Genomic DNA, 202,867 nt, shown 5'->3' with positions numbered 1-202,867 from the left:
TAATATCAGAATATGACGCTGGCCACCCATGGATTTTGTTTTTGTCTGTAATGAAAAGTCTCTCTAGGGATCTGGTAGAGGGATTCTTTTCCTCAGGGGTCAAGGAGAGGTTGAGGCTTCTGGTTCAAGCTGCGCTTAGAAAAGGGTGTGGATTACAGGAATGTGGCTGTTTAACTCCATTTATACTGATATATGGAAAAGATCTGCAGTCTGACATTACGGTAGACTGTAGGGACTGAAGGTATAGGGGCTCTTATGGTGATAAAGTCATCATGACAAAAAGGAGGGGAAGACATTATACCCTGTAGCTCTGGTGCATACTTATCAGGATAAAGACTGTTTTGAGCCCTTTTGAAGATTGTGTTATCATCATCTAATAAAAATGCATCTAAAAAAGCAAATTGTCTTGCTTCTTTTTGCAAGCCAACACTTGTGTGCGTTTTCCCTCACTTTCCATAAAGTGATTACAACATCTCCCAAAATGTAAGATTGATTGGGTCCTTGGCCAGCCTAGCCGTGTCTCCGCTGATAAGTACAGCAGTAAGCTGTCTGAAATATTCATGCACTGATGCAGAGTTGTTGTCCCTTGATGGGCCTCACCATGTGCAACATCTGTTCCTGATGTCATGCGCGTTCCTGTGTGCCAGAAATGCCCTGATGGCGGACGTGGCATCTCTGCTGTGCTAAGCCATGTCCAGACACACGGTGCTCCACTCAGCTGCGATAAATATCTGAGATAGTGATCCAGCCGCCTGGACAGAACTATTGAACACTTCTGCTAATCCATACACATAGATTAGCCTCTGCAGTCTCGCACTGAGATCAGCAATTCTGCCACTCACTGATTGATGTGTCAGTTGATTGTTGGCTCTATCAACAGTTCATGATTGTCTGGAGAATATTCCACTCTGACGCCTTACACCGTGTAGCTCACAGCGATGTGATACAAACCACACAGTAAGCTGCCAATGCATTAATGCAGCTCATTTGCAATGTGAAGAAAATAATTATATTCCAACTTTGTACTTTGCAGTCGGAGCATCATCGTATTATTAAAATGCAAACAGCCAGATTGTTTTGGCCAATCCACAAGTGACTCTGACCTCTCATGTCTATGACACGAAAAGGAGACAATGAGAGGGACAGGGACGGAGTCAGCAAAAGCCAAGGTGAATCCTGTCCTGCACAGTGTCCATGCTAGGTCTCAAACCTACAGTCACCACTGGGCTTGCCTCCCTGTCTGCTGACAATCACATGAATAGGCCACGACTGGCTGCTTGTTTTGTGCCATGATCCCTTGCTGCTCATGCTGCCGAAAAAATAAATATCCCAGCTCTGCACTGCTATAAATAATGGATGACTCGTCCACTGTCACTTTTCATAGCATGTCAAGCCACGGCCTGGCCATTATTAGGGTCTGTCCTCTTCCCCTTTTGTGCCTCTGACTCCAGTTTTGTTATTGTTCTGGTCGACTTGCCTGCACACCTCCTCAGTGGGTCGGCTGTCAGTCTTTCTCTGGGTTAGTGCAGTTGATGGTTGCCACAGAGAAGAAAGAGATGCTTTGGGGGCTGAAACAAGATGGGTGATACAGCAAGCCTGTGCTCGAAAAGCAACAGGAAATCTGCCTTGACCTGGAACAGGTAGCTTAGCACTTTCAGCTAAGATGTCATCTGTCTGCTTAGTTAGATAACCAGTACTATTGTGCTGCCTGAGATTTTGTTCGGGAGGGATTGGCCTCATCATCTTGAGACAGACTTTCTGTCGCCCTTGGACCCAATGAATAACTCACAGCGTTGCTTTAAAGTCAAAAAACGGTCTACACCCATGGCAAAAAAGAGGAGACTGCTTACTTAAACAGACACACAATATGTCCCGATCCATCCAGCAGAAGAAATCATGGATTATTTACATATGCAGCTGTTTCGAGGAAAAATGAATGAGGAACAGCTGGCTGAAGGAAGAGGTTTGAGAGAAAGATATGAGAAAAGATTTAGTCATTTGGCCTCTGTTACACAAACACAAGGGTGTGTTGAGGAATCAGAGGGGGATGTTGTTTCAGGGGGAAACGCTAAGAGAGAAAAAAAACGTTTCAACCCTTATCGTTTTCAGCTCTCTGTTTGTTCAAAATGTGCCTGGGTGCCACAAGGCCAAGCCAGAGGCAAGTGTTGTCCACCAGCAGCTCTCGGCTCCCGCAGACTGAGCCAGTCTCTCCATCTGCAGAGTAATAGCATCAAATCAAGGCCTGCAGCAAACAAATCCTGACAGATACTCTCATTTGGGATTCACTTTGGGACAGCTGTGGTGCCATCCAAAAGGGGGGACGGAGAGGGGGAAGCCAGCAGTCAGTAATGTATGCAGAGTGTCTGCACGTCCTGGATGACAGCAACACGAGCGCTTGTCACAGGAGACATCAGTTCTACTTAGTCACAGCGCTGCGGGGCAATCCATATGACTGCAGTGCTGTGCGAACTCTATTAATAGTTATCTACCTTTCAGGAGTTATTATGCTGAGTAGGGAATGACAGAGGAATATACTGTAAAGGAAGAAGTCCCAAATGAGGGACGAAAACAGGGGTCTGCAAAGCATCTTTTGTGCCACTTGGCCCTTTACAATTTAAGAATCCGCCTCCAATCTCCTCTCTCACCCTACCCCTGTTAGCCTGTGTGGCTGGGCAGCCTGGTGCCAGACCCACAGTTTATGTGAGAGGCATAATAAGGATTAGTTATGGGGCAGGAAAGGGGGAGGAAGGAGAGAGGGAACGGAGGAAAAGATCAGCAGAGGTGGAGTGCAGAGGAGGAATGAGATAGATGAGGAAAAGGAGGCTGGGAGAGATCGGCGGGCTGCTGCAGGGGACTTGTTTAAAAATCAAGGTCCTGAGTTGGCCATGGTTAATTTTTCATCATACTCCTAAATTAAAAATGTGAGAGTCATCACTTATTTGTCAAATTGTCTTAGCTCAAAAAGGTGGGCGTCACATTGGGTTTGCAAAAGGTCAGGGGAGCCGACCGGCAGGGAGGGGGAAGACGATCAAAGACTGCTGATCCCACCAAATGCCCTGCAAAAATACCTTGTTTAAGGGGCATTTACTCCAAATGGAGTTCCTGCGCTGTAACACTAAGTGGAGATGACATGATTTAAAATGCAACATCTGGAATGGCTTTGGAATACTTATTCGACATACCTTCGGTCCTATATGAATATCGCAAAGATATAAACAAAATATACCACCACATACTTATATCCCCTACTGAAGCCTAAAAAGCCTGTAAGTTAATACCCATATGCTCTAGTCTAAATCAATACCACATTCCTTTCAGTGTAAGCATAAATACGTATCTAACTTTTCCTGTGATTATCATGGCCACTCACATTTGCGGTAATCATATCATGATGCTTCTCGATAGGCATGAATATTTAGACATACTATAATGTAAAGTGAATCCATTCGATTTCTGCAGATTATTTGACTGACTGTTGCTGTCCATTATCCCACGACTCTTGTTATTTCCATGCTCTTTGGAAAGAAAAGCAGCATGTCTGGAGGAAAAACCCATGCAAATACACAGATAGAATAATCAACCTCCCCTGGCGGTGCTCAGTGTGCCTCATTTCCAAGATTTCCGAGATTAGAAAGAAAGAGAAGGAGAAAATGATTGAGACTGTTGTTTGTTGCTCCTACCTCTTCAAAATGGCAAATGTGTAGATCTATGGATGAGTGCTTAGCCCACAGCTGCCAGCCAAAGGAGAGAGAGACACAAAGGTCCCTTGTGTTCGAGGCTAAAGACTGGCCAAGGAAGGGAGCTAAAGATCTAGTGTACCTCAGCTGTCTTTAGGGTCAATAGATCTTTGCCATGTCTCGAAACAAGCCTACAACCCCCACTGTTCTGCCATAGATTGGTCAGCATTGGTAAATCAATGTTATGAAAGAAAACAAGTCAAAGAAAATTGGATTCCAGCTTCATCTTTGAAACCGTAACTTGAACCGTTCAACAACAGTCATCTCAGATTTAGTTGTTTTCCTGTTTGAATAGGAAACACTAAAAAAAGACGAGAGAGAACTAGATTCCCGGCCTTAAACATGGCACTTGTTTTGTTTTTGCTCATCTGGAGAACAGGATCTTTTCGCTTCACTCCCTCATCTCTTCTCGATATAGGCTCAGGATAAACATCTGTTACCGGGGACATCTTGGGAGATGGGGCATGCCTAACAGATTGTGTTTGAGGAGGATGAGGAAAGGGTTGTTTTGATTCAAAAAGGAGGTGTGATCTACCACATAGGCTTCCTGTTAGTCTCCTGACCTCTCCAAGTGGAAGAGATAACAAAGTATGATTCTCACTGAAGATTGTATTACAGGATTGAATTAAGCATTGGAAAACTGTTAAATGCGGATATGTTTTATTTCCTTTAAAACAGTGATTATTTTGTTGTATTTACTGTAAATCAACCAACTGGCATTTAATGTGTCTCTGAAATGTCATTATGATGTAAAACTAAATTACTACTTATTAGAATGTTCTAATCATGTTAAAGGCTATTTAAATAAGACGGGAAACAAATCTACAAAATGTAACAATATTAGTGATATTTCATTTGCATCTGGACATCCTGCTCATGGGGACTGCTGGAATCGTGCAAATGATAAACTCATTTTCCTGCTGGATCAGATTTAAAGCAGTTAGTCTGCGTATTGTTTGGGTAACACTGCTCTCTTATCAGCCATTATTAGCCGGCCACTCGCTCTCTGCGGTTGCCTTCCTTCCAGTATTTCCTGATTGCATTTTTCATCCCTGTCTCGACTGCGTCCCCAGTTCTAGTTTGCTGTGTACTTTCCCTGGCAGTTCCTGTGCAAGGCCATATCCTCACTATGATTAGAGCAGTTTTTAGAAAATAGGATCTGAGAGGAAGTTTATCATGCCCTTGCCACACCAAAGTAACATGCCCTGAAACTCTGCAGAGACACGCCCTAATTGCCTCTGTGACTCAATTACATTTACACTGAAGGATGTAAGCAAAGCTTTCTTTAAAAACACAGCCAACGACACGTTACATGAAGCGTTGATCAGTGTTCCCAAGTCAATATGCCTGCTAGAAAATGAAAGAGGTAAGAGGAAGTGAGACCTTATGTAAATATTAGTGTTATTATTTCATGGCTTGGCACATACTTTTATCCCAAGCAACTCACAAATTCTGCAACCCATTTGCAAAGCAGAGCTTTGCACCAGAGAAAAGCAGGTAAAGTACATTGCTCAAGGGTACAACCGTTCCACATAATACGTGTTGTATTAAAACAGGTTGTGCTCAAATTAAGCAGACCCATGAATTGAAATGAAAAAGGGCCCCTTTTGAGAGGAAAATAGATTAGCTTTGCTGATAGATGATCGCTTGAAAGCTCTGTGATGTGAATAAGTAAATTTTGACCAGTTGCAGTAAAGCTGATTTATATCAGTTAAGACGTTGTCCTGAGGGCCACTGCAGAGGGGAGGGGGATACGGCAATTTATCCATGAATACATCAAAGCCTTCTAAAGTGGCTCATTGCTACAGATATGCCTGTTCATCGTTTATATTGTGTAACCTAAATTTACTTTGCTGAGAGGATTTCCTAAACAGAATGTAAGTGTTACATTCACTGTTACAGTCAACGTAGTCATGCTAGTAGCATTACATGTTGTTTGCATTTGCCAAAAGCTGCTCCCTGTGTGTCTGGTGCAGAACAGATTTGTAATAAGACTATATTTAACAGGGATCCCTGTGGTACTATTCATTACTGGTGTAACACAGGCTCAAGCACCTTAGTGGACACTAGAAATTGTGGTTCCCCTCAACCAAAACCTGCTCATTATTGTCCATGTGAACAGCTTGTCTGATTCATTAAGTGTTTCCCGCACTGTGTGCTCAAGAGACGAAGAGAAAGTAAAGGAAGAAGGAACTGTAGGAGGGAGGGATGATGATCATGATGGTAGGTTGTGGTTTAGCCCCAGCGTGCTCGAAGTGAAATATGATTGATTAGTGCATTCTTGGGTTGACATGCCCTCACTGCAGCTGCAACCTGTTAACTCCATGTGCACAGACTGGGCTGAATGAAGAGTCAAAGCAGTTGTGACTGCCACATGGGAAATTTCTATGGTTGGCTGGCCAGGCCGCAGCTTAAGTAGGGTATGAGAGATATAAACAAACAGCCTATAAGGGATGGAGGTTGTGTGTGACAATGCATGTCCATTTTTGGCAGTGTGTGCTAGGTTTGTATTCCTATGCGTGTAATGATGGTCTGTATTTTTCCTTGGTTGACAAGGAAGATAATACAACACGACAGAATCTAAGTGTTCCTTAACATCTGTTTCCACGTTTTACACAAACATGGTGTTATGCAAATCTGACCAGAGACAGACACTGTTACATTCTGTGGATTTCTGAAGGAAGTAAACCAGGAGAACATAATAAAACGTGTGTTATCACAGTCAGAGTTAATGACACCAGCTTGAGTCATCTTTGTCGAATCACTATAACAAATAGATTATTTTCTTCTCTCTTCATTAATCCTAGACGCGTTAATGTAGATTTAACACAACTCTGGAAAAGGTCAGATTAAATCAATTCTTGGTAAAGCTTGGTCCTAGTAAGGCTGGAGGAAACACAATAAGAAGGAGCGTGATGTGCGGGGTGTGAGCCGATCTGTCAGCAGCCATTAGCGGTCACATCAGGGCCTCAATGAAATCAGAGTCTTGCTGAGAGCCGTCATTATATGGCTGTTTTAGAGTCTGCAGGGCCCGGTTCCAGATCTCCCTCGATCCCACAGTGCTCTATGGGGACCGGTGCCTCCGCAGCTCAGTATTCATTCAACTGGGCCAAGTTCACACAGCTTTCTGCCACTAATTAGCGAACAATACGGTGAGGAAAGGAGGCGTTTTGAATTCATGATGGTATCAAAGAGGTTATTTAAAATTGCTGCTCCACAGGTGTCTTTATCTCTATAATGAAGCTGGCATTAGCACATTTATCCACAGCACGACACAGGAATTATTTTTAACACAAAGAGAAGTGTAAAATATACCTTTCACATAAAGGTGAACTATTTCTCCTTGCACTCCTAAAACCCTGAGCATGGCTGAATGGGTTTGAAAAATGTTAATTCATAAATACATGTTTGCATAAGTCACCACAGGAGAGTCAGGTGTCATACTGCTTCACATGCTGCTTTCAGAACGTTCCTGTCCACAGTATGCCTCCACAGACACAGGAATTTCAGCCAGTCTGTCTAAACATCTGTGTCTGCAGCTTCATGGGTGGCCTGTGCAGTGAGGACAATCATTGTAATCTTGACTATAGGAGAGGAACGAGTAGCTCACCAGGGGTTGAGTGTGGGTGTCACAGGAGTCCATGCTCGACAGGCATGCACTTGAAAAGTCCCCGTGCTGTGAGCGACTGTCCTCTCTTTCCTGTCTACCCCTTATCTTTTCCCCTCAGCCCCTGACACACACACACACACACACACACACACACACACACACACACACACACACACACACACACACACACACACACACACACACACACACACACACACACACACACACACACACACACACACACACACACACACACACACACACACACACACACACACACACACACACACACACACACACACACACACACACACACACACACACACACACACACACACACACACACACACACACACACACAATAGATGCTGCAACAACTGTCTCCCTTGGCCACCTCTGTTCCCTGCCCACTCAAGTGACATGTGTTTGATGGTCCAAAATCATTGCACTCTCTACCTTCTCTGTCTCCTCAGCAGCAAGCACACCACGTCTGGAGGGTGGGGGTGGGGGTTTGAGTGAGAGGCATGTTTGTACTGCTCAGCGCCTTCAGAAGAGATTTAACGTAGCTGATATGTTGTTGTGTTTGTTGCCTTGTGTGTCTTTCTTAATTAGCTCTATGGACAAACAGTTTGAATGTGCCCCCTCAAAGCCACTGCTGCTAATCAGGAATGCTGAGGAGCCAGAGATGAGTAGCAGAATGATGCTGACCTCAAAATGTCAGCTGGTGTTGCATTTCTTATTGTTTACTCTCACTACTCTACATACTGGTGTGCAATGCTTAAGGCTCTTGGCATATTTGAACTCTGCTTTTTTGTCCATAGTTATTTCTTCTAGAATTAAATGGGATGGGGAAGAAATTAAAAAGGTTTTAAAAGCCTTGTGGCTTTTTTGTTGAAAGGACGGAAGCTCATTATTGGGAAACAGACTGAACCTTGGCCGCCCACGCCATTCATTTGGGGAGCCATGAGGCTCATTATCCTTTTGGAGAGACTATAGGTCAGGGCACCACAACCTGCCCTCTGCAATCGCCACAGCAACAAGACTCGCAGAACTCAGATGTAACGTTAGCACATTAAGGTATTTTGCTCTTATGTTATTTGCTAGTCAGCCAACAACCCAAGATAAGAAGAGAAGGATGAGATGAGAAGAGACGACAGCCGCCAGTCACTATGAACTGAGTTGATTGATGGTGGGAATGCAGTCTGTTTAGGGACATTAGCATCACGCTCTGTTGTTCTTAAAGGTTTTGCCCTCTCATGTATTGACTTGAAGTCCCAAGGCAACATAAACATATAGGTTCAACATTTAATTTAATACATTTTGGGCTCGCATTGAATTTCTTTACATTTTTAAATCATAGAATGTTTTACTTTTAGCGAGTATGCAATGCATTATCTTAAAGTGGTGGTTGTGCCTAAAACTAAGACAGGAACACCCAAGCTGATTAAATGCCTGGCTCAGGCTATATATTAATTAATTCGATTTTAAAGTTAGGGTAGGTAAGTTTGAGAAACCGGCTCGAGATACACTTTTTGTTATATTCCATGGAATGCTCTTAACATCCCGATAGCAATGAATATCTTAAGTGCTTTCACAAAAACTCCATAAAAAAATGTCATCTGTGGAAGCCGTAGTACTGTAAAAAGCACGACCAATCATTTTAGCCGGCCCAGCTAAAATAACTGGATGGCCTACCTGCCTGTCAGCCTTCCATCTGTGCACAAACTCATCTCGTGCCCTCATTGGTCATGTGCGCGTTCGTGTGTGTTGGAGGAGGGGCTCTGTAAGGAAGTGGCAGATTTTCTCCGGTTGTGTATTTTCAAATTCTAGCGATCTCAAGCCGGTTTCTCAAACTGACCTACCCTATCTTTAAGGAGCACAAGAAACCTGCTGTCATTGTACTGTATGTGTGGTTGACGGAAACATTTTTGTTTCTGTGGATGTCTCCTGTGTTCATTACAAATTCACTGAAACAACAACAAAATGTAGTCAAAATCAGGGCCAAATACAATCCAGAAAAGCTCCTGGACCTAACATTTTAGCTGATATGCTATTGCAGAGATTTCTTAAAACACCACTAGAAGTGATGTTAGAAATTCTCCCTATTTACATGATCATTTTAGTCAGATAGCCCATGCACTGGGTATGGACCAAGGAGCCAGGGCAGAGCAACTTACAAGAGGCACATAAAAAGGGCCAGACTCCAGCCTACTTTAGGGTTCTTGCCTCTATGGAGCTCTACTTTGTGAGCATGTTTATGACTGTAATGGGTGTGAGAGGCCCATAATGCTCCCGAGAGTCTCGCCCACACACTGAAGAACTTAATATTATGGCCATACAGACGATGAAGAAAAAGGATGTAATGGAGAGGCAGCAAGGTCTTTATTATACCTGCCAGAACACATTCTGACTTCAGCCTTCAGAGTCTCCACTCCAGGTGAGAGGTGCACCTCCTCCCTCATAACCTACTGTGTCCATTCAGTAAGAGTTCATTCTCTGGTGGGAATGCCACATGCGATGTGTCCTGCCATGTGTCCTGCCATGTGAGGAGGAAGCATACAGCGTGCATACTCCTCTCATGTCCACAATGTCCTTACTAAACTGAATGTTGCTTTGTGTCTTACTTGTGTTCTTTCTGTCCAGGAGTGCTAGGTCCTCATAATCTCAGTGATATGCTAATGCAACAGCTCTTTTGAACACCAGCACATTTATTTGTATCTGCTATACCAGGTTTTTAACATATCCATTAACACTGACACTGCATTTTATAGGCTTGAGCAGCTTAATTTGCAAGTTATTCACCCATGTCTCTTACCACAAGGCTACCACAGTCTTTAATGAGAAAAGAGAAAAATACTTTTTCAATGATAAAAAAAGAGCATTATATTAACGGTTACTCTGGCAACACAGATTTCACCTGTCTCTTGTCCTTGGGTTAAACAAATCACTAGCACCGTTCTGCCACAGGCACCAGCTGTTTTTATCAGTTGTTGCTATTTGAAATGATGGTTCTTGGACTCAAGGGGCCCTTTCTTAGCCTTGATAGAGCTAGCTATTCTGAGCCTCTTGGCTTTTTCTATACTCCTGGTAACAGTATGGCCACAATCTGCCCTTATCACTAACCCCAATATGGCCCCCTCTCTGAGTCTGGCTCAAGGGAAAGGGAGGGAGGGAAATGGTGTTTTGATAATGTTCATGATTCCTGCTCTTGCCCTTTCCTTCTCCCCACCCTCCCGTTGCCTGAATCACTCGGCTGACTGATAATGGAACAAAGCTGCTGTCCACTCATCTGTGTGTGTGTGTCACATGTCCAGCTCAAAGCCCCCCCTCAGTGATGGTGAATCATCTGTGTCAGAGTAACTGGAGCACATGGTCACTCTGCCCCCTGGTTCTGCCTCGCCAGTGCCAGTGCTGAATCCATCGCCTGCCCAGGGACAGTAACGAGAGGGCAGGCAAGACTTTGCTGAGATCTCCCCTCCCTCTCCCCTAAAGCCCGCAGAGATCAAGCCTGCATGGGTGGCCCTGTCTGAGGCAGTTTGCTCTTAATTGAGTTGCTCACTCAGCCACTGGCCCCGGGGGACACCTCTGTGTCACTTCCTATGATTAACCTAAATTTCATCCATCGTCCAAGACGGCTGCCAGATCTGGTCAGGCCAAGAAGTATGTGTTGAGACATCCACAATAAAAGAGCAAGTAGGAGGAAAGGGGTGAGAAGAGGGCCAAGGTAAGATGTGATGATGGTGGCAGAATAAATCCACTCATTAATGCACACATCTATAGATAAAACAGAGAAGTGAGGATGAAGATAATTAGACTACCAGGTAAAAGGTCCAATTTTCAAACCTCAGCAAAAGATATACTGCACTGATGTTGGCCAGTCTGCATTGAGCTGGTCAAGTGGATATAAAAATGGCCTCTTGTCATACTGAGTTCCATTAAATAGCATTGGTGCGGACCAATTTGGGCTTTTAGTTCTGGCCTAGCTCCAGAGGATAGGATGGTAATGTATGGGGCTTACTTTGAGTTTGTCTTAGGCTACGTGCTCATTTCCTCAGTAAGTAGCTGTAGATCAAACACAGTGAGTAAAGAGCCATTCTGTCCAGTTCTACACTGGGCCAATCAGACCTTCCATTTATTGGCACACCAAGAAGCCGTATAAATCACATCAACCAGCATCGACCAGAGTCTTAGTCATGAACAGTAGCTCACAACAACACATGGATTTGCTGCTGTCTTTGATAAATGTGAAGTTATTTAACAGCTATGATGGGCAACCATCGGCGAGTACCATTGTTTTCCTTTTAGGTATTCACAGCTTTTTTGCTCTCACTTGTTTTCTTCTCACTTGCTTCCTTTTTCATGCCTATTTTGTTTTCCAAACACTTGTGTGCGTCGGCAGCCCTCTCCCTGCCAAGGCACTCATGGAGAAGTGATAGGCATGGGGAGTCTGTGGGCCAGCAACCATGAAATAAATATGGATGGTCATGAGTGAGATGAGCGAGGATCATCTGTTTTGCCATCTGCTTGTGCGAGAGCGTGGATGTAATGACTGTAGTCCTGCCTAGCCCAGTGAGCCCTCCGTTGCCGGGAAGGCGCCTGATAGAAACGCAGACTTACTGGGCTAAAAAAAATCGCACACAAACACCCACACCATGCATGTTCACATTCATTCATGAATGAACACACACACACAACATTTCACAAAGAAAAACCCTTATACTGTAGACTGTCAGTTTTCCCCCCCCGTAAGGACAGTACACACCGCTGCCTACACACTTTCCACATATACACATCACTACACAGCAGTAGATTCCCTGCTAGGCTGAGGTACAAAGCCCGGGCTGCTGCCTGTGTGAAACTGCCCTGCCCATTCTGTAAGCATCTGGCCCACCGTGGCCATTAAAAAAAGACAGGTTGACAATTGCCAGGCAGGATTGGTGTTGGTGATTGTTCAGCTGGCAGTGTCCTACCTTTAGACAGTCTGCCGCATGAGGAACAACATGGGACTTGTGTTCGCGGCACTCTCAGCATTGAGGGAAAATAAAAAAGCTGCACCAATCCACCAACACCAGCAGCTCCCCCTACACCCCTCCCCTCCGCTCTGTCACCCAAGCAGACAATCCTCTTTTTTCCTTGGATAGTGTTGTCGCTGAGGCCTGGTAATAGTATGAGTGTATGTTTATGAAAAAAGAAGAAAAGGAAAAAAACAGGCTGTTGAATTATACATATTCCTTATGGAGGGTGACACAGTAGGAGCTCTCAGAATCAATCTTGACGCTTGGATGGAATCATAGAGCGCAGAGAAAATGGCAAACATTGCTGTGGCTCAATGGCCTGATGCTCTCATAAATATGTTTTTATGGCCCTGAATGAGTTGGAGCACAGAGATGTTTGGTGCTCATAAAGGTGTGTGTGTGCGTTAGACTGTACAGTATAATGCTTCGAACTGGAGGTTATAAAACATTCATAATTTAATTAGCTTATACAATATGAAAATCAATAGCACACCAATTATAGATTAGCAAGTTATACATAATAAAGCTGCAGTTCAGTGTAAGATAGGGACTTGATTGCTGATGCTATCTTGTTTCTCAGTCTGTCTTGCCGAGGATGCTATTACCACACACTGTATTGACCATTTGCACAACAAAGTTACAAATGGATGCATTGCAACACAACACTCTCAAATCCAATCCCATCTCATTTACTGGATCCTCTGTGGAGAAATTGAACATTCTGCTGCCTCTGATTTTTCATCCATCCTTTGGGTTAAGCGTTGTCTTGGGAACTCGGTGAAAAGCAGGCGGCTGGGGGTGGAGTGGGGTGAGGGAGACTGTTAAGAGGCTCTTGAACTATAGTCTACTGTCAGTAGAGAGTGCTGAATGAGAAAACTGTCCAAGAGGAGAAAAGAGAAGCAGAAGAAGCAACAGATTCATGGCTAGGATGATTTGTTTTGCTTGTCGACACCCCCTCGAGCTACCAGCCTCCTCTATCAATGAAATACACTTCAGCAGAACCGAGGCATAGCTCTATGCCTTGTACAAAGTCACGGGATGGGAGAGTTGAAGCTGCTTCACCCCTAGCAATGTAGCCTTTTTTTGCTCTGTGTTGTTTACAGTCTATGTTCCAACGTTCTTTTGGTCTGATTAGGAATTTCACAATGTTCTCTTTGGTAAAAAAAAGCTCTGTGTACAGAGAAACAACGAAGCCATCCCTATTGAGCCGTGATGTTTTTCTCCCTCATTCAGTTTGAAGCTTCACCAACTGGCACATTGTACTGCTTTTTTCATGTTGCCCTGGCATTTAAGCTACAGCGAAAGCACTCTTTGAAATCTGTGGCTCAAAAAAAAGTTATATCCGTTCCCACTGATGTGTGGCGGTCACAAGACACAAAGCTATGTTTTGAACCTGGGTAATTTGGTGATTAATGTTGAGCCAGTCTGCCCTATACCTTATTTATCTCTGGTTTTATTGAACCGTTGGGAATCACAAAGGCTGCAGGAACCCAGACCTCTGGATGCCAGTAGTGTGAGAGCATGATGCAAAGGGAGTCCCATACCTCTTTCCAGGCCGTTCTTTTATGCCCTTTAACTCTCTGATGATTCACCTGCCAATAATCAAACAGGCCTCACTTTCATGTCTTGTATGCTCCAATAAAGCTTGATAACAAGTTGTGGATTTAAATAGCACAGGCCAAACTCTGGCCCCAGCTCTATCCCTTCATCCACAGAAGGCTAGAAATAGCCTAGATCTGGCCCAAAACGTCACAGGGAAATTGGGATTAAGTTCAGCTTGATGTCGCCTGTCTCTCCACTGCCCAGATTTCCACGAGCACTTTCCCAGCAGCACTCTCACATCTTTGTGGGTCACATCACAGAATTCCTGTCATCAAGGGCGGCGGGTTTTAACGTCAGTGACTGTGATATCTCCTCCCCAAACCCTTCCCTCTCCCCTTTCCCTTCCACCGATAACAGCTAATCCTTGCCTCACATTAAACTGTGACCAAGATCAATTAAAACCCTGCCTCACCCCGATAGCAATCTCCCTCTGCAGCAGCCAGTGGTGAGAGCAGTTTGTGTGTCTGCGTGTGTGTGTGTGTGTGTGTGTGTGTGTACAGTATGTGTGTGTGTGTGTGTGTGTGTGTGTGTGTGTGTGTGTGTGTGTGTGTGTGTGTGTGTGTGTGTGTGTGTGTGTGTGTGTGTGTGTGTGTGTGTAAGGAGAGAGCTGTAACAGAGATCTTCATCCCCTTCACTGGGTTGCAGCCGGTTGCCAAGCCGCAGGGAGAGCCTGCCATTGATTTTCATCGCCTCTTAACAGAGATGAAAGACAATAAAAAACAATAACAGTGATGATCACAACACTGCTGGCCATGTATGCATATAATGATTATCCATATCGTAATTAGTATTCTTTCCTTTGTTGTAATTACTTTTTCTTTGGCGCAAGCCTTATCATTGTTATGAATTCTGTAATGAAAATAATTATGTGAAGTGTGTCTGTATGTGTGTTTGTGCTAATACAATACTGGTGAATGTGGGTCTCCTCCTCACATTGTTCCTCCTACTCTCATTTCTCATTTTTGGATCAGTCTAATGGAGATCTCTAACACAAAGAGGATTCTCCCCGCCTATTGTTTTTATTTAGAAAGTTGAGTGTAAGTGGGCAGTATCTTCTGTTGTGTACGGCGTGCCAGATTCATGGTGCGGAGTTTGTTTCCAAAACCATTGGCATCACAGTGAGACATGGCTTGCAGAAATGGAAGGATTGGTCCTGGGGTGCCAAATGTGCTTTGGCATGTGAGATGGAGGGTTGGGTAGTGCGAAGTGGGGGGTGCCATGAAGGTACAGCATGGGGGGAGGGGGGGGGGGGGGGGGGGGGGGGGGGGTAGTGAGCACGGCAGGACAGGGCGGGAAAAGAGGCGGAGTGGAGTCTCAAGCGTGCAAAGTGGCTGCCAAGCCGACTGTCATGTTAGCCACTGGGATTGGCTGCTGTGGGCCTCAGGTTGTTTTGGTGTGTACATCAAAAGGACAAGCTGTGAACATGAAAACACAACTCATTTTTACCCCATCTTTCGCCCCAGCCATCTCCTGCACTACTTTTTTCTCTTGCTCTCAGGCTCTCTTTCCGTCTTCTTTCCCACGAGATGCACATCTAAGGTGATGCAGAATCTTTGAGCTCAGGAGGAGAGACAGCCTGCCTGCAGGGATGCCACGACAAAGAGCAGGAAAGACCCGCGAGAGGAGAGGAAAGGATAGACTTTGGGAAAAGAGGTGGCCGGTAGTCTGCAAGACGCAAGCCTTACTATTGAGTTATCAGACATGACGGAGGAAATGTGTCCACCATATTTTCAACTCAACAGATGACCCAAGAAAACTGAACACAAGCTTCTCAAAAACCACAAGAAAAGTACCATCTGCTGCTATTTTCACCATCCCTAAATTCTCTCTGTTCCGTCTTTTGCACTGCTGTCAGCACTGTTTCAATAACATCCTGCAGCTTATGTCTATAGACGATTATACACCAGCTTGGTGTTCATGTGCAAGGCTGCAGGTTGACTTGTGTTTGTAGGCTATGCAGGGCTTTCTTCTTTTATTGTCTCGTCCAAAGACAAAGCCGTTTTTGGCCTGCGAGCAGTTTCCACCTCTTTGCGCCGCAGTGGAAGAATTACGTTGTGAACAATCCAAATTCAGAACAAAGAGATCCAATTCTGATCCCGTAATGTTGTTGTTTATGTTTTCTTCCCTTTTTTTCCCACACTTTTTAGTTTTAGTTGGTGGGCCTTTTTCTTCTCCTAGATGGGCTCTGCTTAGTTGTGTGACCTAGTTTATTAAAAGGGGGGAGTTTGGCCGAGCCATGGGAATCAGGGGCAGATTAACTTTCTGTTAGTTCTCCCTAGCACAGCTCCATATGTCAAAGCTGCTGCTGTAAGAAAATAAGTCAATAAATACAAAATAAAAATGGAAGTCACTTTAAGAGTCAAATAATTGTAGGCGTGAGATGTCCACTGCTTACTGAGCAGAACAAACTAAAAGCAGAATGATGTGTCTACTGAGTGATTTACAGTCTCTCACTCACATATCGATGTGAACGATGAATGCAGCAAGGAGAATGTTTGAGCTTGAAATGGATTTGCTAGACAAAATAGTGATTTATCTAGAATAACTGCAATTGAGAAAATTACTAAGCCTTTCTTCAACCTGCTGCATTTTGTCTCCAGTGTCAACTAACACTACTACTGAAAACATGTCAGGATAAAAACAAAATCAGTTCAAGAGAAGGTCAATCGAAATTATGTTGGTCTCCACAAACCCCTATAGCCCTGATGTGTACTGTAATTACATTTCTGAGGAGGTGCACACCAAATCACGTACCTCAACATTTCGACGCAGAGACATCCTTCAGACAGTTTGTGTTTGCATTGCATGTGAACCGCCAACAAACACACATGACAAGTGAGAGTGATGCGGTTGATTACTTGATTCTACGTTGGGTAGAAAAGCATGTTTTAGTGCTTTGTGCCTTATCATTGTTTTTGAGTGATGGGCTGAAAACATCTTAAGAACATCTTGAGTCATCTGTCATTTGCCCTATATATCTTCATTGTGTATCTGTCCTTTTGTTTTTGTCCCTTCTAGTGTAAACACATTGTAATTAAGCAGATTCAGGAGTGATAACCTCATTGAATCTTAAAGCATTTACGGGGTTATCCAGCCGAAGTCGGCTTACAAAAGAAATCAGGGATCAGGAGTAAATGACAAGAGGATAAAGAGATAGGAGAGTACTGGGGAAGGGCGTTCTGCTGCTTGTCTCACTTTGCTGCAGTAAGAGGCCGAGGCTTGTGATTATTTAGATGGAAAAGAGCTAGAAAATACTTGAGGGTGTTCTTTTGAATCCTATCTTTTTATGACCGCTGTGTGGTTTCTGTACTGCACGTCACTAAATGCTGCCTCTATCACATGCTCACACTCATGACTCAGTAACAATGTAGCATCTTGATTTGGGGCCCCATCCCAAATAATAGGCGAATCCTTGTAAACCTCAGGCATACACAGCCAGGGGCCGACCAAAAACAGTTTAGGAGCTGGGAAATACACCAGATATATTACAGCAAGTTCCAGGAGCAGTTGTGGCGACCAACAATTATTATTTAAAATGCAATGAGAGTGTTAGATGATCGTCACATGGATGGCAATTGATTTTTAAGCTAGAATAACAAATGAATAAGTGGTGCTGTTTTCTTTAATCAGCAACTCACCTTTGCAGATTAGGTTACTAACATTACATTTGGTTAGACAAAACAAGGTCTGTTTTGACAGCTTGTATATTCGCATTTAATTGGGGGATAATGTGCAGCGAGGGTTATTATTGAAAAAATAATACCCAACAGGCTGATCATGGAGCCCGATGCTTATAGTACCGCCACATACTAAATTAACTAGCGACTTGACTCCCAATATTAATTGAAAGAACTTTATTGGCTTGAAAATTATCGTATTGCTTCTGCTAAGAAAAAAAACACTGTTCCACGGCGTACCAATGGTTGGAACAGCGGCAACAACAACTTCATTAGTTGTAATGAAGGCAGCACTGATGGAGGTTTTCTGTTACTGTCCAAGTCTGGGTACATTTTATTCTCCACTAACAGGTCCTTAAAAAGTGCCAGAGCAGCCCAAACCGTGTTCCTGTTGTGTTTATTTATGTCTGCCTTCTTCTGTTGGTTATCTGACATCCATCGCTTTGTCTTTTAAACTCTTTATTTCTCTCCCTTGATCCTCCTTAGCAACGGTCATTATTACGTTTAGCAGTGGTGTTTTATCGAGTGTTAATAACCTGTGAAATGCCCGAATTGAACAATCAGAATCGAGTATTTAACTAAGCCTTGTAATAATTGTTAATAGCAATCATTAAATTCCACATTTCTCATGGTCTCAAAGGGGTCTGGTCCCTACCATTTCAACAATAGACAGATCCATTTAGGGCCCAGGTATTACATTTTAGGGTTAGGGGCCGGGCACACATTTCTGGATGCTTTATCAGATGTTCTTTACTCACTAACTTACTTTAATAATGCGCTCTGTATGACTGACTTAACTTTCTTGCAGGAAAGATACAATAAAGACAGCTGAACAGTTTGATTCTTTATTCACATTTGATAAATGAAAATGCCACCACAATGCAAACAAATGTTCTCATTTGGATGGTGACACAGGATGCAAAGGGGTTACATCATGGTTATAGGACATAAAAAGAGCCCTTTCCAAATAGGCACCACACAGCACATTTTGAGCAAATGATATGAATGCAATGTGGAGTGAGCAATTTAGTGACTGCAGTAAACAAATGGCACTCTCACAATCAAAACAAAAAGAAGCACACAAGCACTAATCAAGACCTGAGAGTGCTGCCGGAAGATCACTCATCTACGTCTCTGCCTTTGATTACCTGCCCTGCTTCATGCCAGGGCAGTTGGATAGAGTCGCCTGCCCCCTCTGCAGCACATGTCTGCAAGGCCCCCTCATGGTGGTCCCTCCTCCCTTCCCACCACTGAAAAACTACCCATGGCTACTTTTAAACTTGTATCGGATGATTAGACTTGGGTTGCATCCCAGAACACCGCTCAGCCTCAGCAGGGATTCAGCAGGGAGCATCGCAGCCAATGCATAATTTCTCAAGATGGGGGGACTCACACTGAGCCAGCGAGTCCAAATCCTGCAATGTCAGACATGCGAAAAAGCTTATTGAAAAACTAAATAAAAGAGTATTGAGCAGATGAGAAAAAAAACAAGATACGACCTTTTCTTTGACACCTTTGGATTGCCAGTTTACAACAATTGGAAGTTAGTAATTATTTGGAAGATAAAAGATAAAAGATGAGCTGGATGTCTTCAGGATATCTTTTTTTATCCAAGGGGATAAAGCTCACATTTTGACTTCCGACTTTTGTTTCACCTGCTTTCTACATCCTACTGTCTTCTCCTTAATTTCCGCAACTCGCCATGAAGTGGCGAACAAGAATACACTATGAAACACTGTCTTCTCAAAATGAACCACATCTTAATTAAATGTTTTACTGCTTTCTTAAGTTTCATTTTGTATTCCTCCACGGTTATCTTATCTAAATATTATAATGGAAGACACTTTTCTATATCAGCAGAGAAAAAACATTTTCACAACAACAGCAACACCATAATGTTATGAAGATATTTGTGGGCCTCTCTATCTGCCAAATGAGGAGATTGCAGTCTCTTTCATCCAGTTCTAATCAACGCTGAACATGTGGGAAACTAATGGTGTTTTTTCGTCTGCAAAACAGCGCTCGCTTCACCTCTGAGTGGGACAGTATATCGGATTGAACAGATTATAGACTGTGCTGTACATAACAACGGGTCAAACGTACAAAATGTGCATCTTTTATTTTTAATGGCTTATGAATATTTAACGGCACGGGTCACTGCGAAAAATTCCACAGTGAAAATCAATAAATTGTTTTTTTAAATGGAAACCTGGGTAAAGCATTCAGTCTCAACAAAATATATATGAATTACCCTGAGTACTCTGCCAGGGAGAAAAAGCAGAAGTTCCTGACAGCATTGAGTGTGTGAGAGAGAGTTTTTGCATGTGTGCATGGCTGCATATTCTTCTTTTTTGTTGTTGCAGGCCATTTGTCGTGCCGTGTGCACTGTTGACTGTGCTTTTGGGTATCGGTGTGTACAGTGTAGCACTTGTTTCAAGCAGGAATTTTGTGTACAGTATGTGTTTCTGCAACTATAAAAGGCATCTTTCATTCTGTCACGCTCATACATTTAATTTCCAAGTCAGGAAACATGAAACAGGAATTCAAAAACAGACTTCCACTGTGGCTGGATGTGCGCCAGCATACTTTCAGCCAATTTTTCCAAGCTTTTTTCTTTATCCAAGAGTAAAACGTTTTAACTGAGGGTGATTTTGCAGACCTATCTGCCAAGGGTTTTAGGGAGAGCAATGGTGTTACCATGGTGCTCGCACCCCTCTCGGTGTTGTAAACAGGAGCCAGTGATTCCCTGTTGGGATGATTTTGCATGCAAGATGGAGAGAAAAAGCTACTGGCCCCCCAAATGCATTCCATTACCATCGCCCTAAGGGTCCACTGCTGGAGCCTTATTTCGACACATTGAGGAAAGGAGGGACACTGAGGTTCGGTGGCATAGAAAGAAACAGGGATATTAGAAAGAAGGTTTTCAGAGGAATGGATGAGAGGGAAGAATGTATCAAAGAGATACATAAGAAGACAGATGCAGAGAATAACTAGGATTGGAAATAGAGACCTGAGAGTATAGAAACGGGAAGAATTGGGAAAAAGGTGTAGTGGGATTAAATGCTTTGAAGGTATAGCTGTTTGAATTTACATTCCAGTACAAATTTTACCCAGGATGATTACTCTATATTGTAACCGGGGGGAAAAACTCTTTTGCATGAGACTTCGAAAATCAGCCCAAGACAACTATAAGCAGCACAATCTTAAAATCAGTGGATTCTACAGGAAAATGTTATCAGAACGTTCCTTGGCGGTCTTAGGGAGGAAAGCTCTGGGGGGTCAAACGGCTCCGTGTAATCGCCTCTATACGATCATTTTCTGATAACGATGAAATAGCCCCGCCTCCCTCTCCCCACGTCTCCCTCTCCCCACGTCTCCCTCTCCCCACGTCTCCCTCTCCCCACGTCTCCCTCTCCCCTGCTCAGAGATCAGCTGCTGGGCTGTCAGAAGAGGGGGAGGAAAAGAGAGGCTCCGTTTATTATTCTTATATTATTATATAGAGTCGTTATCAATTTGTTTTAAAGCTCAATAAATAACAAAGAAGACCTCTGACTGGCACTTTTCAAATTTTGTCCGGAAGATTTAAACTTAAACGGACATGTTGACCGGCGAAAAAAAAATGTTAACGGAAACTCTGCCGCACGGTGCCCTCGTCCCTTGGAAGAGGCGGAGAGGTGGGTGTTTTTCATCTGCTGGTGGACTACCGGAGAGATTTACAGCAGGAGCACACGCCGTCCACAGCAGAGAATAAACAGAAGGGCAACCATGGCAACCATGTCTTCTTCGCTGCTTTTGGTGAATTGTGTGGCGGCAGCAGCGCCACTTACAGGCCCGGCATATGTAGCGTTTCTAGCGTTTTCAGCGTTTCCAGCGTTTCCAGCGTTTCCAGCAGTCTCGTGTGAACGGACACGTTAATTGAGCCGAATGCGTGTGAACGGAATACTTTTTTGAAAACGCATACGGTGCGTAAACGCAAACGTTCCTGTGTAAATGGGGTCTTAAGCAGGCTGGTATATCTTAGACACTGGTGTGTTATCTCAAGCTTGATTTTGTTGTATTTACTTTTTGTAGTCCAATCCTTTTATCTGTGATCTAACCGGCAATGACGAGATAAAGCTGTGCTGACTTTTTCCATAAATGCACTCAGAGCTGTACAAGCTCCAATGAGATGGCCATGATGATCACTTAGCATTCCTTATGCATGCCTTCACCTGCGCTGCCAACAGACACACAAACAAGCGCACACATACACCTACAGTACATGTGGTCGTACACAAAGCACAGAGGCGCACGCACTAAGGCACTTTTCCACTTGTGTTGCTGTGTCTACAGGCTATTCACGGTAATAGCTTGGGCTTTCAGCCCTAAGTGTGCTTTTTTCAGTTTCAATCACAATAGTGCCTGCTGAGCTGGCAAGTAAGAATATCAAATAGCAAATGAAATTCCTGGAGCCTTTTGCACCAACACCAACTTGTAACATTAATTTTTCATCATTTGGTGTGGTAATATTACCTCATTAGAGTACTCAGAGAGCCATTCAATAAGCGTGGTCATTCTTCCTGCCAAGACTGGATCTGTGGTTGTATCAAAACAGCTCAATTAATTCGCCCCCCTGCACACACTGATATCTATACACACACACACACACACTCATTGTATCTTGCTGTACATGCATTACACTGACATGTAATGAGGGTCATCATGTGTGACACAGGAGACGGAGACAGTCACCGGGGACATATTGGGTACAGGGATTTTTCTCATGCACAATCTAATATGTGAAATGAATGTACAATATTACCCACAGAAAAATACTCAATATTTTTCTCTCACACATTAGTCTCTTCAACTATTTCTATTTTGGCCTGTCTCACCCCGTCTCTTTTACCCATATTTCTACTCCTACAGGGATCAAAAGGTATCAGACACAGAGCGTGGTAGGTGATGGGAACTGACAAAGAGTTACTAGCACAATTGTGATTTCTACACAAATATTCCAAGCAGGTCTTAGAAAAGTCTAAGTTACTCCGATGTGGTGTATTCATTACTCTACTGGCCCTCCTGCCTTATGCTCACCTGCAACCGACAGCTGCTAGCTCTTTTGCTGGGTTTGGCACAATGTCCTGGTGGAGACAGGGTTATTTTCACCTGCTATTTTGTTGTGAGATGAAAACATCACAGGTTGGGACATCTTGGGGATCTTCAGTTTCTAGCGGGAGATCAACACACATGGAGAGGAAGGGCTAGCTGTGTATTTATAATGTTCTGGCTAGGAAAGCAATTATAAAAAGAGAAGTAAAGGCCATTTGACAGCGAGACAGTGAATCATGGAGTAGCCGCATCTTTCCTTAAGAGTTTAGCTAAAGAGGAGAGGATTTGGTGGCATGATGGAAAAAAAGCTTGCCCTAATGGACAGTGGGGGACGCAGGCTGCACATAACAGGGATTAGGTTGTGTAGATCATAGACAAGTCTACATTCAAAGCTTTTTCCTTACCTTTAATTGCAGTAAACAAGAGGGTGGGTAATATAAATGCCTTCCAATATCACGGTCTATGTTATTGTATAATCAATTTAAATGGGAAATTAACTGAGAAATAGTTCATAAATTAAAAAACGACGAAACATGAATGTCGTTGTTGGCCAATCCAGCATTTGTTACAGACAAATCCCAGTACCTTGTCTCATTGATTAAAATCATATAAAATGATATATATAAATCCACTATCAAACCAGACCACTCGGGTCAAACAAGAAGGGATTTTGCAAAGAAGTCCGCCTCAATCTGTTCCTGTGATATAACTATATATATGTTTCAACAGGTCTTAATCCACATTACAGGGATTTAACATGAGATACACAGGGATTTGAGAAGATCAGCGTCTGCACGGAGACAGAGAAAGAAAAAAAATCTCTCTCTTCCCCTCTTTTTGTCATCCCTATCAGTTGAGGCTGGTTGTGGAGGGGTGCTGCAGACATGTTTTTTTATTATCATAATCTTTTTTTCACATGTTCCTGTGAAATACATTGTGGTAACAAGTCCCACATCTTTCTGCTCTCATAAGCCCCAAATCTTTTATCACTTTTGTTGTCATGTATGCTTAGCGCAGTGATGTTTTCTCGCCCAGCCCCCCAGCCCACATTATGTTTCACGTTATAATCATCTTATTTACAGGTTATGGTCCCATAAAAGCTGCCTCTGATAATCTCAGTCACAAGAATTCATCGTGATGAGGCATGACGTTCATGATGGAATCAGGAATTACTCCCTGACTAACGGGTGTGTGGCACGGCTCCACCGGCTGCCTCTGCGTCTTCTGGAGCCATCTCTGACTTCCCCCGGCCTTCATCGCAAACTAGCCCTACAGCACAGCTTCTGTTCGCCTCATGCTGAGAACCAAATCTGGCACAAGGCCGCTTAACAAGAGGCTTCTGCTCCATATCGCTTTACATTGAGAAAGACAATTAGTTTGGAATCTGAGCGTATAGAGATCCAAGACTTCTCGCTTTTATCTTCACCAAATCCGATTCCAACTGGTGAGCCAATCCCCAAGTACAATGGTTCTACAGCTTTCTGAAAATACATTGTTCCCGAGCAGCAAACTTCTTAGAGTTCAGTTGGAGATTCATTTTGCCAAGATATTATATTTTCAGTGTGAAATGAAATGAGAGAGGAAGAAAGAAAAATGACTGGTTGTATAATGAAGCCTTCCTGCAAATCCAGTTGTGATTAATATCTGACAGAGAATAATATTTGATACAGTACATGCTTCACGCCTGTGAAGAGTGATAATTCTTGCTGCCACAACATATGAAACATCAAGCTCTCTCCACAACCGAAGAAAGAAATCTACAGTAAGTCACAAAATGAAATAGGAAGATTTGTTTGAGGGAGGAATTGTGTTCAGCAACCATGGCTGCCTGCGTCTTGGCCTCTGTCAACCTTATTGCTTTGGTCCCGTATCCCAGCTCTTCTCCCTGCTCCAATATGATAAGATTTACTGGCATGTCCAAATGGGTAATCTTGTTTATTCACTGTAGCTGTTTGGATCCCGACATCACCGGGAGAATTAAAGCCTCTGAATCTCAGCTGGAGGTCAAGCGGGAAAAAAAGGAAATGTAGTTTTCTATCTCTATTCTGCCTTGGTGTTGGTGTTCATTAGTGTTGTAACAGCTGATATCATTTTCACTGCAGCTTATTCCTATATCCCATTTTTCTCTAGCTTGAGCTCTTCAACCCTGCATCCTCCTGCGTGAAGGTGTGTGTGTGCGTGTGCATGTGCGTGTGTGTGTGTGAAAGAAAGAGGGAGTACGTCCTACAAAAATACTGTATACTAGTGGATGTTGCTGCGGTTTCTAAACGATGCTGGTTTGACAGCCGCGTATCAGATGCAACTCTGTCTTCTGGAATCCATACCATTGATCCAACATTTAAATGGTGAATTTCTAAATTGCCACTCAATTATTCAATTGATCAGATGGAAAAGCCCAGCAGTATTTGGGCCAATATGGGCAAAAGAGCTGACAGCCTGCAGGTTAAGCAGGGAGGAGCGGCCTGTCACATGAGCATGTTCTCTCTATGCAAGAGATCTTCAATTATAAGAGGCTTGTAGTGCTTTTGCATCCCCCCCCCATCAATCCTCTCGCTCCATTCAGATAAGCCCAGGCCTTTACCACTTGGTATAAGGGTACCCTACACCAAGAGTTGATCTCATGCTTTTTCACCACAAATCCTCAAATGACATGTGACATTTGACACATGTGTTACAATCTGTCACTTTATAAACACTGTCCTGCTCTCAACCCGAGACCTTAGAAGGTAAAGATCGACCCAAATCTCATCGCTGGCCGGAGGGTCGTGAAATAGGTTGAGCTTAATCTCTGATACAATTTCAACATCCTTCCATGAGAGCAGCAGGAAAACAATCCCAGCCGAGCAGATGTAATCTTGGGATCCAGCAGCAATATGTAGCGACCACTAACGCCGGCACAACATAGTCCTCACATGGCAATGTGCACGTCACACCGCATCCAGAGTGCGCTTCCGTCCTCTTGGGGCTGACAATCTCTCAATCAGTGAAGCGGTTGACTCACCAAATCAATTCAGTGGCAAGGAAAGAAACAAACCGCATGGACAAGACATCTTAGGTGACAGAGAGCTTCTATTTTCTCTTTCTCACTTTCACTTCCTAATAGATAAGACATCAAGATACCCGCAGGGAATTGTTTTCGGTGTGTGTGTGTGTGTGTGTGTGTGTGTGTGTGTGTGTGTGTGTGTGTGTGTGTGTGTGTGTGTGTGTGTGTGTGTGTGTGTGTGTGAATGGCTTGAGATAGAGGTGCGGGAGGGGGGATACAGGTTGTATGTGATTGCATCAGCCATAGTGCTGAATGCGGATTCCTGGATTTCACTCACGTATAGTGGGGCCATGGAAAGGAAACAGGTGGTGAAGTGCGGTGGGGGTGAGGGAGGGGGGCTTTTGTAATTAATGCTGCAGATGCTGCTTTCTGCAGCGCATCTGGGCAGTGCTCTCATTTCCAGAAATCTCCATCAAATTCTCTGAAAATCCCTGCAGGCCTATAGATTCCTCTTAAATCGCTCTGCAACTTCTTCTATGTATTTCCCATTGTTTCTTGACCAACTACTTAAATTGTTTTCCGGCTGCATCTTATCAATATGTTCTCTTCTTAGGTTTCTGCTGTCTCCCTTTTATATACTTTCTTTGTGTCTCCCTCAAAAGTCCTTCAATTTGTTCGTCCCCTCCATTCCTCTTCCTCCCAACTTGTTACCCCTCCCACACCCACACACCTCTGCATAGTTCTGCAGACCAATAGAATGTGTTTGTGCAGTCACAGCGGTAGGAAGCCTAGTCTCCTCTGATTACAGTATGCTCAGGATTAGAGGGAATATGCTCTAACATATTCACTCTGGTATTATGCTGCTGATATCCCCTGACGCTGCTCCACAGGAACACCACAGACAGGACGCTGCCTCACCTCAAACGACATGCCAGGCACCAGGTGGAATATGGCATCAAAATAGGGTAGTAATATTCTGAATGCAATATCATCTGATCTTTGCACTCGACTGTCATTTTGTAGTAAAATTGCAACATGCGCGATACTTCTAGGAAAAAGTAGACATATTTTCTGATTTGCATTCATTCACACATCAAGGGCACATTAAAATAAGGGCAAAGAATTCACCAATCTTCCGAATTTTTCTCCCCTCTTATCTCCCTCAGCTCGGCAAGCACTGTGCCAACTGAGGGCTGGGGAAAAAAAAGGCATCTTTGCATAAAATAGCAAGCGAGCAAAATCTAAAACAGTTGGTGAGGAACTCTAAATAATCACGGTGCTTTTGGAGATGAATGCATTAGCATAACTTAGTCCCAGCGAAGTAATCACTCGTCTCAGGGTGAGAAGATCCCCTCCAGGCTCATCTCGCTCCTGCTGCTTCTATCCCCCTGAGTTCAGCCTCACAGAATGACTGACCCCCTGAGACTGAGGGGCCGATAGGACACGTGGCAGAGAAGAACAAGTTCGAGACCCCCATTGGTTTGTAGCAAAGTGCCTTCGGCAAGTGATAAGATCATACGCAAGAAGATAAATCCGCTACAAAGCATCGTTTGGTCTGTCTTTATACCCATATCACTGTGGGAGTGACCACATGTACGGAGACAGAGTGTACAAATGAAGCTATGACCATGTCAGCATGTGTTCATTGTAGGGAGTCTATAAAAGAAGAGAGTAGCATTCAAATAAAAGTGGAAGAAAAACTTCATATCAAAATAAAAAGCACAGATCATTTAATCATTTATGATCCTAGAAGTAGCATCACTCTGCATTTAAACACTGGGGTTTTATGTAAATGATTTTGCAAGTATAAATCTTTCAATTTATCATGTTGAAAAATCTAAATTGTATAGAAGAAAAGTTCAAATGAAACCCTGCCCTCTTACCCAATTTGGTGACAAATGCATGACGTCTTTCATCATTCAATACTGGCTGCATTATCACAATTTGTAAATAGTGGCAATGTTCATGACTTTCATTATATCCCCAATAGCATGCACTTTGAATTGTTTTTACTATTGAAAACATCACAGTGGAAAATAATAAATGAACACTTGTGAACAGTAGTGTTGGAAAAAGTGTTCACGCTTTTAGATATAGATTTGGGCTGAGCTATTGGCCGTACATAAACCTATTCAACTCAAAATAGAGAAATAGATAAGAAATCTAATTGGTAAAAGGAATAGTGTCCACTAGGAGCTTTTAACAGTACTACTTGTATCAATTACATGACTTACACAGCAGTATCTGAGCTACATGATTTGCAGACAAATACTTAGAAGGCCTAACATTTTATAGCTTCAAATCGAGAATGGATGAATTTTCAGAAGCAGTTAGAAGGCCTTCTACGCAGGCGCATTTACAAATCACACAACAGGTGACTGAAGCACGCACCAAACCAATACAATTAGGATGAGGGAATTACAAATGATTTAAAGCTATGTTTCCCTCCCGACAAATGGTCTGTGTTGACAGCAGCTAAAAAAGACTTGGGGTCAGGCACACAAGGTACACTATAGCCTCAACAAGAAACTCAAAAGTTAAATGCACACAGCAAGGTAGACATGTTAAACACCTGAAATAAAAACAGTAAGCAATTACGTAAACAGAGATAGACAGGCACAGACAAATGGGTGTATTAAACTCACCTTAGTTGATGTCTAAATCCATTGTATTTCTTGTCATGGAGATTAAGTATTCATATGTCAAACTGTGTTTTAGTTTTTATTAATATAATTAATCAGAAGGACACATTTAGTATTCCCATCGCTACCGTCATACTAAGTTAGTTAGCCTACACATTAGCAGCTTTGCAAAACAAGCTAACTCTCCCGGTAGTTTCATTTAAATAATGTTGTCTACTTTCTGTTATTTGTCATAGGGCTATATCATGTCTAGCTTCAAAATGCATTTGAGGGTTGTTGTTTTTTGCCTATTTTGCAGTCGAATGATAATAAAAAGGGAGCGTGAGAGTGAAAGCACATTAAACCTCTCTCCTCGGCATATTTTGCTATTGAGTGTGCAATGCCAGCTTTAACCACACACAACGCCCAAAGCACTGTTTTGCTCATTTGATAAACGTAAATAGTAGTGGTGAAATCATATCAGAAAAGGGGGAAATAAGTGTCGTAATATGTTTTTAAATTGCACTATGATTTATATTGTATAGGAGTGTTTGCTTGCCTTGGTTTATAAAAGGGAAAGTTACTTCATTTTAGGGAGGCCACAGAGGTGAGGCTTATGAAACTACCATTTCTCAAAAGCTCATGGTGGCAAAAACTGGCAAGGAATAAAGATACTGCTGTTAGAGTAAGATATATAAGTAATATGAATAATAACTACTACAAATAGTTATGGAATCCGGTGCTAGCTGTTTAGATAAATTACGTTTCTGAATGTTATGTTTACATTCATCAAAAAGTAACTTAGTACGGTATAAGTTCACATAGCAGAAGCTGCCATCCTGTAATGAAGTTATACTCTACAGTACAATTTAAATCTTTTACAGGTAAGACTTTTTAATTATGTTGTAAAGGTCAGCGTAAATTGACCACATTATTCATGTAAGATGGTAAATTGTGGGTAAGGATTAGGGTATGAATAGAAAAATAGGATTGTTCTCTCAGGAGGATGAGAGACTAACTGCTGCAACATCTTTTTCATGAGATGGCAGAACACGCCATAGCAAAAATATGTTGCTAAATGCAAGGCCAATATGGAAACAAATTACTACATTCAACGGGTAAAAAAAATTCCTCAATAAAGCATATCAATGATGAGTTATTTAACTTTAAGGGGTTAACAAGGTGTGAAAGCTTCTTAATGTAATCGTTGGCACATCGCTACAATTTTAAGTGTTATGAAAGTTTTATCTTAGATGAACATTTGGCAATAAGTGGGTTGAGATTTTTGGATTATCATCTCTGTGAAATATGTATTCTTAACAAATGTTGCTGCTGGGCTTTTAACATTTTCTTTGCTTTGAAAACCAAAGAGCAAATGCCACAGAGTGCAATGTAGTGTGGTTATCAACAGGAAATATGGTACTCTGAAAAGAGAAAGTTTTGTTGTCAAGTTGGGATAACTGTCTTTTTATACCTCTGTGTTCATGTGGGTAATGTTAACAAAGAGTATCCCCATTGAAGTTGCCCTTTTTTAGATTCAGAAGAATTAGAATGAGGCTAAAAGTGAACATTTCCACTGGAGCTCCAGTCTCAGGGAAACAAAGCTCATTCACCACTGACAGAGAGCCTTGTGTATTTCAGCATCAGATAGAAAAGTGAGCATTAGCATATTCTTACTGAAGTTTAGAAGTTAAGTGCCAAAGTGGCACACATGGATGTATCTCATGAAATTCTGCTATTTTCTATCAGCATTGTGGCTAATGTTGCATGACTTGCATTGTGGCATATTGTGATGCATTCCCTCTTCTTTCTCTGTCTTTTGTGGGTTATATGCTAACTGATCCATTAGGGAAAAAACACCACATGTTTACTGTAAGTGTGACAGTACGTTATACTCTCTGCTTATCTTTTATGCCCACATCGCATCAGTCAATTTCTTCTTACCTCTATTCGCTTGCTGTATTTGCTGATATGGCTGACTTTTGTCCTCAACAAAACATGCAGCGTTTGAACAGCTTTTGATAAAATTGAAAAGTGTTTTTGACTCGCTGTGGGTTCTCAAGCATTACAGGATTTTTCAGCGTGGAGATAGTCACTGTACACCTGTTGGATCCAATAACCTTCACATCTCAGGTAGCCACACATGCGCATGATGACATTACATGTCTGTCCGAGTAATCAAACACACACACACACACACACACACACACACACACACACACACACACACACACACACACACACACACACCAAAATATATGGAATATAGAAGAATCGGTTCAATAGCTGTTTCCTGGGTCAACTTTTCCTCTGCTGAGCTGTGGAACAAAAGCTCTGTTCACTAGAATCTCTGGGAAAGAGTCCCAGTTTTGACTTCAGAACATTTGGCATTGTTGGTAGTTGACCTCCCAGTAGGATGACCATGTGTTTGTGTGTGCATTTATGTGTCTGTTAGCTTGTGCTCATTGCACATTGGTTCTGTGTATGAGTTTGGCTGTGAATATGAAGATGGGAATATGTGTTAGCTTACTGACTTGCTGGCAAGATCTAAATGAAAGCAAATGAAAAAGGAGGCCAGGAATAGAAGTTGGGGATAAATGGACACTGAGAAGGAGATAAAAGCTTCAGATAAAGGCAGTGGCAGCCAATTCTCCACGTCCCTATGATGTTACAGGTGTTATCGTTAAATCCATCCACTCTGCAATCGCTGGTTGCTAATGCGTCCCCCTCTCTCTCCTCGCTGTAAGTGTTTGTATGTCTGTGTGTTTCTCTCCTCTGTCGTCTCTGTTTCCTCCAGCCTGAGTAAATGTCAGAGCAAGCTGCTGCTCTTCCCAGACCACGCCGTGGGAGACAGACCAACCTCATCGCCGTGGCAACCCTCTGTTCTGGCTCAAAGAAAGAGGCAAGGGCGGAGAAGAAAGGAACTTTTATGCCTCTGAACCCCCACTAGTTTCCTCATCCCCCCTCGTCCTTGTGCATTGTAGCCCAGCCCTGAACCATGTGGCCAAGCTCCCAGGCTTTACTGTGACTAGAGAGGAGGAAGAGAGGAGGACTGCAATTACTAAGTAGGTGACGAGGGATTTCTCAAAGTGAAAAAGGAAAATAAGATGTTGTAGAATTATTGGCAGAGAGTCTATGGGGCATTGTTCACTTTATTTATAAGTTAATTGTATTACAGAAAATAAAAACTCTTCAATCCTGAAAAGAGAAATCCTGCCAAAGACATTTCTCAAATAAGGTGAATGAAGCTTATAATTACCAACAAGGCAAGGAAATGGCCATATTAGATTTCCCAGAATACTTCCTTGGCTTGGAGCCATTGTATTTGGTTTCAATTTACACCAGCAGGAGGCTGCCTGATACCTTTCTTCTCTGGTAATGGCTTTCTTCTCCAAGCTGACTTGTCACCTCTAACAAGAAGTGTACCTCAAGGGAGCTCAGTGGGCATAGGGAGTCATTGTAGGAGCCTGGCCAAAGAATGTCACTCATACTGTACCCAGAGTAAAGACTATTTTTTTTCGTGACAGCACAATTGGTTGTGGCACTAAGTTGAGTTGCTGAAATGACATCATTTAGCTATTACACTTCTTGAGGGGGAGGTAGGAGACAAAAACTGAAAGAGGGGGAGAGGGATGGAAGTGCGGCAGTTTCGGTCAGAAGTGAGGAACCATCTGGTTGTAGGTGAGGCACCATATTTTACACTGGCGGAAGCCCGATATTGTGTCTCCAGTAAATCCAAGTTTCTGCCTGTAAATGTGCCCATTTCACAATTTAAAACTGTCCATTCTGCTCCTCTGCAATTTCTCTCTCAATCTTTTTCACCTGATATTCACTATTCATTCATTGCTGTATCAACATGGCCATCATCTTTAACTTGTTTGTGACCTTCCTCCTTTTTTTGCTCTAATAACTTATTTTGAGAGCCACTTAATATCACCCACGCCACCTTCCTTCACCACTACATCACAATAAGACCGTATCTAAGGAATGAAAAGACTGCTAACACTCTCCTCCATCGTTGCCATGCTTACAGATACAATTAATATCCTGTTAATGCGTGTGCTTGTATAACAGTGAGAAATGTCATTCATGCCATTGCAACAATATGTACAAAAAAGCACAGGTGTGAATAAGGGCAGTATTTACATCTAAATGTGTATATTAATGAGTGAGATGTTGTCTGTTTTGCCAATAATAATCAGTGATTGCATATTCCCTCATTGGAACTAATATGCCATGTGCATGAGGGGGGAAGGCCTGTCGTGAGAGCTGGGGCAGGTGTGTGTGGAAGTATTTCCGTGCGAGATGCCCTGTTTTTGGTTTTCCTGATCACATGGTCTTTTTCTAAAGGTGTGTGCATGCATTCATCTTTTGCGAGCCTATGTGCTATGTGTGTCTGCATGGACTGTGTATGCATAATGGTGTTTTCTGCTCGGCTGGCTGTGCCGGTGTGCGCCTGTGTTCAGGTTGCACATGACCCCGGCTCCACTGGGAGGTCTGTGTCTTTCATGTCCCCTGTTCAGTGCTCCCTCAAATCTGGGTCAAAGGATAAAAGAATAACCTCTATCCGCTATGATTTCCACACACACGGACACACACTGACACACACTGGCCTCCCTGAAAAATGTCTTCCTGGAGATTTGAGTGGTAACAAGGTGGCATTGTGGAGGACACTGAAGCAGACAACTTTTAAAATTCACCTTATGTAGCAGCAGACACACTGTCCTTAATCTAGACCCTGTCACCTCTGTCTGTTAACAACAGTTATTCACTGAACCAGTTACTCATTCAGTCCTTCCCCGTCTAACGTCACCCTCTGTCTCACTTTGTTTGTTTCAGAACATCTCACAGTTGACCTTGTGTAGACCAGATGAGAATGCTGGATTTGCAAGTCGGCAGAAAGTCGATTAGGAATGCGCTGCAGCTCAGTGTCTCCTGGCATCTCCGTGTCTGTCTCTCTGTTTTCTGCTCTTGCTCTCGAAGACTTTTCTTCTCTCCTTCACTAAGCCTCTCCAACAATGCTGATGCTCTGGACAAGCTTCGACCCTCCGAGGAAGAAGAAACCATGCAGGGGCATTTGTGCGTGTCAATCTGTGCAAAGGCATTCCTGGGCGTGTGTGTGTATGGCAGTTCAGGTAAAATAGACCTTGCCAAATAACAGAGTGAGCATCCTCCATCCCCTGCGTTTCTGAGCAGCGGCTGTCATTGAGGTCTTTTCTTTCTCTAGTAAAAAAAAAAGACTGAGGGGGAAGCAGGGAATTGTTCCTGCGTTGGGACACCCTGCCTCCCTCATAACTCCAGCCCTGTGGGCCTCAGGCTTGCAGCAGAGCAGTGTGTGTGGAGGATGTTAAGACCTACTGCCTGTCATAGATAAAAGCTGCAGACCTCCTACTAGCAGTGGGACTCAACCATCTGGGAGGACCACTTGCAGTGCCTTATATCCATGGACCCCCTGCTGCACACTCTTGTATTCACACATACACAGCATGCTTACAAATCCATGCAAAGTGTGGACACTGCCAGATTGATGGAGAAGTCCCCTTGGCACACTTTTTGTCTCCAACAACTTAAAAAACATTGTTCAATGAAGACCCTTCCCATCACTCCCGATAGTCTGCGCATTCTTTCTCCACCACCTCCTCGTCTCCATCCTGCACAGCCAGAGTAGCACATTGTTCCAGGACCATTCCCTGTTAATGGAAAAGGGGTGTAACATATGTGTCATTGTGTGAAAAGTCATCAAAACCTGACAGGGGGTATATAATGAGAGAGAGATGGTTTTCTCTGTCAGCCAAAAGACAGGAAGCGATGGCGCTGTCCTCTTGCTCTGTTTGATATTATGGCCTGCAGCAGTGTGAGCCTCAAAAACGCATCACCGCAGCTCCTGCATACACCATTTACAGTAGGGCTGCAGCTAGCAATAGTCTTGATTATTCATTTATTTTTGGGTCTAATAAATTGTAAAAATGTCCATCCCAGTTATCAATGTCCAAGGGGTATTCTTTTATTGTCATGTTTTGTCAGAGAAATAATCCAACGATATTCTGTTTTAATATAAAATATCGTCTGTCGTTTGCATGAACAATTATTTTGTAACATTAAATAGATAATAAATGTATTTTTCAATGTTATTGTCGTACTTCTTAGTTTGCGTTAGGGCTTGATCATTTAAACGGCACCAAACTCAACACAAAATTGTCTCTACGCAATCCTAATGAGACCTTTCTCTTTTACGACAAGAACATATTTCTTGCATCTCTTACAGTATCGCCCAAAACCACCCATTAGATGAAAATATGAATATTAGATTCAAGGTTTTCAATTATTAAACAGCTGCATGAGAGTCTTGACATTGGTAGGCTCTCGCTCACATGCTGCCCTGTGTTTGAAGCAGAAAGATTTTATGTAGGTTGTCTAATATAGAGAACATGGGAGTGTGAAATCATTTTGCTCTGGCATAGTAATAGTTAATGTGCGGCAGTTAATTGAGAATAGCCAGATGCACTAATGTGGAGCTGCCCAACTGAATACTGTAAAACATATCTTTAGTTTAATTGTATTTTAGTCCTAGTTCAACATGTGGAGAAAAAATACAATGGTCTATCTGCTGTGCGCTTTACTCAGACCTTGAGGAAGGATAGTGGATGGAGTGTATACCCATTTGGTTTCTCCTCTCCAATGACTCAGGTGCTGATCTTCTTCTATCTTTACCAGCAGAACCCGGAGAAGGTGAGAACACAATGCTATCCTGGGAAATTACCCTGTCGACAGACGGCACATTGAGACTTCGTTAGCACAACCACCCAACCTAGTGCCTCTCCAGCCTGATCGAACGGAGCAACTCTCCATGACAGGGTAAACAAAGCAGAATCACAGGCATGATGGGCAAAAGAAGGTTTTTTTCTTTTTCATGTGATTCAAACGCTACAAATCCCTGAATACCCATGTGTGTTCATGTGTTTGCACCTAAGAGTGTGCACGTGGAAATGTCTAAAGGTGTTAATTTTTGTTTTAATTATGCATGTTTATTCTGTCTGTGTGTATGTGTGTCTTTAATGAGGGTATTTTATATGTAAATGTGACTGTATATATACAATGTGTCTACATCGATAATGCCATAAAATATATTTCTGCTTGGTATTTGTGCAAATATGTGTGTGTTTGTGTGCGTTTATATTTATGTGTGCCTCTCTGCCTGTGTGTATGACTTTCTCTGTGCGCTTCAGGCAGCGAAGAATGTCTGTGTTGAGGAGAAAGAAGAGGCAGAGGAGAGGTGTAAGTCAGAGACTGCAAGTAAACAACCTGCAGTAGCTACAGCAAGTGTCAGTCTGCCTGCCTCTGCCTCTGCTTCCGTGCCTCCCTCCTTTTACTTTCCATTCCTGCGCTTAAACAAACACACACAGCAATTGGGCTGCCAAGTTACTGAAGAAGTCGTTCAGACAACTTCCGGACTTTACACCTCCGCTCAGCTTTTTGTGCCCAAATTGATAATTGAATCAACTATTGCCATGTAATCAATTAGGGTGTTCATCCCCGACTCTGAATCTAACAGTTAATTGGCTTGTGCCACGGAGAGACGGAGCGCAGGCTGGTGCAGGAGGGACTGTTGGATTACTACAGATGGGCTCCTCAGACCTATTTGCATTGTGCCTGACTTTAAGTCGTTGATTGCCTTTCTGGTGCCGATATTGCTCGGGTGAGAGCAGCACAGGGTTGGAGTGGACCTCAGTGACAAATCCTCCCTGTTTTAATGAAGAGGGAAGGCATACACATCGAGCACACACAGCGGGTTATCCCTCTACTTAGATCCCAATCTTTCACACAGATGCATGCAGGTTTCTCAGCCTTTGTTATTTTTTACTCAATGTCTGGAAAAATTCTTTGCCACCTGCAGTCAGCACGGCTTTGTCTGAGCACATAGAGAGCAAAGCATTTCAACTCAAAACAACCCTGCAGTATTGATCCATCCAACACCTTATTCCATTTTGTCCTCTAAAACATGCCTTTTCACTCGGTTGAATTCTATTCAAAGCTATCCAGCGAGACCTGTGTCAATAGGGAAGCTTGACTTCATTCCATAGATCTGGAAGCCCCCCGGGGGCTAAGCATAGGCTTCTAGACCATGACAGGCAGGGGGCTAATAGGCCGGATAGGATTGGATAAAAGAAGAGGGGGGGGATTGTTGCAAAAAAAGTTTTAAGACCAGGACACCACCATCTGCTTTTGTGGTGATGAGCATCAAAGCCTGAAGGAACCCTGTTGGGTCTCTCTTTCAGATGGCCGTCCTACATATGGGCTTCATATTTCACAAGGACAGACAGTCAGCCGGGCCCATTGGGCCACAGCCGAGCCGCTATTCTGTCTCCCCGCATGGTTTCCAGCCTTTGAGAAGAGCAGCACGATTACTTTTATTTCTCCCGAGAAATGGGGCTAATAAATGACCAGGCTTGACCCAGAGGATTTGGGCGGCCACCCCCACCTCCCTAAATGAAGGTATGGAAGAAGAGGGGCTCTGTGGGAATGTTACTGTTGAGAAAAATGTTCAAGAAATGGGTCAGAGCATGGCTGCAAAGACATGCTCCCAGGGTGATTAATTATTGAAGTGACTAATACTACATTTGCCTGGCAGCACTGTGGGCCTCAGTCCACATTGGTGACACCAAAACAATAATCAGCTGTGCTTTATCTTTTATCTATGTTCCCGCCTTTCCTTCCCCCATTTCCCAGACTTCCTCTTACTGTAACTCCCGCTCTTTCTGTTATTTTGCCCTTACAGACTTCTGTTTTCCTCTGTCTCTCCCTCTTGATGATCACAGACCTCATTATCTAATTATGCCTTTTCACTCAATCTCCATATCTCTGTGCCTCCCTTCCTCTCCATCTTTCAGCCCCTTCTCTTGTTTCCCCTCTCAGTGGCATAGCCTCCATCTATAAGTGTGCTCCTTGGTGAGAAATGTGAAGGCCAGACACATATAATATCAGTGCTGATGGAAACCAGCCGCTCTTTTCTAACTCTGCTTCTCCTTACACCAGACTCTGCCTGCCTCAAGGTAGCATATGGCATTCTCTCAGACTGCTGGACTCGTTGGCCTCCCACACAACACTGTGCTATCTCTCCCTCACTCACAGCTCTTTTATGGGCTCTCCAACAGCTATTTTCTCCCGTACCCCTCTCCCTGATGCTGTGCAGAGCCCCATCCGTGCACTTTCTGTTTCACACAGCCACACTTCAGTGACGCTTACTGCAGAGATGGCTCAGGTCTGGCAGTTGGTGAGAGGAGGGCGGTCGAGTCTGGAAGGCACAGTCATTAGTTAAATATTAGCCAGACTGTGCTGTATTCCCCCAACATCTAGGGGAGGGGAGCAGGAGTCGTAGCCTTCCAAAACAATAGGCCATAAGGGGATGGCTTTGTGCCCTCGCTCATGGATATAGGGGCACACACACAATCCCTTCCTTACAAACCCATACAGATGGTGATTTCTTTGTTATATCTCTTACATAAGGTGCAGAACATCATACCCTTTGAGAGGTGTGTTAACCTTACCAAGATACAAACAGAAGGTGTAACAAAAATGAAGGTGGGGTCACAAACAACAATACACAAGGCCCACAATTACACCAATTCACCGAGAAAACATGGCAGATGTAGTGGATATGTTGTGCCTGTAGATGTAGAAATTCATAGGTGAAGACAATGGTAAGGTCCCACGGCAAAGTTGAACAGATGGTTACAGAGTGGAAGTACGTATTTACGCACAATTTAAAACAAGTGTTATGGCCAGGGGAAAGGGAGCAGTGATTTCCTGCCTGGTAAAAGGCACAATCAGGTAGCTGATGATGGAGGTAGATGTTGCTTGCTTGGATATTCAAGATTCAGCATCTTTCAATTACAGTCGGGCAGCTGTTTTATGAATTGAATTTGACATTTCTGGGTAGATCAAAAAGAACAGCAACTTCAGGAATATATTTAGTTTGAATAAGACGAGTTGGAAAGTTATCGAGGATTTTTGTTGATAGTTTGTTTTGCCTCCAGATTGAGACAAATCTTTTGGGATTATATTCGGATCACTGTGGACACCATATCGGTCAGAGTTTGAGATCTTGCTTGTGTGTGTTAGTGTTTGTGTTAGTGTCTCCAAGGCATGGTGTGTGGCGGCTACAAGGCACGTGCACATGATTCATGCTGTTTGTGTGGTGAGGGGTGTGTGGAATTCATGCTGTGAGATTCAGAGATCATTTCTGCTCTGTCCAGGAAGCCAGCTTCCTCTCTTCTCATTTTGTTCTGCTCACTTCCTTCTCCAATTCTCTCTTTGCCCACCTTCTTTCTATTGTCCTCCACTTTAAATGTGAAGACAACATTCAACATGTCATAAACAGTACATGAAAACCTTGGAAAACAATTATCATAGTTCTATAATTTAAACAGAGTTGATCAAGTGAAATTATAAAACTAAATGTTAAAAGAAATGATCATGAAGAAAAGTTGTTGTCCCTTTGTGGAACAGGTATGACAGCCTCAAGTTACAGAAACCAGATTCAATGGATATTCCTTATAGCGTTTTTTTTATTTTATACTATAGCTTCCATATAATGTCCATCATGTGGTACTCCACTCTTCAGGTAACTAAAAGCAGACGGCGCTGAAATTGGAAACAGTCTGATTCAGAACTTCAGAGTATCTCAGAGTCAATGCTTTCTCGGTTGCACCTAAGCAGTCACTTCATGTCTCTTTTCGTTTTTTTTTTTTTTTTTTTTGACAACAGAAAAAGAGAGGGGGCTGAGGTCGGATATTTGAGCTGGTGACAAAACAGGCCACTTACATTTGCCAGGTTTCAGAACCAGAGTGAGAAATACATATACTTCTGAAGGTGCAAATTCATCCAACATATGGAGTGGAACCTGACACTGTATTTAAAGTGCAACACTATATTAGACTTTAAACATCCCTTGACCAATCCACATCAATATGAATGTATAGGTAGATGGATATGATCTGTAAACTTTAACTCCTGTTGTCTCGCTTATATGTTTCCAGTTTTGCTCTTTATCGTTCCCTAGAATCCCCGGCAGACTCAACTGGGCAGGCACAGGTGTGAGCAATTAGTCAGACTCGGTAATGTACTCGCCTGCTCTCAGCTCTTTGCTCTCCTGAGTCCCAGACGGGGCCCATTGGGCAGGCAACAGTGCAATTAGTTCAATTTGGTAGCGTCGATTCATCCAGCAGTAGCCCCCAATGCACATTTTCACTACAATAAAACAGAGCACTATGAAATAGGCCTAATCCTCACTTTGGCACTGAAGTTCTGCGTAGCATTGAATTAATCCACAGTGTCAGCCTCAAATACACTCTCCACAAGCAGAATATTTGTTTTGTTTCAAGAAACTTTGAATTGCATTTTAGATTTATTTGATACAAATCACCTGTGGATTGCAAATAGACATTGATCATTGATATTGATCACTGACTACTTGATGTAAAAAAAATTACTATTATTTAAAAAAAATCATACCTATTGTCAAACTTCCTTTGTTATAATGGGAGTTGGGATGTTGTAATTTAGCATATAACAGACAACTGTTTTTGTTAGTGGCAGATACATGCACTTCAAAAAAACGGTGTGATATTTGTGGAAAGATGCTCTTTTGCCTTTTTGTGGAAAGTGAGAAGGTCGAATGATTAACCTGTTATATCTCAAGTGTTAAATCCATATTCAACTGAAGTGCAATAATGGCAATTTGTGGTTCTAAAGGGAATTGTATGCTGGACTATTTCTGAGCAGGGGACCTCCAGTGACTCCCTGCAGTCACCGCTGGCTGCCCTGAAACCTCACCGCGACAACAAGATCTATTTTAGATTTAAGTTTTTGTACAGCAAGATAAAATACACAAAAATCATGAGCTTTAGACATGCAGGAGTACAAAACTATAGGTGCATATTGCCAAATGTCAAACCGTTATTATATATTTTATTTATAGCCTATTTTTACTTTCTGTCAGCCTATTTACCTGTGATAACAGCATACCTTTTATGTCTAGCTTGCTTATAGATTATTTATTTTACTAGCCCGTTTTGATACATCTTGTATATTATGTGATGTCGATACAGCTTTTGTAGCTATTGGTTTAAATCAATTTGTATTAATGAGTAAATACAAATCACAGGTTTCCCACATTTTTACCAATGTTCCAACCAATGGCCTCCACTGTTATATGGTATGACTGTCTGGGATTCTACAACATCCAGGGCCTGACTGCAAAGATTTAACCATAAAGCATGTGAGCCGGAAAGGCGGCGCTGATAAATAGCGCACTTACCCCATTCACAGTAATTGAGGTGCAATCCCTAGCCCATATGGCGTATATTTGCCATGCGCTCTCAATAGCATCTCCATACACACATGTTCATAACCCTTTAATCAATTAGTCTTTGGATTGGAACGTCAGCTGGTAGCACTCAGGAACCCCACAGTCCCTCCCTCACACTCACAGGCAGATCACACTCAATCTCAAATCCTGCCCCCGACATCCCCTGACACGCTTTCTTTTGGATGCTTTTTATGACTAATACTTACTGAGGTCCTAACTCTGGTGACAAAAAAAGATGGAGTGCATTAAAATGAAAGCATTGCACAGAATAAGCACATAAAGCGAAACACATGTTAGGCGTGCAGTTCATATTCTTTATTGTGTAAAAATCTGCATATTTCTTGCCATGTGTGGTCTCGTAACATGAATATACTCCACTTGAGGTCAAAACTGTTTGTAAATGGACCCTAACCACCCACCCTCCACACCCCCTCTCACCACCTTGCGAGATTAAGAATGCATAGCCTGTAATGTTCTTTACCGTTTGCTGTGTTTATGCAGCCTGCACACTCATTTAAATAACCTTGATTACTTTTATTTCAACGTGTGTTTTGGTGTGTGTGTGTGTAAGTGGGTGAATGTGTTTGTGTGTGGGAGAGAAGAAGGAGAGAGAAACAGGTTACTGTGGTAATATAGAGCTTCTTGGCACTTTTAATTTCTGTCGATTATGACAGTATGTGCAGCCTGGCTTATTTGTTATTATATCATCAAGTTGTGTTTATTTTAATAAGGCTTATAATGAATGGCACTATTAGAGTGCTGAATTCAGGAATGTGCACAGGCGGAACAGCACTGATTGCCCATTCAGGTTTTCCAGCCTGTTTTCTTAAAGGGGGGTGTGTTGGGGTGTGGTGGAGGGGTCTCAGGACAGACTCACATTATAATTAAAAAAGTCCAACCATCCATGTGCAGTTTGTGTCTTTATATGTTTGCAGCTGAAAAGGAACCAATGCATCTGTGCTTGTTATTCTGACTTCATAGTGCTGTGCCGCCTCAACAATTCACAGCAGCAAAGCAAAGAAACAAAACAACAAACGTATTGATCCAAAGTTATTCAGTCTAGAGAACGGTTTAGTCAATTTTCAGTCTCGACAGAATCCACACTCCCTATTTAGGACCTGTTGGCAAAAGGAATGGGAAATAGACTTTATCAAAAGTCTAATAAATGTAATTGAATCAATGTTATCTATCGCTTTCCAGGATATTTAATGTACCTTTTTCAAATAAGATCAGACACATGTGGTGCATGATTGCAAACAAGGTTCAATGCATCTTTAATCAGAACATTCTCCTTTGTCTTTGCTAGTTTTTCCGCACATTTGCAATTAAGCATGAATTTCTTTTGAAGTTGATTGCCCCCTTCTTTCTCCCTGCTTTGTCTGTAGTTATTCAAATGAGAGCATAGCGACCTGGCATACCACCCTGTATTGTGCCTGCTGAGTTTATACAACTGCTATAGAGAATAAACAAAGACTGTTTAATTAGGTGCCTTACACTTTATTAGTCCTTAACTCATACTTAACACACATGCAGACACACGCACGCACGCACGCACGCACGCACGCACGCGAGCACGCACACACACACACACACGAATACACACTGCCTGTGTTACAGTCCTAACTTATTAAATAATGAGGCTCTTGGAACAAAGAATAGTTAAACTGCAATGAGCGCCAACTTGTGTGTGTGTTTGTGTGTATCATGAATCTTTTTGGATGCTGACAAGGGTGGAATTGCTTGTTAAGAAAAATGTTTTCTTGGCCAGAAAACAGCAGCTTTTTGCTAACCGGCGTTTTTTGTCCTGATAACAAGAGATGCGGACATATGCAACATTTAAGATATTAAACTGGTGAAACCAACTCCATCTTTAAACGTATGCCTACACATGTGCCAACGCTCTTTGTCTTAACTGCTTATTTTCTCTTGCTTTGCTCCCGCCTTTGTCCCTTTGACAACTTGGGTCCAGTAGACTCTTTAGGCTGGTCACCATGGAGACCCACCCTAAAGTGGCGTGGGAGTGGTGTGGGTCAGGGGAGGTCAAGCCAAGGGACTGTTTTGGCAAACGGAGCACGCTTCATTAGGCCTTTTGGCTTGGGGTTCATTAAAACTGCAGGAGAGGACATTCCAGGAGACTCTATTAACCAAAGCAGTCTGGTGACACGCTGTCAGGCCAACAGATTTCAAACATCTTGTGTTAAACCGCTGAGTGCCCCCCCTCCACCCCAAACACAAAGGCTCAAATCCACATATACACAATACACAATACACACTTGTAGACTTCATATACACGTGCACAAACACACTGAGAACCACACTGCCGCCACACTCACCCTCCCTCACACAATAGCCTCCATCTGTTGGCCCGTTCAACTTTCCCTAGCGTTCCTCTGGGGGTTGTGAGTTTGCAGGTGGAGGGAAGCACAGTCACACTGATATTGCTCCTGTGACACCTTCAGATCAAAATACATGCTCAGAAGGTGGAGGGAGTTGTCGAATGTTGTGGGAGTAAAGGAAAGAAAATATATTTTATGAAGGATGAAGTGTTAGAGGGGTACTAGAGGGGCTGGATGATTAGGTCAGAGTGACACGGTGGGAGGAAGTTGTATGGGCGGGAATAAAGTCAAAGAAGGCACTGGAGAAGAATAACAAAAAAAAGGCATATGTTCTGCAACCCGCTAGCACTGCATACATTTAATCTTATTTTTTAAGTGCAGCATATGCCAGATAATGCGGCTAAAATGACTTAGAGAATCCTGTCAGATCGAGTCACATGTAAATCAAAACACTTTGCTGAGATCAAATCGCAATCAATGGCACTTCAGAGAGAGAGCCTGTCAGATCAGTGCTTTTAGCTGTCCGCTGTTTAAGCAGGTATAACTGGATTATCCCTGTGTTTCGGTTGGCAAGCCCTATCATGTTGTCTCTATGGTTGGTCAGTTCAAACTGGGCAGATTACAGTTTGCAGAGAAGACGTTTAGCCTCGTTTGGAGCCCTGATATGTTAATTAAAATGGATTTTCTGAAAATGGGACGGGCAGTAAGGCAAACTCCACCTCAACAAAGCCATAAGCCCATCTGTTGGCAGAGGTGTATTTGGGCCTAATTGTGTGTGTTTTTCATGCCTGTGTGCTCTTCTATCCCTGTGAGAACCAGTCTGAGCCTTTCCCATTAAGGACATATTTGAGAAGTGAGGTCATTTTGGTCTGTAATCTGTTTTACAATAGGCTAGTAAATAAATCATCCACATAATGTCCTTGCTCCATTACAAAAGATATGATAGCGCCGTGGTTTAAGACGTTTGATGTACCACAAGAATCAGAAGGAAAAGTGTTCCATAAAAATAATAGGAGCCTTGAATTGGGTTTTTAGACTTTAGATGGGCTGCAGCATATCATACCGTCACAGCAGCAGTATTCCTTGATTTTTGCCACCCAAGTGGTTTGCACTACATTGTGCTTTTTGTCATCTTATGTTATGAAATGGCTTGGTCTGCTGCAGGTAATGTGTATAGGTCAATCTGCAGTGGCCTATTGACTTTTTTTTGCCTTGAAGCTTTCAGCCAGCGCAGCTAAAATAAAAGTTGCTCAGTTTTGTGTGACGGTTACAGTCGATAAAATATGAGGCACACTTGCAGGGGGAAGCCTTTTTCTCTTGCAGCTACAAGGATTTAGATGGACCATCTCTTAACCCTTTTGCATTGTAATTTGTTCTGATCGAGTTTAATTGATTTTCTAATTCTTGCATTTTTCTTTTGTCCCCTGTCCTAGGCTCATATTGCTCATGCAGCAGCATTACCTTACAATAACAAACACATTTGCACATGATGATAACAACATATATCATCTAATCTTAACAAACACAGCACAGGATTTTGAAGAAAATAGTAGGCTAGTACTAGAGCATTTCCATGTCTGGCTCTCAATTCAAGACTATTGTCTATTCAAAACCTTTGAATATGCAGCACCTTTTCAAAACTTGCCTAGATGGATTGCATGGCCGCTTTCCAGAGAGCAACTCATGCCAACAACTTAACACTCAACCCAGTTCTTCCTTGGTTCCTCTGACCAATACACCCATTTAATGTTTAGCAGATCGGACAAACAGTTGTCCAGAAAACCAAATGACTTACACACAGAGACTTTATCCATTTTACTTGGATTTGTACTCAATGGAGAGCCTGTCATAACAGAAGGTTTGCCTTGGGTTTGATGTGACCAAACTCCTTCAGCAACAGTCATGGTTTAGTAATCACAAATAATGTAAAGGTAATTGGAACCATAGAATCGCTTCTTGAATAGTAAATTGCTTGACCTCCTTAATAAAAAAAAGAATCTCACTCTTCAGAGATACAAATTGTGAGATCTTCACCATTCTGATAATGCTGAGAGGAGAGGTGAAGAGGAGCAGTACTGCTGACCTCTTCTCACTGTGCTAAAAGTGGTTAGTGTTATTGTTAATGTTAGGGAGAAGAATGAATCCAACCACTCAAGGTCTTTTATAGAGACGATGTAGAAGTGCAAAGATGTTTGTGGGAGGCATACACGTGTGTGTGTCTACGTGTGTGAACAGCAGATGATATATAATAGAACATAAGGGTTTTGTTATTAAAGTGGCCTTTTATTGCTTAATAGCTTTTGTTAAAGGCTTGCTTTGGATCCGTTCAATATTGTTTCTTTCCATGCCTTGTTTTTGCCCCCATTTTTAGCTGGGCCAGATTTAGCTCAGTTTCATCCGCTAATCCTTCTGTTTTGCTACTGACACTGGGAGAACAGCCTGGGCTGTGTGGCTCAGCCCCGCCTGTCAAAGCCTATAACATCTCTCACCAGGATCAGGTTATTGCCTGAGCTCTGTGTATCTTTATATTGAATTGCTTGTGATAGGAGGCTCTCTGTTTGGTGTGTGTGTGCGTGTGTGTGTGTGTGTGTGTGTGTGTGTGTGGTGTGTGTGTGTGTGTGTGTGTGTGTGTGTGTGTGTGTGTGTGTGTGTGTGTGTGTGTGTGTGTGTGTGTGTGTGTGTGTGTGTGTGTGTGTGTGTGTGTGTGTGTGTGTGTGTGTGTGTGGGCCTCCATGCACATGTTTGTGTGTGTATTTATTGCACATGGATGAGGTGGCTCTGAATGAGCGTATTGGACACACAAGAGTGGATACAACAATTGTCTTTTCTGACCTTAAATTTCAATATTGTCCCCTCATGTTTGTTCTACCCACCCTGCCCACCCCCCCCACACCCCACCATGTTTTCTGCGCTGCTCTCCGTTGGTCCATCACCGCGGCGGGGTGATAGATGGGGCGGTGGAGACGACGAACGTTAAAATTTGTGGGCCGTGGACGGACAGCTCGGCATGAATATCAGTGGCACCGGGTAAAGCGCTGGGAATTGGATGAGCGAGGGAGGCGTCAGCACTTTCCCTCCCATGCATTTTCACTCAGCCGGATTGAGTCTTATTATCTGACCCGGCTCCTCTTCCCTCAGTGACCTAATAATATTGCTTCAGCGATCCTGTACAGCCTCTGACCTCATGACTTCACACAGGAATCTGTTAGATGAAGACTTTCCCAAAGAAGCTCGATACGTCTTAGCTTTCTTTTCCTTGGCCCCTGTATAATTATTTGCACATGCAGCAACTTAGTTATATTTATTTATCTCTGTCTATCTGAATGTAATACAATTAAATTAGCCTCACACAGCCATCAGTAATATCCCCGTATCTCATGCTGTTTATTAGTCTGATGGAGATTTTATCTAATACAGTCTCTCTCACACTTGCTCACTAATCCTCCTCATGTTGTATTTCACCTAGACAAATATCTGTATAAAACCTCATCAACAAGATCTCATGTGATTGGTGGACGGTGTTTGTTTGTTTGTTTGTTATTAACAGCGGAAGCGAAATCGCAATATCAGTGAATTAACATGGTTATGCAGGAGCTTGTTACAGGCAGCTGAGGTAAATGGAGGAGATTTGGGAAATAATCCCTCCCCAATCTGGACACCACAGCTGGTTGTCTCAAGCCGCTCCATCCATCCATCCTGACACACACACACACTGGCGCAAACACACTCTCGCCCAGCTCTGAACTCCACGTTGCTGCCAACATGCATAGGGACACAGAGATGGGGATTGAAAGGGAACAGCAAAGAGTGTGTCCGTGTGTTTAATTGGGTTTTTCCAAATCCGCTTTAACCCCGATACATTTCCTTGCTCCGGCATCACTTGGTCTACAGGTCACCCAAAACACAGCAACTTGAAAATCTCTCCTTGCAGACTTGCCAGCAGTTGGATAAAGTTCAGGTCCGTATTCATCGCTATAGCAGACTTCTGAAGAAAGTGCTGCTGAGAGGGATTAACCATCTATGCTGTCAGGCTTTTAAAAGTCCTCTTTCGTTTGCTACTGTTATTTTAGTGATGCCTGTAATTGTCATTTCTGGTTGCTGGTGATGCATGCTCTCGGTCTGCGGCTGCCTGTTAAACCGCCCTCTCCTGTGGTCGACTGGGAGCCAGATTGGCCGTGGGAAAAAAAACAGAAAAAACATGTTGACCTTGTCTACAGATTTAGAACACAGAAGCATCCCTGATATGGCAGCTGTACTGTGGCAGGCAACAGAAGCCGGGGCTCCAATCAGATCATCAGGTCAGATGGCTGAAGTTAATGCCAAGGCTCAGAGTGTGGATGTAATACTCTCCTGCACGGTGCACAAAGATCATTTTGAAGGCCTCTGTTGAGAGCCCTCAGTCGTCTGGAAGGTTTGAGGCCTCATTTTTTTAATAACCACTTCATAAGAACTGTGGGTGCTGAACTAGTTAAATTATCTTCTTGGTTTTGATTGCATGTTGGGTGTTGAATATTTCTGCCTGTCTAAACTGTTAGCTACAGACTCCAAGCTGTCACATCCATTTTGTAATTAAACACATTTTTTTTCATTTATTTTGACAAGTGACAGAATCCTAGCTGCCACATTGCTAATGGCGATCAGAATGATTTAAGTGCGCCTCCCACACCATGCACCTTCCACACAAATACTGTAAACTACCAATACGCATATACAAGAACTCAAACACAAAATATATCCCATGCAGGCTCACTCCTGCTCCACTTTTCTGAATCAATCTCCTGGACATGACCCGATCTTTGCCTCTTCCACATATTGTGTTGCTTTCCACCGTAGTGCTTATTGCTTTCTTTGATTAATCTTCCTCCTTGCTTTCCCTGCCGCACTGGTCTGAGTCAGTAGACTTCCTGTTGGTTTTCAAAACAACTCTTCTTGTCAGCCTTCCTTCCTCCCATCTCCCCCTTCCCCTACTCCTCCCCCGTCTTCTATTCATCACTCCACAGCCCATTTTACAGTATCTTTCTGTCTCCTTCCTCCATCCGTTTCTTTCGCTCCATTACCTTGCTCATTCCTGTCCCCTTCATCTCACCCTCTGCCTGTCCAACCTCCTGACATGATTTTTTTTTACCCTTTTACTGTATTTCCCTCCTCTTCCTTGCTTTTCCCCGCTCGCCATTCATCTTCAGGTCCTCTGTCCATCTCTCTCCCTCCCTCTCCACCTCTCTGTCAGGCCCCAGCTCTCTCCCTCCTCTGCCTTCGCCTGGCAGTGGAGCGGCTCCACTCTTGCTGACAGTGCTGTTTGTGTGAACTGAGTGCTGAGCTTCACAGCCCCCTCGCCTCCCATTGCCCCCCCCCCCCCCCCTACTGCTCCACCGCCTCTCCTACTCATCCTCCACCACCTTCCCTCCTTTCCTTCTTTCTGCCTCCCACCTACATACCCCTTGAGGCGGGGGAATTAACCTTCCAGCCCTGGGCTGCTGGGCTTAATGACTGTCTGTGGGGCCAGCTCCCACTACACAACCCAGCTGCTAACATCTGTGCCACACACACACACACACACACACACACACACACACACACACACACACACACACACCACACACACACACACACACACACACACACACACACACACACACACACACACACACACACACAAACACTATACTGGACCCTGAATCTGTGCCGCATACACAACATACGGTTACAGTCCTTGAATGTGTGCCACTATACTGTGTGTCATTATCATTTTTTCTTTATTGCCTGCTGCACAAATGCGGGAGTTTCTTAGCACTACTCCCAGAGACAGCGGTTGGTCTATCATTACCGCATGGCTGACCCATAGTGGAACAACAGATGCAGCAATATAACTGCTTTTGTGTTTATACAGAGTTTGTACATATAGTCAACACGGAGCCATAGCACAAGCCTGGACTATCAGCCGACCAAATGAAAAATACATGCACACATGGAAAATAAACATGACCTTTTAAGTTGTCTTGCTAGAACAGCTTTCAGGATGTTCTGCTGAGCAAATAGTGGTATCCTCCAGCCACCATTCAGTTGGAAGTATATAATTGACAAAACGTTGGAAAGCAATATTCAGGAGAAAAAAAATCAAATATCTCACGGTTGAAAGTGAATTCTTTGCCCTGTCTCCATCTCTGCAGTGAAGCACATCACCCCAGGAGTATTCGGTATAGCAAATATAGTAATCTGGATACTCCATTCATTATGTATGAGCATAAATGTTACAAACTAGCAGCTGTGAAGACATCCATGTTGCAACTGTATCTTTGAGTGCTGCGCTGCTCCTTCCAACCCGGTACAATGAAATGCTAAATAATGGGATCCATGAATACTCCGCAGAGAGGCAGAAAAGAAAGAAACTACAGGCATATTCCTCCACTCTTAATACTGGCTCACTGCAACTTTATTACACTTTTATAGCTATTTTTTCAGTCCTGCTGAAACAATAGGTCTAAAAACGTTTTAATTGGTCATTTTAATACGGCATGACCTTAAAAGTACATATCTTCTTTGAATCCTTGGGAAACAAATGCCATTGTTATGTTTTTTTCACATTTATTTGACTGTTCAGGTGACCCCCTCACCACCAACACTTCTCATATGTAATCTTTCCTTCATTCTTCAGTCTACTACTGTCTACCTCTCTCCCTCTCTTTATCTGTTTGCCTCTGCCTTCAGTCTAAGGAGTGATAGAAGGGGGAGTCCCATTGGCATTCTTTAACACCTCCGTCGCTCACTTGTGTTCAGAGAGCCATCTGTAGATCAGGAAGACAAAAAGACGCTCCTGAGCCTTGGCGTCGCTCAACAGGTAAGCACAACTCTCTTTCTCTCATGCATATCCACACACCTATTCAAAGATTCCTGGCTTTTTTAAGAAGGAGATACCCCCCTCTCTGTGTGTCTGTCTGTGTGCCTCACTCTTTCTCTGTGTGCACCCTAGGCAGGCTGATGTGCTTGAGTTGGTGGAGGTTGAAAGAAGGTTCTGCCTCTCAGTCTCTTAACTTTTTTTCCTGGGAAGAGCAGGTGTGAGAGTGTGTGTTGCAAAGTCAGAGTAATCCAGTAAACTTGAGCAATTCGAGCTGAAGAGAGTGGGGACAAAGCACACTAACACCTATCTTGGGTTTCCTTGAGTGCCTTGGATTTGCACCAGACATATGAAGCTGCTGAGCTGCTGAACCAGGCTGACACTGTATGATGTAGCCGGTCTATCCTCGAGGCTGAGGTCTATTCTGTCTTAGAATAGAAATGTCTAAAGAATGGCATGTTTTAACGCTCAATCAATCATTCAGATGTGATAAGATTCTGTTGATAATCTAATATTTGTCTTTTAGACATCCACTTTATCAGCAGCTCATTGTTAAAGCAAAAGCAGTGACAGCTTTTATAAGCTATAGTAATTGGAGCTACAGGCATCTGGTGAGATTGCTACGAAGTTAGGCTGGTATTAAGATGTAGGACCACATCTGAAATGGATGGCTGCACGGGGTTGAAACTTCATTTTCTGCACATTGACGGATTTCATGGGGTTTCACGTTAAATTGGTCTAGAATTGAGTGTATTGAGTCGTTTGATGATGTTATGAAAGACGCCATTACAATTCTACCTGTCGGGGTCACGCTGAATGGTTCAGCTACTTCTAATGCCCTTGTGGGGAGAGTGGAAGCCCTGTGTCTGAAAGCGAATCAAATTTCAAATCAAACTTTCTAATTTGCATTTGTAAGAAGCTTGTGATGAACAAGGTCAGAAAGACCTATGGCAGTGCTGCTGTAGTAAAAAGTATTTTTATATTGGAAGACAAATGAAATGCTACACAATGTGCTATTTATCTAATGTTACACTTTAAGCAACCATTAAATGATATGTAAAAACTGCTCCACCATCCCAGATTTTTCATTCAAAGAAATGACCATATTTCAGCAAATAAAAATTCAAGCAAATATGGCAGTGTATTGACTATGTTATTGGAATGTGGGGGGGTCTAACAGTCTGTGTGTCTGAGGATAAGATGAGGTTCTGGCTGTTTTATTGTAATGTACTAACATATTCAAGTAATCCAGTTCTGCTTACCAAAATGGATAACTGTCAATTACTATGCATACGAGAAGAAATAGTAACAGAGGCAGAATATGATGATTGTGTTTATGTTTACCATCACGAGCCTTTAAAAGGGACAGAAAAATAGAGAAGACGGGCACTGTTAACCTCAGAGAGTAATTATATTCATTGAAGAAGGAGGTAATTGCCCCTGTGTGTTCAAAAAGTATACTGGGGCCTCTGAAATACGCAAATGTTTTGAGAATTAAAAAAAAATTGAGTGTGAGTTAATTCTTATCAAAGCCTGTTGGAGTGCAACTAATCGACTGAAGGGAGATGCGTCAAAGAGCTGTTCCCTTCATTTCATTTTGTCTATTCAGATGAGAAAATATTTAGTTTTCAATTAAGTAAATCACTATTATTTGTTCCACTCCTGCAGCAGATAAATTGAAGTGATTACAAACTGACTTAAAATCCACAGAGGGCTTTTCCAGGTCAAATAAGGAAGAGTATTGGATGCTATGTGCACAGAGCCACAGCAAGACCTATGGACTCAATTCCAAAACTGTCCCGTGATCCATGCAAGGACCAGACGCACGCATACCAGAACAACTAAACATGACCCTTTGTGATGTTAAGGCATAGTTCAGGCAACTAACAAACATTATTGCCATTGCAAATAAGATATGCTGCTATTATGGTATTGGACTGTTTCTAAAGAAGACCCTTTTCTATTCACTCCAAATGTTATATTATTTACATTGTTGATATTTGTCATACCATGTAGCAATTTAATTTCTAAACCTATTAAAGGCATCTCCTGCTTTTCATGAAACCATTTGTTTGATTTACATTAAGTTTGTTGCAAAAGGTATGTTTACCTATTTATCAGGACTTATTAGAGATAAATCTTTGGAGCTGATCCTGATTTTTTCTGCAAAGAGAAGCCAGATGAAATGCCGCAAAGAGCAACAGAGGTCTTCATAACAACAACCCACCATTTTTAAATGTAGAGCCCTTAGGATGTTGTTTTCTTCTTGTGACTCATCAGGGGACTAAAACTAGCTGAACAAACTGAGGCCACTCAAACAGAGAAAGTTTCCATCTGAAAGACACATTATTAACACCATGTTGGGGAAACTAATACTGTGCTATTGAATTGTGATGAGACTATTATAAAGACCTTTTAATCTGCCTTGAAGCTTTCTTTAACTTGTTTATGTTTTCATTGCACACTCATGCAGGATTGATGGACTAATAACTGATTAATTAATCTGAAAGGTCTGCTGTAATTATGTTTTAATAATGTTTGTCAGAAGCTTGTGAGATTTGATGCTAAAGTGAATAGTAAATAGCAGACCCAAACTACAGTAAGTTGTCGGAAAGTAAAATCTTGAGAATAAAGAAGCACATTTTTAGAACTCATGTTAATTTGATAGCTTCTTTTTACAACACTTGTGATTTCCTCTGAAAAACAAATGCCTATTATATTCATGTTGTGGGTTCAAAGAGTTTATGTATATTTCATGTCCTTTTTTTCATGGTTGTTCCAGGATTGTCGAAGGTCAGGTGCCAATGGTGAAATGGACTTCATGTCAGCATGGATTGTGTCTCCTTCAGCTCTACCCTTTCTCTGTCTCATCTTGGGTAAGATAATCAAATGTCACCATGAAGCTATCATTACAGCAACTGTGGCCTTTTCAAGACCCATCCATGTTCAGGGCATTCAGCTGAGTAGTGGGAACCTCGACTTTATTGAACTTTCCCCTGTAATATAATAGCTTATGTTTGCTTGTTTGTATGTGTAACCTTCTCAAGTCACACAGTTTACAGTGACTGTTGTACGGGGAGATTAAGCCAGTTTAACTAACACATTTAACTTATAGTTATTTCTTTATTATAAACTGTGAAAATCTAGTCTAAGAAAACACATTTACTGCAGTATCAAAGGACATCTTTATTCTTTCACGTTTCACTTTTTCAGCCTCGGAATAAATCAGCTTGGAAATTAAGTTGGCAAAAAAGACAAACTAATAACATAATTATTGTTCCCTTCCTCTGTTCTATTGCTTAGTCAAATAGAAAAACCAACATCAGCTTCCTTTTTAGCCTCTTTTGCTTTGGGAGCATTCTTCCTTTGAACAGGTAGAAAAACACATTTTAACCAATTTATTCATGGTCACAGGGGGAACTCAGTCTCAGGGTATTCATGTTTTATGCAAATAGCTTAATCCAAATACTGCCTAAACCGTAGTATGGCCAGAAGCGTTACTCCATGTGACCATATTGACATTTAGCTCAATGTAAATCTGTCCAATGTGAGCGGTATGGTGTTGTGAATGTCATCTTTAGCATTTTTTTATATACACTTTGAATGTCCCTCTTAATCTCACCTCCAGCTTCAATTTATTTATAGAGAAAATAAATAAAACACTTAACTTCTGCTACTGGGTATTATTTGCACAGTATTCCCTCTTAAGTTTCCATGCTGATTAATAAAAGTTCATGGACCAAACATACCCCTAAGATATCTGCCAATATAATATAATTATCTCTTTTAGCCTTAAACACATATTAGCAGGTCAGACACCTTTCAGACAATACCATATGTGAATTCAGGAATGTGAGGAATATGCTGTTGCTGAAGAGGTCGTGAAATAGTGTCTGGAAAGAAGTCTACTCTTACAAACTATGGTGAAAATTATTTAAGAAATCAGGGTTAAGAAATGTAATGCATATACAGTATAAAGGTAGCTATCCACTCTTAAATAGAGAATTTAAATAAATATTCTATTGCAGACATTTTGACAGATCAGAGAATTAAAGCCCAGCTGTAATTAATAATATCAATTAATGATGACTGCATTGCGTTTAGCTGCCGCAGTTTCAGTACCCAGATAATATTGAGCACACCTGCTTACTGAGACACTTAATGTGAATAACTGTGCAGATTTGTAATGTCTGTTTGTAGTTATTCAATATTCCTTTATCAACAATGGGTCAAATACTTAATTTGAAAGGTGGCCGCACTGACAAACTCACAGAGAATTACCCCCTTTATCAGAAATTCCCCTAAAACACATAATACTGAAACACTGTGGTCACAGTCTAAAACGCAGAATAATGGCCAATTGATGATAATGGATCATTGAATTCCCCTTCATTACAACTGACTCCGGTGGTTTAGAGACATAGACATCATGATTAGGCAGACTGGCTGAGAGGGAAGGGAGAGAGTGGTAGAGTGGGACAACTATCAGGAAACAACAAACATGGTGAGGTATTACCTTGTTTTATTTTTGTGAAAAACATTACAATTTGAATCTTTGACTTACTAAAATGTAGGGTGAGGGTAGCACAAGCAGTGCAGTGCCAGTAATCTGTAATACAATTAACACAGGCTGTGTAACATTAGCGCACACTATAGCAACCATAAGCTAACCATAAGCTACAGTAAGTTAGCTCATGGCAGCTAGTGTGCGATGTTACCATAAGTTTTACTTCAGGTAAACATAAACCTTATGTTCATTAGCTCTTGGTTTACTCTTATTCTGTTAAACAACTCTACAGAGGTTAAATATACGTTTTTATCAAACTGTACAGTATGTAGCATTATAGTCAACTTAAACATCAAGCTAGCAGCAACTACTACACTTATCCTCACTAAAAGGTCTCTCCCTCTTTCTACCATTTTTCAAGTTGAACAAGCAACCTGGGTAAATGGTACAGATAACATGTCCCACATTGTTATTTCCAATGTTCTGTTTTACACTCCTAAGTACTCTTGGTTAGGTAGCAAAACCCTTGGATGTAATAAACTGAGCAAGGGTACGATCTAGGGCTCATAAAAATATCTTGTAAGAGGTACATTGGGCCTATTTCTTAATGTAAAAAGTGACATGCTCTCATGAGGGTTCCTATAACTACATTGTGATACTGTACTTAGTATTGTTATATTTCATAATAATACACTAGCCTATTACTATTTCTGAAGCGACTGTAGATTGTTGTTGAGTATTCATTTATGTAAACTGTATGCAAATGTTCTCCTGTGTTTGGTTGTTGGTATGCATCCTCTGTAATGGCCAATTTTGCCCTTCATATTTGACGTGAGGTGACTGGTTCAGCCTTGATCTGAGAGCTCTGCCTCTCACTCATGTTGTCAGACGCAACAGAGCATGCACTTCACAAACAACTTGGTCATTGCCTCAATGAAGGTCAAGATTCAAACAGCCTAGCGGAATCAAGCTGCCTTCTCTGTGGGGCACTGTTTAAACGAGATTCACGCTCAGATATTTGCCATTAATTGGAGTTTTCAGTTGCGTTTGGCTCCTTAAACTGAATTTATTCATAAACTCTATGTATAATAATCCTAGCCCCATTGTTAGAAGCTCATGGACTGCCTGTTTTAAGGTTAACTTCCTGACTTAAATGCAATGCACCAAGGAATGTCACCTACTGTAAGAGCCTGGCTGAAGGATGGCGAACCCCACCTATGACAAACAAGGGGGATTAAAGTGATAATCATTACTCTTCCCAAGAGGAATTAGCTGGTGGGACATCGACATTAAAGAAAAACCGCAGGTGAACAAGGTCTCTGATACCCCATGCTTATTCCCTTCTCCCAATACCCTATCTGCATGGCTGAAGGGGGATTTAATTCGCAGTAATTACTTTATTGACTCATTTTCAGGACCGTATCACTGCAGTTTCCCATCAATAAAACATATGCCAGCATGAATAATGTGACCAGACACAATGGGGGGCCTTCTCAGACAAAAGACCGCAAGACTGCTTCCCTGTGGTGTATGTTTATGGCATGCTCCCTCCACTTCTTTTACATCCTCCATAACACTCCTCAAAAATACTCACTTGCCTTTGTTCTTCTCCCCCTTTTTACATTAAATCCCATCACATCCCTTCCCTCCTCTAACATTCCACTCAAACTCCTTTCCCCCTCTTCCCTTTTTATGTCTCCAGGCACGCATGCCCAGCAGGCCTTCAGGACTGAGCCCAGGAACCTCACTGTGCGGATGGGAGCCACAGCTGTGTTGAGGTGTGAGGTGCTCCGGGCCTCAGGGACTGTGCAGTGGGTGAAAGATGGCCTCCTCCTGGGACCACAGAGAAGCCTGCCAGGCTTTGAGCGCTACAGCATGATTGGAAACCTCAAGAGAGGTAAACAGGGAGACTCACAGAATAAGGTATATGGCCTATTGGGATTTGATGGACCCATCCAAGCTAAATAAATGAACTTGTGTAATAAAAACAGGAATAAAATAATAAAAACAGGAATAAAATTAAAAAAACAGAACGAGTCATCTTAAATGGTCAGTATTTGATTTATCCAGGGTACTGCTTTGTTATTGTGACATACAGTATAGTTCAAATAGTTTTAATTGTGAAGTGCTGCTGTCAGCTCAGGAGGCAGTTCAGCTTAGCATTGGCTACTCTAAAAGTAAATGGGATGATGTGGTTGCTATGGCTTCAAAGTCCTTTAATAAAGCAACACAGACATTATGGAACCTTATGCCTCACTGGCTCTCTATACTGGGAGCATCTGGGAGTGAGGAGGTGATGAGATTGTCAACAGCCTCTCACACGTCCCCCTCACTGTCATTCACATGTGAAGACAGAAAAAAATATTAAAGCGATAGTGTCAGCAAATCAGTGAAATGTGGCAGGGAATAAAGTGTGTTGCAGAATCAACACAGTCTATAAAAAGTAATAGCCAATTAGACAGCAATCCAGAGTAAGAGAAGAGCATCTGTTCCTGATCAGCCCGCAACAAGCCGCACTTCACTGTTGCTCAGTGTCGGAGACCGCCAGCGACACATAGACACTGCATGCCAAACCACGCATTGTCTATATTTATTAACCCCTATAGTTAACATCAAAACAAACATATAAAAGACTTAAATTATGTCTGTCAGCTGATTAGTCGTCAGTGAGCAAATTACGGTAAGCATTACAGGAGGTACAGGAAAAAAATGTCTTTGCCTCTTTTTACCTGACATACAACTACATTAAAAAAGATACACATGCACATAAGGAACACAAACACACACAAGCTGTCAAACACTCAAACATACACTCATGAATAAACAACCCATCAACGCAGGTACATTTTTACCAGAAACAAAACCTGCAAACGGATGTATGCAATCACTTTACACTGCACGGAAAGAGCAAAATCGTTAAGATGGCACTTGACTGCACTTGATACTCCACCAGTCTTTGCTGATTGTCCCCATCAGGGATGTTTATAGATGCTTAAAAAGCCTGAAATGACACATTTACAAAAACAGAAGAGGCCAGCATTGATTTCAACATATACTTACAGTTTAAGTAGCACCCTTAGTTTCAACAAGAGAAAGCAATGATGTAAATGTGTATAAACACGAGGCTAGATCTACTGTAGGATTTCATGCATCTGTGCACAATATTGTGCACTGCAAAGACCAACACAAAGAACAACAGATAAAACAGCTTGTTCAAGGCACTATATACTGGTCATGCAATCAATCAATCAGGTACAATGTAATTATTAATGAACTCTTTTGTCCACATGTCATCGCATTTACCCTAAGAGCACATTTTTCTCCTCTAATATCAGCTAACTAATATTAAGCATTTATAAAGTGAAACACCAAAGTCACACATCAATATTCAGAGTTTGTGGCATGTTGGCAACACAAGAATGTATTAGAAAACGAACACATATTCTATAACATGTAGGTCATACTACTTACATACATAATAGAAATAGGTTTCATTAATTGTGTGGCATTCTATACATTCTTGTTTAAGAATAAGAAGTGCATACTTTATATTTAATCAGCTTGTTCCACTAAAGACAACGACATATTCACTTTCTGAAAGGATGAATGGCCCTGTAAAATGGAGGCTGTTACTTTCTGTAAGAAACTGCCTGATTTTCAAACTACAAAAAAAGTAAGTGAGACAAAGTATTCCCGGCTGCCTTAAAGACTCCGCATCAAGATCAACATTTTACACTTTTTCTCCTTTTCCATTGGGACTGGCCTCTCTTAATTATGTAAGAATACGTGTTGCCAGCTTTGCCGCCAATACAAAAATGCAGATTTGCAGGGGAGAGAATGTACACTGCTGCTGACATAATGGCTATGTAGATTTACTGTATCCCAAAATTGTGAAGACCCTAGCTGAAATAAATACAGAATAATGGACAAATAAGCAAATCGGGAAGCAGCCACCCACCATCTCCACTACCATAAATACACACACTGTACAACTTGATTGCACTATTTGTGAGTAATTCTAGGAAAGAGGAATATGATTAATAACTTCAATGTCTCTCTCTCTGCACTCAATGATAACTTAGATGTGAAAATTGCTTCTGGTTGGTCTTAATTATCTTGCCAGCTTACTTGACACATGCATTTTTAGGCCAGGGTGGTTGTCAAACCAAGATACTATTTTGTACATGTTAGAAGGCAGCGAGCCAGAGAATCAGGAGCTGAAAAACCAACACTGAACATCATCTAATCCCCAGAGGTTATGGCAACGCATCAAACAAATCAAGTCATTTTGGCATGCCAGACTATCAGAAGAGAGATACCGAGAGAAGGACTCTGCCTGGCATCAATTAATAGACGGTTTATTCGGTCTGCGTTGTGAATCTGGAATTGAATTTCGTTTACCATGCTGGAAAGTCATTCTAAACAAAATGCCTCGGCTATGAGTACAGACAACCACTTGCATGTCAATGGAAATGCCTGCAGCAAGTGAGATGTTTCCATTTTACAGAAATATGAAAATAGTCTATTTATAATCAAATCAAATACCCGCGCGTCAGCAGTAGAGGATATTACCGTATTGAATTGAAAAGCGAGACTGTCATTCTACAAATTGCTTTTATTGTTAATTTTCCCATTTCCCATGTTGAAAATTGCCTATAATTCAGACTCTCTGAAATCAACACAGAAGAAATAAAGCCTGCAGGAGGCATTTATCGATACACATGTAACAACGCTGAACAGTGAGTGCTATATTCAGTGGGGAGTAGAGAAGAAAACCAAACAAGCGTTTATTTTCTGTTATTATTGACATGCTTTTAGTGAGAACATACTTATCACAACATAATGTGTCTCGTCGATCTCTCCCTCTCCTCTTCAGGACAGCATCATCTGCAGATTGAGAAGACCTTGCTGGAAGATGAAGCTTCATATGAATGTCAAGCGGGCCGATCTGATAGCAGTCAAGCTATCATTTCCAGCACAGCATGGATCTTCATGTTAAGTGAGCACAACCATGGAAGTGTGAACAGAGGGGATGTGTGGGCTTTTGAAATTGTACCTGAGAAAATATTGTTAGTTATGATTAAAATAACTTACACACTAATTTGCAAAGGGAGAATGACAACAAATCTCACCTGCTCTTTGCGCTGCATCATCACTCATAAATTATGAGTGATGATTGATCTGGATAATTGTCTGCCAGAGTGTGCTTGATCCCTGTATGTTAGGAAAACATGTAACAAAATGTTGTATGTATTGAGGCACAGTGAGCATTCTCAATACTCCACTTACATAACCTCCTGACCGCTAATCAGCATATAAAGAGCTGTTACATATTCATTTCTACTGACAAAAAGTTTGAATTTGTTTAAGATTATGCATTTACAGCAGCACACACTTGAATTTAGAGACTACATTTAAAGTGTCCATGGTACAGTAGAACTCAGCGGTTGCCTTCATGCACTGTTTTTGAAGCATGTATGATCCATGTAGAAAGTATCAATTTTCATAACTTTTCAGACTATTTATTTCTTTAACACGCATCATGCCTTCCCCACATGTTCCAGTAGGTCTTTGGCTTTAACCAGCAGCTACACAATACAGAGTGTTAACACAGCCTGGATTCCCTGGCAAGCCTCTGGGCGATCCATGTCTCCCCCTTTCACAGGAATACATTATATCAGAAGTGATTGAAAAGTTCCTACTCAGACATGCGCTGGAATAGATGTAATTGTGCGACTATATTAGACCACCTGTTGTCACCTTTACAACCACCCGGTATCTCTCTCTCCCTATCCCTCTTGCTTGTGGGAGCAAGCCCATATGTGGCAAGGAAAGGACTCTAAAAGAACCTTTCTTCTCCAGGCGTAGTTCATTTGCTTACACCCCCCCCTCCCCATTCTGCACAATTTCTCCCCCTCTCCCTCGCTTTCCGGCTTTCTCTTTGGTGACCATGGAGAGGGTTTTTTTTTTTGGAAAGGGTGGGGGGGGGGGGTGGCCGTGGCGATTATAGCAGCCTCACTCTCCTCTGGGAAGAAAGCAGGTTTTTCTGACATCAATGGGCCGGTGGGAGGGATGGCGGGTGGTGTGGGATACGAAGAGGCATAGAGCGCAGAGGTCTCCTTTGAATGGCTACGTTCTGCTCTACACTGCAGCAGTCTCATGTCCTACAGCAGGCCTACACCTGCAGCCACAGCAGGCTTGACTCCCACAGTTATTACCTCTGAATTGCCTATTGCATATTATGCGCCCACATACACAAAGTCAACAAGATTGCCTTAGGCTATGTCGTAAAAGGTCAAAATGTGTGGGAATTATGTTTCGTGTTGCATCAGGGATCACTGGTACTCGTATTTACCATGACTGAAACCTACTGCCACCGTGTGCCTGACATGCTCAGATCTGAATCTCAGCTGGTGTTTTTGTTCAGTGTCTTGGGAACACTTTCCAGCTGTTGACTTTTTTAAGATGGACAGTAACAGCTGTACTCTTGCAAAGGGCGAAGAGTGAGGCGACTGCCTTAAAAAGCACTCTGCAGCCTTGGTCCTAAAGGGTCATTTGTTCCAACCCACCAACTCAACTGATTCAAAGTACGTGACTAATCTGAGGCTTGATAATGAGCTGATGAATTCAATCTCCTCTTAGTGCTGATCTGGGACTGGAAACTGTGCATTCCTTTGAAGAGCACTGTTTCTGATGAGTTCCCCACAGACTTCTCCATCACAGAACTACAGCTCCCAAGGCCCCACACCCCTGGCCAGCCAACCATGGCCATATCCCATCAAGCCCTGCATCAAATCAAAACACTATAAACTCTTTATGAGGAGATACAGTGGGGGAGAGGGGAGGAATGTGAAAACAGAACAGAAATTGTTGGTCGTATAATTGGATTTTTGGGTCAGAGGGAATGCTATCATGACTGGCTAATTCAAGATGAATCACCACAGGCAGTGAATATCATGGACGGGGGTAAAAATGTCAATAAGCCCCATCCATGAGCTTACAAAGAGATGTTTTCAAGACATTTCCATTGGTGCAACATAACTCCTGTGTGTTTTTGCCTTCCTGTAGAGCTTAGATAGGGGATTACCGCAATAGGCAGATCAAGTGGCAGTGAGTAATCCATGACAATAACAACCTCTACCCCCTCCGCCGTAAACCCCCTCCTCTTCTAAAACTTACCCTGCACCGTGCCTGTCACATACCTGACGCATCCTGTGTCTCGGTTTACACCATTAGCCTTAGCATTTAATCCTATTAATGAACAACTCTCTCCGTCTCTGCATTGCCAGCCTGTACAGATGCCTCCTGCAAATGTTCAAAACAGTTATTTGATGTCTTCTGGTTTTAGACTGCGTTACTCATTCTGTTGCCATAGTTGGGTCTTACAGAGGTGTGTGTGTGAGCGCTTTCGTGTTTATGCACGTGTGTGCCCATGTGTGTAAGCTTATTATCAGTGTTGGTTGGAGGTTAGAGGACATTTTAGGAACGAGGGCTATGGTGAGGTTTTTGCGGTAGCTAATGAGTTTAGCACTTGAAGAGCATATAATGAGCCTTCATTTTACGATTCCCTGTTATGAATAATGGAACAACTTATAAATGGGGGCACAAGCAACGCAGAACATAGTGACTTTATTCATCTTCGTTCATGGAAAATTCTGACAGTTACCCAAGATGTAACCCCATCAGGCGATGGTGTGTTATACAGTGGTGTTACGGTGTGCCTATTATGGTAACAGACAATTAGCAAAGGAGGCCCTGCTAAATGGTCAAATGAGATACTAAATGGACAACTCAACTGTTTTGTCTCTCTCGTTTGATTTGAACTCTTTTTAATCAATTAAAAAAGGGATACTTGCTATTCTTGAATGTGTGAATTATTTTGGTAAATGGTCATGAGAGCAAAGGCTAAGAGAGGGCAGTATTGGTTCAGGAGGAGTGGCGTGATGGCTGCTGCTCTACTTCTCCCCCAGAACAGACGGGAGACGGTGAGGAAGGGAACACTGGAAAAAAAGCACTGTTTCAGAGGCTTTTATAGCCAGAGATCACACACCTGAGACCTACAATGTGTGCGTATCTGTGTGAGAAACCGTGTGTTTGTGTATAAAAAAAAATCTATCCTTTTACATGGAAGTGTTGCCTTCAGCCAATCTGTGTCATACAGAGATAAAACCAATAAGTTGTGTTTGTGTGATCTTCAGTCTCCATTATTTTTTCTTAATTCAGCATAATAAGCCTTTTAGAGACTGGTTTATCCTCTGGGCCTCTTCCAATAATTTCTCTACAGAATCAGCTTGGTATCACATGTTACTGTACACACACTCTGGCCCCTGTTGCTTGTCTGCACACACGCTCATCTCTGTCAGTGGGTTCGTGAATGCAAATCTACATGCACTGTAGACTTGAGTTTATCTTAGGGTGTTTTTATGCAAAGGAGCTGTGTGTGTGTGTGTGTGTGTGTGTGTGTGTGTGTGTGTGTGTGTGTGTGTGTGTGTGTGTGTGTGTGTGTGTGTGTGTGTGTGTGTGTGTGTGTGTGTGTGTGTGTGTGTGTGTGTGTGTGTGTGTGTGTGTGTGTGTGTGTGTGTGTGTGTGTGTGTGTGTGTGTGTGTGTGTGTGTGCACGTGTGCATCTGTACGTGAATGAGAGAAAGATAGGTGGATATGCATATTGATGTGTGTCTACTAATCTGCTTCTTATCTGCCTTATCCATCCATCCGTCTGTATTTGTTTAATGAATCAAATTTTGCGGCTCACTGTTTCTCGTCTGAAGCAAGTCTTTCCGTACCTATCTATTATTGTTCGTATATGTACCTTAATAAGAGAGATAGGACTAGAAAGCAGAGAGATAGGGAGAGACAGGGAGACAAAATAACAAAGCCGACAGGCAATTAGAAAAGAAAGGGGCAGAAAGAGTTAATTCTGAGAACAGCTTGTATGCTGTCTGTTTTTGCTCTGAGTGCATGTCCAGTAAATTGAATAGAGTGTGTGTTGTTGTTGTCCACATGTACTATTACATTTGTACAAATGTTCATCCTGACTGAGCTGATTGGGTCACATTGTTTGATGTGATGGATGGCAGCCTTTTATTCCCAGTGCAAGCTGGAACACACCTTCCCCCTCACTTCTGCAGTTTAACTGCAGTGGTCAAGAAGGATAGCGTGGGGAGAGGGGGGGTGGGCTCCGGATGCTGGAGAGAGGATGATGGAGTGAATGAGAGATAAGAGGACCAGCATGAGCGAGCGAAGAAAAAAATGAAATACCTGCCTGCCTCATTTGTGAACATATCATTATTCTTATTTTAGGATTTGTTATGCTGCCAGACACTCCTGGAGCACAACAAGTGATGCGCTATGTTGAATCGTGCGGGCCTGAGTAGATTGAGAGTGCAGGGGCTGTCAATAGATGCATGGCCCAGTCATCTTCTCAGGGAAGAGGGGGGGGAAAACAAACAAATGCATCTCATTATTGCAGCGCGCGCCTCTGCAGTGCTCTGGGTAACCCATCACAGTCCACACAGATTCAATTGCTTCTTTTAAATCAGTTTGGAGCTGCAGCCACATCTCATCTGTCTCAATAGCAGACTGGAGCCAATGGACGGCCCTGCACACAGCAACAGCTCCTCCTAGTGGACAGGAATTGATTGTATGTGACAAAAGATGAAGATGGCTTGCTGATGTGGTTGTTTGTGCTCCAGCTGTTTACCCGCACATTAGCAGTGGATGTATCCCAGAATTCAGCAGCAGGTATCCTCGTGCTCCTGCTCTCCTCTGCAGCTTATTTTACACTCACTTTTCATTCTGGCCATACCTCTTTACTCTTCGGCCAGAGGCTTTCATGTCTCTCTCACACATGTTTACCTATCCTGCATTTTGAGCTCCCAGTTCAATCTCTGACGTCAGCCTTTGCACTTGATCTCTGATGAAAGAAAAACTTAACAGTACCGATAGTATGTCATTATACAGGCTCACCCCCTACATAAAGCTGGCACAATAGACAATCAGGTTCCTGTATCTTGTGCATGATTGAATTGATAGTCTTGGTAAGATCTGCAGAAATCTCTTTGATTGTTAGTTGGTGACAGATTTCTCAATTTACTGCCAAACTATTTCCAGTCCCTTGTGTTAAAAGCAGTTTTTTTTCCTTCCTGGAATTCCTATTTATGGTCAGATAAAAGGGTTTTAGAGTAGAACAGTAGAGAAGTGAATACTGCTTTGATCAGTCCAGAAAGCACATATTTAGCTCGGGGGTGATCTGAGAAGAAGAGTGTTTGGTGTTTGCTATGATAGATTAGCACTGGATCGGTTTCATCACCATTTCATCTCTGTATTCTCTTTTTGTCCACAATTTGTATTCTAACACAACAGAACATCAAACCTCGCTGTAGTGAATCACTCAAAAGCTTGACAGCGTGACATTCCAGTCATTTCCAAATGTTGCCAGCGCTTATTATTATATCATTGCATAGGCCAATATCCATCTGTGACAGCGTCTGCTTCCTCTAACCAAAGATTAGCCTGATGGATATTAGGTAAATGATTGGATAAATATAAATCTTCAGCTGTTGTTTCTCTCATCCAGTTCCTCCCTCCAAGCCGTACCTTATGGTGGACATGGCAACCCCCTGGGTGGCAGGGTCCAAGTACACGGTCACCTGTATCGCCCCTGACTCAAAGCCCATGGCTGATATCACACTCTATAAAGGTGAGTCGCCACAAATGTGACAGAAACGTTGAGTTTGACAGGTTAGAACTATAGGTTGCAAGCTGAATATTTAAATATAAAAAACATTGGAGAAGATACTGTAAGATATGAGACCAGCAAAGATCTCTTATTTCATAGTCTTTGAATAGCAGTGTTGAAAGTAGCAGACCGTGTGGGAGGAAATAGCCTCACATTTGAATTTCCAATTTCTACTGACTTTACGATTGCATGTACAGAGAATGTGTCACAAGTTTTGTAGTTGTTCACAAGAACAACAGCAATTTTTCCATTTTCTATCTTTGCCTCTTGCTCCCCCGTCACACCTATTATACTGTATATTGCTGAAGCGGAGGGGGAGTGATGTTCTATTTTTCTTCCTTGGTGTCGATTAGTCTCAGAGTAGTGCTGTAGTTCTAACATATATACATTATTTGTTCATGTCAAAATGTACATCTCTATTGTTTCCATAAAACATACAATTGTTTTGGTCTTATTATACCGCTGTATGATTTCGATTTAAAAATAGGTTGAGACAGGGGTAATGTTTACTGAAACAGACATATATTGTTGCACACGCAGAAATACACATGTCCATCATATCACAGTATTTACGATTCCACACGAGAATAACACTGATGTTTCTGTTTCACATGAACACATTTACACACACAGTACTCTCCCTTTTTGTGTTCCTTCCCCCCATTGTGTCTCTTAGATGGAGTGGAGCTGACAGGTGCACAGTCTTTCACCATGTCTGGCTCAAAGGATAAGCTCCTGAACACGCATGCCGAAGTAACGTATGTGTTCGCCCGCCTGCCAAACTCATTCTCCTCACTTACATTCTCAATCTCCCCAAGTCTGTCTTTGTTTTCTCCTTTTCCTTGTTTTCACCGCGCTCTTATTTTCTCCCTCTGTTTTAGCGAGCACAATGAATTTCTACACACAGCGAACTGTTACTTGGCACTGTGCGATTAAATTAGCTTTGTCAAATGCACGAAATTACATTCCGGCAGCGAGACCGATCCGATCCTCGCAGGTTCGCCAGGTGCCTTTACATTAAACAGGCCCATAGATTACTTTAATCCTGCTTGTCTCCTCTGTGTCAAAGATAATAACCTCTTGTCATATCCTGAGATAACATTGGGACTGAGGAGCTGCACCGTTGTTCAGCTGCCGAGGTCTTAAGCAATATTGATGCCCCTTCCTCATATTCACACTGAGAGTTCGCAGCAGCGGGCCATGTGTGATCGTTACAGCCGACATTCTGCTGTAATTTGAAATAGAAGACATGAACTGAGAGAGTAAACTAGGCTCAAAATAAAACCACTGCATTGAAGGGACCGGCGTTTCTTTTATAAACATTGCAAAGGGCATTTTTCAATCCACACAGCAGTGCAAAGTAAATTCACTCAAGAAGTCATTGGAAGAGCCTGTACGAAGTATTGCCATTTTTGGCCATATACTACTTTTAACTACGTTTCAGAGGAAACAAATATATGAAAGGCTAAAACACATTGTTAAAACGGTTCTAAACCCTTTTTGGTTTGGTGCATAGTTTGGGCTTTATGTTTCGATTCAACTTTCTTTTCTCCTTAGATGGTTTAGATCCATCCAAAGTTTCAGCAAAAAAACAAAGACTAGCGAAAAAGTCAAAGACATGCCTATACACACCAGAAGTTATTTTTCTTCGATCCTGTCCAATTAACCATCTCACAGCCCCTCAGACTTGTATTGTGACTCCCATTGGACTAAACTACCCAGCTGTATAGAGAGGCTAGTGAAAAAGATCTCCAACTCCACCAGCTAACAGTATATTGCAAATGCACATTGATGCACCAGTTCTAACTATCTGAAAAAGACATTTCAAACAAATATCACATGCCACACGAGACAGTTTACTATGGAACAAGTACTTATACTTTGATACTTTGGAGCATATTTTACTGATAAAACTTCTATACTTTTACCGAATAGGATCAACTGCAGTACTTTCACTTGTAAAAGTATGTCAACATCAGTGTTTTTGTCATTTGACAACTTTAAAACTTCATCTGGCTCAATGTTAACTTCTCAAGTCTTTTCACCTTCTCATTTTGTCTGTGTTTCTGTTTCCTCCCAAAGGGTCACTGCTGTGAGCTCTGACAACGGGAGGCAGCTGGCATGTCATGCACAGAACCCCGCCCTCTTCCGGCCTGTGGAGACCACAATGACCATGATGGTGCACTGTGAGTGTCTCATCCTGTCTTTAAACTGACAGTAAACACCCCCTTTTCTTTAAAAAAACAAAAAAAACAAGCCCTCGTGTACAAACACAGTCAACCACACAGGAACACAACCTTGGGGAGGCCCAAGGGTAACCGTCCTTGTGCAATCAGTCTCTGTTAGCAGTCCAAGGAGAAGCATTCAACCTGAAGGCAAACTCACACCTACTTCAAGACAACGTGAGTGTGACTGCCTCCAGTTCACACGGCTGCCCCTGGTGGGCTGAGATGAATATGAACAAAGAAGCAGGTCTCTGGTTTTCTTACTGTAAAACCGCTTAGTCCACAGTGGTGCCATGAATCAATTTATATTTACTGTTTTATTCAGTATTCTTAAAATGATCTACACCCTTATTTCCAACCGAAACCCATAAACTATTTACGAGACCAACTGAGAGGGATTATATCAGTGAGACCTCAGGACCTGCTATTTTTAAAGTAATATGAACTAATATGGGATGCTGAGGCCACCACAGTTAATGATAATGAATCCTACAAAACTAACCTAGCAAACTTTTGTGCTCATCAGCTTAAATTAAATGTAGAATCCACTGAGGCAGGAGGGGAGGCAGTTTCTGTTGCTTTTTTCTTTCATGCTATTATCACAAACCGCGTAACATTATATAAAAACAATTGTTACTGCAGCACCCGAAGGTGAGTTGACACATATGCTGTCTCTGGCTCTCATTGCATTTGGCATTTCTTGTTCCTCTTATTTGTAGAGGCAACAATGAAAGCCATTGTTGCTGAACACACAAACAGTGTGACATGGCAGCTAATGTTTACTACAGTTGGTTTAGTATTTTCTACTCTGTTGATCAGTTGAAGTAATTGATTGTTTAGGCCCGAGAGTTTTCCCACCTGCTTCTCCTTGCCTAAATCATGTTGTTGATTAAAGTAGAGCGGGGCTGCTGACACCTTTAGCAGTGAGCGCTCACTAGCTCAGCTGCCGTATTATCCACAGGCTGACTAGAAAACTTAATGTTGTCTCTATCTATACTCTTCCACATTAGAAACAGCTGCTGCTGGTTAAACAACCACCAATAACCGTGAGCAGTCCTCCCGCCTCTCCGTCTCCTGCTCTGTATTAAACAACATAGGCACGGTGCTAAGTGCTAATGTTGCAGAACTCGGGACCACCGCTGCAGTCTTACTCAGCATGCCAGCCCATCAAAGCCAGCGCGGTGGCCATTTTCAGCCAGCCAGATTGTTAGCAAGGTGGCAATTTGTCACACTGGCCCAGGGTCCGCAGCCTGCTCTCTGAAACTGATTGCAGCAATAACAAAGGCCCGTCCTCTCCTATTTACTGCCTATATTTTATTCAAGGGGGCTCTAATTTATTCATATTTCACGTTGCCTTATTACTGTTTGAACATCTGTTATGTGACTTTATGGACTGGATCCAGCTCACTGCTCCCTTAATACTTAATGCTTTCATCAGATCTGGACCTCTTATCCCACAGTCATGTTGATTGTGCCCAATTTATTGGCCCTGTCTCAACAAATACGGATGCTCCCTACTTAATTGCCAAGAGTGTTCTCATCGCAGTGCAGTTTCTTTTTTATGTTATTCTCTTGATGGTCATTCCATCCCCGTTTGGCCAAGCTACTACTTTCTTTCTCATCTCTCACCCTCTTTTTCTTCTGCTTTCTACCGCCATTTATGTAAGTCCCCTTTGTAAAGTCCAAATTGTTTTTGTCTCTCATTTCCTGGCAGACCCACCTCAGCCTCCAGTTATTTTGGGTCTAGAGAGAGAGGAAGTCAAAGAGGGAAGAACGCTCGTGTTGGAGTGTGTGTCTCATGGTGGAAACCCCCTAGCCACTCTCCAATGGACCAAGGTAAATCTTCAGCACCATCTGTTAAGCAGGCTCTGGAACACACTGTCACACTGGCAAAATTAGCTTTTTTATTCAACTTGCAGTGTAAGCATCCTTTTGTTAGAAGCTTCTGTACTTTATTTAGTACGCCATATGGGACTGTGCTAATTTCCGAAACATATTCTTGATGTTGTCTTTTTTTTTTTTTTTGTGTCTGTGTTACAGAATGAAGAAGTTCTCTCAACAACGTGGGAAGAGGACGTTGTGGCGCAGAAGTCCAGCAGTATCCTCTTCATGAAAATCCGTCCAACAGACAACCAGGCAGTGTTGTGCTGTGAAAGCGTCAATATGGTGTCTTCGTCACCTCTTTCTGTTAGCCGCAAAATCACTGTGCTCTGTGAGTGAAAGTAATGCTTATTACAGTGCACAGTGCTGGAACATACAGACACACACACACACACACACACACACACACACACACACACACACACACACACACACACACACACACACACACACACACACACACACACACACACACACACACACACACACACACACTCACACTCAAAGCCCTGGCAAGACGAGCAGCAATGGATTATTCAGGATATGGACAAAAGGCTGAGCAATATAATAAGAGTCTTACCTCAAAAAACTATTATATTGCTGTCCCAGCATAAATTCTAATGCTAAGATCATTAATGAAACTAATGGTTATTATGGCTGCGGCCAATTTTTCCCACTGCCTTCAGATTAGTATCACAGCACGCTCTTTCATAGCGGCTACAATAATTTAGCTGATTTGCTTCAATGCACAATCCTGAGGCAGTACAGCCTACACTTTGTGCGATAGTAACGCCCATGTTTAATAGATTATACATTTCTCTGTGAATTTAAAATGTTTGTTTCAGCAACAATAAAACAAATACAGAATTAATATTCAGCAGCCTTAGTGCATTGAGTCTAACAATAGCCTGATTACCACTACACAGCCAGACTATGTAAGTCCGGGCTTTAAATGTGATTGATGCACCTATTTTATGTAAATATGCTTTGAATTAGAAACGGTCCATGCAGAAATCTCCTGCTTATTCTATGTAAGGGTGGCTGAAGTTATTCCACTGCTCCTCCTTTCCTAACAAAGCCCCCAACAGACCCCGGTGCCATGCCTCACAGTCATCCATTCATGGATGTTGAAAATGAGCTGCTGACTGCCTGACTGCGCTGCAGGCACTGGCAGAGGCTGGAGGGCACGTCTCACTGGTGTAATATGAATATGCCTCTTTTACCTCACGGCTCCTGCTTAATTCCAACATTCTTTGTGTGTGGCATTCACACAGGCGTCCCGGTCTATGTCTCATGTGGGAAAGACACAAATAAGTATTAAGATTTACATACATGACCCCTCCTTCCCCATGTCTGCCATGTCTGCCTGCTCAGTCCCCAGTCTTTGTATTCCCCGGAAGGCTTTATGCAGCTGCATCGCTTTGCCTGCAGCTATTGTACCCCCGTCTCCCCCTGTGGTTAAAACGAAGCAGACTTTAAAAACCACAGTGAAAACCTCCTGAGAAAACAAGTTGCCACTCAAAGTGATTTTCCTTCTCACCCTTGATGCAGCTCTATGTTTCATATCCCAAAATAGGTGCGCTGCCACTGTGATCAGAAAAGGTAGCTGTTGAATGTACTATTCATGGGCGATATTTGTACCAACTTGTTTTCGTATGTCTGCCTGTCTGTGTGTGCGTGTACAACAGTTGAGCCTGCAGAGGTGACACTTTTGGGGTCGTTCACGGCCATCGAGGGGCAGGACATAAATATGGGCTGCTACGCCACCTCCAGTAATCCACCTGTCCAGATCCGCTGGTGGCTGGGCTACAAGGAGCTCAACACATCCGGAGAAGCTATGGAAGAGGTGGGACTACACAGCACACAAGGTTGTAATCTGTCTAAGCAAGTAGAAACAATTATGTTGGCAAGAGATAGTGTACAGTGACAATGGGTTTTAAATGAATGATCATGCTTGTTGTTTTAAAGCGAATACTGCAGTAGGGTATGTTATTGTGTCTTTTTGGTGAACACAAGCCTTAAAAGATAAAGGGCAAACGCCTTGCCCCCTTAAATTTGCCTTGAGGGTAATAGAAAAAACGTTTAAAAGGCCTCCCATTGAATTAAAAAAGAATCCTCTAAAATGTGACCTCCTGTGAACCTTTTAGATGAAAGGAAACGCTATGACCATGAGCAGTGTGTCTGAATAGAACTACAGTATACTGCAAATGAATCAGCAGGTGATTCTAAAAAGAGTATTCTGCTGCTCTTCTCCTCTTTTGTGTATGTTAATCAGATCAAAGTGAATAAAAGCTGACACGGAAGATGAGTGTTATTAAACAAGCTCTTTATTCATCTGGCAGCAACATTTTCATTTGATCTTACACAAGGCACTCAGTGTGCTGTGTGTGAGCTTTAATGCATTTGAAACAGTGTGAGGTTAATGAAGACTGACGCTCCTGTCCAGTGTCTTTGTTAGTCTTTCTGACTGGGGCTTTTACAGTAATCAACACAATAATGGCTTTAATAACCAAATGTGCTGCACAGGCATGACCACTATCAGGCAGGTGCGAAATGATGCTTTGCTCAATTTAAAACAGCGTGCAAAGCAGAAGAGACAGATGAATATGCTATTTATCAAAGACCATGCACAACATCAGTCATTACAGCCGCTAATTTGCCATCTGTATTCGCAAAGACAAACCATTGTGGGTTGTTATTCTCACTGATTTCTTTCTCCCTCTCTCTCCCTGAAACCAAGGCTGTCTGTCCCCTGACTTAACTGTCATGTGTGCATTATGTCTGCAGGGAGACAATGGTGGGATGACAACCGTGTCCAACATGACCCACAGGGTCTCCCGGGAGGACGACGGACTGAAACTCACCTGTGAGGCTTTCAACAAGGGGACACACTTCTCCAAGACCCAGTTCGACATACTCAATGTCTACTGTCAGTAAGCCTTTCTATTCTATTGTTGTAGAATTAACTAGCATAACATACCTATGCGAGGAGAATGACATTTTATTTTGTACTACTTTTAACATGTTATCAAATGCTCATCCATCATAGTTCAGGAGGGCTAGATTTCAATTACAGCTCTGAATGTCAAGAAATGCAAAAAAAGGAAAGAAATTGCTCTCACTCATTTAATTCTCAACACAGAATGTGCAATTGTTTTTTTAGGACTGTTTTTTAAAATGTGTGTTAATGGAAGTGTTTTCTGTTCCCCTTTTCAAATCGAAAATATTCTATATAACTGACCTTGAGTGATGGTCTCTAAGTGAAGCTACTGGACTGTTAAAAATAAACACGTATGTAAATTTACTCAAAAATTCTACTAAAGGACATATTTTTGTTTCTTTTTATATCAGATCCCCCTCAAAATGTATGGCTCGATACCCCCCTTTCAGATGTCCCTCCACGTTCAGGCACCACGGTCCGTCTCGTCTGCTTCTCCACTGGAGGCAATCCCACTGCGACTCTGACTTGGTTCAAGGTGAGTGTGTACTGTATGTGTGTATTGGAGCGTATGTCTGAAATACACACTCTTCCCTGTGTAATTTCCTCCCTTCCTGTTGTAGAATGGAAGGGCAGTCCACGATGCACTGAGGCAGACGTCCTTTGAGCGGGGTGTGGCTCGAGAACTGATCCTGGTTCTGACGCCAAGTGACAACATGGCCACCTTCCGCTGTGATGCCATAAATAAAGCAAAGAAGACCATTTCTGCCCAGACTAAGTTCAAGGTTCACTGTGAGTTAGACTGGAGCTCTGACACAATAACCAACCCAGTCTCACGGCATTTGGTGTTATAGTCACGACATTTAATCTATTGATTCGTGTTCACCAACACGATTTTCCCCTTTTTTTCGTGTCACACAGAACGATTTTAAAAGCAATGCATTTCTATTGGTAGTATGTTTCGTGCCTGCAACACGTCTTTTTGTCCGGTCGGGTCTTGGAAGACCGGTAGCTGTGTGGTTCATAAAAACATGTTCTTACTCAATATCAAGCCACGATTATTGTTTTTATTTTAAATCGTATAATGTCGGACTTTTTTTGCCATCCGTGATGAAAAGAAATGGGGCTCAGAGCCTCAAAATACTGAAATCTGTATTCTTTTTATCTTTTTTTCCTTCTAATTTGTTATTCTTTTCTAAATAACACACTGTTATTTACTCAACAATAACACACAATTATCCTTGTTTTTATTTATTCGTTTAATTCTATCATCTCTGGCTTTTTAGCCGTTCCTCAGGAACTGAATTTCAAAATAAAGTCACCGGAAACAGACGTAGGCCTATAAGGGACATTTCGAGCATCATTGCGATACAGACCACACACTGTTCTTATTATACATCCATGCCACACACCCACTGAACTGATTACCCAAGAACCTCAGCTAGAAGCTCGGTGATTGGATTGTTTAGCCGCAATGCACGTTGGGATATGGTGTTTATGCGATATGAAATCCGAAAAACATTTAAAAAAAGAAAATAATACTTTATTCCGAGTGTTCTTGCTTTTCTCTTTGAAAGTCATCACATAACGGCATTGTAATACACAGTTCGGTTGCATTAAATATGACACATCTGCCGTAGTTCTCTATTTATAGAGCCCTGATTAGAAGACTTCTGGACAAACTGGAAGAACTGCCACGGAAACTGAATACGTGACGTGGATCATAAATATATCAGCAATTAAACAACATCTTCAATTTCTCTTCACACAATACGTCTCCTTGCAGTATCAACACTAATTCGGCTGACTTTTATATTTGATCCAATTGGTAGATAGGTTATATTTACACCATAACGGTGCACAGCTGATATAAAAGGACTTGTAGTTTTTAAAGATATTACTGATTTTCTTTGAATTAAAGAATGTAAATACTGAGTTTAAAGAATAGTCAGGGGATTTGGGTGATGGGAGACACATCTATGGATTCAGAATTTCAATAGCTTACCATTAAATGACGGGTATACCTTTCTGTCTGTGATTTTTTACAAATCAGATATTAGAAGTAAAACATGTGAAATAATATAGCAAGAGGCTATCCTGTACAATTATGTGAAAACATGAATAAAACTACACATCTTCAGATATTATACATACACAAGTGTCCTACACTAATAATACAAAGTTATTATGGCTGTGTGCACCGCCTAGTGGTTAAAGCACGTTATTGAATTAGTTGTGTATATGATATGTCAATAAACCTTAGAACATTTTGAAATCTTGAAAGGGATGTGCAAAATAGCCATTATATACAGTCTTTAATTAACTATTAGTAGAGAATAACGAGTAATGAATATACTTTATAGGGATCTGCAGATAAATGTTTGGTCTTCTCAAGCAGCAACTATCAAATATCTCTCCTGATTGTTGGCATTTGACAATCACCTTCCCTGAATTTTACTCAGGTGTAACTAAAGCCTAATTTAAGGGTTGTTTATATTTCAGATCATTAATCAGAATCTGCAAAGTAACTAAAATAAATGTTGTGGAGTAGAAATACCAGGTTAACCTCTGAATTGTAGTGGAGTAGAATTACAAAGTAACAATGAGCTGTCATGTGGATATATATTAATGCTGCGCATTATGTACACAAGCGATGTTCACCCATTTATTAATTATATGTTTTAAATGTGTACACACCAATGTGTTTCCTATCGCCTAAACCTCCAGGGATGTACACAGTTTAATACTGTCAACTTCTAATTTTGGGAAAAACGAAAACGACTTTTAAAACTACAATTCCCAGTAGAGACGTGCCATAGAACATGTTGCGAAACACAATAGCCAGCATGTGTAGCTCTGGGGGGGTTCCAGTCCAGTTTTGGATAGTCTGCCGTGGTTTCGTTCGATTTCAAAGAGCTGTTTGACGCTCGGCGTAACCTTGGCGCACTGCCACTCCAACATCCAATCCCAGAGTTTGAAGATTAATCACGGGGACTGTAGTCCCAAACGATAGCTGGGGATTATGGGTAGTGTAGTGTCTTCGGCCATCCTAAACTCCGAAATGTTTTTCGGATTTCATATCGCATTAACACCATATCCCAACGTGCATTGCGGCTAAAACATCCAATTACCGAGCTTAAACCATAGCTGAGGATCTTGGGTAATCAGTTCAGTGGCTGTGTATCGCAATGATGCTCGAAATGTCCCTTATAGGCCTACGTCTGTTTCCGGTTATTTTTATTTTGAAATTCAGTTCCTGACGGACGCCAAAAAAGCCTGAGATTATGGAATCAAACAAATAAATAAAAACAAGGATAATTGTGTGTTATTGTTGAGTAAATAACAGTGTGTTATTTAGAAAAGAATAACAAATTAGAAGGAAAAAAAGATTTAAAAAAATACAGATATCAGTATTCTGAGGCTCTGAGGCCCATTTCTTTTCCTCACAAGACGACAAAAAAAGTCAGACATTATACGATTTAAAATAAAAACAATAATCGTGGCTTGATATTGAGTAAGAACATGTTTTTATGAACCACACAGCTACCGGTCTTCCAAGACCCGACCGGACAAAAAGACGTGTTGCAGGCACGAAACATACTACCAATAGAAATACATTGCTTTTAAAATCGTTCTGTGTGACACGAAAAAAAAAAAGGGGAAAATCGTGTTGGTGAACACGAATCAATAGATTAAATGTCGTGACTATAACACGAAATGCCGTGAGACTCGGTTGCAATAACACATGCTGAGCTTTATTTCAGTCTCACTCAGCTGAGAGAAAAGCACAATATCAGATGAATGGATTTATTTTAAACCATTTCACACAGATTTCCAGCATTTTGTACTCTTCTCATCTTGAAATTGTCAGTGAGTTAAGATTGTGTCTTTTTTGTTTACTCTATGGTGCTCCAGTCCTGGCAGTAAGTATGAAGATCTCAACCAAACAGGAGGTGCAACGTCAGGGACAGATGCTAACTCTGGAGTGCCAGTCTGGAAGCAGCAACCCCCAGCCCAGCATCCGCTGGAGTTTGGACACAGTCAGGTTTGGCAAGGCCATTGGTGGAAAGGCCCATAGCAGACAGTGGGCCTCATGCAGCGACATCATTTTGAATTTCCCTGGAATTTGTATTCATTTAAGAGAATCATTATCGTCTCCTGATACACCAAACATTCTGAACCATGGCAGGTGTTGTGCCATGTGCAAACACTCTGACATATGCTTAAGAATTGAATGGATGCCACCAAAACGTCAGCAGTATTGAAATTGTGGTACTGTTAAATAGAATTGGAGGATGAAACCCTCTTTGCAAGCCACACACACACACACACACACACACACACACACACACACACACACACACACACACACACACACACACACACACACACACACACACACACACACACACAGTGACATTTGTTCTCTGCTTTTTACCCATCCTAGTACTAGGAGCTTTGTTTAGCAGAGCAAATAAAGCTAAACAAAGGAAACATTTTATTTTCCAGAATGTCAGAACTTGTGTTACAGAAAAGTCAACAATCATTGAATAGCAGTGTGTAAGTCATTCAGAAGGTGAACACACACTTTAATCCATTAAGGGTTTCAAAGGCTTTATTAGGATCAACGGACAAATTGTATTTCTTGAGCCCAAAAATAAAAGAATCCTATGATTATAATCATTTTAAAACATACAACAATCTAAATTTCATAGAATGATATTCATGCATTTTACGTTCCTGAAATTCAGATTAGTTTTTCTTGCGATGGATAAACAAATATTTGTTCTAAACTTGGTAAAACTTTTACCTTAGAGAAAAAGCAAAAAATGTTTAACATTGTTGATTCCCAGAAATCAATGGGAAAATATATAAATAAAATAATAAATAATTATAAATAAAATAAGAAAAACATGTGGATATGAACAAAAATAAGAGAAAATCTGAATTATATCGCTTCCTGCACGAGTCCCACTGACACTGTGATAGCGGCATACATATTAGTGCTGAATGACTGTAAAATGGTGCTAAAATTGTGATTGTTTGATGAACCTGAACCCTCCTGTTGATTTGATTGGCTGGTTGCAATTTGTGTCCTACAGTAGGTTACAGGGAGTGGAGCAGCCCCCCAGGAGGGCTCATTTTGGTGGTGTGTCAGTGCAGAGTTCCCTATCCCTAAATCTGAGTTCACTGCATCACAACAAGCGTGTCATCTGCCAGGCCTACACTCCGGAGCTAGCTGAGGGGGCTAACACATTCTTTAAACTAAATGTGCATTGTAAGTAGAGGGAACATCTTTAATTTCTTTCTTTCTTGGTTTGTTTGTTCCCTTCTTTCTTGGCGAGTGACCATGAGATGTGTTTTCTTAAACAATGCATAATGGTGATTTATGATGGTGCAGATGTAAGCTGCTTTACTGATGTACTTTTGCACAGAAATGTCAGCATATAGTATGTGCGTGTGTTTTTTGTTTGCTGGGAAAACCTTTGTTGGGATTTGTGGGTCTGTTGAGCTCTGCGGCAGTGTGTCCTAATTGTGCATTTGCTTTGCTGCATGGCCATGTTTGTCTTTGATGCCATTTCACAGGCAGCAGCCAGCCTCTGCTTCAAAGCTTGCTACTGTGTATGAGCATGAAGGAATGTCACTGTGTGTTTGTGCGGAGCTGCAGTTGGACAACAGTACTGTCACTCGTCATTTTAATGCCTGTCCCTCTCTCTCCCGCGTTGCCTTTCTCCCCCGCCATCTAAGTATGTGAAGTTGGTTAGATCTGGATTTATTGGTGGGATGTCGACTTTTTTTTTACTGGTTTGACTCTCATTAGTGTCTCTTCCTGCTTCCACGCTCAACATGTTTTGTGTGTCTTTGTGTTCTCCTTAGCTGGTTCGTGTCATTCTCTGTGCTCGAGTTTGTATTCACGCCTTTGCTCATGTATTTTTGGTGTAAATCCAACTTGCGTAGCTGAATTTCTGTGCTGTTTCTGTGTCAGACCCACCAGAATTCAGCCCTAAGCAGCCGGCGCAGATTCAGGTGTTGGAGGATGACATGGCAGTCATCCCATTGCTGCTCTCAGCTAACCCGGAGGAGGTCTCCTGCATTTGGCTGCACCGCAGGGAGACGCTGGTCAGAGGTGATCCGAGGCTGTGTGATGGCTCTATAAACCAGGTCCTAGTTGAGCTGAGCCAGCAAGTAAGCACTCAGCTCTGCCATTCAGGGTCTGAATAAAACATGGCAGGTTAGCCAGCATGGGACCCTGCCAAATGTGATTCTCATTATGGCTCTAATGTATGCAGTCTAAATGAGGTTTGCTGTCTCCCTGAATACAACACAACGATTCTAAACCTGGCTTCTCCTCCAGGCCGGTGTCATCAGGGCCCTGCTGCACCCACTCTCTTTCTCTGGTAACTCTGTTAGCTCCATCATACGCAGCCCCCATCATAAAATCTATCCTGAATGTGGAAACCCACCTATTGCATTTAAGACTGCTGCGGTTGAGGAGTTGTCTCTCACACAGCCCATTGTCGGCTTGATGTGGGAATCCTGCCAGGCCAATCAATAATGCAGGATTAGATGTCACTTAGAGACCAGTGGCCAGAGGACACGCGCTTGATGAGAGTGTAATGAATACTTAATTTACCGTTGTTTTGCATGTCTCTGCGTGTGTGCGTTTCAATGTTTTTGTAAAGAGGGGAGTCTGCGCTTCCACCGGTCAGACGACAACTCCCTGGAGATCAAGAACGTGACAAGGAAACATGCTGGAGTTTACACGGTCAAGTGTACAAACGAGGAGGGCGTCAACCAAGCCTCCATCATGCTGGATGTTCTGTGTAAGAACTGCACACACACAGAGTGGATGAGCATGTAACCAAAACACCAATTCACATATCAACATGGATCCCACATGTCTTTGAAATTCTTGAAAGTGAATTGATACAGGTGGAAAGAGGTCATAAAAGTGCTTCAATTTATATTTTTTTTTTTGCAAGAATAGAAATTGAAGCTCTTTTGATTTTTTTTCTTTCTTTAACGAGTAAATAATATATGTTCTGATATGTGAGTGTGTATCTACTGCAGTTGCGTCATTGTTTCAAACAGCACCTTCTTAGAGCCTTGTTGAGTCCTTAAATCTGAGGAAAATTGGGCTTTAAAAGTCTTTGAATTTGATGCTTAAAGGTGGGGTAGGTAAGTTTGAGAAACCGGCTCGAGATACACTTTTTGTTATATTCCATGGAATGCTCTTAACATCCCGATAGCAATGAATATCTTAAGTGCTTTGACAAAAAATCCATTAAAAAATGTCATCTGTGGAAGCTGTAATACTGTAAAAAGCACGACCAATCATTTTAGCCGGCCCTGCTAAAATAACTGGATGGCCTACCTGCCTGTCAGCCTTCCATCTGTGCACAAACTTATCTCGTGCCCTCATTGGTCATGTGCGCGTTCGTGTGTGTTGGAGGAGGGGCTCTGTAAGGAAGTGGCAGATTTTTTCCGGCTGTGTATTTTCAAATTCTAGCGCACTCGAGCCGGTTTCTCCAAAATTACCTACAGTACCCCACCTTTAAGAAGCTGTGGGAGTCCTGAATTATAAAAGGACTTTGGTGGCAGTGGCAACATGACTGCATTTTTTCCCCAGGTGTTCGGATCATTTTTCATTTACCTTTGAAAGCAAGTTAAATTATTTACAGTAATTCCTGAAGCTTAATTAAAGTTCCCTAGAGCACTGAACACAGGAAAATGGGCAAAAGGGATGGAAATGAGAGAAAAGGATGGGAGTATAAAAATCATTATTTCTTCACCTTCCTGCTATCCATTCATAATTGATCACTCTTTTACTAGCATGCCAGATTTGCAGGTAAACCTTGGGTCCATAGTGGTCACAAGTCAAGCTGAATAGGCTTCGTACTTAAAGTACAGAGAGTGAGCAGAAATAACAAATAACTGTCCATTTTGTACGTTGGATTTGAATCTGTAGACTTCTCACATGTTTTGAACTCTAAAGCTGCTGAGTATCAGAACCGCCAAAGCATCCACGCACACAGACACACACACAGACACACACAGACACACACAGACACGCACAGACATCACCATTGGCTTTCAGCCCCTACCCAGCAAGCATGACACATTTATTAGGCCTCAATGCAAGGCCGTGCATCTCCACTGCTGCCCGGGGCCTCGCCTCTAGCTCCAACCCTCTGCCCCGATACTGATGATTTAATAATGGAAGTGTTGAAAATGTAGGTCTGCCTGTTTCACCAAAGCCCATGGTACACACCTAATGGATTCTGCCGGCCTGAACTGACTGGGCTTGACAGTTGTAGATATTCATTATGTATGGATGATTGTAGTAGCTTTTATGGGTGGCGGTGTAGCCCACTTAACAATGTCGGTCTTGGTTAGCAGGCCAACACGGGTGGATCCCACCAACCCAGAGGTCTGTGTCTCTCTGGTGTTTCTCACCACTGTTCTTCAAGTGCGAACATAGGTTTAGACATGGAGGAACTAATGGCCTTATTGTTGCAAGTACATGGCACTCATGGGAAGTATAACAAGCTTATGCGGTATGGGCAAATGATGACTAGAGGAGCCAAGCAGTCGGGAAGGAAAGAAGACTTAATGAAAAGAGGGGAGCCGGTCAGTCTGTCATGTGGGAATCAGCTGTCAGTGGAGGGCCTTCTGGGTCAACGGCACAATTCTCTGTTTGGTTGCATAAGCATCTGTAATCCTCCAACATATAGAAGGGTTAAAAGCGTTCCATCTCAAACGCAAAGCCGAATTAAGACAGGGTTATGAACAATTTCAAAGGCAAACGAGTGCCAGGGTAATTCAATGCGACATGCTTGCTTAATGGGTTGACAAATGATTTTTCCCAAGTTGACATGTTAACCTTTGCTCCTCCTTTTCTTCTGACTCTCAGATGCTCCCAGTGTCAAGGCAGAGAAAGACCCTGTGTTAGTGAACCTGGGGGAAACAGCAGACCTAATATGTGTGGCAGATGCCAACCCCATTATATCTGGCATGTTCACTTGGAAATGGCTGGTAAGAGCTCGGAATACACACACAGAATCATCCCCTGTATCATATTTCCTTTATCTGGCTTGCTTTCTATTATTTTATCCATTCTTACCGTTTATCACTGGCCTTTCTAAATGCACAGATGCACCATATTTCACTGGCTCTAACTATCCCTCCGCCCCACCTCTTCCTGCTCCACACACGGTCCAAATCCAGAAAAATAGCTTTCATTACCGCTGCGTGACTAAAGGGCACATTCGTCAATGTGGCGTGGTCTCTGTATCTACTGATGCCTTCTCCGGTTTAACCCACCCCCTGGCAATAGCGTGTGTCCCGCTTTCAACCTGCCCAGCCCCTCCCGTTTCTCTTTCCCTGTGGCTCTCCAACCCTTAGCATTATCTTTCTCTGTCCTCAGAGCTCGTTCCCCCGACGCCCTTTCCATCCCGACCTCAAGCCCTGATAGTTTCCTGCTCAACTCTCCCTCACTGTCTACCTGACTTAATACTCGCACTGCCCTCCCCCCTACTCGAGCCCTCACCCAGGAGCAGGGGGAGTGTGTTTTGAGGGATAGCTGCTGTCTGCCGCTTATTCGCCCTCACTTTGTCTTCCGCAGGGAGAAGGGGAGGTGGAGATGGGAGAGGAGAACCAGCAAGACGAATCTGGCCTTCTGACCATCCATGATGTGACTCGTGCTCATGCTGGTCTTTACCAGTGCTCAGCCAATAACGACATAGCACCCCCTGCCACTGTAGAAGTGCAGCTGGTAGTACAATGTACGTTTTTAGTATTTATTCTCAGTGTAACAGGGTAATAAAACATACATGAATACTCATATAGGGACAAATACACCTGTACTCCTTCCTCCATGTCCATCTTGTTTTGTGTAGTCAAACCTAATCTTCAGAAAGGAGCCCAATGGACGAAGGTAGCAAGTAGAGGCGATGGCACCACAACGGCTGAGGTAGTGTGTCAGGCCGAAGGGATTCCTCGCGTCGACTTCTCTTGGGAAAAAAAAGGTGTTCGCATGGACTTTGCCAACCCGAGGTCAGAGAGCATGCATTATTATGTTCTCATTCTTCCTCACACTGTTAGCTTCAGTGCTACTGTAAGCATTTGGTTTCATACTGATGAATCCTCACAATTAGAATAAGTTTTACCCAAATATAATATATTCTTTAGCTATTCCTTGCTATTTCACCACTAAATCCAGATTTAGGGCATTTTATACTTTGCTTTTCACTATGCAAATACCTGTTTAATGCTTTCTTTGATGTGTGAAATTGGGTGACTTAGTGCGATCTGCAGGACATCACAATCCCTGCTGTCTGCCTGCTCGGGATTTATCTCTCTTTCTGTGTGTGTGTCTGTGTGCGTACGTGCATGCTGCAGGTATGAGGAGCGGACCGTGAGGGAGGGCTCCTTTCACACCAGCACGGTTAGAGTTGTAAATGTGAGCACGAACCTGGACTACGCTGTCTTCAGCTGCACGGCTCGCAACTCGCTCGGGGAAGACACGCTCCACATCCAGCTCGTCAGCACAAGTACTGCATCTGAGTACATTTGGGGGTTGTGTGTGTATGGGTGTGTGTGTGTCTCTGGGTGACTAATGTTGGCCTATGTAAAAAAAACATGTACCTTCAAACCGTCAACTTTTCATGAGGTACGAATAAGAACCCGGTCTCAGCGTTGGAGCAATGCATTTTTTATATAAGAATTCAATGGGTCTTTGAAAGGTTCATTTGGCTTCAGATGGAGGAGATGTCATGGTGTAAAACATGATCCTATTACTTTTTCCCTAACAGCAACAATTTGCTAAAAGTGAAAATTATTATTTTGTATGTAATGATTGTGTTGTGGAGGGTCAGTAGGTAACACAAACCACTGAGAATAACACCCAACAGCGCAGTTCCACAAAACTGTAGCTGCTTGTTGCCAATTTCGGCTCATTGTTTTTGAGCTGGCCTGCACATATGCTGTACAGTCTTTATACTCTTAACTTAACACACAGGGAGTCCAATTCAAGGTAGATTAAGAACACAACCATCTAGTGATCAAAAGACCAAGATAAAACTACCAGAGCTACAAAGCGAGTGTATCTTGTTAGTGTAGATGTGTAAGTAACCTTCAGTATTTTATGTCAGACCTTCGGTGCTATCAGTTTAGTTAAATCCTTTTGCTCCCTGGTGGTTAAAATTACCTTATGCATCTTTAAATGAATGGCAAATGATCAAAGTCAGTGTTAAGAGCCCACAACATGTAGGGATTATGCATATCACGTACTTGGCAGTGGGGCACAAACTATTCCTTTGGTTCTAATTTGGCAGCATCTCAAAAATAATCGCGTCTGTGCTGCTTTGTCCAAGGTTTATCAGCCTTTTCCAGCATCATTACAATAGTGTGGGAGGGCCATTGAACATGCATCATTCTGTAAACTGGAGAGTGCTTTTGCTTCTGAGTTTCAGCCCTTTAAGGAACTTATTCTGTTGCTCTATCTCCCTTATCATTCAGCCCATAGCAGTACTTCACTTCCCCCTCTGATAATGCTGCAGCGATATGCTTTGCTCTCCCGGCGTGCTTAGACTTTTCTGCCTTCAAGCCACCAGAGTATCTTTGCACCACCGCCACTATCAACTCAGTCCTGCTCTCAACGAAGGCCCAAAGCCACCATTGGACACATTTAATGTTTACTTTGAAAACCATAAAATACAATCCAATATTGGCCTGTTTTTCCCCAGTCATTTTGTTAGTGCTGCGCATATTTATAATTAATCTGACGCAGTGATAATACATTTTATATGCTTCCTTATCATTTTACAGCTCGAGAGGAAAAGAGAGGTGGTTTTTTTTCTTAGCCTGGCGCTTTTTGGATTTGAATGAGACGAGATCCAAATAAGGCTGACCTCTTCGCCCTGGAATCTTATGAGTAGAGCTGATAGTGGGAATTATTTATTCCACAAACTGGGCTGCAGCCTGGAGCCAGAGAGGAGTTGAGCATCCCCTTCTTACTGTATGTTGCTGCTATACTATGTATCCTCCTTCTCTCCTTGACTATCTCTACTTCTGCCCCTAAAACCACCCTCCTTTCTTTCCATGCTCCAAATGCAAAATAATCTGCTTTCCCTTCACTACCCTGACTGAAGCAGTGCCTCATGTCGGACTGAAGGCCTGGTTTGCCTCTTTTGATCTGTGTTAACAATACTGATAATAATCAAGAGGCTTCGTCAGTCGGTGCATGACTCTGGTTGGATAAATTGGACAAATCAGCCACTTTGCTCTATAAGGGATGGGCTATAGCTCTGTCCATGTTTTCTGATCATTCATACAGCAAAGCAAAACCTTAAAGGGGACCTATCATGCAAAATGCACTTTTGTACGTCTTTTAAACATGAATATGTGTCCCCGGTGTTCCAGGGAACTCACCAAGTGTCAGAAAACACAACCCTCTCTATTTTCCTCCATACCCAAATCTCTAAAAAAGGGGCTGCAACGGATCTGATAAAAACTGATCCAGATTTGAACACTGTCCTGACGTCAGGACGGTGGCGCTACGGCTATTGGGCCAACTCCACCAATCAGGAGGAGACAGCCACGGCCATTGCCGTTCGAAAGCGCTGGAGACGCTACATATGCCGGGCCTGTAGGTGGTGCTGTTCTCACAGAATCAGCCCTTGCAAAGAGCTAGAAATTGTCAAATTGAGCAAAATGAGGCATGGCTAAAATGCATGATCTGTTTGGTATTTTGAAAAAGTATAAATATGCCTTATATAGGTATGGTCCTACACTATATTATTCAAATATAGCATGATAGGTCCACTTTAAGTAAAAAGCCGATAAAGTGGTGCACCGTGAAAAATATGTTCTTTCAAAGCCTTTGGAATAAACAGCCAATAAGAAAAGACCATGTTCCAAGCATATTATTTCTCTCTCCTCCTTGATTTATATTGTTTTTAGTTATTTATCGTCAGTGTTCTTTGTACCTGTTTCCTTCATTCCATTTTCTTAAAGTGTCACTTAACATTTTGCTCAGAGGTAAACTGTTATAAATGCTTCTTCTGGTACACATACTGTATCTAATGATAAGAATAATGATGGTTTTTAAAATCAATTCAACAGGATAAGTGACAATATCTCAAATCGTTTTTCTTCCTTTTTTATTTCTATCGAGAAGAACATCAGCTCTGCAATTTCTCTCAGTGATATCCATTTATCTATTTTTAATCGCTCTGAAGCAGTAAGCGGGGATGCACGCTCGTACAGGCCAGCAGGGCCTCAGGTGTTCAGAGTCTGCAGATATAATCACTTGACTGTCTCATGGCACACCTCACCATTTCTTAGGACCTAAAGCCTTTTCAAATAGCCACCCGTCAAGTGAAGGTGTTCTGCTCTTCAGTATTCACACAACATCCAGACTGCATACTCTTTTTTCTTTTTAAACATCTCTTCTTTTATTCTTCCCTCAGATCACCCAGATCCTCCTTCATCGTTTGGCCAAGTCGACGTCTCCCACGACTCGGTCACTCTTGAGTGGATCCCCAGCTTCAACGGTGGTCTGCGGCAAAGGTTTCGTGTAAGGTGAGATGTCAAAAAAGGGATGTTGGTTTAAGAATGACCCCCATTTCAAAATAAAATACCCATACTTGACAGAAGCTTTTGGTTGACAGATACCGTTGGGATCAGTCAGACAGTTTTCTGTATGTTGATGTCTTTCCTCCCGGAGCTCCAACCTTCACGGTCACCGGCCTGCAGCCTGTCACCAGCTACAACTTCTCTGTCAATGCCCTCAATGCAATGGGAGAGAGTGCCTATGCTGACAATAATGCAGTACTGACCATCACCACCAAGGGTCAGTTTGGAGTAACCCCAGCTTGACACTGAAAGGACTCCACCATACAACCGTCTGATGATCTAATATAAATTCAATATAAACGTATAATGCTTAGAAGTTTGGCTAATAAGTTTCTGTTTTGTATTTCTTCCTCTACAGAGAGGCCAGAAGGAGTCCTAACAGACGATGACTCAGTCTCACAGAGTAAGTCTTTTTTCTCCCTGAAAAAAGCTCTTAAGGGCAGTTGGAAATTGCTGTTTGCACAGCAGCTAGCTTCATTTGGCTAAATCATGTTAATGTATGCACCTCCAAGGCTGTTAATGTTTGCTTTACGCAGAGAAGCAGTTGTCATGGTACCCACCCATACTTTTCCCCTTTTAAATTAAGATAAATAAGAGAGCGTCTGTACCGTAATTATCATACTTCTTCTTTAACTTTTATTATTATACATTGAGCTAATCTTTGTAATGTTTTGTCGACTAGGTGCAAGTGGCCTGCCCACCTACTTGACAGTAGTGTTCACCGTGGTGTTTGGAGTCCTGCTGGTGTTTAATTCAGTGGGTTGCTTCTTTGGTTTGAGGTGGAAAAGGAGGCGAGGCCAGACAGGTAACCATAATGATCTTTTGATCTATGGATGTGAAAGTATTTCCTCTATCCCTTTCTGGCATTATAATGTCCCGAATCCTCAACAGAACTCTAAAGCAATTACTCCAGAACCATGATGCAATTGTCAGCTCAGCCTCTCACTCTCTATTCATCTCTCCATGTCCCTTTTTCCACCCGTCTAACCTGTCTCCTCTTCTTCCGCTTATTCTCTCAGCCTCTACCTCATGCCACATTCATCCTTCAAAGCTGTCACTTCTGCATTTCGTCCATATCTTTTATCTCATTTGCTAGCATTATGTCCTCCCTCTATCTTTCCTTCTGTCTCTTTCTATTTGTTCTTCAGTCTAACTATCAGGATCTCCCCTCTCTGTGTTGTCTTTTTCTTTCCTCACCTTCCTCTGCCCTTTGCTTTTTCCACATAGATGTTCTCACCTCACTTGTCTTTCATTCACTCTCACTCTCTGGCCCTTTTATTGCTCTGATCAATTTGAGTGCTTATGAGATGATGCTCTTCTCTTCGAGTTCTGATTTCCTAACACTAAGCCTTTTCCCTCCTGTTTCCATTCCCCCTGCAGGGGGTAGAGGAGGCAGTGGGCTTGATGGAAAGAAGAATAAAGAGGAGGGGTAAGTTAAGGCAATCAGAAGTGGTATTAAAGAGACACACATCCAATCCACTTCCAAGTCTCAGGCCTTTTCCATTGGCTGACCCAGCTACTAAAACAGCCAGGCTGGCAAAACAACAAGCCTCTGTCAATATACATTGTTATTAAGAACATGTGCATTTAGAATATTGAGCTGTGTGTGCTCAATATTTTTGCATCCCTGGTATTATTATTTTTTTAAATACTTTATTTTGAAATGTTCTTTTAGTTACAATAAAGCAAAGACATACAATATACAGTAAGTAGGTACCCGAAACCTTTGTATGGCGAACAAGAGAAAAGCTGGGTATTACATTGACAATTCCTGAGCATAGTCTAAAGCTGCCAGTCGACAGCATCGTAGACATAAACAGAAAAGCCAAGGGTAACCGCTAGGGATGGGAACGATTAATCGAATATTCGAAATTAATCAGGTATTCGAATATGAGAATATGAGAATATGAGTTATAAAAATTGTTCTCTTTTTTTTCTTTTTTATTAATTTTTTTTTGGGAGGGGTGCCTAAGTTGATTACATATTATCAAATGGAATAATTCAATGTATATGACAGTGCCATAGCTAAATGTGTTTTGCTCCGCTCACCGGTCCCTCACAGCGGGCAGAGCTGCAGGTGCTGATCTCTCTCTCTCGCGTCCGGTTATACTTCACTCGCGTTTATGTCCAAATCCATCAGAAAACCAAGTTATGTTTTAAGCATGAAAGCTGTAGGCCTATAGCTGTCAACTGTTCAAACTGTGATCACCAGTTCAATACATTTGACAAATTCGACTTGGTTTCTATACTTATTTGAACATGTATTTATTTATTTTTCAAAATTTAATAAAATAGGATATGTACATTTCGGTTAATCGGTTAACCGTTTTTTTTGGGGGTCGAATATTCGAATATACATTTGCTTTCAAATTCCCATCCTTAGTAACCGCATCACTGGTATCATTAAGTACTACAAATGTTTGGATATAATTCAAGAAAGTTAAAGTAAATGACCGAATCAAATTTCTCCATACAGGGGTAGTCATTCAACTGTAAGCACCTCCAATAAGTATGAGAGCAGAGAGAAGATCAACACGGCAGCCCAGCGCACCCTGCTCATCGACTCCGGATCTGAGACAGACAGCCACGTCTACGAGAGCTATGCAGCGGTAAGAGCGGGATGAGAGGGAGGGAAAGGGGTAGTTACACACAGCAGAGAAGGCTGAGTAAACAGATGAGGGTTAGGCAGGGGGTGATGGGATCTGGCAGAGGAGGAAGTGGAGAATTCAGCCATAACGAGAAAAATGGATAAAGAAACTAATGAAACCTTTAGCTGTGCATAGAGATGGAACACAGATCAATACCTCACAATTAGCATTCAAAATGCACATCGATCTCTGAGAAATTATCATTCAACAAGGATTTGAACCTTGAAGAAAACTGTTGACTGAGGAAGAAGAAAACAGATCGCTCTGTGTGCTGTCAGGACGGGGTATAATAAGACCTCAAATCCACTCGGAGGCAGGCTTTATCTTTCCCCTCATTTCAAATGGTACCTGTAAGGGCAGGTTCAGCCAAATGACCAAACAACACATTTCCCAAACCTCCTGCAGAGGTATCTTCCCCTTGAGTTTAGCTGGTCTGGGTTTTATTCCTCCAGGTTTTGAAATATCTGTGTCTGATTTCTGCATACACTCCAATGAACCTGTTCAAAACAACTGGTTCATCTTCTGCCTTTCATAGTTTCAATTACAACTGTGTATTTAAACGAGTGTTATCATCTCCCTAGTATTGGAGAGGTGGAAGAAATGCAGAAAACTAGTAAAAAGAAAGGCAAATTAAATCAAAGAACATTTTTGATTTGATTACATTTGATTCCTATGACAAATTAAAGCTATATTTCAGACACTGTGACAAGTACATCGGTTAATCAAAAATGTCGGGGATAAAACAATGTAGTCAAAAATAACAATCTGCATGGTGGAACTTTTCTTAGAAGCGAGTGAGAAAGTAATATGCGGGGACGGACCTTCCAAGAATTCACTGCAACCCCTGGCACTAGTGCAACACGTGGATTTGTCATTTACCTGAAGTTACCTCAGGCCAAAGCTGGACTGATGCTATCTCTTTTGTTCATTTCAGGGAAGTTCCCATTATTATTACCCCAGCGGTGACTACATGCCGCCTCTGAACCCTCACCCTGAGGAAACACGCAGGCACGGTGAGACATAAATATACCTCAGAGTAAACAAGGCAACAGTAAACACCTCGCTCCTTTCCAAAATATGATGCAGTCCGATCCAATCAGGAGCTGAATCAGTCCTTGTGACAATCAGCTGGTGCCACCTGGAGTATATTCTGATTTATCTTAATGTTTACTACTAGTTATTATTGATGTTTGATGTATGCAATCATATGTACTTTTCAAGATGTCACCCGCCTCCCTGTGGACCCTCACAGCCATCTGTATGAAGACGTAAGAGACAAGGGTCTGTACCAGGACATCCTGGCTTCCACACTTCCTTCCCCTCCATCCTTGTTTGACCACAGACTGCCTCATCAGAGGAATGAGGCGAGATCAAAAGCATACCCTCAGGTCAGTAAAAGCAAACCTACCTATGATAAGAGCTCCTACGTGATATATTACTTGTATTATCACTATTCAGTTGTGAAAGGAACCGTTTATAAAGGTGGATAATGTGCTGCTGCTGCTCTGTGACATTAATGATAACTGAGATGCAATCTATGTCTCAGCAGGCTGCTGAAAGAGCGAGGGATGTTCCACAACCGCCGAGAGATTCCCATCTTCCCTTTGAACAACGAGGCGAATTAGTCTAGAGTGGGAAGGTCAGAGCAAACAAACGACAGGGCTCAACACAAGTCATTGAGTACTGTTTTGTATAGAAAATACTGAATGCTAAACGTTCTGAATCATCTCTCCCTAGTCTTATAGAATGTAGCTGTCACATGAGTCAAGTCGAGCTTAATGTGATATGCAACATAATACCGAATTTCCCTTTTACGTCTTTCTGTATACTTTGTTAACCTTGAGCGTTTTCGTCAGATTGGGTGGACCTACAGTACTGTATGTTAAACTGAAGGAAAAACGAATGGCAGAATGATGAAATATATGATGTATATGATATTAACACACGCAACATTTCAAACACTTTTACAACAGACCAGCCGCTAGTTTATATTTGTCTCCCTCTGTGATATCACTCGTCCCATGACCTCGCTTTGTTATTTTGTCTTTAGAGCCAAATCACGGTCACTACCCACAGTCCCCCCCCCCCCATCCTCCCATTAGGCCTGCAGGTAGACATGAATCAGTCAGTTAGAGACAAAAATGGACTGACATCGCTGTAGTTGGCAACGGGGCAGAAGCAGCGCAGAGTCACAGTGCCACCCAAGCAGACAACATCCTTTTTGACCCATCCAATGTCAACATTTTGAAACATGTACAGATGAAACCCGGAGACTGTGGCCTTTCCCTTCCCTCTCTGATACAAAGAGTTTCCCGGTAAGTCCGTGAAATCCCTACAATGGGATCGCACTGAGTGGTATTTAGCATGGTTATGTCTTCAGTAAGGTAAAGCCATATCTAGGGCCAGACTCTAATCCTGTTTTCTCTCGGATTGAAGTTTAGCTCACAGCATCAGTGAGAGCGGGTGAGAGACCGTGTCGGGAATTTGTCTCACTGAGAGTGGTCACTCACAGAGAGATGGATTCAGGGAGAGAGGGATAAGCTGATGCTGTGGCTACTGCTCCAAAAATAATCGCTGGCCTCTTCCTTTGGTTTCTATTATTGTTCACACAAAAGCAATTCACTGCATAGCACTAACCACAGCCGATGCAATCATTGTATTTATTTATAGGACTCCTTTCAAACCCAAAGTTGTTTTACACAAGATATACAATTTAAAATCAACAAATGATAAACTCCAATATGAAATCTAAAAGAAATTGATTAGATTTGTGATGGTTCTCTAATCAATTGGAACGAGATGGCACAACTGGCTTATGTTGTATCAGAGCGCATAAAATAATAATCTAAACATCATTTAGGATTTCTTTCTACAAGAGGCTTACACTTGCGTCAGCTCGAGGTGTACACGTTAATGGCATCCTCCTCGGCTGAGTTGCTACATTAGCTAGCTGAGTAGATGCATTTGTCCTGCATTAAACTGTTATCAATAAGGTCTGTGGATCTTCTTGAGTAACCCGTATCAGGATTTCCGAAAAAACATCTAGTTACATTATATTCAAGAGAGTGCTGACATCTGTACAGACAATATCTCAAACACTGAGCACCTCAAGCCAACATATCTTAGATTAAAACAGCACCACAGGTAAGAGAAATAGTTAGTAATTGTATGTGAATTGTTTGTTTAAGCTCAACATTGCTTAAAGCTTAATGCTAATATCAGTGTGCTAATATGATAACAATGACAATTGATGTTTAGCAGGAGTAAGGTTTATCTGCTACACCACCTTAGTTTAGCCTGTTAGGAAGCTAACATTTGCGAGTTAGCACTGAAGCACAGCTAGTGCTGACGGAGATGTCATTATCTTTCATAAACCAAAGTAGTGGGCTAATTAAAATGTTAACCTGTTAATGGGGATAGTTCAAACGTCAAGGGATGATTCATCCTGAGAGGAACATGACTGTGTTTAGACAAACTTTCATTGCAATCCATCAAATAGCTGTTGAGATATTTCAGTCTGGATCAAAGCTAGTGTGGTTTAACAAATCCAAAGCTTGGTACTGACTCAGCCATCCTATCTTCAAGCAGGTCTTTTTGTGAGAACCAGGCAAAAGGGGTCAAAATGAAAAAATTGTGCCCCAAAATAGTGCTTCAAATGCGGGTAGAGTCCCCTGTCGACTGCCCTTGCATTCCTCCAGGGTCACAATAATCAAACTCAACTTTTGTGAGAACCAGGCAAAAGGGGTCAAAATGAAAAAATTGTGGCCCAAAATAGTGCTTCAAATGCGGGTAGAGTCCCCTGTCGACTGCCCTTGCATTCCTCCAGGGTCACAATAATCAAACTCAACTTTTGTGAGAACCAGGCAAAAGGGGTAAAAATGAAAAAATGGTGTCCCAAAATAGTGCTTCAAATGCGGGTAGAGTCCCCTGTCGACTGCCCTTGCACTCCTCCAGGGTCACAATGTCAAACTTAAAGTATTTGGAGAACCAGGGAATAGGGTGAAAATTAAAGAAAAAAAGAAAAAATCCGACAGATATATATTTTTGATTAATAACGTTTAAAGCTGCAGTCTAATACTATCACTGGCACGCAGCCTAAAAACCTAAAGAGCACAACAGAGACAATATGGCGCTTTGTTATACAACAACAAGGTTCAAGGTCTCTGTGTTTGTGTGCTGTTATGCAGAGATCAGAGACACTTGCTCAAAGTTTCCATATGCTCTTTAAGTTGTTGCCTTGTACAATACACAAATAGGGGAAGGGCTTTTCCTATATCTGTACACAACGGTTATGCATGCATCCTGGTTCTGCTTCCAGCTAATGCTATTCCCTCACGCACGTTTCACCTGTCTCATGAGAACACACACATAACACAGCACAGATGACACAATTAGATGAGACACACAGTTTATAATAACAGTGTTTATCTTGATTTATCGGTCGTCAGTAGAAGTGTCAATTTTTTTCTTTCCTATTTTGTTGAAGATGACGTGGTCCGCTTTATACCTTCTTTTTTTTTTTTGCTGAACCAAGTTTCACAATACTATAAAATACATCTGAAATATGTACACTTTATATTTAAATTCTGATGATGTTGTTGTTATCCACACATTTGCACAACCTACACCATTCTGTTTCCTCAATAGGGCTCGACTGCCTGGAGATAAATCTCAATATTTCACATGAATGTGTTCCTTCAATTAGTCTCCCTATTCTCCATCATGAGCTGTCAAGGTGTGTTTGTCTCATTACTGAGCCATTGTTTAAGTTCCTGTCAAGATGACTGCTGTGTTCATTCCTCAGCCTGTTCATGATGCATCCTTTCTGCTCAGGCACAAACGCTAATCTGCTCAAGTGAAGGCTTGACAGCTCAATACTGTACCTCAACCTCTGTTTTTCCTCATGAACGTTTTGATATGATGCGTTCAGAAGAATCTCGGGGGAGATTGAACACTCATTCTGCACGAGTGAACATTTAGGTCAAAAGAGAAACAAAAATGAGACTCTAATTACCTCAGCCCTAGGAGAGTCTTCACATTTCCCCCCTCTCGTGAATGTTTTTCTTTCTGGAAAACAAATATGAGATTGAATAACACTCATTTATGACTTTAACAGGTTGTGCTACCAGTGGGGAGCTAACTCAAATGTAACTCAAATTGCTGCGAACCCTGTCATTGCTGTCATTATTCCGATTTTTTCAATTTCAAATAGTTAGAAATCAAATCAAAAGCAACCACAGGTTTTACAAATTAGAACATGATTGTAGCGGCTGTTATTATGTCTCACTTGGGCCTGTGATCTCCTGTTGTCAGTTGGGATGTAATTGGCCTGCCAATGGATAAAAGAATACAACTGAACAAATATAACAGGCGTCCATTAAGGAAAACTAGGGAGTGAAAACACAATAGATTGTTCATTTTAATAAGGTCAGATCTGAACGCATATTGAAACTAAAAGAGCATCTTGTCCATATAGTGTATCAGACTACATGGAGACACAAGGGTCCACATAAAAATAAAAAGAAGTGGCTACAGAGCCGAGAGAGATGGCACGTAAAACAACAAGAAGTTGAGTCTGGGATTTTAATCATTATTAAAGCCGTGCACACTTACACTGCATATTTGTCTCTATCTGAAATAGTGCAGAATTAATTAAGCAAAATTCAAATCCAGACAAGCCGTACTCTCCTGGTATTTCCCCCCAAAGGTATACAGTTTATTCAACAAAAGAAAAATAACTTTCTCTTTCAAGTCTCAGTCGAACCAGGGTGTATTTTTTATTTTTCACTTGTAAGCACATTTAAATCCAAACGTCCCTCTCTGCATATTACTCATTTAAATACACACTTACTCCCACTCCAACACTACGATAAAATGATGACAAAAGGACAAAGAAATGAATAACAAGCTGTTACTATTAACTCAGAGTATAATATGACACTCAGTTAAAATACAGTTTTTTGCATTCATACATCACTTTCTGAAATGTAGTTTTAAAGGTTTATCCACACGTGTATTAAAACCTACATCCATTCATAAAATAAATATGTTCTGACCAGGATTAATATAAAGCAGAGTTAAAGCCTGCAATCAACAAAAATCCTCTGCTACAGAGACGACTAAAACAATTGTAAAATGAATAGCAAAATGTGAAAGAGTCTCTGTGTGTCAATCAGATCAATAGTTGTTATTAAAAAGTCTCAGCAACCTTTCATTGGACCAACTTTACTCTTATAAAGTGGAGTAAATACACACTTCCCCCCCACCTGATAGATTATTAATGATCGATAAAGTGGAGCTATATTAAGGATGTTCATTATAAAGTGCTAACAGTTTCTTTAGAGCAATCATAGAAATGTGAGGGATGACAACTTGAACCAAAAGCTCTGTAGACAAAGACTGTTCTCTGCTATTGAGGATGAATTGCAGGCTTTGTCTGCTGTAACAGTCTTGATGTGTTCGTCAAAGTTAGATAATGCTGTTCGGCCGCAATCCCACACCAATCCTGCAGCCTCGGAGCAATAACTCAACAATCTGACAAAACCCAAGGATGTGTTACCCCTTAAACCGCAATTCAATGTGATTGACATACATATATGTGAGTTTACAAAAGAGTTATAGACTTTCTAATATGTTTTTTTATTTCATATATTGAAGGATTGCTTCTATATGCTTGTTGAAAAGTAAAGTATTAACTATAGTTATTTACAGCTACACATATTCACAAACATCCTCAATGTAAGTGTTCAAAGGAGGATATTTAATAAAACTTCACCAATAAAATGTTAACAAGTCCACAAGTATTGTTTTTTTGTAACATATCAACAGTTTCTAATTACAACAAGGTCATCCATTTCTTGTTTGTGAGACAACAAGATGAACAGAGATGACAGATGTGGACAGAACAGATTGTATAAACATGCAGAAAGACAGTAAGCTAGACAGGATGACAGACAGGTTGAACACACAAGGGTACGATAAATGACAGTATTCTGTAGGGAAAACAGAAATAAAGAAGGACGACAAGCTGCTGTGCTTGGAGACGGCTGAACCGCTGACAGAAATCTGAGCACAGCGAGTGAGAGTGGAAGACTAGGAGGCAGAGAACAAGAAGGAGGAGGCCATGACATGATAGAGTGGGTGAGCGAGAGACTGAAACAGAGTTCAGACAATTGGATGAGGAAGTAGAGATGGTGAGCGCATGGGTGTGGTTGGTTAGCAGTTAGCCCATCAGCCTTTCAGGAGTGACAGACACAGGAAAGCAGCGTGGATGATGAGGCCAACGATGAACCTCTGGACCCGGGGAGCTCTCAGGATGGATACTAAGGTAAGCATACTATCCTGGATGGATGACTAAATATGAGGCTGCTGAGAGGTGTTTTGGTGAGGTGGACTGAATGGAGAGATTGATGGAGGATGACAGACAAACGGATGAACAGACAGACGGAGAGTGAGGGAGAGTGCTAGTTGTGACAAACAGGCAGGCAGTCAGGCTAGGGGAGGCAGAGACGCCTGTACAGCCCAGGGGACACAGGCCTCATCTTGACATATGCTCTGGAGTGAAATGAAGATTGGCATGACCTGCTAATCTGAGCTGTCACAGCTCATGACGACCGTGGACGCTCACCTGTCACACGGCTCCACGCCCGGAGGACGAGCTGCCACCAGGATAGGTCAAGGATCCAGATTCCTTTTCTGCTGGGGGTGGATTCAAACCGAGTCACTGGCCTAGACCTCCATCCGTCACTCTGCCTGCCTCTGCATGGCAGCTGTATCTCTATAAAATCATGCAATATGGGACAGCTTTTTACCTACTTCGGTTTTTCTATAGTTCTTTTGTTTTGAAGTTAAGGGCAATATGTTGTGAGGGGGAGGAACGAGTATGTTTTTCAGCTGAACCAGACAATGCTGCTCACCAGTACAGGAGTTCCATTATGCTAAAAGGAGTTCTTTTGACACATCCTCCAATGCCATTTTTTTTTTTTTTTTTTAACAGGCGACAGTTGGAAACTGAAATGAGATGAAGTTTGATCAATAGTGCGACAAAGTTCAGCACACGTGTGGGAGGATAGCATACACAATGTGTGGCCTCAATCACTCATTTTTGACAAATGAATAAAACATGTGGTTATGATAATATATGTGTATTTTACAAAGTTTGACATTCAAAGTAAGAAGCTGTGGTTTTTTTGTTTTTTTGGCAATCCGCGTGAGGGTGAGTGGGTGATGTTGCCTGTGTGCTTTAAGAGGAAGGAGAAGTATAAACCTCAATGAGTGCAACTTCCTGTCTAATAAATTTAGCACTGCACAAAATGTTCCATAGTGAATGCTTTCTCACATGCACCCTTTTTATTTGTATTTAAGTGTATGTCTAACATTTGGTCATGCTTTGGTTAAACCATTGAAAAATCAAACCCTGCTAAACAGCTGTCTTTCTGGGAGCTACTGCACACATATTTCTTCTAGATATGTGTATCTGCTCGGATGTAGCTGTGTTACCTTGCAGATCTTGAACAAAGTGGTAAAGAATGTAATAAAACTGCATACGTTGGAATTATTTTTGTATTTACTTGCACTATTTTGTCAGTTTTATTGTGTTGCACTGTTGGAGGAGCCAAGATTTTCATCGTCATAACTACACTGTAGCTATGAACGCATGACCAATAAAAGCCTTGAACCTTGAATTCAATTTGATTCACTCTTTCTGCATTCTTATTTCAGCTCCTTTCCCTTTTAATATGTTTTTTTCCTTTCAGATCTATTTTTCCTCATTGACCTTCATCCTCTTTGTCATGTTAAAAGGTGAGTGCTTGAATAATTAATTTCAAAGCAGGTTTTAACATTTGCTAAACAGCAGCCACTTAGGATTATGCTAAAATATTGCTTTGTTGTAGTACAAGTAGGCAAACGTAAAGTCAGAAAACTACAGTAACGCATGTCAGTTACACAACAATATCCATCTGGAGTTTGCTAGCATTAGCCAGTAGCCTATAAGCTAAGTCATTCCAGATGAGGTAAGACTTACAGCAACGCGCCTGGGTGGATTGAATTGTGCAATAATGTGTTTTAGTTCAAGAGTTCGACATTTTGCTTGTAAGAGGGACTACATGTTATTTCTTCTTTCAGAATTGGGTCTTTTTAAACAGCAGCTTGCTTATTAGCAACTCAAAGGGGCACTACAGCCTTTTAGCATGTTGCCTCCATACAATTGTAAACTTGTAAGAGTCTGATTTTTAAAGAAAGGTCAAAAATGGTCCTGCAGAGGTCAATATATTTATTATTATTATTAAATATATTTTTCCTTACCAGTAGGTGGAGTTGACCTTAAAAAACACATGAAACCTTGTCAAAAATGTTATAATGTAAAAACATTTGAATGTGGATCCTAATATTACTTGACTTTATCCCAGTCAAGATAAGAGTACTTTATCACACTTTATATCCAAGAATAACAGGCGACGCTGAAACAAATAGAAACAAAATAAACTTTTTATCCACACAATACTGCTAACACATTAAACAATCCTAACACCCATAGTCAAGTTTCCTGCATATGGGTTCATTAAAGTAGTCAGAATCACAGCATTAGCCGATAAAGTGGAGGTTTTGTATAGCTCCGGCACTAATGGGAAGGTGCTGAGTGAGTAAACAGACAACGGCCTCACTGTCCTGCAGGCTCTCCCAACAATCCAGCTCTGTTGTAGCCAGAGGTTTTGTAAGAGCCACTTCTTTGTAACTGTGCCGCACTGCCCCACTCACAGGACTTTCACTGTGACATACTCTCAGTGCATCTGCAGGCCTCTCTCCCCTGCACGGCCAGACATTCTCCAGTCTGGCCTGTGCCAGGAATACATCACAGCACTGTTTGAGAAAATCACTGGGGTAAACAACAGGGCCCTTTGGTCTTCCTGTAAAGTTTAGAGTATGGAGCCATCGCTGCAAGGCTTTATCTGACTTGTGTTTTTGGTGATTAAAATGTGTCTTTTTCCCCCCGCAGTGGCAAGAGCTCAGTCTCCCACAACGGCGGATCAAATGCAGTCTGTGAGCAACAATATGGCAAACGGAACAACAATGCCCACTGCTCATACTCCCACTGGTACGCATCTCGTGGCCATGCTGAAAAATTCCACTTTGCAGCCCTTTTCAGTCTCCAGGCTTTTTTCCTTTTTTTACATTTACAACCATATACATAAATGTTAGTCATTACAGTTATTTATCCACTTATCTATCAAGCTGCCTGTGTTTAGTCTGTGTTTTGTTCTGTCTTTCTGACTGTCTGTCAGTGAGTGGAGGAGGAAAGTTGGTCAAGGAAGAGCTTAATGTAACTTTGTTTTAACTGTTGCGTAGTGCATCTTATTCTATCAAATCATAATTTATTTTTAATGTAATCTTCATCTGTGAAGTGACGAGCATAGCTAAAGAGTAAAAACAGAAACATCTCTATATTTATCTATCTATCATTCGTCTTCTTATTTAATCAAATGTCATTTTTTAGCAAAAGGTCAGGCCTCTCTCAGGTGCATGTGATTCAGTTTCTTTCTTGATGTAACAGGAAGAGGAGTGCAGAGCAGATTCACCAGAGATGCTGACTCCTCCCAGGAAACTTCCGCCACTAAACGCACCACAAGCCAGCAAACTAGCAAACCAGTCAACGCCACTACAATACAAATGAACAGTACACTAGGTAGGTATGGTGCTGTTAGTGATATACATAACTCACATTATTTGAATGAAACCTCATGTGACTTGTATTTGTCTTTCCCTTTAGCTCCCAATAATGGCACAACTAAGCCACAAACCAAGCCAACAGGTAACAATCTGCACCCGTCACATGTTTGAACATCATTGAGTTAGGCGGGTTAAAAGACCATAAGCACTCCAGTATGCTATAACACCACCTTACCGATAGCTAAGGCTTACAGTAAGCTTTCTCCCCTTTAAAACTAATTATGAGTTCATTAGAAAATGTTAAACTCCCTGTCCTTGTTGAGATATACTGTAGTACAGAGGAGCGTTCTGCAATTTACAGCACCAGAGAAAGGGAGAGAACTAAAGTGAGAGCAACAGAGAGAGAAAACGCTGATATGTGTTTTAAGTGTCAGCCTAAATTTCCTAAGAGAGCAATTTCACTAAAAATATTCAGAAATTCAATTAAATATGTAGCATAGGAATGCACCTGGAATTTAGTGAGAGATAATTAAGTATGGCTAAGATAAGGAGTCAATATGACCAAAGAAAAATATGCTTCCATATAAACTATGAAACTATGCCCTTGCATTATTTTGCATTAAATTCAGACAGAAAAGGGATCCATAAAATCAAAAATGTCATGAAAACTAATGTTTTTACTGTCTATATTTTGTATCCACAGCGACATCTTCCCCATCCACAACTGAGAAAGCCACCAAAGCCACGAACCATCAAGTTGGTGAATACAAATGTTACTACTTCATAGTTAGCTTAAATGCCACAGGCGTTGCGGTTTCGTTGTTATCTCATGGCAGACTGACAGTATCACAATTCCCTGTCTTCCCAAACAAAACCCATGGCAGAGTGGTAGAACAGAGCTCCTCACGGCCTCTCTTGTCGGCAGATTAATGCTTGATTGTGCCTTATGCAAAGAGAGATAAGATATGTTTGACCTCATGCTGTGCTGGGTTCCCACACTGATAGGGGTTTTATACAACAGCATGTCAGAGAGGCCGGTAGATCTGTCTTCTATCTCTGACTGTTGTTCCCCAGTGATCCTTTCTCTCTTTTGCTTTTCCTCAACTCAAACTTAATTCAATACTTTACTTTCTGCTTCTTATAGACCCGGATACAGATTTCACCTATGGTAAGAAGCTATATTTGCCTTTTTTGTGTGTGTTATTACCTGTTGTGTCTATGCACTGTAAAAACTCAAAATCTTGCCAAGTTTATTTGTCTAATATCTAGTCAGAATATGTCTTTACACTTGATATAAGACATAATAACTGAAGAGGTAACAATGCAGTGAGATATAGGGTCTTGTTTTTAGACAATGCATCTTCAAGATTCTTGAAAACATCTTATTTTGAGTTGTATCTCAAATGAAACAAGTCCTTTAAGCTGCTGTGGTTTTTGTAAGAGATGGTTAATCTTGTTTTAACAAATACATTTTACTTGATTTAAAAAACAAAAACGAATTCTTATTGGAAAATCACCAACTAACATCATAAAACTGAAATCTTTTGAGCATTTCAGGCTTATTTTGTAATAACATTTACATGATCCTGGTCAAATATAGTTCAAAATGAGTTTTCCCAGCTAATTAATTAATCTCCTTTATCTAAATATCCCATCTTATTTCAAGAAATCTAACCAAGCAAATATTCACTTGTTCTATTGGCAGATTTGTTTGACTTATTACAAGCGAGAACACCTTGTTTTCATTATTCTTTTACTTGATTTTGGAGCAGTATTTTTTCCAGTGTGGTCTTGATTCATGTGTTATATGTCCAGATTACAAGTCCCTGCGCTATGCTGGACTGACCATCGCAGCAGTTCTTTTCATTGTGGGCATCATGGTCATTGGCTGTAAGTGTGGCTCTGCAATTCACTTTATTCTTCTGTTAATCACTGCAATTATAGTCCACTGCACTCCTAACTCTTTTGCTTATCTCTGTCTGCAGGTGGCAGGATCTGTCGGCTGCCCAACTGTCACAAGAAGTCATCTAAGTAAGAACTTTCTTTCATTCAAGTTAATGTTCAAATGTTTGATATGTTTGCCTTGTTTGAGAGGTCCATGATTCGCACAAGAGCTGAATAATTTAATACAATGGAAGCTGATGCAAAAGTGATGTTTAACTAAATTACAGTTTGTGTGCAGGAAGCCCTGCTTATGAGGGGGAAGTGTGGTAGAATGAGTTAGGTCATTTATATCACAGGCTGCCGGGTGATATATGGCAAACAATCAGTCATGTCAGACATATAATAGCTCAACAGAATGCTGACTAAAATCTCTGTGATGATTAATACACAAAAAAAAAATGATTAAGATATTTGTTGGGCAAAACCATAACTGCAAAGCGCATTGTTTATTTTTCCTCATAGTGGAATACGTTTGCTTGATAAATATAATTGATTGCCTAAATAGGGCTTGATACTTGAATATGTTTTTTTTTTCAGATCTTACCGAGTGGTCCAAGGCTAAAGAGAGAGACACCGTGTGTACAAATAATACAAGTGCTAAGAAACACTCAACCTGAATGTGTGTGTGAACGCGGACTGAGTGACTGTACGCTGCTTGGTAACAACATTGAAAAACACCCAATAAACAAATAGAAAATGCAATCCATACTGACTTAAGCTTTGTCAAATGTCCTTTCTATACTTAGCAAACTGCACTTAAAAAGTAAAGCGATTATTCATCTTGGCAAATAACGATGATATGATTCATATTTTAATCACACCTTCAGCCATGAAGCGGCTGGTTTCTAAATGACCTTTTTTTTTATCTTATAACTGATAACACAGCCATAGGCAGTGTCTCACAGCCGGGATTATTATTATTAAAGGTTATGAAGAATTACCCCTTAACATTGTGTGTTTGACAATCTCACACAACACTTCAGCATCTAAAACTGAGAGCTGGGTCACTTTCTCTTCCTGATAGATCCTGCATGCCTTTTACACCTTCAGTCTCAACTCAAATGTGATGTTTAGGAAGAGTGTCTAAGCCTCTTAGTGGCTCTATGCTTGTAAGTGAGTAAAGCCCTAGATTAAACAAGATCCACTGGCGCATTATCTTTGCATCCATATGGCATAAAAATGATGCAGACAACAAACTGGGTGAAATCAAGCACATTTTATAAACAGAGTACAGCATACCTTAGTAATATACAGTAGTATCAACTGTTCTAATAAGTATCAGAACAATTCAAAGAGACAGCAGATATGCCAACAATTGATTCATGATATATGACTGCAATTGAGATACTGTATATAGCTATATAATATATACACATAGTAAATAATTATATAAAAAACAATGTAAATTCCCTTTGCACAAACACATACAGTGGGAGTTCTTCCAGAAAGACAAATGCATTCACACATGTGAACAGTATTCAACATTAAGTCCAAATTAAAATGTTTTGCTAAACTAAATTGCAGATATTTTATAAAAGAGTTTTGGGAAAAAACATACTCTCACTCACCACAAATTTCTTTTTACAAACAATTTATAAATGAACAGTGGAGATAACACATCACCCCTTAAGCATATAAAAAGACCATATAGACAAATACATTATGTTGTTCTATGAAGAGACACAATGCAAATATATAGGTCTGTAAATACATACAATATATTATATTTTAAATTCTAAAAAGAAATGTGTAAGGCCAGGCAAAGCCTTTATTACGGGGCGCTGATGGCTTTATGGACTGCAGCTTTAGAAAACATGTGCAATTAGACAAAAAAAAGAGAGAGAAATCGTGCACTTGCACATTTGAGTACAGGAATCCTGCAAATCGTGCAGACATGCATGTATTTGTAGCACGTCTCTGTATTTGATTCTATTTATTTCTTATCACGCTTACATTTTGTCACCTTGATAAAGATGTTTTCTTTGTTTGCTTTTGTTTGTCTCTTTGTATATGCTTCTTAAGTTGCAGTGCATTGACCTCAGGGACACCGTACTCAAGCCTGTAAAGAAAAGAAAAGAAATCGGAACCTTTTCCACATAAATCCCATTGAGAAAGAAACAAAAGCTCAATACCTACTTTTGTTAGATTTACAAACGCAGTGTCAGAGCAGAGAGCCCTTACAGGAGGTAATAACTGAGTAGAGTTTGGTCACATTAGAACAGGCTACCTGACTAAATGCTGCGTTTCTCTTTGGGTTTTTACAAAGTCTTTCTGCTTATTGAAAAAAATCTTAAAAGAGAATACTCTGCTGCCATGCTGTACAATTATGGTTTGTCATTCCGACAGAAAAAGGGGAAATACTAAGACGTAAAAAAAACTGAAATGTTTTGCACTGCAACTTTTGTCCAATTGTCCACCAATTGAAATGTTGGCACATATTGAAGGCTCATTGGGCAATGCTACGCTTGTGTGACACATACTGTACACACAGTGCTCAAATCCGATCACAAAACAAACGCCCAAACAATAATCTCATCTGCCAATGTGTCTCTGTTAATAAATTGGGATGCATCATTTTCAAGGCAACGCCTCAACAGACCTACAACTGCTGTACGCCCAGTAGAGGACGTGACTGCCCAATTGTTTTTGCTCTCAAGTCAGGCTGGAATGAGGCCAAGCCCTGTCCCCAGTGGCAAGATTAACTGCATGATTTAGTGGAAGCGCAAAGAGAGATCCTGCTTTGACAAATCCAGTGTTTAACCCCATGTAGCCACCCCCAGTGCGCTTTCTCCAAAGTGTCGTCATGATCCACAATTGAAATACCGTCATGTCGATCGGGAGCATGTCCCATTCCCCTTTAACCTTGGCAAGAGAGAGTTCCCTCTTTATTGCAACAAATAATGCAACCAGTGCGTGGGGTTCTAGGACAGAAAGCTTTCTTTCACAGGACATGATTGATTTCCATTTAAATGGAAAGAGAGGAGCCATAACGCTTTGTGTGTATAAAACAAAACCATTGTTGGTATTTTCCCAATCATCCGCAGGACTTTATTTGATTTGTGAGATTAAATCCTCCCTCACACCCAGCTTCTTTCTACCAGTGTGAAGCATTAGTCTAACTCTCTACTGCCCTCAGAGAGCTGCTGTATTTACAACCAGCGGGCCTAAAGTGAAAGCCTTTCATAATGTCACAGAAAGGGAGGAAGGAAAACATAATTCTTTGGGCAGTTGATTCATATAATTTCTTGCAGGTTGTTCACACTATTTTCACATGTCTCTATTTACTAGAGAAGAGGTTGAACAGGTTTTTATCTCTTATTGCTCAACCTCCTGTCACTCCTAATGGGCCTAGAACAGAAGGTGTCAGACAAGTGAAGTGAGCACTGGGCTGGCTTAGCGTGGATTAGCATGGTTTGTCTAGCTCCTCAACCATTTCACACAGGCAGGTCTGTTCCACATGCACCGAATCAAACGCAAACACACTTTCACTGCATGGTTGGTAGGAATCATTTCTTGTTTCAGGTAGTTAAAAAAAGGGAAGCTTTTGCTGTGCTAAATCATCCATTTTAACAAAAGAAGCTTTAAGCCATATTCACTGGCTTTGATTTGGATTCCTCAAATAGAATCCAATTAAAAGGTTTGAATGCGTTCCAAATGTCCCCGGCTAAATTGCGTGTTTGTGGTGTATAAACGGCTGGGGCAGAGACTAAAGTATACAACAGTGGAAAGAAAATGCATATGTTTTGTTAGTAGTTGGTGTAGTAGCGAACTATGAACTGCATGGAGGAAGCAGGCTGTTGTGCAAAGAAATCTGTCCTGAGTCAAAGAGTAGGAGATGACATAACCCGACGCACCGCTCCTCTCTTGTCTGTTTGTTATTGGACTGCTACTCCACCAGGAACTAGACGGTCCCTTTCTGGTCCTGCTCTGTGGGCACGGAGTAGATCCTGAAGAGAGAAGGAGGACAGGCCACAGGAAAGGAAGGGGGATGAGAGGAGAGAGGGCAAAAAAAACAAAAGCATGTCAACTTCAAGATATTCTTTAGGTTCTTTCTCAGTTTGTTAGAAGATAGAAACATCCCTGCGAGTCTGAATTCAGGAAAACGACACGTCTGCCTCATGCAGCGCTCTGACAGGAGCACGGTGACTGCATCACCTCAAAACACAGCTCATCCCCAGGTGTGACTTATAAACCTCGCAAGGCACTGTTGATCCAACAAGCCAGAGGTTGCTGTGTGATTAAGCCTCTTTTCAGCAGAGCGATCAGTCAGCACCAAACACTGCCGGAGCTGGCTGCAGCCCCGCGAGGCAGCCGCTAATCCTGCACAGGAATTTAACCCTTGCAGATTGTCTTGTGTTTCTTCTCTGCAGTGGCAGTTTTTTCTGCTGCTGCCTGGAAATCTCTGGGGACTAACTTAAACTCTATAACCTCTCTCACCTGACCCGCATATCATGTATTACTGCATCCCAGAAAAAACGAAACAAACTGATTACTGTGCAGAAAGCCTACCTAGAGCTAACTGCAATTAAGAAACAAGGTGTACACGAGAGGCCATAAGCGTACACAGTGTCTCTCTGTATAACTGGTTTAGGCTGTTCTGTCTGCTCTCTGAGTAATGTTGGCAGATTGTTGTCATGACGCCAGGATCATGTTTACTCAATTGTTTTATTTTAGTCATCTACTCAGGCCTCTGTTCATGAGGTAATCTATGGACATGTTGGATCCTGTTCCAGTCAGTTATACAGAGCCAGCAGCCCCGTCTTAAGGCTATTGTTACAGGGCTAACATGGGAGGGTTAGAGGTGGGGAGCGCTCATTGGTTGCAGTGCCGGGCCCCTGGCTGTTAAACTCTTCTCTGTACAAGTCCAGACGGGCTCTGATGGGTGGAGGCTGGTTACGTTCTGCACCTGATTGTTTTTCTCTGGTGTTTATGCTGATGAGTTGGGTGAAGTAAGGTTCATTGGCAAGCAAAAAGGCTGTTACCCATCAGACTGGTTATATCAGCTGACTAAAGCGTTAAGTGGAACATGCATCTCTCAAATATCAACTTTGAAAATAAAGAGATTTGACCTTACCCTTGCTCTCGATTGCGCATGTTCCTTCTTACTAACATTGTGACTGCAAGAAAGAAAAATGGAAAAAGGTCACAGCTGCACAAAAGAAAAGTTAATATTTGCTAAGGTATTAACAGCTCTACAAGGCACACAGGGACTTCAGCCAAGCACCAAAGGGCTCTTCAGCAGTGCATTTGTCAACTGTGTGAATGAAACAGGCTCTTTTTAACATTTAACTAAATTATTTCTCAATAAAACACAGAATACTTACTGATTATTGCAGCACCCGAAATAGTCAACAGAGCCACAGCTACAACGATGATAATCAGGGTGAACTGATCTAAAAAAGGAAATAAAAAAAAAACATGTCTAAGTTGAAACCAGTGCATGATGTTATGAATCATTCATATTTGTTGATATATTCTTACATTTTAATACATTCGCTGTATATCACTGATTATGAACAAAGCACTTTTCTCACCTGGCCCTTCAGTTACACTTTCAGCTAGATGTGTGTCCGAAGGTTTTGGAATCACTGTAAATGGCAAAGAGAAGAAGAGAACAGTTCAAATGAGTTGTGCTGATTTCATGTGTACTGAACATTTCAACGCCCAACAGAGAACTTAATTATACTTCTAGTGCATACGGAATAAGAAAATAAAAGCTCAAAGTTGTGCACAGTCTACATGTCTAGAGAGGGAGGGGGCTGAGGCTCCAGAGAAATCGCAGCTCTGTGCAGAAAGGCTGTTTCTCCAAGAGCCAACTGCTCCGTTTTAAATAGATCTGTAATTCTATCAAATGTCCATCAAAGCAAAGATGAGGACAGAAAGAAGCGCAGAGAGAGAATGAGAATGCCAATGTTGATTAGCAGACCAGCAGGATGGCGGGGATGTGGACGTGTTCATTGGCCTTTCGGCAGCGTCCACAGGACTCCTCCAGGGAGCTAATTGATTCCATTCAGGGCTTAATGGTTGGGAGGATAGAAAGCCAACAGGGGTCACAGCCCCACATATTTCACTGGACTAGAGTACCCTATACACAATGCTGCCTTACTGACAATAATTACAGGGGCCATAACCTCACATACTCTCCTATGGACAGCTGCTGTGAAAGTGTTTGTGGATGTGATGCAGAAGTAACCAGAAAAACGTATTGCCCTCCAATCCACCCCAGGAGGCAATAAACTCACCTGAATCCTCATCATCATCCGGAGCTGTAAGGATGGAGAGCAAGGAGAAATCTGATGTTAGTAAAGAAATCTGAAATGCATGCTTCACAGTGTGAGTACTATTCAACAATAACAAAGTCATGATTCTGCACAATACTAAGGACATAGACAACACCTTTAATCTTTCAGCAACACTATTGATTGGGGGTTTTATGAAGTCAGTTTAGGATCAAAAGGTCTGAGAGCGAAAAAAGAAAACTATAAAAGAGAATCAATATTTTACAAACAGAACTAAAATCTGTGGGAATAACAAAGCAGAAAAACAACACCTGTTTACCAGCAGGTGAGACATAGAGGAAATGTGTATTTTTGTATCTAGCATGATGAATCTACATCGTGTATTTAAGTTATTCTGATTGACAAGATATTTGTAGTTCACGTCGACAAACATTTCTGGAATGACCGTTGACATCTGTTAACTACTTCACACATGGCCTAAAGCAGTGGTTCTCAAATGGGGGTACGCAGACCCCTAGGGGTACGTTGGAGTACTGCAGGGGGTACGTGAGATTTATTTTATGTTAATGAAAAAAACAACATAAGTAATGCATTTAAACAAACTACTAATAGTAGATTAACTACTTTATTCAAAGGTTTACAGCAATTCTGGATAATAAAATGGGAAAAGTAAACGGGGTGCTCTCTTTTCCTCTCCCTCTCCTGACAGCCGGTCAGTCTCGTGCAGCTCGCTGAACCTGTAATAAGTGACCCGGCAGTAAAGAATAAATATATTTATAACTAGTTTAGCTAGTTCCAGAGTAGATAAACTAGCTAAGTGTGTTAGGTCTAACTCTTAGTGTATTTCATTTTGCTCCACTCAACGGTCCGTCACAGCGGCGGAGCTGTGATCATGCAGAGCTGCGTGTTCTCCGTCAGCAGCAGCTGATCTGATCTCTGATCTCTCTCTCGCGTCTGGTTATACTTCACTCGCGTTTATGTCCAAATCTATCAGATCTAGCTAGTTCAAGTTAATTATATGACTGCCTGCAGTGGCGGCCGGTCCATAGGGGCGCTAGGGGCGCCGCCCCACCTCTTCCCATATTGAAAAAAAATAAAAATAATAATAATTAAAATTAAAATTAAAAAAAAAAATATGTTTAAAAAAAAATATATGTTTTTATTTTTATTTTTAATGAACAAGGTAAATATTATATAATTGGTATCAGTAAAATGTATAATCTACAATAAAATCTCGTTTAAAATTGTGTTACGATGTCTAAAGTTACTGATAAGTCACATGTTTCCTGCCTGGCCTTGCCCATGCACCTTCTCTCGTCTGGGCGCTAAGAGAGGAGCCTTCAACCAGTGCAGCATCAGCCACTAGCAGCTGACTGTTGCTATCTGTAACGTGTAAACTATGCCGCGAAAATATAATTTCAGCCAATCAGCGTCGTCAAAGATGACGGTCACCAGGCGCCAATGTCAGCGCCCAGTGCAGTCTGTGAGTAGTTTGGACAGTGACTCGTATCCGGTTGACGCAGTAGTTGATGAGGATGGCTTCGTGTGCAGGTGGAGTCTCCGGACCTCGGTCCCCGGCTAATTCTGTTCAAGAGCTAATCTCCAATCCTTTCGAAAGGAGAAGTTTGGCAGATAAATTGTTGCTTAAAGACCTTGCACCGGACCAACCCGATTTGAATATATCGCAGCAATCTCGTGAAAAAGACAACATTTATACACGAGGCTTCACAAGTAGCTGGTACACAAGAAAGGCTTGGCTAGCTGGATGCAAACAGGTAAATGCTGTCTTTTGTTTCCCATGCTTGGATATCACTTTATATGTAGAGAGGAGGTTTCCCATGGTTGTTAGAAGTTTATTAATAAGTGGGCATTTATCACAGAAGTGATTGTTCTGTCTCCACGTTTGTTGCATTGTCTGTGATGTATTTTCCAACGGTTATAGCTCCTGTTCTGTCCCAGCAACACTACACGGTTTGCAGCTCCACCACATTTTTGGTTTATCTTCGGTGTCGCTTAAAATCTGCTTCCCATCGGACTAAAACCTCCACGTAATCTGAAGACAGATACTTGAAGTTATTTAAACCTTTTGCAAACTTTATGTTCTTTCTTGCTCTAGCCTTGCCAGTTACATTGTACATAACACATATATTATCATTATGCTAACTGGTTGTTCGTGTTAGACGATGTAGCTTTTTCATTTCTGAGTTATTGCTATATGTAAATAAGCCTGTTTGTAAATAATCCTCAGAGAAACAAAGAAAAAACACAATTTATGACATTTTGTGCTGTGGTTATTTTTTTACAGTTCAGTTTGAAATGCTGTAGTGACTTGTATTGAACCACTTAAATATTTATAATTAATGCTACTGAAAAGATGCTATTAATTTTATATCTCACATGCAGTTCACTGTAAAGCTACTTGGTGAAGGTGTTGGTTCATAAAACATGAACAGTTTTAAGAAAGAAAAAAACAGACCAGTTCTGAGAACACAAATTCCTGGTAAAGTAGTAGATGTTGAGGTTGATAAATAATATTTTCCACACTGAAGATTATGGAGGTATTGATCAGTCTTCTCATATTTTTAAGCCTCGATTTCTCCTTTCCCCCCCCCTCTAACATCACCAGAAGTCATCATTTAAGGGGTCATTTCTCGAAAACAATTTCCGGGGGGAAACCCCCCGGACCCCCCCGGGTAGGTCACTTACGGTACGTCAAGAGCCCCACCAAAAAAAAAGACCACCGGCCGCCACTGACTGCCTGCTTTTCAAAGGACCTAAACAATAAGCGTTGCTTGGCAAAGTCGTGTGGCCGCAAAGTATAGCGCAGCATTATGCATATGTTTATATGAGGGGTCAAAATCCCATGCTCATAAAATGCTCATATTTTTTTTTCTCTTCATTCCCCACGCCCCAAAATAAATAAATAAGTAAATATACGAATTTTGGGAAAAGTAAGGAAGTTTGGCAGTGTGGGTTTTATTTACACATATTTCAAAAAGTGTAATAACTGCAGTTTGCCTCCCTGTCACCGAGAATGACAAAGATCCTCAGTGAAGCACAAGCCCATGTTTCTCACTAAATTGTAAGTACAACTTATTAAAAAGATCAGTTCAATGCACTAATGTCGTCTTAGTGTTATTGCATGATGTTAAAATTGGTTTGCCATGAATTTAGTGATGGACATTTGAAATGTAGCATTTAAGTGTTTCTCAGTTACAATGTTGTTGTTTTAATAAATCAGACACTGATGGGGCAGCACTGTACTGTACCTCTTTATATAGGCATTTTTTCCTTAACAAATTGTTTTTGCGCTGATCAGGGGGTACTTGGCTGAATTTTTTTTTCAAAGGGGGTACATTGTTGAAAAAAGTTTGAGAACCACTGCCCTAAAGGACCCACTAAGATTACAAATAAACATGTAGAAACAAGCACAGGACCTGAGAATGAAATAACTGTGTGGTCTTTTAGGATTAATTAGCAAAACATCCTGGTTGTCATTTCTTATGCTTGTGATCTTTCAGTGGATATAAAAGCTTGATGTAAATAAGATGTATCTTTTTATGTCTCTAAATTTGCCCTAGATTGACCAGTTACACACACTTGATTACCTTTTGGATAGCACTATGATAGCTGGGATAAAAGCTGATTGAAATACTTCATATTTTGCTCCTGTTTTTCTTTATTTTACAGATATAGATGCATTACATACCTCCATCAGCAGATCCTTCCAACTCGGAAACAGCTGTAAAAAAAAAAGGCAAGCTGACAGTTAGTGGCAATACTTTTACATCCCTTGCAATACAGAGTTTAAAAGTTAAAATTGATCACAATCCAGAAAAAGATTATTGTGAATCATAAAAACATTTGGGTTATGTGTAGTGTATTACGTATATTTTCCATCTGGTTTAATTTGATGGAATCTTGTAAACTACAATTGTACAGCACAGAGTAGTCTTTCTATTTTCAAATGTGTTATACATTTTTTCTTATATCTCATATGTGTGAACCCTTAGCTTGCTGTAGCACCTTCTTTTTTAAAGGTGGCTGTATAACTCAAAAGTGAGAGTACATCTGTTAATCTGCGCAGACAGTTCACATACATAGGTAGGTGAGGAAACATGCCGGAGCAGGAATGCATAGACCCTGATTAGATGAGTATCACCTGGAAGCGTCACAGAGATGAGAACATACCAGAAGCAGCTGGCAGCAGTAGCATCAGACACAGGAACAGCAATCGCATCATCTTCAAATGCTGCGGGGGGAACAGAAACCAAGTTAAAAATATCTGCTTTTAATATTCAGCCATTGATGTGTGCGAAATCTTGGTGTTTTGGTTTAAAGATAGGGTGAGACGGAAAGCAGGATTGCTGTTATTGGGCTTGTGTGGCGCTTTGAGATTAAGGATCACATACTGCGAGTCAGTGGAAAACTGCGATTTCAGAGCCAACAAGTCCTTGTATCGTCTCAACTGGATAGATTGTAATTTGAGGTGAGCGGTGGCGAAAGGTCAGATAATGACAGCCTTATTTCCCATAGTGCTCAGCAAAAAAACTGCTCTGAGAATTCTGTCCTAGTCAGCTGTCAACAAGTGCCTATCCAACATTTTCCCCTCCCTGTGCAAATCATGGGTGCCACGCCAGGTGTTGAGCAACAATATAGTGTCCAATGACGTCCACTGAAAAAAGCAAAACAAATATATCATTTTGTTTATTTGATCCTGCTGAGAAATATTCTTGTGAATAGAAAAAGTAAAATAACAAAGCCAATTTCACTAGAAAATATATGTATCCGTCAACTTCATCTCACCATAGAAACCAAGTGATGCATTTGTATTGTGAAATATTTGTAATTGTTTTCTTGATTGTTAGGAGAAATCTTACAACTTCCTCATGGCACAGGGCCCAAAACAAACCCGACCTCTGCTGCCCATTTAGCCAACATAGATGTGAAACGCAGATGTTCTTCATCCGCTAAACAAAGCCCCAGCTGTGTCCAACACAATATGAATGGTGATATTTTTAAATGGGAAAAAACATGGGAACGACCTCTCTTCCAGTCAAAGTCCCGGATGAAGCCTCGTTGGTTAGCAATTGAGGTTGGCTTGGGATCAGGAACCAATAGTCATGCAATGTTTGATACTGTACAAACAAGGAACTCTCCCATTGACCTTTGTGCCAAAGGTTTTACTGTACTCTTCATTGTGAGCTATGCCCATTGTATCCTTGTTTCCTTCGCTGTTAATGACTGTGGAAAGAACTGAGGTGACCCGTATTGTTAGGTGCAGGGCTCTAAGGGGCAGCAGCAGCAAACAGCGACCCGACACCCCCACAGCTACCAACATTCTGCTTCCTACTCATTCATACAATTTAAGGAAGTGGATATCATTACCGTATGGCAATGTCAATTCTTATTTCCATATTTGGTAAAGGGAATTGAAAAAGAAAGAGGAATTGGCATAAAGACTGAGGACCTGTCGACATTAGTTTAATATTTAAATTCCTTTTTTTGACAGTTTTATGAAAGAGCTATGCCGCAGAACATTGGCCATAAACTGTAAATGTGAAACTGTAGATGTGATACTTATATGCTAGACAAATGTCCACCCTGTAGGAACGCATGAGAATGAGGAGCTCCAAAAACAAGATTATCTTCATGCTAAATTAGCAGAACAGCATTAAGACTACATAGAAAAAAAGATGTTAATCACACAAGTGAGGCTGATTGGAAAGAGAGTGCAGAGTGGGCTGTTCTGGCCTCCTGAATAGCTGCAGTAAATCTCCCAATGCAAACAACCTAAGAAGCTGCAAATAAAATCCCCTTCTGTATCCAATTTGCTTTTCAGAGTCGCTTTGGGTGAAATAATAAGCTGATCCAATTTGGAAATATGTATCAACTCAGTCCACTCCCTCTGTATCAAAACGGTGCGTGAAGCCTGTATTATTTTTCAAATTGGGTAATATATTCTTGTACATTTGAATGCCGATTGAATTTGCTCTTTAATACCAGACCCAATTTGCAAAATATAATAACCACTGGCTTGCTTATAAAGCAGACATACCAGTTGACTGCTGGCTAGAGATGCAAAGATGAAAGTTGGTAAATGTAGGATTCATAAAACTGTCTTGAGTGCAATGCTAAAAACATGCATACTGTCCAGTGGCTAGTGGGAGAATTTGTCTTGTTTTGATCAATCATCCCGGATTCAGTTTTCAACTGACAGGATTAACTCTATGCCTCATACCTGTATGACCAGCCCAGCCCACAGAACCACTTAATCTTGTTTACCAGGTTTAATTTTGAATGATAAGTGCTCACCACTCCTTACAACCCACCCAGTACAACCTATATCAACAAAGTACACTCACAAGCAAAGCTTAAAAACATGTACACAAGCAGAACTACTTGCAGACACAGACTTATCTCTTCCTTATCTGCTCAAACTGATAACAGCCCTCAGCTCAACCAATGCGCATCGCTGACAAGACTTCACAGCGATAACAATCACTAACGTGCAAAGATGTAAGAATTACTGTGGCCTAGAGAGTTCCTGAGGAAACAAACATGTGTAAAATAATAAGAGAGAAAGAAGACAGAAGATATCAGGAAACACTTTTTATTATTGTAAAGATATGTCAATAAAACAGATGAGCCCAAAAACAAAGAAACGGCAGATGGAATAAGGGAAAAAGTACCCAGATCGTTTGTTATTCACTGCCATTCAATTTTTATAAAAGTGGTAGCATACTCTGGATCAGCGAAGAGAGAAAATATTCTGATTGGAATGTTTACTCAGCTCTGGCATCTCTACCGAAGCTGTTTATCTTAGTGTGGTTGATGCATATGCATATTGTTTTCAATAACATAACATAACATACTTTGGTATGCCACTGGACCACAAACAAAGTAACAGGGAAACACATGATAAAATGAAAGTAAAGCAAAACTCACAATACCTCCGTTGATGTCTGGCAAACCAATGAACAATCCACCACAGTCTGACTACTCAGCAGTTATTTCCAATTCAAATGGTTTGTGATGTGTTGAGCATAAGGCCAATAAGGGTAACAGCCAATAACTAAAAGGATATGAGAGTGTCTGACAATGAAAGCAGCCGTGAGACACATGTACTGTATTTGCATACCACCCCCCTCTCTCTCTCTCTCTCTCTCTCTCTCGTTCTCAATGCCTGTGTGCAAAGATACACAACCTGTGAACACACACCAAAGTGAACCGATATGACTCTAGGGCAGGGGTGTCAAACTCAATTTCATCGCGGGCCACATTCGCATAAAGGTTGCACTCAAAGGGCCGGTTGTAACTATATAAATATATAATATATATATAAAATAATGTATTATATTACATTATTGCCTCTGAATTGGATTATTATCAGATAGGATAATAACTTAGAAATCAACTACGTCTGAAAGCAGAAGTCCAGGGCAAATAATTGCAAGTCTCTTCAGTGCGCATGTCACAAACGAGATGCATTGTGGGACATGTAGTTTATGGGCAACCTGCTTCTGTAAAGTGGCATGTAACCGTATAATAAAATTATATTCTTTGCAAGCTCTTGCGGGGCCACATAAAATGAAGTCGCGGGCCGGATTTGGCCCCCGGGCCTTGAGTTTGAGACCCCTGCTCTAGGGGGACATCACAGTTTGGCATTTTCCACCTCTATCTTAACTAAAACAGCAACAACCCAATTTAGTGCTAACAGGACTCTGGGCACGTAGAGCTCAGGTTTACTTTATCAGATTGAGATAAAGCGGGTTTTTCTACCCATTTTGTTAACATCACTATCACAAGACATATTTGAGTCACATTGAGGTGTTTCAGATTCCAATGCATGTATGAAATGCATCCTCATCACTACTCTAGGAAAGAAGCAACACACAATGTGCAACAAAAAAAAACTCTGCAAAGACGAGTTGTAAAGAGTTCAACACATATTTGTTGCCCCTGCTTCACCTCTGACACTCCCTGGGCAAGCAGCTTGATTAACAATAGTAGAAAAACACTTTGTTATTTGTTTACTGACTAATAACAGGTCAATAAGTTCACTCAGTGTATGGCATGACAATATTTAAAACACAGGAAGTAAAAGATGGGTTGCTGCAGAGTAACACGACCCTCACCTACTGCTACCTGCTTCCTGCTTCCTCAAGGATGACGTGTATACATTGAATGGAAATCAAGTTACAGTCTATAAATACATGAACTGTTGTTTAGAAATCCCTGTCCATGAGAGTTACACTGAGAATGATAGGATGCAGCAGGTAATAACACTAACGTTGGTGAACTTTGTGATAAATGCTGAGAAAAAAAAGGAGGTATAGCCTAAGCACGAAGAAGTTGACCTGCAAGCTACACACCAATGTGATAAAAGTCAATATTGCTGGTTGTTACATTGCAGCCAAGAATTGACAACAATTAAAATAATACAGGTTGTATTGTAAAATGTGTTACGTTGCTCCGTTTAGAGAATATACTGTACGTTTCCAAATAATATTGAGTGACATTTCTTCAGCTCTGCACAACATTTGACACACTCACCACAGCCTTAGTCATTCGAGGAGATGATTTGAACGGAGCAGACTCGTTAACAGGAAAAGATATGTGCTGCTGTGTGAACTTCAGGGAAACTCTATTCTCACTTAGCATACAAGGGGATTCACAGCCACCTCACAAAGCGCTGAACTGCCCCTTAAAGTGTCTCTGTCAAGTTGTTGTTGCTTCTGCGGAAAAAACCTCCATGTGTCTGTGTGAGAACTGCTGTCACGACAATTTCCTGAAAACGGCTTAGATGGTGATGGGGCGCGATAACACTGAAGTAGTGATATGTGCCAAATAATGTAACGATTTAGGATGACATTTAGTAATGATGGGTGATTGCGTTTTTATTTGAACCGGAGTAAAACCTAAAAAAGATACCTAATAATTTAAATAATAAAAAACAAAACAACGCTACAGCATGTTGCTATTTAATGATAATGCAGATCACCTGGCGGTTACAATTAGTCAATATAGTGACGTCAACCCGTTTTCCTTGATTGGCTACAGGTGTGCTAACAGGCTATATCTTAACCACCTTTCCCTCGTTGCTAGCAGTGTGGCGCTAGCTCATCCCTAATATTCGATTTGGGTTTTTCCTCTCATTTAAAACGAATTGCTCTAGTTGTTTAATTCATGTAAGAGTGTCCCTTTTCTGTGCAGTAATGCAGTTGTTGCTGCTGCTCCAGGTGTGCCTGCTTGGACTTGGTAAGTGACATGACTGGGCTATTGTTTGTAGGTAGGCCTACACGCGTGTTTAAAATCGAGTCATCGTTTATTTGCACAATGGGTATAACCTGAGTTTTTTTCCCAGCATGTATGTGCTTTCTTCACTCAGCTATGTTCATTTTTACTTGTATTACTTCTCTCAATATTTGCAGCACACTTGCTTTCGGTTATTCCTCTTACACCTGAAACACTCAAGTCTCAACACAGTTCTGCTGTCTACCCTTTCTTTGTCTAGTTGTGAGTGATGAGCTGGGTATGGCTATGTCTCTGCCCTTGTAACAACAAAAGATACTAATCCATTCATTGCTGAAGGGAATTATGGTTGATAATTGGTGTCTTGAGACATTTTCTTTAGTCTGCATTGGGATGTGATTTATATTTTTAAAATACATCATTGCTTGCAGTGCTGTAAAGTAGCTAAATATGTTTACTTGTGTACAATTTAGAGGAACTTGTACTTTTATTTTCTGCTACGTTGTACAAATAGACAAACTATAGTAAAAATAAACACTTAAATGTGTATTTTGTACGTTTTCCTTCCAAAAGCCTGAAAGAAAACATGTTATAGAATCAAAATAGCACAAAATCTCAAAATGTACAAGTGCTTGAAAAACGATGTTTTTGCCTGCCGTGTCTCGCCTTAAACCTCACTACAATTCAGAGGTTAATGTTGTACTTTTACTCCCCTATATTTATGCAATACCTTTTAGTTACTAGTTAAGTGAGTATACAAAGTAATTAAAACTAGCTGCACCTTTTACCAGCTTTGCTATACACATTTTGGCATCAATGATTGTAATAGTATTCCTACATCATGGTATTCCTACTTTTACATAATTAAAAGAGCTAAGTACTTCTTCCACCTCTGATTGCTTGTAACAAACAAAGGTGACACTACAACAATAATCTGACTCGTTTTTTTTGTCACAATGCTATTGCTATGCGTTTAAATATATGATAAAGTAATATTGATAACTGATATTTAAAATCTCAATATCATTGGTTTACATTCTAACCGTACAGTTATCATTACTGACTCTAAAACGCAGAATAAACAACGTTTAAAACACATTTTGAAACCGCATTATTTTTCAATGTTTCTATAGATATCAAGATGTTGTTTTTGGACCTTGTAATTGTGTAGGAAAAATATATCATGACAGACTTAAAAAGATCTCTTTAAGTTTCATGCTAACTAAGTTTCATGCTAACTTAGTATTTGCTAAGACAACCCTTAAAACATTAACATAGTTTTGTTGGAATCCTAAGTAGTTTAATGCAAGTGACCTCATACATGTTTAGAAAAAGAATAATTGAACTTACGTTTCAATGAGCTGTTCAGAGTTTTCTCTCTTCACTGCTGATATGTTGTTTCTCAGACACCAGGATCCTTGTTATCATGGAAACTGCCAGAGTGAGTGTGCACGTTAATACAGGTGTAACCAGTCAGGAAATGGGAACTATGTTCTTCATTGGCTGCTGATCTTGTTGAAATCTGACACCTCCAGTCTTATCTCGTAGAAAAAAATGGACTTACTGTGCAAACTTGCTCACTGCTCTTTAGTGCAAGTGTGTTGTTTATTGTCATAAAATAATCAACTGCTGTCAGTAGACAATCTTTTGTTTGTAAATCTTCTTATAATACACTATGTGCACATTTTCAGGCAGTTGTAATGTTATTTGTGTGCATATGTTTTGTATTGATTTAAATTAAATGGAAAACTATTTTATATTCTCCTCTGCAGGCCTGTCCGTTGCAAGTCCTGGGAGGAGGTTTCTGATTGGGCTACCCCCGCATAATGGACCAACAGGAAATGTTAGCCATCAAGTAACTATCACAGCCAGTGGTATTCGGACCTCTGTCACTGTAAAGGTCCTGGAAAGCAGCTTCGTGCAACGCATCTACCTCTCTGCTCACCAGTCAAAGAGGATTCACCTGCCATTGTCTGTGGGAATGACCAGTGACCGCTCCTCATCCCTCCTCAGTGTGAAGTCTATATGGCCTATTACAGTCATCACTTCCCTGTGTACCCGGGCTGGCTGTGACCACAGCCTCCTTCATGATGTGTACTCCTGGGGTACCCAGTACTATCCCATTACTCCTAACTTCCCTAACCAGACTTCTGTCAGCCAGTTGGTGATCACCAGCTCAGACCAGGCGACGTCAGTGGATATATTTCTCTCGGGGGAAGTACTTTATGAAGGCAATATGTACCAAAGGGGTAGTGTCCTTAAATTGTATATAGGGGTGCTGCAGAGTGTTTACCTCCAGAGCAACTCCAGCCTCTCTGGCTCAGAGTTAAACTCGCAAGAAGCTGTAGGTGTTGTGGTTGGTTTTACCTGTTCCAAACGCACAACTGGCGATTGCTTTTCTGGATATGCTGACCTGAAACCAGTCACACACTGGGGTTTCGATTACATTATTCCTCCCTTGGTAAACACAGGAATGAGTTATAGTTTCCTCTTGGCAATGTCTACTATCAACTCTGACCTGGGCATCAATGCCAGAACCAATCAAAACACAGTGTCTCTCGTCGGTGGCGTTATGAAGGTCATCCCAGTTGCAACCTCAGATAAAATCCTCATTACTAGTGACAGTCCTCTACAACTACTTTTCTTCAGGCATGACCCTGCACAGCGGCCTTTAACTCTAACAGTACTGCCATCTGTTGATGATATCTGCCAGACTGTACCTATGTTTGAGTCAGGTGATATGGGTGAGCAGCGAGTTAACAGTACTGACATAGGAGATTTGAAGTCTGGTGTTAAATCCTCCCAGAAGCCCACCTTTCCTCAGCTGCCTGATAATGCAGACGCTCTTTACACAGACAAGGATGTGGGATACTATCTGAGTACCTTAGACCGACATCTCTATTCTGCACTTTGTGAGAAAAGTATGTATAAAGGATTTATTTGTATTTTCTGTGTAACACTATGCAAATATGTAATAACCTTCCTCTTTTCTTTTTTTTTTTTAAAGCTGCAGCTTCTTGTGAAGAGTTGCACTGTGGTTTCAAACAGAATTGCTCTATCGAAGAAGGAAAACCACTCTGCTCTCTCAATACTAAAATATGCTCTGCATGGGGTGACTCTTATTACCGCACGTTTGATGGAAGAGATTTTGTCCTACAGGGAAATTGCAACTACACTTTAGTTCAGACCACCTGTCCAGGCCTAAATGTTTCTGTTCCACTACAGATTAATATAGTCCGAACATATTTAATCAGTGCCACTGTCCCAACCATCCACACAGTGCAGATAAGCATCCAGGGCTTTAATATCTCCATAGTTAAAGAAGACAAAAATCATGTTAGGGTAAGTGTACTTTACTTACTTATATTAACAAATGTTTTGTAGCTGTTAAGTGGTCACTTACTTTGTCTGTTTTTGTATTTAAACCTGTAGGTTAATGGACAGATGAGGAACCTGCCGCTCACCTTGGGAAATGGCTCCCTGAACTTTTATCAAAGTGGTTCCAGCGTTGTCTTAGACACTGCCTTCGACTTGGCTCTGTGGTATGACTGGAAGCAGCATCTCCAAGTTGAAGTAGGCCCAGAGCTGTATGGAGCCCTGTGCGGTTTGTGTGGAAATGCTAATCGCAGCTTCTCAGATAGTGTCATTGACTCTAATGGCACTATTAAGACCCTGACTGCAGATTTGACCCTCCCATGGGTAGTGAAAAGCGGTGCCGGCTCCTGTATTGAAGATTGTGTTGGTGCCTCATGTCCAGTATGTACTAGAAGCCAAACTAAATTTCCTGACATAAACGGTAACTCCCTTCGTGTTGGGTGCTCCCTACTGAAGCGTAGCGGTGGACCGTTTGCAGATTGCCACTCATTGGTTGATCCTGAGCCATTTCTTCGTAGTTGTACTAACAACTTGTGTCTCAATGAATCTGCCTCTTCTATGTGTGAGATCCTGACAGACTATGCCAACATCTGCCAGAGGATATCGGCCAGAGTCCGAAACTGGAGAACCATCGCCAAGTGCCGTGAGTTTAAGATATATATTTTTTTTAAGTCTATAAATGGGTTAACTGAAAATGGCTAAGGGGTATTTCCTTTTTTTTACAGCTATGATATGTCCTTTGAACAGCCACTATGGAATATGTGGTTCTGCATGCCCTGCTACCTGTGGAAACCCAGAAGCACATAGTAATTGCACCCTGCCTTGTGTGGAATCATGCCAATGCAACAGAGGGTATCTGCTGAGTGGTGGGAAGTGCGTACCACATGGCAAGTGTGGATGTCTTCACCAAGGTTCCTACTACTACCCCAAGGAGAACTTCTGGATGGGCAAACACTGCCAGGAGAGATGTGTCTGCCAGTCGAGCTCCAAGAGAGTCGTGTGTTCTCCGTCTCAATGCCAGGATGATGGAGAAGTGTGCAAGGTTGTGAACGGAGTCATGGGCTGTCACGCTGAGGGGCCTGGGCTGTGCATAGCCAAAGTAGATCCTCATTATACCACCTTTGACGGCCGTAACTTTGATGTGTATGGAAACTGTACTTACCTTCTCACTTCTCTCTGTCCGACCTGGGGGGACATGGAAGCTTTCAGTGTAGAGATCCAGAACCAGATAAAAGATGCTACAAATATTGTGTCCTTTCGGCATCTTAAAATGGTAGTCTCTGGTTATTCGATTGAGATGTCAAATGATCCCAGTAACAGAGTTGAGGTAAGTTAATTTATTTTCCCTGGTGCATGTATACCAAATTAGTTGTTTTATATTATCATTGATTTTAATCATTTTTTTTTAATTTAGGTAAATGGTCTCCTGCTGCGTCTCCCATCCATATTGAGCCGTGGCAAAGTGAAGCTTTACATGACTGGACAGACAAAGTTTATAGAAACGGACTTTGGTGTAGTTGTAATGTACAGCTCTGATATTCTGACCGTCCAGATGCCAAGGAAATTCTCTGGTAATCTCTGTGGCCTGTGTGGGAACTTTAATTCTAATCCAGAAGATGATGTGATGCCTGATGACGACTCTGATATCTCTCAAGCCGTTAGACACTGGAAAACCAGCAGTGATCATGAGTGTGTGGATGTGCCTGTGAACACCTCGGGTTGCAATTCACAAGAAATGGCTCTCTATGAGGGACAAGGTTTCTGTGCAAGGTTACTGGATAAAGAGGGAATGTTCAAGAGCTGCCACAAAATGGTTGATCCAGAAGGTTTCTACAACAACTGCGTTCAAGACTTCTGTTATAGTAACCAGACTTCCCTGTGTCAGATTCTGTCCAGCTATGTTGCTGTGTGTCAAGAAATGGGAGCAAAAGTGAATGAATGGAGGACTTTCACATTTTGTGGTAAGCAACCATGATATGCTTTAAATGTGTACTGAATATGAATATTTTGACTTTAATTGTCTTTTTTCTCTTACTGTCCCTCCATAGGCCTCTCCTGTCCACCTAACAGTGAGTACAGCCTTTGTGCCAGTCAAATATCCGACTGTGTAGAAAACCCAAGTCCACTAGCGGGGAAATGCAAAGAGGGCTGTTTCTGCAAACCTGGGTATTTCCACAGTGGTGGGAAATGTGTACCAGACTCTGAGTGTGGCTGTATTCACAATGATGTCTATTACGAAATCCATGAGAACTTCTACCCTGATGATCACTGTCAGCTGCACTGTGTCTGTGTGGGCCACAAGAGAGTGCAATGTACCAACCACACATGTCCAAATGAAACAAAATGTGGCATCCAAGATGGCCAGAGGGCATGTCATGCATTGCAGCCCTTTAAATGTGCAGTCATGGGTGGCAGACACTTCAGAAGCTATGATGGACAAAGCTTTGACTTTAATATTGGAAGCTGCCGTTATGTTCTATCCCAGGTGTGTGAAGAGGAAGAGTCTGACCTCACAGTGATTATCCAGCGAGAACAGCTGCACCTCAGGGTCCTTGGGGTCAACGTGTCTTTGGAGATGGCGCAGTTGGGAAAAGTAAAGGTAAGCAGCTGCACATGTACTAACATAAGTAAACTGTTTAATTTGCCTAGATTGTAACTCTGACATTTACATTTTTCAGATTGATGGTGTTTTGAGAAGTCTTCCTGTCCTTCTGGATCACATTGCAATACTGCACTCTGGCTTGCTCTCTCGTATTGTTGTAGACACAGGGGTTGTTGTCACATATGGAGCACCTGATCTGATACGTATAGTGATTCCAGCCTCCAGTAAACAAATGTGTGGCTTGTGTGCAAACGTCAGTGCTGTTGTCACAAATGACAAGCGGCTCCCGAATGACAGCTTTGCAAGTGATGTTTCCATCTTTGCATCTTCCTGGTCACTTTCCCCACCTGGAACAAACTGCTCTAAAGAATGTGATCTTTGTTTGGAGTGCAACTCTACCATGGCAGCTGAATATGCATCTGCTAATTTCTGTGGCATGCTGCTTGCTCCTGCAGGATCATTTAGTGAATGTCACTCTGCTGTGGACCCAGAGCCCTTCTTTCAAAACTGTGTGAATGACTTGTGTTTGTCTAATGGGAAAGAAGATTTGTTTTGCAGTAGTTTGAGACATTATGCTTTAGCATGCCAGGAGGCAGGAGCTGAGACCAAACCATGGAGGGGAGCGAAGTGCTGTGAGTATTATTAATTGAGACTCTGATACGTGTACATGTGTTGTTTCATCAGTCTGTTATCATGTGCATGTAAATCAGGTCTGCACACATGCTTCTCTTGTACCTTTTTAGAACTCTGGCATCTCTACACAGTGAAGTTGCCAGATTGATGTAAGGCTAGCTGGACACTTTACAATATAGAAACTTTTGTTTGTTTGTCTTCACAGCACTCTTATGCCCTGAAAACTCACATTATAATATATGTGCCAGTGCATGCCCTGAGTCCTGTGGTATTTTATCTAATATCCCCTGCCCATGGGCCTGTTCTGAGGCATGCCAATGTGATTTTGGATACATGCGGAGTGGAAATGACTGTGTCAAAGCTGACAAATGTGGTTGCTTTCACCTTGGGCACTACTATGAGGTGAGTAGCTACACATTAAGCTTACTGTACAACAACATTTTCCTTTACCCAAGCAATTCATTTAAAATCGTTTTAAATTTCATTTAAAATGTAAATTGACGGACGGATTAGTTTGACTTCTAATAAACCTATTGGTGTTTTGCAAATGTACATGTGACTCTTCTGCAGGTGCAGTTATGAACAGGTTTCCACAGTTGAGCTAAATAACATGGCATGCCCTAGTATTTCCATGCAATGTTACCATGACTCATTATGACATGATGTGTTTTCCTGGTTTGTTTGTGTGCTGTGTTTCAGACTGCAGTTGGCTAACACAACAATGACTCACTTTTCTCTGTAGATTGGGGAGATTTCATGGGGTGAGGGATGCTCTGAGCAGTGCAACTGCTCTGCTGCTGCAGACATGTGCTGTGAGCTGACCTCATGCCCCAAGGGAGAGAGCTGCACCCTTCTTAATACCTGGGGCTGTGCAAAGAAAGGTATGCCCAGCTGGTTTTGCTGGGATTGGTGACATGTCCTCACTGGCTAACTGTTGTTTTTCTCAGCTGCACAATGTGACACTATTGGTCTAGCAATATCGCATGTTATATCATATTACTAAAAGTCGGTTAAACCCTAAACCTTTTCAATAGTCCATTAAGTACTTAATTCTCCTCTTGACAATGATTATAATGCATGCCACTCATAAGTAATACTGCATCCTTCTTTCACTAGTTTGCCTAACAAGCCTATGACATGCAATTACAATGTGATGTATCACAAATGATCTGATGGCGTCATGGGCAATTTTATTTATTTTTTAACTTGTGGAATATTTCCATTTAATTCAAAACTCGGATGACACATAGCTGCATGTGTCTTGAACCTAAACTGCCATTAATCTGCTACTCCCCCTTACTCTTTCAGATAACAATACCAAAATCTGTGAAGATGGAGAGACGTGTGTTAGCGAACCTCTGCAAACCCAGTGTTGGGTACTTGGAGGTGCACACTTCTACACTTTTGATGGAAAGGTGTTTGAATTCCTTGGAAACTGTACCTACACTCTGGTCCATGTATTGAATGACACCAGTGAGAATACAACATTTTGGGTCGGGGTAGAGAAAGACAGGACCCCAAACGAGGCTTCCTCTCTCAAAGCTATTCATGTCAAGGTGGCTGAAGACAATGTTACTATCTACAGAGGGGAAAAAGGCCATGCTTGGGTAAGTTTAAATTAGGAAATGCAAACAGTCACAGCACCTTTTTTGCCTTGCTGTCAGTTGGTGATTTTACTTTGAAAATGTTATTTTTACTACAGTATATGGCCATTTTTAGATTAAACAATTGCATGAAAATGCATTCTTTATCTTCAAATATTTGTGATCCACAGATGAATGGTGAGAAAAAGCTACTACCTGTGACTCTACAGTTTGGACATGTGAAGATTTATCGGAGTGGCATATTTGTTGTTGTGGATACGAGTCTTGGCATCCAAGTGAAGTATGACTGCTCTCATGTTGCCACTATCCTACTCTCTAATACAATGGAAGTCTATGGCATGTGTGGAAATAATAATGGCATCGAGGAAGATGACCTCAGAACCCCACAGGGTGAGCCTGTTGATGCTACCACCTTTGGCTGGAGCTGGAGAGTTCCTGATCAGGAAGCACAGTGCACAGCAGATTGTGGAAATGCATGCCCACGCTGCTCTGCTGAGCAGCTTCTGGAGAAAGATGTAGCCACTCGCTGGATATCTATGCATGAGTATATTTGGTCGCCACAAAATCCATTCTACCAGTGCCGGGAAGTTGTAAACTACACTAAAATCTCTGCAGCTTTGAGCATGTTTGACCTGTGCTTTAGTAATGACACTCAGAAGACTATCTGTCCTGTGTTGGAAGCTTATGTTGCTGCATGTCAAAATGCCGGGATCAAGATGGGAGAGTGGAGGAATGTCACCTTCTGCCGTAAGCACATTTTTCTTACCATGAAACAATAACTTTATAGTAATCTCAAAACTACACAAGTGATTTTCTCACACAATTTTGATCATTCTCCTTCTTTTCTATCAGCCATTTCCTGCCCACGGAATAGCCATTATACTTCCTGTGGCTCATCCTGCCCTGCCACCTGTGAGGATCCCTTCAGATCAAGACCCTGCACCCTAGCTTGTGTGGAGACCTGCCAGTGTGATCCAGGGTTCGTCCTGGTTGCTGACAGCTGCGTGCCCTTGTCCCAGTGTGGCTGCACTCACAATGGCTCACATTACCGCAGCAACCAGACCTTCTGGGCTGATGTGAGATGCACTGAACTGTGTGTTTGTGACCCCAACACGCACCAGACACAGTGCCATTTGGATTCTTGTGGCCCGAATGAATACTGTAGTCTTCAATATGGAGTGAGAGGCTGCGTGCCTCACGCCCTCCAGACATGTATGTACTCTGCTCATCACATAGTCACCTTTGACCAGCATAACTATGATTTGCATGGCAGTTGTCAGTACCAGTTACTGGGCATGTGTGCAGAAAAACAAGGCCTCAGTGCCATTCAGATTCACGCACAGACAGATGGACACCTAGAGTCAGCTCTTCATCTCCTGGTCAATGTGAGTGGTGTGCTTGTGGAGCTGAACAGAAAAAACACCAAGAGCATAGAGGTGAGTTCAAGTGTTCTTTTTTTTGTAATCATGTCAGTCTCTTTTTGGCTCTAATGTTTAAAAAAACGAATTGTCTAATAATTAAACAAGACATTACAGAGATTACCTGTGAAAGTGTACTGCCCAGTCCTGACTTTCAAATGCAATGTTGGCCCCCCCTACAGGTTGATGGTGTCAAGAGGAACATGCCATATCGATTCAGCTCTACTGCACTGGCCTTCTCTTTAGGGCTGCACACTTACATCTACACAGAAATGGGCTTTGAACTGAGTCTCAGCATAGAAGGCATCGTCAGCATTAGTCTCTCTAGTAAATATGCTAATGTGACTTGCGGCCTGTGTGGCAACTTCAACTCTGATCCTGCTGATGACCTCGCAGTAAATGGCACACAGGAGCCTCTCATTCCCAAGCACTTTGGGAAAGCTTGGAGAAGTGGGCAGACTCCTTGGTGTGTGGAGGGCTGTCTAGGAGGAAGTTGTCCAAAATGTTCATCAGAGCTTCTGGTTCGCTTCTCTGACCCGGAGTCTTGTGGGAAGATTCTGGAAGTTAATGGACCATTCAGACAGTGTCATGGTAAAGTGGACCCATCCAGCTACTACAAGCGCTGTGTCAGTGACCTGTGTCTTCACGAAGGTCTCCAGCCTGCACTCTGTCACTCCCTAGCTGAGTATGCTGCTGTCTGTCTTTCCCACAATGCTACCGTTTCTGCCTGGAGGAGTCCTGGATTCTGCTGTGAGTATCATTGTGCTCCCAGATGTGAAAGTGAATTAAATGAATATACTCTGCAATAGTGTGAGCTGTTTAAAGTTCAGCATCATTGCACAGCAAATGAAATATGGAGTTTGCATTGTTGTTTGAACCGGCAGCATAAGAACGTGAATATTTTCATAAAAATCAGATGTAATGTTGCTAGCTTGTTTAGTTTTGTTGGTACAAAGAATTAGTGTTTTGTGACTCATATTGGTATTGAGGCCACAACCTTCCCGGTATTACTGGACCACTAGATGGTACTAATGCATCATTGGTCAACCCTAACCTTAACACCGTTTTCCTGTCTTCCTGTCCTGAGTGACTGGTGTCTTTCTGTATCTCTACAGACCCGTCGTGTCCCACAAGCACCAGCTACAACATAAGTTCTGCCTCTGTTCACCTCTGCCTCGGCTGGCAGAATAAAACGGTAGAGATGCCTCTAAACATGGCGGAGAACTGCCTGTGTGAGACCGGTTTGGTTCACAGTGGCAACCTTTGTGTCACTCCACAAAACTGTGGCTGCTTTCACCATGGAGAATACTTAACCGCAGGACAGGAGTGGTCTACATGCAAGCAAAGCTGTTTATGTCACCCCGGGGGAAACATGACATGTCGTAATGTCTCCTGTGGAGAGGATGAGGAGTGTAAGCTTATTAGGGGTGTTCAAGGTTGCCACCCAAAACCCCAAGTAGCACAGTGCTCTGTTGAGGGATACCAATACACCACGTTTGATGGACATGCATTTGAATTTCATGGTTCATGTACCTACACCCTTGTGCAGACATGCCTCGATAAACTGGATGTAGAGCCTATTTTGATAGCTGCAATGGGCAACTATAGTGAGGGAAGGCAGCTATACATGCAAGTCAATAAAATGCAACTAAGGACGTCAGCGGCTTTTCCTGGAAAAGTTGAGGTAATGATTTCACAGCCTTCAACATGATTTATTGTCGTCTCTTATGCACTTCAAAGTAATTTTTCACATAATACAAACTACTGTAAGATATGTTTTTCACAAGTGAATTATTTCACCCAGGTAAATGGAGTTTACGAAAACCTGCCGTTCTCCCAGAGCAACATCACTGTACATCAGAGAAATGGAGGGATAACCATCAAGACCCCACAGTCGGTTGAGCTTACATCAGACCTACAAAACTACATTCTGGTCAAGATGCCTGCCATTTACTACCAGACAACCTGTGGCCTTTGCGGGAAGTACAATGACGATCCCTCTGATGATCTGCAGCTACCTAATGGCACAGTGATCTCTGACCCTGACATCCTTGGGCTGTCATGGAAGTTGTTTAATGCAGACCTACCCTGCAGTGAAGAATGTGAAAGTTCCTCTGACCTGAACTGCGGGTTTATCCCCAATCCAAGGGGACCGTTCTCCTGTCACCAGTTAGTGTGCCCACAGAAATACTACTCCCTATGTGTTGCAGAAGGTCGACGCCGGGCCTTGTGTGATGTGCTGCAGGATAATGCAGCATGTAATGAGGCAGGGGGGAGGGTTGAGCTCTGGCTGAACACGACAAGCTGTGGTAAGTATTGGGACACTGTTGAATTAATAACTTATCAAATGATTGAATGGAGGAAAATGTTGTACTGATTAAGTCTTTTTATTTTACAGCTTATCAATGTCCTCAATTCAGCCACTACAGCAACTGTACCAATATATGCTCCTCACAGTGTCCTGAGATCAGCCTGGAAGTGCTGTGCCCCAGAGACTGTGAGGAAGGTTGCCAGTGTGATACTGGACACCTTTATGATGGCCATACCTGTGTATCAGCAGAGCAGTGTGGCTGCCTACAGGATGGGAGTAGGTTTAAGGTCAGAACTAAACACTTTTTTAATAAGGCTATTTTCTGTTTGAAATATATTTTTATTTATAAAATATGTGCGCACTCCAAATTTGTTTTATTGACTTTTTTTTCATGTGATTTCCATTTTCAGGCCTCTGAGAGCAAACTGCTACAAAACTGTACTGTAAAATGCACCTGCGGGCCTCCTCTTGTCTGCGAGCAATACGCATGTCCTGCACTGCACAGTTGTCTAGTTTCAGATGGAATTGAAGGTTGTCACAAAAATGGTGAGAATTTAAATTCACGAACCATACATTAGATGCAGATTTGCTTGATGATGCATTTATACATTTTCGTACTGTTAAATCTTTTACATTTTTCTTTTCTTTTTTGCAAAACCCAGATTCATGCGAGGGAAAATGTGATACAACTGAGAAATGTTACCTGAGCAACGGTGTGCCCGTCTGTGAGAGTCGTCAGGGTCTGTGCTGGGCCTGGGGAGGCCGGCACTACCAAACATTTGATGGGCTAATCTATGACTTTGAGGGTACCTGTACTTATCTGCTTGCAGCCAGCAAAGGAGCAGCATGCGGCCTGACGCCCTTTAGTGTCTCCAAGAAAGGCTGTAGTGGCATCATTCTACATGCTTATGGGTTCATCATCAAGCTTGGCAGTCAAAAGGGCAGCATACATGTAAGTAAATCTTAGTTATTTATTGAATGAATGCTGCTCAAGTTTGACTTTTAACACTTATACGGCTCCCCTTTTCTTTTTTTACAGGTTAATGGTCAAGTGACTTATATTCCTGTTAATATTTTAGGGGGTAAGATTCAATTGTCCCACTGGGAAGGCAAAGCCCTGCTGACAACTGACTTTGGTTTGCATTTAGTCTTTGATGAAAACTCTACTGTTCTTGTTAAACTGGAACCTCACTACAAGGGCGAAGTGTATGGGCTGTGTGGCAATTTTAACGGCCAGCCTCAAGATGAATATCCTGATTCCGTTACCAATAAGAAAAGTGTGGATTTTGCACAGGCTTACCAACTCTTTGATGGGGACCAAAAGTGTTGTACTGGCTGCAAGCATAAAGTGAACCATGAGAAGTTGCTTGCAGATTCTGTTTTTGACGACGTCTGGAGGCCGTGTGAAGTGCTCACAGATCAGACTGGTCCATTTGCCCAGTGTCACAGTCGAGTCAATCCAGATTCCTTCTACAAAAGTTGTGTAGTTGACCACGTGCAAAACGGACGGTCAGAAGTTTCTCTTGAGCCTGCAATATATTCATATTCCTTAGTCTGTGAAGCAACCAGAAAATACAACGATGGAGTCATAGTTGGTAAGTAGTCGTTCTTAAATTAATATTGTGATTTAATCTTTGACTGACACTTCAATACATTTTTTCAGATGTGCACTGTCCACCAAACACTCACTACAAGACCTGTGGCTCGGCCTGCCCTCCATCCTGTGAATTTAATGCCACCTTCTGTAACAAGGCCTGCTTTCAGGGCTGCTTCTGTAACCCTGGTTTCATTACAAGTCAAATTGGCTGTGTGCGCCCACATCAGTGTGGCTGCACAGACTCCAGAGGCAAATATCAAAACCTTAACTCAACGTTTTGGTCGCCAGACGATTGTGGTCAGATCTGCATATGTGGACCGGCTACTGGTGAGATGCACTGTCGCCCAGCCCAGTGCCCCAGAGGAATGGTCTGCAAGCAACTACAGCACAAGAGGCTGTGTCAACCTGATGACCCCAAGAACTGTACCCTTATTACTGGGCTGCATTTTACAACCTTTGATGGACGTCATTTTGACTTTAGAGACAGCTGTTCATATTCGTTGGTTAAAACCAAAGCCAACCTAACTGGAGTAACACCATTCAATATCACTATCTCTGATGCAAGTTGCCACAAAAGACTTTTTCATAGCCTTGATTTAACGCTCTTAATGTATGGTCTGGAGTTGGTGGTGAGAAAAGATGAGCCAGGAAAGCTTATGGTGAGTGCTTTGCAATGTCTTATCAACACAATCTTCAGAATGAACCACTCTAATTTGTGTTTCTTTTTCATTCTCAGGTTGATGGACAGTATAAGGCCTTGCCATACTCTCACCTGACAGGCCATGTTTATGCTTACCGCACACCTTCGTCTATCATTATTCACACTGATGTGGGATTGCAGCTGATTGTCTACAATACTGGCACGCTAAGGGTTAACCTCCCCAGCAGTTATGGCTCTTCCGTCTCTGGTCTTTGTGGAAATGCCAACACTGATTCTCATGATGACCTAATGATGCCCAATGAAGAGCTTGCACAAAATCGACTGGAGTTTGCGCACAGCTGGATATCTCCGGGATCAGATGCCTGCAAGTCCAACTGTTCCTCCAGACTGAAGCATTGTCCTGCTGAGGCACAGAAGCTGTTTGAAGGAAGCGATTTCTGTGGGGTGTTGTTAAATGAGCTAGGGCCATTTGCAGACTGTGCTCTGGTATTAAGTCCAAAGCTTTACTTCCACAACTGTGTAACAGATTCCTGCTCATTTGACGGACACTACTCGGCACTCTGCAAATCCATTGCGTCTTATGCTGATGCCTGTCAAGTAGCGCAGCTGCCAGTCAGGCATTGGAGGAGTGACACTTTCTGTGGTGAGTATCTTTCATTCGGTTTTTAATGATAGGCTTTTATTTTAACTACATCTTCAAGCGTTTCATAAACATTTTATACTTGGCAGCTTTTGCTGCTGAAGCCTGGAATATAACCAAACACGCACACACCAGAAGTGAATAACACTTTGACATGTATACTGTACAGCTCATTTAGGGCCCTGTGTAGTTGTTTGACACATAAGTGATTATGGCAAAACTTTTGACTACACCATTACTATTGTCTAATGGAAGATGCACAGCAATTATTTTCTGATAAGGTTTTTGTCTATCCCACATGTAAACGTGTCTTTGCACTGCATTACATTTAGTCAGTGGGTTGATTATTATTGCACAGGGGGTAGGGATTTTGTGTGGGCTAATGTTAAAAAAATAAAGTTGAAGTAAGATGTATTTACTCTCTTCCCCCAGGTATGTCATGCCCCAAGAATAGCCACTATGAGCTGTGTGGACCTCGGTGTCCTGTTGTGTGCCTCGGACTCTCCTCCCCAGCAAACTGCAGCGGCGTTTGTGAGGAAGGCTGCCAGTGTGACCCTGGCTTCGTCCTGAGTGATGGCCAGTGTGTGCCGGTTTCTGACTGTGGCTGTGTGCACGAGGGACAGTATCGCCCTACTGGCCACTTTATTTTTGAGAAAAGCTGCCAAAAGTGTGACTGCCAAAGAGGTGTGGTGACGTGTAGCCCCATGGAAAGCTGTTCAGTAAAGGATGGCCTTGCCTTGAAGTACGGGGTGTGCCAAGTGTTTGCTGGCTTTGGCTACATCACTTTTGATGGTGTTATTCTGCCCCACCACGGAGCTTGCACCTATGTCGTATCTGCCCTCTCCTCTAAAGCCTTGCATGATTATTCTCTGCTTCTTAGCTTTAAGGACAAGGGCATTTTCACCATTAGCAAAGTAGTATTTAATTTGCCATCATTGGAAGTATCTATTGACCCTGAATCTCTTTGGAAAGTAAAAGTAAGTTCTGTAAACTATACATTTGTTCAAGATAAAAAAAAAAATCTCTGCAGCCTTAACTGGTGTCTGTGTTTTCAGGTAAACGGAGAAGAACGCAGAGTGCCTTTTGACATTGGTGAACTTAAAGCCTACCAAGATGGCAACAGACTGATTATCATCACACCGTCCGGGGTGGGGATTGACTTGTCATCTACCCAATACCTCAGGTTAACTGTACCTCAAGTAAATGACGCCACAGCTTCAGGCCTCTGTGGGAACTTCAATGGAGACAAGTATGATGACTTGGAACTGAGAAATGGCAGTCTGTCCGAGAGCTTCGCAGAGCTCCTGCACAGCTGGGCCGCTCCAGGGCAGCTCTGCACAGACACCTGTGGCAGAGAGTGCGATGAGTGCAGACTGTCCCCACACGACACCATGGTCTGCGATGGCCTGTTTATCAATACTACTGAATTCCACCAGTGCCGGGATGCCGATGTGGAGCGTGATAGTTACACACTTATGTGCAACAGGGCAGTTTGTGCTTTAGCAGGGCACATGGCCGCATGTCTAACACTAGAAGCATATTCTGCAGCCTGCCAGGCTAACGGAATAGCAGTAGGAACTTGGAGAGTGAACACTCCTTGCGGTAATTTAATACTTTTGATTGGCATTAAATGGAGTATGTGATCCACTCTAAATGACTTTTTTTGTCATTAGCTCTCCAGTGTCCTGACCGCAGCAGCTCAAAGGAGTGTGTTGACTCCAGCTCCAACTCGTGCCCTGCTGTGCTCCAGCCTGGTTCTTCAGCAACGGGCTGTTCAGAAGGCTGTGAATGCGACAATGGAAATGTCTTTGATGGGGAAGAGTGTGTGCCTTACAGCCAGTGTGGATGTGTTCATCATGGTGTATATATCAAGGTAACTATAAAAGCTTATAAAACACACTAATCTGTTCATAAGGAATATTTCAGCAACTGCAGGTTTTGTTTTCTCTTCTCCTCTTAGATGGATGAGCAAGTGTACAACGAGGACTGCACCCAGAGATGCTGGTGCCACCCTTTGGGAGGAGTGATATGTGAGGAGGCAGGCTGCAGTCTGGGGCAGCAATGTGCTCTGAGGAACAGTTTCTGGGGCTGTCATGACAGACCTGAAGGTTGTGAGCTCAGGGGCAGCCTCCAAGTCTCCACCCTCGGTGGGCAGCAGCTGAGCTTGGACCCTCTGTCATCTTACAGTCTGATGTCTCTCTGTGACAAAGCCAGTGTGCACTGGTTCAGCCTGATCTCTTACCATGGGCCTTGTGATGGCAGCTCCAGACTTGTCACTGTGTTTCAAATCCTCCTGCATGGAACATCATTTAACATACAGGAAGGCACAGTGAAGGTATAACTCCATTAAGTACTTTCATGTTTATCATTTTTAAGATTTCTGTCCTAACTCCCTGTTACACCCCACAGGTGAATGGACGTTTCATGAGCCTCCCTCACATCTTGCCATCAGGGGTGTCCCTGTCATCTGGAGTGAACCAGGACAAGTCGGAGGTTCTAGTGATCCTAAGAAGAGACGCTGGGATGGAGTCAGAGCTTGAGATAGAGATTGGTGTTACCATGGTGACAGTCAAGGTCCCTCTCTGGTACTCGGGCAAATTGTGTGGTCTCTGTGGAAACCTTAATGACCTGCACTCACACACTTCAGTCGGGTCATGGGTTCTACCTGACTTTCCTAGCTGGTAAGTGATGAACTCCACAAAAACATGTGTATTTATTTACTAATGTAGATTATGTTTTAATAACTATTTTTCTCTTTTTACAGTGGCTTCCCTGGATGATGACTGACAGTTTTAATGTCCTGAGCTGTATTTTGTTGAATGTTTAATACAAACAAATTTACCAAAACTGCTATGGAGTGTGTTATTTAAACTTTGAAGGAAGACGTGCCCTTCTCATACATTTTTATGCAATATTGGCACAACCTTTATCAGAAAGGCCCATGCACCTTTTTTTAAATAATGTCATCTCTGGCCAATGTTGATTAGCTTGAGGGCACACCTTATCTAAATCCCTAGTATGTACAGTAACTAAACCAGGCTTACTGATGCCCTACCAAAGTGCTTCTGACCACATGAGCAAATATTTGAGATTACTTTTTATTTTATTTAATCCAAAGCAAACTTTTGAGGGACAAATTATATTGACTTTCTCTCTATCACTTATGATTGCAACACCCTTTTTATATGTGCTGTTCTTCAGTGACGCACAAAACTAACAAACCACCCATTAAGCTCATCTACTGCCACTCTGCAAAATATTAGTTGATTTAGATTTGATCGATCAGTTCCATGGGATTATCCAGCCATTTTTCAAGCATTACAAGGGACATGTCTTTGTTTACAAGCATCAAATGGCTTAACACAATATAAACACAGGCAGAAATTGTGTGTTGTGCATTGTGAAGTCCTTGTAAGCTATCAATGTGATGCACAGTAGCTGAGGCCTGTACTACGAAGCTGGTTCAACTTAACCTGGATATGTTGGAGTTAGCCGGTTGGCCTAAGCCAAAACATACGCGCTGGCGCTAAACTGTACTACGACGCCGGTTATCAAGTGGATCGCTCAAGCCAGCCGTGTCCTATCTAGTTAGGTGCGCGTTCACATGAAAGGGGTGGTATTTGGAGCATTCGACCAATCTCAAACACGGACAAGCGTACTGACAGCGCAGCGTCATACTTCCTGAATGAAAAGTGAACTTTAATATTAGTCAAATATGAAGAAGTTAAACTTTAAACATCCATGTCTTAAACACTTTATCCAGGATAAAAGCCACATAGCTGCACCTGCAAGGTGAATACAGCTGGTAAAAGAAAAAGTGTTTGAATGCGTACATTAACAGGTTTATGAAATCACTGCCCCGTCCAAGACACAAGTGGATCTGACTTTAATTAGGAGAATTTGACTCGAGTGTTTCGTCAACTTAATGTGTTGCTTAAAATAATACTTCTGCATACAGTATGTGACACTGTGAGTGTTGCACGGCCAGATACGGCTCAAGAAGCTGACTCAAATAAGGAAATATGATACATTATGATGTGATATGATATGAATGATAATGGCACACATCGACGTCTGCACTCACAGTGCCGCGGACTGTACTTAATGTTACTCTGATCCGGTTACTTATGTCGTGGCAGATATTTAAGTAAGCTTTCTTAACGCTAATATTATAATAGTCAGATTGCTCTGAAGATGGGAGGGGATATTCTATTAATTTTCACGGCCGTCTTTCCTGCAACGGCAGTTTTTCTGTATTTCCTCTATCCTGTAATATGAATTGATCGCTTTAAACTCCGCACACGGAGCTCTGATTGGTCAGCAGGCGGTGCTTTCACTGAGTTGATCTCTTAGCCTGCCACCTAACCTGCTCCGGAGCAGGTTTGCCGCTCAGCATAAGTTACCATGGACATCTAGCCTGCTAAAAAGAGAACCAGCGTCGTAGGACCGGAAAGCCCGAGATTTCCCTGAATTTAGCCGGCTAAGCGAAAATCCAGCTTCGTAGTACAGGCCTCTGGTATGATCACTGAGGGTTTCCCAAACTGATCAAACTTGACATACACACTTTGGTACTTGGGTTGTAGAAGAGCATTACAACAAAATCAAGTGTACAGTGAGGAAATGGATACATCACTTTAACCTTTTTACATTAAGCATTTGCTAAAGAGTAATTTTATCACAGCAGATTTTCTGTTTCCTCAACTGCGGATTTACTAGAAGAAACCTGTGTTGGAAAATGCGTATATTCTATGATGTTACAGCAATATGATACAAATAGTGCTGGATGTTGACTCAAACTCTGTGGAAATATGATTTGGGCTCATCACATTATTGCCTTGCCCACTTAAAATGTATTTTTTGGTTAGACCAGAAGATGCAATACAGATGGTGTTGCACATCAAATGGCATTGGAATGTCCTGCAGATTAAAGCGGTTAAATAAACTACAATATACTTTAATCATGGCATGCTCAATCTTAAAATGCATTTACTTAAGGATGGAAAATATATCATAGAGGAGTTTGTTCTCCGTAATAAATATTTGGTATGTTTAATACTTCTACAGATATACATTTAAATAAATCATGCAGGGGTTCTTATCAGATTCCTGAAAAGAAGTGCCTGTCTGGTTGTAACAATAGAGAAAGATGAATGATACGTCCCATACATGAAGTTGGCATAAAACCTCACACCTATGTCAATATACAGCAGGACGTGCAGGTCTGTGCCAAGTTCTGCCTTAATTTGTTCTGGAGGAAGGGTATTGTTTTTCCAAGATGTAGCGGTTGAGCTTCAAGATATTTGATTGGTTGGATTTGTGTCTGACAGTATATAAAAAGAGGGAACAGTAAACAAAATTGCCATACATGCTCCAGCAGGTAAGCACGCCATAGAGATTATTTGCATTGGCTTTTTGTTGAAAATAATGTATTGTATATTTTTAAAACATTTTAAATGCTTACAACAAATGTGCATTTCTGTCTTTCAGTCATGGGCATCCTGTTGCTGCTCTGTGCTTTGGGAGCTTTCCTCAGCTGTAAGTCACTCTGATCTTTGTAATTTTGTCTAACTGTTGCAGGACCCACTTGAAAATGATTTTCATTTCAATCTGATGTATATGTGCATGTCTTATTAGTCATGATTTTAAAGTTTTAAGCTGAACAAACATAGAAGCGACGTACATTTTAAAACTCATTACAAATATTTCTTTATTCTAATCAAAAATCCTGCACGACTTCAACTATGAAATCTGACTAAACGCAGCTTAGCTAAATTAATCAGTCACACCAGCATTTCTCGAACCTCGGTGCTGAATTCCCCAGCAGGACGTTGTAGCCAAGTGATCGCTCAATTTGAAGCAATTCCAGGTTGTCAACCCCATCAGTTGAGAGCATTGTTGTGCGGCCATACCAGGTGCTTGTGTGAATGAAGCAGAATGTTAACAGGTGAAGAATTCGAGAGAGCGGCAAATAAAGGATAGCCATCTAAATTGAAATTTGCTTTTGTTGGGAATAGCATTTTCCTTCAGCTGCTATTGAGTTGGAACTATTATACTGAATGGGTGAAACAGGAGTGTAATCTAAATCCCCCAGGCCCTGGCTGAGCCCAGAAAATGTTCTTTTCACAGCAAAGGCACAGATTTTGATAATATTTCCATCATGCAATTATATTGTCTGCGCAAGTGACTTATTGAGTGCTGCTGAGAAGCAGTTAAGTGACTATTCCTCAGTCTAAATCTCTCACAATGGTTATCAAGGAAAAAAGCAATCCATCCATTATAGAATAGCATTCATTCCTGCTTTTTTAACTTTGAAATGAAGGTGTTTTTTAGACACTTTCTCTCTGGTGTCATAGTGTTTCTTTGTACTGTGTATGCGATCTCAAGCGAAGTTTTGTATTGACAGTCTGTGAATCCTTTGATTGCCTTGACACAAATAGTCTCATTCATGTCCTAATGCTTCTTTGACATGTTTTCTTCACATGCGAGATCTGTGAAGGCAGTTTTGTACCTGACTACTTCATTTTAGGTTACGTGAAAATAAGTCGTCTTTTGACGTGTTTTTTAAGTTTGTTTCCCTGCTCTTCTCCCTTCTCTCAGGTCCCTCTAATGCTGGAGGGGCAGGGAGGGAGTTTGCCCTGTCATTCATGCAGAATTATGCTGCCAACTATGGCAGTCCTCATTATCAGCTATACATCACTGCCGTTCAGGCCAATGCTAAAGTGACAGTGAAAGTGCCTCCCTTAAACTTCAAGCAAGAGAAAACTCTAAATGCCGGAGAAAGGGTGACCATCAGTCTCCCTACTGGTGTGGAGATGTACGGCAGCAAGAGGTCTCCCAACACAGTGCGCATAGAAGCCTCAGCAGATGTATCTGTAACCTCATTTAACTCCAAGCAGTACACAGCAGACACCTCTGTTGTATATCCCACCACTGAATGGGGTACTGAATATTTCATCTTTACACCTGCTTTGTCCCCCTATGGCTCCTACAAAGAGTTCTCTGTGACAAATGGAAAAGAGAGCAATAAGTTGAAGATTTTCCCACGCGGCACCATCAGGTTCGAAGGTCGTGTCTATGGGAGTGGCAGCCGAATGGTGATACATCTCCAGCCGTATGAGAGCGTGCAGCTCCAGAGTGTTTATGAACTCTCTGGTACCAGAGTTGCCTCCCAGCACCCTGTTGCTGTTGTCACGGGTCACACTTGCACATGGCGCTTTGCCAAATGTAACCATGTTTATGAGCAGCTCCTGCCAGTTAGCAGATGGGGATCAAGCTTCATTGTGCCTCCCCTGACCTTCCAGAGCAGATTTGACAGCGTCTTCCTCCAGGCCTCGCAGCCCACCCAAGCCACTGTCCACCACGGAAACAATAAAAAAGTGTTTACTTTGGTCAGGGGGCAAATAGTAGAGATCCACTCCTCCAATCCTGAAACCCTGTCCATTCAGGCCGATCATGGGATCCAAGTCCTCATGCTCTTCAACGGTGTCACAAGGAGCTGGCTCAATTACTACGACCCTTTCCTGATGGCCATCTTGTCCAACGACCGCTTCTGCTCCTCTTACTCACTCGAGGCTCTAGAGGGCTTTGAAAACAAAGCCCTGATAGTTGCACGGACCAGTGCGATGTCAGAGCTGCGTATTGATGGTAAAAACCTGCCACGTAATGTCGAGTGGAAGAAGGTTACAGGGACAGATTTCTCTTGGGCGGAGATGTCCTACCAGCAAAACCCCGGCAACAATAAACACACTGTGTCCAGCTCTGGTTCCCGCTTTGCTCTCTATAGTATAGGAGTCAGCCAGATGAATGGTTATGGTGCCCAAGGACAATGTATACAGCCAGGTAAGGTGAACATACTATATAGAATCATTTAAAAACAGATATTGGTATAATGTACAAAATACTTAGTGGAGCATTGACATATTTTGCCTTACTCTTTAACTGTAATGTTGTGGGTAATTGTTGACTAATTATGGTTTTCCAGGAAGTGGATCTTTTTCCTGCAGCAGTATCACCTGCAGTGCCAATGAGGTGTGTGAAGTGAAGGGCGGGTTTCCCTCCTGTGTTCCCAAGGCCGTGGAAAGGAAGCCTGGCACCTGCTGGGCCACGGGGGATCCTCACTACCGCACCTTCGACGGGCGACGCTTCGACTTCATGGGTACCTGCACATATGTTATTGCTAAAAACTGTGGAAAGGATGACCATCTCCCAGACTTTGAGGTCCTCGCCCAGAATGAGAACAGAGGAAGCCTCAGGGTGTCGTATGTCGCCGTGGTGACAGTGAAGGTTTATGGCGTCACCATCACAGTCGTTAGGTCTGAGACGGGTCGTGTGAGGGTAAGGCTTCCTATTTCTGTCAGTAAAAGATTGTTATTTTTCAAATATACATATTTTAAATATAATTTGGACTTAAATTGATGATGAATATTTGTTTAAATTATGTATGTGGTATTAATAAATTATGACTTCAGACTTTAAGATATTTTCTTCTGTGCAGATTGACAACAGTTTGTGGAGTTTGCCAATAACCTTAAACAAAGACAAGCTGACGATGATTCAGAGCGGTCGCTCTGTGGTTATCGAGACTGACTTTGGCCTGACTGTCCGCTACGACTGGGAACACAATCTTGGGGTCACTCTGTCCAGCAGTTACGCCGGTAAGACTTGTGGTCTCTGTGGCAACTTCAATGATAACCCCAATGATGACTTCACCACGCCCTCCGGTACCCAGGCGGGGGGGGCTGTGGCCTTTGGGAGCAGCTGGAAGGTGCCGGTGAAAGGTGCTGTGTGCAGAGATGACTGTGTGGGTGGGTGTGAGCGCTGTGAAAACAGCCTGATGAAGATGTGGGAGGGTGACATGTTTTGTGGGCTCATCACACTGATAATAAATGGGCCATTCAGCAAATGTCATGCCGTCATTGACCCACAAGCATACCTGGAGAACTGTAAATATGATGTATGCATGGGAGGCGGCCTCCGACACTTCCTCTGCAGGACACTGGAGGCTTACACTGAAGCCTGCCAGATTGCTGGGATCCAGGTTCAAGATTGGAGGAAGATGGCACGATGTAGTAAGTAATTCTAACTTAATGGATCTTCAAATAAACAAACTGTGTTTTTTGCTTTTGCTCCTAGGATTAATCGCATCTTATACTGTACATTTTGTCTCCCTCTCAAGCTGCTAAATGTCCAGCAAACAGCCACTACGAGCTCTGCGGCAACGCCTGTCCTGCAACCTGTTCTGACCCAAATACATCCTCCAAATGCAAACGCCCCTGTGTGGAGATCTGCACCTGTAACACAGGCTTTCTTTTGAGCGGAGGTCAGTGTGTTCCTGCTGCTAGGTGTGGTTGTAGCTATGAGGGTCGAAATATCCCTGCTGGGGAGTCATTCTGGGCCGACCAGGGCTGTCTGCGGAGGTGTAAATGCGTTGCTGGAAGCAGACGCGTTGAGTGCCAGGATAAAGGCTGCAGGGCAGGGCAGCAGTGCCAGGTGGTGGGTGGCATCCGAGAGTGCCAGGCAGTCTCCCACAGCACCTGCCAGGCTACAGGCGACCCCCATTACGTGACCTTTGACAACAAGAAGTTTGACTTCCAGGGCACATGTGTGTACCAACTGGCTGCACTCTGCTCCAAGGACCCAGAGTTGGTGCCCTTTGAAGTGCTGGTGCAGAATGATCACCGGGGCCTCAGGGTGGTCTCATACACAAAGTTGGTGGAGATCAAGGTGCACTCCCTCAGCATTGTCATTACAAAGACACACAAGGGCCTGATTATGGTAAGATCTACATAATTTTGTTTATATGAAAAGTTGTTTCTAATATTTATACAAATACAAATAAACATCAGTTATGGGTAGGAACAGATTACATGTAAGCATAATTACTTAATTGGATTACAAAAAATGTACTATAATCCGCCCAGACTACATTTGAAAAACTGCAAATGCATTATAATATAATTGTACAAATGACTTAATTACATCTTTGATTTTGTCTACAAAATATGACAATTTTTACTATGAGACCTTTTTGTAATGATATCCAATATTATTAACAAATGAAAAGCACATCCCACATGTTTGAGAATACACACAGTATATATGTAGTTTGTGCCTTAACATATTGTGGCTGTGTCAATTTTATCAATTTATTTATCTATTTATTTATTATAATTCGCAATACTTTCAACATTTGATTTTGAAGTAATCCTAAAATAATCAGTTTTATCAGTTCAGATTACCTCTATTAACCCTAAATTGCACGGTTTCTTTCCAGGTGAATAAGGAGCTGGTCAACCTGCCTATCACTCTGGATGATGGACGTGTATCTGTGTTTAAGAGCGGCTGGTCTGCTGTGGTCAAAACAAACTTTGGCCTCAAAGTTTCCTTTAACTGGTATGGTGCTGTGTTTGTAACGCTGCCAAGCAACTACATGGGAGCCGTTTGCGGCCTCTGTGGCAACTACAATGGCAAACCCCAGGATGATCTGACCCCAAAGAACGGTGATAAACCTGTCCTACCAGTAGATTTTGGCGTCAGCTGGCGAGTGGCAGAGATCCCAGGATGCGTAGACGGCTGCAAAGGGGTGTGTCCGAGTTGTGACATTACCCAGAAGGTTCAATATGAAAAAGGCGATTTCTGCGGTTTGTTGAGAGACCCCAAAGGACCGTTCCGTGACTGCCATGCCAAAGTGGACCCAGCTGGCTACTTTGAAGACTGCGTTTATGATGTTTGCTTGTATGAGGGCAGAAAGGATGTGCTGTGTCAGGCTATTACATCATACACATCTGCCTGCCAAGCTGTGGGGGCCAAGGTGTACAGATGGAGATCCATTCATTACTGTGGTGAGACATGCATTCATTTTAATGATGAAAGCCAAGTGAGCATTATTTATTGTAACAGTGTATAACAGTAATATTGAAAACATTTTAATTTCAACTTCTCTCTCTACACATCCTTATATGTTTCTTCCTTTCCTGAGCCTTTATATTGCTTTGTATTTACTGCTTGTATTTTGAATATGTAATTGTACTTGTCTCTGTTAAATGATAAAGAACATTTACATTTATTGTCTTTTATGTCGCTTGTGTACAGCGGTGAAATGTCCAGTCCACAGCCACTATGAAGTTTGTGCACCCGGCTGTCAGGCCTCTTGCCATAGTCTGATCCCTCCGCAGGGCTGCGAGGCTCAGTGTGAGGAGGGCTGCTCCTGTGATGAAGGGTACATCCTCAGTGGAGATCGCTGTGTTCCCTTCTCACAGTGCGGCTGCGTCTACAATGACCACTACTACCACATCGGCCAAGTTTTTTATCCCAATGGGCAGTGTCAGGAGGAGTGCAAGTGCACACAAGATGATGAGGTAATGGATGCAATGTGATTAATAATAACTTGATACTGATCAGTGTTCATTTGCAGGATGGAAATGTATTTAATGTGTGTTCTCAACTGTTCTTTTTAGGTTGTGTGTAAGAAGTTCACATGTGGCCCTAATGAGAAGTGTAAAGTGGAGGATGGCGTGCACAAATGTCATCCTGTTGGTAAGGGTGTGTGCCACGCCTCTGGTGACCCCCATTACCGCTCTTTTGATGGGCGAACATTCAATTTCCAGGGCACTTGCACCTATACACTCTCCAAGAGCTGCGGGCTGGAAGGCACCCACCTGGAGGCCTTCTCTGTGCAGGTGGAGAACGAGCGATGGAACAAGATTATGAACAAAATGGTGGCTGTCACCAAGCTGGTAGCTGTGGATGTCTACGGCTTCACTCTCATCATCAGGAACAAAATGTTTGGAGTCCTGGTGAGAAACAACACTGGCTCTTTTATTTGAAAAAAGAAGCTCCATATCTGAAATGCAGTTTACAGGTGGCAGATGGTTGAGAGTAAAACAAGCTTGACAAATATATTTAGACATTCTTCTCATCAGAAGTTTTAATTTTATTTAAAAAAACACTTTCTTCTTTTAGGTAAATGGGGTGTTTAACTACCTCCCTGTGAATCTTAATGACGGAGCAGTGCTGGTCTATCAGGAAGGCTTGCGGTATGTTATTGCAACAGATTTCGGACTGATTGTCACTTATGATCTGGTCTATCACGTGACTGTCACAGTGCCTGGGAACTATCGTGGTAAGGTCTGTGGCCTGTGTGGCAACTTCAACGGTGAGCAAAAAGATGACTTCCAAATGCCGAACCGTAAGCCCTCCAACAATGTGAATGTGTTTGGAAAGTCATGGAAGGTCACCATCCCTAATGTGGTGTGTGAGAACGGCTGCAAAGGGAAAAACTGTCCTGTATGTGACCCGGCTCGCAAGGCAGTGTTTTCAAAGTCCACTTACTGCGGCATTGTTACAGCCCCCAATGGCCCTTTTGCAGCCTGCCACAGTAAACTGGACCCACAGCCATACTTTGCTGACTGTGTGTTTGATGTGTGTGCCTCCAACGGGGATGGGAAGGTGCTTTGTAACAGCATAGCAGCCTATGCCTTCAACTGTCACATGGCAGGCGTGGACGTCAAAGACTGGAGGACGCCTTCCTTCTGTCGTTAGTATAAAAATACATTCACTATTTAGCTTTTCTCTTATTTTCTGGAGCTATAGTGTAATTGCTGTATTTATTTAATATTTTAACAGGTTCCTTTTCAATCCATGATTTCTCTTCCGTGTGCTAATTAATTTCAGCCATGAAATGCCCAGCCAACAGTCACTATGAGGTGTGTGCCGACGCCTGCTCTGCATCCTGCGCAGGCCTCACAGAGATTGTCCAGTGCTCCAGCAGCTGTACAGAGGGCTGTGAATGTGATACTGGCTTTTTATTCAATGGACATGCGTGTGTTCAAGAGACAGAGTGTGGCTGCTATGACAATGGAAGATCGTACAAGGTAGAAAACCTATGTCTGTTATAAAAGAGAGGCCTTTCAAAATAGAGCAATATACAAATTATAGCTTTTTAGTGCCAAAGTGGCTTGAGCAAATACCGATGTCAGCATTCATGCTGACATGGCAATTTTGCTGCATTTGCTTTTTCCCACATTGCTGGACATGAGCCAGTCTGATCTTAAATCTGCGCACTGAGTGTTTCTCCAGAGACTTAATTAGCAGATTGTCTAAATTTGTGGCAGGGTTGATAAGATGGAATAAGAATGAAATAATGTGGACTTCTCTCTTCATTTATTCTGTGAATTATTTCCCCCTGTGTAATGAACCGGCTCCATGTCTCCAGCCTGGTGAAGTGGTGTATGAAGAAGACTGTAACACAAAGTGCACCTGCAATCCAGAGACAGGCATCGTCTGTGAAACACATTCCTGCCCCCAAAGCACCAAATGCATGGTCAAGAAAGGAATCAGGGCATGCTACAACACAGGCAAGACGCACATTCTTTACATTTACTAATCTTTAACTTTAAAGGTCACCCATTATGCAAAATCATTATTTTATTTATTTTTATTTTTGTTATTATGTGTCCCCTCTGTGTGAAGAGATTCTGAAGGTTTCAGGAAAAAAGATTCTCTCTCTTTTTGTCCTGATCCATTTATATAAAAACCTGTCTAAAAATGAGCTGATCAGACTTTGGCCACTTTATGATGTCATAACGATTTTTTTTGCTTGTGTAACCATTAGCCAATCACCAACCAAGGTACCTTATCACCTGAATCTCCTCCTAGAGCACCATTGAGTTTTTTTAACCAAATATCTCTCAGAGGGGCGTGGGAGTGGCTCCTTTTTTTCATCTAAAGTAACAAACACAGAATCAGCACTTTTGAAACAGGGCTGAAACAGAGGGGATTATGGGATGCTACAATGCAGGATCTGTTTGGTATTTCAGCCAAACACTTCAGAGACATGTTTTGTATATAACTGAGAACTATAATATATTGATGAAAAAGAGTATAATAGGGGACCTTTAAACTGAGTAATACCCTTTCAGTTTAACATTAATTTCACATTGCTTTTATCTTGTGTAGATCCCTGCAAAGATGCCAAGTGTCGAGTCAAAGAGAAGTGCCATGTTGAGAAGGGTGAAGCTGTGTGCGTCCCAGAGTACACAGGCACATGCTGGGCTTGGGGGGACCCCCACTACCACACATTTGATGGTTTTAACTTTAACTTCCAAGGCACCTGCAAGTACGTCATCTCCAAGACCTGCGGGAACCTGGATGGTCTAATGCCGTTCTCAGTCACTGAGAGGAATGATAATCGTGGAAACACTGCAGTTTCTTTTGTCAGGGAGGTTGACATTTCTGTGTATGGGTACAACGTCACTCTCCGCAAGAACCAAGTTGGTCGGGTCACGGTAAGATTTTATTCTTCTGATGCGTTTGATTTGTGGTATTTCAGTGTGTACATAATTTGTTGTGATCAATTCCCTTCAGGTGGACGGGGAGCAGCTGAACCTTCCTGTACAGCTGGACGAGGGACAGGGCGAGGTGTCAGTGTCTCAGCGTGGTCACACTGCAGTGGTGGAGACAGACTTTGGCTTGTCCGTCTCCTACGACTGGAACTCGAAGCTGGTCATCAAGCTTCCCAGCAGCTACTACGCCAGTGTCTGTGGTCTGTGTGGCAACTTCAACGGTAACAACGGTGATGAGCTCCAGAATCCAGCCGGCAAAGCTGTCTCTTCAGTGAAAGATTGGGGCAAGAGCTGGCAAACACCAGACAAGGACGAGAAGCATCCCTGCTGGGACACGTGTGAGAAAAACTGTCCTACATGTGACAGCAACCAGAAAAAGCTCTATGAGTCTGGGGCTTTCTGTGGGGGCCTTGTAGCCAAGACCAATAACGTGTTTATGCCATGTCATGGAAAATTGGACCCCCAGGCCTTCATGAACAACTGTGTGTATGATATGTGTTTGAATAAGGGAGACAAAAAGATGCTGTGCCAGGCCTTGGCCTCATACAGTCAGCAGTGTCGTGAGGAAGGAATAATTATCAAGGACTGGAGGAAAAAGTTTGGCTGCCGTGAGTATTAACGAGCATCTCATTTGCACATATTATTCGGAAACTTCAATCAATTATTTAAGATTTTCATATTTGGTTTATGCCTTTTATAATTATATTCCTATCTAGCAATGAGCTGTCAGCGTCACAGCCACTATGAAATCTGTACCAGCCCATGCCAGCCATCCTGCCCATTCCCTGATCAGAAGTCACCCTGCCCTGGTGCCTGTGTGGAGGCATGTGTCTGTGATAAGGGTCACGTCCTCAGCGCTGGCATCTGTGTGCCTGCTAAAAGTTGTGGTTGCTCCTATCAGGGCCGTTATTACAAGCCAGGGCAGCACTTTTGGGCTGATGAGGCATGCGGTCGCCTATGTGAGTGTGATACGACCCTGGGCATGGTGACTTGCCATGAGGCTTCCTGCTCTGCCCAGGAGACGTGCACTGTAGTGGATGGAGAGCGGGCCTGCCGACCCATCAGTCACGCCACATGCACAGCCTCAGGTGACCCGCACTACCGGACTTTTGATGGCCGCCGGTTTGATTTCCAGGGCACATGTGTTTATCAGCTGGTCGGACTGTGCTCGCAGCAGCCGGGGCTCGTGCCGTTCAAGGTGACTGTGCAGAACGACCACCGGGGAAGCAAGGCTGTGTCCTACACAAGGACTGTCACATTCTCCATATATGGCATCACCCTCACCATCAGCAGAGAATACCCCCACAAAGTCCTGGTGAGTACGGATTTGGAGGTACGGATATTGTCAAGCATATGTGCAATTTAATAACAGATTACATTTCTTGTCACTTGTTTTCATTTGCATTTTTTAAGAGAAAATAAATAGGACATGTAGTCACAGTATTAAAAATAAACACAGGACAGATACTCAGAGCCTCTTCAAATGAACAGATATTATTGTCATTGTGCTAATTCTGACATACCGTCTGCATATATATTTAATTGCATATTAAAATGTTGATCCAGGCAGCCTTAATTAAACTAAGATTTAACTGCACATTAGAGTGGATTAGCAAAGGCGGCAGAATTATTAAATCTATAATCTCCTAAAAATATTTCTCTCTCCCTCTTCAGCTCAATGGGCAGCTCGCTTCGTTACCATTAGATTACAATAATGAGCTGGTCGTGTTTCTTAGTGGCGGGACAGCCGTAGTGGAAACAGATGCTGGTATCACCGTGACCTTTGACTGGAGGGGCAGAGTGAGCGTTTCTCTGCCCAGCAACTACCAGGGCGCAGTCTGTGGCTTGTGCGGCAACTACAATGGCAACGCTCGTGATGACCTGACCATGCGGAACGGCCAGACCAGCAAAAACGGAGCTGAGCTGGGAGAGAGCTGGCAGGTGGCCCTGGTGCCAGGCTGCTCATCAGTCTGCCAGGGGGCATGGTGCCAGGCCTGCTCCGACTCCCACAAGAAAAAGTACCAAGCCCAGAAATACTGTGGTATAATCGCTGACCTGGCAGGGCCTTTCAGAGATTGTCACAGTCGTGTAGACCCTGCTCCTTACCTGGAGGACTGTGTGTATGATGCCTGTCAGTACCATGGCCACCAAGGCTCAGTTTGTGATGCTGTGGGAGTCTATGTCTCTGCCTGTCAGAGCCAAGGAATCACCATCCGCTCCTGGAGAACAGATGCCTTCTGTCGTGAGTTTGACAATCTGTTTTCATATTTTCAATCTCTTATTTTAAAAAGTATCTCTTTTATATTTTACCCTGTTCATTTCTCCCTCCACCTTTCCCACAGCAATGGTGTGTCCAGCTAACAGCCATTACACCCTGTATGCCACGGGCTGCCCTGTCACCTGTGCCAGTTTAACCTCCCTCACCACCTGCCACAGGGCCTGCTCAGAGGCCTGCGAGTGTGACGAAGGCTACCTGCAGAGTGGGGATACCTGTGTGCCCGTGAGAAACTGTGGCTGCTCCTACGATGGCCAGTACTACAGGAAAGGAGACGTTTTCTACCCCGAAACAGAGTGTGTGGAGCAATGCGTCTGTGGAGAGAACGGCGCAGTGTCTTGCCAAAAGGCCAAGTGTCGTGCAGGGGAGACCTGTAAGCTTGTAAACGGAATGAAAGGCTGCCACCCTGATGGGCAGGGCAAGTGTGTGGCATCCGGAGACCCTCATTACATTTCCTTTGATGGAAAGAGGTTTGATTTCCAGGGTACCTGTGTCTACATGTTGGCCAAGGTGTGTGACGATGACAAAGGCCGGCTGACGCCATTCAGCGTAACTCAGGGGAATGAGAAGTATGGAAATGGAAAAGTGGCCGTTACCAAGTCTATTGCAGTGGCAGTCTACGGTTATGTCATTTACATCCAACAGAAAGTGCCATGGAAAGTAACTGTGAGTTCGATAACTTAATCTAAAACACATGTGGTAAAAGGTTTGCATGTTTATTTATGTCCTCCTGATCATTTTTTCCTCCTCCCTCTGCCCAGGTGGATGACGAAATCCTAAACCTTCCTCTCTACCTGGACAATGGGCGTCTCAGAGTCACTCAGGAGGGTCGCAACATAATAATCCGCACAGACTTTGGACTGACGGTCCTGTATGACACTGTCTATTATGTTGAGGTGATTGTGCCTTCTACGTACCAGGGAAAGATGTGTGGTCTTTGCGGCAACTACAACAAGAACAATGGTGATGACTTCAGGCTTCCCGGTGGCAGAAAAACAAACAGCGTTGATGACTTTGGGAAGTCGTGGGTGGTGGACATGCCAGGCAATGTGTGTGGGGGCTGTGGAGGCCAGTGTCCAGTATGTGAGCAGGCCAAGGCCACATTGTATGGAAAATCGGACTCCTGTGGCTTCATGAGTGCACCTAATGGTCCTTTTAAAGCCTGCCACAGTAAGATTGACCCAGCGGCATATGTGTCTAATTGCGTTTTTGATGTTTGTGCTGTGGGTGGCAACAAAGATAATCTATGCAACAGTGTCCAGGCCTACGCTTTGGCCTGCCAGAGCGAAGGAGTTCAAATCCAGCCATGGAGAAGCAGCTCCTTCTGCCGTGAGTTACACTAAACACTATTTTTGTTGTTTTATATTTCAGGTGCTCAAACAAAGTCTTACAAATGTCTTCTTCTCTTGTAGCTGCTTCCTGCCCTGCAAACAGTCACTATGAGGTGTGTGCCGACACCTGTGGTGGGACCTGTGCCAGCTTTATTTACCCGTTTACTTGTTCTGAAAGCTGCTTTGAAGGATGCCAATGTGACGCCAGCTTTGTTTCCGATGGCATGCAATGTGTTCCCTTGGACAACTGTGGATGTGTGCACAATGGCAGATATCTAACGGTAAAACTGTACTGAGATTTGACTTTGTCATACATCATAACTCCCACACACTTGAAAGTTAGTTTCCATTTTGTCATAGCAAATACACATGAACAGAGACAACATTATATTCATCAACCTGGAAGATGACTTACACAATGTGTGTTTCCAGGTGGGCCAAGCAGTTGTGGACAAAGCCTGTACGTCCAAGTGTGTGTGCCAGGCCTCTGGGGTGGTGAACTGTGAGAAGCTGACCTGTGCCAGTGGAGACGTTTGTGGTGTAAGAGATGGCGTAAGGGGCTGCCACGTCAAACAGGGCCACTGCAGCATCAGCCAAGTTGGCCTCCTCACCTCCTTTGATGGCATGTCTGGAGCGATAGGAGCTCAAGGGGCATTTGAAGTGGCGTCTCTGTGCGACGAGACCGACAAGATGTGGTTCCGCGTGGTTGTGGACGTCAGGGTCTGTAGCAAGGGTGCATCTCCCACTGTCGCCACCTTGTATGTGTTCTTTAAGGAAACGGTTGTCACAGTTAACAGCCAACATGTGACCTGGGTGAGAAGAGCAGGAAGGATAATAGTTCAATGTTTAACCAGAAAAGTAGTTTTGGTGTAGAAACCTTTTTTTTTTAATCTCACTTTGTTGTTTTCCCATCCTTCATGTCATCCAGGTAAATGGCAGGAAAGTGTCTCTTCCCAGCAAAGTGACGAGTGACATATCTGTCCACATCTCAGAGAAGACTGTGATCATTGAGAAGGCATCTGCTGTACGGCTCACCTACTCACTTTCAAAGGAGGTCACAGTCATTATTGACAGTAGCCTGTCTGGTAAAATGTGCGGCGCCTGTGGCAACTACAACAACAACTCCAAAGATGATATGAGAACTGCAGATGGGAAAATCACCTCTGATGTGTCTGTTGTTGTTGGCTCCTGGAGCGCCGGGGACTTTTCTAGATGGTGAGTATTTGAAAGGCATACTGTAACATTTGTTCTGTGTAAATATAATGGGCAAAGATACATTGCTGCATTTACTCCTAGGATAATGATCTTCTTTCTTGCCCTTTATTATGCAAACAGCAAACCTAATTTGACCACTGAAACAATCAAGCACAGATCAGCGAGAGATGGTAGGGTGCTATGACTATTCAGCCGCTTATTCTCTTAACAGCAAGAACCAAACAAGGACTCCACAGAGCCCTTTTAAAGGAATGAGAGTGTGGTTTTTAATTGCATTTGGTCCAATTTAATTAAGAAATGCCAGAGAAACCCCTATGGTAATTACTGATTAAAAAGCAGGTGAGGCTGACAGGCATGGCCATCAAAAGCTACCAAGCTTGCAATCCAATCACTGCTTGTCATCCAAGGACACTTAAGACTCATCTGGGTACAATATTAATTTGAGCCCTCGTCTATAGTTCTGTGCTCTAGCCTCAAGTCAAACCCTTAGAGAATTGAGTTTTGTGCGTCCCCCTTCCTTTTTACCTTCTACATAGTTGTCTTTTGGTTTGCATTTTCTCATCACCACCAAACAACACAAAAAATGCCCTGAGTGTCTGCATAATGCCTTAAGAAATACCATTTTCTAATGTGTTGCTTGTAATCTCTGTTGTGCCCGGGTGTACCTGACTTTATTTTCTCTGGTGCCCTTCCGCTGCAATTCTTTTCTGTTTCATTTCAGTGGTCTGTAGAGAGGTTGGTTCTGCGGTGGTGGAAAGCATCTGCTATACAGGTAAAAACTGATGTTATTTCCTCTCAAAACAATGAACTGATGTTTCCTCGTGAAGGAAACAGCTATAACCCTGTGGCTTACATCCATGCTTTCTACCCCACATTGAACAGGATGAAGAATTTGAAGTCATTTGGCAAAGGTTTCTTGTTTTAAGCTGGTTTTTACTCATCATACTTCACTACTTCCTTTTGATTCATGAAATGATAGTGGTTGTTTACTGGCCGTCTGCTCCTCTATTGTTCACCTTGGTTTAGAGCATTTTTGCTCAATCCTGTCCAACATCTCCATCTAGCGGAAGAGAAAATGATAGCATCTATTTTCCATGGAACAACCTGGAGCAACTGTCTTGTTAAACTGTCCTTGCCTTTTTTGAACATTTTTATTTTACAATGTGTTTTCTTACTGGAACAACCAATAAATACATTTTCATTACACTGTGTGAGTTTTGTATACTTGTCTCAATTCAAAATACATACTTGACTATGTTTTGGGAAAATTAAAAAGACTGGTAACCACCTGGTTTCATGGTGTGTGTTCACCAGATTGAGACAGGGCCTGCTTGCTACACAGCTATGTGTTTGTTACACGAGGAGAGGAGAATCTGGCAGCTTGGTGTGGGAGAGACCTTGGGGAGTCAGTTTTCATATAGCTGAGAGAAAACTTTATCTCACTGACAGTCTGCAATGGCCGTGAAAGAGCACTAGCCTCCCTAAAGGCTGTTAGTTACTCCACGTTGCAACAAGCTCTCTGCTTGATTCAGCTTGTGTCTGTTATATTTGGCTGTGGGGGGAAATGAGCATGATCAACAGTTCATTTAAAAATCATGTTTTACTATCTGTGCTGGCACCAATCCACATGGGAGTAATCTGCTCTGCTAAGTAGCCCTGTACTGCAGCTCCTCGTGCTGTTTACCTCTGCACTGGGGAGCTCAGGGTACTTTAAGGAGTACTCGTGGTTTAGCACTCACACACTTTCTCTCTCTCTCTCTCTCTCTCCCCCCCCCCCCCCTTACTCTCACTCACTCTAACTGTTATTCCCGAGGCAAGACCAAGAAGGAACAGAGCTTTACTTGGTGCAAGCGAGTACTAAGCAATCTCCACAACATAATTCCTTTCCATTAGTGGCTTTTCATTTTATTTGCATGCTCCAGGATAAGGTTTTGCATACCCAATTGTATTTCTCTTGGCTGAAGTAACACGTGGAAAACTTTTCAAAGCAAAGTTCGTTTTACCGGGCGGAGAGTCTAACTCGCATAAGAGTTTAAAGGAGGCTAATGCAAGGTAAGATTATTTAAAATGTCCAAATGTATGCTCATGAATGATGAATGAATTTCCTTGAATTTAATTGACATGAGTGCGGCTAGATGAGCGTAAACAGTTGAAAATGCAGCGTAATAATTGAAAAACACGTTTGTGTCACATATTTTTGTCTTGTCGGAAGTTTTATTTTTTGTTTAAGACTAAAATGACATCCAACTTTTAATTTGACACTGAGTCCTTTCTGACTTTACGCGTGCAGCAGAACACCGCTCATGTTGTTTCCACTAATTTGAACCCAAAAGACAAACGTGTTTTAGTTTACAATTTACCGCAGTATTAAAGGTGGGGTAGGTAAGTTTGAGAAACCGGCTCGAGATACACTTTTTGTTATATTCCATGGAATGCTCTTAACATCCCGATAGTAATGAATATATTAAGTGCTTTTACAAAAAATCCATTAAAAAAAAGCCGTAATACTGTAAAAAGCACGACCAATCATTTTAGCCGGCCCGGCTAAAATAACTGGATGGCCTACCTGCCTGTCAGCCTTCCATCTGTGCACAAACTTATCTCGTGCCCTCATTGGTCATGTGCGCGTTCGTGTGTGTTGGAGGAGGGGCTCTATAAGGAAGTGGCAGATTTTCTCCGGTTGTGTATTTTCAAATTCTAGCGATCTCGAGCCAGTTTCTCAAACTTACCTACCCCACCTTTAAGTTGATTGTGTGTACGTATTATCCATTTTCATTTTGTTTTTTGGCGGTCGCAAAATGTCACACCATTTTAAAGGGTTCAATTGAGTTTTTCTGTCACACTGTAAACTGAGTGCAGCCAGTAACACTATCGCGTTAATTGACGAGATCAACAACGAGAACTCGAAAAGGAGTCACACTATTTAAAACCAGATTGGCTTAACTGTAGCAATGATCATTCTTTAGATTCCCAAGTTTTAATTATGAGGAGCTAATATGTGTGTTTCAATTGTGAACGCACTCATATGGGCTTGTCTATAAGGGTTAATATAAGCAACCCCTCTTTAATTAGAAACTGTCCATGTTAATCCCACTTTATTATAATCCATGGTAATTAATTTTTAAAGTGTTGCTCTATGGGCGTCTTCCCTGTTTTAAAATTATTTTCCTCTACATCGAAAGCTAACAAACCAGATTATTGGATTGGTTCTTGTTAGTATAACTCACCCTGTATTTGTTTGATTAAACCTGATTGGCAGTCCTTTGTTAATCCTGCTCCCAGGGTTGGAGTGTTCAATTTCCCCCACTCCAGCTCCATGTTCACACTCTAGTCATGCATCAATCCCCAGCAGTGCTCTGGGCCAGGGAGGGAAACCTTGGCTCTGCCAACGTAGGCTTTGATCTTTGCATTGCAAAACATTTTATTCCATGGCTTCGATTTATTTTTGAGAGTATGAATCTAAAACTGTTTGTACCTGCATTATATTTTGTTGTGGTGGGTTTTATTGGAATAATGTGGCTATAAACATAACAAAACTGCAACCAGTGCTCTTTGGTCATGCAATGATCTTAAACTGTGCCAAATATTGTAACCAATCAGGAGTGGCAGTCTAGTTGTTGAGCCTTAACCTGTGAACACATGGCTGTAAGAGTATCTCGTAGAATGTCCTGGATAATATATAGACAGAAAAACAACCCTAGGAATTTGGTGCACTCTGTGTGAAGTAGATGACCCAGCAAAATGCATCCTCTTAACCAACCGACCAAATGCAACCCAACACCAGCCTTGCTTTGCCTCGCACCCCTCAACTGCCAAGCCCCATGTACTGCAGCACTGAGCCTTAAATAGACCCTGGTCTGACCCAGGATCAGGATGCCATACTATTAATTACTATTACTAATAGTTGTATGTAGCATGCACCCAAGTCACTGTTCTGGAAAACAACTAGTCCGCCCCTCACTTACCAAAACTGGCTGTTGGGTTGCTTCTGAGAGGTATTAGAGGGGAGTTGCTTAAGATTTTCACAACAGGCATCCCTCTGTTCTCAGCAAGGCAGAGGTATTTTCGTCTTAGAGCAGTCAGTGATTTACAAAGTTTATTTTTAAATCACTTTTAAACTCAACTTCCTGACACCCCGGCACTTTACCCTCATAAAGCAGCATTCATTTAGCCTGCCCAAAAATTGTGATCTCATTGCCCTTTACATGATCAGTTAAAAACATGTATTACTTCTCTAATGTTTTTTTTCTTCTTATCAGCAGGTACAATGGATCTTGTGACATTGGTGGTGTTTGGATCGTGGCTGGCTCCTGCACTCGGTGAGCATCCATTTCACAACAAGTTCAGCGATTTAAGTTTTTCCTCCTCTTTGAAACTATATGTGAGCGTTGTGCTCTTCAGTTGCTTCCCCTTTCTTTCGCTTGTGTTTTAAAGTTCCTCCACGTTAAATGAGCTGATCTCTCTGTATAACAGGATCAGCATTTGGCAGGGAGGTGTTCGGTAAGTTTCCTGCATTTAGAGTATCTGAAAATGCACGACCATTTGATTTATTACGCTTACTTACTAAATAAGGCTGTTTACCATGTGCTCTTTTGGGTCAAAAGTGCATGGCATGCCCCGTCTTTTAGTTAGCATTGCAGTGGTGGTGTTTCTATTATAATATCCATTTAATATTTTCCATTTTATGTCAGTGTTTTGCTTTGAGAAAAGGCTGTGTCAGAATAGAGTAAATGTTTCCTTACACGGCAGTTTTAACAATCATTTATTCACACTGCTGCCAAGTTTTCCATTGTTAATGCAGGTCCTGGTCTTTGGTTCATTTCTCTGTGCGACTGCTTGCCATCAGTTGAACTTGATGTTAAGCAGATTTGCCTACACGAAGGGTTTTTATCCTCTCTGAGTGTCAGGTCTGTTAGTCTGTCCTTTTTTTTCTTTTAATGCTCGTCAGAATCAATGTAATAATATGCGTTTTTGCTTCACAGAATAAGTTACTGACAGTATTTACAGCCTGGAGTAAACCCAAAGTTAACTTGAGCTCTCTCATTTCCATTCAATCTAATATGGAGTTTATAAAATATTATTCCGCATTATTCATGTATCATACATATTTAAAACAGCTCAAGTCCGGCTTTATTGAATCGTGTGAATCAAGGACACAAATCTTTTGGGTATCAAGTTTTAGCATATAAAGTTATGTTGATAAGCTTGGAATAAGTTCCGTCAGGCAAACATCAAGTACTGTATAGAAACACTTGGTTTACTGATGATCAATTTGCTGTACATCAGTTGTTAAAGTGTATACATAAGCCAGACTACCTGACTGGCTGACATTTAAAAGTCTGTTGAACATTTTAATGAGGGCTGTAAAAAGATAAATAAATAACACATTAATGATGTGAAATGTTGCATAGCACCAGTAGAAGAATATTTGTGCTGCTCTGAGGTTAAATTGTTCTCGCTTCAACACCAGTGCTCATATAAACAACGTCTGCTTTCTGTCTTTATTATTACACCTCGTGAAGCTGTCTCTCTCAATTATTCTGGTTGTTCTCTTGATGAACATGAGGAAGAAACTGTGATATAGCTTGTGGCCATGTACACTATGCTTTCTAACAAGATTCAAAAGAAGACCAGAGCATAACATGAATTCAGCCATGATGTCTAATATCTAACACATTGACAGGTCGGAGCAATCTAGAGAATACACAAAGGTATTCAAGTAGAAATATACAGTGTTTAATGTTGAGTTCTTATACCATTATGGTAATGTATTATTGAACCTTTACATAAAAGACAATGAGTTAGATACTCACCCTTTTAAGGCTTCTCTGCAGAGTGAATTTACCCCACTACCATAGATTTTGCCATTTGCTGACATGCACTCACACCACCATGCAAATGTCGTATAAAGACTAATGAATTGTTCCCTCTTTCTTTCACAGCCTCAGCGGAAAATGCGGACAAAGGTGGGTATTATTTGAACAGAAGCTTAGAAAAGTCAAATTTAAGATAAGCTGCATACTCATTTTAGCTGGCATATAAATTGGCACTGGCACCAAACTGGCTAATGACTAGATGGATGACTGAAGCCCTCAAAGTGCTGAATAGCTGTCATATCATGAGTGCTCTGTGAAGTGTGTCAGTGGGTAAATCTGCTTCTCATTTGTTTCCTCTCTCTGTTCTCTCCTACCAGACTATGACAGTGCTTTTGAATACGGTGAGTGTTTAGCAGATATGCCCGGCCTTTGAATGGCTAACCCCTCTACACAGGAAACATCTGGGAGGTTGAGACAAGTTTGCATTTTCCACTTGTTTTTCCAGAAGTTATGGAAAACAGTCACCCCAAGGCTAAGCTTCTGGTGTAGTCCCACTGCGGATACTTCTAATCCTGCCCACTACGTCGCAGGCCGGATTTTCAGTCCATCTAAGGCGCTAAAGTGAACAGGATGACTTTGAATCTGCATTGAGATTTATGAATACCTACTTTTATTCATGTACTAGTTGTTATCTTTACATTTTATTGGGCAGTTTTTGGAAGTGTTCTCTATCTATATTGTGCCATTCCAACCATAGTATATCGCCCCATTGAAGAGCACTAAAGAAAAGGCTTCTAACATTGGGATCAGTACCCTAAGATATATCTCAGAATGAACAGCTAAAAGAAAGAAAACTCATATTTCTGTTACACAAAGATATGTTTGATCTTTCCCTGAGTTTTGTCTTTATTTATTTATTTTCTTATGATCTCTTACCCCTCTTGTATTCCCCATAAATAAACAATCTTTATTAAAAGTATATAGGACTTTATTTTGAGGGGTCACAAGCCCAAAAGGTTGGGAACAGCTGCACTACAGAATTATTATAGACTCTTGTCAACACATTTTATTATAGCTCATATCTATTCTCAAGGCAATGCTCGTTGCATCGCTGCAAGCTGTGCAACTCTTTTTATCGGTAAGATCTTAAACAGAAGATGATCTAAGCACTCATAGCTTTGAACACAGTTACTACTGCTTTGATTTTGTTGCAATTAAGGGAAACATAGACCTTATATTTCTTATATCCAGCCTTATTGGGACAGGCAGCTCCACAATCCAAGTTGACCATGGTGTTTAAAGTTTTGGTGACTGCAGTTTACAGGAATTTGTGGTGTCGTGTGAAAATTAGGGGGGCTGCAAAATATTTCTGCAATGCTGTGTTTGCAGAAAAATGTGGTCCAATGCCTCAAAAAGCTTTAGCATTCATGGGGTTTGATATCACAGAACATTCACATGTCAGTGTGCCCTTCTACGAGCGTTACAATGTGCTTTTTCTTCTTTCATTTCAGATTATGAGTCGCTGAGAATCGGGGGCCTTGTGTTTGCAGTGGTACTGTTCGTGCTGGGTATCGTCCTCATTGTCAGTAAGTGTTTGTCCACCTTAAGTACTGTATGCTGCAGATGTGTAGCCACTAGCCACACTGGGATTCCTGTATGTGTGAGTTGATCTCAGAGTCTCCCAAAACAAGCGGGCTCCTGTTTTTCTTAGAGGTCTGGACGGAGGAACACTGATACCCCTTGCACTCGCTCTCATGACCCGTGCATCGCAACAATTTGCTCTTTAAACCTTATCCCTTTGATCACGTGCAGTGTCCTTACAAGGTTCCTCCTCATCTGCCAGTACATGCTGTTACCGTCTGTCATAGTCCTGAAACCAAATCCAATAAATAAATCATTTGGACCATCACACTTTGAATCAGTTAGTCAAGATTGCCGTGGATTCCGAACTGCTCTCTTTTAAGTTGTGGCATTGAATTAAAATGATTAAAATAAGTAGAGGATTCAAGTATATTTGAATTCTCAAAGTGGATTTGAAAGGAGCAATCTGGTTTCCAAATGTAAACAGGTTTATACTGCCACAACTGGAAATGAGCGGAGGTCATTAACTACATAGTTTTAAGGCCTTAATGTTACTTGTGGCTAAATCTGTCTTCTGTTTTTCGACTTAAAATACTGATTTAGCATTTTTAACTCAAAAGGTAACTCTGAAATGACGTCTGTGAATAAACTTCAGCTGCACGTGGTTTAAAAAGTTACAGATTAGGCTTATATAGTCTCTAACCACAACTGGTTGCATAAAATACTGCTAAAATAGCAAATAAGAAGAAACATTTGATTGGAAAAACAGTCTTGATTTCATCTGCACAACATAACATAAATAGGATAAACCCTGGAAAGATACTGTTGGGCATTTCAAACAACATGGATAGCAATAGAAACCCTTTGGCGCCTCCCAGTGTCTAAGTGAAGGAATGGAGGCGGAGTGTTTTCTTTCTTGACTCACAGCTTTATTCTTAGTCCTGAGAGAATGTAGGTCACTAGCCTGGTCTAGGATTTCCCAGCAGTTTAGCCGGCCACACTAGCAGCTACACGTCTTAGTCCAGAGTTCAGATAGCAAAAGCATGTTACTGTGAGAACACTCAGAAATCCTCAGTGGTGCAGATAATCATTTCTATATTTGAACAACATCTACCGACTACCTACCTACATGAAACTACTCACATGTGTGAAGAGCCCTTCTGTAGGCCAAGAATCGGCTTCACCTAATATTTCTTCTTTCAATATAAGACCAATACGGCCATGTCATCATCATTTCATTTTTAATTAAAATAGTACAGTATTTGTGAAGACAATGACTTTACTATTATAAAGCCTTGCTGGGCTTCTATACTAATACTGGATACATTTGACATGCTTTCATTGGACTAGACACTATGCTTTTAGTTTGAAAGAAAGTGAACTTAAAGTGATAGTTTAAAAAAATGTCTGTGGGCTTGTGTGAGGTATTAGCCATAGTCTACGGTAGATAGCGGTCAGCATTCCCCCACCTTACACATAGTAATAAAGTCACTCCACAAAAGCTGCTATGCTTTACAGGGCCATCAATAAAGGGTATTTCAGCCACAGGTGGGCTCACTAAAAACAGAAACAGAAATCTTTATCAGACACTGTCTATGGATATCAACCTTTTGACATCACCATTTACAAACATCCCAACTATCCCATATACATTCATAATAATCGGCATCTCCATTAATTTTCCAGACTTTAACATAGTAAAAATAATGTTAGCTGGATGTTATTCAACATAATGGCTCTTGTGTTTTGGGCAAACTTAAACAAATTCATTTAAAGGACACCTATCATGCTATATTTAAATGATATATTGTAGGGCCATACCTATATAAGGTATATTTATACGTTTCTGTTTTCAAAATACCAAACAGATCATGCATTTTAGCTATGCCTCATTTTGCTCTATTTGCTGTTCTCCAGCCCTGTTTTTGCAGGGGGCTGATTCTGTGAGCTGCAGCTGACCACGCCCCTCTGCAGGAGAGGGGAGCGTGCTCTGATCAAGTCAGAAGAGGGGGAGAAAAATAGATCTCCGTCCTCCGTGTTTTATTATAGCCTATTATTATATAGAGTCGTTATTCATTTGTTTTAAAGCTTAATAAATAACAAAGAAGACCTTTGACCGGCACTTTTCTAATTTTGTCCGGAAGATTTAAACTTTAACGGACATCTTGACCGGCGAAAGAAAACCTAACTGAAACTCTGCCGCATGGTCCCCTCGTTCCTTGGAAGAGGCGGAGAGGTGGGTGTTTGTCATCTGCTGGTGGACTAACGGGAGAGAATTACAGTGCTTGCCTCGACGGGGAGGGATTGCATTGAATTACAGCAGCAGGAGCAAACGCTTGCCTCGGGGAGGGAGAAAAAAAGCCACAGCGGAGAATAAACAGAAGGGTAACCATGGTAACCATGCGCGGGAAGTCTTCTTCTATGCTTTTGTGGCAGACTACAGCGCCACTTACAGGCCTGGCATATGTACTACAGCGTCTCCAGCGCTTTCGAGCGGCAATGACCGGCCGTGGCCCAACCCCACATTCCCCTGATAGGTGGAAAGTTGGCCCAATAGCCGTAGCGCCACCGTCCTGACGTCAGGACAGTGTTCAAATCTGGATCAGTTTTTATCAGATCCGTTGCAGCCCCTTTTTTAGAGATTTGGGTATGGAGGAAAATAGAGAGGGTTGTGTTTTCTGACACTTGGTGAGTTCCCTGGAACACCGGGGACACATATTCATGTATAAAAAGTGCATTTTGCATGATAGGTCCCCTTTAACTGTTCACGTCAATAAAGCTAAATGTGTAAAACGCTGACTGTTTTAGTTGTATACATTATTTGAATTTGTCATGTTGTTTGTGTCGCCATTTTAAATATGAATGATTCATATTTTTGTGTTTTCCCCAAACACAGCCAAAAAATGTAGCTGTTCGAGTGACAAGCCAAGGTTAGTGATCAACAAATCAGACTCTCATCTGTAAAAACAATGGTTTTCTGTATATTATATTAAAATCCCTTCAGCTGGACTATCTAACTTCTGATTTTCCTCAGACCGAAGGATCCTGATGTGGAAACAGCTGTTCCAATTGGTAAATATGTTTTTATATAATATTAATCTGAAATGCCTATTGTATTGCCTTTGTTTGAAACAATATTTTAATTAAACAATTATTTCCACAGCTCAGTAGACGCAGAGGCAAAGAGCAGTGGAGATGAGGTCAGTGTTTTATCAACAGCTCTGAGTCTATTTTTTTACTAAAGGAAGCTGAAAGATTTTTACCAAATCAAACTCATGCTCTACCTCTTTTCCACAGTGCTACTGTCTGTCCACTAGATGGCAGCAAATACCTTGATCAAAGCTGAGGACCATCTTTCCATGAACACAAGAAGCTTTCTTTAATTTCATAATGTTACTGTGCTTGTTATATTTTCTTTATAAATGTTTTTATTATCAAAGACTGTTACTACAAAGTGTGCCAACTTTAAATGGTATCAATAGTGTGATTCTCATTTGTATTTTTTGACCTAACGATTGATGCAAAAATAATAAAACACATTTTTGAAAAGGTTCTTTTTTTTTATGCATCATTTTTTGATTTTCTTGGTCATTCCAAGAAGCCCAGGGAAAACCCTCTATGCTGCACTCCTGTTTCTGCTGACGCTGCACACACTTCAGTTACACATGCAGTAGTAGCTTCCAGCAGAGTGTGTGAATGATTAATGTGCTGCATTGTGCTGCACTTGGATAAGGATGTGGTTTAAAAAAATACACTTAATTGTACCTATCTCTCTATTTAGTGCTGTTTTATTGGCAGATTTTCAGCCGTATTGAATCTGGCAGCCTCTACGGATGTAAGAGCTGCATTATGCAGGCTATTTCTCCTGGTGTTGCAGGAAAGGGACTGCACTGCATAACACATGGGAGAGAAACTGGGGCATTTTGAGCAAGCAAGCAACATTTCTATGTATTGGGAAGGCAGTATAATTAAGAGACTGGTGGGATTGTTAGAGCAAAGCCACGTCATAGACAAATTAACAGCAACCCCCTTAGATTTCAGATATATATTCTTCAAATTTCTATTTATTTAGAATGTGGGATACATGTGCTTCCCACTGCCTTTTGTTGTAGTCCGCATCCTGATAGATTCCCCCCAACTCCACCCTTATGGATGTGATGCAGGGCTGTGCCCACCAGGGGGCCCCTCCCTCGCTCACAGAGGCTCTGAAGCAGTTCTGCATGCTGTCCTGTCCTGCTACACCTCGTTTCATATCCAACCTGAAACAGCAACCCAGCAACCTGCAACATATCTGCAAGACGGAGCTCTTCCACATCTCCTGCAGCCATGGCCACCACAGGTTTGATTGTTTTTGTCTCTCTTCTAGGATATTTAAAGTATGTATAACAGCTGTAAGCTATACTAATTGCCTTTTGTTGAACAACATTGACTTGTTTGGTTCCTATAGGTGTGATGATTTTGTGATTTGTCATTTTATTTATCTATTTTTACTTTAACGTTGTAGTTATTTGCCTGCTGCATTGTTGTTTCAGGCCCAAGAGCCAATTTACTGCTGATAGATCAGTGTTTTGACACATTTAAATTAATTGTAGTTGTAATTCAAAAATCCTCTGCTAAAAAAAAACCTACATTTAATACATTTGACTAAATATGTTTATCAATTGTATCTCTTAAACTGATGAGTCTGTTTTGGCAAAGAGAAAAGGCTGAAAGTAATGCAGACTGCCAGCTCATCCACAGGGGAGTGAGGGTTCAGCAACATGCAAGCCGCATTATTGACGCCCAGATATTCAATTTGGCACAGGCTGTAGTCTGGAAACACCCTTATACTAGCAAAGAAAAAGATTTGTCCTGGTTAAAACTAGATATCTTTGTATTAAAAATTAAACAGCAATCATTTCTGGAGGCTTCTTAAACTCTAAATCACCTTTCAAACACTACTTCTGCATTCCAAGCTCCTTTGTTCCTCTGCTGCTGTAATGATACCAGGGGTATCCTGCTGCTGGCCTGTAACCCACTTTTTTTCCATGGTGCATCTTTTTTTCTGCTGAGCAAAGATGCTGCATTGAGCTCCTCTCAGGGAAAAAAAAAAATCCTCCTGAGGAGTTGTGGAGCCAAGGCTGCAGATCTGAGGAACTGCAGACCTCTCTGTGCATGGTGCTGAACTCATGTAACACTATTCTCTCCTCTATAACTGATCCTGCTCTTTCTTTTGCAGAAACACTGTTTCCAGACCGAAGTGACTTTGAATATGGTAAGATTTACACAATCTACTATCAAAATCCTGTTAAACATATCACATTCTGTACTTTTTTGCTACATGTTATTTACCATGTTACATGTTCGTCATAAAGTGCAATAACTCTTCCCTTGTAGATTATGAGACTTTGTGTACCACGGGGGTCATCCTTGCCGTAATCATGTTTGTCGCTGGCATTTTAATAGCCCTCAGTAAGTTCAAACGTTCAATTATCGCTTTAATAAAGAGGCTTTCTCATATATGCATAAGCACATTTACACTGTTACTAATCTATCATTCCTCAAACAGGTAAAAAATTCACAAATTGTGTAAAACCCTCATCCAAGTAAGAAATGTGCAAGGCTCAGTGGATGATTCGCCTGTGCATGTTGTATGAATTTGACTCAAATGGGAAAACCCCACCAATGTTTAAAAGAAACCTTTACGGTATTGTTTTTTGACTAAAAATGAGTTTTCCACAGCTTTTCCTATCCCTGCTCTGGTTGCCTCTTCTAAAAAAAAAAAAAAAAAAACCCTTTCCTTTTCTGCATACCAACCCCAAAGCACACTTCCAACACATTAAAGAGTTTTTACCCTGTATGACAAATCACATGTAGGTAGTGCTTTGATGACGTCCTTATCTCCGTGCTTGCTCTTATAACCACTCTCGTTGTGTTGGTAGTGAGTAGGCAGTGTATATTGATCTGATGTAATCTTAACGCATGACGCTTGTATGGCAACAGGAGAAGAAAGACGAGTGCTGCTGTTTGAACGGAAACAAAGATCTGCATTTTGGCCCAAAGACACACCTCAGTTATCTCAGAACCCTGTGGCTTCAACTTGTTTTGCCATGATAAAGTTGTGGCCACAGTTGTAATCTTTATATCATAATCAGTAATCTTGATGTATTAAAACAATGCAAAAGGTTTACTAAGTTCCTAATTTTTGATTGCAGTTCCAACTCATCTGCTACCCCGGTTCCAAAGACAGAGGGTAAGTTCGCTTTTCTCCTCAGGATCATTTTATACTCAATAATGCAGACTTTCACTCTGCAACTCGCTCTGATTTGTTACCTTTTCTTGTGCAGTGCCTCCTCAAACTGTATAGAAACTGCAGTGTATACTTGGAAGGGAGGAAGTCGTCACAGGAACCATGCCACCGAAGACGCACAGAAACTGTTATGGCTAATGTACCTCTGCCAGCTGGATGGGAAATAAACAGGGTTTTACAACACATCATAGCCTGGGTCCCTCTTGTCTCCCTCTGAAGTCTGTTGAAAGTCTTACAATAAGTGAGCAACATTTCTATCCAAATAATACTTTGAATCAAACAAATGCAAAACAAATGTCTCTATTCCTCACAACAGTCTGTAAAACAATCAAATTAAGAGCATGATTAAATATTTATAGACAAAATCTCGAGCTCGAAACATGGATTTGCATGCATTGATAAATTGTTACAATTGTCTTTTTCCTTCAATTTTTTAGCATTACAGAATAATGAAGAGATCCACACATGGCCAAATATAACATGCTAAAAGGAAATATCTAGCATAGTATATTCATATTATTATATTTGTTTTATTAGTAGTAATTCCTTCTTTTTAACTCTAAAGCAAAAATTACAATTTTACCTGTAATGCTGGAAAAAACAAGACCACTGTTTGAAATAAAGATCTCCTCTACTCGACATCATTTTATCATTGTCTTTAATAATCATGTTGCATATTTGTAAGTGATGTAAATAATGTTGATATCAGAAAATGTTATTATCATATGTCATAATCATCATTTATCTTTACAGGAATCTAGTTACAGTCCAAAACAAACCTTCACCTTTGACGTGTAAAACTGGTGAAAATGAAAATTGGGCCAGAAGATAAATCCTCTGGTGGGATTGTGTATTTTCAATCCTTCTAATTTCAATAGATCAATATGAATGATAATATTCGAATGGTGCCCTGAACATCAAAACATTTACATGGAACTTTAAATACAGTGCTACTTTTATTCATGACTCATTGCCAAAATGTACAGTTAGTCACCGCACTTACTCATGTAATGTCTCTGTCATAAGAACATTCTGTGTCACAATCAGTTTCAGATACAATAGTTTTACACAGCCAAGTGTCTTTTTCCCACAAAGAAAATGTTTACTTGATATTACGCACGCAGGTATGATGCATACAGAAAAAAAGTTAAATAATGTGATAGCTTCTTGTCATTTCTTTAACATACATATTCTTAACATAAGCACACATGCTGACTGAAATCAGAACCATCACTCAGTTTATCAATATGAAAACTTATCATGATGGGGGATTTTGATGAGAATCAGAGGGGGTTCAGGGACATTGTCCCTGAGATCATAAAAACGATTTCATAGAAATCAACGTTAGACTGGGAGTTTAGCCGGGAAGAGAAATGAATGTTACTCCACCTTCCTCATTCTGCTGTCTAAAGATAACTAATTATTGTCATTGCTGCCACTAAAAGACTTTCATTTCAAATAGCTAAACTATCAATTTGATCAAAAATAAATACACAATATTTAAATCAGTCAAATATTTAAATACTAACATTTTATGAAAAGATATCAATGGAGGATATAATATTTTGCAATGAAATGCTGCACCTACACAGAACACTTCGCCCTGTATGTAGAACATATATCTACATATATAGACTTTAAGCATCATTTAAATAATCCAATGTGAATTATATCTAAAGATTAATATCCCAAACTAGTTTGTTAACAGTATATTGGCCAGAGACTCCCAAAGCAACTTAATAATACACTTTAAATCCCCTTCTTAACAGAGGTAACTTCTCATTCCCTCCAAAGGAGGATCACATGTTTTTCTTATCATTCCTGGTCCTGCAAGGACACAATACGTCGACGAGACGAAGCACTTCGTTTCTTCAGCATGAGCTTGAGCTAAAAATTAAAAGATAGATTAGGATGGTATTGAATTGAAACAGCAGGACTGAACTGTATGCTCTTTGGCTGCCTGTTAGAGGAGGGGCCGCTCACCTTCTCTCCCCTGGGCCCGATCTGCAGCAGGTGGGCTGGCTGGTCGTTCTCCAGGTTGCGGATGCTGGAATCAGCTCCTCTGCGCAGCAGCAGCTGCAGAATATCCTCCTGGTGGGGGTTACCATGGAGACCAGCTGCCATGTGTAGTGCTGTGTGGCCATGAGCCTGTGTCGTAAAAGGACAGTATGCGGCATGAATCAGACTGTTTGTACTCGGCTATGTACACAGTTTTTGCTTGGACTTTTTTCATAAACACACAAACACATACATATTTAAATACCCAGTTATGAGTTTGGTGTCTGTTTGGGACTCACTTTCAAGTTGACAAAGTCTTTCATGTTTGGCAGGGGAATCCTCAGCAGATAAGTCACCAGATCAATGTTTCCCTCCTTTACAGCCAAGTGCAGCACAGTCTTGTTGCTTTTGATTTCCTGGAAATGCAGAATTGAACGTGATAACAACACATGATTAATCCACAAGTCACACTTTGACATTTAGTTGTCAAACAAGTAAGAGAAAACAAAAGTGAGAGGAGGGGGAATATTTAGTACTATGACATAATCATGGTGAGATAAACTTGGCCACTTCCCCTTTGAACCGTTCACACTGACTGAAAGGTCAGGGTTTGACATATTGGACATGTTTCTGTACCTTGTCACTAACTTATCCATTCATTCGTCTATTGTGACAGATCTATAGATCTGTGAGATTCAGAAAAAGGAGAGCTGTAAACGCACCTGGCTGAGCAGGGAAGCCCCTGCCTCGAGGAGCATCTTCACACAGGAGAGTTTCTCATCAGCCACGGTCTGAAGACCAACATCTGCCAGCCTGATGCTTGGGAACGCCTTCACAGTGGCATTGTGAGAAATGGCTGCGCAGTGCAGAGGAGTCATACCTGAGGCAGAGAACAAGGCGCATGTTTGAATGAAGGCCCTAATGATATTTACTTTGGAAAATGTGGTCAAACTACAGTATAATGTATGGCTAAGGTTACAAAACATTGCATTGTAACAGCATTAAGTTACCATCAAAATTGCGAGCCTCCAGGTTGACAGACGGCCTGCTAGACAGAATTGCCTGTAAGAAACATTAAGGTCAGCTCGGGAAAGCTCAGTTTTCTAAAGTTCTGTGATACAAACGTAATGCTGTACAGTTGCTGCTCTACCTGTAGAACCCCAGGTAAACCGTAGTGGGCAGCCAGGTGAAGGGCAGTCTGTCCTTTGACATCACATGCATTGATGTCCGATCCAAATGACAGCAGATCTTGCACGATCTCTGGCTGGTTGGCCGTCACCGCCACCAGTAAAGCGGTCTGCACAAGCACATTTAACATGCAACTTTAGGAATAATCATCCTGTGCTAATATTTGTAATTTAACTGAATTGTGTCAAAAAGGGTGTACACTTTGTAAGATTTAGTGTTCCTACCTTTCCCTTGTGCTCTTTGGCATCGAGCCTGCCTACATCCCTCAGCCTCTCTGCAGCAGCATAGGCACACTCCCTGAGCCCCTTGGCAGTGTAGATGTGCAGGATGCTGGCAGAACAAGAGCACACAGTGAATTAGATTTAAATCAGGCTGGAACATCGTGGTAATCCCCGCATCCAATTTCACACTATTTCCTTTCACAGTTGATTTGTCTCTACATTTGATCTGAGTTTCTAATAATCGAGCATGAGCGGCTGACTCATTGACATCTTTTGGTTTCCTTAATCTTTCTAGGATTACTGAGCAGCACATGTGGCACTTTTATCTAAACTCTGGTTCTCACCAGAAGACAAACAGAAACGTATATAAACAGCATAACTCATTCCCTATGATCACTCACGTGTCTCCGTCCTCATCCTGCCCTGTTGCTCTGCTGTAGTCCATCGCGTTGAAAAGCATCCGGGCCTCTTCCAGCTTGACGGGGTCTATCGCCGGACCAAAACTCAGCTGTGTCGCCTGAGCAAGACCCAGGCCTGACCAAGACGCCGCCATACTGGGATCTGCCAATGTCATCTGGTTCTCCTGCTCAGAAGGATGCAGGTCATAAAGGTCAACCCATTATAAAGCTATGACACAGACACAGCTTGTTAATAGAATAGTATGACAAACAGATTTCTTACATATGTCTGGGGCATTGTATCTATAAATCCCTGGAGCTGCTGCTGGGTGCCATATTCGTGTGTCGCTGGGAGGCTGTAGGCTGAAGGGTAGCTGGGTCCATGCTGGCTGGGGTAAAAATGGACGGAAGACTCCGGTGCCGGGGTCCACGGATAACTCACCTCCATGTCCGAGTAGCTGCTTGATGCACCTAGAAAACAGGGGACTCAGTCAGTAATAGTTCAACTTGGCATGACATGAAAATGAAAGATACAAGGCTGGTGATATTTAACTTTTTTGTTACTGTCAAAGAATCCCCAAAACAGACCAAAACAACTCTTCCCTGTCTTTGGCAATCAAACCCATTACATCTTTACAATAATCAGGTCACAAATATATACTTATGTTTACAAATGATTCCTTAATCCCTAAAAATGTGTATTGGCTCGGGGTAGTTTAGGTAGACTTGCTTCAAAATGAACTAAAGTGCCCATGTTCTACAAAGAAATGTCATTTAGAGCAGCCGTCAGACTCATTAGGTGTTTTGGGGGTTTTTTCTTACCTGAACAAGGAAATGATTCTGCTAGAGACAACTGAAAAAGAAAGAGATCGAGAAGGAGGTGAAATTCAAAGCATCACATCTGTATGTCATTATAAGTGAGCTGAGCATCCTACTTACTGTCGCAGTGGTTAGGGGAGCAGCAGTTGTGCTGGCCGTAGAGCAGGGGGGGGGCACAGACGATGTCTCTCGCCTTCTCTTCTGCTCCAAGAGTTTCTTCACTGTGGGCAGAGTGCAACACGGCTTCTCATTTGGCGCTGAAAACGAAAAAGCATCGACTATTTTTGTCATATTTTGCTCACATACGATGGATATCATCGAACAAAAGCTTGAACATTAACAGTTTTCTTACATTATCCATCATCTGCTGCTGCTATGTTTTCGATTATCTTGATGGTCTATATAATGTCATAAGATTAACCAAAATAACTAGTTTGGTTTGTTTTAGTTCGGAAATCATTAGAATCCCATATTTATAACCAACACATTATGTTGTTTTTATGGTTGCTTTAAGAACAAAAGCTGAAGCTGAGGCAATAATTAAACAAATTCAATATATACAAATATTAAAGCAATAAAATGGCATTAAACCAAATTCTAAAAAGATAGGCTGACAAGTATGAGACAATAGAAATATAAGATATGTATTATGTTGCAAGCTTATATTTAAAGTAATGCAGGTCTGAAGAAATTCTTAGTTTGTTTTGATATTGCCTGCTCAGTTTCTCCATGAAGTCATTTCTGCTCCTCTACATCATATCCATTATATATGAGTATGTTTTCCCCTGCTGATAACAAAAAAGTATAATTTCCATCTAACAGGTGAGTAAAACAGGAACAAAATATTACAAAACAGATGTTTCCAGCTGACATGGTGTGACCGTAGGTTATTCTGTTTCCTCGACAGCTTCTCACCACACGTGAAAGATAAAGTGATATTTCCACCCTGTGTGTGGAACTGGAGATATGAGATAAAGCTCTGAGAAACGTCCTCCTTTAGGAAAACAGACAAACCAGCAAAACCAGACAGATTCATCAGAAAACCTTGAGCATGGGATTACCACTGCTTATTTTCTATGACATGTTCCTGTCTCGCTCCGTTACGCTGACAGAACCACATCTTCCTGCCTTTGGTTTGTCACAGGCACGTTACCCACACACACGTGACGTCGCCTTGTGCTTTCTAATGCATCTACATGTCTTAGAAGAAGAAGAAGAAGAAGAACAAGAACAAGAAGAAGAAGAAGAAGAAGAAGAAGAAGAGACATGTTCTTTTATCATTTCTCTTGTGAATGTTGACTGCACAGGGACAAGACTGCTCTATTCCCAAAGGCAAATACAAAGAGGGTTGACTTCCTTAAACAAATATGCAAATTCCACCAGCAAGAGAGAAGTGTGAGTTCATGGAGTTCAGATTTCTGTCAGTTTATCACGTCTTCTCTCTCTATGTCTTTCTCTCAAAATCCACACTTCTACTTTCATCTGTCCTAAACAAAAGGTCTTTCAGCGTCTCCGTGCAACCTGCCCCCACCGCACCATAAAGGTCACTTAATCATCAGAAAGTACATTTCAGTGACACCAAGTTTCATTTTCAAGTTCAGAAGGTGCTACTATACTGTAGGTTACTCAACCTGACTCATTTGATCTGTACACCTAAATGCCACCTGTGGCCTTTTTACAGATGATGTAATGCTGCAACATGCAACTACACATCTGCGTCAAACAGTAAATACCAGCTGATAGAACTAAGAGAGAAACTAGATGGTAGTGGCTTCTAATGCTTTCTCTAAAAGAGAAAACACACATATTCATGTTGGTTACTGCCCACACACTGCATTGGGCTACTCTGTGCTATATTCAAATAAGAGCACTGGAAACCCCTGGACATTGACTCATGTACGTGGGAGGTTGGGGATTCCGACGACCTTTCTCTTTTGGCTCGCATTATAGAGAAACAGAAAAGCAGCACAGTGTCAATTTCCTCATTTTGTGGTTTAACAGAACTCTGCAAGCATTTCAAAATAATGTGATCAGTCAGGCCTGTGCGAAAGAGGGCACGATCAAAGAAAGTTGAGCTGTTACGTCACACATTTTGCTTGTATGGCAATCATTTAAAGGGGAAATGAAACAAGCCTGCAGGGGTGGGGGCGTATTAGGGTTTCCCCAAATGATGTCTGGACTCTTGGATTCTCATTCAAAGTAAACTGAGAGAAAGGCTGAGGGTATCACTCAGCTGCTCTCATCAATACAGATTTATCTAATATAACATAGATATATTGGCTATGAAACACAGTCTCACTTTACAACACAGTTAAAGAGATCAGTCACATTTAACATCCAAACTCCCAAATAATGTGAAATGTAATATATGTGTTGATGTTCGAGGTATGGATGTGTTATGTTAGGCTTTAAATATAATCAAGGTTTAAATGACTTTTCATTGAAATGCGGCCAAAAACACAATAACAAATTAATAAAAACTAAACATATTAAAGTGTATGTTGTCCAGAAAACTTAGTAATAGTTGTAAACATTAAAACATTCAACATTAAAGTATAAAGCTGCACTCAGTGAAAATAATAATAAAACCAGTGATAAAATGTGTGTTTTGACACTGATTAACAAAATGAAAGTACTTACATTTATCAAAGTGCATGTCAGAAACGGTTTAGCCTTGAATCGTTAACAGGTGGTCTTCTCTGTCACCAGTCTGTTGAATGATGATTGACAGCGCCCGGGGGATCTGTGATGTTCTGTGATGAGGTCTGCGGGCTTGTTGTCTTATCGCTGCCTGATGTACACACAGAGCACGTTGTTTCCCATCGCCGCCCCCAGCTGCAGGGCACGCCCTCTGCAAAGGGGAAGCAACACTCTGTTATGTCAACCAGAGTACAAACATGAAATATGTTGAACACTTATTAACAAGAACTGCATTAGTTGTTATTAACAAACAGAAACAGAAAATATCAATCATCATTTTGAACCATGTTGAAAGTAGTAATATGATTTTATTAAAAATAATGAATAGTATAATGTGTAGTATTTGAAAGCACAGATTTTATCAGAATATATTTTGTTATCAAATGAAAAAGTACCTATTATGCAGAATGGCTCCCATCTACAGTATAGGTTTCTATTTTCATATGGGTAGTGAGTGACACATACTTATACTACAAGTCAGGGCCGTCCCTCCCTACAGGCCGACCATGCAGACTGCGTGGGGCACCTATGCGCTTATGCGGTGCAATTAGTGTGGCGCGGCACGGTTTCGCCGCTGCGAGGCTCCACTATCACCCCCCCCCCCCCGTTGACGCTCGCGAAACAGAGGGCCTCAACATATAACTTTACGTGGGGCCTCATGTTGGCCAGGGACGGCCCTGCTACAAGTGTTAGATGTTCATGTTGAAGCTGGTTCAGGCTAATATACTTCAACAAATGCATTGGTTTGATTTACATTATTGCATCCTATTGTAAAAACATATTCTCTTAGTTAGTTAGTTAGTTAGTTAGTTAGTTAGTTAGTTAGTTAGTTAGTTAGTTAGTTAGTTTAAAGGTTACATTTGTTTTAGATAAAGTAACGTGTGAGGACATGTTCTAAGATTTCTGAGATTTTTATTTATTTTTCTTAAACAAAATATCTTTACATTTTGACTCCTTCTTGCAGCCTTAGATTAGTTTGTTTCAAAGGTAAATCCTTGGACATTTATATATACAGTATATATCATTGTGTATTAATATTATGAAACTGGAAAGAAATTAGTGAGTTAGACTTCAGTGACTTAATTACAAGTACCATTTCTTTACAAAAGTGTTAGCATGAAAATGTAGACTACTAAAAACACAAAAAGTAAAGTCTTAATTTTGGAGAAACCTTGATTTAAGGATTGTAACTATTGAAACATTATTGGAACTTCAGTTTATCATTTTATTCCCCAAAGATGGTACATTTGGTTTTAATTACTTTTACTTTAAACTGCTGGGTAATATAACTTTCAATAGCATACCATAATTTTGATTTCCTATAAACATTATGAATATGTAAAGTAAATTGGTGAATTGGTCTCAAATGTAGAGAATGTAAAAATGTTCATATTCTCCACATTTCTAAAAGTCTCCCTGTATGACACATTCAGGGTTGCTGCTTTTACAATCATTCCATCAGATGTACTCTCTTATAGCTTGAAACAATATGTAACTGTTTTTTTTCGTGTTCAGTATTTATTATGGATGTTTGTGTCTCTGTGTGGATTTATGAATGTGTTCATAAAGTATCTGCAATACATTACGGTATATTGTACATTTATATATAATATCTCGATTAATGAACACTATTTATCTATTACATTGTTTCTTTCCCCAATTTAGCCTGCAATATTTAACATGAGATTGGACGTTGATAAAAAATTGCGGATAAAATGAAGAAAACAGTGTGTGACATTTGTTTTAGTTTCAAAGGCATCAATCTTTGAAGTGATACAGGTGTCACAGCTCCATCTACTGTCACAACGTGTAAGACCCAATCTACTACAAGACAGAAACACTGATGAGCTGAAATGAAACGACAACCACAGAGATGGTCTACAATTTTTAAGTTGAATCAACAGAATCAAATCATGAAAACAAAGGTTGACTGCCCCCTTGAGGATGATGCGGGTGACAGGCTATCAGGCTGAATGTCAGGATGGATTTAATTGAGGCAATGTTCTAAACTCACATGGCAGTAGTTTGTGTACATCTGTTTACTGTGTGGTTTAGTGTAATACTGAATATACTTGTGTTACAATTGATGTTGCCTCATGGTAAGTGTAATGTCTATAACTTCTAGTATTGTAATATAATTAACTATATTATTTAAACTAATACTGTACTTAAGTTTTATTTGGAGATATTTGTACTTTGATTGAAATAATTCCTCCTATATTTCATACTACCAGCCAACGTTGTACTTTTTACTCAAATGCATTTTTTTTTACGCTTTATTTTCTAATTACTTTGTGGGATAAGGTTATAAATTCTAATTATAAATGAACTAATGCATGTGACAAAACTACCACCTGCAACATTTACGTGACAAACATATACATTTATCATTAATTTATATCCAGTGAGGTAATTAAAATGACTCAATTGATCAATCTACTGCATATTCATACTTTTATTAGTTTTAATTTTTTTATTTTAGATTGATGTTTACACTTTTGTACCTTAATTACTTACTTATGACACAGTATAGAGTATATTTTTCAACAACATGTGCATTTAGTACTTTATTTTATTTATTCTGTGTGTGAGTGTAAAGTCAAAGATTCACTTCTTTGGGATATTCAAGTGTGTTATATTCTATTATAATGGCTCTTTCCCCATCAGATCATGCAACCTGTATTGAGTTCAAACAGAGACAAACAGGCAGTGTTTCGGCACCCCAGAGGAAAGAAAGTGATCTGACGTCAGCCCTCAAAAGTGAAAAGTAATGGGAAACAAGAATCACATCATCTTTTGGATTCCAGGCAGCAGATCAGCCCAACGAGAACAGGTGAGAGAATCTTAAATCACACCGAGTCACCCTTCCTCATCCAAAACTTTTAGCCATTCAATATCTGTTAAGTCTAATCAAAATGGTTTCTATGTAGTTTGAGATTAAAGAAACAACCAGAATCTCTGGGTGGAAAACTTTATTTTTTAAAAGTGTGTATTCCAAATTTGTCATAAAACACAGCTGAGAGAGCTTAGTCTATCTATATTTAAGTGATTTTAAGAGAGCTCATTCAAGAATGAAATGATTTGCTATTGTCTTTTTCCGTTTCTGTGAAATGCCTACGCAGAAGTGTTTGACTCATTCGTATACAGCAGTCGTTCATTTATTAGTGCAAAAAAGAAAAGAAAATAGTGTCTGAAACGGTTTAGGTGATATAGGCTACTGTAGCTTTGACACTTGACACTGAAATCACAAACAACCATATGTGAAGAATATGAAATTATCGTGTTTATTAAATGCATTTTTATCTTATTGAAGTATGTAACACACAACAAGGTTTGTTCTCCTTTTGTCTTTCAGAAATCCAAAACTGAGTCGACATACAATGGCGTACAACTTTATCATTGTCCTGTTTTTTCTGTGCAGTAAGTACATGTATTTTCTCTCTCACATGCACACAGACATTAAGGTGGTCTTGCACAGGAAAATGAAACCACAAACAATTATGCACGTCGGAAACTTCCGTGAACTGACAGAGGTGTTGCCATGTGCAAAAACAAAAATGCAAAATCTCTGGTGCTTCATTTCTCTGTTTCTTTTCCTTCCTGTAAGACCTGGCTGTGGCGCTCACTGGTATGTACAACACAACGCAACTCGTAAATTACATTTGTATGAAACTTGTCATTTAATAAAACAAGCAAAACACAAATATAAAGCTAGACAAAAACACCTGATGAATCATTTTTTTCCATTCAGTCTGGGCCTACATAAGTCTTCCATCCCACTCTTTTTTTCTGTCTGTCTGTGTGTGTGTCTGTGTGTGTGTGTGTGTGTGTGCGTGTGTGTGTGTGTGTGTGTGCGTGTGTGTGTGTGCGTGTGTGTGTGTGTGTGTCTGCGTGTGTGCGCGTGTGTGCGTGTGTGTGTGTGTGTGTGTGTGTGTGTCTGCGTGTGTGCGCGTGTGTGCGTGTGTGTGTGTGTGTGTGTGTGTGTGTGTGTGTGTGTGTGTGTGTGTGTGTGTGTGTGTGTGTGTGTGTGTGTGTGTGTGTGTGTGTGTGTGTGTTTGCCAGAGAGCACATTGTCTTGCTACAGGATCGAGCCGTGGACAATAGCAGGCATCATCTGTGCTGATGTGCTGCTGACCCTTATCATTGTCATTGTCACCTACCGATGTGCCAGTTTAAGGCATCAGAAGATAGACAATGGTGAGGAAATGAGGCTTAAATATGTTTCTGTTGTGTGTGAATATCTGCAATGTTGTGGGATTCAGTAAATGAAGTGTAACTTTGTTAAAGGTAGGGTAGGTAAGTTTGAGAAACCGGCTCGAGATCGCTAGAATTTGAAAATACACAACCGAGAAAATCTGCCACTTCCTTATAGAGCCGCTCCTCCAACACACACGAACGCGCACATGACCAATGAGGGCACGAGATAAGTTTGTGCACAGATGGAAGGCTGACAGGCAGGTAGGCCATCCAGTTATTTTAGCCGGGCCGGCTAAAATGATTGGTCGTACTTTTTACGGCTTCCACAGATGACATTTTTTAATGGATTTTTTGTCAAAGCACTTAAGATATTCATTGCTATCGGGATGTTAAGAGCATTCCATGGAATATAACAAAAAGTGTATCTCGAGCCGGTTTCTCAAACTTACCTACCCTACCTTTAAATTTGGATTGTCAAATACTAATTACTCTCTTTGTGTCTTTCTTTTTATCTTCCCAGCTAACAAAGTGTATATGAATGTCCGGGCCAACTGCAAGAACTAATCTAAAAATGAAATTACATTCAGTTTCTTAGATCCTGTTTAGTGTATTACAAGATGTTAGAATATATTAATGTAACAGTATATGAATTAAACTCTTTTGCAATAAACACAACTGTCTAAAACACATTTCAGTTTTTGTTAATTATAAAGAGTACTATTTAACACACACATGTTTCAAACCCTAGTAAATGAGAGGTGTGTCTGGTCACAGAAAACTTTAAAGGGGTAAATCAAATTCACCAGCCTTGTGAAATATGTTTGAATGCTAACCAGCTCATGAAATGTTGGCACAAATACAGCACCCTCTGCAGTTGACTTTAGGTAGCAACATTTCTAAATACTGTCATTTTAACCCTTTAGGCCCCTGAAGTTTCCTTTTAAATATCTGTAAAGATACGAGTGATGACAAAAATAAAAGACAGATCAAATTATTTTAGATAGATGTTTTTAGTTTAAAATCGTACAAGCCACCAAATGGATAATGCATTCAAATGAATGCTGATAATATAATAATTCTGCACATCAGTACATAAGTACATTAAATAAAACACAGGAAGAGCATTTTTGTTAAGTCCAATAAATAATAGCAGTGTGCCTTTGTACGTGTTTACTTAGTAACATGGTGTTTTCTGTTTGTCAGCTTCATTTATACTCACAAATTATTTTCATCTTTTTTATCACTCTGTACCAAAGTGACATCTGAGCAGTATGACTAACAGGACACCTGATTAGATCCTGCATGAATGCTGTTGAGTTGAGCTGTGTGTTGAAGGTGATAATGTGGTCAAACTGCTGCCTGCCATTTCCGTGAAACATGAAGAGCATGCATGTTGACCAAAGCCAATTTAATATCTTTGAAATATCAGTCTGACCTACCTCCTCTGTAGGTTCACAATGGTTTAGTTCATGCCGTGGAATCACTCTTAAATAACCACAAGAATAACAGCCATAGAATAGGATTGGGCGGTTAAAAGCCAAACCACTTCATTCTTTCAAAACATTTGGAAAGTTGTTGCAGGATTGTTGTGCATGAGGAATTTCCCTCAGCTTTCTATTGCTCAACGTTGGCTGACCTGGTTCTGTATGATTGGACTTCAGGGCATCTTTTGATACCATTTCATTTTATTTAGACACTATTGTCAACTTTAATTCTAATTTTGAGGAAAAAATAAACACTTTTCTCATGTTCTGTCATCAGCGGCAATGATCTGTGGAGTGCCTCAAGGTTCGATTCTGGGACCATGCATTCATTGTTTATCCACTTTTTTGTGGATGGCATCAAGAACTATAGTTAATCTCCCTTTGAAATCCAGCAATTGCACCTCACTTGTTGGATTTTCTAAGTGATAATAAACTAAAGTATTTCAGCCCTCAGCTGGGGGCATCCAAGACTCTGTCTGTATAGAAAAAGGTCACTGGTTCAAGTCCAGCTAATTATGTTTTGATCTATTATAATATATTAAAAATGCTTTTTAGTAGCCAGTTTATTAAACATCTGGCAGGTGACTCATTCATTTTCATGTCCTTAATAAGGTCATTAAAGATTATTAAAGGTCCCATTTCATGCGTTTCCGGTTATTACCCGTTCCCTTGTGTGTTATGAAGGTTGTTATGCATGTAAACGGTCTGCAAAGTCACAAACCCTCAAAGTACACCCTGTAGTTTTCTTCCTGGGTACAGTGACGTGCCCATACCCAAATAGACCAATCCGTGGAGCCGTTACGTTACGTCCGCGGAACCGTTAGGTTCAAACACACACACTCAATCTTTTCTCAGCTGCAGCTCGGTGCTCTGTTTTTGATTATAAATGTTAATGAGTTGATTTTTCTTCTAGCTGATTTACAGCTCTTTTCCGGAAGATCAAACAACTGTAAGGAGGAATCTTTTTTAGGAAATAACGAGCAAAAAATATAATTAAATGTCCTGTTGGAAAAAGAGAAGGAGGCATCTTTCACAGCCTGGCAAAACAAAAGCTGTTCTAAGTTAGGGTTTGTGACCCATTTGTAAGTATTATTATATTATCATGTACGCTTTAATATAAGATCAAGATGCAGTGAAAAGGCTCCAATTGGTTTTGCTGCTGCAAGATATTTATAACTTTAAAAAATCACATAAGTCCTCTTGTACTATTATTTGTAAATTGAAAAATGATATGGATTATTTTGATTGGTGTTTTTGTAATTGGGTCACCTAGCCGAGAAATGTAAATAGTTTTAATAATCTTATATATCCTATTGTTTTATAACGTACTACTTCTGTTGAGTATTTTAAGTATTTGTTCTATGCATTAACCATTTGAAATATTCGGACAACTGTAACATAAAAGAAGCAATGAAAGTACTTTCATTTCACTGACAGGACATCAGCATTGGAGATAAACGTGTGGTTTAACACTAGTTCACAGACTAGGTAGCAGTGACTGTGACCGCCCACTGTTGTGAACCACAGGTCATGAGGAAGTGCTTTATTTGGTGATATGATCACATGCATTTCAGCAGAAACTGCAGGTGTGTGAAACTGACCTAATTCAGCTCCTTATCTTGGCATCTCTTGCGAACATTAATTTATAAAATTAACAAACTCTTAAAAAGTCTAAAAGAAGGCCTGAATCTTCAATCAAATGTGACAGTGGAAGAATTGCTGGTTTTATGTATTACGCCTCACATGAGTGACAATACAGAGAAACAGCCGCTTCCTCTTCTTCTCAGAGGACTCCCTCCTCCTCCTGTATATGCAGTCACATGCTGATAAACCCTCACACCGCTGCAAAACCAACATAAAGAAGATGTCTGACGCTCTTTGTATTGTGGGTTCATATTTTGGTGAGTGGTGTTCTTAATTTGTTTTTAACAGTGAATAATGAAGCAATTAAGGCACAGGCATTGTTGTTATTAAGTAAGGTTTAAATAACTTTCTGTCTTTCAGGATCCACAGAAGGACAGCAAGGTATCTTTAAAGCTTTAAACATTTGCCTCTGTTGTTGTATTTTGATTGTGTGTTACAACTCCATGTCTTTGCCCTTTTTACAGATTGTGGTACTTGTTACCTGATAAATATGGGCTCTGTAATTGGCATTATCGCCTCTGACATCCTCTTGACCATCTTCATCATGATTTCTGTATTCTGCTTTGCAACTCATCTCAAGAAAAGGAAGAAGTGGGATTCTCGTGATGGTGAGCACTATCTTTATTGGTGCTATTTTTGAGTATGCTCTATGGTATTACATGGCAGACGGGCAGTAACATGACCCTCTTCAACAGGAAAAAGAAATCCACCAACATCATCAGTTTCAAAGAAAATGGCTACAGAACTCACAGAATCTCCCTACCAGGTAAAGCAGAACTATTTCATTATGTAAGCCTTAAAGATACTTAAACTGTTATATCTACATATCATTTGTGTTTCCATAATGAATTGTTTTGACTTTTCTGTAGGAGTTACATGGAATCCAATCAGATGTGTACAGCGATCTTCAGCGGTTTAGGAAATGAAAAAAAGGAACTATAAAAAAAACCACAATGCCTTAGCTGCATCTATAACTGGAAAACACTCCTCTGGTTTCCTCAAACTCCAGCAGCATTATATGTAATAACAATAGTTACATTTATATGTTTTGCATGATGTAATAATGTTGTTTTGCTTTTTTGTAAATCTTAAGCTGTCTTCAAATTATATATTTTCTATTTAACCAATTGTAAATTAAACTACATTTTAAAAACAAGAAAATAATTAAGATGCATTATGTACTTGTTCTTTTATTCTGTATTTCACACGATTATATTCACATCTTCACATGACAGTTAACAAATACAGGGATCTGACAAAAGACACATTTTCAGTACATTTAGATTTAAAATGTAAACTACAATCTTCAACCAAATATCATGCTGTAGCAGTTTTGACCAGTTTCTAGTAAGTCTAACACGTTTTGTTTTTTTAAACCTGTTTATTTATTTAAGAAAAAAAGAAGGAAAAACATCTACATTTGGATGAAAAAGCCCCCGAATTGGGAAACAGCCAGTCTGCCTCCTATGACTCAACAGATGGCAGCCCCTGACTCATTATTAGGAAGAAATAGAATCTGGAAAAATAGAGAAAAACAATTGGTATTCAACAATACATACCAGAATGACAAAGCAAGATCTATAAAAAACAAATGTCTAATAATTAGACAGGGATGACATACTAAATTAAATGCATTTGTCTCATTAAAATGCATTGCAAACACACCTCTGATCATACGGTGGCTCTGATCTTTGCTGGAACAGCGAAGGTACTGGGGCTCTGCTCTGGAGGAACTAAAGCATACATAAGAAATTACCATTCTTTCATGAAAGCTCTGTATAAATCAGTTATAAACAATGTTTTTACAATATTCACTTGTGGAAGAAAACTCCTCTTACCTATTGGATACATTTCATGGCTCATAAACTCTCTGGTTTCTGTAGGAATATTACAAAACAATTCTTCACCCTTTAATTGTTCAGAGGATAATTCTTGGAAAAGCACATCTTGTTCAATAAGCGCAGGGTCTTACCGTCATAGTCTGGATCTCCTCTGATGCCCACTGGAGCAGGTCTGCCATTGTGGTACTCCAAACTATCCCAATCCAGCGGTACTCTGCCTGGACCTGGAGCCAGCATCCCATTCAACCCATGAACTCTTCCTGGTGTTGCCTTTTTTTGGACACTACCAGTCACTCTGTCTTTACTCAAACGAACAACTGGTTTTCCTGACAAATGTTCAACCTCCTGAGCCTCCACCATCACTCCTTCCTCACCGCTTGCTTTTTGTTTCTCGAGTGGCCCACTTTGTTCCCTGCTCCCCTGAACCGGCACGCTGCTCAGATCCATTGACCCCACATTGGTTTTATCCCCCGATGGTGCTGCGTATTTCTCCTCAGCTTTGGGAATCTTGGTCACATCACTGTCAAGGCCTTTTAATGCATCTGGGAAGAGTCAAAGTTATTGCTACAACTTCTGCGTAATTGTGTACATAACATTCAAGATTCCTTTTATTGTTACATCTTAATTATATATATAGAGTAAAACAAATAACAGACATTGGGAAGCCCATGCACATACCTGTAAATCCATTGCTGCCATAACTCGCTGTAGATTTAGCCTCAGACCTTTCTGTGACTGAGTTTGCAGCTATGTAAAAATAAAGATGTGACAAGTTCCAATAATCAGGAGCTGTGTTGCCACATATGAGGCATGTGTAATACCACGTTTAAAACAAACGTACTTATAAATACACATATATAGTGCTAATAACTGTACTTTACTGTGTATTTCTTTCATCAACAAAAAGGAAAAACATGTACCTTCAGACTCTTGCTCGTTCTTAGGTGTAGGGTATTCTGCAAACATGAAACAAAACATGATTATAATCACCAGGGTGTTTTTATGGTAACAACCAAATAGTGTCAAAGGTGCTTTCTGCAGTACACCCTGAAGATATATCTCAATGACAAAGCTTCACAAATACCATATGTCTCTGTTTGGTTTTTGTGTGCCTGGTCTTTGAAATTCGCATTTACGATAGGGAACAAAAAGTACTTTGAGGATCTGGTGAGACAAGGCCTTCCTGTTTTAAAACTGAAACTATCTGATTGTACCTGAAAGCAACATTTTGAATCACACACCTGTTGTATTTGCAGGAATGGCCTTTTCGGTAGTTGTGCCAAGTGTATCTAAGAGAAGAATAATGAACAAGTTATTGAATATCATTTTTGCAACAGTAGTATAAGCAGCTATTTACCTTGTTTCAAAAAGCAGTAATCTGACTATTTTGCTCGTAAAAAAGAACAAACAGTAAAGTTGACAAAAGTAATCTCACCATATAGATTGCTTAACCCTTTTTCTCTTCGCGCTTGAAAAGAGAGAAAGAAAGATACAATATCTATCATTCTGACGTCCTGTTTAAGCAATCTGAAATGTTTACAAAAGTGAAATAAACACAAAACGAGGTAATTTGTTCTCCATTCAAGTTGGTTTACCTCTGATTGGGGCAGTAAGCACCATAGTTGCAAATGAAAGAAGTAGACACATTAAGCTGAAACGAATAAGACTGCAATCAATTCAAGGTTGAAATACATGTTTATGTGGATTTGTATAGCTATGTCAATTTCAGCTGGTAATTGAAATATATTTCATTGACGGATTTGATGAAAAATACATTAATTATATTATAAAAAAACAATTTACAGCTTCATTGTTGACTTTGGTCCTCAGCTGTATCCACTGTTTGTCGGCAAGAGTACTGTTTTGAACTACCGCTTATCCTGAATTTTTACTTTTAATAGGTCTCCACTCCAAGTTAATTATAGATGCTAAAAAGATGTAACAGATATAGTAGTCAAAGACCTTTTCGGTTTGTCTAACAGCGCATGACTTCCAGGCAGAGAAGTAACAATTTGGCTACAGAAATAATTTACAGGGGTCCATTATCTCATTATCTCAAATCAAGATGGAAACAAATGTTCTCAACATTCAAACTCATGGAGTCGTCTTTCCCTCCATTATGTGTTGATTACTGGTGGGTTCTTCAGGAAAATGCCCCAGGCTTTTTCTATGACTGAGGTAGCCTTTTAAATGATGCCACACAACATGCATTGTTTTCCATCACTGTTTTACCATTGTCCATTTAAACAGTGAACCCAAACAAAGAGCTTTTCAAAAACAGGCCCAAGCCCTTGACTGAGCATCAGTCCATAGAATTGCCTCTTGATAGAAACATCCTGAAATGGAGAGCACAATAACGCAGTGATTAAAAGCAGTTTACACAAGTTACACAATTATTTGAATTGCAGTCTTGTGTGTATGCCTGCTCCAGGCTTCTCAACTACACTACTATATTAACCATGCGACTTATAGGCCTACTCCTACTGAATCATATCTGACTGCCCCTAACAATCTTTGCAGGGCCAGAGAGGTGGTTAATGGCGCATGTTGCGTGTGGAAATGAACACTTCGTGTGGCTATACAAATCAGATCCACTGACTAAACATTTGAGATGTAGCCGAAAACACACATGCCTACAGACGCATGCAGATAAAAGTTTCTGCCTCTGTGCAGACCTGTTGGTGGCAGAGGGTGCTACAGTCTCCCCCATGAAAGAGAAAAAAGGGAGAGCGCCCTCTGCGGGAAAGGCTGTTCGCACTAAGCTCTTGATCCCAAGCATCGCCATATTGACGTCCCAACAACGCTGAGAGGTAATCGTGTTATTTAACCACAAATCGTCGTAGGTAGGGAACTGCTTTTGAGTGTTTTATACGTGTCGAAAAGCTGTGAACATGTAACACAACCGCGGTGCCCTTTTACTGCTCGATCACGGTGTTTTTAGGAGGTTTTTTCAAGGCGTTGTCAGTCAGTTGCCTCGCCAGCCAGCAGGCTATTCACTCCCCTAGCCTGTTAGCTTAGCACTTTCTAGCTTTAGAAAATATATTTCTCGAGGCTGGCTGTTTAGCTGTACGTCAATAATAGCCCCTATAATGATTATTTGACCTTTTTGGACGCGTGACGTTTAACTATTTCCGTTATAGTCCCATCATTTAGCCGCAATATAGTTGTGACTTTCCAACCGGCTTTTCCCTCTGCTGTTGGCGAGCTAATGCTAACTAGCTAGCAGCCCGACCAGCTGCCCGGTTGCCTAAGAGCTAGCAGCTAGCTTCACTGCACTTGTACAGGCCCTGGGCCACAGAGGGTTTCTGCGTACACTCACCTTTTCATTAAACTATTTAGCGGGCGAACTAGCTACAACTGAACCAGTGTCTTATACCGGAGTAACCATTTTTCGATTAGATTACTTTATTAAACCCATTAATCGAATGTAGCCCTACGAGCTGATTGGCTGGCATACATAGATAGCTCACATAGTTTGTTCGTGTTTGCTTAATTGACAGCATTGATTTTAATCAACCTACTTTTTTTTTTTCATCAGGAGATACTGCCTTGGTGTAGCCCCCAGTGATGACTGTATTGAGCCCTGTACCTCCTGATTAGACTGGTTGGATGCCCCCATTTAACATTCAGGTCTCTATATTTCATACGCAACATTATTTGGACACTAACATGTGTAATAATATATATTCTCAATAAACCTGTTATACCTGTGTTATTAAAATAGCATTTGTTGTATTTTCATTAACTACCTATTGCCTTTCACATGAAACATCTGCAGTTTCATTTGAAACTCAAATCAACATCCTGTGAAATTGGAGGGGAAACATTTCCATGTTAATTAAAATATTGATATGTATCGGTTTGCTTTGATTAGCATTTCTCAGTTTAAATACTTAATATGTGTTTGTATTATTGGTTTGACTGTAGAATGCTAATGGTCTCTTTTTATATCTGTGTGCCCATGTAGCTTTCTTACCATAAAGGCATCTCAACTGCTCCTGTTTCAATTCATCTATCACCATCATCCTGGAGGGAACCTCCCAGGTATCGTGTTGCCTTATAATTAAAGTACCGTATCACCTTTGTGTAGTTATAGGATGTCCTCTAGTGCTAACCAGTAGACTAAATGTTATTTAATTGGCTTGATCTGTTGTATACGGAATGTGTGATTATATGTAACTCAATTTGTTTATATTATCTATTTTGTTTTAGGAGATTAAGAGAAGATCCTGTGTAGAATATGTCTGGCCCTGTCCCAAGCCGCTCTCGAGTTTACCCTGATGTGAACACACAGAGACCTAGGGAATATTGGGACTATGAGTCCCATGTTGTTGAATGGGGGTAAGTCAAAGGGAAATAGTTAGTTCTTTAGTTGGTTTTGTTTTGTTTTGCTTTGTTAGGTAAGCCATGTCATCGTTATTGATCGTGTTTTTGTTTTTTTTAGGAACCAAGACGACTATCAGCTAGTCAGAAAACTAGGGAGAGGCAAATATAGTGAAGTATTTGAAGCCATAAACATCACAAACAATGAAAAAGTGGTCGTCAAAATACTGAAGGTATGGAAATAATCAATTGAGTATCCTGATAATTGAACGGTCATAGTTGTAATATTTATCACCTCTAGTTAATTTACTAACAAGATTATATTTGTTCACAGCCGGTCAAAAAAAAGAAAATTAAGAGAGAAATAAAGATCCTGGAGAATCTGAGGGGTGGCCCAAATATCATCTCACTGTTAGATATCGTCAAGGATCCTGTGGTAATTTTTATCTCCCTTTTTGCACTGTAACAATTTAGTACATGTATAATACTGTAGGTACAAGGTTTTAATGCATACATTTATTTGTCTTTGTCCTTTCAGTCCCGAACCCCTGCTCTGGTCTTTGAACATGTGAACAATACAGATTTCAAGGTAAAACCCAGTGCATCATTTTAGATATGCTAATATTATTATTATTTTTGTTTTTAAATGGCTCATGCATCTTATTTTTTTTACAGCAATTGTATCAAACCCTATCTGACTTTGACATACGGTTCTACATGTACGAAATCCTAAAGGTAAGAAACGGCTTTTGCACTTAGTTTTCCCTCAATTTTATGGACTGCGTTAGTTGTTTGCAAATTGCCAGAAACGTTATATCAGTTTAACATTAAGTATTTATTCTCAACGTATATCTCCTTCTTCTTTTTCTCTGAAAGGCTCTGGATTACTGCCACAGTATGGGGATTATGCACAGAGATGTCAAGCCACACAATGTAATGATTGATCACGAACACAGAAAGGTATTGTCTCACATGCTGACCATTTTTTATTCTGATCATGTTTCGTCTTCTTTACTGTGTCACCGGCTAAACGCATAAAAAGAATGAAATATATATTCACGTTTATTGTTTTTTATAATCCTCCAGCTCCGCCTAATCGATTGGGGTTTGGCAGAATTCTACCACCCAAACCAGGAATACAACGTCAGAGTGGCATCCAGGTACTTCAAAGGACCTGAACTGCTGGTAGACTACCAGGTGAGCCTCCTACACTGTTCTATGCATGTAGTCTGTCAAAATGACAATTTAAAGTATTAAAGAAGAGACAATTGTTTTTTACTTTTGTTAAATGCAGCCATGGAGTCAGTTCAAACATTTTAACTCTTTATCTTATTTATAGATGTATGACTACAGCTTGGACATGTGGAGTTTGGGTTGCATGCTCGCCAGCATGATCTTCAGAAAGGAGCCTTTCTTCCACGGTCATGACAACTACGATCAGGTATGTAGAATAAGGTATTTTTTGTATATGTTCATACATCTGTGGCCTAAAGAGAGCAGTGTCTGTATTTCTTTCATCATTGAATCAATACAAACTGTTTTATCAGTTTCACAGAGTAAAACATTCTTCGAAAACTAGACATATGACGTGTAGCAGCTCTGATGGAGCACCTGGGGATTTATATCCTTCTTAAAGTCATCTACACAGTTATTGAGCCAGTGTAGACATTTGTTATAATCTTTTTGAGAGTTTGGTGCACCAAATATTAAAGGGGTGTAACAGTGGACATGGGTCGTAACACATTTTACTCCCATGTATGGTGTCGGTTGTCTTGTGGGCTCTCCCCATATACACTAACACTGAACACAGCATTTCCAGTTTGTTCCATGCCTCTTTGTTTTGTTCCTTTTCAACCCTGTATGACACTGGTTGAAATAGTGTTTATGTTCTACTGATAAACAATCAACTGTTGATTTAATATTACATTAACTGAACTAATTATTTTGTACAACTTCAAAACTGTGCTCAGAGATGGAACCGTACAATTGTAATTATTGCCCTTTATTGGGTGTATGTGTATATATATTCAAAATTCCTATATAACTTAAATAATTATAAAGTTGCCCTTAATAAATACATTTGATCAAACTGTAAAGATATTCAATGAAACATGCTCATTGTTAATTTAGCAAGGTCTTTATTCCTATAGGATTAGTCTCCATTAATCACCTCTTTATTGACATCATGTATCGCTACAAACCCACCACCTACACACTAGTACAGTACACTATAAACTGCAATGGATTCCATGCACCTTAATGCCCTTCAAAGGATTTACCAAATGCCTACTTCTAATGTTAAATGATGCCTCTTCTAACTTGCAGCTGGTGCGGATCGCAAAGGTACTTGGCACCGAGGACCTGTACGACTACATTGACAAGTACAACATTGAATTGGACCCACGGTTCAATGACATTCTTGGAAGGTAAAACATTGGAGCTGTTTGACCTCGGCAAAGTATCAACATCAATTAGCACTTAATCCCTTGGTTTTTTCTCTATAGACACTCCCGCAAAAGATGGGAGAGGTTTGTGCACAGCGAGAACCAGCACCTGGTCAGCACGGAGGCTCTCGACTTCCTGGACAAACTGCTGCGCTACGATCATCAAGCCCGCCTCACGGCTAGAGAGGCCATGGATCACCCCTACTTCTGTACGTTTATTTCCCATCTATTTTTTATTACCATGTCTTCATGTCTTGCTTGAGAAAATGGTCTCAAAATCTGAGCGCACTACATTAAGTGGCTTCATGTGTCAACACGTGTTTTTGGTTCATGAGGCACTCAAATCCACTTTTTATTCACAGATCCCATCGTTAAAGATCAGGGAAGAGGGGCCACTCCTGGAGGGATGGCTGCAAGCTCAACACCAGTCAGCTCCTCAAGTATGATGGCTGGTAAGTAATACTGCACAGGAAAACACAAATAATTCTCATAATCTGTCTATTTAGGTTAAGTTATAACTCATATAAGTATGGCTGCAATTGAGGATTATTTCCATTATCGATATATTTAATGTCGATTATTTGTGATTTATCATTTGGTCAAAAATAGAGAAAAATAAACATCCCAGTTTCTAAAGTCCATCTTTTAATGCCATGTTTTGTCATCCAAAATCCCAATCATATTTAGTGTTATATGATATGAAACGGAGTAAAGCAGGAATTTTCCACATTCAAGAGGTTGAAAACTGTTAATCAAAATAGTATAATGCTAATGTACTGAGAATATGTAATAATGGAAATGTAATAACTGAGGAATTCATTTGAAACAAAGTACCAACTGTCTGTCCAATCAACAACAGGAAAAACCAGATCATCTGACTTTAAGATGATCTGATTTGTATATGATCCATGCTCTGTTTCTCTTTATAAGCTATTTGCAGATGAAGAAGTAGCCTTGCCTGACCCACCAATTGTTTCTTTGTTTTTGCCAGCTCAAACTAGTTCTGCTTATCACCTTGTAGTGTTTCCATTATCAACTCAAGCCAACTTATCTTCGCCTGTTCTCTCAAGGAGTCACAAGGCTGAATGATTGTACAATATAATGTGTGGCGACTCATGCTTGGTGCAATTCACTTCAGAATTGAGTGATTGAACCCCATTGCATTGGTTTTTTCTTCTAAATAAACTTATAAAGACAATTTGTTGAATCTGATCTCTATCTGATTTCCACCACAGTAGTTAGTAATAATTTTTCTGTCCATTGACTAATCGTTTAAGTTGTCCTTATGCATTTAGATTATTGAAAGTAGCATAACAAGCTAAAACTATAATCTTTCTTCAAATGAGAGGGAAAAAACTCTTTGCAGCCAAGGAAATGTAAGATAAGATAAGATGGACCTTTATTAATCCCCGTGGGGAAATTCAGTTGTACATGTTTTATGAAATGTTACTTCACAATCTGACAGTTTCTTTGACTTCAATCAACGTTTTATCTCTAACTTGAGATGTCATATAAATGTGTAAACCATTACTAAATGATTAATGAGCCCGCTGTCTCTCCTAGGAATCACCTCAATGTCCTCCTCACAGCCACTGGCTAACATTGCTGGATCTCCCGTCATCTCTGCTCCCAACACCCTGGCCACACAAGTCCCTGCAGCCACCGGGGCTCAACCCTGAAGCCACTTCCTCTCCCGTGTTTATGTGTGCTCATGGCCATGTCCTGCCACGGCTCCCCTTTTTATGTTGAAAAATAACAAAGAAGAAGATTTAAAAATTGCTTTTCACATTCAGTTATATTTTGACACCTGGACTTGACAGAAATGTATTGTTGCACCTGTCAGGATTATTAGAATTAATTTGGGTGTGTTATTTGACAATGCCATTGTCTAGAAACTCTAATAAGATGTAGACATGAAGAGAATGGATAATAAAATTTATTTTGTATGTTCCAAATATACAGTCTTGCTTGAAACTGTTTGATGGGGATCCTGCTGTATTACACTGTGAACCTTGACAAGACTTCACAAAACAAGAGTCGGGAATCTGGTGTCCCCCACCTAACAGTGCTCGCTGGTTGCACACGATGTAATGTGCAGGAGTTGTTGGTGTTTTGAAGTTGTTAGATGCTATAATTCTTTAATTGGACTTTTGTAGATATTCTACAGTTACTGTCAGGTTGCATGCACCCAATGCTGAGTATCACAGGGTCAATAGTTTGCCAATTTTATGTTACTTTCACTTCTATATGTGTATGTATGTGTTCATGTTTGTTTTTTATGAAGTCTCTTACACATGATTTTGATTACATAGACAATTTTGTAACTTTTTGTTTTATGTTGGGAGGAGTCATCACCTACAAAAACAACTTCAAAAATAAACAATTTAAACAGGGCTTGCAGACACTACATGTTATTGAGTATACCGTCTGGTGACTTGTCACATACGAGTGAATTAAAAGCAGAGCAGTGTAGTCAGTGTATCCCAATAAGACACATTTAGTTGATGACAATGTTGGCACCAAATTACTTAGAGAAAGTTTATTCATAGTTAATTTCGCAACCTTTTACATGTTCATACATTTAAATTTAAACAATGACTGCAATGCATTTGTCCTTAATCACTTGTACCTTTTTCTTTTGAAATATGAAAGCATATTTTTTTTGTTTTTTTTACAAAGCTCTTTAAAAAGAAACAACTGCAATGAAACCAATGTGGAGCTTAGCCTGTGTCTGTCAAGTGCTGGCCAACTTGTGGTGAGTATGTGCTGAGATCATTTTAGGAAGAAAAAAAAGGCAGGACCTATAAAACCGATCCGAGTTCAAGATGTTTGGCAAAAACACAAATCATACATTCAGTAGATGACTCCAGCTATTATCTTTGCAGAAGGGCCTGGGGTCAAATGTCAGTTATGTTACAACTTTGCAGGTAAAGTCAGGTAAAAACAGATTCACTCATTCACAAGGACATAATTGCATGTGCTATCCCACAAAGTACAATACTACAAGACTCAAACTAACAGCATATGAAAACTGATCACACAAAACATATTTTATAATATGTTATCTAAAGCTGTTTTAGCAGCACTTTGGCAACGGAAGTAGTTAGATTCAAACATTCGGCAATTCCGGTGCTTTTATAGTGTTGGAAATGCAGACACTAAAAACTTCTCTTGTTCAAGTGCTTTGGATGAATTATTTCCTTTGAAATGTCCTGCACTCTATCTTATGAATAAAGAGATACCACAAGGCTACATTTCCCCTGCAGCTGCGCAATACGTTTTCAAATGTCAATGTATTAATGTGAATGTAACAATGTAACATATTAACTATATGTAAGATGGAGACACATATTTCCAATAGTCAGTGAAGGCCGCATCAGTTGCTCCAGTTGGGACACGCCTCGGCTGCTGCAGTAGTGGGACAGTGGTGTGGCATTTTAAAGTTTATTTTCTCCAAAATGGGTAAGATAGGTTTGATCTCGATTGTAATAGCTGCCTTAGCGTTGGTGCTCGGTCAGAGGATCCTAAACCTAAGGTACGATGCAAAGCAACTCCGTTAATGTCGAAATGTTTCGGAGTTTGTTACGATGTTTTTAGCATGGAAGTTTACGGTTTTTATTTACCACCTGACCAAGGCTAACGTTTGCTTTATAACATTGCAGGAAAAGGACCTTCGCTTCAAGGGAGTTGGCCCAAAAGCACCTCCCCAACTGTGTCTTACTTAAACATATAGGTAAGTTATACCATAAGAAAATGTAGCAACATTTTTTATACAAAAATAAGCAAAAGTTAACAGTGCAACTCTCGGTACTTTACTTTCAGATCATGGCTCAGAGGATATAACGATCACTGGGGACGGGCTGGCGTTTATCAGCAGTGTAAGTATGTGAATTGCAGCCTTGTCAACAAAAAAGCCCTCTGACCAGACTCTCTAACAAAATGTCAGTCATCAGAACCGTTAACACGTGTGACATAATCTTATTGTTTTAATGTCAAATGTTCAAGCTTTTGAATAGCCTCCATGACATGCATTGTTATTCATTAGTGATGCAACACACCATTATTTTCATAAGCGATTAAAATGCCAAACTTATCCTCGAATCATATATACATAATTGAGTCTATAAAATGTAAGGATATCGTGAAACATTTCCATCACAGTCTCGAAGAGTTGGTTTGCAATTTGTCTACTCAACAGCCCATAACAAAGATATTCAATTCACATGACAAAAAAAAGTTAGTTCATATTGAGTTTACCCACACAAACAAACAGAATCATTACACTGGTAAGCCATGGCTACACAAGGACAAAGCAGTGAAGCAATGCAGTATTTTTCCCATCACACTTTCAATAACAATCACCTGCTCTATCAGGGATTCTCTTAAATATAGGATACATGGCTAGCATTTCTTAAACTGCAGAAATTTGTTATTTAGGACAAACCATTTTTATATAAGAGTTAGGCCTTAAAATGTGACCCGAAGCCGGACTTTTTCACCTTTTCCAACACTGCATAATATCATATTTATATATATTTTAAGGGCCTGAAGTATCCCGGACTTCCATCCACAGATGCGACAGGAAAGATCTTCTGTCTTGATATGACAAATCCTCGGATGAAACCAGTGGAGCTGCGCATGCCAAGAAACTTTGATCTGGAGTCATTCAACCCTCATGGCATCAGTTTATACACCGATCCCAGTGGTAAAAGCACTATGTGTGATTGTACACTTGCCACACAAACAAGTCTCTACAAGAAAGTCCCTTAAGGGCAAACGGTGGCTTTCTACTGCCTTTGAATCCAGATTCAACAACATTCATATTATCAACAGGTACACATTAAAGGTAGGTAAGTTTGAGAAACCGGCTCGAGATACACTTTTTGTTATATTCCATGGAATGCTCTTAACATCCCGATAGCAATGAATATCTTAAGTGCTTTGACAAAAAATCCATAAAAAAAATGTCATCTGTGAAAGCCGTAATACTGTAAAAAGTACGACCAATCATTTTAGCCGGCCCGGCTAAAATAACTGGATGGCCTACCTGCCTGTCAGCCTTCCATCTGTGCACAAACTTATCTCGTGCCCTCATTGGTCATGTGCGAGTTCGTGTGTGTTGGAGGAGGGGCTCTATAAGGAAGTGGCAGATTTTCTCCGGTTGTGTATTTTCAAATTCTAGCGATCTCGAGCCGGTTTCTCAAACTTACCTACCCTACCTTTAATAGCACACTTTTAAATAAATTTTAAGATAGTAAAATAAGTACAGTTCAGCTGCCTGAAAAACTACAAAGAACAGATTGTATTTAGTTGCTTGACATTATGTTGTGATTTGTAAGGAATATCTAGAGATGTGATTCTGATTCATTTCTAAAATAAGGGTAGTCTTAAGCCATGCTTGTCCCTCTACTTTTACACACATACTCACTCACACTTTTAAGTTTGGTTGCCTGCTTTTTTATTTACAATGCTTTCTTGTTTCTCATCAGATGACGCAATATACCTGTTTGTCGTTAATCATCCTGAACACAAAAGCCAAGTAGAAATATTCCACTTTGTCAGGGACGACCACTCACTGGTGCATCTGAAAACCATAAAACATGAACTTCTCCACAGGTATGACATGAACTGCACTTAAAATGTACTGAATATGTAGATGAGGTCATTATGCAAAAACATTTGTCAAACTATCCTTAGTTATTATAACAGTTATTTAAAAACGTTATGAATTATTGTATATTTAAAAACTAAATTCTGTTCTGATTTTCTTTTCAAGTGTAAACGATATTGTGGCAGTGGGAGTGGAAAGCTTCTATGCGACCAATGATCACTACTTTACCAATGAATTACTTAAAACTTTGGTGGAGATTCTTCTTCTTCAGCCCTGGACTAATGTTGTGTACTACAGTCCTGAGGAAGTGAAAGTGGTCTCTGAGGGATATTACTTTGCAAATGGCATTAATATCTCACCAGACAAAAGGTAAGACTTATATCCTGGGCTATGCATTTGGTCATTCATGCTTTCAATGGCTTGCTTTCTTAATTTAATATTATTTTTTATTTGTAGGCATGTATATGTGGTAGATCTATTTGACCACAATGTGCACGTGTTGGAGCGGAAAGAAGACAATGCATTGGTCCAAGTGAAGGTAAAATATTAAAGTTTTTCCCACTGATCAATTATTATCATCAAATACTATTTGTTTTTGCTATTATTAGACCAAGACACTTGTGCTTTAGTTTTTAGTAAAAATGTTGACAAATCAAACAGTAATGCTAATTGTAATGAATGCTCAGCTCTAGTTCATAGTACATTCAGAATGTATTGGGGCCACCAACAGATTTTCATTTAAACTGTCTTTACTTTGAAATACAAGTAACAGGAGTCAGATATAGAAATGATTCTTCATGTAACATGATTTAAGAGCTGCATAAAACCACGCACACTGATGCTAAACAATAAAGGAGAGAAGTCCAAAATCAAATTGATTTGAAGATAAATTAGTTATTGAAGGATATATGACACCAAGATGCATTATTAATCCTAACCTTGTCTATGATACTCCACCAGGCTGTGGCTGTGGGTTCACTTTGTGACAACGTAGAAGTGGACGCTGTAACTGGTGACCTGTGGTTAGGCTGTCATCCTAATGCAATGAAAGCTCTGAGGTTTGACCCAACAGACCCGCCTGGATCGGAGGTTTGTACATTCACTTTGACTAGAAAGTACATTATGCCTGACAACATTACAAGAACAGAAAAAAATACTCTCATTACCTAAACAGCAGATCCGTCTATTCACACATATTCATCTCGTTTAATTTCTTTCTTTCTCATGATTTTGTTTTATTCAGGTAATTCAAATCAAGAACATTCATTCAGATCAGCCAGTGGTGACTCAGGTGTACGAGGACGACGGCAATGTGATCATGGGCTCCTCTGTAGCAGCTACCTATGGGAAAAAGTTGCTCATTGGAACAGTTTTCCATAAAACCTTGTGCTGTGATTTGGAGTAGGCCGAAGATCAACTAGCTAAGATGTAGCTAAGATACATTAATTGTGTTTACATGATTTTATAGCAATGAGCACTGGGTAAGCATGTTTAAAAGTAGACACAAAACCAAAATTACTGAACGTCCCAGATACTCGTATTACTGTGAAAAGGTATTTGGAAAACAATATATTGTAAATCAAACTTAACTTTCTTTTTTTTACATTTGCTTACCTCTCTATCATGAAAATTATATTTAACCCGGGTCACCTAACTGCACACAAATGCACTGTATGTTACCGACTGCTTTCATATTTGTTAATGTTTTGTATATTTGAATAAAGAGATTAATGATACAATCCATATGACAGTCATGCTTCAACTTTAGTTTTCTTTGTGGTTCAATAAATGCGCAGTGTGAAGAAAAAAGGTTTTGCAACACCGTTTCCAGACAAAGTACTGTGCACAAAATCACTGTATATCAATCAGCAAGATTAAATTATGGTTAATAAACAGTATTTTCATTGTTTTTTGTAAAAACCCATGTAGTTCTACCACCCACAAGAAAGTCAGGTCTTTAAAGCATTCACTAATAACTTACTTTTCAAGCCTCTACTTTTTATTTAGATTTTCAAAGTAATTATTTTCAATGCTATAAATTTGGTGTCTGATAAAATTCAAATACTTCTGTCTCTTGTTTGCTTCCATACTTTGGTGTGTCTATGTAATTGCACCCTGCACCTCTTCCTGTGTGACCTTTATATGCACAGAGAGTCTGTTTGCAATCCTGGCAGCCATGAAGAAAGTACTGGCTGCTGTTGTTGCTGCCTTTGCAGCTTTCATTGGATACAAATTCCTTAAACTAAAGTAAGTACTTTTTAATTTTGATTAGAGACCACATTTGGAGGTATAATAGAGGTTTAGTTGTACTTATTTCCAATGTTGACAACTGTTGCTTAATCCAGAAAGAAAAGATCAATCAGGAAGGGAAAATCTGTAACCAAGCCCTGCTAGACTTGCAGATTCTGCTTTGTTTGCCTATGAAAAGCTTTGTCATTTTTAACTTTTCTCTGCAGTGAAATGATGCTTGCTTCAAGGGAAATGCCTGTGAAACACCTCAACTGTCAATATTTGAAGAATATTGGTAAGATAACTTTATTTGAATTTCATTGTCTTAATTTGGACATTTACACGGTCAGAAATGTTCTGTTTAAATGCATTTCCGTACTTAGACAGCTTGTATGCCAAATGTGAGCATACATAAAGAGTTTAAAGTCCCAGTTTCCTGCAGTAGGTCAAGTGTCAGCTGTAATGCCAGGGTTGTAAAATTAAATCAGTGAAAAAGATAACACATTTTATTTTGTTTTGTGCAGAATATGGGGCAGAGGATATCACAATACTGAAAGACGGTCTGGCCTTTCTAAGCACAGTAGGTTATCAAAATTGTAGCTTTGTTGCATGAATCTTAAACACTGCATATACTCAAGTTTGCTTTAAGAAATGTGAAAGCATAGGTCAACTTTCTTAACAAAGGTTATGAATACCAGTTTGTTTGCATATTTCTTTAAGTAAATACCTACTCAGGAAAAATGTCCGCTCTGCACCAACATCTTACATGCTGTGTTTTCACTCAGGGGTTGAAATATCCTGGACTTCCTTCGTTCTCCGATGAACCAGGGAAGATTTACATTTTAGATTTGCTGCACCCGAAGCCAACTCCAGTCGAGCTGCAGATCAAAGGAGAGCTGGACCTAAACTCTTTCAACCCACATGGCATTAGTGTATACACTGATGAAGCAGGTAAAGCACAAATCATGTGCAAAATCTTACAAAAAATTTAATAAATGATGTGCATGAAATGATCAGAACTGTCAAATCAATGTTAACATTAAGGTTGAGCTTTCATCATCTCTCATTTGTAAATTCATATCCTATGATTTTATCTAAGTGGAAAATGTTGCAAAAAAAGCTAAAGAAGACAGGAAAAACTATCAAAAAGACACAAATTAGAAGAGACAAATAAAGTACCAGTTCTTCACTTCAAAGATGTCCTTAGGGTACTGTTGTTATGACAAGCATTCATCTAATGCTAACCAAGTGAAATGGACTGAAAGTGAGTCTCAGGTATTCTGTTTGTTCTGTTCAAGAACATTAAAGGCAACATGAAATAGTGTATAAAAAAACTGTTAGTTTTATAATGATGTATATTACATTCAATGCTCTGGAGGACCCTTTTGTCGTTTCATTGTATGCAATGTTTAAAAAAAAAAGAAAAAGGAAAGGAAATACAGTTTGTCAAGGAGCTTAATACTAGCTGCTTAGCTTTTACCAAAGGTTTTTGACTTGAGATGGAAATTAGCAAACTCCTATAATCTTGTACAAAGCATCTTATCTCTTTGAGATGTATGTTCTTTTTGTACATGGTCCCTGCCAACTGAACCATTAAACTAAACTTAGCATAGTTGCAAATTGGACGTTTCTTTACTTATTTTCATGAATTAAAACCAGATTTCTGTGGCTATTTTAATCCTGCATTTCTCCTGCAATAATAGTTTAATGCATTCATTTAGTAAATTGTTTTTATACATTTCTTTTGGTAGTAGTGGAGACTGCCATTCAGAAGGGTTAAACTGTACACCAGGGGATTTGATTAGCAGGAATGCAGTATGTAATCCAGTGATACTATTTGTACTTTGATCTTATTGGTTTTACACTTAACTGTTCACTCCTTATCAGAGCTGCCTTTAGTCCCGGCCTTTAAGTAACCCAACATTCCACACTGTTGTTGTCTCACATTAAAAGACTGGACGAATACCTTTTATTTTGAAGCAGCCACAAGAAACTCTCCTCAGTTGACTGTAATCGTTAATCAGAAATCTGTCTATAAAACCTTTTCTGGAATCTGTGGTGTTAAACCCTGCTACTGTGTTCATAATAACCTCAAGTGTCACTAAATCATATGACGGAAATGTTAAGCTTCATTTTTTGTACTTAATTTCAGCATTCTGTGAGGTCAGAAATAAATGGAAATTGTTGCACTGTAAAAGTAAAAGAGGGAAGTAATGACAACACATTTCTGTTTGTTTGCAGATGACTCTGTTTACCTGTTTGTTGTCAATCACCCGGAACACAAAAGCCAAGTTGAGATCTTTCATCTTGTTCAGGAAGACACACTTGTGCACTTAAAAACTATAGCCCACCCCCTACTCCACAGGTATGTACTGTGCGATCAATCTTTAACAGTATCACACCTTTTACATTTGACAATCTATTGAAGCGTTTTATCTCATTAATTGTGTCTTTCAGTGTAAATGACATTCTTGCAGTCGGAAAAGAGAGCTTCTACGCCACAAATGATCACTACTTTGCCAGTGATGTGCTCCACTTTTTGACTCTCATCCTGGATTACCCCATGTGTGAGGTGATCTATTACAGCCCTGAGGAAGTGAAGGTGGCAGCCAATGGCTTTCTGGCTGCAAATGGCATCAACATATCACCTGACAAACGGTTATTCTCAATTCATCTCAGCAGTCACTGCATCTGCTTGTTTTTAAAACTGAATGTATTTCCACAGCAATATGTTCCCTTTGCAAAGCTAAAATAATAAAACATGAATATTTTCTGTTGCGCAGGTATATTTATGTTTCAGATATTGTTGGCCATGACATCAAGGTTTATGAAAGACAACAAGGGGAACAATTAAGGTTTCTAAAGGTAATACAGTGTTTTCTTTTTTTCTATTGAAAACAATTAGATGAAATGTTCATTTTTGGAAATACTCTAATTTGTGTCTTACTGATAGTAGACCCATACTACAGCTAGCAGCCTTTTAGCTAAGCTTAATATTAAAACTAGAACTCTCCCAGTAAAACCTTAAATTGTTAAAATGTTGTACCCCTTCGCTTTGGACATGTTAGTATTAGTAAGTGGATTTTGTGTTGGGCTTGCTCTTTCCAGTTTTTAGTAGTTTCCATCTTTACATATTACTTCTAGCAAGAAAGTAATTAAAGTGCATATCCAAAAATTAACTTTAACTGTGCTTGTATTGTAACATAATCCTTAAAAACATTATTTATACATCCACATTCCTCCCTTTGTATCTGTATTTCAGGAGGATGGATATTTAATGATCAATGAATTGTTTGTGATGTTTCCAACCAGTCTGTAGCTGTTGGGTCACTGTGTGATAACATCGAGGTGGACCACAGAACAGGTGACATTTGGCTTGGTTGTCATCCAAATGGGCAGAAGTTGGCGAAGTATGACCCTGAAGATTTGGCCGGCTCTGAGGTAAGATGTCCTTTTTGTTTTTTGTTGTTTTTATGTGTAACCAATGTACCGCAGGTCTCCCTTGAAAAAGAAATCGTTGATCTCAATGGGATTTTTCACCTGGTTAAATAAAGGCTACAAACAAGTGGGCATATGTTTAGCTTTTTAATCAAACAATATTTTAGCATTTTTATTTGAATTTGCCTTATCATTTTTAATTCTGTTTCTTCCAGGTCATCCGGATCAAGAACATTCTCTCAGAGAAACCAGTGATGAGCCTGGAGTACGGTGATGACGGCCATGTGCTCGTCGGCTCCAGTGTAGCAGCTCCCTTTGAGGGAAAGTTGCTAATTGGATCTGTTTTCCACAAAGCCCTGTATTGTGATTTAAAATAATTTGTCTACTTTGTATCTAATGATTTTTAAGGAAATTAATGTTGTAAGAAAGGATTTGGATGGACATGGGATACAAAAATAAAATCTTGATTCACAATTTGCAAAATGGTTTTATTTTACCTAACACAGACACTGGCTCGTTGTGAAGAAAGAAACCGTATAACATTAAGTATAATTTTCACAAAATGCAGTTTGTTTCGTGATACAGGACAGTATTTTTTATAATTTTATAGTATGGTCTTTTGAACAACACAGACTGATTGATTCCACAATAATGTTAAAGGTATAAGAAGTTATGAGAAAATATATTTTATCCTTTTTCTTCTTTGTCCATAACCTAATTTTCCTCTACTACCTTAGCTATTGTAAATCTAGTCCCTCCACCATGAGGATGCTGCACAATTTCCTCTTCCGTAGTATTTGTCAAGGGTATAGTGAAGAATATGCCATCACCTTCTAATGCACAACTTTCCTCCTCCTTATCTGCACTCACACATTGTGCAGGTTCAGTTTCTCTGTTGCCATCTTGTATTAAAGGACGCGCTTCGTGTTTGCTTTTGTCCACAACAGCAATAGCATTTATGAACACTTCACTGATGCTCAGCATGCGTCTGTGACGTGGCGAGTGATCCAGGGTCTGGATGTTGTTGGCCAAGATGTCGCTGCAGCTCTTAGAGCGATTTATGTTGTATGCAGGCAGTGTTTTATTTGCTGTGGTTCCAATTCCCTTGATGACAGTGCTGTAGTCTTCCTCCTCCTCTGATAGGAAGTTAAAGATGTCAATAACAGAGCGCTTTAATTCTGGATTGTGCTTCTCCTCGACAGGCTCGGGTTCCAGATCATAGAAGTGTCGGTGCCTGTGCCTTCTTTTCTTAAACACTTTGTGAGCTTTCACTACCATGTGGACATTCCAGCTGAAGAATAGAGACAGCCAGGCCAGGCCCATGTAGATCCATAACTCTGCAAACACTCTGTACAGCCTGGGATATTCTATGTTTGGATTTACACCTGAAATGAGAGCCAGTGGACATTTTTTTCATAGGACTTAACAAACCAAAACGTTTAGAACCACAAATAACCTCAGAGAAACCTTAACTTAAATGAAAACGTACATTATGCTAACGTAAACCTACCTGCCACATAATCTCCAAAACCAACTGTTGTGAGTGTGATAAAAGAGAAGTAAAGGCCCTCCAGGTAGCTCCATCCTTCAATAGACATAAAAACAAATGGAGGGATCACCAGGTGCACGACCAGCCCCCATAATAGGAATAAGGCTGTGCAGGTGAATTGGACCTTTTTCTAATGGAAGGGAGAAAAAAACACATTAGATCTTCATGTTAAAATAACACAATATAACACCCTTTTATTAACAGTGTTCAGAAAAACCCCAACTCCAGCTTTCATTTAAATTCTTACCACTGAAACCTTTTTGTGGATTAAAACCTGGGACAGACGTTTGGCCCGGTCTCCAAAGAATGAACCCAGCTGGCTTATCCATACCAGACACAGGGGGATCCCACACAGACCATACAGGATGCAGAACACACGACCACCTTGAGTCTTAGGAGCAACATTACCATAACCTGTGGAATACAGGAGTTAATATTAACACACACATCTAGACTTCATTAATGGTTAGGTCATTTGTCAATCATTTACAGATGGGAAATAAAGCATTAAGGATACAATTATAAAATGGGGGTTGTCAGGTTAAAAGAAAAATGCCTACTTGGTATCCTTCTTTAGTGTTTTTAATTAGCTTAGTATTCATTTTGCAGGAAGATCACAGTTTGATCATTTGCAAATAATTACAGCACAATAGTGTCATTGTCTTGATGTTAGTAATTCATTAATCAGGGCTAATGTTTTCTCAATTCCTGATAAATCTTCAAGACAATTTCAAGAGTTGACAAAGGTTTTGGGGTGTTTATGACTTATGTTCACAATACCTTACCTCACCACACAGTATTAAGAATTATGGAAGTATTACATGTTGTCTGTCTTTATGTGTTGCATTAAGATCGACTAATACACTTCTCTCTGGCACATAAAGTGAGTTAATAAATAAATAATGCGAGGTGTATACAATACTTATTCTGTTGCCAAATATTTAATATTTAACTGCTTTTAGTGCAATATGTTTACATAAAACAAGGATTCGTTTTTTTTTATCAAATACTGTCAGTGTCATACAAACCTATGGTGGTGACAATGGTGGCAGCAAAGATGACAGAGTTACCCCAGTCCCAGGTGTTCCGCTGTTTGTCCCCAGTTATGGTCACACCTTGGCCTGCAGCATCTGACACTATCTGAGACAGTTGACACAGCAACTACTTTAACTTAAGAACACCATAAACAAACTTATTGAAAACGTTTACAATGGCTTATTCAAAAATATCAACTTCACAAATTCCGAGCTGCATTAAAGCGGACACACCCTTAACAAACATTCAAATATGTGTGGAGGAGAAAGACATGCTCATTCACGCTCACTGTGCTGTTTAAAACCAAGAGTGCTCGCAAAAATGTCCTGTGAAATTCGGCTTTAACACAAATGAACATGACATGAAAAACATTGAAGTGGTTTTATAGTTAGGCTACAGGTTGCTTTGGCCAGCATACGGTTGTTTTGTTGTTAAATCAGGTAAAACAGGTTCTGGTGTGTCCTGACATGTAAATTCGAAAAGCTTCTCTTTCACCCCTCAAGGCTAAATAAAAGGTCTAATATGGCAAATTAAGCTGTTAACATCTGTGATTTGTTCACATGTATTGTATTTGATATCTTAATGTGACTAACAAAAGCATAGGCTACATGCTTTCAACTATACATGTATAGTTGGTCAATCACCGCGAAAAGTTACGTACACATTTGCCTACTTATCTCAGTCATGTTAATCTCCTGTCATAAACTGCTATTAAAACACGTTTCATACCTCCAAAATCTCATCCAGACTTTCCGCTGTTAAGCAGGTATATTTCTTCAAAATGATTTTCTTTTGTTCGATATACTCGTCTCTGGCTGTTTTCCAGTTTGGCTCTTCGAGAATTTGAAATATTGCAGCCCCGATCGATAAGTAGAAAATGATACATGAAGTTAAAAACGGACCCTTATCTGCCATATTAAAGTCATAACTTCAGTCTATACGTCGTAGTGTAGTTTCCTGAGAGGACTGCCCTTATCCTACCCGCTCAGCTTTCTTCCTGGTACAACATAAAGCATTACGCTCATACAAACTCAGATCCATTGTCCAGAAACATCATTTCATCAGATGGATTGATTTATAGACTTATATAATGTATATGATCATATTCCTATTGATAAAAAAAAACAGTGGAGAAATGCAAAAACTATGGAAATAGCTTAAAGGGTGTCCACATTTCCAAGCAGGTGACAAATTGTTTTTGTGGATGCCAAATCAGCATATTCCCCCCTTATTTTCAGTATATAATGAACAGTCTTATTAACACATCATTATGTATAAAATAAAAATGCAAGTATTCAACCCAGTGGCGTAGCCACCATAGGGCCAGGGCGGGCCCAGGCCCGCCCAGTTTACTCATTGGCCCGCCCTGAGAAAACTTCGGTGTATTTTATTTTATTTTAATTATTATTATACATTTTTGTATTCACCCATTGAGAATATCCAAGCATTCAAAGTGAAATTCAAGTGAACAAATATCGAGTTGAATTAATGTTGTATTGTAGTGACC

At 41.2% G+C, this 202,867-nt stretch overlaps 13 protein-coding genes across 23 annotated transcripts; 9 read left to right on the top strand and 4 right to left on the bottom strand.

The window, feature by feature from the left end:
• The first annotated feature begins 54,226 nt into the window (after window positions 1-54,226).
• On the top strand, window positions 54,227-92,124 carry nphs1 (NPHS1 adhesion molecule, nephrin). 4 transcript variants are annotated; one of them, XM_034128107.1, is made up of 29 exons: window positions 54,227-54,375; window positions 56,081-56,275; window positions 59,255-59,377; window positions 64,954-65,076; window positions 65,792-65,873; window positions 67,198-67,301; window positions 69,055-69,176; window positions 69,381-69,552; window positions 70,910-71,067; window positions 72,009-72,150; window positions 72,630-72,697; window positions 72,783-72,951; window positions 76,075-76,204; window positions 77,262-77,437; window positions 78,146-78,286; window positions 78,843-78,983; window positions 81,074-81,195; window positions 81,785-81,944; window positions 82,059-82,215; window positions 82,561-82,712; window positions 85,632-85,743; window positions 85,833-86,014; window positions 86,156-86,200; window positions 86,480-86,602; window positions 87,178-87,226; window positions 88,274-88,406; window positions 89,380-89,458; window positions 89,667-89,833; window positions 89,995-92,124. In XM_034128107.1, exons 2-29 carry the CDS (start codon window positions 56,134-56,136, stop codon window positions 90,073-90,075), a joined length of 3,555 nt encoding a protein of 1,184 aa, XP_033983998.1. In that variant the 5' UTR covers window positions 54,227-54,375; window positions 56,081-56,133; the 3' UTR covers window positions 90,076-92,124. The 4 variants fall into 4 exon arrangements, with proteins under 4 accessions (XP_033983998.1, XP_033983996.1, XP_033983997.1 ...); XM_034128105.1 differs by having other exon boundaries at window positions 72,573-72,697; XM_034128106.1 differs by having other exon boundaries at window positions 54,358-54,380; window positions 72,573-72,697.
• Window positions 92,125-95,551: 3,427 nt separating this feature from the next.
• Window positions 95,552-101,774, top strand: fxyd5 (FXYD domain containing ion transport regulator 5). The gene is made up of 10 exons (XM_034128109.1): window positions 95,552-95,772; window positions 97,202-97,247; window positions 98,443-98,541; window positions 98,998-99,129; window positions 99,214-99,255; window positions 99,817-99,873; window positions 100,258-100,281; window positions 100,929-101,003; window positions 101,099-101,144; window positions 101,595-101,774. The coding sequence occupies exons 1-10, from the start codon at window positions 95,716-95,718 to the stop codon at window positions 101,617-101,619; spliced, it is 603 nt and encodes a 200-aa protein (XP_033984000.1). The 5' UTR covers window positions 95,552-95,715; the 3' UTR covers window positions 101,620-101,774.
• A 484-nt stretch (window positions 101,775-102,258) lies between these two features.
• On the bottom strand, window positions 102,259-118,008 carry si:dkey-262k9.2. 4 transcript variants are annotated; one of them, XM_034128111.1, is made up of 8 exons: window positions 117,902-118,008; window positions 111,488-111,548; window positions 111,006-111,038; window positions 107,300-107,323; window positions 106,592-106,645; window positions 106,382-106,450; window positions 106,132-106,174; window positions 102,259-105,004 (listed from the first exon to the last, which is right to left on the bottom strand). In XM_034128111.1, exons 2-8 carry the CDS (start codon window positions 111,537-111,539, stop codon window positions 104,959-104,961), a joined length of 321 nt encoding a protein of 106 aa, XP_033984002.1. In that variant the 5' UTR covers window positions 111,540-111,548; window positions 117,902-118,008; the 3' UTR covers window positions 102,259-104,958. The 4 variants fall into 4 exon arrangements, with proteins under 4 accessions (XP_033984002.1, XP_033984001.1, XP_033984003.1 ...); XM_034128110.1 differs by lacking the exon at window positions 117,902-118,008 and adding an exon at window positions 115,853-115,962; XM_034128112.1 differs by lacking the exon at window positions 117,902-118,008 and adding an exon at window positions 114,250-114,403.
• LOC117480514 (IgGFc-binding protein) lies at window positions 116,216-151,730 on the top strand. Its single transcript, XM_034127858.1, has 50 exons — window positions 116,216-116,557; window positions 118,324-119,472; window positions 119,559-119,893; window positions 119,984-120,569; window positions 120,652-121,253; window positions 121,341-121,887; window positions 121,975-122,525; window positions 122,605-123,160; window positions 123,367-123,563; window positions 123,904-124,042; window positions 124,470-124,768; window positions 124,936-125,512; window positions 125,618-126,201; window positions 126,366-126,933; window positions 127,299-127,867; window positions 127,988-128,492; window positions 128,582-128,781; window positions 128,905-129,040; window positions 129,157-129,446; window positions 129,534-130,089; window positions 130,158-130,750; window positions 130,828-131,395; window positions 131,825-132,369; window positions 132,448-132,994; window positions 133,066-133,265; window positions 133,353-133,727; window positions 133,802-134,073; window positions 134,157-134,167; window positions 136,880-136,927; window positions 137,990-139,231; window positions 139,374-139,726; window positions 139,887-140,460; window positions 140,568-141,166; window positions 141,666-142,233; window positions 142,484-142,749; window positions 142,849-143,187; window positions 143,354-143,927; window positions 144,065-144,264; window positions 144,606-144,747; window positions 145,349-145,677; window positions 145,757-146,342; window positions 146,451-147,049; window positions 147,409-147,976; window positions 148,077-148,675; window positions 148,771-149,338; window positions 149,422-149,621; window positions 149,773-150,153; window positions 150,269-150,555; window positions 151,277-151,327; window positions 151,438-151,730. Exons 1-49 carry the CDS (start codon window positions 116,515-116,517, stop codon window positions 151,284-151,286), a joined length of 21,132 nt encoding a protein of 7,043 aa, XP_033983749.1. The 5' UTR covers window positions 116,216-116,514; the 3' UTR covers window positions 151,287-151,327; window positions 151,438-151,730.
• A 604-nt stretch (window positions 151,731-152,334) lies between these two features.
• On the top strand, window positions 152,335-161,505 carry LOC117480047 (sodium/potassium-transporting ATPase subunit gamma-like). Of its 4 annotated transcripts, none has more exons than XM_034127198.1 (10): window positions 152,335-152,607; window positions 154,815-154,874; window positions 155,029-155,055; window positions 156,498-156,521; window positions 156,749-156,772; window positions 157,883-157,957; window positions 160,849-160,882; window positions 160,987-161,024; window positions 161,116-161,152; window positions 161,250-161,505. In XM_034127198.1, exons 1-9 carry the CDS (start codon window positions 152,601-152,603, stop codon window positions 161,121-161,123), a joined length of 297 nt encoding a protein of 98 aa, XP_033983089.1. In that variant the 5' UTR covers window positions 152,335-152,600; the 3' UTR covers window positions 161,124-161,152; window positions 161,250-161,505. The 4 variants fall into 4 exon arrangements, with proteins under 4 accessions (XP_033983089.1, XP_033983091.1, XP_033983090.1 ...); XM_034127199.1 differs by lacking the exon at window positions 152,335-152,607 and adding an exon at window positions 154,577-154,614; XM_034127200.1 differs by lacking the exon at window positions 155,029-155,055.
• A 3,371-nt stretch (window positions 161,506-164,876) lies between these two features.
• Window positions 164,877-171,521, bottom strand: LOC117480046 (NF-kappa-B inhibitor delta). The gene is made up of 12 exons (XM_034127196.1): window positions 171,506-171,521; window positions 168,986-169,122; window positions 168,869-168,899; window positions 168,330-168,517; window positions 168,050-168,231; window positions 167,652-167,757; window positions 167,390-167,536; window positions 167,250-167,301; window positions 166,962-167,119; window positions 166,539-166,655; window positions 166,225-166,389; window positions 164,877-166,128 (listed from the first exon to the last, which is right to left on the bottom strand). The coding sequence occupies exons 1-12, from the start codon at window positions 171,519-171,521 to the stop codon at window positions 166,057-166,059; spliced, it is 1,371 nt and encodes a 456-aa protein (XP_033983087.1). The 3' UTR covers window positions 164,877-166,056.
• Window positions 171,522-174,277: 2,756 nt separating this feature from the next.
• On the top strand, window positions 174,278-176,451 carry hcst (hematopoietic cell signal transducer). The gene is made up of 5 exons (XM_034127780.1): window positions 174,278-174,398; window positions 174,921-174,985; window positions 175,173-175,193; window positions 175,628-175,762; window positions 176,283-176,451. Exons 2-5 carry the CDS (start codon window positions 174,946-174,948, stop codon window positions 176,324-176,326), a joined length of 240 nt encoding a protein of 79 aa, XP_033983671.1. The 5' UTR covers window positions 174,278-174,398; window positions 174,921-174,945; the 3' UTR covers window positions 176,327-176,451.
• Window positions 176,452-178,983: 2,532 nt separating this feature from the next.
• On the top strand, window positions 178,984-180,054 carry tyrobp (transmembrane immune signaling adaptor TYROBP). 2 transcript variants are annotated; one of them, XM_034127802.1, is made up of 5 exons: window positions 178,984-179,147; window positions 179,260-179,271; window positions 179,355-179,498; window positions 179,586-179,656; window positions 179,760-180,054. In XM_034127802.1, the coding sequence occupies exons 1-5, from the start codon at window positions 179,057-179,059 to the stop codon at window positions 179,814-179,816; spliced, it is 375 nt and encodes a 124-aa protein (XP_033983693.1). In that variant the 5' UTR covers window positions 178,984-179,056; the 3' UTR covers window positions 179,817-180,054. The 2 variants fall into 2 exon arrangements, with proteins under 2 accessions (XP_033983693.1, XP_033983692.1); XM_034127801.1 differs by having other exon boundaries at window positions 179,043-179,147; window positions 179,251-179,271.
• Window positions 180,055-180,124: 70 nt separating this feature from the next.
• Window positions 180,125-182,381, bottom strand: LOC117480467. The gene is made up of 9 exons (XM_034127800.1): window positions 182,327-182,381; window positions 182,167-182,199; window positions 181,973-182,020; window positions 181,652-181,687; window positions 181,410-181,478; window positions 180,863-181,273; window positions 180,729-180,767; window positions 180,556-180,623; window positions 180,125-180,406 (listed from the first exon to the last, which is right to left on the bottom strand). The coding sequence occupies exons 1-8, from the start codon at window positions 182,376-182,378 to the stop codon at window positions 180,562-180,564; spliced, it is 750 nt and encodes a 249-aa protein (XP_033983691.1). The 5' UTR covers window positions 182,379-182,381; the 3' UTR covers window positions 180,125-180,406; window positions 180,556-180,561.
• Window positions 182,382-183,420: 1,039 nt separating this feature from the next.
• LOC117480521 (casein kinase II subunit alpha-like) lies at window positions 183,421-189,892 on the top strand. Its single transcript, XM_034127864.1, has 15 exons — window positions 183,421-183,541; window positions 184,270-184,361; window positions 184,699-184,775; window positions 184,944-185,072; window positions 185,176-185,287; window positions 185,389-185,490; window positions 185,593-185,643; window positions 185,730-185,789; window positions 185,931-186,014; window positions 186,141-186,251; window positions 186,394-186,495; window positions 187,380-187,480; window positions 187,559-187,707; window positions 187,861-187,950; window positions 189,062-189,892. Exons 4-15 carry the CDS (start codon window positions 184,972-184,974, stop codon window positions 189,175-189,177), a joined length of 1,179 nt encoding a protein of 392 aa, XP_033983755.1. The 5' UTR covers window positions 183,421-183,541; window positions 184,270-184,361; window positions 184,699-184,775; window positions 184,944-184,971; the 3' UTR covers window positions 189,178-189,892.
• Window positions 189,893-190,852: 960 nt separating this feature from the next.
• On the top strand, window positions 190,853-194,854 carry LOC117480722 (serum paraoxonase/arylesterase 2-like). Its single transcript, XM_034128154.1, has 9 exons — window positions 190,853-191,033; window positions 191,161-191,231; window positions 191,321-191,376; window positions 192,041-192,203; window positions 192,988-193,114; window positions 193,275-193,478; window positions 193,566-193,647; window positions 194,070-194,198; window positions 194,353-194,854. The coding sequence occupies exons 1-9, from the start codon at window positions 190,957-190,959 to the stop codon at window positions 194,512-194,514; spliced, it is 1,071 nt and encodes a 356-aa protein (XP_033984045.1). The 5' UTR covers window positions 190,853-190,956; the 3' UTR covers window positions 194,515-194,854.
• Window positions 194,855-195,261: 407 nt separating this feature from the next.
• LOC117480709 (serum paraoxonase/arylesterase 2-like) lies at window positions 195,262-199,247 on the top strand. The gene is made up of 9 exons (XM_034128137.1): window positions 195,262-195,356; window positions 195,566-195,633; window positions 195,863-195,918; window positions 196,124-196,289; window positions 197,580-197,703; window positions 197,796-197,996; window positions 198,122-198,203; window positions 198,651-198,779; window positions 198,992-199,247. Exons 1-9 carry the CDS (start codon window positions 195,286-195,288, stop codon window positions 199,151-199,153), a joined length of 1,059 nt encoding a protein of 352 aa, XP_033984028.1. The 5' UTR covers window positions 195,262-195,285; the 3' UTR covers window positions 199,154-199,247.
• kcnk5b (potassium channel, subfamily K, member 5b) lies at window positions 199,244-202,370 on the bottom strand. The gene is made up of 5 exons (XM_034128136.1): window positions 202,090-202,370; window positions 201,354-201,465; window positions 200,573-200,739; window positions 200,287-200,455; window positions 199,244-200,161 (listed from the first exon to the last, which is right to left on the bottom strand). The coding sequence occupies exons 1-5, from the start codon at window positions 202,273-202,275 to the stop codon at window positions 199,491-199,493; spliced, it is 1,305 nt and encodes a 434-aa protein (XP_033984027.1). The 5' UTR covers window positions 202,276-202,370; the 3' UTR covers window positions 199,244-199,490.
• Window positions 202,371-202,867: the final 497 nt, after the last annotated feature.

This window comes from Trematomus bernacchii, unplaced genomic scaffold (genome assembly GCF_902827165.1).
Source record: "Trematomus bernacchii unplaced genomic scaffold, fTreBer1.1, whole genome shotgun sequence".
Lineage (NCBI taxonomy): Eukaryota > Metazoa > Chordata > Actinopteri > Perciformes > Nototheniidae > Trematomus > Trematomus bernacchii.
This window is presented reverse-complemented; position numbering and strand designations above follow the sequence as displayed.

What these genes read in the sequence shown, in the direction of transcription:
- LOC117480514 (XM_034127858.1), top strand. Translation starts at nt 116,515, where the DNA reads ATGCAGTTGTTGCTGCTGCTCCAGGTGTGCCTGCTTGGACTTG. An exon ending in AATCTCTTTGGAAAGTAAAA is followed by an intron (nt 132,370 to 132,447) that starts GTAAGTTCTGTA and finishes CTGTGTTTTCAG; the next exon opens with GTAAACGGAGAAGAACGCAG. An exon ending in GAGGACGCCTTCCTTCTGTC is followed by an intron (nt 143,928 to 144,064) that starts GTTAGTATAAAA and finishes AATTAATTTCAG; the next exon opens with CCATGAAATGCCCAGCCAAC.
- LOC117480046 (XM_034127196.1), bottom strand. An exon ending in AGAATCATTTCCTTGTTCAG is followed by an intron (nt 168,518 to 168,868) that starts GTAAGAAAAAAC and finishes CCTGTTTTCTAG; the next exon opens with GTGCATCAAGCAGCTACTCG. An exon ending in GGGCTTCCCTGCTCAGCCAG is followed by an intron (nt 166,656 to 166,961) that starts GTGCGTTTACAG and finishes CTGCATTTCCAG; the next exon opens with GAAATCAAAAGCAACAAGAC.
- tyrobp (XM_034127801.1), top strand. Translation starts at nt 179,057, where the DNA reads ATGCAGTCACATGCTGATAAACCCTCACACCGCTGCAAAACCAACATA. An exon ending in TATTGTGGGTTCATATTTTG is followed by an intron (nt 179,148 to 179,250) that starts GTGAGTGGTGTT and finishes TCTGTCTTTCAG; the next exon opens with GATCCACAGAAGGACAGCAA. An exon ending in TCACAGAATCTCCCTACCAG is followed by an intron (nt 179,657 to 179,759) that starts GTAAAGCAGAAC and finishes ACTTTTCTGTAG; the next exon opens with GAGTTACATGGAATCCAATC.
- LOC117480709 (XM_034128137.1), top strand. Translation starts at nt 195,286, where the DNA reads ATGAAGAAAGTACTGGCTGCTGTTGTTGCTGCCTTTGCAGCTTTCATT. An exon ending in TACAAATTCCTTAAACTAAA is followed by an intron (nt 195,357 to 195,565) that starts GTAAGTACTTTT and finishes TTTTCTCTGCAG; the next exon opens with TGAAATGATGCTTGCTTCAA. An exon ending in TGTATACACTGATGAAGCAG is followed by an intron (nt 196,290 to 197,579) that starts GTAAAGCACAAA and finishes GTTTGTTTGCAG; the next exon opens with ATGACTCTGTTTACCTGTTT.
- si:dkey-262k9.2 (XM_034128110.1), bottom strand. Translation starts at nt 115,960, where the DNA reads ATGCTAAGTGAGAATAGAGTTTCCCTGAAGTTCACACAGCAGCACATA. An exon ending in GGAAGGATCTGCTGATGGAG is followed by an intron (nt 107,324 to 111,005) that starts GTATGTAATGCA and finishes CCATCCTTACAG; the next exon opens with CTCCGGATGATGATGAGGAT. An exon ending in ATGCGCAATCGAGAGCAAGG is followed by an intron (nt 105,005 to 106,131) that starts GTAAGGTCAAAT and finishes TTCTCTCTTCAG; the next exon opens with GATCTACTCCGTGCCCACAG.
- LOC117480467 (XM_034127800.1), bottom strand. Translation starts at nt 182,378, where the DNA reads ATGTGTCTACTTCTTTCATTTGCAACTATGGTGCTTACTGCCCCAATC. An exon ending in GAACGAGCAAGAGTCTGAAG is followed by an intron (nt 181,479 to 181,651) that starts GTACATGTTTTT and finishes ATTTTTACATAG; the next exon opens with CTGCAAACTCAGTCACAGAA. An exon ending in CCATGAAATGTATCCAATAG is followed by an intron (nt 180,624 to 180,728) that starts GTAAGAGGAGTT and finishes TGTATGCTTTAG; the next exon opens with TTCCTCCAGAGCAGAGCCCC.
- nphs1 (XM_034128105.1), top strand. Translation starts at nt 56,134, where the DNA reads ATGGGAGCCACAGCTGTGTTGAGGTGTGAGGTGCTCCGGGCCTCAGGG. An exon ending in TGGAGTTTGGACACAGTCAG is followed by an intron (nt 76,205 to 77,261) that starts GTTTGGCAAGGC and finishes TGTGTCCTACAG; the next exon opens with TAGGTTACAGGGAGTGGAGC. An exon ending in ACTGACCATCACCACCAAGG is followed by an intron (nt 86,015 to 86,155) that starts GTCAGTTTGGAG and finishes CTTCCTCTACAG; the next exon opens with AGAGGCCAGAAGGAGTCCTA.
- LOC117480521 (XM_034127864.1), top strand. Translation starts at nt 184,972, where the DNA reads ATGTCTGGCCCTGTCCCAAGCCGCTCTCGAGTTTACCCTGATGTGAAC. An exon ending in ATATCGTCAAGGATCCTGTG is followed by an intron (nt 185,491 to 185,592) that starts GTAATTTTTATC and finishes TTGTCCTTTCAG; the next exon opens with TCCCGAACCCCTGCTCTGGT. An exon ending in GTCATGACAACTACGATCAG is followed by an intron (nt 186,496 to 187,379) that starts GTATGTAGAATA and finishes TCTAACTTGCAG; the next exon opens with CTGGTGCGGATCGCAAAGGT.
- fxyd5 (XM_034128109.1), top strand. Translation starts at nt 95,716, where the DNA reads ATGATGAGGCCAACGATGAACCTCTGGACCCGGGGAGCTCTCAGGATG. An exon ending in CTCTCAGGATGGATACTAAG is followed by an intron (nt 95,773 to 97,201) that starts GTAAGCATACTA and finishes TTTTCCTTTCAG; the next exon opens with ATCTATTTTTCCTCATTGAC. An exon ending in CCTCTTTGTCATGTTAAAAG is followed by an intron (nt 97,248 to 98,442) that starts GTGAGTGCTTGA and finishes TTCCCCCCGCAG; the next exon opens with TGGCAAGAGCTCAGTCTCCC.
- LOC117480047 (XM_034127198.1), top strand. An exon ending in GTGGCTGGCTCCTGCACTCG is followed by an intron (nt 154,875 to 155,028) that starts GTGAGCATCCAT and finishes TCTGTATAACAG; the next exon opens with GATCAGCATTTGGCAGGGAG. An exon ending in GGGTATCGTCCTCATTGTCA is followed by an intron (nt 157,958 to 160,848) that starts GTAAGTGTTTGT and finishes CCCCAAACACAG; the next exon opens with CCAAAAAATGTAGCTGTTCG.
- hcst (XM_034127780.1), top strand. Translation starts at nt 174,946, where the DNA reads ATGGCGTACAACTTTATCATTGTCCTGTTTTTTCTGTGCA. An exon ending in TGTCCTGTTTTTTCTGTGCA is followed by an intron (nt 174,986 to 175,172) that starts GTAAGTACATGT and finishes CCTTCCTGTAAG; the next exon opens with ACCTGGCTGTGGCGCTCACT. An exon ending in GCATCAGAAGATAGACAATG is followed by an intron (nt 175,763 to 176,282) that starts GTGAGGAAATGA and finishes TTATCTTCCCAG; the next exon opens with CTAACAAAGTGTATATGAAT.
- LOC117480722 (XM_034128154.1), top strand. Translation starts at nt 190,957, where the DNA reads ATGGGTAAGATAGGTTTGATCTCGATTGTAATAGCTGCCTTAGCGTTG. An exon ending in TGTCTTACTTAAACATATAG is followed by an intron (nt 191,232 to 191,320) that starts GTAAGTTATACC and finishes CTTTACTTTCAG; the next exon opens with ATCATGGCTCAGAGGATATA. An exon ending in AAACATGAACTTCTCCACAG is followed by an intron (nt 193,115 to 193,274) that starts GTATGACATGAA and finishes TTTCTTTTCAAG; the next exon opens with TGTAAACGATATTGTGGCAG.
- kcnk5b (XM_034128136.1), bottom strand. Translation starts at nt 202,275, where the DNA reads ATGGCAGATAAGGGTCCGTTTTTAACTTCATGTATCATTTTCTACTTA. An exon ending in TCCACAAAAAGGTTTCAGTG is followed by an intron (nt 200,456 to 200,572) that starts GTAAGAATTTAA and finishes CCCTTCCATTAG; the next exon opens with AAAAAGGTCCAATTCACCTG. An exon ending in TTTTGGAGATTATGTGGCAG is followed by an intron (nt 200,162 to 200,286) that starts GTAGGTTTACGT and finishes CTCTCATTTCAG; the next exon opens with GTGTAAATCCAAACATAGAA.